The sequence below is a fragment of the Miniopterus natalensis genome, chromosome 12, assembly GCF_054644295.1.
Source record: "Miniopterus natalensis isolate mMinNat1 chromosome 12, mMinNat1.hap1, whole genome shotgun sequence".
In the NCBI taxonomy this organism is placed as follows: domain Eukaryota; kingdom Metazoa; phylum Chordata; class Mammalia; order Chiroptera; family Miniopteridae; genus Miniopterus; species Miniopterus natalensis.
Window position 1 is genome coordinate 3,991,586 of NC_142092.1, and position 286,729 is coordinate 4,278,314.

A 286,729-nucleotide genomic window follows, 5' to 3' on the forward strand; every position below is an offset into this window, starting at 1 on the left:
GCCCAAAGCCAGACTGGTAAGAAGAGTGGAGTAAAGGAATGGAGCCTTTTTGTTTGACAAGTTGGCTTATTTATCTTATTTTGTGCTTGGGTTTTTACACAGCTTGCTGCTAGTAGAGTAGAAGGGTTGTTCAGTTGAGGATTTTCCAAACAAACAAACAAACAAACAAACAAATGGAAATCACACCACACTGGTTTGTGAGTATTCCGCCATGAAAGACCAGAGGACAGAAGGCTGTGAACTGAGTCATCTACTTTCTAGAGTTTGGCATGCTCAAATGTGCCATTCTTACTGATATTTTTGGCCTGATCTAGCATTTACTAAGACTCAAAAAGCACTACCCATAAAAAATTAATAAATGGGACATCATCAAAATGAAAAACTGCTGCTTATGAAAAACATTGTTTAAAAAAATTAAAACACAAGCCAGACACTGGGAGAAAATATTATGTATATCTGTATCTATATCTCCATCTACCTGAAATTAGCTTAAACCTAGAACATAGAATGGACTCTTAAAACTCAAAAATAAGAAGATATGCAACCCAGTTAAAGGTTAGCAAAAGACTGGAATAGACATTTCAGAAAAGAAGCCGTAGGAATAGAGGATAGGCTGTTCCTCAGGTGCCCTGGAGCCCCTTGGTCTCAGAGCCTTCACACTGGCCATCACTGCACCTGGAATGCCTTCCCCAGGTACCTGCATGGCTCCCTCCTCACAGCCTTCATGGGCTGCCCGGCTTCTTCCTCTTGTGGGCACACACCACGCTCATTTCTCTCCCTCTTGCCAGCTGCCTGTCCTGAGGGCAGCATGCCGTGTTCCATGGAGGTGGTAGGTAGTCAGCCTCCTGGTACAGAGGCCCCTGTGGAGTTCCCTCCACAAGGAGGAGGGTGGGCCTGTGAAAGCAGCAGTGCACCGTGGAAACGACTGCCCGACTCCCACGGCCAGGTTAGAAGGCACTGCAGCTTCTGCCTGCTCTCGCTCCGGGGGAAGCAGCTGCCCTGTGAGGATGTTCTGGGAGCCCTGCGGAGAGGTCCACGTGGCTCTGCGCACACCCAACACTAACTTGCCAGGGTGGGAACAAACTGCCTTGTGAAGATACACCCGCCCTGAGCCAGAGGTGACCAGCTAAGCCTCTCCTGAATTCTTGATCCACAAAAACCACCTGTGTGAAGTAATTAATGTTTACGGTTTTAGCCCTTAGGTTTGAGGTGACTTGTTACGCAGCAATAGCTGACTGATACAGTGGGAAGGCGTAAGGAGCTGCCTCTGGCTGAGACCTAAGCCACGTTCTGCTGAGTACTTAGAAAAAGCATAGTTGACACCTCTCATTGTAAGGATGGATGTTTTGTGTTTATCAATCAGTTCTGAACCTGCAGGCAGGGGGAGAGGGAGGGAGGCAGGGAGGGGAGATAGGGGAGAACAGGCCTGAGTTATGTATGGATGGGGAGACTCTGGGGAAAGAGAAATGCTGAAAGACTCATTCCTAAGAAGCTTTAAGGAATCGTGTGTGATACAACCCACATTTCTAACCCCACCCAAGAATCTGTCAGCAAAAATATATATTGCTGTTTAAACTTTCGGCCGGGTTTGTGGGGCACCCAGTCCCATGGAAACTGCACACAGATGAGGCTGAAGCACCACTGCCTCACTTCCCCTGGTCCACACCCAGGGGTGCGGGGACGGGGTCCGCAGGGGCGCGCGTTGCGGGCCAGGCCCCGGCCCCTGCTCTGCGCCCCTGCTTCCACCAGGCCCGACCTGGAGGAGCCTGGAGCCAAGGGCTGCAAGACCAACGTTCACTGCCTCGTTCGCCCCTAGAGCACCCTCGAGGCCCCGGAGGGAAGCCCCCGGAGGAGGTCCCCTGCCGCCCGCAGACGACACGACACCGGCGGCTGGCTCGGGCCGGCGGTGCCCGAGGAGCCCGTGCGGGGCTGGGGGGCGGCTGCGGCGGCTGTTCCCGGCCCCCGAGCCCCCGCTGCCCCGGAGTGCGGGTCACGTCCCTCCGACCCGCAGGAGGAACGCGAGGTGTGCGGGACGCCCCGCACTCCGCAGGGGCCGCGGGAGGCCCGTCCCGGGGGGCAGCGGCGGGTCCGCAGCCTGGGCCACGGGCGGGCGGGCGGCTCGGGCCTGGGCCCCGGCGCAGCGCAGTGCGCGGGGAACGGGGCTTGAGCAAAAGCGCCGAACGGCTTCACAGTCGGGTAAAGGTGAATCTCACAAAACAAACGACTGGTCGCTGGAGACCCCAAGTCCCTCTCCAAGGGCGAAACACAAAGGAGGTCCCCGCGCCAGCAGGGCGGCCCGGTGCCGGGCGCTGCGTGTGCTAAGCAGGCGCAAGGGGCGAGGGAACGGCCGCTGGAGTGCGTTCAGGGCGCCCCGGGCCCGCTCCGGGCTCCGCGGAGAGCAGCGCCCGCCTTCAATGGCCGCAATGACACGATCTGCTTTGAACAGTAAACCAAAAGCGGCGGTGGCGTCAGACAGCATCGCGCTCCGAGGGCGCCCGGGCGCAGCAGGCTCGGGGCCCCTCGGAGGGCGCGGGGCGCGGGCCGTCCCCGTCCCCAGCCCTCGCTGCCGTGGCCCAGGCGCCGGGGTGCTGGGACCGGGTGGCTGGCCGGCCGGCTCCGGGGAGGCCGGCGGGCGCTGTGCCGTCCTGACTTACTGACTCGTCACCAGGCCCCGCGCTCCCGCACCCCGAAGGCTGGTGCGGCCGGACGCCCCCACGGTGCCACCTTTGCGGCCCAGCGTCCCGCGCGGCGCAGGCCCCAGGCCCCTGGGCGGGAGCGGGGCGCGTCCCAGGACCCGGCGGCCGCCCCGGCCTCGGGCCCCAGCTTCCCGCGCGCCACGCCCGCCGGGGCGCGTCCCTCCGGCAGGGGGCGCCCGCCGCGGCCGCGCTCTGCCCATCGGGGCGGGCGAGCGGGGGACCCTGCCTCCTGCGCGCCCGCGGTCCGCCCCTCGCGCTCGTCCCGGCGGCCGGACGCCCGAGCCCGCGTCCCGACTCCCGCCGTCCGCCGGAGCCCGCGCCCGCGCCGCGGCCGGGGAGGAGGCGGACCACGAGCTCCTCGAAAGGGACCATCTTGCGTGGCGCCCGGGAGAGGGGGCAGCGGACGCGCGGCCGGCAGGGGTGGAGGCGCCCCGGCGGCCCCACGGCCCGCGGCATGGCCCGGGGCCCGGCGCTGCCGCTGCTGTGCGCCCCGGCCGTCTGGGCGGCCGCGCTCCTGCTGCTGGCGCCCCGGACCGCAGGTAGGACCCGTGCGCCCGCGGGGCTCCCCCGAGTCCGTCCCTTTCTCGGCTCCTGGCCGCGCCCCGCCGCCGGCCGCTTTCACGAGGCGCGTTCCGGGCCAGCTAAGTGCTTCCAGAGGCCGGGCGGCGGCCCCGGGGCCCTCGCCGGGGTACCGAGGGTCGTGCGTGTGGACGCGCCCGGCCTCGGGCCCTCGGACGTGGCCCGTGCTGCTCAGGACCCTGCCCGGCCCCCCGAGGTACCCGGCGCCCCGGGGAGCGGCCCCCGACCCCCGCCGCTTGGTTGGGCTGGGCTTCGGCTTCCTTTTGTTGCCCGTCCCCTCCCCCACCGGCGGGAGGTGGCCGGAGCGGCGAATCCTGTGCCTGTGGTCGGCGGTCCCTGGGTGGTCTTTGGGCTGCTGGGGGCCCGGCCACCTTCGGGGCCTCACCCCAGGATCCCGGGCGAGGCGCGCAGCTGGAGGGACGGGCCTGGCTCTCGTGTGGCACTTTCCTCGAGGGGCACCCACTGTCCCGGGAGGTCCTGAGCGGACTCCCCGGCGCGTGGGACCTGCGTGAGGTCCCCTGGGGCCTGGAGGGACAGGCCCGGGCGCCGAGGGGGAGGCGGCGCGCCCGCCGTGCCGACCTGCGGGCACCCGGCCTGTGCGCCGCGCGGCCGGGTCGGGGCGTCCTGCGGGGGGGGCCGTGCCTCCAGGCAGAGGTTCGGCTTGGGTCCTAAAAGGTGAGCCGCCTCCTTACGCGTAAGTGGGCTCAGTGTCGCCCACCCCACGCCTTGCGCCCGCACCCCACTCCTGCCCGCAGGTGAGAATTGGGGCTCAGCCCTCCCCGCGTCCTGCTGCCCCTGCGCTTTTTGCGCGCTCCGGAGACCGGCCCCCCGACTCGTGTTGGGCAGCCTCGGGGCGTGTGGGCTGAAGCAGACGCGGACTGTCGGACACGGCGGAGCCTTCGGCTGGGCAGGGGTCCGCGGCCACGTCGCGGTCTGAGAGCGTCGGCCGCTCGGGGATGTGAGTGAAGCGGCGCGTTCGGAGTCAGCTGGGGCCCGGCCGCACCCCTGCGGAGTCCTGCACCCCTGCGCTGCGGGACCCCCTCCGCAGAGCCGCGGCGTGGGCAGCGCTGCCGGCCGGCGGGGCAAACCCGCGGGCTCCGCGTGCAGTGGCGGGGCGTGGGCGTCGCGGCCACTGGGGTAGGTGCAGAGGCCAGGGGGCTCTGGCGGGTGTTCGGGGAGGGGGGCGGCCCCCGGAGCTGGGCGTGGGAGGGGGGTGGTGGGCCTGTCGCTTGCACCCAGGTTCTAACAGGACCAGGAGAGCGGCTCGCATTTCGGGCGCCGTTAGTTTAAACCTTGCCGCCGTCGTTTCCAGTCGAATTTAAGGAATCTCTGAGGAACAAAGCAATCCTGTGTCATTTTCGTTAATTTTCGAATCCTGCGTGGAGGTAATTTTACTTTTCCAGTAAAATAATACTAATCTCTCTAGGGGAGGGAGAAGGAAAGCTGTTCATAATTCTCTCTCTTCTGGAATTAGCTGAAAATGCAAAGAGTATGATCGTACTCAAAATATGAGTCAGTTTTATGATTTCAGGAGATTTGGGTTTTTGGCATCTTTTCTGCTGTGTTGATGAATCCCTGTAATTTGAGTGTGTTTTATACACGAAGAGTAAATTACTGTGTAAGAACACCAAAAAGTTATTTTTAAAGGGTTTCTAAGTTCTTACCCCCCTATCTACAGAAGGCTCTGTTCCCTACGGAGACCAGTCTCTGGTTGGGGACCCTGCTCCCTGCTTAGGTAGGATAGGCTGGGAATGGGGGCTTGGGTCCACCCTCTCCCCATTTCACAGTGAAGGGTTTACTTCTGGCCCGGATCCCTGCAGTGATGGTCGTAATAAATAATGATAGTGATCCATTTGGAAGTAAACGAAAACATCTTGAAGAAGACTTTGTGGAAAAAGAAAAGTTTTTATGTATGCAGTAAGGCAACACGTTTTTCTTATTATGACTGTGTACCAAGCAAGGAAGCAGCGCACATTGGAAATGTTTCGGTATTTAATAGTGAGAGCGAGTTTAACCCTCGCGTCTACTTGATGGAGAATGCCAGCCTCAGACTGAACACCGCCGATCTGGTGTGACAGCGGGTGTGAGCTGCTGTACCCAGGCACTGGGTGACTGCTGAGGGGCTCCGGTCAGTGAGGCTGACCTTCTATAGCACGTGGTTAGAACACTCAAGAATTCTGCTCTGTATTTTGCACTCAAAAAAGCAACATCGGTTCAAAAGTGTGCATTTACCCAGGTAGGTTTTGGTGACCTGCAGATTTACGAGGCACTGTGAAGCAACACTTGTGTTTTTATTGGTAAACCTTCCTATTGTTTGGTCAAAGGACAGCTGTAATTGGTACTTGTATGTCTTTGTTAGGGTGTGACTTACCTTGGTTTACCCTCTGATTTAAGCCTGGCAGAGTCAGAATTTTACCCTGCCCTTTTTTGGGGAATCTTTTCCCTGAGATCAATGGAATGAAAATGCAGGCATAGGGGAATAGCCTGCCTGACAGGTAGGGAAGATTCATCCCCTAAAGGGGGATTTCTAAAACCAGGTTTCAGCTGGAGAAGTGGCACTCCTTTAAAATGCATTCCAAGGGAGGCCAGGATGTGGAAAATTATCATTATCATTGAAATGGAACTGGGTGTGAAAGGCTGGGCCTCCCTAATCTGCGGAACCCCGACCAGTCTGATTAGGTACAGGAAATTTGTGTGCTCTAATGCTTTGCCCTGGGAGAGCTCTAATTATACTAATTCCAAATTGTAGTGGGGGGGGGGGGGGAAGAAAGTGGGCTACTAAGTGTTACCCTCCCCCCAAGGTTTATAACCATCTTCTAATGCCAGAGGCCTTTTGGTGTTTATCTGGTCCATTTCCTGGGAACCTAGAGGGGGACCTGCGCCCCACCCCCAATCCTGTGGTTACCAGTGGAGAAGGGCTGGGCTGCAAAGCCTTGGGTTTACTCTGCTGTGGCCCACGAGGAGGGGGCTGCCCCTACAGGCTGTGACTCTGTTTCTGGTAAAGAAAGTTGTCATTAAGATATTTCCTTCCTCGGAGACTCTGCATTGACCACCAAGTGGATCCCATGAATATCATGCATGAAAGGTTCCAAAGTACTGGGGGTGTTGCTCTGTGGAGGAAGCATTCCATGCTGGTTAAGTCCTCATTTTGTGTGGCCAAAAGCAATTTCATGAAAGGGCCTTTGGGCTAAAAGGACTGGTTCTGAAAACATTGCTTCTCAGTGACCCTTTTTGGGCTCTTTGGTTTTGTGTTCGACTGCAGCACTGTGATAGGAATGTTAGTTAGGTGGACAGTGAGGGCTTCTTGAGCTTTGAAGTGAAAATCTGAGCTAAACAAGGAGCTTGGTCTGCTAATTACGGCAGCACTGACTGGGTTTGCACCAGCCGCCGCCTCCTAGTATGTATTTATTTGGTTTGGTTGAGGAGTTTGCCAAATTGGAAATAGGGTGGGATGGCCTTGGTTGAATGTGCAGTTGTCATAAAATGTGTCTGGGCTGTGATCTGCTTAAAATCATATTAACCGAGTGGCCAAGGAATTGTTGAACAGTGTTGGAGATTTTCAGAAAGCTTTTCAAAATTAGGGAATTGCCTTGGTGTGGTTAGCACCATTGTTGGGATTTTTGGCCTTTTTTTTTTATAAGTTCTATCTCTGAAGGAATCAAAAAATTCAAAGCTAAAGGGAAGGAAATAATTACAGAAAAATTTGGCCTAATTAGAATAAGTGGCTTGTCCTCTACAAAGTCTTAAGTTTCAGTGGGAGGTGGTATGTGTGTGTCTTTAATTGTCGTTGGAATGAGTTTCAGTAAGCACCCTGTCACTTTTGACATGTTATCTGGGGAGAATGCATCTGCTTCTTCAAGTCCCCTGGAGTGGGGGAGGGTTTCCCCAACTCTGAAATGCTCCTTGGTAATGGTTTCCACACCTCGCCCTCCTGGAGGGCCAGTTAACCAATGTGCAGCTAAATTATAGGAATCCTCACTGCAGGCTTGGGCCGAGGACCGTGGCAGCCACTAAGCACACATAGCTGTTCAAGTTAGAGTTAATTAAACTGAACTCACTAGTTGCATTTCATTAGTTGCATGTGGCAGTTGGTTGACGTCACTGCAGAAGCTCTGTTGGCCACCACTCTTTGTCCAGGATCTGTGTGCTTGTCACTGTTGCTTCAGGAATATCCCCTAAAGTTGGGAGCAAGGAGGGACTTCCCGTTGCTTGCTTAGAGTTTTGTTCATTGACTGTGGGAGACTTGAAGGCAAAAATGAACTGGATTGATGCTGATCTGTGGAAACAGAGGGCCCTGCCTCAGAGGCGCTTAGCAGGTGTGGTGACCAAGGCAAGGAAACCTGAGCTATAGGGACTGAGTAGGGTTTGGGGGACCGTGAGGAACTGGTGGGGACATGAGAATTGCATGTAGAACATGAGCAGCCCACAAATGGATGGCAAGAGGGGGTAGGAGGGGAGTGAGGAGCCCCAGGCTGAGGAAGCTTCGGGCACAATTTCTGGGTCCCATCCACCTTGAGTACAAGCCTAGCTTGCAGCCCTATCATAGAATGTTATTTTGTGCTTTCAGTGCTTATAGGACATCGGGAAATAACATTTAGAAATTGGGAATTTTCTCCCTGACACTGAAATAATCCCCAGGTCGCCGTATCATTGTCTTATAATATGGGGTTAGTTTCCAGAACAACTTAAAATAGTGAAAAATTGAGCACCACAGTAATTCTATAGGAAGAGATGGTGACCGGGTGTGTTCTTGTCTTAAAGTGGAGAGAGGTGGATGGAGGACGCGGGTGGAGGGACTGGCTGGTTGTGCGTCTGCTTATTTTAAAAAAAGCACAGAAAGGAGAAAACAGAAAGTGATGTCAGTTACTCAGATCTTTATTAATGCATATGCACAATGTGCATTATTATATATATGCATAAAATGGAGCCTTTTAACCATTTTTAAGTGTGCGATTCAGTGGCATTACGTGTATTCACATTGTTCTGCCACCGTCACCACCACCCATCTCCAGAACTTTTTCTTCTTCCCAAACTGAAACTGTCCCCATTAGACACTGATTCCCAATCCCTCTGCCCAGCCCTGGCGCCCACTCTTCTACTTTCTTTCAGCATGAGTGTGACTGGCCTGGGGGCCTCATATAAGTGGAATCGTGCTGCATTTGTTCTTTTGTGCCTGGCTGCTTTCACTTAGCGTAACGTCCTCAGGATTTGTCCATGTTGTAGCAGGTGTCAGCACTTAATTTTTTTTTAAGGCTGAAGAATAATATTTCATTGTGTACACACACACACACACACACACACACACACCCCATATTTGTAGCACATTTTGTTTTCCATTTATTGGCAGACATTTGGGTTGTTTCCACCTTTTGGGTATTGTGAATAATGCTTTTATGAAGGCGTCTGTTTGAGTCCTGCTTTTAATTCTTTTGGGTATATACACAGAAGTGGAATTGCTGGATTATATGGTAGTTCTAGTTTTAATTTTTTGAGGAACCCCTGTACTGCCAACACTTGTTATTTTCCATTTTATTGATGATAACCCTAAAGAGTGTGAGGTGCTATCATTGTGGTTGGTTCGTTGGTTTTGGTTAATCCTCACCTGAGGATATTTTTTTCCATTGCTCCTCAGAGAGAGTGGAAGGGAGGGAGGGAGTGGGGGGGAGAGAGAGAGAGAGAGAGAGACATCGATGTGAGAGAAACACATCCATTGGTTGCCTCCTATAAGCACCCTGACTGGGCTGGGATCCAACCTGTAACCCAGGTACATGCCCTTGACTGGCAATCGAACCCAAGACCCTTCAGTGCTCAGGCCGATGCTCTAACCACTGAGTAACACCAGCCAGGTTTCATTGTGTTTATTGTTTTTTTTTCATATTTTTTCTTTCTTTTTTTTTTTTTCCATTGTGGTTTTGATTTGCATTTCTCTAAAGACTAGTGATGTTGAGCATCTTTTTACGTCATCTGTAGGTACTTTGTGACCATATGTATATATTCTTGGAGAAGTGTCTCCAAATCCTTTGCCCATTTTTAAATCACATTTTTTTGGTTGAGTTATAGGACTTCTATATATTCTGGATATTAACTCCTTATCAGATATACGATTTGCACATATTTCCTCCCATTCTGTGTTGCCTTTCCACTCTGTTGTTAGTGTCCTTTGATGCGCAAAAGTGTTTAATTTTAGTGAATCTAATTTATCTATTACTTTGTTTTACTTGCGCTTTTGTTGTCCCATCCAAGAAATAATCACTAAGTCCAAGCTCATGAGGTTTCCCCCCATGTTTTCTTTTAAACGTTTTGTAGTTTTAGCCCTTGTTAAGTTTAGGCCCTTAATTTGTTTTGAGTTAAATTTTTGTATATGGTGTTAGGTAAGGGTCCAGCTTCACCTTTTGTGGATATCCAGTTTTCCCAGCACCCTTGGTTGAAGAGACTGTTCCTTCTCCATTGAATGGTTTCGGCACCCTTGTCTTTTGCCACACATGTAGGGTTTATTCCTGGGCTCTCTTGTTTCATTGATCTCTGTGCCTGTCCTTACGCCACTTTTGATTACTGTAGCTTACATGTTGTCTGTTAATAGGTAATTTTACCTCGTATGTTTTGAAATCAGAAATGTGAATCCTTCAACTTTTTCTTTTTCTAGGTTGTATTGACTCTTTGGGAGCCCTTGAAATTCCATATGAATTTTAGGAAGATTTTCTGTATCTACTAAAAATGTAACTGGGATTTTGATAAAGATTGCACTGAATCTGTAGATAGCTTTGGGTGGTATAGACATCTGCTCAAGTCTCCCAGTCCACAACATGAATGTCTGTGCGTTTAGATCTTTAATTTCTCTCAGCAGTGTTTTGTAGTTTTCAGTGTACGAGTTTCTCACCCACTTGATTACATTTGTTCCTAAGTACATTTTTCTTTGTGATGCTATTGTGAATGGAAATGTTTTCTCAATTCCCTTTTTGGATTGTTCTTTGTTAATGTATAGAAATGCAACTGATTTTTGCAAGTTGATTTTGTATATATAATGCTTGTTTTCTGAATTCATTTATTAGCTCAAATAGAATTTTTATGAACCTGTATGTAAGATCATGTCATCTGTTAACAGGTAATTTTTTTTTTTTTTTAAATATCTTTATTGATTTCAGAGAGAGGAAAGGAGAGGGAGAGAGAGAGATAGAAACATCAATGATGAGAGAGTCATTGATCGAGCCCGCAACCCGGGCATGTGCCCTGACCGGGAATCGAACCCCGATTGCCTGGATCCCAGGTCAACGCTCAACCGCTGAGCCACGCCCGGCCGGGCTGTTAACAGGTAATTTTACCTCTTTCTTTCCAATTTTGGATATCTTTTATTTCTTTTTTTATTTTTGCCTAATTGCTTTGTCTAGAACTTCCAATGTGTAGTAGAAGTTGTGAAAGCAGACATCCTTGTCTTCTTCCTGATCTTAGAGGAGAAGCCTTCAGTGTCTCTCTGTTGAGTGTCATGCTATCTGAGGCCTTTATTATGGTAAGGTAATTTCTTTCTATTCTTAGTACATTCTTACATATTTTTTGTATAGGTCTGACTTTTGGAACATGAAAATGTTCTACATGTTCAAAAATAAAATTAAATCACTAAAGATGGTGGGAAAATAAAATTGAGTGCAAACAAGTAAATAAACCCAATTATATTGCAAATAAGTAATGTAACTACACTGATGGGAAAAAGGAAACCTAGTTCACATGACTGTGGACACAGTACTTGGACTATATATCCTCAGTCTGGATTAAAAACAACAAACCTGGTAACAAATCTTGCACCCTTAGTAGGTTTGTTTCCCATAGTAGTATGTGTGTAACCATTCTGAAACCACTTTGTGAATTGTGGGGTAGGGCAAGTAAGAGATGTGTTGATAGCGTTGGAGCCAGGGTTCCCAAGGAAAGAAGGGAGATAAAAATATGGAATGAAGGGAGGCAGAGAAGACCCCAAATGACTTGGCTTGGAATTGGAAAGAATGGTATAATTCATGATTTCATGTATTCATATTCATATATATACATATATATAAAATAGTATGTTAAGATTATAATTCATAATTTGTAAAATACAGGATGTTCCAAAAATGTATACAAACTTTAACAGCTGATAGCTCAATTTTGAAAATGAAATGTATTTTAATAAACACTGCCTTTATAGTTATTCAAAGTGTGCATATACATTTTTTTGGGGCACCTTATATATTTTTCCTATACATCACAGTTATTTCCTAGGACCTCATTAGCCATGAACTCTCTTAGTGCCCAGATCTTGGTTTCTAAATACTGTTACACATTAAAGGAACTAGCATGTGTGGAGAAATGACTGATTATGGGTTCAGGACAGGGAAAAACAAAAAGATGAGCCAGGAGCATGCTCTTGTGATAGAAAGTAAGTGATCAAAAGTAATGGGAACATATCAGATACACAAGTGCCATCTCGGAGGAGCTCCAGTGGTCAAATTGGGGAGAATTTAAGCATCAAATAAATAAGGACAAGTAGGTATACATGGAACAAAATAGAAATTTATGAATCAGTATTGACAGCAAGTAAATAATTAAGTAAATAATTAAATACCTATATTAGTTTCCCAGGGTTGACATAACAAAGGGCTGCAAAATGGGTGGCTTAAAACAATAGAAATGGGTCCTCTCACAGTTCTGGAGGCTGGAGTCCAAAGGCAAGGTGTGAGCAGTGCGTGCTCAGCCCAGAGGCCACGAGGGAGAATCCTTTTTGCCTCTTCAGTTCCTGGTGGCTCCTGGTGGTCCTGGGCTTGTGGCAGCGTCACTCCAATCTCCACAACTTCACGTGGCTCTCCCCTTGTGTCTCTGTGTGTCCCTTCCAACTCATAAAAACAGCAGTCATTGGAGTTAGGCCCATTTTAAAGCCAGGATGATTTCATCTCCAGATCCTTACTACTTCTGCAAAGACTATTTCCGAATAGGCCGTATTTGAAGTTCTGGATGAGTATGAATTTTGGGGGGATGTTATTCAACCCACTGCTTTCCAAAAGTAAATGGAAGTGGGGGCAGGGTGAAGAGAAGCCACTTTCCACAGCAAAATGCCAGCTAATAAATGTGAAGTGAGTTGGAAAAACCACATTTGCAGCAATAATTGTGCAGATTGATTTGCGCAAGAATCATCAGTGAATGAGCATCAGCTGAACCTAATTATGTGGATTCATGTTGAGTGGGGAGCAGGAAATGTTCATGGCTCACAGTATGTCCCCACGGAGTCCTTATGCGCAAGGGCACAATTAAGGACTCTAGACTAGAAAAACCAGGTATCACCCTAACTGGGTGACCACAGCTCACAGCACCAGTGTGAACAGATGGACATTGTCCTTCCACGAAGGACATCACTTAGGTTCCATTCCAGTGGGGGGTGCAGAACCAGAATCTCATGGTGACACAAACCAGCCAGCCCATGTGGAGGGGCATTTTACTTTATTTTATTATTTATTTCTAATCCTCACCTGAGATTATATTTATTGATTTTGGGGGGGGGGGGCAGGGAGAGAGAAACATCGATGTGAGAGAGAACATTGATCAGCTGCCTCCCCCGTGTGCCTGACCAGGAATTGACCCTGCAACCTGGGTATGTGCACTTGCCGTGAATCGAACCTGAGACCCTTTGGTGTACAGGAGCAGCTGAGCCACCCAGCCAGGGTGGAGGGCATTTTGTGAAACAGCTGGCTGTAGTGAAGGACAAACATGGCCGAGGAATGGGCCACAGGGCGAGCCAGCCACGTGGAGAGTGATTTCAGGCGGACCTGTGCTGGACGGAGGCTACGCCCATGGGTGTGACTGGAGCCTCATGAAACTGCATGGGGACGTGCGTTATGCAAAAGTGAGTCTGAGCTTACCCTCCTGCGTGTGCAGGGAGCCCGGGCTTACCCTCCTGGGTGTGCAGGGAGCCCGGGCTTACCCTCCTGCGTGTGCAGGGAGCCCGGGCTTACCCTCCTGAGTGTGCAGGGAGCCCGGGCTTACCCTCCTGAGTGTGCAGGGAGCCCGGGCTTACCCTCCTGCGTGTACAGGGAGCCCGGGCTTACCCTCCTGGGTGTGCAGGGAGCCCGGGCTTACCCTCCTGGGTGTACAGGGAGCCCGGGCTTACCCTCCTGGGTGTACAGGGAGCCCGGGCTTACCCTCCTGCGTGTACAGGGAGCCCGGGCTTACCCTCCTGCGTGTGCAGGGAGCCCGGGCTTACCCTCCTGAGTGTGCAGGGAGCCCGGGCTTACCCTCCTGAGTGTGCAGGGAGCCCGGGCTTACCCTCCTGCGTGTGCAGGGAGCCCGGGCTTACCCTCCTGGGTGTACAGGGAGCCCGGGCTTACCCTCCTGCGTGTGCAGGGAGCCCGGGCTTACCCTCCTGGGTGTACAGGGAGCCCGGGCTTACCCTCCTGGGTGTGCAGGGAGCCCGGGCTTACCCTCCTGGGTGTGCAGGGAGCCCGGGCTTACCCTCCTGGGTGTGCAGGGAGCCCGGGCTTACCCTCCTGCGTGTGCAGGGAGCCCGGGCTTACCCTCCTGGGTGTGCAGGGAGCCCGGGCTTACCCTCCTGGGTGTGCAGGGAGCCCGGGCTTACCCTCCTGGGTGTGCAGGGAGCCCGGGCTTACCCTCCTGGGTGTACAGGGAGCCCGGGCTTACCCTCCTGGGTGTACAGGGAGCCCGGGCTTACCCTCCGGAGCGTCTGTCCTGAGGCTCTGTGGGAGCAGGCCCTTGCCCTGAGGAAGGGTACGCTGGGCGAACGTTAGGGTAAAGGGCATGCTGTCTCAGTCTCCTCTTAGAGTCCAGGATCAAGACCCAGCGTGAGCGTGGAGAGAGGATGCTAAGGCACATGGGGGTAAAGGAGAAAAGTCAGTGAATTTGGGTCAAGAGTATGGGGAGTTTTACTCATGAATCTTGCAATTTTTATGTAAATTTGAGAGTATTTTAAAATAACTTAAAATGTTGAGATACAAATGCGACTGTAGCCAGTGAAATCAATAATGGAGTTTAGCGAATTCTCTTAGAAGGAAGACTCAGATGGTTGTTATTCTATTGGAAATGCTGTCAGACCGCACACGGGTGGGGAGGGTGGGATCCACCTGCCTTCGGGGACAGAGCGTTTTATCAACAGGATTGAGAATCGCCAAGTCTCAGTCTCAGGCTGGGTTGCCAGAACTAACATGTTTTTCCTTAGCTTTTTATCATAGAAGCCTTCAAATATATGTAAAATTAGATGAGTGCAGTGAACCTAGCTTCAGCAGCCACCATGTCCTGCTAACTTTCATTCCCTCTGGCCTGCTTACTGAGACCTAGACAGCCTTAATGTTTTACCTGGAAACACTTAGGCATGGACCTAAGAACTGGTTTCCACATAATTGCCCTGCTGTTATCACAGGCATCACAGGCAAGCGTCATCCGATACCCAGGCCCTGCCCAGCTTTCCCAGCTCTCTGGAAAATGGCCTTTTACACTTGGTTTGTTTGCAGCATGGGAGCCAGGCGAGGTGCACCCATGAACCTTGGCTTTTACCATCACAACCACCTTCAGTCAGATCCTGGGGTTTCCGTTAGGCCTGGGCTCTGCATTCCAGCAGGTGCAGGTGCTGCTGGTGGGGCTGAGTCCTGGTGCAGAGGCCCAGGGACCCTCCCCACTTGGTGGAGGGTGGGGGTTGGGGTTGTGTACATAGGGAGGGCCCCTTCAAGCTTTATCTAATCCAGCTGTTCCCAGTCTCTCTATTCTGGACCCCTCTTTCTGGGTGTGCCCTGTTGCCTCTACCGCCCCCAGGAGAGGCGCCCTGCAGCGGGCCGAGTGGGGGCAGGTCATTGTCCACCATTCTCGGAGTCCTGGGCTTATCCTGAGGTGCAGAAAGGGCTTCGTCGCTTTCAGGTGTGCACTGCCCCTCCCCCCTTTGCAGCAACACATGACTGTTCTGTGCTTCCCAGTGGAGCGTTTGGCATCCCCCTTGAAAATTCAGACTGCCAGGTGCAGGGAATGTGTTCACAACATACATGACAGATGAGGGGCTTTGTAAAGAACTCATAAGATGAATAAAACAAGTGCCCCAATTAAAAGGGGGACACAGGAGAGCAGGCAGTTTGCAGAGCAACAAGTACAAAAGGGCAAAAATTTAGGAAAAGAGTCTGGCCTTGTTAGGATTTAAGAAGGTGCCGATAGTAAGACAGTAATTGCAGTGTTCTTAGTTCGGACCGCCGTTGGAGTGGATACGGAGGCATGTGTCAGCGGAGAGGTGGGAGCGTGGCACTGTGTGGGTCATTACCACTGAGCCACACTGGCAGGGCTGGCTTAATGACTTTTTATAAAGAGAATATTACAGTGTTATAGTTTGAATTGTGTTACCTCCAAAAAAGATATACTGGAGTCCTAACTTTCAGAACTTCAGAGTGTGGCTCATTTGGAGATGGGGTCTTTACAGAGGTAATCAAGTTAAGATGGGGTCATTAGGGTGGGCCCCAATCCAAAATGACTGGTGTCCCTATAAAAAGGGGAAGTTGGGACACAGAGTCAGACATACACAGAGGGAAGACAATGTGAAGCCACAGGGAGGGCTGTCTGCAAGCTCAGGTGGGAGTCCTCAGGAGAAACCAACCCTGTCTAAACCTTGATCTCTGACTTTAGGCCTTCGGAACAGAAGTGTCTGTTGTTTGAGCCGCTTTGGCTGAGGAGCTTTGCTAAGGCAGCCCTAGCTGATTCATATATACACATCTACACATACATGCATGCTAATCGGTATTGTTTTCTGTTGGTTTTATTTTTGGAACATCTGCAAAGGAATTTATTTGATGAAAAGGTTCCATTGCTAACCAACACCCTTTCTGTCAGAGCCCTATGGGCCTTGTGTTTAGCGAACTGGCTTGGCCCAGGGCTGGTTAGTGTTGGGGAGTTGGGCACAGACTCACCAGGCCCAGTATGAGCTCTCTAAGCGCCCATGGTCTGGCATGGGCAAGTCCATCCTGGAGAGCTTGGCATCAGAGAGCTTGTGGGCTGGGGGTGTTGCTCTGTGCCTCCTGCCCCCTTTTCAGGACTGCTCTCCAAGGGTCATTGGTTAACCACCCATCGGCCCTCTCTACCTTCCTCCAGCTGATTGCCTGGCTCTCCAGAGGGGACTTGAGCTTTGATGGGGAGCCTCCCAGAGGTCAGAGTAAGTGAGGTAGCCCCTCACAGGCTCCCCAACGAATGAGCCCCCAAGATGCCAAGCTCAGGGAAGCCTGGTTAACAATAAAAACAAAACCCAGAGGGAAGACGGCGGCACTGTGAGAAGCAGCAGAGGCCCCCGCTCCCAGCCACAGACTCTGTTACTCCTAAAATCCTACGGAGCCAGCCTGGAAAAACCAGAGAAACATACCTGAGTGGACGGAGCGTGAGTGGGGAGCACTGAAGAAACATCACGGAGTCCAGTATGAGAGGGGGGTGTAGGAAGGGGGAGCCCCCTGAAGCCTGTGCTGGGCTCCGAGCCCCGAGGCCTGGAGGCGGCAAAGCTCCCTCCCCTCCGGAGTGTAGATGGCATCCAAAAGCGGGGATCCCACACCTGAGCAACGAGAGGGGAAGGAGCGCCCCGCGGAGGGCAGAGGAACCCAGGGGAGCGGTGAGTCCCGGAGGGCTCGGCGCCTTCCTAGGAAACACAGCCTCTGATGGCGGAGGGCGCCTTCCTAGGAAACAAAGCTTCTAGTGGCGGCTGCAACCGGCGTCTAATACTCAGGGTGCCGACCACAGGGAAGGCTGTCCCAAAGTGTGTGGCACCCGAGTGGTAAGGGACCAGAGGACTACACTGAGCAGCCGCACAGGGGGACCCTCTGCCTCCCTGTGGGGCAGTGTGTTGAGCCCCAGAAAGCGCTGAATCTGCGGGGCGCGGGGGAGGGGAGGAGTCCTCCCGCCCTGAGCTCCTGGTGCCCAGAGGCGGGGATCGGTGACCAGCCCTGAGGGTGTCCTCCCGCCCTGGGCTCCTGGTGCTTAGAGGTGGGGATCTGTGACCAGCCCTGAGGGGTGCTGTGGTGGCTCCTGAAGCCGCCCCAGCTTTGCTGAGACCAGCAGTGCAGGGAGCTGCGTGGAGCTGACTGTGCGTCCCCTCCCGCTGGGGCCTTGGTGCTCAGGCAGCAGGACCTTGCAGGGCGGACTCTCTGCCTGTGTGTCGCTTGGTGCCTTTGCGAGTTTGATCGTGGAACTGGTTCCCCCCTTCCGACCAGCGGAGGCTGGGAGTGGGGTCTGCGCAGGGGACGGTCTGAGGGGCGGGCCTGGTGCGACCAGCCAACCAGAGCTGAGCAGGGAGGGGCGGAGCCAGCCGGCCTCTCCTGCAGCGGAGAGCACCACCCCCAACAGGAAAGGGGCGGGTCCCGCTCACTGAGGGCCAGGCACCCCGCAGGGCACAGTCCTGAGGGGGAAGGGAGAGCAGCTCACAGGAGGACGTCACAAGAACAAGACCCTCAGGGACTGTGGTTTGGGAACTGGAGGAAACGCTGAAAACCCTGCTGGGGGCTGGGCAGGCAAAGGGCCCACCAGAATGTGTTCTGAATCGATCCCACTGAGCCCTGGCTGTTGAAACGGACCCTACAGAAAAGGCAACAGGCTGAAATCAATCTGAAGCTGCAGCAGGACAGAGCCTGGGGGACTACAGTCAGGACAAGGTAGGGACTGAGGAGCTGGCGGTGGAGCAGAGACTAACCCCCGCAGAGTGAGCGCCTGACAGCGACACCTCTAAGGGGAGTGATACCCTGAGCTACACTAGCCACCCTGTACCCTAAAGACTCTACAGAAGACTCTGGAGCAAGACCAGGCAACTACAAGGTTGCAAAATAGCTGACAAGAGGAGGTGGCCCACGGAGAGCCTCAGATCAACCATCTACCTAAGGACACCAGAGCCAAACCCAGACGGCTCCTCACATTGGGTGATGCACAAGCACCTCCCAGGAGAACTGAAACCGGCACACAAAACAGTGACCCTCAGACAACATAAGCTGCCCAGAAGAAACCCACCTGATTGACTGTCCTTTTTCTTCTGTTTTTTTGGTTTGGTTTGGTTTGATTTTGGTTTTGTTGTTTGTTTGTTTTTTATTTGTGTTTGTTTTTTCTTTTTTCCTTAGGAAGAAGAGAAAGGGAAGAACATTTATTTTTCTTTTTTAAATATTATAATAAAATTTTTTTTGAAAAACATTTTTAACTAAATTTTTTTGTTTTTTACATAAGAATTTTGTCTTGGTTAGCTTGTTTTTAGTTCTGTTTTGGTTATTTGCTTTGTTTTGTTTTATCCTTGCTTCTACTATCAAGACTTTCTTGATATCCCTGCTTAACGACTGGGACTTTATCATTATAACCAAGTTTACTGCTTTCCTCTATAGTTTCCCTCAAATCTCTTACCAGACTCCCTCCCTGCTTGGGCTATATCTCTCTCTCTCCTCTCGATCCATTGGCATAACTTTTTTTCTTTTTTCTTTTTCTACTTTTCTTTCGTTCTTTTGTTATCCCCCTTCTGTCTTCCTGTCTTTTTGTTCGATTGTTAGTTTGTCTTATTCTCTTCATTGTATTTTTATTTTCTCATTTTCAACTATTATCTTATTCCTATTCTCTTCTTTAATTTTTTGCCGGCCCTTCTTTCAGAATCTTTTCACTGCTTCTGTTATCTCCCAGTAACTTCTCTATTTTTTACATTTTAGTTTATTACTATTTTCTAAATTTTCATCACTATTAACAACAATATACATCTCTCTCTAAGCGTTACTTTTCTTTCTCTCTTTTTTTAAAGCTTTTTTTTGGTGTGTGTGTGTTCTCCCTTCACTCTCCCAGTTCTATTTTCATGTGGGTTGTTTTCATTGTGACTGTCAAGATATTTTGTAAGATACCCCTTGTTTCCTGGAAGTTTAGTTGTCTATTGTCCTGCCTTGCCAGCACCCGTACAACAGCTTACATGACGAGGTTGGGGCTGAGACACAGTTAGCCAACCTGAGAGAAGGGTCCTCCCAAGGACTGATCAATGACAATTTCAAGCCAACCACAACAGGAGAACATAAAGAAACCACAAAAGGGACACCCACAAGAGGGACACGCCTAGAGCAAAGAGCTCAGAAGTATAAAGAAAACACACCTTTGGGCTCCACTGGACCCACAAGACAAAGTCCCATTTCACATGACTGGGAGACAGCAAATATATCTAATATATAGATACAAACACTAAGACCTACCAAAATGGGGAGACAAACAACCCCCAAATTAAAGAACAGGAAACATCATCAGAAAAACACTTTGATGAAATGGAGTTAAGCAAGTTATCAGAAACACAGTTCAGAGTATTGATGATGAAGATGTTAAAGGAACCTAAAGAGGAAAAAAAAGGCAATATAGGATAAGATCAGGGACTTTAGGGAAAACATGAAAAAAAGAGATATGTAACATAAACAAAAATCAGACAGAAATAAAGAATGCTGTATCTGATATCAAGAATACACTGGAAGGAATTAAGAACAGGCTCAATGAAGCAGAGGATAGATTAAGTGACTTCAAAGACAAGGTAGAAAAAAATCAGAGCAGCAGAAAGAAAAAACACTTAAAAAGCATGAGGGCAGTCTAAGGGAGCTTTGGGACAACATGAAGCGAAACAACATTCGCATTATAAGAGTGCCAGAGGGGGAGGAGAGAATGCAAGGGATAGAGAACTTGGTGGAGGAAATAATGACAGAAAACTTCCCTAGGCTGGCGATAGAGAAAGCCACACAAATTGAGGAAGCACAGAGCTTTCCAAACAAGAGGGACCCAAAGAGACCCACTCCAAGACACATCATAATTAAAATGGCAAATGTCAAGGACAAAGAGAGAATATTTTAAGGGCTGCAAGAGAGAGACAAGCAGTGACCTATAAGGGAACCCCCATAAGGCTGACAGCTGATTTCTCAACAGAAACTCTTCAGGCCAGAAGGGAGTGTCATGAAGTCCTCAAAGTAATGAAAAGCAAGAACATGCAACCAAGATTGCTTTATCCAGCAAGGCTGTCATTTAAAATTGAAGGTGAAATAAAGAGCTTCCCAGACAAAAAAAGGCTAAAGGAGTTCAGTACCACCAAACCAGCATTGCAAGAAATGCTAAAAGGATTGCTTTAAGAAACAGAAGGAATAGTGAGAGAAAGGTACATCAGTGTAAAGGGGAAAAATGGCATTAAATAAGTTGATATCAATAGTAACCTTAAATGTAAACGGAATAAGTGGTCCAATCAAAAGACATAAGGTAGCTGAATGGATAAGAAAACAGGACCCAAATATATGCTGTGTACAAGAGACCCACCTGAGAGCAAAAGACACACAGGCTAAAAGTGAAGGGATGGAATAAAGTACTCCATGCTAATGGAAAGGAAAAGAAAGCTGGAGTAGCGATTCTTATTTCTGACAAAATAGACTTCAAAATAAAGACCATAACAAGAGACAAAGATGGTGACTACATAATACTAAAGGGATCAATCCAACAGGAGGAAATAACCCTCATAAACATTTATGCACCCAATATAGGAGCACCTAAATATATGAAAAATTTCTTGGGGGACTAAAGAGGGAGATTGACAGCAACACAATCATAGTGGGGGACTTTAACACCCCACTGTCAGCATTGGACAGATCATCAAGACAAAAAATCAACAGGGAAACACAGGCCTTAAATGACTCACTTGACCTAATGGATTTAATTGACATTTACAGAACATTTCACCCCAAAGCAGCAGAATACACATTCTTCTCAAGTGCACATGGAACATTCTCAAAAATAGACCCCATGTTAGGGCACGAGGCAAGTCTCTACAAATATAAGAAGATTGAAATATTAAGCATCTTCTCGGATCACAATGCCATGAAACTAGAAATCAACCACTATAAAAAAACTCAAAAATATTCAAACACATGGAGGCTAAATATCATGTTATTAAACAATGAATGGGTTACCAATGAGATCAAGGAAGAAATCAAACACTTCATGGAAAGTAACAAAAATGAACAGACAACAAGCCAAAATCTATGTGACACAGCAAAAGCAGTCCTGAGAGGAAAATTCATAGCATTACAGGCCTATCTGAAGAAACAAGAAAAAGATCTAATGAGCCATCTAACACAACTACTAAAAGAACTAGAGCGAGAACAGCAAGAAGAGCCCCGAGGAAGTAGAAGGAAGGAAATAAAGATCAGAGCAGAAATTAATGACCTAGAGAGTAAAAATACAATACAAAAAAATCAGTGAAACCAAGAGCTGGTTCTTTGACAAGGTAAATAAGATTTATGCACCTTTAGCCAGACTCACTAAGAAACAAAGAGAGAGGACCCAAGTAAATAAAATCAGAAATGAAAGAGGCGATATAACAACTGACCCAGCAGAAATACAAAGGATTGTAAGAAAATACTATGAGCAACTATATGCCAACAAATTGGACAACATGGGGGAAATGGACAAATTCCTAGAAGCATACAACCTTCCAAAGCTGAATCAAGAAGAGGCAGAAAACCTGAATAGGCTGATAACAACTAATGAAATTGAAGCAGTAATCAAAAAACTCCCAGCAAACAAAAGTCCTGGGCCAGATGGAGTTACAGGCGAATTTTACCAAACTTTCAAAGAAGAATTAACACCTATTCTATTCAAACTATTCCAGAAAATTCAAGAGGAGGGAAAACTCCCAAACTCTTTTTATGAGGCCAGCATCATCCTAATCCCAGAACCAGATAAAGACACTACAAAGAAAGAAAATTATAGGCCAATATCCCTAATGAACATAGATGCTAAAATCCTCACTAAAATACTAGCAAACCGGATCCAGCAATACATTAAAAAGATCATGACCAAGTGCGATTTATTCCGGGGATGCAAGGCTGGTACAACATCCGCAAATCAATAAATGTGATACATCACATAAACAAAATGAAGGACAAAAATCACATGATCATATCAATAGATGCAAAAAAGCATTCGACAAAATCCAGCACCCATTTCTGATAAAAACTCTCAACAAAGTGGGAATAGAGGGATCACACCTCAACCTAATAAAGGCCATATATGACAAACCTACAGCCAACATCATACTCAATGGGCAAAAACTAAAACCATTTCCATTAAAAACAGGAACAAGACACTTTCACCACTCTTATTCAACATAGTACTGGAAGTCCTCACCACAGCCATCAGAGAGGAAGAAAACATAAAAGGTATCCAAATTGGAAAGGAGGAAGTATAACTCATTATTTGCAGATGATATGATATTGTACCTAGAAAACCCTAAAGATTCCATCAAAGTACTACTAGATTTAATAAACCAATTTGGCAAGGTAGCTGGATACAAAATAAACATCTGGAAATCAATGGAACTCTTATACACAAACAATACACTTTCAGAGAGAGAAACTAAAAAAAAAATACCATTGACCATTGCAACTAAAAAAATAAGATACCTAGGAATAAACTTAACCAAGAATGTAAAAGACCTGTACTCAGAAAACTACGTGACACTGAAAAAAGAAACAGAGGAAGATTTAAACAAGTGGAAGAATATACCATGCTCATGGATTGGAAGAATTAACATTATTAAAATGTCCATACTACCCAAAGCAATTTATAAATTCATTGCAATTGCTATTAAAATGCCAACAGCATATTTCACAGACCTAGAACAAACATTTCGAAAATTTATATGGAACCAAAAAAGACCCTAAATAGCTGCAGCCATCTTGAGAACAAAGAACAGAGTAGGAGGGATCCCTTTACTGGACATCAAACTATATTACAAAGCCACTGTAATCAAAACTGCCTGGTATTGGTACAACAACAGGCATAGAGATGAATGGAACAGAACAGAGACCCTAGAAATAGACCCACGCCATTATGGTCCGTTTATATTTGACAAAGGAGGCAAGAGCATCCAATGGAGTAAGGACAGTCTCTTCAATAAGTGGTGCTGGGAAAACTGGACAGATACATGCAAAAGAATGAAACTAGACCACCAACTTCCCCATACACAAAAATAAACTGAAAATGGACAAAAGACTTAAATGTAAGTCACGAAACCATAAAAATCCTGGAAGAAAACATAGGCAGTAAAGTCACAGACATCCCACGTAGTGGACTTTTCACTGATACATCTCCTAGGGCAAGAGAAACAAAGGAAAAAATAAACATATGGGACTATATCAAACTAAAAAAGCTCTGCACAGCAAAAGAAAACATCCTCAAAATGCAAAGGAACATATTTGCCAAGGATGAATCTGATAAGGGGCTAATTTCCAAAGTGTACAAAGAACTCATATTACTCAGCATGAGGAAGACAAACAACTCAATTAAGAAATGGGCAAAGGACCTGAATAGACACTTCTCCAAAAAGGACACACAGATGGCCAAGAGACACATGAGAAAATTCTCAGCGTCGCTAATCATCAGATATGCAAATTAAAACCACAATGAGGCGTCATCTCAAACCTGTCAGAATGGCTCCGTCAACAAATCAACAAATGACATGTGCTGGCGAGGGTGTGGGGAAAGGGGAGCCCTGGTGCACTGCTGGTGGGAATGCAGACTGGGGCAGCCACTGTGGAAAACAATATGGAAGTTCCTCAAAAAATTAAAAATGGAGCTGCCTTTTGACCCAGTGATTCCACTCCTAGGAATGTATCCTAAGAATCCTGAAACACTAATCAGAAAGAATATATGCACCCCTATGTTCATAGCAGCACAGTTTACAAGAGCTACGATCTGGAAGCAGCCGAAGTGCCCATCAGTAGATGAGTGGGTAAAAAGCTGTGGGACAGTCACACCAGGGAATACTACGCAGCTGTAAAGACGAAGCATCTTGTACCCGTTGGGACAGTATGGATGGACTTGGAGAAAATTATGCTAAGTGAAATAAGCCAGGCAGAGAAAGACAAACATCACATGGTCTTGCTTATATGTGCAATCTAAAGCACTTAATAAACTGATGAACAGAATGGATTCAGTGACATGGAATCATAGATGAGACTGACGAATGTTAGAAGGATGGAGGAGGGCTGGCGGGTGGAGAGGGAGAGAGTGACCAAAGAACTTATATGCATATATGCACAACCCAAGGACAGGGAGAATGGTGGGGAGAGGGACTGGGGATGGGGAGGGGACGGGGTGGAACGGGTCATTTGGGAGAAGAAGGGACATCTGTAATACTTTAAACAAAAATAAAAATTAAAAAAGCAAAACAAAAACAACAAAAAAGAAAACTCGAGGAAAATAGACATCTTTGAGAGCAGAGATTATGAGGCTGTCCATATGTTGATTTATCTGGGCCTGGGGCCCTTTGAAGTAGGAGGCCATTTGATTCCTTGAAGGCTCACCCAGTGGGGGGGGGGGGGGGCAGGAAGTGCCAAATGGAGAGGAAGCAGGGTCCCTAATCCCCTGATCCCCTGAGGGCTGGTTAGGGAAGGAGCTCTGGAAGTCCATTTTTCTGTCCTTTGGATCAGTGGCAGTTTCTTCATTTCTGCCTTGTTGCAGAGCCCAGGGATAGCTCTCCAGCAGTGGAAAGTTACCATGGACGGAAAAAAACGGACTTGGGCTGGCCTCGGGGCGCTTTTGTGGAGACCATGGGCAGGGGTGCAGGGGTGCAGGGGTGCATGGCAGCTGCGCATGGAAGGGCCTGCTGGTGTAGGCACCTTTGGACGCGGGAGGGGTGCGCATGGGTCACGCAGAGGGTAGAATTAGGAATGGGTGTGTGTACACACAGTGTCGGCGCGCACCCCGGGGCTGCCTGGGCTTCCGACTGGATGCTTTGGATCCCAGTGAGATGCGGGATTCTGATATGTCAACAGATGGTGGTTGGTGCCAGTTCCGTGCCAACAGGAACCCCCAATTTGGGGTGCAGTGTAGAAGGAAACTATTCAGTGCACACAGCTCATTATGAAGCAGCCTGGCAGGGACAGCCGGGCAGGCCCTCCTTGGCTGGGCAGCGCTGCTCCGCCCCGGCCTCGGCCAGGGGCAGTCGGCTCTGGGCACCGGGCATCTTGGCGGTTCAGCCCCAGCAGGGAAGCCCCCCCCCAGTCTCGGGCGGACAGGGACGGGCCCTCAGCCCGGAGGGAGCCCACCTGCAGCGACAGGTCCCCAGCCCCGGTCCCTGGGTGGCCCATCCTTATGCGGGTGCGCGCGCCTCGTCCTCGTGGTTGGGGTGGCCCAAGAGCGCTGTTCTGATTGGCTAGAGTGGGCGGCTGTGATTGGCCAGGGCGGGGTGCGCAGCGCGGACTGGACGGGAAAGCCCTCGTCCTATTGGCTGACATTCAGCGTCGGCCCCCCCCCCCCGCGGGCTGGCTCGGGACGGGCAGGGCCGGGGGGCAGCGGGCGTGGGGCGGGCAGGGCCCGGGGGGGCAGCGGGCGTGGGGCGGGCAGGGCCCGGGGGGGCAGCGGGCGTGGGGCGGGCAGGGCCCGGGGGGGCAGCGGGCGTGGGGCGGGCAGGGCCCGGGGGGGCAGCGGGCGTGGGGCGGGCAGGGCCCGGGGGGGCAGCGGGCGTGGGGCGGGCAGGGCCCGGGGGGGCAGCGGGCGTGGGGCGGGCAGGGCCCGGGGGGGCAGCGGGCGTGGGGCGGGCAGGGCCCGGGGGGGCAGCGGGCGTGGGGCGGGCAGGGCCCGGGGGGGCAGCGGGCGTGGGGCGGGCAGGGCCGGGGGCGGCGGGCGTGGGGCGGGCAGGGCCGGGGGCGGCGGGCGTGGGGCGGGCAGGGCCCGGGGGGGCAGCGGGCGTGGGGCGGGCAGGGCCCGGGGGGGCAGCGGGCGTGGGGCGGGCAGGGCCCGGGGGGCAGCGGGCGTGGGGCGGCCCCGGGGGGCCTGGCCTCGGGCGCCCGGGGCCTGGAGAAAGGCCCGAGGCGCTGCCTTAGCCGGTGGGGCCCAGTTAGCACCCCGGGGCCCCTCTTAGCAGACACCTATTCCTAGGGCCCAGATACAGCCTCTGACTATCAGTAAGGGTCCGGCGGAGCTGGCTCATAGGTGAGATTCAGCAGCTTTCTCAAGCTACACCGTCCGCCTCCCTACCTTGCAAAATTCAGTATGTCATCATCGTTTTATTTTGGAAGAAGGAAAATCCATTGTTTCGCAAGGCAGACCCAAGCACAGTTACCTCTAATTAGTGAAGTGCTTTCAGAGGTGGAATAAGGTTCACTTACTTTTTTTTTCTATGCTAAACTCGGAGCCCACTTTCTCTCTCTCTCTCTCTGTTAAAAAACCCATCATAGTCCCGTTTTTTTTCTAGTTCACTAGCCATAAATTTCTGTGGTTTATAAATGCCAGGCGAATTCACAACAAAACGAAAGGAAAAGAGAGAATGAAAGCTGAATGTGGGTATAAGTTCATCTCTCCAGGATTAAGTTTTTATTTTTAAAATGTATCTTTATTGATTTCAGAGAGAGGAAAGGAGAGGGGGAGAGAGAGCTAGAAACATCAATGATGAGAGAGTCATTGATGGGCTGCAGCCCGCAACCCGGGGCATGTGCCCTGACCGGGAATTGAATCCTGATCGCCTGGATCCTAGGTCGATGCTTAACCGCTGAGCCACGCCCGGCCGGGCCAGGATTAAGTTTTTAAAAATGTTCTTTATAATTGCTTTTTCCCCAGCCATGGACTGGGGCCTGCCATGAGTTTTAGGGGTGTGTGTGGGATGGTGGGTGGTGGGTCCTCACTATGTTGAGGGAGCTTTGTCTTGGGCCCAGTTACCAATTTATAATTGCAAGTATTTATTTAAAAATTATTATGTGGCTCTGGCTGGTTTGGCTCAGTGATTAGAATCTCCAGCCGTGGATGGAAGGGTCTCGGGTTTGATCCCTGGCCCCAGTTGGGGGTGTGTGCAGGAGGCAACTGATCAGTGTGTCTCTCTCACATTGATGTTTCCCTCTCTTTGTCTCTCCTCTCCCTTCCACTCTTTCTAAAAAAAATCAATGGAAGAAATATCCTCAGGTGAGGATTTAAAAAAAAATTATTACGTGAAAACCCCCACAAAACAGTATGACATATTTTCTGTCTTTTATGTAGGCAAATACTTCCAAGAGGCCCCTCCTGGCACTGGGTGTGATCAAAGAGACTTCATTTAGTTTTCTTTGTAATATTTTAATTTTTTTATCAGGCTAATATATTTATTACTTGATTAAGTAAAAACCAAGAAAAATGAAACAAATCCAAAAAACCTAGTAACATGCAATGGTTTGAAGAAAACAAAACTAAGAAGGGTGTAATATGAAGAGCACCTCTTCTCACCTCCCTCCCGCCCACGCCTCCTCCGGAGGTCCCCAGATAAACCTGCTGGCAGTCCTGGGCTTCATTCCAGACATTTTCTAGGCACACATCCTTGTCTGTGCATTGCCTTTGTTTATTTTTTTAAATTGTGGTAAAAATCACATGACATAAAATTAACCATTTTAAAGCGCACAGTTCATTGGCATTTTGTATATTCAGTGTTGTGTGACCACTATGTCTAGATTCAGAACATTCTGTTACCCCCAAAGTAAACCCCCTACATTAGCAATCGCTCCCTACTCCCTGCCTCCAGCCTCTACAACCACTAATCTTTCTGTCGCTCTAGATTTGCCTATTCTGGAAATTTCATATAAATAGAACCATGCACACAATCAGTGGCCTTTGTATCTGGCTTCTTTCACTGAGCATACTGTTTTCAAGGCTCAGCCGTGTTGTAGCACCCTTGATTTGTTTTCAAACACAGTGAGATTATATCATGTACTAAACTGAGGCTCGCTGTTCCACATACAATAGTTCTTATAAATCTTTCATACCAGGTGCCTCACTTTTTAAGCCTTCGCTAATATCTGTCATTTGGATGTATGTAAGTTATTTCACTGGTCTCCTATGGGTGGATACTTCTATTTTTAGCTACTGACATAAAACAGTGCTGCAGTGAACATCTGTGGATACATACTTGGGTTTTTTGTGCTTGTGTAAGTATCTGTGGAGTCACTTTCCAGAAGTGAATTTTTTGTCCAAGGTATTTATTTTTAAATTTTTTATGGATTCTACAAAATTGCTCTTCCAGAAGGTGGCAGTAATTTATGCTCCCAGCAAGGGTGTTTGAGCTTTTGTGGATTTTTCAAGCCCTGACCAACACTGGAAATTGTCAGGCATTTTAATCTCAGTAAGTCTGAAAACAGAAGTGTCATGTTAATTCTGTGCATTGACATTATTTAAATTGTCCATGAGGTTGAATGTCTTCATAAGTCATTTGTGTTTCCTTTTTTCTGGAAATAACTGTTTTCTCTTCTTAGTTAGTTGTTTCTAATTGTTTCACAAATTTCTAAGAATATTTAACTCAGTTCCAGACCACGTGAAAATATTTTTTTCCTCAGGTTGTCCTTTGAGTTTTCTTATGATATTTGTTTCCATGCAGACAGGTTCATGGAGTTTAAACTAAACTGCTTTTATTTTATGTATTTTGAGATTCCAAGATTATTTTAAAAAATATCCTTTTGGGGGGGTTCTTATGACTTATCTTTTATGGTTAAATCTTTCATTCATATGGAGTTTATATCCAACTTAATTCACCTCAGAAATTGAAATCCTTTATTGAATAAGCCGTTCCTTTTCAATGATTGGAAAAGCAGCCTTTTATTGGTATTAAATTTTATGTTAGTTGGTGTTATTTCTGGAGGAGTGTCTGTTTGACTATAATTACCATAGCTTTGTAAATTTTAATATTTGGTAGGATTAATCTGTCCCTTTACCCATTTACCCCAGAATTTTCCTGGCTGGTCTCACTTAGTTTTCTAGATCAGTGATTTTCAACCTTTCTCATCTTATGGCACATAAACTAATTACTAAAATTTTGTGGCACACCAAAACTATGTTTTTTGCCCATCTGACAAAAAATAGGAATAATTTTGACTCATTCACACCAGATGGCTGTTGTTGTGCTGGCTGTTTTCAGTTTTTTATTTGACTATCTAAGGGAAAAGAGGTCAGTGCTCTGACTAAATAGTCAGGCACTGCGTGTTTTAAACATTCTCGTAACACACCGGTGTGCCCCATGCACGCTGGTTGAAAATTGCTATTCTAGATGAATCATAGGACAATTTTATTATAAGTAAGGCAAGTTCTTAAAGTGTAAATTTTCCTATGAGTGTAGCTTTGGCTGCAGTTTTTAGATTGTGTTACATAATGTTTTTCATTGTTATTTTCTAGGTAGTTTATAATCTCAATTTTTATTTTTTCCATGATTCAAGAGTTGTTTTAGGAGAAATTTTAATACTTCTAGGGAATTATTTTCTTGTTGTATTGTATTTTGCTTATAGAGAGTGTAGTCTTCTGTATGCTGGTGTTGGGGAATTTGATGTTTTTTAATGGCTTAAAATATGGTTATTGTTTGTTATGTCCAGTTGGAACTTAGAAAAACAAACTCAGTTTAGAGCAACCTCACTGGTTATGTAATTTTATTTTCCTGTATCTTTCTTACACTTTTTAAAAAATCTGCCTAGGGCAGAGGTGAATTCAAGTATCTGTGCCATTATTTCTTTTTAAAAAATAAATCTTTATTGATTTTAGAGAGAGGAAGGGAGAGGGAGAGAGAGAGAGAGAAACATCAATGATGAGAGAGTCATTGATCGGCTGCCTCCTGCATGCCCCCGACTGGGGATCGAGCCCGCAACCCGGGCCTGTGCCCTGACCTGGAATCACACCCCGATCGCCTGGATCCCAGGTCGATGCTCAACCGCTGAGCCACGCCCGGCCGGACTATGCCACTGTTTCTTTTTCTCTAATTTTACTTCAGTTTTTACTTTGTGTTTTGAACATATACGGGGGGGGGGGGGGGGCGCGGGGGTTGGGGAGTGGGTTTATAGTTGTGGGTATGCAAAACAGTTTATTCTTGTATTATTATTTATTAATTATTGTATTATTTTCCATGTGAACAACTGTAAACCTACCTTTTCTTTTTATTCTTACTCGTGGATATGTTTATTGATTTGAGGGGGGGGGAACATCGATGTGAGAGAAACATGGACTGGTTGCCTCCCATGTGCACCCCGACGGGGGATGGAACCCACACCTCAGGTATGTGCACTGATTGGGAATTGAACCCACAACCTTTTTGGTTAATGGGATTGCCAGTGTCACACTTTTGCCTTTTGCTTCTAATTAAATTATGTATATTAATATTATGTGATTCTTCTTATTTGTGACATTTGCCCAGTCAAGTCTTTGCCTTTAAACATTTTTCTGCCTCCTAGTTGTTTGATTTAGATGTTTTAGATATAGCAAATAGCTTTATTTGGGTTTTGATTCTTACTGATTGTGTTTTTCTTTCTAGATAATAAGTTTTTCCTCAATTATGTTCCCTGAGATAATATACCTGACCTTAAACCTGTTACCTTTTTTGCTTATGTTTTCTATTTTTAATGTTTGCTTTTCTCTCCCCTTTATTTGGTTTGTTTTCTCTGACTTTTATGTTATATGATCAGTTTAAATTCAGCGACTAGAAGGTAAAATGTAAAAAGAAGGGCAAAGATTTACCAGGCAAATAATATAAATTCTTGAAATTCAGGAACTTCACTGGTTGTGTCCTGATAATGACTGATCATGTCCAATTTTCTGACGACCCATTGTGCAAATTGCCTTCTTTTATTTCAGTTCACTTTGTCTGTTACACCTTTGAATATATGTTTTTCTGTTTGCCGTAGTCTCAGTGCACCACTTTTAAATCTGTGTGTCTTAGCTTCTGTAGTCAGCAGGGCCGCCACTGTTGACTCTCCTGAGAGACGGACTCACCTAGAGGGGACCCAGGTCATGTGCAAATGCTTCCAGTGACTCTACTGTGAATTTCTGCTTTTCTGGGGAGCTTTAAAATCTGTGGTGCCTGCTTGCTTTCCTGATTAAACTGGCTGGGGTGTGGCTTGGGTATCCAGATTTTTTTTAAAGCTTCCAGCTAAACCTTTTGAACAGTCAGGGCTGAGCAGCTGCCCCTGTAGGACCTGAGTCTGGGGACTTGAAACAGAGCAGATTTGCTCAGTTTTTCAGTCACCTTTCTGAGGTGAGGGCCGAGCAGGAGAGCTCCAGCCGCGTGGGGACCCCGTCCTGGGACCTTGCCCCAGTGGGGCGCTTGCTGGTGGGCTGGGTGAGAAGGCCACTGGGGGGTGTTAGAGCCATCCCGGGCGTGGAGGTGAGGTTGGCTGCACTGATTTGTTTCTAGTTTCTGGTGGTATGGAGTTGAGGCTGCTGTTAGGTTTTCTTGAAGATGGAGGGGTCGGCAGGGTGGGGGGGTGCGTGGGTAGAGTAAACATCTCGGTTCTGCCGTCTTTATTTGGAGTTGAAAGGAATTCCCGAGGGGACCAGCAGTAAATTCTGGTGCTGGTTCTGCTGTATTTCTGAATGTCACTCATTCTGGAGGGGCGGCTTCATGCTTCAGGCCCCTGGTGGCGCCTGCAGTCAGTGGCTCGGATGGACCCCGCTCCCCCGGTCACACCGTTGCTGAGTTGTCTTGGTCTCCTTTGCTTAACTGGAAAGTATTGGTACTTCGGGGACAATCATGCTGACCACTGGCCTGGCCTCTTAAGTGGTCACAGCCTAGTTCTTTCAAATTCTCTTCTGTGTTGAGACAGCATTTCCCAAAGTAGGTTCCCCTGAACTCCCCTGAGTTCCTTCACGGAATAATGGCTCTGGGTGGGAACGTTGGGGGTCCGACAGTGCAGTTTTACAGGAGCCTGCCTGTGGTTTCTAGCACAGGATTTCCCAAACGTGTTTGATTACGGAGTGCTTTTATGTTGGGGGTTTCCTGTTTGTGAATCTGTGGAGACCCCGGAAAGCGAGCTGCTCTGCCCTTGCAGAGCCCAGTGGGTGCTGGCCGCATGAACCGGGCCTTCGCAGAGGAGCAGGGCGCCTTGCTTTTCATTGCTGCTTGTCTTACCAGCTTCTCTACGCAGAGCCTTGCAACAAAGTAAGTAGGACTCATGCTGAGAGTGCTTTCACGCGTACTGAGTGAGAGCAGGACTCCACGGATCCCTGGAGCCCGGCCCTCCCTGCGCTTGACACCGGGACCTGGGCGCCTGCGCTCGCCATGCAGACCATCTAGGCGGTTCCTCTCGGCGCTTGCTTTGGGTCAGGGTCAGTGTAATGCTCTTTAGATGGATTGTTTCATGTCATCTTTGAACAACACCTGAGGAGAGGTGCTGTTCCTGCTCCCTTTTACAGATGAGGAAACTGAGGCAACGAGAGGTGGCAGGACTTGCCCAGAGCCACAGCCCTGGGGTGGCGGGGCCTGGGCCTGGGTTTCCAGGGCTTGCTCTCCTCCCTCTCTGCCTGGGGCCGTCAGTGGCTCCACAGCGCAGCCCAGCCAGCATCCCAGCCACGGGGAGCGGCATGTGCGTCAGCGATTGTACTGTGGGATTTTACATTGAAAGAAGAATCTGTTACTTAATTCCCAAGAGAAGGGGCCATGCCACACAGGGAAGCACCAGGTAGGTCAGAAGTGAGGGAAGGGCAAGGCTGGGCACAGCACACAGCTTAGGACTGGCTGGTTTCAGGAATCCTGGCAGAGGTTAGGGCGGGGGCTGTCCCTGCTGTCTGCACTGTCCCTGGTGACAGGGCTGGGAAGCTTGGGTTTGCTGTGTGCCGCTGGGTGGGGAAGGTGGTGGGTGTGGCTGCTGGCGTGCATATGGGAACCTTGGACCACCGCCCCCAACCCCAGCCCTTTGCTCTCTGAGAATTGCCTGGCCCTGGGCTGGGTAGCCTCTCCCCAAGTCATTGATGCCACAGATGCCAGAGCACCCAGAATACTGGAAAGGAGTGGACAGTGATACAGTTGGCCCTGTGATGACTACATGCCAAGTAGACGTTACAGAACCCAGGGCGACACATAATTGGTGGGGTGGGGGGGGTGGGGGAAGTGGCACTTTGCCCCCTGGCAGCAGGCTTGCCATGGTGGGGTGAGTCTGCGAGGAATTCTCCTGTGGGCAGGCGCACAGTCACACTTGAGTGTCGGGTAGTTTGGGATTTGGTGACTGAGGGCAGAGACCACTGAGGGACTTGAAGAGCTGGGTCTTGGGTTTCCTGGGGTCACTTCCCTGCAGGCAGAGCTCAGGAGGGCAGCTCTGGGGAGGTGTAGTGTGACCCCTGACCCTGCTCTGAGAGGAAGTGCTGTCTAGGAAGCAGGGTGGGTGTTGACAAAATAGTTATGGTCCAAAAATGATTACTTTTGCTCTCTTGGGCTGTCTGGCCTGTGAAGGGGGGGGGAAAAGCCATTTTTACCAACTTCAGTGACATACCATTCTTTAAAAAAACATATCTTCTTATTATAAAATTGTGGTAAAATAAGCACAACATAAAATTTACTGTCTTAACCTATTGAGTGTCTGGTTGAGTGGCATGAAGAGCGTTGGCATTGCTGGGCACCATCCCTCCATCTGTCTTGCTGTGGATCTGTTCTGCGTGTCCCTCAGCACTGGTGATGCTGAGCACTTCTCGTGTGCTCACAGGCCAGCGTATGTCTGCTTTGGAGATATGTCTGCTCACATCCTTTGTCCAGTGTTTCCTGGGGTTAATTTTGGGTGGCCTTCACCATGTCGAGGTTGGCAGGGGAAGGACATGGTGACACAAACAGGCGGAGATGCCTTCCAGTAAGCACAGCGTCCTGAACTGTGTCCTTTCCCGGCCACCGTGTGCAGTTCCCAGCCCTGCGGGCCACTGCATGCTGCTTCTGCCTCCCTTTGGATGAAGATACACTTTAAAGAAGACTGGCATCAAGGACAGTTACCCAAGTGAAAGGTTTACCACACTTGATTGTTCTTAAAGCTTTTATTTGAAGTCCACGTTTAACGTCCCTGTATTAAAGACGGATGTACTATGTGTGGAGGTTGAGTTCTTGACTCACATTGTCCTGTAGTCAGAGGGAGCCCTAGGATATGTCCAGAGCCTGCCCAAGGGACCTTTTGTGTGAAAGGGACAGGAACTCTGTTCCCTACTTCTTGAAGCTGACCACATGTCATCTGGCACTTGAACAGGACGGGAGCCCAGTGTCCACCCCTTCAGCTCTGGGCCAGGGCATTGGCAGAGACCCTGGTATGAAGTCAGCTGGCTGATGCTGGCTGCGTCTGCACTGTCTGGCTGATTTCAGTATCAGCTGGTTCCACCTCCCTTGGCCCATACTTGATGGTCTACAGCCACAGTGCCTGAATTACGGTCACTTCACAGCACACCCGGGGCCCTTATTGGTCTTGCTTCCTGCTTTGTGCACAGCTCTGGGCCCTTTGAACAGACCATGTGCTTGACCTGTTTGTGATGTGTTCATTTTTGCCTGCCTCCCCACCCCAGGGCAGAGATCTTCCCTTCCTCTGTTGATATATTTTCGAGAGCCTGGGAGATCTCCCGAATCCCCTCTGAAACAGCCGCTGTTCAGGAAGAGTCTGCTGAGTGAGTGAGATACCAGTCTTCTCCCTGGGTCCCTGCCCTTTCTCTTCTCTCCACACGTCTTGTACAAGAGGGGAAAGCACAAGGCTTATTCTTAAATATAAACAGGCATAAAGTTAGAGAAAATATCATAGTTCTAGAATTTTCTAATCAGGCAGTATGCTATGTGTCAATATTGTGGTCCCAATAATAGCACTGAACAGTCTTTCTCAATTTTTTACCAGCCCTCAAAAGAGAGGGAGAAATAAATTGCTCTCAAATCTTCTTAATATTGGGGGTTGAATTGGATTTATGGGGGCTGCAGTTGTCCCTTGCAGACATTTGGGGCTCAGGTGGCCTCGGCTGGGCAGATAAAGGGTGGGAGCCAGAGCTGCTCAGAGCAGCCCCCTCCAGCCTGTGCAGAAGTGTTTCAGAAAATGCAGGCTCAGTCAATATTGGAGCTGTTGGTTCTGCTCCCCCTCAGTTTTGCCCTGGTAGTGCACGTAGATGCCTGCTCCGAGGGGTGCAGAAGGACCTCCCTAGGGGGTCGTAGGAAGCAGAATTGGAGATGGGCAGGCCTGGGCCTCTCCCCAGTGTCCCACCATCCACCTGGCAGGCGTAGAGACCTCAGTGCACTGGTAAAAGCAACTGGAATTAGAATTTTTATTGCCAGCTGTCAAAAAGAACAAGTTCCTCCAGAGACTTACAACTCAACTGGTCTTGTAGGAACCCAGGTACACGTTAGGTAAGAAGAAGAAAAAATTGAGGTTGTTAAACATGTGAAATGATCCTCTGAGGTTTTTGAATAATGCCGTTGCAGGAAGCAAGGTGGGGGTGGAGGAATCATATTGGGAAGGTCATAAATTCAGGGTTTGGATTCAGACGGTCCTGCACTCACAGGCAGAGAGAGATCTCTGGCTTCTACTGAACTGTTACTTTTACAAGCTGGCCTTAGCTTTAATATTAATTTAAACAGAATGAACTTGGTATTTAAAGAAAGAACAGAGTGAAAAGAATAGACTCCTGTTCAAATCCAAGCACGTCAGGCTGTTCAGAGGCTGTGGGATTCCGGGGCCTGAGAAACCATTTGTTAAAGCAGAGGGTCTGGTGTGAACACGCTCAGTGGGATCTGGTGTGAACATGCTCAGTGAGTGCTCATTTAGAAGCCAAGTGTTGTCTTGGAGACGGAAGAAGATTTTCCAGTGTATTCAGGAAGATGGACTAGGTGAGTTAGCCAGTCCTGGGCAGCCGGGACAACCAGGCCTTAGGGGACGGGCTGAGGAGGAGGTGGCTGTGGGCGGGTCGAGGGAAGAGCAGGAGGTCGGGGTGGTGACTGCTGAGTTCTGTCTGATGTTTTTTTCACTTCAGTCATCTGCAGTGAAGAATTTTGCTATGGAGAAGCAAGCCTCTTAGACACAGTATGCGTACAGGACATTTCCTCTCCCTTTTATGTCGACGTCAGAACTGTTGAGGTAGAGTGCATAAGCCATAAAATTCCCGTTTAGTGTGTACAGTTCCTTGCTTTCAGGGCATTCACAGAGCCCTGCAGCCATCACCACTATTGAGTTTCAAGACATTCCATCACTTGTGCCTATTTTGACAAGATACGAGGTTGTACCACATGAAATTACCTGTCTTTGACCATTTTCAGCCCACAAAAATGGCAATCTCATATGTCCAACTTTCAAACATTTGTCTTAAAGACCTTCTGAACACTGTTGTAAGGTTTCTCCTCCATCTTACTTTAAACCATTGTAAAAGTGTTTGGGGCCAGGAACCCCATGTGTGGAGAAGATTTAAAGGGCATTTGTGGCAGTTTGGTGTCTGCTGTCCTCAGATCCTTGAATTTGGTCACAGTGGCCCCTGTGCACTTGGTTTCTGAGGGGACCATTAGGAAGGTGACAGTGGGATCACTGGGAGGATACTGGGACACAGATTTCATTTTGATACAACAGTGACCTTTCTCGCTATAAAGCTCCCTAAACAGTGAGCCCTGTAGGCGTCCACTTAATCAGGTGAGCATGAGCAGAGGCGGGGTGGGGGCAGCTGGGGGCATGAGCAGGGGGGCTCCCTCTGCCCTCTCTGGGTGCCCCTCACCTGTCCTGGCGCCTCCTGAGCACCACATGTGAGGAGCGAGTGCCCTCAGCATCCTCAGCCTGCAGAGACAGTCTCTTCTGCTCCAGGAGCCCCCGTGTTTTCCTGGCTCACCCTGGTTCTGGAAGGTTGTCTTTGTCTTTGTCTGGGTTCCCACAGGCCAAGGGTGGTGTGACCCCTCTCAGGGCCTGTGTTCCATATGGCCTCAGGGCCCAGCTTCCCTGCTGCACCCCCAGGCCACTCTGTGAGGGACACAGGCCCCAGAGGTTGTCAATCAGCATTGGAAGGAATGACCAGACTTCCCTCGTAAGTAGGTGTGTGTGTCTTTGAACGTGTGTGTGCACTGATATATGCATACACATATGCACGCGCTCTATTTGTGTATAGCTGAAGGAAAGTAATTCTATTAGGTTGAATGAGCAGTATGAAATCACTGCCTTCGTAGGTCAAAACATGGGACTAGTAAGTGAAAGAAACTAGTCTGAGAAGCCAGCAGACTGATACCAACCATATGACATTCTGGAAAAGGCAAAACTATGGAGGCAGTAAAAACACCAGTGGTTGTCAGGTTTTGGGAGGAGGGAGAGGTGAGTTACGGATGGGTGGAGCACGGGATTTTCAGGGCAGTGAAAGCACTCTGTGTGATACTGTAGTGGCAGGTACATGACTTACGCATTTGTTATAGCCCATAGGACTTTGTAACAAAGACAACCCTCAGGTAACCAAGGACTTCAGTTAATAACAACATATTGGTACAGGTTCATCAGTGTAACAGATGTGCTACACCAATGCAAGGTGTACTATAGGAGAAGCAGTTGAGGGGTGTGGTGGGAGGGGGCCGTGGGAATTCTGTACTTTCTGCTCAATTTTTCTGTAAACCTAAACCGCTCAGAAAATAGTCTGTTAATTTAAAAAAGGTTGAATAGCAGCAACTTTGTATGACTCAACCTACCTTCTGTTAAAATAGGATTCACATACCCTAAATTCACCATTTTAAAATGTACAGTTGGCCCTGGCTGGTTAGAGTGTCGGCTCACGGACCAAAGGGTCCCGGCGTGTACTTCCATTGCAGGCTCGGGGCGCGTGCTTGAGGCAACCAATTGATTTGTCTCTCTCACATCAATGTTTCTCTCCCCCCTATTCCACTCTTTCTGAAAACAATGGAAAAAATATCCTTGGGCAAGAATTAAAAAAAAAAAGTGTACAGTTCAGTGGTTTTTTAGTACATTCACAGAGTTGTGCATTCATCTCCACATTGAATTTTAGAACATTTTTGTTATCTCAAAAAGAACCTCTGAACCTTGGGCTGTGGCAAACAACCACCTTTTTCTGTCTGTGGATTTAGCTGCCCTGACATGGGATGAGCCTTTGAGTGGACACACATTTTCCTTCCTTTTGGGTATCTCCCTTGCAGTGGAATTGCGGGGCCCCGTGGTTGTCTGTGTTTAACGAGTTTGGAACCTCCAGACAGGTTTCTAGTGCCTGCACCGTGTGAAGTCCCCACGGCAGCCGGGCATGAGGGCTCCCTTTCCTCGACATCTTCACCAGCACTTATCTTAGCTGCCTGCCTTTTTGATAGACTGTGTTTTTTTTTAAGAGATCCATTGTGACCTTTGAAATTACTCTGGACATTCTCTGAGTGTCACCCGCATTGCAGAGTTTAGCTGGCCTGCCTGCCCTGCGACTCAGGACTCGCAGGGAGCGGGCTGTGTGCGTGCTGCGGGAGGAAGGCCGGGCGGGTGCGGGGTGCGGGGAGCTGGGTGCGGGGTGCCGGGTGCCGGGTGCCCAGTGCCAGGCCCTCCCAGGCTGCCTCTCAGTATCTGCAGCTCCTTCTCTTCGCGAGGCCTCCGAAGGCCCAGGAGGTGTGGTCTGCTGCTGAGGCGCAGGCTCCTTTCACCTGTTGCATAATGAGCAGTGTCCCCAGACTCAGCCTTGACTCCGTTCTCATGAACTCTCTTTCCTGGTGGTTTCTCACCGGGTATCTTACCTTCTTCCCGGAGTACCTGGGTTTTGGATTCCTTTTCCTGGGTTGATTTTTAGAACCGAGAGGCCTCCTGCCAGTGGAGGAGGAGAGGGCAGCGTGAAGAACAGCGGGGCGCCCGATGGGAGAGGGAACTGGTCGCCCACGGCGGAGCCCAGTAGCGCAGCCAGTGCTGCTCTGAGACCACCCTGGGGGTGGGAGGGGTGCAGTGAGGCCAGGAGGAAGTCCACGGCCCTGGCGGGGTGGCTGGGATGAGACAGGCAGGCAGCGCTGAGTAAACACGGGCACTGGCTCGGAGCCACTGGAAGGAGTGAGGCTGCGGAACGATGGGAGAGCACAGAGCCTCTGGGTTCATCTGTCCCCGAGACTCGGAGCAGTGGACACGCTCTGTCCAGGTGGGGACCGTCAGTGCGGTGAAGCCTGTTCTTTGTGCAGAGCTCAGAGGGTCTTGCCACCACGTTGGCCAATAGCAGTTTTCTCTCTCCTTTGCCTGTTTCTTGAGAGAAATTGGTAGTTTAGTATCATTTATGTAATAAGGTTTCATGTTCTAAAAGAGTGTTGCAAGGTTTCTATTCTTAACTATCCCCTTACCCCCAGTTTTGAAATACCTGGCATTAGGACCCAGAAAAGGGTCCCAAACACAGCAATTGCCATCAGTTTGGATGCTTTGCTTGAGGTCTGAATTACCACAAGGAAACAGTGACCATAATGGAAATAGACCGGGTAGGTTGGCTAAAGGCTAGACTGCCTGCTTTCCCTGGAGAATTTTCTGATTTTAAGGGATTGGTTTTGGATTTAAAGTCCAGTGGACATTGGCAGTTGGGTAGAAGGGGGTGCCGAGGATAGAGGTGAGGGGTAGGACTAGGTGGAGGCCAGGGTCCCTTGGATTCACTGTACCCGAGGGAGGTGCCCAGTTGGGGCTCTGGGGAGGGGTGGTGGGGCTGGCTGTTGACAACATTCACAGGCAGGCATGGTGCTTGGCGGGACTGAAGAGTTCACCAACAGGAAAAGCATGGAAGCTTCCATGGAACAGTAAGCTAACAGGACTCGAAATCCATGTGAGATTATTCATGGCTTTGAGTTTCTAATTTTATTCCAGAGTTATGGACCAAGACCATGGAAGAATTCCAGGTGCCAAAATGATTAGTGGGTGAGGAAACAAATTTCCATGTTTTGATCAGTCAGTACTGGCTCCTAGGGTAAGAGTCACCCTGTATTCCTTTTTGGTTCTCTCCTGAGTGGAGCCATGACGTGAGGCTGCTGGGCTTCCTGCAGTCCTTCATAAGACTGAGTTCTCAGAGCCTCTGATAATGGATGCTGTGCTATGACTGGCATAGAGATGTGAAGAGTGATTGACACTTTGTTCCAGAATCTAAACTAGCAGCCGCCCTTTGCACCACCCTCCTAACTTCCCAGAAAGGGAATCAGAAGCGTACTGAACTCCTTGTACTGGGTACTGAGAAGGAGACAGATTCCAGTGAAAAGGGGGCCACTTATGTGGGCCATGTGTGCAGGTCACTTGTGGGAAGCCACCTCGGGCAGTCTCAGTCCTCAGTTCCCTTCATGACCCTATGAGCTGGAGACTGCTGTACCTTGGGGCTGTCGCTGTTGAGACTTGAGCTCCGGAAACACCAGGTGCAGAGCGCTGTAGGCCACTGCCACTGTTTTCAGCGTGGCCATCCCTTTGCTGGAACAGTCAGTGGCTGACCCTAGAAGCTGTTCTGATGTCACATGCTACACTAGGGGAATGCAGATGCTCTGACATGGGTGGTGGGACCACCTGTAAGTAGAAAAGGTGGCAAGTTGGCTCTTAAGTGGCCATGTGGAATATGCTTGTGATGCTTTAATCCAGAAACCAGTGGAAAGAAACAGAAGGGTGAAGCCCTGTGTGTTTTCTCCTGCCTTCTGTGTGGCCCGTCCTGTCCCATCCTGCGGCCAGTGTTCAGGTGTCCTGGAGCAGGGCGAAGCTTGGAACTCAGGCAGGGCCCATGACCACTCATCAAGTAGAGGCAATCACATTTGTTTTTGCCAGCGATTGGTCTGGGGCCAGTCCATATCTTGGTTCTGGCCAGTGAGAAGTGAAGGAAGGAGGAGCTTCTTTTTAAGAATAAGAAGTGTGATCCCTGGAGCTGCCATCTGTGTTCCTGAGGTGACCGGCAGGACAGAAAGCTCATTGCTAAGCATGCTGGGATGGACAGATAGAACCTTGGGCCTTGGTGATGCCTCTGGACCCCTCCCTACAGACCTCTTCTTGTGAACCTCATGGTTGGGATTTTTCTGTCATACCCAGAACCCCAAACATCCTAACTGCTAGACATGAGTAGAATTGTATTGTATGGGTGTCTCTTGGGAAGTTAGTTTCATTCCAGTGACTGATTTGCTAAACATAATTGAACTGAACTTTAATGCAGGCTTAAACTCTGAAAAACAATTGCAATATTGTCATCTTATGTTTGGCAGAAAAAATAAAATTTATCGAGTTAGGAGCTGACCTAATGAACTAAAATGAGGCTAGTTTGTGCCTGAGTTCTTAGCTTGTGAACTTGAAGTTGACCTAGTTTTGCAGAGCTCTGAGCCTGCAGCACCCCTTTCCAGCCTGGCTGTGCTGGACGCCTGCCCTGACAGTGGAGCATGGCCAAGCCAGCAGACGGGTGGCACCTGGGCGGGCGCAGCGGTCAGGCTGCCGGTCGATTTTGGTGAGCAGCAGGCTTGAGTATTTCACTTTGGTACGAGCAGTTCCTGGCTAGGCGCGCTCCAGAGGGACGGTGTAATCTTACTCTGTGAAAGGTTTTTTAACATTTAAAAAAATTGTAGTTAGGTATATACACAAAATTTACCGTTTGAGCCATTTTTACGTGCACAGTTCAATGGCAGCAAGCACATTCACAGTGTTGGGCCACTATCCCCACGTCCTCCTACAGGGCCGCCTTTTCCTCCCAAACTGAAGCTGACCCATTAACTCCTCTCGGACAGTGCCACAGACCCTGCCACCACCATCTGCCTTTGTTGCTGTGACTGGCTTGGGTGCCTCATCGGCGAAGCTTTATGAAAGGCAGATTTTCAAACTCTCAGGACTGCTGACAGCATAGACTGGCTGGAGCAGAGGGGCATTTGGGGATAACTTGGAAAAGAATGCCCCTGGGTTTTAAGCGGTCACTGGACGCAGAGCTGTGCCCTGCCCCCGCATCGTGAATGCACAGAGGAGGTGACTTTTGCTGCCCCGCAGGCGAAGCAGCCGGGCTGGAGATTCCAAGACAGAGTGCTGGCGAGGAAAAGCAATTAGCAAGGCATTTTAATTTTCTCATCCCGAAGAAATTCTATAGGTTGTTTTTGGCAAAGTGGTGTGTTGCATGAGGGCCTGTGGACTCCGGTGCTCTGTAAATTAAAGAGGTTTGGGGTCATTGTGGTTTCTTTTTAAATTCCTCTTGTTGGCTTGGTGCCTTCAACAGCCGGATTCTCCATGATGTACTAATTTGGGGTGATGGAAGGAAAACGTTTCCCTCCTGGTCAGCGGACTCCCAACTGTCCAAGGTGTCAGCTTTATGGGTTTCCATAATGAAATTATAAGGGGGTTGCATTTCTTTCTAGGAATTCGAGTCACTTTTGTTAATTGGCACCATCCATTTAAAATCTCAATGCAGCCTCGTTTGGTTCTATTGAGTGTTTTAAAATCTCAGTCACTCCTTTTTGAATAATCCTTAAATATGACATTAACTGTATTTGTTATTCATATCAATTAATTATCAGTCAATTTGAAGGGATAGTGGAGGGATGTTGAATATTTCAGACATCTTTCTTCGGACTGGTATGGCTTGTTTCCCAGTGGTAGTGGTGTGCTCTGGATTCCTATGTAAATACCCTCCCAGTAGGACATGTTCCAGTTCTCACCCACCTCATGGGTCATCCGTCCTCTTGGGGATTAAATGAGCTAATGGTTATGAAGCCCTTAGGACCAGTGCTTGGCTTGCAGAAAGTGTTTGATTGGTGTTTGCTAAGATAACTTCTATAAATCCTGTGTGATCCTGGTAAAAAGTCATTAAAACTTATATTTTTCCCAGCTAAATGTTCTATTTAAATACTGCCTGCATTCCCGTAGTTGGGAGATGTTGGATGGATGTTCTCCATAGATCAGTTACTGCTACACATCTGGTGCTAGATGTGTCTCGGGGGCCTTGGGGCTGCATCTCCAAAAGCAGACCTCCAGCCTCCTTCGGGGTCTGTCAGCCTGTCCTTCAGTGCATGGAGTGTCCCCTGCATTCCCCTCATGGCCAAGACAGCAGCTAGAGTGTTGTTCCTGGCTTCTCCCTCTCTCCACCCCCTTCCACAATTGCTAATACAACAATGCCAATTTCAGCTCCACACTGACTTTGGATCCCCCCTGTCACCGACTGTTTCCTCAGCGGGTCCCCTTAAATCTGCTTCAGACCCTCGGGTTTATCTCATCATGTGTGACGTGCATGGTCCAGGGGTGCCTTTCATAGCCTTGAGGACACTGAAGCTGTCCCAGTGTTCAGAAGTGGCTTCTAGAAGCGGTGAGCGTGACCCAGGCCCCTTCCTCATACCCCTCTTCCGGGCTGCTCCTCGGGCAGCGTCTCATCTGCCTCCTTCTATGACATCTCAGATTAAAAGCAGTGCCCAGCAGCTTTTAGGATGATGGCTAGCTTGTTTCAGGACGGATCTTGCTTTGAGCTCGCGTGTGCTTTTCCCGGCCCTGTGGCCTCTTCCTTGGTACCCCCGCCTCACCTGGTCATCAGATGGAGAGGCCTTTTCAGCTGTGACTGGCCAGGAGAGTCCGGTTTCTGGGAATCTGGCGAAGCCTGGGTGAAACACAGACTTCCCCGAGCAGAAGAAAGCAGAGGCCCCTGGCCTCCTGGGGCCCCGGCCGTGGACCTGGGGTGGCTTTGGAAGCTTCTTCAGCTGGTTGAGCACTGCGCCTGCCTTCGGGCACGTGACCTACTTAGATCCTAGTTTACTATCCTGGAGGGAGGATGGGAGCTCCCTGCTCCTGGGCTCTTGTACCGGGTTCCCCTCTGTGTCCAGATGCTCAGAAAACCCTTAATAACCCCTCTTAGGTTTAATAATATTTAAAAAAATTTTCAGTTGTGGTAAATTATATGTAACATAAAATTGGCCTTTTTAACCATTCACTTCAAGAAATTAATCAGTTAAACATTTCAGTGGTATCAGGTACTCATGTTACGCAACCATTACCATCACCCAGCCACAGAACTGTTCCTCTTTCCCTGCCGAAGCTGTGCCCCGATGGGGCGCCACCGCCTCCTGTAGCCCCTGGCACTTGCCTGTTGCTCTCTGTCTTTCTTGGCCTGACTCCACCAGGGACCTCATGTAAATGGGATCATGCAGTGTTTGCCTGTTAGTAACTGGCTCATTTCACCTCATGGTGTCCTCAGGGTTCATCCATGGTGTACCACATGTCAGGATCCCCTTCCTTCTTGAGCCTGAACAGTATTCCATTGTCTGTAGAGACCTTATTTGTTTACTCATCCGTTAGTCCGAGGACGTTTGGGTGGCTTCCATCTCTTGGCTTCTGTGCAGTGTTGCTATGAACATGGGTGTGCAGACATCTCTTTGAGACCCTTCTTCCACTTCTTTCACGTTCCGTTCTTTTCAGTACCCAGAAGTAAACTGCTGCATCGGAGGGTGAGCCCGGTTCTGAGTCTTCATGGTGGGGTTTTGCATTGAGGCATTTGCAGACTCCAAGGAAGTCATTTTCCGTCACAAACCCCAGATGTTTGCCTGAGGACCAGATCTCATTCCCCTTACTCTGAACCTTTGCCCTGCCCCCACTGGAGGCAGCATGCATGGGGGTGCCCTGAGCCCCGGGGGTGGGGCTGGAACCCAGATCACTGTGACTGGATGACTTTGAAGAGCCTGTGTTGGCAGGAGGCTCACGATTCGTTTCACTCCATTCTTGGTTCCATTTAGAAGAGTCCCCTAGGCGCATCCTGAGAAGATGACTTAGACCTAAGGAATGGAGGCTCCCTCCCTTTAGGCATTAAAGTGAGTGGAGCTTCATGGTGTGCTGGCAAGGAGGCCCTTGGTATAGCAGCTTAGAGTGTGGTTCTCAGAAAGGTACCTTCATGGATTCAGTCTTGATTCCTTCTATTTTTTCCCCGTGTTTTTAAATAAAATATTTAAAAATATGTTTTTATTGACATCAGAAAGAGGAAGGGAGAGAGAGAGAAACATCAGTGATGAGAGAGAAACATCGGTGATGAGAGAATCATCAGTTGGCTGCCTCCTGCACCCCCTACTGGGGATGATGTCCTGGTTCATGGGTCAACACTCAACCGCTGAGCCATGCTGGATGGGCTGTTTCCTTCTATCTTCAGATCACTGTTCCTAGTCCCTTATTTTTTGGTTTTCATTCTGCAGAATCGCACTTCCCTTCGGGATTAACATGGTGATGTCCTAAAAGAACTTGGGTCAGACAGCTACCCAAATCCCTGTACCTAAGAGTGCAGGACATACCCTCCTTCTCTGCCTTTTTAAGTGAGTTTTGAACAAATTTGCATCCACTTGTGTATGGAAAAGACTGTCCCATGTGTGTCAGTGTGACATTGGCACTGCCTCACCCTGTGTCTGCACGCTGGCCCCTGAGGCTGTGAGGCCTCTGCATTCTGAGGGAGTTTGTGAATAAATGGCTTCCTGTCAGGACTTAAAGGCTTTCTCACTTACATGGATTTCATGTGCTGCTGGGACTCAGCCTGTGAGTTTATCTCCCTTAATTTAAAACACTTGGTGAGCTCCAGTGGGGAGTTGTTGTGAATGGGGACAGTTTCAGTTTTTATTTTTATTATTTTTTAATCCTCACCTAAGGATATTTTTTCCATTGCTTTTAGAGAATGGAAGGGGGAGACAGAGGGAGAGAAATCAATGTGAGAGAGACACATCGATTGGTTGCCTTCCACAGGCTCCCTGACTGGGGCTGGGGATAAAGCCTGCAACTGAGGTTAGGTGCCCTTGACCAGAGTCGAACCCAAGACCCTTCAGTGCATGGGCTGACTCTCTAACCACTGAGTAACGCCGGCCAGGATCACAGTTTTAGTTTTGCAAGATGAAAGGATTCTGTGGAGGGATGGTGGTGATGGTTGCACAACAGTATGAATGTACTTAATGCCACTGAACTTACTCAGAAATGGTTAACATGGTAAATTTCATGTCATGTGTTTATGACAATTTAAAAAGCCTGAAAAAGCCAGCCTGCAGACTTGAGTGCGCTGGGCTGGATGGAAGCCTGCACATCTGGAGCCCGGACATGCCGTCAGCAACACTGCATACTTCAGACTGTCCGGGATTGTTCACTCGGTTCTGTTCTGAAATACGATAAAAAACTTAATAGAAAAAATAAGATAAAACAATTGCCTAAATCCATTTAGTAATGCAAAGATCATATGACGAAGACTTAAAGGGAAAAAAAGAAATAAACAAAACCGAAGGGATTTTCTGACACTCCACCAAGGCAGGGCCTGTGCGTGGTGGGAGAGACACGTGGGAGCGCCCACCTCACTGGCTCCTGGACTGTCAGGGGTGGTGGCCATCCAGGGCCGAGGGCAGGTGGCCCTCTGGCTGGAGCTGGGACTGTACACGTGTGATGGAGTCTCGGCGATTTGGTGGCACCTTGCCACCATGTGGAGCTGGGAAGGCCGCTCAGAGTTTGATGGGAACACAGACTGCTGACCCATCTCCCAGGGATTCTTCCCTCCAAATTTGCAGACTCTCAAAAGTTGCTATGCACAGACCTTGTTCTGTTGGTAAAGGAAGAATTTCCCTTATAAGTTGCAAGTTTTTCATTCCGAACATGCCAGGTCTGCACCCAGGATGAGCTACTGAATTGTCAGTCTGCACTCCTTAGGGAGAGCTGCCTGCAACTGGGGGACACAGGCTCCCCTGAACCCAAGAGGGTGTCAAGAAGATGGCCCTCCCAGCACACCCATCCCCCAGCCCCACCAGAGAGGAGGTCACTGTGGGGGATAGCAAGAGCTCAGGGATAACCGCTACCTCTCCGGGTTTTGGTGTGGTTTAGAAACCCTCCCCCAGATTTTATTATGTCTGCTCAGCAGTTATTACTGTTTTTTTTTAAAAAGAATTCTCTTCAAATGAGCAGTGTTTTTGCCTCTTCGTTAATAATAGTTTCTTAAAACCAGCAATTCAGAGTTGCATATAAATCTAGTCTGTAATTTTCTACATTTTCTTTAATGTGCAATCTTCTGCTGGCATCTAGAACTTCCCAGGAAAGGCTCTACTCTTAGTTCTTTAAAAAAAAAAAAGCAAAAAAAAAAAGGCATGCTTGTTGGATCCCTTTCCTCATTCTTGGACTTTCTTTCTGATTTTTTACGGTTGCTTTTTTTTCCATTTTCTCTATTGAAAGGTGTGGTTTTGCCACCTCTCCTCCTCCTCCATTTGATCTACCATGTGGAGCAAGGACTTAGGGCCTTTTTTTTTTTAAGAGTGACCCGAGGACATGCATTAATTTTAGAGAGAGAGGAAGGGGGGAGAGAGAGAGACATCAATATGAGAGAGAAATGTTGATTGGTTGTCTCTCATACTCCCTGACTGGGATCAAACCTGCAACCTTTCTGTGCACAGGACGATACTTAACTGAACCATATGGGCCAGAGCAGGGTTGTGGTCTTTTAAAAAAAAATTTGTGTGTGTGTGTCTGTGCAAGTGTGTGTGCATTTATATGTGTACATGCATGCATGTGCATGTGTATGTGCATGAGTACGTGAGCGCATGCATGTCAGTGTGTATGTGCAGCATGTGGGTGCATTCGCATGAGTTGGGTGTGTATGTGCATATGTGTGTGTGCATATGCGCATTTGTGTATAAGTGCACATGTTTAGCAGCTGTGAGCTCCACACAGTTTTGGTAGCAGGCAGTATTGAAGGTGATAAGCAATGAGCAGTTTGATTTTTCCTTTTTGGAGGCTCTGCCTTGTTAAGTAGGAATGAGGGGCCCCTAAAGCCATAGGTAATATCAGAAATTTGGAGCAGTCAAGGCCCATTGGGGGAGCATGATGAGCCAGAGGTATCTGATTTTGGAGACTGACATTGTCAGCCTGGGAAGGCCCTAAAGAGTGCCTTGTTGTCTACCCTTGTGCCTTCCTGCAGGGTTGGCGGCCACTCTCCTGGTGTAGAGAGGAGGTCCTGGTCCTGATGTCTCTAGGGCAGCCTCAGGTGGCTGGCAGGGTGCCTGGACTCCAGTGTCCTCTGCTTCAGTCTCACCATTGGGAAATGGAAGGGGTTGAGACTTTTCTACAGAGTGAGGGCATGTCTCTCTTTGGCCCAGGTCCTGCCACTCACTTCCAGAAGGTGACCTGGAGGGAGACAGTGCCATGCCCCAGGCTGAAGCTGCCTGGTAGAGCATTCTTGGGCTCTAGTGACTTGGGCATCTTTGGGCCAAGTGATGGCAGATTGAAGTTGTGGGATCTCTCAGGTTCTGGTCTGGAGAATCTCCCCACTCCAGTATCCTGTTGTTATCCTGGTGCTCAGTGTGGTTTAGGGTTTATGGGAGGCTGCCACTCTGACATGCTAGGGTAGTAATGAAGTGGCGTTTGTCTCAGCAGAATTTAGTGCCTCTTGGGAGCTTCGTTTGGATCCTGCTCATCTGATGACTGCAACTGACTGTGCAGCCTGTCAATTGCGGGCTTCCCAGGAGGTACTTAGGTGCTAATCACTGTCAGAAACTGTTCTCCTTTGGCTTTCAGCAACCTGTTTGAAGCTCCAGGTGATCCACAATTTGTGTCCATCTCTACAGGACTTGGCTGTGTGTGGGAGGGGCCAAGCTGCATTATAGGGCCAGCATGTTAACAGCAGGGGCCCCAGGGATGCACAGCAAAAGAAATCCTCATCAAAATGAAAAGGGAACCCACTGTATGGGAGAACATATTTGCCATTGATACATCTGATAAGGGGTTAATTTCCAAAATATATAAAGTATTCATACAACTCAACAAAAGGAGAACAACCCAATTAAAAAATGGGCAAGATTCCAGGATGGTGGCAGATTAAGTGGAAGTTACACTGACACAATCCCAGGATCAAACTGGAATTACAACTAAAAGATAGAAAAACAATTCTGAATAATCAACTGCAACTGAAGATGAGCTGGAGAGAACCCTTATAACCAAGGACAAAAAGTGGAGACCACATAGAGACTCGTAGGAAGTGTGGAGGTGTGAGAGGGCTGCCTGGGCTCCAACAGGCAGCAGCTGAAGGTCCGGAGGGATATCTAACTGAGGAGGGTTCCCACTGAGAACCCTGGGGTGTAAACCCCAAGCTGGGCTTCCCAGCCCAGAGCACCAGAACTGAGAAAGGTGCCCATATAACATATGGCTGTGTAAACCAGCAGGGTTTCTGTCTGCCAGGGAGAGGTGGCTGGAAATGCAAGCACCAGCTGTGTAAAAGGGCCAGCACATAAAAATTTTGTGTGCAGCTACTCACCTTGGGCTCCTGCAGAGGGAGGGCAGAGTGGACTGGAGCTGTGTGAGGAGAATCCAGGGTTGGGGGATTTGGGGATAGAGCTTGGATTCCTGTGTTGAGTCATTACCCCATTAAGCAGAGGACATCTTTCTCAGGCAGATGTTTATCATCCAGGTAGCTTTTGCCTGGGGGGAAAGCAATTGCCCCACCCTGTTGCAAAACCTCTCACCCCACCCTGTGGAGTTTTTGCCTTGCTGTGGTTTACAGCCTGAGGCTCATTAAGTGACTGAGAATAACAATCAGCCTGAAGGAAAAGGAGGATCTCTAGATGCTTTGAATCTTTGACTGATCTGCTTCTGGACCTGGGGTTTGGAAAAGCAGACCTTGGTGTGCAGCTGGGTCTTTTCCAAACATACCCAGCCTCAGCAGGGGGATACACAAACTGTGGATCACTGAAAACTCCAAACAGGGTACTCAAAGCCAGTCACAAACAGTGTCTGACATTGGCCTGCACCAGAGACCATCCAAAAAGACAGAGTCCTAGCAGATCCACCTAATACATAGAAGCAAACCCAAACAGGCAGCCAAAATGAGGAGACAAAAAACAACCCCCAAATGAAAGAACAAAAGAATTCTCCAGAAGAAGAGCTAAATGAAATGGAGATAAGCAATCTATCAGATACAGAGTTCAGAGTACTGATCCTAAGGATGCTCAATAGCATGAGAAAAGAAGTGGAAACTATGAAGGAAATTAAGAATGACATAGGAGAAATAAAACACACACACAAAACATTGGAAGGAATAAACAGCAGATTAGTGGAAGTTGAGGATTGGAGCAGAGAATTAGAAGACGGTAGAAAATATCACTCAGAGAACCAAAAAGAAAAAACAATTAAAAAACAGGAAGACTGTCTAAGGGAGCTGTGGGACAGCATGAATGTAACAATATTCGCATCATAGGAGTTCCAGAGAGGTTGAAAGTAAGCAAGGGTTAGAGAACCTATTTGAAGAAATAATGGCAGAAAACTTTCCTAACCTGGTCAAGGAAAATCTCACACAAGTTCAGGAGGCACAGAGAGTCTCAAGCAAGAAGAATCCAAAGAGGCCCAGGCCTAGACACATCATAATTGAAGTGCCAAAAATTCAAGACACAGAGAGAATCTTAAAGGCAGCAAGAGAAAAGCAATCTGTTATCTACAAGGGAGCGCCCATAAGACTGTCAGCTGAATTCTCATCAGAAACTCTACAGGCCAGAAGGAAATGGCATGAAGTGTTCAAGGTAATGCAAAACAAGGATCTGAAACCAAGGCTACTCTATCCAGCAAGGCTATCATTCAAAATAGATGATGAAAGAAAGAGCTTACCAAAGAATGGCTAAAGGAGTTTATCACCACCAAACCAACATTGCAAGAAATGTTAAAGGGACTGCAGTAATAAGGAGTAGAAATAGAGAGAGAAACATAGGTATAAAGAATTAAAATGGCACCTGTCCAGGGGTGGCTCAGTGGTTGAGCATCAACCTAAGATTCAGGAGATCATGGTTCAATTCTCGGTCAGGGCACATGCCTGGGTTGCAGGCTCGATCCCCAGTCGGGGGCTTGCAGGAGGCAGCCAATCAATGACGACTCTCTCATCACTGATGTTTCTCTCTCTCCCTCTCCCTTCCTCTCTCAGAAATCAATATAGATGTGTGTAAAAAAAAAAAAAAAAAAAAAAAAATTAAAATGGCAATAGATAAGTACCTGTCAATAGTAACCTGAAATGTAAGTGGATTAAATGTTCCAATCAAAAGACATAGGGTAGCTGAATGGATAGAAAACATGACCCTAATATTTGCTGTCCAGAAGAGACCCACCTCAGAACAAAAGACTCACACAAGATGAGGGTGAAAGAATGGAAATGAATAAAAAGCTGGGGTAACAATACTCAGACCTCACAAAATAGACTTCAAAACGAAGGCCATAACAAGAGACAAGAAAGGTCACTACATAATACTAAAGGGATCGATTCAACAAGAGGATATAACCCTGGTAAACATATGCACCCGATTTAGGAGCACCTACATTTATAAAAAACTTCTGGAGGACTTTGAAAGATCAACAGCAATACAATCATAGTAGGGGACTTTAATACCCCACTGACTTCACTAGATAGATCTTCCAAACAAAAAACCAACAAGGAAACAGTGACTCTAAATGACACACTAGGTCAGATGGACTTAATTGACATTTATAGAACATTCCACCCCAAAGCTGCAGAATATGCATTCTTCTCAAGTGCACACGGGACATTCTTAGAGACCACGTGTTATGACACAAAACAGTCTCCACAAGTTATGTGGAGAAATGGGAACCCTAGTGCTCTGCTGGTGGGAATGCAGACTGAGTGCAGCCACTATGGAAACCAGTATGGAGGATCCTCAAAAAATTAATTCTGGCGCTGCCATTTGACCCAGTGATCCTATTTCTAGGAATATATCCTAAGAAACCTGAAACACCAATCAGAAAGAATATATGCACCCCTATGTTCATATGAGCACAATTTACAATAGCTAAGATCTGGATACAGCCCAAGTGCCCATCAGTAGATGAGTGGATAAAAAAGCTGTGGGACATTTACACCATTGAATACTATGCACCTGTGAAAAAGAAGGATCTCTTGCTCTTTGAGACAGCATGTAGGGACCTGGAGAGTATTATGCTAAGTGAAATAAGCCTGTCAGAGAAAGACAAATATCACATGATCTCACTCATATGTGGAATCTAAAGAACAAAATAAACTGATAAACAAAACAGATCCAGAGACATAGAAGCATGGAACAGACTGGCAAATCTTAGGTGGAAGGTGGGCGTGGGTAGGTGGGAAGAGATTACCAGAGAACTTATATGCATATATGCATAACCCATGGCATACACAGACAATAGTGTGTGAAGGCCTGGGGGATGGGGGGGTTGCAGGGTAGAAGGGGTCAATGGAGAAAAAAGGGGACATCTGTAATATTTTCAATAATAAAGATAAATTAAAAAACAAGTCAAACTGAAAAAAAAAAATTTCAGCCATCAATTGTGCTTTTGGAAATCAGTGGGTTTTGTCTGCAGAATGTAGCAGTATCTCTTTATATACATAAAACAAGCGTGGGTGTTTTATTGCCATAGACTTCTTAGCTGACCTCAGTCTCGTCTCAGGTATTTTTATGAGCTCCCAGGAAGCTTGCTCTGGAAACTGACTGAATGTGTTGTTGGCCCTTTGTCTGCAGAGCAGCTTGAATTCTCGCTGTGGTCATGATGACCAGGCTGACCGGGGTGGGCAACGTCCTGCCTTCTGGAACACTGAGAATGTGGGGAAAACCCATTTCTGGGGAAGGAGATTTGCTGATTCAGGAAGAAAATTTTCATTTTTACAGAGAATACGTAAATTGAGGTGGTTGGTTTGTCAGTTGTCTGTCCTTGAAATACTCCATGGGACAGTTAGACACATAACTGGGCTCATTTCTGAACGGAGAAGAACAACAATGGGTTGCCCTCTCGGCACAGCCGCCCCAGCAGCCCAACGCACGTTTATTCAGGGCTTGTGTTGCAGAAGTGAGAGCGTGTGCTGTGGTGGGAGTGCCTGAGCCTGACCCTCCCTCAGCTTTCCAGGCACTGGGGAGGCCTGCAGCCAGCGTGTCGGAGAGCCCACCCAGGGTCCACGTGGCTCCTGCCCAGCAGGCTGGAGCAGGCCTGGCCGCGGTCCTCCCGGGCTGGAGCACAGAAAAGTCCCATTGCTGTGTCGAAGGGGCAGTTTTCCTGTTCCTTGAATTCTCTCTTTAGGGGGGAAGATTGTTTTGTATTTTATAATTTTGAATATATGTTTATCTTTATTTAAAAAGAGATATGGTAAAGCCCTGGCTGGTGTGGCTCAGTTGGTTGAGGGTCGTCCCATGCACCAGGAGGGCTCCGGTTTGATTCCTGGCCAGGACGTGTCTGGGTTGTGGGCTCGATCCGCAGTAGGAGGTGTGCAGGAGGCAGCCTATGGATGTTTCTTTCTCTCTCTCTCCTCCTCCCTCCCCCTTCCTCTTTCTCTAAAATCAACGAAAACATTTTAAAAAATTAAATTATGGTAAGATATACATATCATAAAGTTGACCATTTTAACCACTTCTAAGTATAGTTTGGTGGCATTACGCACATTCATGTTGTGCAGCCACCACCACCCTCCATCTCCAGAGCGATTTCAACCTGCAGAACTGAAACTTTCCCAGTAAACACTAACTCGCCCGCCCCCTGGCAACCACCAGTCTGCCCTGTCTCTGTGAATATGAGGACCCTGTTGCCTCATATTAGGAGCCACAGTGTTTGTCCTTGTGTGACTGCCTTACCGCTCAGCATAATGTCCTCAGGGTTCTTCATGGTGTAGCAGGTGCCAGATTTCCTTCCCAATTATATGGTTTTTAAATGATCATTTGTTTTGCATGTTCATATGTTAACTCCAATGAGTTAGACTGTGTTCTTTTATTGTTACCATGGGCTGGTGTGAGGGCCCCCTACCCATGGGGTCTAATGGGGGTGGACCCTCCAGCCTGACCCACAGCAGCTAGGAGGCCCTCCCCATCAGGAAGCGCTTTTGGAGACCTACTTCTGGCAGGGGAGGCATGGATGGCGCGGCTGGGTCAAGTAAGGCGGACCCCTTGCTGAGGGAAGGGCTCTGAGAGGGAGGGGTAGGTTTACTTCATGTGCTTTTGCTAAGTAAGGATGAAAAATTGAGTATTCTGCTTTAGAGTAAAAGTGAGATATTCCCCCCATGGAGGAAAGAATTAGCTAAAGAACCATTAGGAAAACTTTTAAAATAATGGCTCTTACCCCCTTCTCTCTGTTTTTATGGGAGTCCCAATCTCTTAGTTATTTCAGAGTGTGTAGGAAGCCAGTCAGCCACATTGAAATTGTGCTGGGACCTTGAGCTGGGTGGAGCCCCTGTAAGTTATTTCATCTCCTAGGGCCTCAGTTTTTGCATCTGCAAAATGGGCATGACAGCTCCAGTGTGTGGATCAGAGATGGGACCTTTTGAGTGGATTGAGGAAGAAACTGTGTACATGGTCTCTTTGGAATGCCTTGGGCATTCTTGGCCTGATGTTCTAGTCCTGACCAGTGCACCTGGCACAGGTATGGAGGGCCTCGGTTGCACAGGAGCTGTGAAAGAATAAACAACGTTCCTCCTGTGCCTTAGGTTGGGAGCCATCAGAGCACCTTCATATTTTTTAATGATTAAAGAATATATTTTTATTGATTTTTAGAGAGAGGAGGAGAGAAACATGGATGTGAGAGCGAAACATCAATTGGCTGCCTCCTGCACGCTCTCTACTGGGGATCGAGTCCAAAACCCGGGTATGTGCCCTGACCGGGAATCGAACCCTCAACCACGGTGCACAAGACAGTGTTCAACCCACTGAGCCACACCGGCCAGGCAGAGCACCTTCATATTTAATGCTCTGCAAAAGATAGGATATCTCCTTTGAATGTACTCGGCCAGCGTTTGAAATCACAAGAGTTTGTCTCCTGTTGGAGAGCGTAGAGCTTAGTTCTAAATTGTGGAGGGTGGGAATGAGCCAGTGAGGCCGTCGTAGGCCTGGGCACGTTGAAAGCAGTTTGCAGACTCTCTCTGTCTCTGAGCTGTACGCGTGTATGATTCCCCACAGGTGCATGAAACACGAGTCTGCAAACTCCTAAATGCAGGTTTGCATTTCCCACGGGTGTAGTTGTATATAGTGTAGTTTATGCTAGAAATACTCTATAACTTACCTATTTACATATGCCATGTCGTTTTTACTGTTCCTATGATAGAATAGTTTGCATTTTCGACGGGTACTGGTTGGACTGTCAAGTAAAACAGTTTGCTGAGACAGTCTTTGTTTCTTTACTTTGAATGACAGAGTGGGGTTAGGAAGAGGGCTCAGGGGTGACGGCTTGAGCCCCCTGCCATGTCTGGTCAGGGGTGACGGCTGGAGCCCCCTGCCATGTCTGGTCAGGGGTGACAGCTGGAGCCCTGGGCCCTGTCTGGTCAGGGGTGACGGCTGTAGCCCCCTGTCCTGTCTGCTCAGGGGTGACGGCTGTAGCCCCCTGTCCTGTCTGCTCAGGGGTGACGGCTGGAGCCCTCTGCCCTTTCTGGTCAGGGGTGATGGCTGGAGCCCTGGGCCCTGTCTAGTCAGTAAGCAGAGCACTCATTGCCCAGCATCCTAGCTGGTCTGTATGAAAATCCTGTTGCTTTTAAAAAAATCTGTCCAGAAGAGCAGGTAACAATTGAGTACCTGATTATACACCGTGCTTTTTAATTCCATGAGTTTTGCTTTTTAGCTACTCTTTAATTAATAACGGATTCCCACCTTAAAAACAGATTTACATTCTTGACTTAAAAGTTTTTTGCCGCCAGGAGGGGACTTAGTGCCTCTGTTTCCAGAGAATCGAAGTGCAAAGTGGATATAATCATAGTGACGGTTTGGGGACCATGGTTTTATGACGGATGGAAGCTGGTGAGAGGTGCCGCCGTCCCCGCCCGAGGCCCTCCCAAGTGGCCATCAGGAGCCCACTGCCTTCCCTTTTCTGCCTGTTTTTTTAGTTCAGGCTTCCTCGGGCCACTCTTGAGAGGTTTTCTCCAGGAAGCTGGCATCTCGACTCAAAGCTTTTCACCACGTCTCCCTCCAGCGCTTTTCACCACTCAAAGCTTTTCACCACGTCTCCCTCCAGTTACGCTGCACATTCGCTGCTCCCCTCGAGGCTAGTCACTGACTGTCCAACCCCTCCTCACCCTCCCCGACTCACCCCAGGCCTCACCCGTGGGCCCTGCGGGCACAATGGGCCTCATGTAGCAAAGCTTAAGGTGCCTTCCTGTCCGGGGTGACCCCAGCCTGCGCAGAGTGGGAGCCTCCCCTGCAGCGGGACTGCAGGGGGCGGGGGGCGGGGCCCTGCAGCGCACTGCGCCTTATCTCCCCCTGCCCCCAGCCTGGGTGTGACCTGTGGCTCAGCTTCTCTCCCCTCGCCAGCTGTCCTGTGAAACCAGTCTCCTCAGGAGAGCCCTTGGGTTCCAGCTGCTGGTCTCTAGGTCCTTCAGATTAATGTTTCACTAAATTATATCAAGGTTGTAGTCACAGGCTGCAGGTAGATTTCATACTTTTGTAAGCTTAATTCTCTTACTCTTGGCTCCTGGAGTATGTGTGGCATGATTACGTGCGTGTATTTTGTTGGGAGGGTGTGCGTGCATGTGTGTTTCTATGCATGATGTGTTTGTATGTGTAGTTACCTGTGTGTGAGTATGTCAGGGTCGAGGTGTTGTTGGTGGGTAAAGGCAGAGTTTGGGGAACCCTTTGGGGAACCTGGTCTCAGGTTGCTGCCTCGGTCTGCCTCCCTGTTCCCTGTTCCCTTCACAGTTCAGTTTTCCCAGTCTCTGCTCCTAAGCAGACCTTTTTCCCAGGTGGCTTCCGTTTACCAGGTGACACTCCTGTGCACCTGACCCAGGGCAGGGAGGCTGAGTTGGCCTCCAGGCACATGGATGGAGGAGGAAGGAGGCCCAGCCCCATGTCCCACTGGCAGTAAATGCCAGGCCCTGCGCTCCCCGCTCTGAGATGTTCCCGGCCCTCCAGCAGGGGCTTCCCTGTGGCCGCAGCCTGCAGTCCATCTCAGAGGCAGTCAGCACATGTGGCCACTCCTCTGCCTCATTAATCCCATGCAGCTTTCCTTCCCACCATGGCCCCCACTGGCACACTGCCCTGGTGGGGTTTACCACCTGGCCTTGCCCGTAGGCTAGATTGTGGGGTGCGAGTGCCTGGCCCATGAGCGAGGCCTCTTGGTGCAGCTCAGGAAGCTCTGGGTGCTGTGTATCCTGGAGATGCTGAGGATGACAAGGCTGCTGCTCCTGTTGCTCAGAGAGCCGCCCTGCGGGTGCTTCTGGGACAGAGCAGAGTGACCAGGGCCAAGGCCAGGGAGAGGGGTCCAAGGCCTTCCCTGGCCTCCTGGAGGCTCTGGGCTTGGTGCAGAGTGCCAGGAACACCAGCGGGTGCCTTTCCAGTGGCTCTGGGCAGTTTCTTTCCCAGTCCCAGGTCTCTATGGTTGATGGAGGCAGGAGCTGCATCCAACAGGGTGTTCATTTAGCTTGTAGACGGACTGGCCTGTCACATCCTGTAAGAGTCTGTGAGTGAGGGGCACCTGGGTGAGGGTCCTCTTTGCCGGTAGGTGCCCTACCCAGACCCCTCGGTGAAGGGAGCCCTGCATTGTGTGTGGCTCTTCCACGGGTGAGTGCATTTGTCACTCCCTAAAAACGGGCTGTGTGTAAATCACACCTCAGTGAGGTGGGTGTGAACCTGAGCATGGGCTCCATGGCACCTCTTGGGGTTAGGATCCTGGCTTTTCCGTGTGTTTTGGGGCAGGTCATTATTTACTACCCCAGTGTTCGTCTGCAAGAGGGACACCACTTCTTCCTTGGCGGGCTATGATGTGGGTGGCACCGGCACGGTGCTGCCACCTGCACTGCCAGAGGACTGCTGCTGGCACCAGGCCTTTCAGAGGGCCGCGCGTGCTTTCCTCCCTCTGTGGGAAGTCAGGAAGGGACCGTTTGCAGAGAAGTACTGGACCCAGCACTTCACTCAGTGCGTGTAGCCGGTTGGGCTTTCCTTTCCAGAGGTGGTGACCATGATGGGGAGGCCCAGGGGCAGAGTCCAGCGGCCTGGGGCCCAGCCGTGGTGAGGTGTGGACCAAACCTGCAGGGAATCTGTGTGGCCTGGGTGTCCAGCTCCCTCTGTCTTCAGGCATCTTCAGTCTGGCTCTTGGCGGCTCCCTCCATGACCAGGATACCCAGGTAGACACGGTGACACTCTTGCCCCAGCCGTGGATCCTTTGTACCATTTGTTCCCCCCCCCCCCGAGAGGCCCCGGAAGGAGGGTGAGCCTGGAGGCCCCGTTTCCCCTGCTTCTGTGCAGGTGGGTGGGAATGTCTACCCTGGTTCCCCATGTCATCATTTTGACCTCAAACAAGAGATTGTATTTGGATGTGCTTTGAAAATTAAGTAGCATGGTTTTAAGTGCTAATAATTAGCTCAGCTTTCAAGTCTAATGCGATTGCAGGCTCCCACCGGCACTTACTTTTGGGGTGGTGTTTGTGATCAACGTGCCTCCCTGGGCTGGGTGGCCCCAGCACCCTTGTGACGTCCAGTGTGTACCCAGCTCCCAGTGCTAACCCTAACTGACAAGAGTAGCTCCCTGGGGTGGGAGCACCCTCCCCTCAGATGAGCTGTGTTACCCCCAGAGAGGGTCTGAGGAGGGTGTGCAGGGGGTGCTGCCCTTCGGGATTTGCTGGGCCGGCCGGGCGGAAAGTGGGCCTGTCAAGCTTGATTAAAGAGCCCAGTGTTGGAAAACAACAGCCTTTATGCTGGTGGTAAGATGATTAGGAAGTAATAAGAAAAAAGCAGGTTTGGACAGAACATTGTTTTGTTTAATCAGTTCTAAGCCCCCAAGAAAAATAAAGGGCCCTTAGAAGTCATTTAAAAAGGGATTACAATGCACGTGAACATTTTTCCACCTAGTTAGGGCTATGGGGCCAGTAGATCGCTATTTCTGGTTTTAGTCCCCACTCCAGTGAGGCAAGTTTCTAAAATGGAAACTAGAAGCGGAGGGTGAGTGCGAAGCAGACTGGTCCGAGCAGGCCTGGGATTCGAAGTTCTGTCGCTGCGCAAACTCGGACTGCCACGGTGCCGCCTGGAGCTGAAGGGAGACCGGGACTTGATCGCCCTGCAAGGAGGATGGAGATCTGAGGAGAGTGAACTTTGTGGGTTTCTAAGTGGTGTTTCTGAAGATAAACTTGGCGGGGACAGAATTGTGGGGAAGCAGGGGGTCCAGGACTGCATCTAGAATATTCCACCAGAGACTGCATCAGTGGCTAGGACGACATGGGCAGGTCTCCTGCTGTGCCTTTTTCTTCTAACCTACAGGATACAGACTGCTTGGATTTCCCTTCCGAGGCAGGTAGAGAGACAGATTTGGGGAAACTTTTCCAGTAATGGGCCCTAATTTCTCTTGGACCCTGTGGACTTTATTGTTGCTTGCAGCATTAAACTTTGCATTTGTCAAAAATGAGTCTGTCACATTGACTTACCAGTTTGCATTTAATGGCTTTTCATGGCTTGATAGCTTGTGTCTTTTTAGCATCGAGTAATGTTCCACTTCCTGGTGAATTACATTTATCCATTCACCTACTGAGGACATTTTGGTGGCATGTTTGGCAGTTATGAATAAAACTGCTATAAATATCCCTGTGCAGGTTTTTATGTGAGCATAAATTTTCAGTTGATTTGGTTAAATACAAATTTTGATTGCTGGGTTGTAGGGTAAGAGTACGTTTAGTTTTGGAAGAAACTGCCAACTTGCTTTCCAAAGTGCTGCACCATTTTGTGTCCCCACCAGCACCGAGCGAGAGCTCCGGTGGCCCCACATCCTCGCCAGCATTTGGTGCTGTCAGTGCTTTGGATAGGAAGAGTTTTCAGTGAAGAAATAACTTGAGTATCCTCAGGGACCAGAAAGGACAGGATTCTCCATGATACCCAAGAATAACAACGGGAACACCCAGGAACGTCTAATGTTTAAAACTTGGGTTCTGGGCATATTTGGAGCGTGCAGTTCTCTGAGAATTTTCAAGTTTTATGTTTTTCTGTTCAATGGTAATCTAATCTAAAATTGGTGGTAATTAGTGAGCAATTGCACATGTTAGGATCTCAGGGGAGATCAGATGAGCCTGAGGCACATCAAACAGTGAAAGGCAGGAAATGAGGGACAGAAGCCTTGTGCTGTTTGAGGGAAGAACTTCCTGGCTCGTGCAAAGGCCCCGAGGCTGGAACAGCTTGCAGTGTTTACAGAGCAGGGCCAGTGTGGAAGGGACGTAGTTATTATTCTGTATACTCTGGGAAGCTTTTGAGCAGAGGAATGCTGTATTCTGGTTTTATGTTATAAAACACCCTGCACATGGTCAAAGGAAGAAGTGGCAGAAGATGGAACTCAGCTCCAGGCGTCTGCCTCAAGGCCGTGTGGCTCTGCACCTTTCTGCAGGTGGTGGGCAGAATGCTAAGGTGGTCCCGGGCTTACCCACTACCACCAGGCCTGTGACGAGGATGGATTTCCCTTTTGTCATTAGGTTATATTATGTGGCACAGTTGACTTTCAGAAAGGGAGATTATCCAGCCGGCCAGGCCTCGTTACCGGAGACACACCTGGGTCTAGAGGTCAGCGGCAGGAAGTCAGGAGTCAGATTGTGAGGATTTGAATGTGTGGCTGGCTTTGAAGATGGAGGGGCCATGTGGTAAGGAATGGTGCAGCTTCTGGAAACTGAGAGCGACTTCTGGCTGGCAGCCAGCAGGGCAGCAAGGGCCTTAGTCCTCCAAACACAAAGAACCAACTTCAGACAAGAACCCAAGTGAATCCAGAGCCGCTAGAACGGAACACAGCCGTGCTGACAGTTTCATTTGAGCTCTTTGAGACCCTGACCTGAGAACTCGCTGTGCTGTGCCTGGACCTCTTGTCTATAGAACTGTAAGCTAATCATGAGTTTTGTTGTTTTAAACCTCTAAATCTGTGGAAATTTGTTATGTGGCAGTGGAAATATACTGAGCACGGACACCTTCTAAACACTTGAAAACACAGATGCAAAATGTCCTACGTAGAATTTACCAAATAAGACCTGGCAATATGTTAGAAGAACAATGATAAATTTGTTTATTCTGCCCAGCCGGTGTGGCTCAGTTGGTCGAGTGTCACCCCGTGTACCAAGAGGGTCGCCTGCTTGATTCCCAGCCAGGGTACATGCCTGGGTTGCAGGCTTGATCCCCAGTAGGGGGCGTACAGGAGGCAGCCATCCATATTTTTCTCTCTCATCGATGTTCCTATCTCTTTCTCTGTCTGCCTTCCTCTCTCTGAAATCAGTAAAAACATATTTTTAAAAATATTTATCTTAGGAATTCCAGGGTGATTGAACATAAAAAATACCCACATTGACAGATTAGAGGGAAAAATAGTATCAGGGATGCTATAAATGCTTGTGCTAAATTTCAGGTTTCTTTGCTGATGAAAAAGTTAATAAAACAGCCTTAGGTAACTCAATAAAAGGGCTCTTGGAAACCTGCTGTGAATATTACACTTCAAGTAAAACATCTGAAAGTCATGGAAAAGATATGGGTGTCTGCTGTGATTGTCACTCTGCAGTACTGTTCTGCAAATCCCACCGACACGGTAACTCGAAAAGATGAGAGAAAGCTGTCAATATTTGTAGGTTATATAAATGTTGCTCTGGAAAATTCAAGAGAATCAACTGACAGTATTAAGACTAAGGAGAGCGATTAGCAAAGTGACTGGATATGAGTTAATACAGGCAGACCCAGAGACACTGCGAGTTAGCTCGAGACCACAGCAGAGAGAGTCGCGGGAGCTGGTTGCTTTCCCAGGCGTATAAAGCTGTGTCTACACTGTGCCGTAGCTCAGTAATGTGCAGTAGCATTAAGTCTAAGAGAACATGTGCCTACCTTAATTAAATACTTCATTGCTGAAATACTCTAACAGTCACCTGAGCCTTCAGGGAGTCCTGTCATTGCAGGTGTAGGGCCCTGCTTCAGTGTTGGTGGATCAGGGTGCTGGCTGATGAAGGTTGGGGGGGGCTTGGCAATTTCTGAAACTAAGACAGCAGTGAAGTTTGCTGCACCATGGGCTCTCCTTTCACGAGTGATTTCTCTGTCGCACTCGATGCCGTGTGGTAGCCTTTTGCCCACAGAGCTTTCAGAATTGGAGTCGTTTCTCTCAAACACTATGGCTGTTTCACCGCGTTGACTTAATATTCTAAAGCCTCTGTGGTCATGTCAATGGTCTTTGCAGCACCTTCGCCAGGAGCCGATTCTGTCCCAGGTGCCCACTCTCTCTGCTCATCCCTCAAAGTCCTGTCACGAGATTGCAGCGACTTATCCCATGGCAGGCTCCACTGCTAATTCTAGTTCCGCTGTTTCTACCACATCTGCAGGTACTTCTTTTACTAAAGCCTGGGACCCCTTGAAGTCACCGATCAACTTCTTCCAGACTCCTGCTGATGTTGGTATTTCACCTCTTCCTGTGTTCACAAACATTCTCAATAATATTGGAGTTTTTCAATTGACTTTGCCGAGGTCCATCAGGGGAATCATTATTTATGGCAGCTATAGCCTTACTAAATGTGTTTCTTAATTAATAAGAATTGAAAGCCAAAATTACTGTCTGGTCCAGGGGCTGTAGAAAGGATGCTGTGTTAGGGGGCATGAAAACAACATTAATCTCATTGCACATCTCCATCAGAGCTCTTGGGTGACCAGGTGCATTGTCAGTGACCAGTAATATTTTGAAAGGAACCTTTTTTTTTTCTTTTCTGGAGCAGTAGGTCTCAACAGTGGCTTTAAAATATTTAGCATACCATTCTGTAAACAGATGGGCTGTTATCCAGGCTCTTTTCCATTTCTGGAGCACAGGCAGAGTAGATTTAGCATAATTTTTAAGGGTCCTAGGATTTGGGGAATGGTCAATGAGCACTGACTTCAACTTAAAGTCACCAGCTGCATTAGCCCCTAACAAGAGAGTCAGCCTGTCCTTTGAAGCTCTGAAGCCAGGCGTTGCCTTCTCCTCTCTGGTTATAGAAGTTGCAGATGGCATCTTTTCTCAAAATATGGCCTCTGACTACATTGGAATATGTTGTTGAATGCAGCCACCTTCATTAATCATCTTAGCTAATCTTCTGGATAACTTGCCGCATCTTCTACATGAGCACCTGCTGCTTCATCTGTACTTCTGTGTTTTGGAGACAGCTTCTTTCCTTAAACCTCATGAACCCACCTCTGCTAGCTTCAGACCTCTCTTCCGCAGCTTCCTCACCTCTCTCAGCCTTTGTAGAATTGAAGTTAGGTCCTTGCTCTGGATTAGGCTGTGGCCTAATAAGGTTGTGGCTGGTTTAGTCTTACGCAGACCACTAACACTTTCTCCATGTCAGCAATCAGGTTGTTTCACCCTCTTATCATTCCTGTGTTCACTGGGTAGCACTTTCGTGTACTTCAAGAACTTTTCCTTTGCATTCGCAACCTGGCTAATTGCTTGGGGCAGGAGGCCTGGCCTTCAAGCCTGTCTCTGCTTTCGACATGCCTCCAGCTTTTGATTTAAAGTGAGAGATGTACTCTTCCTTCCCCTTGAGCACTTAGAGGCATTGTAGGGTTACTGATCTGCCTGATTTCGATATTGGTGTGTCTCAGGAGCAGGGAGGCTGCAGAAAGGGAGAGAAATGGGGGCAGCAGTTGGTGGAGCAGTCAGAACACACATTTACTAAGTTTGCCAACTTACATGGGCTTGGTTTGTGGTGCCCCCAACATAATTGCAATAGTAATACCAAAGATCACTGATCAGAGATTACCAAAACAAATATAATGATGAAAAAGTTTAAAATATTGAGAAAATTATCAAAATGTGGCACAGAGACACAAAGTGAGCAGCTGCTGTTGGAAAAATGGCAACAATAGACTTGTTGATGCAGGCTGGCCACAGACACTTAATTGGTAAAACTTAGTCTTTGTGAAGTGTGATGAAACGAGTTGTGCCTGTATAGAAAACCTGTCAGCTTCCGATGCATCAGGAGCAACCTGTTAGAACAAAAGCAAAAGCTGTAAAACACAGATTGAACCTGCAACCCTTCGGTGCGAGGGCCAAGGCTCTAACCACTGGGCCCTGAGTCAGCCTTTCTGGAACCAAGTCTTTGGCTCAGTTTTCGGGAGTCAGTGTGTCCCAGGCTGAGTTTTTGAGTGTGAGTGGTATTTCTGCTAAGTCTCGTCTGTCCTGTGCACTGTGCACAGCTAGGAGACCTCTCGGAGAGGTGGGGACCTGCTCACCTTCCCAGAGGAAGGGCCAGCAGGCCCAGAGCTTAGGCCTCCAGGCCCAGAGACCCGCTCTCCAACCCCCCCCCCCCCCAAGCTTAGCAGGGGCCTTTCAGGATTTTTATTCTTAGTCTCTGTGAGGTGACGTTCATGACCTAGATTTGAGACAGGGCCTCCACAGTGTGTCCACCTGCGCAGTGGCCCAGCAGTTGTGTGTCTGGGGCCCGCCAGGGCCTGGGTTTTGGTGGACACTGGGCAGCCTCAGCTCTGCAGTCAGGGGTTCTGACTTAGCAGCAGGGTGCTGAGTCAGTCTAGCAGGAGAAGCATGGGGGAACCAAATCCCCATCTCTCTTTAATTACACAGCTTTTCTTCCAGATGGAGTTAACCTGTGATTGTTTGTTTTTCCCAGGAGTTGTTCAGACCCAGTTAGAGAGCAAAGAATAACAGAGAGAGTCATAAATGTTAAAAAGAAGCCCACCAAGCCACTTGGTGGGCAGCCTGTGGGTGAGGAATGGACTTGGTGGGAGCCCTACAGCTCTCTCTTTATGCAGGAACCAGAATGGCCTTGGCAGCCCCAAGGCCCTTTCCTATGCAGAGTGCAACCCAGGCCATGGCTGTTCCTCTCTGCGCTGCACTGGTTTCTCCTGATTAATTTGGTCTGGGTACCCCTTGTCACTAGTTAACACCCAGACACATGTTTGGTTCTGTCATTTCTGAGCCATGGCCTCTGAGAGCAGAGTGGTCCAGGAAGCCTGGGCAGGACAGGAGAAGAGTTTACTTCTGTTTTACTCCATCCCAGCCCCACCACACTTGTGATTGTGTTGACGGAGAGGTGAAGCCAAGAGAGAGCTTAGGAGAGTTTATTATTAGCTGGCGAGAGCCAGAAGAACCAGTACTGCGGAGTCTCTCGGCGGAAGCATCAACCTCTAGGGAGGAGGTGATGGTGACTGCGGCATCCTCCTGTGCAGTGCCCTTTGGCGTCACACTGCTTCCTTCCATGGGTCAGTGTGGTTTGTGCTCCATCGTTTACGCCTTTAAGTCCGTCTGAATACCTGTGCTCCCCTCCACATACACACGTGGAACTTGGCAATGTGAACAGGCACCTTCACCTGGAGGACCCCCTCCAGAGACTCATGAACTGGGAATCACAAGTAAAAACCTTGAGGAGATTTTGCTCTCATCAGGCGCACAAGAATGTATTAGCCTGACAATTCCAAGCGAAGGTAGACATGGTCTGTAGACAGAGGAAATACCCGGAAGGGTGCCGATTGGTCCGGCCATGTTCTCAGGCAACGGAGTCCTGCCTGGGAAAGCTGAACCCTGCCTCTGCCTCACATTCCTGTTTCCAGGCATGTGCCAGAGAAACCCGCACATGGGGCAAAGGAGACCACAGGGGATGTTCATAGAGAAACTGGGACACGTGGACTGAGTGGAGTCTCAGGTCCCAATGGGGATGACTCTCACCACAGAGCTTGAGCAGGAAAAGCCGGCCAGGAGGGTACACACGGCCTGGTACTATTATGGGAAGGTTATATCTATGCAAGGCGATCTTATATGTTGCTTTGGGGTCAACACAGCTGTGTAAGAGTATAAAGCCATGTATGGGAACACTAAGTACAAAGTCAGGGACGTGTGGGCCTTGGAGAGAGACTGAGAAAGGAGTACGTAGGGCTTTCACTTGGGCTGCTGTATTATTCATTCACTTCTTTGGGGTCTGTCTGAAATAGTACATACTAAATTAAAATATTTCCAAATCTGAAAAACAAATGGGCCCTAAACCTTTGAATAATTGGATATTAGAGGTGGAAGTCTAAAGGATTTCCCCTGGCTAATGTGCCTGTGCCCAGGGCTGAAGATTGTCACCCGAAGCAAAACCCCACCTGGCCGCTCCTCCCAGCCTGGCCTTTGAGGTCTGTCTTTTCTGGGAGCCAGGAAGTTGAAAGCTATCTGGCTCAGGATTCTGGAAAAGGTTGATTTCCCCACTCTTCTGGGTGAGAGGAAAGCAGGCTGTCTCTGGGATGGTGGGGGTGGGGAAGAGCCCTTTCTGGGTCTGTATTTATATATTCATAGGATCCTCTCCTTTGGGGCTTTTAAATGGTAAGTAATGGGTTCCTGACCCTTGTCGAGAAGAAAGATAACCCCAGCAGGTAATATCATCTTTCCCTTTCATCTGCTGATCTCGCTGTTGCTGGACAGACACCCTGGGGCTCTGGGTCTGGTGCTCCCCAGAAGCCTGCAATTACACCCTTTGCCACCCCTGAAGCTGGAAAACCCGATTTTCTTAAGGAGAAAAGAAAAGAAACTTCATCCTGGGAAGGAATTTGATTTGTATTTCCAGAGAAGCTCAGGGGGTCAGGGATCACTTCCTATGCTCCCCGAAGCTCCAAGAGGGGGCAGTCCTGCCTGGAGGTGGAGGATGGCCTTTGTCTCCACGCACAGGGGAGCTGGCTGCTCCGGATCCTGGCTCCACAGCCCAGGCAGCGCAGTGTAGACAGTCTGTGGTGTAGACAGAGACCTACGTCCATGCTGTCAGTCCAGCCAGGGTTAGCCCGGACTTGCTGTGTACCCTCCAAATAGCCCTGTGGACCCCTACTGGCTCCAACAGTAATTGTCCACTTGTGCCTGCTTCCCCCCCCAAATTCATCATTTCATTTGTAAACATCTTCCTGTATGTCTCAAAAAGAAAACATTCCTGCCCTGATCACTCTTGAAATAGTAACAATAATTTCATAATATAAAATGTGCAGTCAGCGCTCACATTTCACTGTTGATCTCGTGACTACTTTTATTTTTTTAATGTTCAACCAGGGCTGAAGTAAGGCCTAGACATTGCAATTGATGATTGATCTAACCTATTAAAGTAAATTAAACCTCGCTATCAGAGAACGCAGTAGCCTGGGGGGAGGAGCTTTGGAGCGTTCCTAATGTTTTTCTTTGCCATGACATTTCAGTGAGTCCCCCAAATTCTGTGAGACCCCAGCTGCACCCCGGCATTTGTGCCCGTCCTTCTGGTCTGCTCTCCCCGGTGCAGTACTGCAGGTGGGGGGGAGGATGTGGGACTGGGGGGCTGTCACGCTCTAGCCTGCAGCCCCCCCCCCCCCCGTCTCCCCCAGAGCGATGAAGGGGTCATGAAGCCAGTTGCAGGAGGACCTGGCTGTCCTGACCGAATAATAAGACTGTGCTGGGGACTCAGCTTTTGGAAGGGCCGTGTAGTGGAGGCTGGTTCGTTCGGTTGAAGAGGCCCAGGAATGGGGTGTCTGCAGCCTTAGACCCTGCCCCTCCCAAACCTCAGCCCTGGCTGTTTGTTTTGTAACTTCTCTTTGGCCCTTTGCCCTTTGCCCTGTGTTCACCCCTTCCTTTGTTCACGCTGCCTTTTGGAAAGCGGCACCTCCTGGGGCCCGCCTAACCGCTGGGAGAGCGCGGGGACGAGCTGCAGCTATCCCCTGGAGATGGTGGGCAGTGGGGAGAGCGGCTGACCTTCCTGCCTTTGCTCTGGGACCTGCCAGGTCCGGCCCTGAGCTCACACGAGTCGGCTTTTTGGGTGGAAACCTTAGTGAGCTTTGCCTCTGACTCTGGAAATGCTGAGTTAAGGCAGTAAAATGTTTCCTCCCCCACTGATTAATCACCTTCTCAACACAGGAAGTCAGTGACTTAATTTAGAAAATATGGCAAAAAAAAGTTGGTCCAGAGGCTGTTTGGACTTAATTCAGTGCATGTTAATATCTATCCAAATTATATCCTGACATTTATTTTTTTTAAAAAAGGTTCTAAAGTTTTGCCAAACTGGAAATGTTAGCATGCTCAGTGGACAGGACAGTCTTGGTCGTGCCTGGCAGCCCTGGGGACTCTCTAGCCCCCGTTCAGGCCCCAAATTCAGGACAGGAACAAGTTTGTCAGATGTGGTCAGGTCAGGGAGAAGATTGAGAAAAAGCCCTTCAGCATTAATGTTCTTACAATATTAAAAACTGTCTGAAAAACGGGTGTGGTGAATGGAGACTGTGGAATATAGGGTTTCTGTACCTGGAAGGTCCGACTGAAAACAAAGAAATCAGGGGTGAGAGGGGAGTGAGCAGTCCTGTGTCAGCCACGCAGGTGGGGCCTGGGGCCTCCCCGGATGACCGGGGGTCAGGGTTCCTACCAACGCTTGCCTGGAGGTGGAATCCCAAATGCTCCTGTAAAGGGCCTGCTCTGGTGTGTGTCACCGCCTGTGTCTGTTTGGATTCATCTTGGCAGACTCGGTCATGTGGACCGGTGAGGTGGGCTCTGTTGGGTGGGATTGAATGGAACCTGACAGGACTGAAGGATGGACAGGTGGTGAAAGGAAGGAGAAAGAGAGGGATTAGGACTTGAGTCCTGCGCTCTCCCATCACAATCTGGTGGCAAGTGTTTTCTCTCTGGTTTTCTCTCACGTGACTTTCGCTCTTCCCGAGACCGAGTGTGTCCTGCCAGGAGCCACCTGGGTGTGGAATCCCCTGGAAGTCCAGGCGAGGAAGGGCCCTGGGGTAGGGCTAGGGTGCTGTGAGGCTGGTGGGATGTCCTTAGGAGAAGGGATTTTGGTGGCATTTCAGCTCTGGCAGAGACTTTTTAGAAACAATGGCAACTTCCAGCAGCAAGGGCACCATGGAAGGGCTGTGGCTGTGGAGGTCAGGTGTCCTGTGGCAGTGAGAGGGTTCTGGCCCTTGGCTGTCTCAGCCTGAGGTCTCTTGTCTGCGGAATCGTGTGGAGCAGGTATAACATGTGAATGTACACTGTGCAGAATGATGAAACGAGTAGTTGGGTACCTACCACTGAGTTTAAGAAATTGAGATTTATTCTCAGTGTCTCTGGGTCCCCTTTGCTTCTGAAGTAACAACTGTCCTGCATTTTGTGTTAATAACTCCCTTGCGTACATTTGTGCTTTTACCACATAGTAACGTGTACCTGTGCATTGGTTTCCTAGGGTTGCCATAAGAAGTACCACAGACTGGGTGGCTTAAGCAACAGAATTTATTGTCTCACCTCCTGGAGGCTGGAAGTCAGATATTGTGGTGTTGGCTGGGCTGGTTTCTCCCAAGGCTTCTCTCTGGCTGGTGGACGGCTGTCTTTTCCCGGTGTCTTCTCATGGTCATCCCTCTGTGCATCTGTTTCCTAAACTCTCCTTTTAAAAAATTTAAGTGTAGTTGGTATGTAATATTAGTTTCAGGTGTACAATATAGTGATTCCACGCTTTTACGCCTTACAATGTGGTGACCCTACCACTGTCTTCTGACGCCAGTCAGATTAGGGCCACCCTAACAAGCTCATTTAAGCCTAATTGCTTCTTGGAGGACCCTGTCTCCAAATGCAGTCACATTCTGCAGTACTGGAGAGTAGGACTTCAGCGTGAACACCGGAGGGAGACAGCTGAGCCCTACTGATCCCTGAAGGGTCCACGGCTGGGCTTTGCCTGCTTTGCCCGTGGTTGATGTGGAGGCGTGTTAGGTGTGCTTTTTGGCAGCTTGCTCTTTCGCACTCAGTGTTTTCATCACTTCTGCATGGCCAGTGAGATTCACCGGTCAGCTGTCTTGGGGGTGCGGTTGCCATGTGAATGGGCAAGTTCTGTGGGCCAAGGGGTCAGTTCTCGGTTCATCTTTGGGGTGGAACAGGCCAGAACCAAACCCTACTTGCTGTTGCATTAGTAGGTCTTTGCTCGGATACGGCAGGAGAAGCCCTTGTGCAGCCCCGCACTCCCTCGGCCGCAGCCCGGTGCCCACACACAGTAACGCCCAGAGTGAGTGGCCACTGCCACCTGGCCTGTGACAGAACTTTCTTCCCAGCCTCCACTTCAGAATTTTGGTCTCTCAACACCTCTACTCCCAGGCATTTTCCCCTCTCTCTTCACCCAAAAGGCCCCTGGCCCTCATCGGGCCTTTTGCTATAAGCCCTTTCCCTTTGTAACACTCCTCACGATCCCACATGGCCCTGTTTTAACTCTTGCTAATGCCTTTCACTGTGGAGGCTTAATAGCTCGGTGATGCTAACTAACCCCCACCCCTTGTTCACCTCATGGTAAAATTGAATCATGCGTGTCAATATTTGGAAGGAAAACAGTATCAAAAAGAAAGCAAGTTATTTGTAATTATGCCACTGGAGATAACTCATTCTAAAAAAATTTGAGTATTGCCCTGGCCAGTGTGGCTCAGTGGTTAAAGCATCGACTGGTGCACTGAAGGGTCACAGGTTTGATTCCCTGTCAGGGGCACGTACCTGGGCTGCAGGTTTGCCCCCCCAGTCCAGGATGGGGTATGTGGGGGACGCAACCAATTGCTGTGTCTCTCTCACGTCCATGTCCCTTCCTCTCTCCCTCCCTCCCTCCCTCCCTCCCTCTCTCCCTCCCTCTCTCCTTCCCTCCCTCCCATTCTCTCCAAAAATCAACGGAAAAAAGTATCCTCGGGTGAGGGTTAAAAAAAAATTTTTAAAAATTAGAGTATTTACTCCCATTTTCATTTGTGAACATGTGATTGTGCTTTTATTATGTAGAAATGTTTCTTGTTCCATAGACAGTCTTTTCACAACCATTGTTTATAATGTTTGCCTGTTAACTGGTCTATAACAGATTAAACACTCTGCTGTTTTAGTCATGTAAACTTACTTATTTTTTCAAATTATATTTATGAAGTTTAGAATTTACTGGAAAGCTGCAAGTACAGTACACAGAAATTTTCCCCCTGAACCATTTGAAAATAAGTAGCTGACAAATGCCTCATTGTCCCAAATGCTTTAGTGTGTATCCACCACAAACAAGGACATTCTGTACACACCCCTGCAGCCACCATCAAAGTCAGAACATTCGGGTTGATACGGGACTCCGGTCAGCCCCATCGGAGACGGTTAGAACCTCCTTCTGTGTGAAGGATCCAGTCCGGGTCACATACCCATTCAGCCCCAAGCATCTTTGGTCTCCTCCAATCTGGAGCATCCCTCCACCTGTTCTTGATCTTCACACCTTAACCCTTGTGAAGGGAACAGCCCAGTTGTGTAGACCATTCCACTATTTGGGTTTATTAGGTTTGGCGTATTTGGCAAGGCCAGGATGGGATGTTGCGTGTAACTTAGTCTTTGCACCCTGCCACACGGTGTGCGGGCTCAGCCTGTCCCTGAGTGATGAGCTTCTCCTGCCAGGCTCTCCCACTGAAATGAACCAGCGTTTGGTGTTCGGTCAGAGATCCTTCGAAACCATTCTGCGCGTCCTGTTTGTTTACTTCTGTCAGTGTGGAATCAGGACTCCTGTTTTATTCAGGGGCAGTCCTGCCACTGCCACCGGGGCTTGTGACTGTTATTGTCTATTGATAGTGTGTCTATAAACACAAACACTTTATTTTTTAAAATACGTTTCTATTGATTTTTAGAGAGAGCAAGGGAAAGGAAGAGAGAGACAGAAACTCGATGAGAGAGAAACATCGATCAGCTGTCTCCTGCACGCCTCCTACTGGGGATCGAGCCTGCAGCCTGGGCGTGTGCCCTGTCTGAGAACTGAACCAGTGACTTCTTGGTGCACGGGTCGACGCTCAACCACTGAGCAACACCGGCCAGACAGCACTTTACCTATGTCACTGGATTAGTGTGCTAGGGTTGCTGTAACAAAGCACCGAAGGCTTGGGGCCATACACAGCATGAGTTTATTCTCTCGCAGTTCTGGACGCTGAAGTCTGAGGTCAGGGGCCTGGTGGGCCTGGTTTCTCCTAAGGCCTCTCTGCCTGGCTTGTGGATGGCTATCTCCTCTCTATGTCCTCACTTGGTTGCCTCTCTCTGTCTGTTTTTGTGCCCAGGTTTCCTCTTTTGTAAGGGCATCAGTTATATTGGACCACAGTCTACCCTAATGACCTCATTTTAACTTAATCCCCTCTCTAAAGGCCCCATCTCCAAATCAGTCCTGTTCTGAGGTACTGGGCCTTAGGGCTTCAACGTGGATTTCTCTGGGACACCATTCAGCCTGTAACAATTACTAATGTGTTTTTTTTGTACTGACATCCTGCCTGGCTTTTACTATTATAAAAACTCAGTTTTGACCTTAATCTTGCTAAGAATCTTCAGACAGGGTGAGTGCAAATAGAGAGGCAGAGGGTCTGAGGGACAGGCAATTAGAGCTCAAGTCTCCACGGTTCTTGTCCAAGTTAATAGGACTCTCGTGCTACTTGGTGAGTCCGTGGGGCCCAGGCTTCCATCACACCCCACACTTTTTCTAGGTTTTGTTTCTTGGTGGGCATGCTTGCTGTTGCAGGACGCACAGTGAGTTCAGGGAGGGCTGGAGTGGCTGTGCCCAGGTCCCCCGCATCTCCGGCCTGTATAAATGCATGACTGTCCACCAGAAGAGATTAAGAATTTGTGGATTTTTTTTCAAGTTTTAAAACTTTATCTGCATACTAAAAATTGTGCATTTTAATAGTTACAATCGTTTGAACAAAAGATAATGGCAGTCTGATTACACTACATCTTGAAGCCTGCAGGCCATCGTGGACCAGCTTGGCTTCTACTCTAGACTCAGGGCCACCCACCAGCCTCCTCCTTCACCACCGGTGAGGCCCAGGTGCCGAGTGCGGTTCCTTCCCTGCCAACCAGCTGGGAGCTGGGAGCTGGGAGCTGGGAGCTGGGAGCTGGGAGCTGGGAGCTGGGAGAAGCTGGTGTGGCTTCGCTCTCAGTAGTTCTCTGGTGTGAAAAGGGGCAGGACAGTCACTTAAACTGACCCAATGGCTTGGCATCTCACGGAGTTGAACAGCTGGAAGAAGTAAATTACGAGGGCGGTGCGGCTCCTTACCGTCCGCCTGCCTGCTTCTCCTGCCCGGTCGTTTCAGCGGGCGCTGGGCCTTTCTCCTGCGTTTCTGTTTCTGTTTCTGTCTTCTTCAAAACCGACTTACGAGTTTCTCAGTCTCAGCCACCTCGGGTTTGTCAGACGTGGCTGCAGAGGGAGGGGAGCCTGCGAGTCAGGGTCCGTGGGGACTTGCAGACAGCTGAAGCGGCCAGCTCTGGGGTGCGAATGGGTGGCCGGGGGACCTGGCGGGGGTGGAAGGAGGCCCTGCCTTTCTTTTATAACTTTTGAATTGTGTTCATGTGCATATATATGTAACCTGTTCAGAAAATAGATATATACTTTTGAAAAAAGGAAGTAGAGAGGTGAAGAGGGTGTTCCTTCTCAGGATATCCTGTGTCCTCAGGTCTAGAAGGATGCTGTCCCTGTTCCCGCTGCCCTGCGTGGGGGGTGGCCCAGGAAGCTGCATTCTGTCTCCTGTCCTGGGAATAGAGCCTGTGTCCACTCCTGGGGATGGGGGTGGGTAGATGCCACCATGAAGAGTGCCTGATCCATGGCCTTTGGGGCTACCTTTTTGATTTGATGTTTTAAGAAAACGGGAGGTTTTTTTGTAATGAATTCTTTGCTGGAGGATTCAGGAAGTATGGTTAGCTTTTAATTTTGGTCTCTAGAGAGTGAGGGTCCTTCTCACATTGGGCGTCTTAGAAAATGATGGGCGGCCGCCATTTGGTTCAGGCCTTTGAGTGGCATCCAGAAGAGGCTAATTAACATCATTCATCAAATCATCAAAAAAGGGTCCAGGCCAGCAGACTGCTGACTATGAAGTGAAGAGCCTCTGGGACTGCTGACAGTGAATTAACACAGACCCTGTCCTGTCCTCAGGGGGCTTGTTTTTTTGTTTGTTTTTCAGTCCTCACCTGAGGATATTTTTCCATTGACTTTAGATGGTAGAGTGGAAGGGAGGGAGAGAGAGAGAAACATGGATGTGAGAGAGACACACTGGTTGGTTGCCTCCCCCACACGCCCCGGCCAGGCCAGGGATCGAACCTGCAACCCAGGTATGTGCCCTTGACCAGGAATGGAACCCTTGACCCTTCTGTGTGTGGGCTGATCCTCTAACCACTGAGCCACGCCGGCCAGGGCAGGTTACTCACATTTTATAGAACACGCCTATAAGTGAATAATTGTTGAGTCTGGCACATGCTGTGAGGTGGGTCTGTATGAAACACGGTGAGGACCTAGAAAATAAACACCTGCTTTTGCCAGGTGACGCCAGGAAGGCTTTGTGGAGAGGATTCGGCCTCTGGAGCTGACCGTGAGGGTAAGTCATCTGCACCGGAGGGGTGAAGGAACAGGGGACTTTAGACTCAGGGAGGGGAGGGGGCTCTCATGGTCCACTGAGGTAAGATTCGTTCAGTCTTACTGTCCCCCCCACCCACCAGTCTGTAGAATAAATAAATTTAATTAATAAGCACAATAAAAGTGGTACTCTGGTATTTTTCTAGCAACAAAGGGATTTTTCAGGTACTGTAACTATTTCATTTGCTAGAGGAAGCTGGAGTTGGTCCTGGGGCCCTGTGAAGTTCTAAACACTATGGAAATCTTGTTAAAGCTGGAGGCTTAAACAAATTAAGGGGTCCCCCTCATAGAGCCTTTCTTTGTTAGCCTCCTTTTGATGAGAAAATAATTGATTATCTTTGGAGATAATAATAGCTTGAGTCATTTATAGCCCTTCTCCCTGGGGAGCTCTGGAAGTTTGCAGCTGCATTCTAATTCTAATAATTCTAATTCTAATTCTAAAATTCTAATTCTAATTCATTCTAGTTCTAATTCTCAGGACTGCCCACCGAGGGGGAGGTGGTGTCATTGTCCTGGAGGCCTGTACCACTCTTGTCTTGAGGTAGACCTGAACCTGGGAGGTGAAGTGACTCACCTCCGTGAAATTTAACCTGTCAGTAGACACAACAGGAAAAACTGCTATTTAACCAACTCCAGCTGATTCTTGAGGATTATTAGAGACTGAAAGGAGTAGGCTCTTAGGGGTGACTGTAACAGTGGTACACTTCCTAGACATTTGTGCGCATGTAGGTGGTAATTTTTCTTTCCTAGGTCTCGCTCTTCTTTCCCTGAGTGCCAGAGTCTCTCTCTGACCTTCTTGATCACAGAAGCCCTCAGTCCCCTGGGAGCTCATCCTGCGTCTCTCTGTCTCCCGCCAGTCTAGGCTGGGCACACGGCTTAGGGATGGCACGTGCCCCATACCCGGCGTCCCTGGGCCTTTCTGGTCATCTCTCAGGAAGTGTGGCGAAGCCTTGAGTGTGCAGTGCGAGTGAGGTCGGATAGTGGAGACAGGAGACATGGGGACAGGAGAGAGGAACGTGCTAAGAAGTGGTGCGTAAACGGTACGTCTTCTGAGTTCCACACACACATGCCTGGGTACCCTTCTCAACTGATAGTTTGGCTGGGTGTCGTCCCCAGGGCGGCCTGATCCCTGGAAGGTCGCCCACAGTTGCCGAGCACTGCGCTGCCTTGCCAGAGGTCCACTGCCCCTTGGAGCCTCCTTTCTTTTCCGGTGACTTGCTCTACTTTGGAGAGAGATGGGGATCTTCTGTTTCTCCTTGGTGTGCAGAACTTTCATGGTGATATATTAGATGCACACGACTTGGTGCGTTGTTCGGAGGGCGGGTTTGGTTCTTTGGATGTGGATCCTTGAGTCTTTCCGTGTGAGAATGTCCTCTGTATCCTTCTTCAGTAATGCCGCCCTCCCATGTGTTCCGGTCTGTCTTTCTGAAAGCCCCCTTTCCCTTTTATTCTTTCTGCGACATCTCGATTTTATCTTCTAACCTTTCTATTGAATTTTGCTTTTAGTTTGGCATCATATTTTAACTTACAATAGTTCCTTCCCTAATCATTCCTTTTTTATTCATTCTGATAATTTTTAAAGACTCCAATACCATCTTAATGTCTTCAAAGATTGAATTTTCTTTTTTTCTTTTGCAATTATCTTGATTTCCTCTGCAGTCATTCGCTTTTCTGTCTTGGCACCTCTTTCTGGTATTGGATGCTTTCTCCAGATGTCTGGTGGTTCTTGGTTGATTCTTGATTGAAACGGTAGCACACGACTTGTGAGGCCCATTTGTCAGAGAGGATGGGTGGGTGGTTCATTGGGGGGGGGTGGGCACTTTACCAGATCTACAGATCTGTTCCAGGGGTGGTCCATTTCATCTTACTCTTAGATGAGAGCCGCACTCTGATTTTGCCCCCTGCAGGGGTTGGGGGTAAACACATGGGTCCCACAGTGCCAGGCCTGTTCCCTGCTCAGAAGGGACAGGGTTGTGGCCATGGCTGGGGTGGGAGTTGGCAGTTTGGATCCCCACTTACCCATCCCTGTATCTGCAGCCCCAGTGTTTTCATCCCCACCTTGCTCTTTGCTGAACCTGTCTCACCCGTGCCAGCCACCTGGACCCCTTCAGTCGTTTTCGCCCTTCAGCTGCATACCCAGAAGTCCCCTAGGCTGTGGGCTCTCCTGCCTCTTGCACCATGTACCTATTGACTTGCTTTCTTCTATAAATCTGTGGAACTTGTGTATTTCCTGTGACCTTTCTCTTACTCTCTGTGTGGTTATGGGTTTAAGCCTTATTTTAATTCTTTCCTATTATTTTGTGGGGCTTTCAGAAATGAAAAAAGAGGGAAGCGTGGTCAATCCATCATTTTTCCACTGCTGGATATAATCATTTGAGAAGCACTGGAATAGGCCTTTTCCTATTTTTTGCTGGCTCTTAAAATAAGAAAATTAACTAGTTAGCTTATGAAGGGCACTTGGAAATTCTTTTAAACACATTTACATCTCTACCCCTTTGTCAGGTGCATTGAGAGCTCTACTGTGATTTCTACATATACTCCTTATTGCCGGGTGTACTTCTGATTTAGGCAAATTCTTGTCCGTTTAAAACATTGGTGTTAATAAGAAGGTGAAAGTACTTGGAAAATATCTTCAGGCATCTCACGCACAGCCTTGCACACTGAACAGATTGAAGGCGGCTTACCCTTTGCTTTGGGACCAAGAATTGGGTGGGCTAACCAAAAAAATGTCTTCAAAAGGTAATGAAACATAATAAAACAATACATTCATATATTCAGTGTTGCATTCAACTTATATAAATGTTCATGAATCCACCCATCTTTTGATGTAGGCCAGGACTTTAGTGAGGTTACTAGTTGCCTTTTGTGCATAAACCACATCCAAGGTTTTCAGTTTGGGTTTTTGTTTGTTTGTTTGTTTTTTAATTGATGAGAAAGAGGGAGAGAGACACAGAGAGAGAGAGACAGAGAGACAGAGGGATTGATTTGTTGTATATTTATGTATATATTGGTTCACTCTTGTATGTGCCCTGACCAGATATCAAACCTGCAATCTTGGCTGGCGTATTGGGATGACACTCTCTCTAACCAACGGAGGTACCTGGCCAGGGCATCACTTTGGGTTTAAAAAAAAATTTGAATGGAAATTGAAAAGCTTGTGAAGGAGGCTGAGGGCAGATGCTTATAATATTTTCTTAGTCATTTATAATTTTATCTCCCACACAGTTTTTTCTTTCTCTTTTCTTTTTTTTAAAATATGCTTTCATTGATTTCAGAGAGAGGAAGGGAGAGGGAGAGAGAGAGAGATAGAAACATCATTGATGAGTCATTGATGGCTGCCTCCTGCACGTCTCCAACCAGGGGTCAAACCCGAAACCTGGGCATGTGCCCTGACCAGGAATTGAACCTTGATCTTCTGGATCATAAATTCATGCTCAACCGCTGAGCCACGCCGGTTGGGCCACACAGTTTTTTTCATTGTATTGAGTCTTTTCAAAGCCAACTTAGTTTTCCTAGAAAGAAATCTTTACACTCTCATATTTCCTTCCAAATGTTACATATTTAGATGATTAATTGTATAATCTATAATAAGTGCAAATGTCCTAGACAAGTTTGGGAATGGAGGTGGCTGAGTCCTGGTACTGTATGTCCCCCTCCCTCAGCAGAGTGGGGAGTGTGGACCTGCTCTGGTTGGTCGGGGCACTTACAGGGGCCAAGAGAGCCTCTCGGAACCAGAGGAGTTGGTTGAGTAGAAGTTGGCTAAGAGCCTTTTGCTGGAATAATCCTCCTGTGCATCAAACTGTTTCCCACCATGGGGGTGGAGATGAAGGGTCTTCTCTTTTCCCCAGGTGTGAACCCAGTTTCAGTGGCTCCTGTGGGCCCTTTCTGGGGTGAAGGTTTGTCAGCCCCCTTCCAGGTGGCTGCTATCATTTCCCCATGTCCTGACTTGATTTTCTGTGGAACAGACAGTGAATTACAGGCTCTAAAGTCTTCGCTGAAGCAAAACAAGCCGAGGTCACCCAGCCGACTCAGCAGACCACCAGGTGGAAAAGCCTTAATATGCTCCCTTAGACTGCTCTCCTTTTAAAATTTATCTCCTAGGAAAAGTGAAAGTTAATTTGCCAAAGGTAATTTACAGCCTAAAACTTCAGGGGAGAAGTTGCCCTGAAGGCACCTCTTTATGGAAGGATCTGGATGGAGAGTGAGGCATTGGACCCTGGGACTCAGCGGTTTGCTGCTGGGTAATTACAGTGTTGTCAACTCAGCGATCTTTGCCAGCTGGGAGGATGTCGCTCTGGGGTGGGGTGCGCCTCTGCCCGGATGGAATGCACTTCACATGTCCGTGGGGTGGCAACAGAGGGCCTGCTGCACCGTGGGCTCCCTCGGTGGCATTTCTGCTCTAGCTGGAGAGCACAGTGGCTGGCAAGGGGCATGTGGACCAGATGCACTCGAGCAGCAGTAAGTAAATTGATGTGCAGTTTACATAAATGGAAAATGGGAGGGAATGGTGTGAGGAGGGGTAAGCCCATAGCTGCAGGAATCAAAGGAAGGGTGAACGTAAGGATAGCATGAAAGAGCTGAGTCTCCAGGAGCTTTAAGAATTTAAGAGGAACTGAGGAGCCAGAAACGTGAGCCATGCACAGTCAGGGGCACACTGGGCCTGTGGACCTGCGTGGGTCTAGTTCTTTAGTTCTAGGTGGAGCCACACCTTTAACTTTTTTCAGTGTGAACAGGACCACAGTGTCCAGGCCCCTCCCTGCCCCTCAGAATGTGCTGTTACTTTGGCTGAGAGCCATGCCTTCCTAATTTATACTGAGAAGCTGCTAAAGGAATTCTTATTCTGCATTTTTTATATTTCCAGCCCAGCCTCCTGGGCACACAGTAAAATGCATGCCCTGTGTTTTGGCAGCTGGCAGTGCTTGTTGTGTGTGGAGTGTGAGGGGCACAGCACCCTTTAAGCACAAAAGACCCAAAGTACGAGTTGGGGAGCACTGAGGTGAAAGAAGAGTTAATTCACAACCTCACAGAAATCTTTCCTGACAAAGGTGGAGTTGATTCCAGCCCTGTGGTGTAAACGCCCCTGGTACCTCCTCAGGCCCTCAGGAGAGAGAGGCGGAGTGTCAGCATGCTGGGAACCTGGGGATCGCTCACATCTGCTGAGAAAGAATAGCAGCTTCCCTTGGGTGATGCATGTGCCCTGACTGGGAATCGAACCCGCAACCTTTTGGTGCCCTGCATGACGCTTCAGCCAATGGGGCCACACCAGCCAGAGCTAAAGAGTCATTTGATTGCACTGTAGAACAATACTTTTTTAATATTGGTATTAACAATTTTTTGCAATTGTATTTTTACTTAACATGATCTCTTGCTAATAGCGTTCTGGGAACTAAAGGGTAATCACTCCCAGAGTTATCTTTTCCCTGTGAGTGTTGTTAGAATAAGTATTTCCCAGGTGTATAAAAATGTCGTCCACTCTTGCTCAGGCTCTCCTTAAGATCAGCTCCAGATCTGTAACGCAGGCCATTGGCAGGCTGCAGGCAATAATGCATTCCGATTTGTAGAAATATTAGGACTTTTTTTTCTTTTGTCACTGCACACTTGGACTTAATATTTTAGTTAATATTAAAAACATACTTTTGATCCTGAGTTGCTTTCAGCATCACAACTATAGATAGATTTGTGTAACCACCACTGAAATCAGGTTGCAGAACAGTCCCTGCAGCCCCCAGGGCTTCCCATGGAGCCCCATATACTTCCCTTCCCCCACCCATAAATCTTGGCAACCACTGATCTGTTCTCTGGCCTATATTTTGTCTTTTCAAGAATGTCATGTCATTTTGGATTTCTAAGAATATATCCCTAGAAGTGGAATCTCTGGGTCATAAGGCAGCTCCATTTTTAATTTTTTGAGGACCCTCCACACTGTTTTCCACAGTGGCTGCACCTGTTTCCATTCCCAGCAGCAGTGCACCAGGGTCCCCTTTCCCCACACCCTCGCCAGCACTTGTTTGTTGATTTGTTGATGGAGCCATTCTGACAGGTGTGAGGTGACACCTCATTGTGGTTTTAATTTGCATCTCTCTGACGATTAGTGATGTTGAGCATCTTTTCATATGTCTGTTGACCATCAGTACGTCCTCTTTGGAGAAGTGTCTATTCAGGCACTCTGCCCATTTTTAAAAAAATTAATTTTTAAAAAATATATCTTTATTGATTTCAGAGAGAGGAAGGGAGAGAGAAATAGAAGCATCAATGGTGAGAGAGTCATTGATCGGCTGCCTCCTGCACGCCCCCGACTGGGAATTGAACCCACGGCCCGGGAATGTGCCCTGACTGGGAATTAAACTGCGATCTCCTGGATCGTAGGTCGATGCTCAACCGCTGAGCCACACCCTGCTGGGCTTCTGCCCATTTTTTAATTGGATTGTTTGTGTTTTTGGTGTTGTATAAGTTCTTTATAAATTTTGGATATCAACCCCTACTTGGATGCATCATTGGCAAATATGTTTTCCCATTCAGTCAGTTATCTTTTCATTTTATATGCACCCCTGTGTTCACTGCAGCATTATTTACAATAGCCAAGATGTGGAAGCAGCCCAAGTGCCCATTAATAAATGAGTGGATTAAAAATGCTACGGTACATATACACAGTGGAATATTACTCAGCCATAGAAAAGAATGAAAACTTACCATTTGCGACAACATGGCTAAACCTAAAGGTATTATGCTAAGTGATTTAAGTCAGTCAGAGAAAGACAAATATCATACGATTTCACTCATACGTGGAATCTATAGAACAGTATAAACAAACAAAATTGAAACAGACTTATGGATACAGAGAAGAGACTGATGGTTGCTAGAGGGGGTTTGGGGGGCTGAGTGAAAAAGATGAAGGGATTAAGAACTACAAGTTGATAGTTATGGAATAGTCACAGGAGTGTAAAGTACAGCACAGGAAATATAGTTAGTAGTATTGTAATAACTATGTATGGTGCCTGGTGGGTACTGGAAATATCAGGGGGATCACTTCGTAAAGTATATGATTTTCTAAGCACTGTGCTGTACACCTAAAGTAATACAAAAAACCCAAATACACACACACACACATACATACATACATATGTACATATATATATATATTTAATAAAGCAAAAAAAAAAAAAAAAGAATGCCATGTCATGGAATCATAAAGTGTTTAACTTCTGAATCCCAGTAATACCTTTGTGATTCACCCACCTTGTTCCAGGTATCAGTAGTTCATTCCTTTTTATTACTGGGTGGTAGTCCAGTGTATGGATGAACCACAATTTACTTGTCCATTTACCTGTTGAAGGGCATTGGGTTACTTCTAGTTTTTGGCAATTATAAATAGGGCTGCTTTAATATTAGTGTCCCAGCTTTTATGAGAACGTAAGTTTCCACTTTTCTCTTGTAAATACCTGGGAATGGGATTGCTTTGTCATATGACAAGTGTGGGTTCAGTTTTATGAGAAACTGCCGAACAGTTTGCCAGAGCGGCCGCACCGCTTTGCGCCCCTCCCAGCGCCTTAGCCTTTTGCGCTCTCCCTTCCCCCGCGGCCTGGGTGGGCCTGGGCCCTCTGCGCCAGGCGCCCCTGCCAGTCCTTCGAGGGCAGGCCTGCTGGCAGTGAATGCCAGTAGCTCCCTTCATTTCGCCAGGACGCTTTTGCTGGGTGGGCATAGGCGTCTGGGTGGAAAGCTTGTTTCTCTGAGTGCTTTAATATTCTGTTCCATATCCTCTGGCCTGAGAAATCTCTAGCCATCGTAATAGTTTCTCCTCTGTATATAATTTGTCTTTCTGGGATTGCTGTTAAGATTTTCTCTTTGTCATTGTCTTTAGTTTGTTAGCAATTTGATTGTTACGTGTTCGGGTGTAGATTTCTTTAGGTTTATCTTCTTAGGGTTTCCCTGAGTTTTTTTATTTTGTGGGTTTATATTTTTGCCACATTTAGGAAGTTCATTTCTTCACTTTTTATTCCCTCTCCTTCTGGGACTGATGATACAAATGTCAGACCATTTAATTTTGTCCCGAAGGTCTGTAAGTGTCCATTTTTCTCAATCTTTGTTCAGATTCAATAATTTTTATTGACATCTCCATACTATTCTCTATCCTATCCTCTGAAGTTTTTCTTCCATTTATTGTTTTCATTGTAAAGTTTTTCTTTTCTCTTTTTTATACCGCCAATTTTTTGGTATAAATAATGCACCTTTCTGTTGGTTTCCAACGTGCTTATCCTTACTTGCTGGAGCATTTCTTTTGTTAACCCTCACCCGAGGATATCTTTTCCATTGATTTTTTTTTAGAGAGCGTGGAAGGGGAGGGGGAGAGAGAGAGAAACATCAGTGTGAGAGAGACACATCGATTGGTTGCCCCCTGCACAAGCCCCAGCCGGGGCCAGGGATGAAGCCTGCAACTGAGGTATGTTCCCTTGACCAGAATCGGACCCAAGACCCTTTATTCCGAGGGCTGACACTCTAACCACTGAGCAACCTGGCCAGGCTTGGAGCATTTTTTATAGTAGTTGCATTAAAGTCTTTGTCAGATAATTTCAACGTCTGTGCCGTTTGGTTTTTGATGTCTGCCGATTGAGATTCTCGTGGCTCTCTGCATGTTGAGTAATTTAGTATTGTATCATGGAGATTTAAAATATTGAGTTTTGGCTTTGAGATTCTTAGTATTGTTTAACCCCTGTGGGGAATGTAGATACTGTTTTAGCAGTTGGTTGATCCATTTGGGTTCAGGCTGCAAATTCCCAACAGCCTTCCAGATTTGTGGTTCCAGTGTGCTATTTGGACCTGTCCCACGTGGACCTGAGCGGTGCTCTATTTTTCAGTTCTGTTCTCAACATCTGTTTAGGGTCAGATCCACACATGCACAGCTCATGGGTGGTCTCAAGAGTTTATAAACAACTTAAAGGGATCACTTTCCTGAATTTCTCCTTCCCCATGACCTCCCCTGTACTTTTTGGTTTCCCGAGGCTCTGTTTTCAATCTTTTGGCACAAATCTTGGGCTTAGGTTACCTGTTGTGCAACATACTGGACTACTCTAAACAGTGCCTATGTCTAGGGCTAAGCAGTGGGAGGCCAGAAAGAGAAAAAGGCAACATGTTTCACTGCCACTTTGGGCCCCAGTCCCTCTGATTGCAGAGGTAGGCTCTTCTCTCTCAGAATTTTATGCTCCCCGGTCACCTGTTGCCACCTCCAGCTCCACATCCATGGCAGTGTGTGGGGACTGGGCTGTAATAGAATGAAGAAAATGATAAATAAAAGAACTAGGTGCTTCTGGAAGGGAAAGATATATTTATTTTTCTCTCTTCAAGAGGAGCTAGAGGCTCCTCTGTGGCTCTCTCTTCTGTGTGTGTGAGTTCCGGGCTGTATTAGTCCACGCCTGGGCTCACCGCTGGAGCCCGGCCCCGCTCCCACTTTCATTCAGTGGGAGAGGCGGGCAGGGTGTCCATACCCCATTTTCTTGTCCAGAACCACAATGCTTAAGGTGTTTTGATTGTGAAAGATAATTTGTAATTTGGGCCTATTTTGTATTTTGTTTTAAAACAAAATAACACCAACCCCATTTTAGGGAGGATTTGCAGATTTCAGATTGTTTCAAGATTCTGTCCATTTTTTCAGGGAAAAACATTTACTGAAGTTACTTCTCAGTTCTCTCCCAAGGAACTTTTGGGGGTATGATGGAAATTCCCACATCTGTGTATGGCAGCCAGTAGCCTCATGCAGCTCTTAAGCATTTGAAATGCGGCTAGTTGGACTAAGTAACCAAATTTTAAATCTTCTTTAATTGTACTTAATTTAAATATCAATAGCTTCATATGTCTAGTCCTTCCCTTATTGTACAAATGAAGCTTTAAAACATGCTGCTGGTGAGCTCAGACTTGGGTCTAGGGGAGGGCTGTTCCTTCCTTTGATAGTTTACAGGAGAGCACTGTGCTGTGTGAGTCCACTATTGAAACACAACACCTGGCTGGTGTGTTTGGTTTAGGTGATTCAGGAAGTGGCTGTTTTTTTCATGTGTTGCTAAAAATAAATGTGGTTAGCGTCCCATGTTAGAGGCATATTTTCTGGAGCAGGTTAAAGGAAACATCTTCTTCATTATACTTCGGGGCTGGGACCCGAGTGAACATCACTGGCAATGCTGATTAAACTGTTTCCTGTCTTTTAGAGTCACCTTAGGCAGGTTGGTGTGGGCCCCGAAGGTGATGTTTTTTTCACTGTACTCCAACCATGCTCTCAACTGAAAACCAAAGTCAAACCTAGTCCACACTTTCATAATTGCTCATTTGAAGGAAACTCACATCTTGCGTCCATATTTTGAAATATTATCACGCCCTTGCCTAATGTTTTAGGAAAGACGAAGGACTGATGTGCACAAAGCTGCCTGTTCTTAGCGCTTAGGAACGACACTTACCCAGCTGCTTCTGGCTGCTTTGTGTCTTTGGAAAATGAAATGACGCCCTCCCCTCCTGTGTCATTCCTGCAGAGTCAGCATTTTGACTTCTTAATTTGTAAGGAGGAAAGTTAATATGATTAAAGTCACTTTTTTTTTCTTCAGTGAAAAAAGAAACTGTTCACAATTGAGTCATTTGATTCCTCAAGTCTCTAATCTGGGCCTATTTTCCTAAGCCGAGGTGTCACTTAGAGAGAGGTGTCACTGTCACTTGCAGAAGAGCCTGCCGGTTGCAGGTGTGCGAACTGCTCATTCACTTGAGTGGTGGGCTCAGGAACAGGAGCGACTTCGTGTGGGCTCCCTTGTTGTCCTGTGAAAGAACTGGTGGAGCGATTTTAAGCTTTTTATTGCCATATAAAATTACTGTACTTGAAAACTAGACTGAAAAAATTTTAGCCTTAGCTCTTACTTTGGGGATTTTTGTAAGTCACAAAGAACTGAGTCGAAGACTTCACTGTTGGGGGAGAGTATTTTGCAAAGCACAAAATGAGCAAGTGTCGGTTAAGGCCTTGTACAAGAACTTGGTTTTCAAAAGCCATTGTCCTCACTCTGAGCAGACAGAAGGCAAGTAAAATGGGCCATGTAACATCTGTGGAAATAAAACAGGGCACATTAGATTCACCAAGGTCTGATTTACCTGTTGCTTTTTCTGTGCTCAGTTACGGTGAACCTTTCCTCTTAAATTAGTTGTCTGAAATGAGCGCGTCGAGAGGATCCTGGCCCGTCGCCGCCTTCGGCATGTCCTGGGTGTGGCGGACAGTGGACTCGCGGGGCTTCTGCTCAGGAGGAGCTGGTGACTGCCCCTGAAAGGACACGCAGACCCTCTTGATTCCTGCGACTTTCCACATGCTTTGATCCATGGCGGTGTTTCCCTGTGGAGTTTGGCACAAGCATCGTAATACGTCTAAGTTGTAACTAAGATCCTGGGACAAGATGGGAGCGTTCCTCCCCTGCACAGCGTGTGCTCTGGCACTGCTTCCAGATCCCCCTGCCCCTCTCCCTCCGTGTCCGTGGCCCTGGTCCTGGGCCCCCAGGAGACCCGGCGGGCAGTGTCCCCAGAGCGAGGGTATTATGGCGCAGTGGAGCGTGGGTTTTTCCCCATTGCAGGAACCAGGCCTTGTCTGGGCCCAGACCACTGGCCAGTGTGCCAGAGACCGGAGGACCCCTTTCCCGGGGCACTGACTGATAAGCCAGTGCAAGTCCTGGGGCCTTTAAGGTCGAGTTTAAATTCTCGGGAACACAGAAAAGGGGATTAGCCTGCACACAGGTGCGGTGGACACCTTGCACAGTGACACGGGTCCAGGCCTCCACCTCCTGCACCGAGCCCGCCTCCGCTTCTCATTGTCCACTTGGCTTCTGCTGCTTTGCTTTTATGGTGCCTGAGCCTGTCCCCTTTCCTTCTAATTTCCAGTGTCTACAAATTAGTCCCACTTATTGATACACTCTTGTTGAGATATAATTCATATACAGGTGTAACTCACCAGTTACAACATACAGTTCACTAATTTTTAATATATGCACAGAGTTGTGCAACCATGTCCATAATTAATTTTAAAACATTTTCATCACCTCAGAAAGAAAATCTATTCCTTTCACCATCACCCCCGTCTCCCATCCTCCCCAGCCCAGCTGTCTACTTCTCTACTTCTCTACTTCTGTCTCTGTGGATTTGCCTGCTCTGGACATTTCATATAAATGGAATCTTACAATATATGGTCTTTGTGTCTGGCTTTTGTTTTTTCACTTCCCATGATATTTTCAAGGTTCATCCAGGTTTGTAGCAAGTATCAGAACTTCATTCCTTTTGGTATTCAGTGAATGGGTAGAGCACATTTTGTGTATTTGTCAGTATACAGACATTTGGTGGTTTCTACATTTTGGCTATTATGAACACTGATGCACGAGTTTCTGTGTGAATGTGTGCTTTAATTTCCCTTGAGTAGGTGCTTGGGTTGCACGGTAACTGTGTTTGGCTTTTGGAGCTTCTGCCAGGTGGTTTTCCACGGCGGTTGCACCATCACATTCCTGCCAGCGGAGCACCAGGGTTCCAGTTCTCCATATCCTCACCAGCACTTGCTATGCATCTGTTTAAGTATATCTGTCTTAGTAGGTGTGAAATACTGTCTCATGATTTTGACCAACACTTCATGGATGGCTAATGACATTGAACATCTTTCATGTGCTTATTTGCCATTTGTATATCATCATTGGAGAAATGACTATTCTTGGACGATATTATGATTATTTGTCTTTTCATTGTTCAGTTTTGTTTTTATTAACTTGGGTTGCCATAACAAAGTACTGTAGACTGGAGGCTTACACAACAGACATTTACTTCTCACAGTCTGACACTGTGAAGTCCCAGATCAGGGCACCGGCATGGCCAGGTTCTAGGGAGGGCTCTCTTCCTGGTGTGTAGACAGCTACCTTCTGACTGCCTTGCATGGCAGAGAGAGAGCTCTGGTCTCTTCCTTTTCCTATAAGGACAGTAATTGCGTCACGGCAGCCCCACTGTCACGACCTCATCTAAACCTAATTACCTCCCAAAGGCCCCACCTCCAGACTCCATCACTTTGAGTGTTAGGGCTTCAACATGTGGATTTTAGGGGGACACAAACATTCACTCTATAACAGTGTTCTTTATATATTCTAGATACAAGTCCCTAGTCAAATATATGATTTGCAATTTTTCTCTCGTTTTGTGGTTCTCTTTTCATTTTCTTGATCATGTCCATTGAAGCACAGAAGTGTTTAATATTGATGATGTCCAGTTTGTGTAGTTTCATTTTAGCTTTTTTCTTTTGGTGTCCTGCCTTAGAAACCATTGTCTGCCTCCAGCTCATCTGCACCCCTGTGCTTTATACCCATGTCTATTTCTGAGCTTCTTATAGTTTTAGCTCTCACATTTAGGTCTGCAGTGGGTTGAGTCAATTTTGTGTATTTTGTGAGGAAGCGGTTCAACTTAATTCTTTCGCACGTGGATATCCAGTTGTCCCAGCACCAGTTGAGTTGTCTCGGCAGCCTTGGCACAGATCACTTCACCATAACTGTGCAGTTTATGTCTGGACTTTGGATTCTGTTCCGTTGATCTCTGTGTTTGTTCTCAGCCAATACGACACCATCTCAGTTGCTGGGAAGTGTGAGGCCTCCAACTTTGTTGCTTTTTTTCAAGATTGTCTTGGCTATTTTGGGTCCCTTGCATTTTCATAAGAAATTTTAGGAGAAGCTGATCAATTTCTGGAAAAAAGCAAAACAGTTGAAGTTTTGGTAGGGATTGTGTTCAAGCTGTAGGAAAATATGGGGAGTATTGCCTTCTAAACAATAGTAAGTCTTCCAATTGAGGAGCGTGGGATGCGTTTCCATTTATTCAGATCGCCTGCACTTTCTTTTAACAATGTTTTGTAGTGTTCAGCCTTTAAGTTTTGTACTTTTGTTGGGTGAAACTTATTTCTAAGTAGTTCATTCTTTTTATTTTAATGTAGATATAATTTTCTCAATTTTATTTTCAGATTGCTCATTGCTAATGTATAGGAAAATAATGGCTTTTTGTATATTAGTTTTTGTTTTATATTTTATGTGTTGATCACCAGTACACTCACAGGGGGATTAAACGTCTCCCTTCTCAAACCAGCTTTTCTTCCTGACTCCTCTCGCCCTGGGCAGCTCCGCCACTGCACGGACAGCGGGAGACAGCCTTGGGGAGCTGGGCTTTGCACAGCCAGGGACTCACTGAGCACTGCCCCGCCCCTGGCGCCTGCTTGCTTCGTGGGAACCCACAGCGCCCCTCTCACAGGGGAGGAAGGTGTGCTGGGTTAGTTGTCTGTTCCCTCCTCCTGGGGCTTGAAGGTCTCTGTAAGTGGGCCAGGGGCTCACTGTCCCAGGGGTCCCTAATGGGAAGGGCCCGCAACCCTGAGCCCTTCCCGGGGGGGCTCCTGTGCCCTCCCAGTCGGAACCCCTGCTCACCTCCCAGAGACAGCCTGCTCACTGCTGTTACCCCTGTGGACAGCATCCAGGGCCTGCCAGGCCACACGACCAGCGCCTCTCAGTGTGGGCTGGGGCTGGGGTGGCCGGTCTGCACTGTGCGGTTTCCTGTGTGATGCTCCCGCTAGCGGAGCTGCTCACACCCAGCCGGCGTTGCTCAGACAGGGTCCATTCTTACCCAGAGTTCTCAGTCACTTCAGTCTAGAGCACCCTAGAAAATGCCCTTGCCTTCAGCACAGCCTTTGCTGGGTGTGTGGGAGAAAGACTTTCGGATGTTCTGTGTGGTCAGGACTGAATTACTGTTGCCTTCATGGGCAGTGCCGGCGTCTCTTCCTGAGTCACCACAGTTCTCACTGGATGTCCTGCTGCAGCGGCCACCCACTTGTCCCCACCCCGCCCCCAGGCTCTGAGACCCCTGCCCCTTTGGCCTTCCCAGCATCTGTCTTTCCTCTGCCCAGTGGTGACTCTGGAAGGCAGGACCTGTCCTGTGTCCCTGTGCCGTGGTTTGTGGTTAGGAGGCAGACACTGGGACCTTACCCACTGGCCCCGAAGACGCACTAGCTGCACGAACTTTGCCAACTTAGTCAACCTTTCTGTGCTCACTTTCTTCACCTGTGCGACAGAGACGCTGGCATGAGCCTCATAGGGTCATGATGAAGATTAATAAGTTGGTACATGTCAGTGCTTGGGACACACATGATACATGCAGGCACTGAGGAAACCCTTGTGAGCACGAACATTATTAAAATAACTCAAAATCACTATTATTTTAAAATGTAAATTGACTCATTTTTAGAGCAGTTTTAGGTTCACAGATAATGTGGGTGGAAGGCACAGATTCCTCACACACCCTCTGCCCCCACAAGCACAGCCCCCCTCATCAACATCCTCACCATCAGGTGCATTTGTCACAGCCAGTGACCTGCCACTGACACATCGTTGTCACCCGCAGTCCACAGTTTACAGAAGGGTCACTCTCAATGTTGGATATTCGGTGAGTTTGGACAAATGTGTGATGACATGTATCCACCATCAACAGCATCACACAGAGTAGTTTCATTGCCCTAAAATTCCTCTCTGCTTCCCCTGTTCACTTCCGCCACCCTCCCCACCCCAGTGACCACTGATCTCTGTACCGTCCCCATAGCTTTGTCTTTTTCAGAATGTCAGAGTTGGAATCGTGCTGTATGTGGCCTTTTCAGGTGGGCTTCTCTCACTTAGTCATGTGCCTTAAGGTTCCTCCATGTCTTCATGGCTGGACAGACCGTTTATTTTTATCCCTGAGTAATATTCCATTGTCTGGATGAATCTCTTATTTTTTAAACTGGCATTTCGCCTGTGTCTGAGTAAGACCTGCTCTGAGTAGCAGTGCTTCTCAACCTTGAGCCTGGAGGGCTCATTACATACGGTTTGTCCAGCCCTCCCCAGACTGCTGGGTTCTATGGGTCTGGGGTGGGGCTGCAAGTCTGCACTTCTGAGGACTTGGGGCTGGAGCAGGCCACTAGGCATTTTGGGAACCATGGCTCTGCAAAGTGTGCACGAACGTGTACATGTGTGTTGTCTACATGCACGTGTACATGTATGTGCACATGTGTGCACATGTGTGCATCTTTCCATTGCCTGGGTGGGTTGCTGATGGTTACCACCCTCTCCAGGTCAGCCTTGGGGTGGGACAGGAGCCCAGGTTGGGGACTGCAGGAGCATGGGTCCCCTCCTGGGGGCCAGCCTAGGTGGCACTGCTTTTGTTCCCCAGGAGCCATCCGCTGTTTCATCTTCCTGTGGCAGGATTAGGGCCGGACTCCTCATGGGACCAGCCTTCCTTTGTGTTGACTGGGCTGGTGGCCCTATGCTGGCTGCTTCTTAAATCCAAGGACCTGTGGGTGGCGTTTCCAGCCCTCCTCCACATTCACCCCTTTATTTTCTCATGTGCATCCAACAGGATTTATGCTTGATTAAGTTACCCTCTTTTATCGTAATTAAAGGAACATGTGGTTGGAGAGCACTCCAGATGCCACACAGTGGAAACCAGATTGCTGAGCCAGCTGGGGGGGTGGAGGCTGAGGCCCAGGTCCCCCACCCGCCAGCCAGGTTGCCCAAGGCAGTGTGCCCACAGTGCCCACGCAAGTGCCCTGAGGGTACCTGGGCACCGCCGCTTCCCAAGGCTGCTTCCCAAAGCCCTACGGTGGGCCCTGCGAGCCCCTCTGCCTGACCTGGGTGCACTCCGTGGAGAGCCTGCTTCACAGCTTTTGTGGTGGCAACGCTGTATGAGTGTCCCCGTGCCACCCTGCCAGTCACAAGTCCTGGCTCCTCCTTGGAGTCGCCATGGACTCAACCCCGCGAGGTCAAGGCTAGCAGGGGGAAGATCCTGACAAGGGAACCACATCGCTGCTGCTGGTGGATGATCTCTGTCCTGGGCGTGGGCGCTCTGAGCGTTGGGTGAGGAAGCTCTGACATCGCAGCCCCTGTGAGCCCACCGGACCCGAGAAGGAGATGACTGAGGAGGGTGCCAGTCACTAACGGTCAGTGTTGTCCAGTCCGCCTTCTGCCTCAGCACGCAAGATGCCAGGGCCTTTCCTGGGTGGGCGGGACTGTTCGGAAGGCGCTCAGCCGGGGCCTGGGCCCAGCCCTGCACTTCCCAGCATGGTGAGCATTGCTCTGTCCACTGCGGATAATCGGATCATCGGCGCGACACCCACTGCGGGGCCATTGGGACTGAGCGAGATTGCACAGTAGAGCAGCGAGCACCTGCCAAACAGTGGGAATCGCTGCTGCTCCGGCCACTTGCTTTGGGAAGAGGAGCCTCGGGCTTGGCGCTGTCCCCCGGCTCTGCTGCCTTCCAGAGGTGCACACAGGCGGCCTGAACAGCTGTTCATTCTCCCAGGCTCAGGCGCAAGGGTGAGGTCATGGCGGGGGCGGGCCGCTTCCTTGTCTTCCCACTCTGTCCTCACATGGCTGACCCTGTGTGCCTCCTGGGCTCCGACGAGACCTGCACCAGTGTCCAGCGGGGGGACACGGGGAGAGGGGAGGGTGTCGCGTTTGTCTCCTGGGTCAGCTGATGCTCGCTGAGCCCCACGAGCGCTGTCACAGGGCCCGCAGGCCTCTGCCCTGGCACAGCTCACAGGTCGGGGTTTGTCCTGAGCCCCTTCTACCTGTTAGGTCTTCACCTGCCACCTGGTTACAGGAGACTCATGGGGGTGCAGTCACTGCTTCTGTGGGAAGAAGCCCATTCAGCACTGTGGGAGTTGAATACCCCCCCCACCCCCTTGCTCCAGCCTCGGGCTTCGGGAGCTGGGTGGGTGCTGACTGTGGCCTGGGGTCAGGCAGAGCTGTGGGGGGCTGAATGCTGTGCCCTGGGGCGGGGCATGCTCAGGGCCTGGTCCAGGGGCACCGTGGGAGAAAAGGCCCGAGGGTTTCTTTTGAGCCTGCTGCTCTCTTGTAACACGTAAGAACAGGGCAGCTTTAAGGTCCCTTCTAGCGACCTAGTGGGAGCTTCCTGGACACGCAGAAACCTGACCGCGCTTCCAGGCCCAGGGCCCGTGAGGGAGGGCGCGCTGTGGCGCTTTCGGGAGGAACTGCTATCGCTTTGTGTTCTCAGGTATGGAACCACACTTGACACGAGAGTAATGGCATTCTTCTGAAAACACTCTTTTAAGAATTTTAGGAATATCAGCTGTGATGGTGATGATTATTTTTAATCCTCACCAGAGGATATTTTTTCCATTGCTTTTTCTGGGGTGAGAGGAGAGAGACATTGATAAGACAGAGGCATGTGGGTCGGTTGCTTCTCTCACACACCGGCCAGGCCCGAGGATCGAGCATGCAACAAAGGCACGTGCCCTCGGCCGGAATCGAACCCAGAACCCTTCAGTCCATGGGCCGGCTCTCTAACCACTGAGCCAAACCAGCCAGGGCAGCTGTGATTATTACCTGTTGATCTATGTTTTCATTTGCTTCTTCTAAATGAGGCATCTCTACTAATTAACAATTTTTAAAATGAAAATAGTTCCCCATTGGCTGATCTAAGCCGCATGATTGGTGGCAGTGCTACACTAATGATCCTCTAGTTCAGACCTCACTTCTAAAGGTGATGGTGCATGATAACATCTCGGTTTGGGACCCGTGGCTCCCCAAGTGTCTGCCACTGTGCCACACTCTCGGAGGTCATGCAGGATCCGGCGCTCTGAGACTGCGAAGCTCTCAGTCCTGGCATGGCACTTTGGCTCCTTAAAGAAAACATTTGATCTTGATTTCTTAATTTAAATTTTTGGGAAGTGACATGGGGCCAAATCACCTTTATGGACAGATGGGGGTAAAATAAAATTAGTGCAGTGAAGACTCTGCAAATGAGCCCTGTCTACATACAGAGTGGGCAGCGACAGTTCACCTGTGACAAGGAGCGTGCAGGCAGTAACTGTGCAGTGTGGCCATCGGCACCCACCCTGACCCCTGCCACGTCACACAGCCTACTGACCCCCAAGCCCTGGAGGCCCTGCCCCAGGCCTTTTCAGGTCATTGTTGGCCACAGGCAAGGCAGACCGCAGGTGCAGAGAGCTCGGGCACATACCCCTGCCTCCAGCACCCCTCACCAGCGACGACCAGGACGGGATAAAGCCATACTCCAGCTGCCTGGCCATTGGGTGGGTCAGCGCCACAATGTGTGGCTTCCCAGGGTGTCCAGTGGGATTCAGTACCAGTAACCCGCTCCTCTGCTCACTCTGTGGGCCAGGCAGCTGGCGTATTTCTTTACCCAGTTTTGGTCATCGCTGGTGAGGGCCATCTGGTAAGGCCCAGGCCTGGAGGAGCCCAGCTGGTGGTGGTCTCTGAGCCCCAGCCTGGGCCGCTGAGCACAGCTGGAGGGCATGCCACAGGGTACAGTGGTCAAACCCTGTTCAGACGTGATCAGTACCCCTGCAGAGACTCTCACAGGAGGGCCCGTCCTCCCAAACTCAGCAATGACTGTTTTGTCGGCCAGTTTTTCTCAAGGGCTCTCATGGAGCTCATGTTCAAGAGAGCGGGAAGGGCGGGAAGCATGCGGGCAAGTGCTGGGCCGTGTAAACGATGCGGGTAAAGTAGGACTTGGAGGCGTGTGACTGACCTGCTTCACCTGCCTGGTGGGAAGCCGCCTTTTCCCGTCGCCTCTTCAGATGCTCTTGCCTCTTCAATCACAGAGAAGAAGGGAGACTTCAGACGGGAAAGGCCCAAGTTCTTGGTCTGCCCCCGGTCAGCATCCTGCGCCCCTCCTTCCTGTCAGGACAGGAGACATTAGATTTCTTTCCTTTTTTCTCCTTGAAGGACAGGGACAGTTCCTCGACTTGCTTTGTGGGCCCCATTCCTTTCCAGCTTCTTCCTGTACATCTTCTTGCATTGATTTCACTTATTTATAACGCTGCTCTTTGAACGGAATTCTTTGTCTCTCCTTTGAGATGCTCAGATTTCCGCATTTGGGGATAAAATTGTGCCCATCACCCTCCCGAGTGAATCCAGCGCTCCGCCACGGCCCTGGAGGGACGAGTCGCCTGCCTTCCTGTCGTGCAGGGAAGTCCTGTTGGAGTCATGTCCACCACCTTCTTTTAATATTTAACTTTTTAATTTTTCAGTTACAGTTTCCATTCAATATTATCTTATGTTAGCTTCTGGTGTACAGCGTAGTGGTTAGACATTTATGTAATTTGGGAAGTGATCTGACGTTTCCAGTACCACCTGGCTCCATACGTGGTTATTACAATATTATTGACTATATTCCCTGTGCTGTGCTTTACATCCTGGTGACTGTTCTGTAACCTCCAATTTGTTCTTCTTAATCCCTTCACCTTTTTCATCTAGTCTCCTAGCCCTCCTCCCATCTGGCAACTCTCAGTTTGGGTTTGTTTTCTGTATCTATGAGTCTGTTTGTTTTGTTTTTTAGATTCCACATATAAGTGAGATCCTATGATACACGTCTTTCTCTTTCTGACTTATTTCACTTAGCAAAATGCCCTCCATGTCCATTCATGTTGTCACACATGGTAAGATTTTGTTCTTTTTTATGGCTAAATAATATTCCATTATATAAGGTATCACATCTTCTTTACCCAGCTGTCTAGTGATAGGCACCTAAATTGCTTCCATATCTTGGCTACTGTAAACTGCAGTGAATATAGGGGTGCATATATCTTTTTGAATTAGTGTTTTGGATTTCTTTGGACAAATACCCAGAGGTGGGATCACTGGGTCATATGGTAGTTCTATTTTTAATTTTTTGAGGAAACTCCACACTGTTTTCCACAGTGGCTGCACCAGTCTGCATTCCCACCAGCAGTGTACGAGGGTCCCCCTTTCCCCACACCCTCGCCAGCACTTGTTGATATATTGATGGAGCCATTCTGACAGGCGTGAGGTGGTACCTTATTGTGGTTTCAGTTTGCATCTCTGATAGTCAGTGGTGTTGAGCACCTTTTCATATGTCTCTTGGCCATCTGCATGTTCTCTTTGGAGAAGTGTCTATTCAGATTCTCTACCCATTTTTAAAATTGGATTGTTCGTCTTTTTGGTGTTATGTTGTGTGAGTTTCTTACATATTTTGGATAATAACCCCTACTTGGATGTATCTTCGGTGAATATGTTCTCCCATTCAGTAGGTTGTCTTTTTTTTGTGATGGTTTCCTTTGCTTTGCAGAAACTTTTTAGTTTAATGTAGTTTCATTTGTTTATTTTTTGTTTCCCTTGCCAGAGGAGACACATCCAAAAGCACATTACTAAGAGCAGTGTCCCTGAGTTTGCGGCCTATGTTTTCTTCTAGGAGTTTTCTGGTTTTGGGTCTTGTATTTAAGTCTTTAATCCGTTTGAGCTTATTCTTGTATATGATGTAAGAAGGTAGCCTGTCATCCACTATCATGAGGTCTCAAGAACACTGGGAGGTTATAAAGAGTCAAATGAGCTTATTTGATACAATAAAATTTCTTAAAGATGAAGTTAAATGAGGTAAACAATAGCTATACTTTTCTTAAAGTGATAAAACCATTTTTCATTGCAGTTGGTTCATTTTCCTATGTATAGAAAATGCAAGGAACTCAGGTGAAACATTTGAGAGCCAATAAGGGGATATCATAAGTTGGCTGGATTCAGGATCAACTTAGAAATATCAGTGTCATTTTTATATACCTGCAAAAAAATACACTAAGCACAAGTAATGGAAAATAATCCTGTTCACAAAAGCAACAAATGCAGTCAGAGACCCAGGAATAACCCTGGTAAGAACGTGCAGGAGCTCTGTGCCTTCACTGAAGGCTGTGACAGAAGTTTGGGATAACTGGACCTGCTGGATGGGGAAGCAACAGTACAGAGATACCAGTGTTCCCCAGTTAACACACAAGTTTAATATAGGGCCATTGCTGCCTCAGTAAGTTACTTCATAGAGTCTGGCTTGCTGTTTCCAAAATCCATGTAGAATTGAAAATTAGCAAGAAGAGCCAAGATAATTTTGAAAAAGAAAAACGAATGGTATTTTGCTCTATCTAATATCAAAATTTGCTTTAGTAATTAAATAGGCAAATAGAACAAAGGAGTAGAATATATAATCCATTGACAAACTCATAGGATGTATAGGAATTTATTAAATGAATAAATTCGTTCATTTAATAAGTTCCTGTATATCCTGTGTCTTTTCAAATGAGTGGGAAAATAATGATATTTTTAATAAACAGTGTTTGAATAATTGAGCATGCCTTTGGGAGAATATTACATTGGACACCTACTTTATACCAGTTACCAGAAAAAATATAAATGTGAGAATTTCTTTATGACCTTGGGATAAGGAATTCAATCTTAAGAAGTTAACAAAAACCAGAAAAGAAATGATTGATACATCCTAATAGGAGCTCTATTGGGCAAAGGATATTAAAAAAGGAATTTATAAAAGGAATATACAAATAGGCAGTAAAACTAGAAAAAAATACGTATCCTTAGTGGTGTAGTAGTTTCCTATTGCTGCTATAACAAATACCATCAATGTGATTGCTTAAAACCACAAATTTATTCTCTTACAGTTCTGGGGGTCAGAACTCTAAAATGGGTTGGTGAGGCCATGCTCCTTCCAGAAACTCAGGGGAGATGCCATTTCTGTGCCTTTTCCAGCTTCTAGAGGCACCCACATTCCTTAGCTCATGGCCCTTCCTCACTGTCAAAGCTAAGGGCATCTTCCAGTCTCTCCCCTTGGCTTCATGGTCATGTTGTCTTCTCTTACCCTCCTGTCACCCTAAGAACCCTAGTGATGATGGGACCCACTTGATAATCCGGGAACATCGCCTGTCTCAAGGTCCTCAATTTAATCACACCTGCAGAGTCCTCCTTGCCATGGAAAGTAGCACGTTCACAGGTCCTGGGGATTAGGGCATGGGCATCCTTGGTGGACATTCTACCACACTAGTATTAAGGAACAAAATAGGTTATGATTTTCAGCCACCTTTTTGGGAAGGTTTAAGGAGTTTGTCAGGGCTGGTGAGGGGTAAGGAAATAGGCATTTTCATAAACTACACTGTGGGCAGTTAGCCATATCACTAAAGTCAGCAGTGTGCACCCCCGTGGACCCGGTGCCTTCGTGTCTTGGGCATGTGTTCTAGACTCACTGAGCAAGGGGCACAGGGCACGAGGGTGCTCATGGCAGTGCTGTTTGTGAGGGAGAAGAGAAACATTAACTGTTCACTGTGTAGGAAGTAGTAAAAAACAAAAACCGCAGACATGGCACCTTCCTGCTAGGGAATGCCATGCATCCCCTATGAGTGAAATTTAAAATGAGGTGGCTCAGACTTCAGAGGTGACGGTGCAGTGAACAAAAGTCACTTGCAAAATTGCATGTGTGTTGGCCACTTAGGGAAAAAGACACACTCAGAACAACCTGTTTCCATAAGGAGAAAGGTCTGGGAGCATTAATGACCAAGTACGAACTGGCTGTGTTGGGGGGATGGAGGTAAGTCCAAGGGGAAGTCAGCTTTACCTAAGACAGTAGTTGCCTACCACCTTTGAAAAGCAAGGTCATTCTGCGGTCATCCCCAGGAATATGGGCCTTGAAGAAAGTGAACTTGGTTTTTTGAACTCGGCATGTGGCCAGGGTGGGGACCCCAGTCACGGTTGTTTGCAGTGGCTTCCTGGAAAGCAAGCATTGTCCTCACTGGGAGTTGAAGACTTGAGCCTGGGAGCGCTGTGTTTTCTGGGGTCACACCCGCCTGGTTCCTCCGTTGAGATGTTTTGGTATCACAGTTCATCTCTACCCTTGGGCTCCTTGGGCTGCTCTTGTTCCCTTCCCCCTGGGTCCTCAGGGTGAGGTCCTGACGAGCCTGGGATCCTGTGGCTGTGGTTAGGGTGTGGAGCAGTTTGTGGGCACAGTTCCTGTGATGCTCCCGAAATCACAAAACCACGAGAAAAAAAGGGTTTGGTCCTGCTGATGAGGTTGACCAAAGTGACCGCTGTCCTGCTGCCACCTTCAGAATGACACAGTTTGAATGTGGACTCTACTGGGCTTGTGGACAGTGGTGGCTGTGGACTCGGACTCGGAGTTCTCGCTGGCTGTGTGTTAAGAACCCTGATTTTCCTAGAGAATACTCTTAGAATTGTGTTTCAGAAGCCTTTGACAGAAAGATGTTGCGTAATGTGTTTTTCCTTCATGTATTATTTGGAGATTATTATAAAAATTTGCCTGTCTGGCTGGTGTGGCTCAGCGGTTGAGCGTCGTCTGTCTGGTCACCAGGAGGTCGCCAGTTCGATTCCCAGTCAGGGCACATGCCCGGATTTTGGGCTCAATCCCCAGTGGAGGGCCTGCAGGAGGCAGCGGATCAGTGACTCTCTCACTGATGTTTCTGTCTCTCTCTTTCCCCCCTCCCTTACTCTCTCTGAGATCAATAAAGGCATACTTTTAAAAAAAATGTCTCCAACTGCAGGCGAACGTGTAAGCCTTATGTCCCGCTGTTATTGAAATAGTAACGCATCAGGCAGCCTGGTGGAGAAAGTGGATGCCCCGAGCAGAGCCCCTGCATCCAGGCCTGTGCTTCTCCCCTCTCAACAACCCTCGGAGTATAGGTCCAACCTGCCTCCTTGGTCGTGTTGGACCCCTCCCCCCGGGCCCCTCCCCCTGGGTCTTGGCCTTGGAGGGATTCGCAGGAAAGAGGCCTTCGCCCTCGACTGAGAGCACCTCGCGCATCCCTATGGAAAAAGAAACCAAGATGTAGAATCAAACCAATACATTTCCTTGTCGTCTTATTTTCCATAAACACATCCATCCCTTCAGTGTGAGAAGACTCGAGTGTCATTCCTTTTGTGCTGCCGGTGATAAACCTCTTCAAGTTCCTGCTTGCTCTGAACACTCTCACAATACAAATAACTTTTTCTTAGAAGGCTCATCTGTTTTACATTTGGAGTCAGTTTCGCCCACTGGGTGGGGGCTGGCCTGGGAGTCTGTTGAAGCTGGAGCCTGTGTGCTTCCCAGGCCGGAGAAGGAGGCTGCCTGCTTCTTCCAAGATCAGAGTCACTCACGTCCAGTTGAGCAGAGCTCAAGGTCCCAGAGCACAGCTTTTGGTGGCAGCAGAGACTTGGAGGATACCCTCCTGCTCAAACAGCACCCTTCGGATGGAAGGAGCCCCGGACCGCTTCCCCTGCCCCCCAGAAACCTGGCTTGGAAATGAGAAAAGCAGCTCTGGGGAGACATGTGATTTAGCAGAGTTGGGTCTTGTCTGTTCAGACTTATTTTTAAAGACTGGAATTGCAATGATTGCTGACATCCTTGGAGCCTGCCTGCATGGAGGTGTGTCCCTCAAATCCACAGGCTGAAGCCCTAACACTTGTGGGATGGTATTTGGGGGTGGGGCTTGTGGAGGCAAGTAGGGTTAGATGAAGTTAAGAGGGTAGGCCCCTGTGATGAGAACAGTGCCCTGTAAGAAGAGGAGGAGACACCATGTGAGGACAGTGAGAAGGCAGCCATTCTCCCAGGAAGAGGGGCCCCACCAGTGCTCAGTTGCCAGCAGCTGGATGTGGCCTCCTGCCTCCAGACTGTGAGAGGCAGTGTCTGCTGTGCAGGCCGCCCAGTCTGTGGGGTGTTGCTGTGTAGCCTGAGATGGCTGAGATGGGGGATTAGGTTTGGGAGCCCTTTCTAGGGACACACCCAGGCCTCTGTGTGGCCTGTGAATGCAGCCTTTCATTTTGGGGTGTACTGGATGGAGGGGCAGGTGGAGATAAGTACTTAGTAATAGATGGGCTCTTCGCACCCCCTGGAGCTCAGAGAGACAGTAGCCCTGCCTGTGTAGTGAACACAGGCCTCAGGCCGAATGCAGGGCTGTGGGGGGGGGAGAGTAGCCTCCCCCAGGGTCAGGTACTGTGCCTCCCACTGGAGCCCTTGGCTTGGAGTCTCTCTAGGTGGGGAGGCAATGCTTCCAGTGCCCAGCCTGCCCCTGCTGTGTGCAGCGCCAGCACCTGTTGACACCTGGAGTCCCCTCTCATTCCTCTGTTGTAGGGGCAGGGTTCTGTCCTGGGCTCATGGGTGTCCTTCCAGGGTGGGTCCTGCCTGCGCCCTGAGCTGCCAAGAGGCTCTGGCCCCCCGACCCTGACTGGAATAAGGTTGGAAGTGATCTTACTGGGGTTTTACTCATTTATCTTAAATGTACGTGTGGCTAACATTCATTTTGGTGTTTAGTATTGGGAGTGTTTTGGGTCTTTATTTTGAACTCTGGTGATGTTTTTGTTACCAGGAGTAATGCCCGAGGGACTCACCTCTTGTTTGTATCAATGAGCCTGTGCTCACATTGGTTTCATCGTGCGTCATTTTGCTTTGGGTTGAGGTTTCCAAGAACTATCCATGATGTCAAGTGAGGGCTGACTGTGTGGTGATGAAAGGTCCTTCTGTGTTGTGACCAGTCGGGGTGGGTGCACGTCCATTGGAATCAACCCCATGAGAGTGCTGGGTTAGCTGTGTAAGTGCACTTGTCATGAATTCCCATGGGTTTATCAAATGGGTGAGTTGTGTTTTTTTTAAAGAATAGCCTTTTGATTTTATAGAGTCTGGAAGGGAGAGGGAGAGAGAGAAACATGGATGTGAGAGTGTAGCATCAGTCGGCTGCCTCCTGCATGCCCCCTACTGAGGATCGAACCTGCAACCCAGGCATGTGCCCTGACTGGGAATCCAACCGGCAACGTTTTGGTGTTGGGGGTGATGCCCAACCACTGAGCCACACTGGCTGGGCAAGTGGGTGAATTCTGAGTGAGATTTGAGTGGTGGTGAGAAGAAAGATGTTTTTCCAGGACATGGTTCCATGAGCTTCCACAGGAGTCAACACCCGTCTGAGCAGAGCTGGCCTCAAATCCTAGGATTTGGGGGAGGCCTGACCTTGACGCAGCTGGGGAGACATGTGAGTCAGGGCCTGGCTCCCCCAGGGTCAGCTCTGACTTGGGGCTGCCCAGGTTGGACACCAGGCTGAGGGCCACTGGGAGGACAGGGTCAGAGCTGTCACCACATTCTTGTGTTGCTGGAGGGAGGGCTGTTTCTCTTTGTCCTGGTCGCACACCTTGGGGGCTGGGAGGGCAGCTACCTGGCCTCGAGAGGGCAGAAAAGCAGGCCCCACAAGGCAGATGCTGTGCTCTCCCGGTTTCTTAGATTCATGATTCATAAATGCATGTGCTTTGTGTAGCGATATTTTGCAAACCTTGAAGTGGCTGTTTTAAGTCAGAACCCCCGTGAGGAATACAGACGTTACCACCCCCTCCCCTCCAGCCCTGACCCACGGGCGGCGGCTGAGAAGGATTGCTAACTGTGGCTTTGCCCCGGTGCGTTCATCCCGTTTCCCGCTGTCCTCTCGGCCTTCCCGCCCATGTGGGTTCCCGTGGCAAGTAGGTGTTCCTGAGACTCAGAGAGAATCTGCGGTGTTGCCAGCAGCCGCCAACGTCTCGAGGAAAACTGCAGCGTGTGACGGCGATGGCAGAGGAGCGAGGGCAGCGTCCCCGCAGGACCAGCGCCTGGCCTGTCTGTGGAAGGAGCAGCGCCCGGACCCTGCCAACAGTGCTCCTTTGTGCTCCTGTCTCGCAGGCCTGGCAGCCTGAAGCTGGTAGCTGGAAGTCTCGCCACCAGGCAGCAGCTTATATCAAAATAACCACTTTAAGGCCCGGCAGGGAGCTTAGCTGCAGAGCCGCTTCCTCCGCCCTGAAACGTGCTGATTTATGCTGCGGGTGCTGGGCGGGCCGCTTGCTGAGCTGGGCTCAGAGTTGTGATGACCCCCCTCCTCCTCCCGACTCCAGGGGTGAAAAAACATTCCAGAGAGTTTTCGGAAGGTCTTTAGTGCTGGCGAGTGGCTGTTGAAAGAAGCCCGGTCGGCAGGCAAGTGAGAGGGGGCCGGCGTGCGGGCAGCGAGGCTGGGCCGCTGCGCTGGGCCTCTCCTCGGGGTCTGAGCTGAGACTTTTGGGAGCCTGTGCTCTGCCCGGTAACTAGACACGGTCACTCCAACTCACTGTTGGAGACTAACCGTGCGGCACATATGCTCGTGGAGGCCGGGGGCGGGCGGCTCTACCAGCGTGTCCCACCTTCGTGTCAGGACCTGGGCGATGTCACGACGCACGCGGCTCCTCTCCGTAGGTGACCAGGCCGGCTCCGTTTCTTTCATTGCGCAGGTGTGGGTTTGGGGCGGGATGTGGATGTCTCCCTGTGGAGGCAGGTGGGTCAGGTGAAGAGCGTGCTTCTCCGATGGGGTGTTCAGGATGCCCACACCTGTGCCCTGGGTCTCCCGGGTCTCCTGCCTCATCCTTGGTTAACTCAGCGCCTGCCCTCCAGTCCCTCTCCGGGCAGTTCTGTGGGTGGATAGGGGCACCTCCCCTGACAGGTGGCCTCTGCCAGTGTCTGGGGAGGCCGGAGGATCTGGAAACAGAGCAGGGAGAGAGAAGGCTGGTGGCGGTGTTCTAGCCCCGGTCAGCCTTGTGCCCTTCTTTCCTGCAGACGATGATGTCCTTGGAGAAAGACCCGCCAGGTGGGGCCTGGGGATACACGGTCCTCCTGTGTGGGTGCAGGCTTCTGGGACGGGCTGAGTCCTAAGGGGAAGAGAGTAGGGCGTTGAAGTACTGACGCCTCCTCTGCCCTGCCAGGGTTCCTCCAGGGACTGTGACCTTCAGAATGTGTTCTCGGGGGATAAAGAGTTTTCCAGAACGGTCAGTAAGTTTTGGATGAACGGGCTGCTCTGATGGGGCCGGCTCCCCAGGGAGATGCTGGGTCCCCGAGCCCAGGGTGGGGTCTTCCTTGCCCAGGCCCCAGCCAGCCCCTGTTCTGAAATCCCTGGACAGAGGAGGTGTTTCCTGCAGCTCTGACACGCTCCCGCCAGCAGACGCTCACCCAGGATGGGCTGCTCCTCTCCCGCTCCTTCCCGGTGGTTCTCGGTTCAATTCCTCTTCTCCCAGCAAATACTTGAGAGTGTGGGAGCGAGTCCAGAAAGCCCGCTCTGAGGGGTGGGGGCCAGCGGGCTGTATGGGCACCTCAGTCTTGGGGCCAGCAAGGAGCGGCCCATGAGAGGATACGCCTGCTGCACCTGGGTACCAGGAGCCTGGGGTAACTTGGGGACATCGGCACCTCCTCTGTGTCCCCCCCCCCCCCCCCCCCCCCCCCCCCCCCCCCCGAGCGCAGTAGCGCAGGAGACCTGCAGCCCAAGCAGGCGGGGCCTTGGGGGTGGGGCCTGGGTCCCTGCCCTGCCCTGGAATGAAAATGTTGAAATGTCCAGGCTGACGGCTGAGCAAAGCGGGCTGTTTTTGTTTCTCTTTGCTGTCTGATTCAGGGACACTTCAGATGGTGAGAAATGGGCTGGCTCTGTCTCCCTTAGGTGACTGGGAAGGGGCGGGAGAGGTGGCAGCCCCAGGTGGGTTCCACTGGCAGGAGAAGCTCGGGCATAGGTGGGGAGCAGGCACCTGAGGGCAGCCTGTGGGGGTGCTCCTCAGTGCCCTCAGCTCTTACTTGGATGGCAGTGGAGACGCAAAGATTAAGGAGGATACACAGGCAGGGCCTGGCACACAGGACTGCATGTGGTCCATCCCTCATACGTGTAGCAGGAATAATGGTAACCATGTAGATGTCCACAGCCTTGGGATCAGGAGTGTGCCTGAGAAATTTGGGGATGGGGGAAGCGTGAGAAATCCTTCCCAGGGCCGGCTGTCCATTTCGTGAAGCTACTTCCGATGTCTCTCCTCTTCCTGCTTTTCCTTGCCTTTCTTTCCTTCCTCCCCCTTTCGTCCAGCCTAGCTGAGCAGGTGCCCTGGCTGGGACCTGGGTGCCCAGCCCTGGAGGACACGGGCAGAGATGCCTTCAGATGGCTGCTGCCAGACCATGGACGGGTGGAGGGACATACTCAAGGTTCTGGTGGTCCAGGTCCGGTTAATATAAGAAGAGGAAGTTCAAGGAGAGGCAGCCAGGTGGGGATGGTGTAAGGACCTTTCCTGGGCCGGGAGGTGGGTCACAGGCAGAGGAGGGGCTGGCCAGAAGCTGGGACACCAAGGGTCTCAAACACTGGCCTGCAACTGAGAATCAACTCTGAGAGCAGTGGGGCAGCTTGGAGGCTGGAGGCTGGAGAAGCTGGGTCTCAGCTTAGACCTTGCTGCAGATCATGCCAGCACCCATGCCCAGATCACTGGGTAGCTAGATCGAAAACATTGTCCTGTTACGCAAACCAGTGGAAACAGTCCTTTGAAATCGGGTCTGGGAGAGCTCCCAGCCTCTGCGGTTAGGCGCTCCCAGGTTGGGGCCCACGCTGCGGTCTAAGGCCTGCAGCGTTGTGAACATCCACCCAGAGGAAGAGCTCCTGAAAGTGTCAGTGTCATAGAAAGGAGCGCAGCTTGAAGACAGGATAGCTTTCAGTTTCAAAAGTCCTGAGTCAGGTTCCAGAAAACACTGACTTGTCCATGGATCCAGGGTGGAGGGCTTGGATTAGTTCCCGAGCCACTACCTAGGGAGCGAAGCCCATGGGTCCTGGTTGCCTGCGTCCTGTGTAGGCCAGTGAGGGGAAGGGGACCTGCTGTGCTCAAGGACTGTCACCCGGCAGGCACTGGGCCCCGAGTGGTAGGGTGGCTCCCCCTCAGCAGTCTTCCGTCTTGGGTTTGTGATTTGTATTTTATTTAAAGAGCTGTTTCAACCTGTCTTTAGTGTTTGGAGACAAGGTCTTCCAAATAACAGTGACAACATGTCACACATCTATGATGTTTTCATACATGTAAAACGACATGCGTACAGCTAAGAGGTTTGAAAATAAGCTCTTGGGGGACTGGGGCTCCTCGGGTCTGTGACTTAGGGCCCATGATCTCAGCTGGGCTGGAACCCCGCACGTGGGCGCTCCGGCAAGCATTGAAGCTGGAGAAAACACGTTAGATGTGGTTCTGCCTCCGGGATGAGGGCCTTCTTTCGTGAGCAGGGGCCTCTGTGAGGCAGCTTGCTGTGGAAGAGTCTAGAACATGCAGCGAGAGGCGTTGGTCTTTGTCATGGGTCTGCCATTTGAAAGCCTAATTCTGGGCCCTCAACTTAGAGAGAAGGTTGGGAAATGACAGATAGCAGCGGTGTCACTGTGGTTGAGGCGTGTGAATGAGGTGAATGTGGGGATGACCCATGTAGCTGGTAGTTTCCAAGAGAAGTGGTCACATTCTCTCGATTCCCACGAGCCACACATGCAAGTATCATTTTACTACAACCCTGTCCCCCCAGTCGCCCAGGACACCTGGACCCCCCCGGGACTGTGGAGCCAGGCAGACCTGCTGGGCCTGTGGGGAGGGAGGGGCGGGCTCGGACGCAGAGGGTGGCTCCCGCCGGCGCATGTGGAGCTGCAGGGGGGAAGGCGGCCGGTGCAGGTGGGCTCTGCAGCGCTGGGGGCGTGAGCCCATCACCCGGGCGCCTTTTGCTGAGCAGCTGAAAAACATGTGCTTGTGAAAAACAGGAATATGGCTCAGTGTCACACCCAAAATAACAGGTTGTGGAGAGCGGGAATCTGATTAAGCACACCTTGTCTTCAGGCCGCTGCAGCACCAGCTGAGAAGAGTGGCTTCCGGCCCTGCTGCTGCCCCAGTACAGCACCCTCCACACAGACACAGACACAGAGACACAGGGACACACAGACACAGACAGACACACGGGGACACCCAGACACACAGAGGCAGACTTGGAAACAGAGGGACACAGGGACACACAGACACAGAGACAGACACACAGGGACACCCAGACACACACAGGCAGACTCAGAGACACAGGGACACAGGGACACAGACACAGAGACAGACACACAGGGACACCCAGACACACACAGGCAGACTCGGAGACACAGGGACACAGGGACACAGACACAGAGACAGACACACAGGGACACCCAGACACACACAGGCAGACTCAGAGACACAGGGACACAGGGACACAGACACAGAGACAGACACACAGGGACACCCAGACACACACAGGCAGACTCGGAGACACAGGGACACACAGACACACAGACACACAGGGACACACAGACACAGAGACAGACACACAGGGACACCCAGACACACAGAGGCAGACTCGGAGACACAGGGACACACAGACACACAGACACACAGGGACACAGAGACACAGAGACAGACACACAGGGACACCCAGACACACAGAGGCAAACTCGGAGACACACAGACACACAGGGACACACAAACACACAGACACACAGGGACACACAGACACACAGACACAGAGACAGACACACAGGGACACCCAGACACACAGAGGCAAACTTGGAGACACAGGGACACACAGACACACGGAGACACAGGGACACACAGACACAGAGACAGACAGACACAGAGACAGACAGACACACACACGGACACACAGACACAGGCAGATACACAGAGACACGGACACGGACACACAGGGACACAGAAACAGAGACACATAGGGACACACAGAGACAGACAGACACAGAGACACAGACGAATACATAGACACACAGACACAGACACACAGACACACAGAGACAGACACACAGGGACACACACACAGGGACACACAGGGACAGACCCAGGAGCGTGCTCTGCTCTGGCCGCGCTGGGTCTCCTCTCGTCTCGTCTCGTCTCGTGGGGACGTGGGCGGAGGTGGCCGGTGGAGACGGCCGCCCAGCCCCTCGCAGCCCCCGGGCTCCTCTTGCCGAAGCACTCAGCTGGTTCCTGACCCGTCAGCCATCGCCAGCGCAGGGGGCCGGGGCGGGTGGCGCGTGAGCTCTCAGGGCCTTTATTTTGCTGTCCTTTTGACTCTTTGCCCAGGATCGGTTATTAGGTTTCCTGCTGCCGAAGTGAAATTTACCCACTTTCCCTCCGAGTTCACAAAGAAGCCTCTCTAGTCCCTGCCGAGGCCGACGCCGCTGGGCGCTGAGAACGGTTTTCCTGTTCTCTGTGCTCTTATTGAAACCGCGGAGTGGAGCCTGCGCGTTATGAATGCTGGGCTTCACGCATTCATAACATCTGCAGTGTCGAAGGGCCTAAGCTCACAATGCCTGCTTTGCTGGTTTAAAGGGCCTGGTGAGACGATTTTCTGGCCGCAGGGTCTCTGTCCCCGGAGCCTGGGCCCACCCCTCCCGAGAGGACAGAGCCGTGCTCTGGGCGTCCCCCTGCTCTCCCAGGGAGGGGACAGAGCCGTGCTGTGGGCATCCCATTGCCCTCCGGGGGGGGGGCGCGCATGGAACAGAGCCGTGCTGTGGGCATCCCCCTGCTCTCCAGGGGCGGGGGCGGGGGCGGGGGCAGAGACAGAGCTGTGCTGTGGGCATCCCCCTGCTCTCCAGGGGCGGGGGCGGGGGCGGGGGCAGAGACAGAGCTGTGCTGTGGGTGTCCCCCTGCTCTCTGGGGGTGAGAGTGCTGTGCTGTGGGGGCAGGCCCTGTATGCAGCTGATCTGCTCATAGTGGAGAAGTTTTGAATGTGAGGTTCTAAGTCAGAGTGGAAACCCCTGGGTTTTATCTTTGAGTGTTTTGGGTTCTTGTTTTATAAAAAGGTGATTTATGATGGTGGGGACAAGGTAGAGGGCTGCCCTGCAGGCAGGACCTAGGCAGAGGTTCTGGAATGTTCCGGTGAGCGAAGGGGGAGGATGTCACAGTCTTGTCCCTGTCCTGGAGGCACGGCCGGCCAAGGTGCCTTTCCTGTGGGCGGGAGGAGAGGCCTTGCAGCTGGTTCTGCACAGCGGGCCTCCTGGCCTGTGGAGCAGCACGCAGGGCAGGCTTGTCCCTGACACCTTCTCTCTTGGGTGACACCTTTGGGGTTTGGGTGGCTTACGAGCTGTCAGGCGAAGCTGAGCTTTTCAAAGGGATGCTGTCTCCTCCTCTGTGAGTTGTGGTGGACACACCTTTCAGGGTCCAAAGTAAAAACTGTACCCTCAGGCTTGCCCAGGTTCAGAAATACGCTGGGCATGTTAACTGCCTGGTGGATGATAGATCCCAAAAAAGCCCGGACCAGGCAGGGAAACAAGGCAGCTTGCAGGCAGGAAGCCGGCCTTGTGAGTGCAGGGGGAATACGGTGATTTCTTTTTTCCTGAAATATGTATTTAATGTGGCACTTTGACAGTGAGAACAATCTTTTGAGATTTTTGGGGGTTTGTTTTATGTGTTCCAGTTAGAATGTCTGAGAAAGTGGCGCTTTAATCTACATCTTTTATTCGTCCACTCTACTCTGTAGTTTACAGTCAAGGTATGGGGAAAATTAATTGAACCTACAACAGTGCAAAGAATACTTTTTTCTACTTGCCAAATGTGTGTAGATCGATCTAAGAGCCTTGGGCCCTAAGAAATTTTCTTGTGCACAATTGGGTTTTTTCTTCTTTTAAAACACTTTAAGCATCTTGAAAATGAGACCGCTGGGAAATGAAAACTTTATGGGGAGCCTTTGAGAATAGCTGCCTGCCTTTACTTGATCAGCCCCTCCCCAACCCCCGAGACCCCTCACCTTTGGAGTGTGTGCATGAACATGCAGGGCGGGGACTTGTAATAGAGCCAGGCTTTCCCCTCCCCTCTCAGTTAAATCTCAGCTATAATATTTGGTAATATTTTATATCGTTACAATTTTTAGTTTCATTATACTGGATGTGACCTCATTACATGGTTCTCTTGTTTTAAGACCAGAAAACACTGCAGAACAGACATTTAATATATATATATATATATATATATATATATATATATATATATATATATGTATTTTATTGATTTCAGAGAGAGGAGGAGAGAGGAGAGAGAGATGGAAACATCAATGATGAGAATCATTGATCCGCTGCCTCCTGCACGCCCCCTGCTGGGGATGCAGCCTGCAGCCTTGGCATGTGCCCTGACTGGGAATTGAACCAGGATCTCCTGGATCCTAGGTCAATGCTCAACTGCTGAGCCACACCAGCTGGGCAGAACAGACATTCTTAAGGAAAGATTTAATAATGTGTATATATACACTCTTGGAAAACCTGAAGTGAGCTATTTAAATAGTTTATCTTGAATATACATTTCTCAAAAATTATTTCATTAATTTTCTTTGATAGTTCTCAAATCCAAAATTTAAACTGTTTTAACTTCTTTCCTCTGGAAACAAACATACTTTATATCATTGACTGGAGTTGCAAACAGAAATTACCCACATTGTAAATCCAGTGGTTGGTTCGGTGTGTTAGAGCACACCCTGAACGCTGGCGGAGAGGACACAGGTGACAGGGCGCCCTCCCCTGGCCCTGGGGCTGCAAGGCTAGCACCCCAGCCTGCAGAATTAGACCTCTGTCCAGGTGCTTGGGACTCTGCAAGGGGCACGGGGGAGGCAGGTGATGTCTCATGTGGTGGTTCAGGCTCCCAAGTGCAGTGTTCTGGGAGACAGGAGGTGGAGACTGCCAGGCTCCTGAGACCCAGGAGTGGCCCAGCATCTCTTCTGCCTTGTTCTCTAGACCTGTGCAGTCACGGAGCCCACCAGACTCAGAGGAGGTGGAAGAGTACCCAGGCACTGTCCCCTCATCACCCCTCCTGCTGCCCCGCCCCGGATGCCTGCGTTTGTCCCTTCAGGCTATCTCACTAAGTGCTGAAGCCTAGGCCCCGTGCCCAGAGACTTCAGTTCATGGTTCAGGGTGTCGCCTGGGGATGTGTATTTTGAAGGTGCAGTTCTCCCAGTCATTGGTCTCAGTCATTGCCCAGGTCAAGAGCCACTGTCATAATTGAATAGAAGTTGATGTTTAGTATATAATTTGCACATAGTAGGGCCTCAGTAAATACTTACTTAGTGGGTGGGTTTTCCTAAGGTGGCTGCCTGGATAGGGCACGGATTGTTAGGGAGCTGACCTTAAGGTCCTGGATGCCACCAGGGCAGCAGAGGGACTGGCCCAGAGACCCTTGCTCCAGGTCCCCATGGAAGTGTCACAGCCCTGCACACACACCAAGCATGTCATTCACGTGCTTTAGCCCATGTCATGATTGGGTAGGCTGGAAAGACCACAGCTCCCAGAAGTTCGAAACTAGCCATGAGGTGGGCAGCCCGTGAGTAGCAGCCGCACAGCCCTGCTGCCCCGCCCCGGATGCCTGGGACGGCAGTGGACATGTGAGACCTGGTCCAGAACGTTCTCAGCTGCGCTGCAGGGGGAGGAGCAGTGAGTTGGAGAATCGAGACCTCTTTGTACACTGGAGTCTCACAGACACCAAAGGGCCACGCTGGCCACACCTGGCCTCACTGGTCCACCTGTAAGTCAGACCAGAGAAGGGAGCCATGGGTGGCAGGCGGGCCCCCTGTGCAGGGCTGATGCTTTTTGGTGGGCACCAGGATAGGTGGTAGGCACCTATGGAAGCGGGAAAGTGGCAGCCCGGGAGTGTTGCTGTGGCGTGAACTGGAGAAGGGGTTTCCTTGGGGAGGGGAAGGACTGCAGGGAGGGGACCTCCCTGGAGGGTATTTCTGTTATGTCTTCTCCAAAAATAGGTCTCAAGTCTCCCAGTCTTGCTTCCCAGCTGGAGGGCAGCTGTGCCTCCCCAGTCAGCCCACCCTTGCAGTGTGCCCACCTCCTCCAGCACTCCCAGGGCCTGGCTGGTGATGGACACTTGGAGGTGAAGGGGACACCGAGTACAGCCAGGTTGGCCCCCTGCCCTTCCTTTCGTTTCTGATGCTTCCAGCAGGAGGGCAGCAGGAAGCCCGGAGGGGCCCTTGTTTTCCGCGGAGCAGCCTCTGGCTGCTGCCCCACCCCATGTCCGTGTGCCACTGTGCTCAGACAGAAGCTGGCACGTTCCTGGGCCACCTGATGCTACAGAGGGGAGCGCATCATTCACAGGCAGAGGGCATGGTCGGGTGGTCATGGGCCTCGCTGCCACAGACCGAGCTTTATCGGGGCTGTGTTCACCTTGAGCCTCGCAGGAGTTGGGGTTGCCCAAGTGGGACTTGGGTGACCCTGTGGGCTGAGTCTGGTGGGCCCATGCCCCTTCGTTCAGTACCCACTGTCTCACAGCTGCAAGGCCTCCCACTCAGGACCAGGCCTCTTGAGAGGGCTTTGAAAACACGACGTCTGCATGTCTCAGTGTTTGGAGAGATGGGTCCATTGCCCAGTGTGGTGGTTTTGTTCAGGCTGGAACATAAATCTCGCTGACACATCCCTACTGCGGCTTTGAGAGAGCAGCCCGCCGACTGTGCTGGGGACGCTCTGTCCCCCTTACTGCACCCATGAGGCTTGGAGGGTGGGTGTGAGGAAAATTCAGATGGAGCACATGCCAGGTTCAGTTCAGGATTCACGTTTGCTTGGTGGCTGGATTGAAAAAGAAACTGCCAGGCACAGTTGTCCTTCAAGCAGGCTGAAAATGACCTGTGGGCAAGATGTTTGAATGTGGGGAGCTGGTCCTAGTGAAGTGAGAGGGCAAAGGGCCACCTCAAGGATGCCCAGGGTATGCCCTTGAGCCCCAGTCTTGTCCCTTGAGCCAGGGGTGTGCCTTTCTCTCTGGTCAGCAAGATGTACTGTCTTGGAGATTCACAACCTGATACCCATTTTCACTCTCCAGCCATCAGCTGGAATGGTACTTGGATGAGCCTTACAGCCCTGAGGCCCAGAAGGCCAGCCAGACCCCCTCTGCACCCCTCTCACCCTTCCTGACCTCAGCCAGCGTCTGAGGCCGGGGACAAGATCGTTGGGAGAAATCGCTCTGCTCACACGTGCCTTTTCCCAAAAGCTGGGCTGGAAAGGAGGTGGTGTTGGGTGCAGTCAATCTGGGCCCACGGAGCTTGCTGTCAGCTGCCAGCTGCGTGGGAGGAGGGGACCCAAGCCCACTCCCCGTTCATAGGGCCCAGAAGAGTGGATGGGGGTGGGGAAAAAGGTGGGGGGGAAAGGCTGGCAGGACAGGAATCACTGAGGTGGCTGGATCACATGGGGTCACAGGATGGTGTGAATGGCTGTTCTCCTAGGGAGGGGAAGACACTGAGCAGAGTATGTGCATGCTGGTTGTGGAGACCAGGGATCGGAGAACTTGGGCAGTGTGGCCACCTGTGCTGGGAGCAGTGGGCTGGGCAGGGCTGGGGAGCTTCTGCCGTGGGGGCTCAGGGCACGTGCCCACCGCCCCTGTCTCCTCTGGGTTGCTGCAGGGTGTGGGCAGAATCCACCTGTACCCGTTCCCCTGCCTGTGTTTTTCAAGTCCAGAGGTGCTGGGGGTCCTGCAGGGGAGAGCCGTGTGCGGCCAGGCCTGAGGCCAGGCACTGCAGCCTCTCTCTGGGACCCTCCTCACCACACCTGGAGTCTTTCCTCCACTGGGGCTCAGGGCTGCAGGAGGCTCCCAGTCTCCTCCAACGTGGGGACTGCATTTCAGTTTCTCTGTTGTGTGGGGATGACTTGGGGATGGTATCAGTCAGGGTTCAACAGGAGAAACAGAGCCACTAGGAGGTATGCATTATGAAGTGATTTATCCTTTGGAATTGGCTCGGGTGCGGCTAGGAAAGTGGAGACCATCGAGCGGGTGTGAGGAAGGCCTGGAGCTCCTTCGTCTGCAGGGCAGCCTGCCCCTGCTCTGAGGCTGTCCAGTCATCATCAGGCCCATCGGAGCTTCTGCGTGGTGGACGTTAATCACATGGATGGCTGGACCCAGCCATCAAAGGGGGAGCCTGTGTCTTTTTTCTGCCATCTCAGTGCTTAATTTAACATCTCATCGATGTTTTAAACAAATAATTAGTGCTTTCCTCTGTAGCTAATAACTGTGTTTAAATTTTAAAGTAAGAAAATGTGCCAATGTCAGTATAAGGAAGGCTGCCCCCTGCCCTTCTGAATGGCATGGACGGACAGCCCACTGTGTCCTGGGCACTGCATGTGTCTCTCTGATCCTCTCCCTGGTTCTACAAGGTCAGCCTCATGGTGACGGGTCAAGATGGCCAGATAGTCTGCTCACAAGTCCAAATAGGGCATGGCGCCCGTGCTGAGCCTGATGTATGGCATCTTTGGTCTAGGGACCCCTGGTTTGGATTCTTGACTCAGGGAAATTACCGGTTAGCGCTTGCCTCACAGAGCGTCTTTTTCTTCTTTTTTTTTTAATCCTTACTCGAGGATATTTTTTTCATTGCTTTTCAGAGAGAGTGGAAGGGAGAGAGAGAGAGAGGGAGGGAGAGGGAGAAACATCGATGTGAGAGAGACACATGGATTGGTTGCCTCCTGCACGAGGGCCCTGGTGGGCCCGAGCCCTTGGCCAGAATGGACCAACCCGGGACCCTTCAGCCCTCCAGCCAGTGCTCTGACCGCTGAGCAAACCGGCGAGGCCCACAGAGCCTTCCAAGGGGCCGGGAGGTGGGTGGTCGTTCTGCTCTGCCCGGTGCCCTGGTGTCTCTGAGTCCAGCAGCATGAAACCCTATGTTGTCGAACTGAACCCTCCCCCCCCAGCCTTCACTTCTGACTCCCGGCCTTTTTCTTAAAAACAACACGCTTACGTTGCAAAAGGAGGAATAGGAATTTTGTAAAACCTTGAGTCATAAACAGTGAGTAATCTCAATTCCTGCCTTCCCGTATCTCAAAGGCGAAAACTGGTTCCTGGTGACTGTGGGCGTCCGTCTTTCTAGTTTTTTCCGTACACGTATAAAAACACTCTTTGCTCTAGAAAGTGTCCATATTAACATTTTTTGACACTTGTTCTCTTAATGTGGCAACATAAACATCGATCCTTCTCGATCTGGACGGATGCGTGCTTATTCTTTTCAACGGCGCCAGTGAGCTCGGGGCTCCGTTCCCAAGGCTGCCCCGCCCGCGCTCTGCCTGCACCGGGGGTGCGTGCGGTGGGCCGTGCGCCTCCCAGGCCCGCGTGGGGCCCCGCACACGCCTCCACCGCGCAGGCCGCGGCCCAGCGGGGCAGGGTGTGGGAAGCGCGGAAAAACGCAAGTTGAATGCTTTGAAAACAGAGCTGAGGAAAACTTGTTAGAACAGTTGCTGTTGAATTAGATCTGTCCTAACGGAATCAATTAGAGTCTTGCATTCGGGTTCATAGGTATATGTAAACATGCCACTTTAAGAAAACCAAGCCAGGAAATAGATGATAGATTATAATACATGTGACTGATGAAGAAATTAACATAAACAGAAAGCAGTGGACTGATTAATGATGGTTTATTTGTGTTTTAGGTTAAAATAAAATATTTATGGTAGGCATGCATTACTTTTTATTATTTCCCTCTTGATGTGAGGAGCTTCCACGAATCATGCTGGTAAGAAGGTGTCAGCTGACCTGCATTCGAGAACCTGGCTCTGCCTTCATTTCATCACTCCCAGCTCTAATTATTTAAAATCTGATTATTTAAAATCTTAGTTCCCACAGCCCCAGCTTTGTGGAAATACTCATAGGTTATGCTTGAGCCTGCTGCCTACTGCACATGTGCCTGTACGCGTGGCCCTGCACCGGTAGGAATGGCATAGTGTTAATTCATTTGTCTCACTGTGAATGCAGTTACAGGAGAGGCCGGCTCATGCACTTTAATTTATTTAGAGGTGGGGCCGTGGGGTGATGGCTGGTCAGTGTACATTTAAGCTGTACCTGGAGGTCATTTGAAAAGGGAGCACTCCTTCATTCCCAGCTGTGTTTACTTTCTGATGTCTGTGATCATTTAGTCATTATAAATAGTGAGCTTATGAGATACCCAGAAGGCTTTTAAGAAAATTAATCACATATTTCTCATTTAAAAAAACCACATAGGAAACTAGAAATAGAAGGATAACTTTTTATAATGTTAATATCTATGCCAACTAGAAACAAGCGTTAGTGGTGTAACCTAGATAGTCCCGTCAGCATCAAGGCCAGTTGCAAACACCTCACTGGTGGTTCTGCGGACTCGCCTGTGTGTTAGACAAGAAGCAGAAGCAAGGAGAGCTCACAAGGTGCAGTGACTATTTTACGAGACTTTGTACCTTCAAATCCCAAGTAACAGACTGACAGCTTTTAGAATTAATTTTTAATTCATTACTGTATTTGTATAAAATGTATTGGAAATGTTTTCTGATGCATCACTGATCATCAGAGCTGCGGAGAAGGAAAATCCCATGAAAAGAAAGGCCATGCCCACCCACCACCGTGCCAGTAAAGACATGCAGCTCCTACTGCAGTGACCTAAAAACTCCACCGAAGGGTGTAAAAGCGTGTTAGAATGATGGAATTTTAAAGAAGGACAGTAATTTATCCATGTTCTGGAAGACTAAATGTTCTAAAGATGTCAGTTCTTCCCAGCGTAGCAAACTTTAAAATACCCTCGGCGCACGCCCCCTGTGGGGCTTTTGGGCAGGGCTCGACATGACCTCGTGCCTGTCTGGAAGAAGAAAGAAATGGTTAAGGGGCTGAGAAAATTTTTAGTATGAAAAGTGGTAAAAGGAGATCTTTATTATGTTTTAAAATATAAAACTGCAAAGGCTGAAACAATATGGTACTGCCCGAAATGATGACTCTGAACAGAACAGCAAAGACACCAGTGAATTCACAAGGAGGGATACAAATGGGCAGTACAGAAATGTAAGAAGTCCTTAGAATCCTTCAAAACCCAGAAATAGAAATTAATTTTAAGGAGGGTAGATCTTTCACTATGCTTTTCAGTACTTTCCAAATTTTCTGTAAAAGCTGACTTATATTTTAGTAATCAGAACAAAGTTGAGAAGGAAACCCCATAGTCCCCCCTTCACAAAACATACTGTAAACACAGTAATTGTTAATTTTTTGCATTTACAAAATATTATTTAAGTAACCCATGGACTACCGGTTTCTGTCCAGCAAGCCATCCTGTGCAGTTGCAGGGTCTTGTGGTTTAACCACAGTATGTAAGATTTTATTTTTGGGGAACACTTTGGTTATAATGCAGATAAAAGTGTAGGTATGTCAACATTAAAAATACCATAAAACAAGAAACGGGGCCTGGAGTGTTACAGCACCCAGGCAGGGGCAGAACTAAAATAACAGTGTCCGTGCAGATGGAGAGCACTATTGTCCACGCCATGCCCTTCACCCCCATTTCGTGATGGCCAGGGAGGGTGGGCTCAACCAGCTGCTGCCTGGGGTTCGAACCCAGGGAGCAAAACCATAGGACGTAGACAGCAATGACATCAGCATTTCCTCCCGGAAAAGCAGCCTTTATTCCCCAGCAGCCTGTGGCCAGAGCCCCCCGGGTGTGCTCCTGTTTTCCCACCCAGTTAGCGGCTTTCGAGGGAGAGGCCCTGGAAGGCCCTGTCCCTCTGCGGGTAGCACCCTGTGCCTGTCCTCAGGGTACTTGTAGGAAGGCCTGCTCTTTCTTTTCCCTGCTAACAATGTCAGAGCCTTTGTCCTAGGCCATGCAGAACCTCTGAGATTCCCTCTGGCTTCCCTGGGCTGGTGCTTCTCTCCGAGTCCAGTTTAGATCTGACTCAGTCCTGTGATTTATAAAAAAGGACATGATGTTGGTGCCCCCATTTTGGGGGGCCTTCCCAAAAGATGGGAGTTGGGATGTTTCCTCAGTGCCTTCTCCCCCAGTGCCGGGTCTCAGGCTGGACACTCCCGTGGAAGTCTTTCTGAGTAGTTTGGGCAGTGGCCGTTCTCTAGGCCTTCCCAGCGCAGGGTCTCAGGCTGCGCTCAGACAGCTCTGTGCCACGTCCTCCCCCAGAGTGACCAGAGGCCGGGAAAGTGAGCAGGACCTGCCGGCCGCCCAGGCGGGGTGGCTGGGCCGGGGCCGCCGCCCTGTCTCTGAGCACCGCACTCGTGCGGGGGCAAGTGGCCCAAGTGTGGGTTTGGCTTCATTGCGAGTCAGCAGTGTCCGGGACTCCAAAGGCCTCCTTCCGCATCCGGGGACAGACTTCTTGCCAGAGCTTCTGTATTTTGCAGACTTGTTGCAGGGCTGGAACAGATGTGTGCTGCTTATTGTACCCTGTGTCTGAAAGGCACATGCTATTTGTCCCTGGCTTGCAGCAGAAAGACACATGCAGGATCCGGGCTCAGCCATGTGGTCTGCCTGACTGAAGCCCAGAGTTCCCATTTCTCTTCATTTCCTGGAGGCAGAGGACTGGGGGAGCACCGTGGGCAGTGTGGGCAGCTGGTCCCTGGGTTAAGGGGCCCTGCGTTGGAGGGAAGAGAGTCTGACTGGCAAGAGGCCCCGCCACGCCCCTTCCCTCCTGCTAAGCGGCTTCTTCCTAATTGCAAACACATGGCTTGGTCCATGTCCCGCCTGGTGACAGGCGTGTGTGTGTGTGTGTGTGTGTGTGTGTGGCCCAGCACCCTGTTTCTTGTCAAGGAAACTGGGGAGCCACATACAAGGGACAGGGGACAGCTGCCTCAACACAGGTGGGCCCCCGGCGTGCCTGCCCAGAACACTTCCACTGTAGGATGGTGAACGCTGGGACCTTGTTGCGCTTCAGTCACCCTGTTTCCTGCTGCAGTTTGAGCGAATGACTGTTATAAGTAGATGTCTTGAATGCACTGTGTCCCAGAGAGGGACTCACTGCACACGGCTCACACCTCCCTGTGCAGGTGAACCCCTGGCCATAGCCTTGCTTAGAGGGCGCGCTTCTTGCCCCACAGTGAGTGGTGTGCCCAAGCAGCTGACGTGCTGAGCCCCGTCCTGGTCTGCAGAGGCTGGGCACCCTCTTTCCTGCTGGGGTCCAGGAGGGGGAACGTGTGAGGGAGAGTCCCGAGCGCCCAGGAGACCATTCTCACTCCTCACAGGTGGCTGGGAGCCCGGGGCGGGGCGTGGGTGTGGCAGGGAGGCTGGGGCCTGCTGAGTCCGCAGGTTTCCAGGACTTGGGAGCGCTGGGGTGTGGCAGGCCCCCCACTCCCCCGAGCACCCAACCCCACTGCTCCATCACCCTAGCCCAGCGCGGGCCTTTTTATTTCCCTTGTTCTGGGACAAAACATGTAAAAATGTTGAAAGATAGTACAGCGACACCCCTAAACTCTCCACCCAGCTTCAGTCCTTAATGTTAAGCCACGTCTCTTGTTTTCCTTCTCCCCCATTTTATAAAGTTGTTTGCTGAATGGTTTGAACATAAGCTGTTGACATCAGGCTATCTCTCCCCACCTAATACTTGAGCCCTCACGTGGAGGAGAGACTGTCCCATGAGGCAGCCGCTGCACCCTTGTGCTAGGTCCTCCAACTCTGGGCCAGAACACAGGATGCGTCCCAAACCCCCCCGAGTTCGTCTGACCGCTCTCTGGGGGGCAGCCCCGGCACCCCGCCCACCTTGCCCTGTCCTGCGTAGCCCCTCAGCCCTGGTGCTCTACAGGGAACACATCCTTGCCTTCAGCTGCCGCCAGGACGTGCCTCGTGCAGACTCCCTTAATAAACTCATGGCGATGGAGTCAACAGCCTCTTGCTGCAGCGTCTCGGCCCCGGGAAATTTTGCGAGACAACCCACCTCCTAGAGGAATAGCAGCCGGCCATCCCTGACGGAAGATAGCGGCCGTCCTGCGGTGCCATCAGATCTTTCCTGGTTCCTGCACTTGTCTAGGTCGCCCCCAGGCGTGTTTTGGTCCTTTCTCCTGACTGTGTGGAGGCTGCCCGTCACCTCTGTCTCTGTCGGCGGCCTTGCTCTCCAGGCGCCACAGCCAGCCCTGTGCGGTCACCTGGCACGCCTGAAGCACTCCAGTGACTGATCAGGAAGAATAAAAATGACTTTAAGTAACTTTAAGCCAGCCCTGTGCGGTCACCTGGCACGCAGCGCGGACCCCGTCCCCAAAGCAGCCTCCTGCCAGGGCTGTGCGGGTTGTGTACTTACTGCACTTATTATTACCCTTATTTCACTTCTTACAAGCAGGTTGTGTACTGATGATGTGCTAATTTAGTAATTTCTACTGCATAGTGTCTCCTTACCCCAATTTTTGAGAATCATTAAGGACTGATGATTTTCAAAACAACCCTCAATGTATCATAGTTACTTAAAGTCATTTTTATTCTTCCTGATCGGTCACTGGAGTGCTTCAGGCTGGCACCTGTGTCCTGACGGGACCCTATTAGTGTGTGGTATTTCTTGCTGTCTGGCACAGTGAGGCATCCCTGTCTCAGGCCAGCAGTCAGCTGTCTCCCAAGGACCCTGGTGTGCAGGACCCTGATGTGTAGGACCTGGGTGTATAGGACCAGCTGTGCACATGTCCCTGGTGTGCAGGACCAGCTGTGTGCAGCATCCTGGTGTGCAGGACCCCAATGTGTGCAGGACAAGCGGTGTGCAGGACCCGTATGTGCAGGATCAGCTGTATGCAGGACCCTGGTGGGCGCCTGTAGGCTCAGGGCCCACTGGGCCCACACTGCTTCAGCCTCTCCATAGCCAGCCCCAGAAAAACTGTTTTAAAAAATCATGACTTTGTCTAGATAGTTCCAGTTCAAATTCACTATTGTAATGAGGCCTCTCTACCTTTTAAAGCTGCCTTCTTCTCATCTCTTCTTGGCTCATGTCCACTCTTTATTGCATGTAACTGAAGAACCGATTTTATTTTACATGCCCAGGAAAAAGCCTAGGTAGGGACCCTAGGTCCTGTGCTCTTGGACCACTTGACATTACATTTTTCAACTGATTTCAAATCATGTTTCCTGAGAGAAACAAATTTCTGAGAGAGGGAGAGCACCCCCCCCCATTAGGGGTTCACAGCTAGAAAGAATTTGTCCAGTTTTACTTTATCATTTCTAATGAGTTCAGTGTGTGTTAAATATACTTGGAACTACTCCCCACACCCCAGTGAATCACAACCTGGAAGATCATTGCCTGTTTCCTTTAGGATATCACAGAAACTCGTCACAGTGGTGCACTGACCCCTCTGGGACCTCCTTAAACCCCATTTCTGTGTTCGTTTTTTAAAAAAATTTACCTTACTTGTTGAAAGTATTATAGATGTCCCTCTTTTTTTCCTCCTTTGATCCCCTCCACCCTGCATCTGCTCCCTGCCCCCCAGGCCTTCCCCACACTTGTCCGTGTCCATGGGTTATGCATATATGCATATAAATTCTTTGGTTAATCTCTCCCCACCCACTCCCCCACCCCCACATTCCCTCTGAGATTCATCAGTTTGTTCCATGCATCTATGTCTCTGGATCTGTTTTGTTCATCTGTTTCTTTTCATTAGATTCCACGTATGAGTGAGATCATGAAAAACTAAATCATGAAGAATCAGAAAACATGAATAGCCCAACAACAACTGATGAAATCGAAGCAGCAATAAAAAATTCCCCAAAAACAAAAGCCCTGGTCAGACGGCTTCACAGGGGAACTATGCCAAGTATTCGACTTCTTATTATTACAGCAGTCCCTTTAACATTTCTTGTAATGCTTTTATTTCAACTTCTTATTACAATAGTCCCTTTAACATTTCCTGCAATGCTGGTTTGGTGGTGATAAACTCCTTTAGCCTTTTTTTTGTCTGGGAAGCTCTTTATTTCACCATGTATTTTGAATGATAGCCTTGCTGGATAGAGTAGTCTTGAGTTCAGATCCTTGTTTTGCATTACCTTGAATACTTCATGCCATTCCCTCTGGCCTGTAGTTTCTGATGAGAAGTCAGCTGACAACCTTATGGGAGCTCCTCTGTAGGTAACAGATTGCTTTTCTCTTGCTGCCTTTAAGATTCTCTCTCTGTCTTGAATTCTTGGCATTTTAATTATGATGTGTCTGGGCATGGTCCTCTTTGAGTTCTTTTTGCTTGGGACTCTCTGTGCCTCCTGAACTTGTGTGACTTTTTCCTTTGCTAGGTTAGGGACGTTTTCCCATGTTCACTTTCTTCCCCTTCTGGCATTCCTGTGATGTGAATGTTCTGTTATATGTTGTCCCACAGCTTCCTTAAGCTGTCTTGTTTTTTATTTTTTTAAAAGATATGTTTTTATTGATTTCAGAGAGAGGAAGGGAGAAGGAGAGAGAGATAGAAACATCAATGATGAGTCATTGATCGGCCGCCTCCTGCATGCCCCCTGCTGGGGATTGAACCCATAACCTGGCATGTGCCGTGACCAGGAATCAGACAGCAATCTCCTGGATCATAGGTTGATGCTCAACCATTCAGTTATGCCAGCTGGGCTGTCCTGTTTCTTAATTGTTTCTTCTTCTTTTTTTTTGTTCTCTTATTGAGTGCTTTTTTCTACCCTGTCTTCTAATTCACTGATCTGATCTTCAGCTTCCTGTAATCTGCTGTTTATTCCTTAAATGTATTCTTTATTTCTATTATGTCATCTTAATTTCCTTCATAATTTCCATATCTTTTTGCATGCTGTTGAGCATCCTTACAATCAGTATTCTGAACTCTGTATCTGATAGATTGCTTATCTCCATTTCATTTAGCTCTTCTGCAGAATTCTTTTGTTCTTTCATTTGGGGCTTGTTTTTTTGTCTCCTTACTTTGGCTGCCTGTTTGGATTTGTTTCTATATATTAGGTAGATCTATCTACTAGGACTCCTAGTCTTTTTGGATGGAATCTGGTGTAGGCCAGTGTCAGACAGACACTGTGACTGGCCTTGAATATCCTGTTTGAATCTTTCCACACTCCACAGCTTGTTGTTACCTCTGCTGAGGCTGAGTGTGTTTGAACAGGACCAGGATGTGCACCAAGGTCTGCTTTTCCAAGCTCTGGGTCCAGAAGCAAATCAGGCAAAGATTCAAAGCACCCAGGGATTCACCTTTGCCTGCAGACTGATTATAATTCTGTCTTTTAATGAGCCTCAGGTTGTAGAAACTCCACAGGGTTGGGGAAGAGGTTTTCCAGCAGGGTGGGACAGTTGCTTCCCCCCCAGACAAAAGCTGCCTGGATGGTAAAAGTCTGCCTGAGAAAGATGTCCTCTGTCTATGGGGTGAATGACTCAGCACAGGAATCCAGAGGGAACCCTTCTCTGAGCTCTATCTTCAGAGTCCACAGCCCTAGGTTCTCTTCACACAGCTCTAGTCCACTCTGCCCTTCCTCTGCCGGAGCCCAAGGTGACTGGCTACATATGAAATTTTGTGCATTGGCCCTTGAAGAAGGGGCCTGCATTTCCAGCCATCTCTCCCTGGCAGATAAAAACCCAGCTGCTTTTCACAGCCAGATGTTATGTGGGCACCTATCTCAGTTCTGGTGCTCTGGGCTGAGAAGCCCAGCCTGGGGTTTATACCCCAGATTCCTCAGTGGGAACCTCCCCCAGCTGAGATCTCCCTTCAGACCTTCAGCTGCTGCCTGGGGGAGCCCAGCCAGCCCTCTTGCGCCTCAGCACTTCCTGCGTGTCTCTATGTGGTCTCCCCTTTTCCTCCTTGGTTATGAGGGTGCTCTCCAGCTCGTCCTCAGTTTCAGTTGATTATTCAGGATGGTTTTTGTATAGTTTAGTTGTCATTCTAGTTTGGCCCTGGGAGAGTGTCAGTGTAGCTTTCTCTTGACCTCTCCATCTTGGAATTCCCGTTTCTATTTTTAGGAGCTCAGTGTGCCTCCATCTCCCTTTGGAAGCTGGGCTGGCCCTGCGCCATCTTGAGCTCCACCTCCTGACCCTGCACCGTGTGGACTGAGCTCTGCTGGACCACCTGTCCCAGGACTACCTCAAGAGCAGGTGCTGTCGCCAGGGTCCTGACTGAGAACAGGCAGGTGGCCAGCTCTGGACAAGCCCAGGCAGTATGTGGGTCTCTTCCTGCCCTGGGTGCTTGGGCAGGTGGCCGCTGTCTCTTTGGAGAAGAGTGCTGTCCAGGCCTGCCATGTGGCCTTGGAGGGTTTGTCCAGGCTTTCCCTTAACCTGTCAAATTTCTTCTCTGCCTGTGTGTAGCCTAGAAGGCATCGGTGGCCCATGGAACAGAGGTTATCACTTTGTGGAACAGATTAAGTATTCACCTTTGCATAGTGATTTGTGTTAGCCAAGTGTTTAATGTGACCTGGATTACTTTTTGTCACTGTTTTGTTCATTTGTGAAGAAGTTATTACCAGATCTCTGGGTTTTCCCTGCCAGTGGCTGAAGTTTCTGACATGGAAGGGCTGAACTGAGGTCCCACTGCCCCAGCTGCTCAGGGGGCCAGTGCCCAGCCCTCTGCCTGTGGTGGTGTCTCTCATCTGCAGCCCACACCTGAGAGCTTCTGGGACCCACACTCCCTGGTGAAGCAAAACAGTGGAATGAGGGGGTGGCTGTGGTAGGGAGTATTTATTTTGATGGGGATATATGTGATCTCTGAGGACGGCAGACTTGCTCTGCCATGAGGGAGGGTAATAGGTTTTGCGAACATCACTGTGAGCACAGCCTCTTGCTTTGTGGTCTGGGGGATGGAGGAGGAAGACAAGCGCTGGCCTTGCTCACAGCAACATCCTGTCCAATCCATACTGGTTTTCTGTTGTTGTTTTTCTGTTTTATAAAGTATTTATTTTCTCCTCTGTTCCTTTTACCGTGTACCTGTTTTCGCAGCTGTTTCATAGATTAGATTTGAGTTAAGCCACAATATATTCTTTCCTTCATCAGAACTTTGTGAAAGTCATATCATGTACTTCCCTATAGGATCTCACAGGCAGCTAGAGGCAGCCCCTTGAGTCCTGCCTCGGGTGCTGGAGGGGCTGTTGCAGCCTCGCTTGCCTTCATCACTCCAGAGCCTGAGGGGGACTATGTTTTCTGAGTCCTTGGACCAGAATCCACCTGCCGTCTGTCCTGCAGACAAGGCTCTGAGAGCTTTATCACGTGCCTGGGGTGGGGTGGGATCTGGGCTCCTTGGGGGCCATGGGTTCCCAGTGGAGGCTGTTCCCTGAGGTCAGACATAAGGTCTTCTCCAGAGAAGGCGTTTGTGTCCTGGAGTGAACACCTGAGCTAAGCTGATGCTTGAGGGAGTTGGGGGTCTGGGCGTCACCCCCAGGCAGTTCAGCTGTGTCTCAGTGAGTATGTGGGGCAACTATCAGCCTCTGGTGTGGAGGGTGGGAGTGACAGGAGCCAAGCCCAGAGAAACTGCATGTCGGGGAGCAGATGGCTGTCCCTTCGTGGGTAGGCAGCAGTGGGTGTGGCAAGTATTGAGAGTAGAGAGGTGGCTCTGTCGGAGAGGGGAAGTGTTTCTCACTAAAGAGGAAACTGGGCAACACTAACGAGGCAGTGTGCGTACTGGCCCATGCTGCATGAGTCAGGTCGGGCTGCTGTGACAAAGTGCACACTGGTGGCTTGGACAGCAGACTGTCAGGGTCTTGGTCCTAGAGGCAGGTTTCCCTGGTCATACTGGGTCAGGGCCCTTAATGACCTCTGTAAAGGCCCCTTTTCAAGCAAGGCCACAGTCTGCGATTCGAGGGGTTAGGGCTTCAGCACGTGAGTTTTGGGGGACATGATCCAACCCGTACACAGACTCAGATTGTGCAGCACTGGGCCAGCACCACTCCCTTCCTCGGGGCACCATGCCCAGCCACTCGGCGTTGGGTACCTTGAGAAGCTGAGGGCTCTGAGGTACTCCGCTGTAGTCCAGACCTGGTCACACAAGGGCTTCCTTTCCCTTGCAGACACTCCTTCAGGTCATCTTGCTGTCTCCAGACACCTTCCCTAAAATTGCTTTTGCTGCCCAGGAAGGGAGATGTGGCATTCCTGGTGCCTTTTGAGGAGGGGACAGAGACCTGTGGCATTGCAGGTCCACCTGGAAGGGAGGGGCTGGGTTTAGAGGTGGGGTACTCAGGAGAGCCCGAGTCAGTTTGGATTCCTGGAGCATTTGTGCAAAAACATCCCAGACCCGGTGCCCTCAGATAGGCAGCTTCAGTAGCCACAGGTGGCCTGGGTGTGTGTCCCAAGATGGAGGCAGCCTTGCCAGGGCTGCTTGACCTTGGGGAAACAAAAACTCAGAGGACAGAATCCGAGCGAGAGGAGGGGACCACGGTAACGGTTTCTGTTGCCCAGAGTGGCCCCATCTGTATGGGGCCCTTTTTTCTCTTCAGTCTTCTCAGCCCTGGGTCCCAGTCCCAGAGGTTGTGCTCTCACTCGTCTCGGGGGGCTCTGGCATTGACCTTGCTCCCACTGCAGAGCTGACCGCAGTATGCAGGCAGCCCCCCCTGGTCCAGTCCACCCCTGCCTTTTACGTGAAGAAGCCGGGGCAGAGGCAGCACTAGAGGTATGCCCAGAGCTGTCCCGTACCTGGTGGCCACGCAGCGGGCTGGAACTGAGGTTCCTGATTTTGCGACATGGTAAGCTGTCACAGTGTAGCCCCGGTCAGGCTCTCTGGGGTCTCTTTTATAAGGGCGCTAGTCTCATTCATGGGGCCCACCCTCATGGCCTCCTAACACCATCACGTTGGGGTTAGGTTTCAAAACATGAATTTTGAGGGGACACAAACATCAGACCACAGCACAAAATCCACTGGTGCCATTGCTAAGTGCTGCTAAGTTCTGCCCGTTCTTTCTCTTTTCTATAAAAGGGTTAGACGTCCCTGCAAGCAGCTCGGGCAGTTGTTCCAGTTACTTCTACAGAGAGCCGTGGGGGCTCCACAGGGGGCTGCTGTGTAAGTCTTCCTCCCTGCACCCTGGAAGGCTCTGTTGGGAAGGACAGCACACCTGGGGCCAGCCACTGGGATCGCTCAGTGGGGGGGGCTGCGGCCGATGGGCGGAGGAAGTGGGGTTCCAGTTAAAGGTGTCACAAGAGGTACTGGTGCCTTGGGAGTGCTGCTGTAAGAAAGGTTGAGTTTTTCTGCCCGACTTGATGAAAGAAAGATACTTAACTGTGCTTATGAAAGAAGAGAAACCTGTCATCTTGGAGTTTAGAAATTTGCAGCTTGTGACACAGATTTGATCGCCAGGCACGGGAAACCATACAAATGCCGGTCGAGGCTCTGTGAGAGAAGCTGAGCTTGGGGGCTGTTTGAGGGAGTCCTGAGTCTCTAAAGGTTCCACAGCTGAATTGATTTAGCTTGGCAGAAACTACAAAAACAAACATGGCGTTTAGAAAAGCAAAGGCTCATGCGATCACAGCCCTGGCCCTGGAGAGGAGGAAATGCTTCATAAATTGCACCGTGGGCCCATGCCCAAGCCCCTCCCCCACCTGATAATTTAAGGTCGCCTGGAACAGCTCTAAACAAAAGCCGGGACCCTGAAGCAGCCTGGCCCCTCTCCCCCCTCTGCTTTCCCTCACGCCCGCCCTGAGCAACCCGGGCTGCGGCTTCTTTCAGCTTTGACTCCCTAAGTAAACCTTCGTCCTGGTAGTTAAACCTGGCTTGGACTTCTCTTCGTTCCCATGGATACCAGATGGCCACAGGATCCAGAGGGGCTGTGGATGGGAGGGAGGCCCCTTCTTAGGGCTGAGCTGGCGCTTGCCAAGTGTAAAAGGTGGGGTGATAGCCATCGGGGTGTGAGCCCCCTTTTCTGGCTCCTGGCGTTAGTCTTTTCTCAGGTAAGTCCACATACCCCGAGGCCACGGCTCGGCTGGGTCTGCAGTCCTAGGGCTATTGTGCCCTATAGGTCTGGGCGGCCACCCTGATCTGTGGACACCACAGAAGGCCTCTGGCACTACCCGTTCACTATCCTGGGACAAATCTGGGGAGGTGGGGACACACCCACCGAGGTCTGCCCCGCAGCTGGATGAGACCGAGCCGCAGGTTGGCCAGCACTGAGTTTCCAGGATGCACTGCCCGTGGTGTTTGAAGGGGGGGCATCAGCACTGCCCGCTGTCTGTGGAAAGGAGGGGAGCCCAAAAGACAGGCAGAGCGGGGCCAGAGCCTTCCGGCTCCCTCCCACACGCCTTCTCTCCCTCCGAGATGCAGGGCGCTTCCACCTAACCCACAGGCATTGGTGTTCGGTTAAAGTACTCTTGGTCCCATTTTAGAAGAGTTAAGATAAGATCAACTTAAAATGGTATAATTCGTTAGTGAATGGTTCTGAGTACTTTCAAATCCTACTTGTGTGTCTTTTCCCTTTGAAGTTGGCCTCAAGCCCAGGAAGGAGTGGTGAATGACCACTGCCCACCCCCGCCCTGCGCCCTCACCGCGCTTACACCTTGGGGAGGGCCGCCTCGTCTCTCCTCAAGCCCATGGACCCCACCGGCTCGCAGGAGAGGGAGCCAGCCAGCAGCTGAGGAAATCAGCGAAGTGGTTGTGAATAGAAGTAATGACAATGAAGACGACAGTGTGCGGCTGTGGTGGGGCGATGGGGCATGGGGTGCAGGGAAGACTTCAGGGGTGGCACAGACACGGGGCTGAGGAAACGAGTGTCCCCATCGTGCGGCAGGAAAGAGCTTGGGTGGACCAAGACCTGCGGGGAGGGGTGAGCAATGCCCGAGTGTGGGCCGGCCTTCGCAGGGCGCGGTGAGCATTTGGGGCTTTAGTAGAAGTGGGACGGGCCGCTCCTTAGGGGTGATGTGATGGGTTTGTCTTTTGGAGACCCCTCTAGCTGCGTGCAGACAGAGTGGTTATGGTGGCTGAGTGTGGACACAGGGACTCGAGTGGCGGCCACATGGATGGGGCAGGTGAGAAGGAGAGAGGAACTGGCTCCCGGACTTGTCTGGGGGGTGGAAGTGACTCCTCGCAGGTGGCCATGAGGAGCCAGGGGAGGACAGGGCACGATGGCGACTGGTGCTTGTCCTGAGCAGCGGGACCAGCGGCGGCTTTCACCGCACGCTGCCAGATCTCAGCGGGCCGTGACTCTGAGCCTGCTCGGAATGGCCGTGGGCAGCCCCTTCCCGTGGCGATGGTGGTTACTGCCGAGTTGTTGGGGAAACATACCCGTCTTCCTGGGTGTGGCCTAAGGATTTGATGACTTCCTCTAATCAATAAAAAAGGCCCCCAGAGCGGCTCTGCATTGCCAAGTGGTTCTTTTTGATTTCTTTGGCACCCCATCAAATACCTTTGGTTTGCAGGGAACTTACAGGGAGACCATCAGTTTCTTGGAGGCTGACAGCCGAGGCGCTGTCACATTCTTAGTCAAGAATACACCCCAAGAGCCAGCAGGAGTTTCTGAGCTGAGGAGAGTATTTACACAGTTTATTTGAGGATTAGTGAAAATCCTGTAATTCTCTATGAGCCTGTCAGAAGCCACAGGAGCTTGACTTAATGCTTCAGTCCCGAGCAAAATGCACCCGTTTTACCTGTAAATATTTAATGTTCTCTTTTAAGCACCTTTTCTGACCCATGTGTTCTAATTGACTTCTAGTTTATTTTTCAAACCATGTGATAACTTTTATTATGAATGAAAATGTCTGTGGTTTCTTTGCTATTGAGAGGGAGCGGCACTGCTCTCTAATAAGTAACTGCTCGCCAGAGATAAAGCACGTATGTCTGCCACAGGTTTGTAGCACGGCATGCTGGGAGGCGTGGATTGTTTTAAAATGTAACGCATATTATTTACTATGGAAAAGGGTACTTGACATGATTGGATTTCCTTCTAGAAACAAAGTCTATATAACCATGAACTTTTTCTTAAACCCATTGCACAAGGAGACCTAGATGTAAATTGCTTGCACTCAGTGATCCTGACCTAGAACGGTTGCCACTTTCCTGCACCCCAGTTTTAGCAGGTGATGAGAGGGAACGTTGCTGGGTGCAGACACACCAGGCACCTGAGTGACTGAGGGGAATGGAGGGCTGACTGTTACCAATGTGTCAGCCGGGTGGACTGATGAGGAAAGGAGTGCCCAGTGAGCTTAGATAGTTCATACCAGTGGGGCCTGGGTCTGAACTCTGCTTTTTTTGTTTTGTATTTTAAATCCCAAAGCCCACATGCTGATCTTACAGCCACACCATAGGTGTGTATTACTCAATAAACGCCCCATTTCCTTCGCTGGGGAGTTCAGTCGTCTTTTCACTGTCATTAAGATCCCCAGAAGGCCCAGCCGGTGTGGCTCAGTAGTTGAACATTGACCTAGGATCCAGGAGATCGAGGTCTGATTCCCCGTCAGGCCACATGCCCGGGTTTCAGGCTCGATCCCCAGCAGAGGGCGTGCAGGAGGCAGCCAGTCAATGAGTCTCTCTCATCATTGATGTTTCTCTCTCTCCCTCTCTCTTCCTCTCCCTGAAATAAAAATATATATATTAAAAAAAAATATATCCCTGGAAGGAGGATCTCTGCCACTTCTAGCTTACAGAGGAGTTGGGAGCACTGATAAACTCGCAGGTAACTTTTTCTTAATGTGGCCCAGAGTGTGGCCCCTAGTGGCTGCCTGCTGTAGTACTGCTTAGAGCAGCGGTTTTCCACCCGTGTGCCTCAACATGCAGTACCTGACTCGAGTCAGGGGCACTGACCTTTTCCTGTAGATTGTCAAATAAAAAAATGACAAGTCAACATAATAGTAGACATCTGGTGTGAATGAATAAAAATTATACTTAATTTTTTGGTAAGATTGGCAAAAAGTATATTTTTTGGTGTGCCGCAGAATTTTAGGAATTATTTTATGTGTGCTGTGAGATGAGAAAGGTTGAAAATCGCTGGCTTATATTTTTCTGTTTTCAGAAATCGTGTCTCGGTGGCTCCACGGTCACTGAGGGAGGCCCTGAGAAGGTGACTGGCTTTGAAGGAGGACTGTCCTGCCATCTCCCTCGGAAGCCTGTCCTTCTGCAGGGCTGGAGCCCCTCTCAGCAGAGCACGCACAGGGCTGTGTGGGGGCCAGAGCCTGAGAGCCTGGCGGGTGCTGACAAGGCTGGCTCTTGCACACCAGGGGTGGAGGGCGCGTCCAGGGTGGAAGGATGCCAGGATCTCTTCCACTTTAATTTTCCCCCTTGAATATTTTTTTTCTTGACAGAACACCGTATTTTGCAGTTTCCTCTCTGTTGAGAGAGAAAATACCATTTAGTATGGTCATCAAGCACCGCAGTGCCCCGCAGGCCCTCAGCTCTCAGTTTTGCCGTTGCTGTGTGTCCCAGTGGGCGCGGCTATTCCCAGTGTCCCAGGGCCTTCTCCGAGTTGTGGCTTTGGGGAGCCTCACATTCCTGGTCGCAAACGCTCTTTTGTGAGAACAGCATGGCTGTGACAGGATGTCTGTGTGAAGGGGAGTTGGGAAGGCCTACTCAGAGAACTTTCTGGAGCAGGCCCTGACTTTGTACTGAACGGTGCAGCCAGGGAATGGGGTGTGGTGGAATCTTCTAGAGGGCTTCTCTGGGCTCCTGGGCAGGGAGGCATTGGTTTCTGTGGTTGGATGTTTTGACATCCCATTGCCCTGTGGTTGCTCCAGGATCCAGAAAGCAAGCCCACAGTGCAGGCCTGTTTACAGCTCACAAAGACCCTCTCTCACATCATAATTTCCCCTCTGTCCATTGTTTGGCTTCTTTAAGCGTGTGGGTTCTGAGTGTGTTCCACAGACGGCAAAGCCACCAGGCCCAGACATGCCAACCCTAAACAAGCTGGTTACTGTTCAAACAGCCCTGTAAATAACGAGCCCTCCGTTACCGAGAGTATAAACACATTTAGACAAGGACGAGTTCTGTAGAGCGAAAGTTTAGGTTATGGGAAAACATCCACAGCTGTAATTTGTAGGTCCTTGTAGAGAGAGGGGTGTGAGTGATGTCAACTGGAGAGAGCTGACGTTTCGTTTATGTACGTTTTGTCACTGTGCCAGGAAGCCAGCTTTGTTAAACTTCCTTCTCTGTGAAGTGGTCTTGAGGGGGCAGCACCTGCCAGAAGAAAATGTTTTTTGCCCAAAGTCAACTTGGTGTAGGTGGTGGGGTACTGAGCTCCCAGGCGAGGTGGGCTTGGGTATGACCGTCAGCTTGGTGTGGGAGAGGCAGTGGGTTAGCTGCTCTTTTCCTAGGACTGAAAAAATAATTAAAGGCAAACCACAAAGGCATGTGATTAAGGTGAATCCAGCAGCAAGTAGACAGAAGGACTTGTGGAAGAACCACAGCGCTGGCTCTGGTAGGGGCCCCACTGAGCTGAGCACAGGAGACGGGCCTGCTGCGCGGCACACAGCCTTGGGCCCTTGGGGTGGAAAGGCAGAGTCATGGCTCCTGCTTTTTATTTTTGGCCAAGCTGGGAGCTATCTGAAGACCTATAAAATTAAGTTGTTTTCTTTACAAGGAGAAGTGGGTGAGGCGGAGTTGCTGGGGTATGCGGGGTTGCTGGATTTTCTCTCACTGACGGCACAGGTCATGCATACCCGGCTCCCATCCAAGGCCTGTTGGAGACCGGCCCGCTGTGGGAGATGGCCACACACATGAGCCTGCTGCACCGTCAGAGGTGCTAATCCTGCCTTATGTTTGGAAGTAACATTTGTGTTGATTTTCAGTCACTGCAAACTGAACTCACAGATTAGCTCTGAGGCCTCCCCTGATGTCCCCTTCCCCCAAGATGCTCAGCCCAGAGTGGAGCTGAGGGTGTGTGTGCTTAAGGTGACCTCCTTGGGAAAACAAGCAGGTCAGGTGATCTCAACTAGCTGTGTGCAAAACCTCCTTTTCTTCTAGGTTTCCCTTCCAGGGGTCACTGATTACTGATTTCACACACACACAGCGAAAGGGACTGTAGATTTGAGCAGAAATGAAGATAAAGTGAACAGAGCAGCAGGGTAGCCAGAGCATGGTGCACGGGGAGAGGGCATAGGCACTTGAATGTGGGACGTCCCCGGCAGCGGGCCCCGTGTTAAAATGTGCCTGGCACCTGTTTTCATCAGGTGCTCTAAAAACGGGCGTGGAAATGACTGTTGTGGACAGAGAAGTCTTATTTTCACAGATCCCTGCAAGCTGGAGGCAGGTCACGCAGGCCACACGTGGAAGCACCAGGTCGGCGGCAGGCAGAGGCCAGCGCGGGCAGCAGCCTTCCTTGGGGTTTCCTTGGGGAGGAAGGGGCAAAGCAGGGTGAGCAGGTGGGGGCTGGCTACCTGTGAGGGGGTGACTGTGTGACAGCCTGGTTGGTTTACGTATTGGTGGTGGGGGGAGCAGTCTCTCCGGGGTCAGCAAGGCCCACATGTGAAGACGTCAAAGACGCAGAAATGAAAAGGAGCGATTAATACAGCCCCTTCCTCAGGGAGGCCTCAGCTGGGAAAGGACTAGAGGGAGGCCCTGGGGGAAGTGCCCAGCTGTCTTCAGGCTGAACAGACCTCCCAGTCACATCCAGGATGTACCCCCTTGGTCCATGTGTGGAGGGGCACCCAGGGCCAGCACTCCTGCCAGGCCCCATGGGGAGGGTGGCCAGCTGGGGGTCTGGTTGGGGAGCTGAACACTTGGTGGTGTGTGGGGCAGTGCAGATAAGGTGCATGGTGCGGGTGCACGTCCGCACTGAATTCCACACCAACGCCACAGCTCTCTAGCGTCCCCAGTCCCTCCACCCACCCTGCCTTGGCCCCTCAGGCAAAAGGGAGTGGGCATCTTTCTCTCGTGCTTGTCACTGTGAGGTTGAATGTCACCAGCCCCTCAGCCCTGGGTGTGGCACTGAGCATGTCCTTCTGCAGGACAAGAGCCGAGTGAGTGGCACGCTGCACGGGAGCCCACACCACCCGCCCCCACCACCTTGGCAGTCTCAGCGAGCGTTTTGCATGTTCTAGAAATACTACTTTTTGAGAACATAGTCCCTTCATTCAGAGTCTGCTATTAATTGCCACATCTCAAGGACATTTGTACTACATTACAGTTGTGCTTGTAGCAACAGAACAACATGGGAGGAAGAGACGCAGAGCTCCGGGGAGCAGCCCGCAGCCTGACGTGCGCCCGCCCGGACCCCTGGGCTGCCACTGCCACGCGTGTTGTGGAGCTTTTTCAATGTCTGGAACACTTTTGGGGAAAGTGTGGCAGGATGCTGACCAGGCTGAAGTCGTCACCAGATTATTTGGAATGAAAATGGGGTCCAAGGATAAGGCAAGGTGCATATGGGCACAAGGAGATATTCTAAGAATATCTTAAAATCTATTTGTGTGTATATATTATCATAGAGGTTGATTCTATATGCATGTTTAGGATTTATTTATTTATTGGGTTTATGTGGTTATTTTTACTTTTTTATTTTTTGTGAATTGAGTTTCAACTTTTTTTTTCTGGTACTATATCTTAATTGATTTCAGAGAGAGGAAGGGGGGGGGGAGAGAGAGAGAAAAACATCAGTGATGAGAGAGAGTCGTTGATCGGCTGCCTCCTGCACACCCCCGACTGGGGATCCAGCCCGCAACCTGGGCCTGGGCCCCAACGGGGAATCAAACCTCGATCTTCTGGATCCTAGGTCAGTGCTCAACCACTGAGCCACGCCCGGCCAGGCTATATAGTTATTTAATTGGATCACAGAAATGTGTTGTCATATTGGATATCAGAATTTATTTACCTTACAAGTATGTGATACTTATGTGAAGAAAAAATGAGCTAGATTATTGTGAGAAAAAATGATGAGACTTTCAGAGCACAGAGTGCCAGCAGATTCACGCGTGCCCAGCCTGACCCAAGCAGGCGGAGGGACGTCCGGGGGGCTGCATGGCCCCTCTGCACGTATCTGTGTCACAGACTAATATGATTACCTTTCACCCTAATAAGGTCTGGAAAACAAGTCCCCCGGGCCTGTTGTACCTTTTGTTTTCTCTTCTGGAACTTGAGGTGTCAGTGTCCTGTTCCGTGCGCTAGAACCGGCGCCGTTCGGAGGTGGGCTGGAGGCTCCCTGTGGGGCACGGGGTCCAGCGCCACTGGCTGTAGAGCGGAGTCCGCCTCCTGCCTGGAGCCCTGCCGTGTAACCCACTTCCCACTCTGCGCAGAGTTCGTGCTGCTGGCTGTCTTTAAGGCTATTGACTTCCTCCAGCTCTGAACTGTTCCTTCCAAGGGCACATGGGGATTCTAGCTGGACCTCAGGAATGTATGACCTGACGGGCCTCTGAGGTCATTCTCTGTCCCAGGGAGGAGCTGGGGGGCTTGGTGTTTAGAGTTGGGGCTCTTTGTTCTGCTTCTAGCAGGACCGTAAACTCACAGGGAGGCCTTTTGACTTAAGGGCAACAGAGCAGTGAGCAGCTTGCGGGAGCAGTGGTTGCCAGGAAGCTTAGGATCAGCCCAGCACCCCTCCCCCTTCCTCCCCCTTGTCCAGCCCGGTCCTCTCTCTGTCCTCTCTGCCTCTCTGGCATCCTCGCCTTCAGCCCTGCCCTCCTGGCTCCCCACACGTCTGTTGCTGCCCTCGCCCTAGAGGGGGGGTCCCCTGTGCCCCATCCGACTGTCTCCCCAGGTTCTCATTACCCCCGCAGAGGACCAGCCACCTTCCTGGCTGTTTTGTGGCCCCTGGGTGCTTGGTGGTGGACTGTGGGAGAGTGGGGCAAGTTGGTGGCCACTCTGATGTGCATCCGGGGAAAGAGGACCCCTGGTTAGGTTACCTTCCTCCTCTATTCTAAGTACGCTCTTTATACCCAGAGTAACAACTGACAGAAGACTATAAATTGTTCCAGGAGTAACAGCCAGGAGAAAATGACAGCAGCCCTAAGCAGGGCTGTGAGGCACCAGCTAGGGCCACTGCAGTGGCCTGTGTCCCCACCTTCACACTGTTGGCACTGAGCCACTGCTCTTCCTTTTGAAAGATACTATATTCATTTGCTGTAGCAAAGTGTCACAGGCTGGGCAGCTTAAACAACAGACATTTATCATCTCACAGTCCCAGAGCTGGAAGTCCAAGATTAAGGTGAAGGCAGGGCCCCCCCGAGGCCTCTCTCCTTGGCTGTTTTCTCCCAGTGTCCTCACGTGGTCGTCCCTCTGTGTGTGTCCTAACCTCTTCTGATAAGGACACCAGTCATATGGGAGAAGGGCCACCCTAGGGACTTCATTTTACCTAATTACCTTTTGAAAAATCCTGTCTTCAGCTTGTTGCTGGGGAGAGGTGGCTGGCAGAGGTCTCAAGGGTCCCACAAGCATTTTTGAAACCAGGCCAGTGAAACACGATGACCAGAAGGGGACAGTTGAGGGCCGTTCCAGAAATCTCAACTCTCATGCACCCAGCCCAGGCTGCAGTCTCCACGCCAATCAACCCTGCAGGAAAGTCTCCTTTTCCATCCACCCAGGCTATGCATTGAAGAGTTTTCCACTGTATACATTTTTATCCAGATGAAGGTATTTTTATATGTTGACAATAGGAAACAGTGACCGATTTTCAGAGTTATCAAATCTGGAACAAACAAAACATCTCCTTTTAGTCACCACCGTCCTGTCTCAATTAAGACACCATGGGGGACACACCACTTTTCACTGTTGAAACCCACACACCGGTGACACCCGGGCCTACAGCGGACCACGATCCTCAGAAAACAAAACCTGGCTTCTGTGTGATGGGATTTGATTAAGCACTTAGTATGGTCTTTTGAACATGGAAATCCTGTCATACTTAATGGAAGTGGACCCGTGAACAGCTTTGTCAGGGTCACGTCCTCTAATGGTAAAAGCAAAACAAAACCCCACAAAACCGTTTCTATGAGAGATTGATGAACTTTGTTTAAAATTTAAAAAAAAGAACACGTTCTGTAAATGCGTCACTCAATACAGAATTGTATAATTAAAAAAAAAAAAAAGGTATGGGGGTTAGGATTTCAACACATGGATTTGGGGGGACACAATTCAGCCCCTAACAGACACCAACCTGAGAAAGCAGGGACGTGTGGCCCATTCTGTCTGCCTGGCAGACAGAGTGCTGGTCTGTGCTGGGAGGTCTCTGCTGGGCTCTTTGCCCCGTAACGTTGCCTCGTCACTAGCACCTTTGAGAGGGCTCAGGCAGCTGTGGGCCACCCTCCGCCCTCTGTAAGGTGGCCGGGCATGTGGGCCTCGGGCCGCTCTGCCCAGCCCCTGTGCAGCTCCAGCCCACAGTTTTCCCTCCGGGCCCCTCATACTCGCAGGAGAAAAGGGGGTCACCACCAGGGCCTGTCCTTGTTAGGGCTTAGCTCCCAGCATGTGACCCGCATGGCAGACAGTACTGGTAGGGCAGCACCTGGCTTTCTTTCCTGGGCATCCCCGCCCTGCTGTGCCCTGTGTCCCCTCCCAAGCAGAGCTGCCAGCAGAGATCCTGCGGTCCCTGCTTTCCAGGCTGCCTCTGTGACACAGGTGGCACAGTGCTGTGCCCAGCGGGCCACGTGGCAGTCTTTGTTCTTGGGCACACAGGCTTCTGTGGAGGGTGCTGGGCAGCCCCGTGTTAGCACCCTTAGTGTCAGCCATCCGTGGGCTGCAGGCTGTCACGTGATTGGCTCCCACGCCCTGTGTGGCCCCACACTGCAGCCCTGGCAGTCTCCCCAGCTGCGGGTGGTGAGACACAGGGCCTGGAACTGGGCGTGCCTCTGCTTGCAGCCAGCCGGAGCTCAAGGCAGGAGGGGTTGCTGGGTTTGGCTGGTATGTTCTGGTTCCTCCGGTGGATCCCTGTGACCGTGCATCCAGGTGAGTAATACCTGTGAAAACATCTGCTTAAGCACAGTGTAAAAACCACACCTGTCAATCCAGCGGGCCTTCAGGTCTTGACAGAAGGCGGCATTAGCTGGCTGTGTCTTGTGTGTGTGATACCCTTGTGCATGAATGCTTTAAGGTGAGCGGTTTCCACCGTGAGCTGGGAGAGCTGGGAGAGCTTTCCCAGAGGGGCAGGCCCTGCGCAAAAACTCCTGAACTTGAGGAACTATGGTGCCTGTTCCAGATTCTTCAGGCAGCCTCAGGCAGGGCTCGGCGGTGGCGGCACCGTGCTGTGGCTGTGGGGTCACCTCCTGCCCCTAGCTTTCGCTTCCTCACTTCAGAGTTCGAACTAGCTGTCTTTTTTTTTTAAATGTTTTTATTGATTTTAGAGAGAGGAAGGGAGAGGGAGAGAGAGAGAAACATCAGTGGGAGAGAGTCAACATAGATTGGCTGCCTCTTGCAGGCCCCCTGCTGCAGATTGAGCCAGTGGCTTCCTGGCCCATGGACCAGTGCTCAACCACTGAGCCACACCAGCTCGAACCAGCTGTCTTGGTGGCCAAGTGTTGCTAGTAGTGGCTGGCATTTAGCTCTTGGTGCATATTATCAGTTTCAGTAAATGGCCACAGATTGTGTGCCTGAGAGAGGCCCTCGTCATCTCTCACAGCTGTCTTACGCTAGACACTGCTGTTGGGCCGGGAATGCCGTAAACCAGTCCTAGTGATGTCATTGCGTTCGATAGAGGTTAACACTGGGCAGGAGAACGCCAAGCAGGGCCTGTGGGCTCCAGTTCTTTTGGACACACGTAGTAGTGAGGCCGCCCACTACCATTGCCTGCCCTGGCTGCCTATTGGTCCCAAGAAACCCAGCAAGAGGTGTTGCCACGTGTCAGTGAGTTGCTGAAAGTGAGTCACCCTGGTGAGTGCTGGCCTGCTGGGGCTCGGTTTGGGCCCAGGATCCACCCTCTTAGTTCAGCTGCAAACAGCCCTGAGGCAGGCCTGGCCCCTCCCTTTCATAGCACTCTCCACTCCTCCTTCCCTCTCCTTATCCTGGTCCTACCCCCCACCCCTTGGTATGCTCCTTGGCTGCCGCAGGAATCGGCTGGGGAACTTGGCAGGTCTGAGTACAGCCCAGCATGGGATTCTAAGTCCCCGGTGACTCTGGAGTGTCCCAGTCGTGGGAGCCTCTAACCGTGGGGGAGACTGCTCCATATGTGTGGTGCTAATGAGGAAGTTTAGATCAAAATGTGAACCAGTTCCACACCTGGGCAGGTGGCCTTCTGGCTGAATCAGCTCCGCACCTGGGCAGGTGGCCTTCTGGCTGCTTCTTGAGCTCTGCTTTTTCCTGTGACATGGCGAAGGGGAGACACCTGATGTGTTCGCTGGACTAACTCACCAGTTAGACATTTAGATGTTCTGAAAAGCTGTTTACACACAGAAGCACTTTCTGTGTCTTCGGAGGGGACACGTAAGCTGTCTCATTTGTCAGCATGTCTTCTGCAAACTCGACAAGTGTCCTTCACATCCGGTCCACGCGCCAGCCTGGGTGTTTCCTTCTGGTTAGTGGTGGTGCGGCCGTCCTTCACGGTGGCCTGAGGAGCTCTCTGCCTGTGACGTGTTGCGTGTCTGTGTTAGGAAGGCTGGGCAGCACGTCCAGCCCTGTGGCCACAGTGCTCCTGGTTAGAGCAGGTCGGGCTCACGTCTGTGCACTGCCCCCAAACGCCGTGGAGCGAGTGCAGCCAGTTCTCACACCTCTTCTGTTCTCATGGTTTTCCTCTCACATAGGAAACGGTGTTTGCTTTTTGGGGTTTTAAGCTGTTGCCAGTCAGCCCTTGAGCCGGGTGCAGAGGGTGATGCCCTGAACAAGTGATGGTGGTCTGATTTCGTGTGTCAGGCATGAGCAAAAACCTCTGGTTTTTTAAAGAAAATTACTTTTAAATGTTTCTCTGGCTTAACGTGTGTTTCCCTTATGCTATCTCAGTTGCAGGTTTTGTTCCCGTCTGAAGAGTCCCAGTGTGGGTCTTCTGTGCAGATAGAGGGCTCCTGGGTCCGAGGCCCGAGCGCTCAGCGTAGCCGGGTCTGTAACCTGGTGAAACCCCTGCCTGACCTCGGTTGGACTGGCTGAAATGGCCTGTCCCCTTGGCTTCAGTGTACTGACGGGGAGCAGGGATATGATAAAGACCATGTCATAGGGTCATTGAAGGGAAAAAGAAGCCACTGTTGTAAAATTTGTAGCCTGTTTCCCTGGAGAAACCAGCCAGTGAGCAGCTTGGTGGTGGTGGGAGTGAGAGGGGAGTCCTGGCATGGGATGGGTGGGAGCCCGTCGGTGGGAAAAGTAGGCGGGGTCAGGCGGCGTAGTCCCCCGCATCCCGCGCTCCCACGTTTTATCTCAGCCTGCAGTGCTCTTGGGTCCCTGCTGCCTTGCTGAGGAGGCTGCTGACGGTGGGCCAGCCACACTTAGTGCACCGGTGCACCGCCCTAGCTCCAGGTTTCCTCTTTCAGAAATGGAGCCAGAGCTCCTGGACGCTTGAACTCGAGGAGTCCTTGCAGATTTTTACCCCCCTGTGTTTCTTAGCACTGACGTGTGATGTAGCTAATTATTTTTAAGCAACACACTTTTTGTCCTTTCCTAAAGCGAATGTTCAGCTTAGTTTTTAAATATGTTTTTATTGATTTTAGAGAGGAAAGGGGAAGGGGAGAGAGAGAGAAACATCAATGATGAGAGAGAAACATCAATTGGCTGCCTCCTGCCCGCCCCCTACCGGGGATGTGCCCAGGCATGTGCCCTGCCCAGGAATCAAACCAGCGACCTTTTGGTGCACAAGACGACTCTCAACCACTGAGCCACACCGGCCAGGGCTCAGCTAAGTCTTTCTAGCAATACCTTTCTTCTTGTTTGCACCCCTGTCATCACATGTTGCAATACCTAACTAAAAAGTGTAGTATAGTGACATTACAGGTTTGGGACAATGGACCCTTGGTGGCATAGGGCTCGGCTGGTGTGAGCAGGGCATGGAGAGGATGAGGGCACCCACCAGGCATCCAGCTGTCCTCTGCGGGTCAGCCACTTGTTAGCAAAAGACCTGTCACATTCTCATAATATTTAGGTATCTCATCAACCTGCCCCGTCCCAGGTCCAAAGTGGGATCTGTCCTCATTTCTCTCCAAACTTGTTTTTGCTCATAAACCTTTCTCTAGGTTCCCACACCCAACAGCCACAGAGCAGCCGGCTCTCCCACTGGAATTCTTGTTGTTTGCAGTTTCACTTTTCACTCCACACTGAAGCTGAACTTCATGTAGAATTCTCTTGGACTCTCCACTTCCTTGGGTCCGTCTGCATTGTGGGGTGATGGGTGCCCCTCTGCCGTGCTTGCATCTCTGCTCTCCCATTGGCTCTGTTCCAGGAAGAATGCCAGCTGAGGGCAATGGGGACCTTTGCCCTTCAGGGTCATGATGCTGATGGGATGCAATTTAGTTTTAACTTCGAATGGACTTCTTTCTTCACTCAACCCTAGGTGTCTGTGGGAGCTTCCTGTGGAGGTGCTGTGAAAGGCGTGTGTGCATGCATGTATATGTTTGCGTGTGTGTGCACATTCATGTGCTCATGGGTGCTTTTTCCCTGAAGAAACCCAGAGCACATTGGCATCTCTCCCTCTGCCACCCCCTTTGCTTGCAAGTGTCTGCATTTTGGATTTTCAATTCTTGTGTCAGGGGTGGTGACTGTTGAGCCAGGAGGTGCAGCTTCTCTCGGCTTCCTGCTCTGGCTGACAGTGGAGTGTCATTCAGGCACAGGGACAGAGGGAGGGCACTAAAGTAGATGGAAGGCGAGGGGTGGAATGCAGAAAGCTGGCCCTTAGGGGCAGCTCCAGCTCTGAGCCAACCACCAGGGAACTGTCTTCAGACCCTCACTTGTGTAGCTGGGCTCCAGGTAGGGGATTCATGCTGGATGTGGGGAGGCTCTCAGGGTTGCTCAGCCTCCCCAAACTCAATGCCTGGGGAGTGGGTGGATAAAAACCAAGTGGTCCCTTGACTCCTGCCAGCCAGGCGTGGTGTCTAGAGGACTGTGTGGGACAGTGGGACAGGGACACTGAAGCGCAGAGGGAACCCAGCTGTCCTCTGGCTTCTGAGGACCAGAGCTGCCCAATATGGCTGTGGTCATTAAATACATCCTATCCGAGGGTGAGCAGAAGGTGCGCTGGCCCCTGAGCGCTCTCCGTGGGCAGGCAGATCAGGGTGCCTCCCTTATTCCTGCCCAGCACCTTGGCTGTAAGCTTTCAAATCTTAAAGGAAAGAAAGAGGAGCTTTCCTGGGGCAAAAATAACAATGGAGAGGGCTGGGTAATGCAAAGGACACTTCCCAGTGACTTGGCTAATTAAAACAGAGGAAAACTGAAAAGTCAGCTACGAGAGAAATTTTGTTTTGTTTAAAATTTTCTTAATCCTCACCTGAGAATATCTTTTTTTTGTGATTTGAGAGAGAGACATAGATGTGAGAGAGACATCTAACGGTTGCTTCCTGCACGCGCCCCAGCCAGGGATAGAACCACGACCTCGGTATGTGCCCTGACTGGGAATCGAACCAGAAACCTGGTGTTCGGGACGACACTCCAACCAACTGGCCGCCTGGCCGGGGCACCTACTAAAGAAATTTAATGGACTGTGACACACTCTTAATCCACAACTGTAGTTTCAACCCTAAAGATCTGCTCCTGCTGATGGATCCCAGGGCCTTATACCAGCCCTGGGCCAGAGCCGGCCAGGTGCAGAGCGGCCTGCTGATGAACACTGGCTTGGGAACAAGCGCACCGGGCATCGGACTCTAGCCAAACTGCCAAATCCGGGTCCGGGAAGTAGGGACCTTTTCTCCTGCTCTGTGCCCTGCCGGGGAGAGAGCCCGCGGGCCGGGCAGCCAGGGTGCAAGCCCCGGGAGGCCCCTGGTGGGCAGTGTCGAGGGTAAGAAGAGGCTGCCGAGCACAGGCCTCTTCACGGGCAGCTGGGTGGCTTTGCAGGTGTGGGGACAGGCATGGGTGCTGCTGAAACATTCCTGGGTGATAGTGATGGACGAACTGGTGCCATGTTTCAAATCAGAGGAATGGCAGGAGTGGCAGAGACAGGATGATGTCAGCCGTTCCCCCGGGAGCACTGAGGCAGGTGATGCGTTCAGTGGGCCCACCACTGATTGCTCAGCTCAGCACGCAGTACCTGGCCCCAGGGACACAACTTTCCGGCTGAGCAGACACCACAGGAGCTCTCCTGCTGTTCGAAGTCAGAAATGGGTGTGTTGCTGGTGGGGATAGCCTCCCTGGGGTCACTGCGGTAAAATCTAAACTGTTTCCTCCCGGAGAAGAGATGACTCCCGAAAGCACGTGGCATGAGTCTTGAATTCCACACCCCGACTCAGCTTCTAAAGCCAAGTGTGACACTAACTTGCATAGCCAGAGTCATCCTGAAACGATGCAGGCCGGTGGGAGGCACAGACCATGCAGCAGTGTGTGCAGGGCTCCAGGCAGGCGGAGAGGGTGCGTTCCTCCAGCCCGACAGGGACACGGTGCTGCAGGGAATCCTGAGCCTTGTTCTGCAGTGTCCCAACTCCAGCCTGCTGTGGCCTTCTCCGTCTCAGCTAGCTTGCGTGAATTTGTTTATAAATTGTGGTTGAAGAAACACATAAGATTTAGCACCTTGATCACTTCTAAATGTATAGTTCAGTAGTGTTAAGTAGATTCACATTGTTCTCCAGATTTTTTCATTTTGGAAAACTAAAGCTGCATGCCCATTCAACAACGGCCCCCCCCCCCCCCCCAGCCCTGGCACCCACCGCTGTACATTCTGTTGCTATGGGTTTGACTATTCTAGATGTTTCCTGTAAATCATAGAATCATATCTGTCTTTCTGTGACTGGTTTATGTCAGTTTGCACAATGGCCTCAAGTTCATCCCTGGTGCAGCATGTGTCAGGATTTTGTTAAAGGCTGAATAATAATTGTTTATATTTACATGTTTTATTCATTCATTCATCCATTGATGGGCACTCTGGTTTCCTCCACCTTTGGGCGGTTGTTAATGCTGCTGTGAACATGGGTGTACACTTACCTCTTCAAGACCTTGCTTTTAATTCTTTGGGGTATACCCAAAACAAGGTCATTCTGTTTTTAATTTCTCGAGGAACCTTCGCCTTGTCTTCTAGCAGCTGCTCCCCTTCACATCCCACCAGCAGTCCACAGGCTCCGTTCTCCGCGTCCTTCCCAGCGCTCGTTACTTTCTGTTAGTGGACCTGAGGTGCTATGTCTTTACGCTTTGGTTTTGCATGTCTCTAATGATCAGTGCTGTTCATGTGCTTGTGGACCGTGTGTGTGCCCTCTTTGAGGAACTGTCCAGGTCTGCTTTGTGCCCATTTGGGGGCTGGTCCCTTGAACTCTGCGTGAGGCAACATCCCCACGTGGCCCCTCCAGCTCCTGCAGTTTTTCCTGGAGCACAGGTGTGATGGGTCCTTTACCTCTGATGCGGGGAACCAGGAAAACCTCCTGTTCATTCACGCTCCTAGCACATGCCGCTCGCCTGGCTGTATTTAGTTAATTTCCTGTGGGCAGAAGGGGTGGCAGGTGCTACCTAATGCCTGTTCTGTGAGCCTTCCCTTCCCACAGCTCCTCTCCTCTTTGCTGAGTGAGCCCTGTAGGTGTCATCGCCCATGTTTAACTGGCCTTTGAAGAGGCTCCACTGGGCCAAGGACACACTCCCCTTACATCCTTGGGCCTTGGGAAATCGTTTCTTCTGCCCACAGTTGAGACTCAGTAGGGGGTCTCAAGCCCAAATGCCTGCAGGGTTCAGGTGGGCATCTTCCACTTGAAGGGTTTCCTAGTGATGCACTTCATTGACCAGCAAAGGCCCTGATAATGGCTGACAGTCTTAACCCTGCTCACCCCAACCTGAAGGGGTAGACTGGGGCGTGTCATCTATCTGCCCACAGACCAGCAGCACCGTGCTGCCTGGGAGACGTTAGGAATGCAGAATCCCAGGCCTCACCCCACAGAGTCAGAATCTGTACTTAACGAGCACTTTGGGTGGTTTGTGTGCTCGTTAAAGTGTGAGTGGCCTGGTCCAAAGAGAGTGCCTCAGAGTAGACATTAACCCCTCTGGCTGCTAGCCAGAGAGTGAAAACTTCTGTTCGCACAAAAACCTGTCCACAGAGTTCTTAGCAGCTTTACTTGGAACAGCCCAAAACTGAGAACAGCTCAGGTGTCCTTCCGTGAATGAAGTGATGAACAGACTGGTCCGCCATACCATTCAGTACTGTCTTGCAAAAAAAGGGAATGAAGTATTTCTGCAGGCACCAAATTGAACGACTTTCAAAGGCATGTTGAGTGAAAGGAGCCAGTGTCAAGTTATGTGGGGAGGAGAAGGACTTGCCCCCTCTGAGTGTCTGTGCTGGGCCCGGGAATTCGGCCGGCAGGAGACAGCTTCACGGGAGAAGAGGCCCGCAGATTTTACCCACGCTGTCTGTGTGCACAAAGCCTTCACGGAGAAAATGGGAGAACCCGAAGAAGCGGCTAGGCTTGGCCTCATCTGCGGTACAGACAAAGGGATGTGAGCTGTGGAGAAGGGGTCAGGCACAGGGCGTGGGTGGGCTTCCAGGGCCGCAGAGTGAGTGACGCGGAGATGCATACGGGCAAGTAGGGCAGGGAAGTCGTTCAGTATGATTTTTTCAGACAGACTCACCGTGGTGCCCCCTGTCTGCGGTGATACGGGTGGTTCTTCCCTTCCTGGTACAGACAAGGGGCACCAGCGCAAAGGGAAACTCCAGTTTAGGCAGCCGGAGCGGGCAGAGGGCTCCCCTCACTCTGCTGTTCTGACCCCTTTCAGGTACACACTGTGTGATTCTGTTTTTCTCAAGCAGACTAAACTATAGTGATAGGGAGGGCAGGGCGGGGCAGGGGGAGGGAATAGGGTGGGGGTGCTCAGAACGTAGATGAAATTTTTGGGTAATGAAGCCATTGACTGTGGCTTGGTGACATAAATCTATCCATGTGTTGAAACTCACAGTAAAAGACAAAAGTCAGTGAAAATGCAAACAGAAAGAGAAACCCAGTGCTTGAATGAGTAACTGTGCATGTATCATTTCCCACGTGTGTGAGTTTATTTTGTAGGATAAATTCCCTAGAGGTGGAATTGTGGGGCCACGTTGTGTGCTTTTGAGGATACGGGTGGTTGTCCTGCGTGGCATTTGGCCCAGCTGCACACCCACCACCCTGTGTGCACAGCCTGTCTCCACTCCCTCGGCCTGGCCTGGCCTGGTTGTCGTGCGATGGGTGGTGTCTTCTGGGGAAAACCATCTCAGCTTCAAAATGCCAGGTAACCTTCCTGCGCTGCCCTCAGGCCGGAGACACATGGTGGACCATCGTGCTGGAGTGGCAACCACGGCGAGGTTCAGCCGCCTCGCCTCAGGGACAGTTCCTTCCAGACCATGCACTTGTCACTCCGGACGTGGTGGAGGAACAGCCCCAAGGCCCCCTTCTTAGCTCCTGAACACAAGTCTATGTCTGGACAGGTATTTGGGACAAATCCAGGGATTTGGGACAAATCTCAGTAGCCCTGGCGTTCGAGTTCCATTTTAAAACTGCCATAAAGACATTCTTGGGCCCTTCCTCTTTCATGCTCCCTTTAGCACAGGCCGTGGGTCTCTGAGTGCAGGGGGAGCTTGGGAAGAAGACAAGCTGTGTCCAGCAACCTTCCCATGCCTCTGCCCTCTTGCTGGTTCCTGTGTCCAGAGCATCCGCAGGAAGCTTGCCCAGCGAGCACAGCAACGCTGACCCCTGGCTGCCGAGACCTCCGTGTGTAGGAGACTCATCATGGGTGACAGTGTCCACTGCATCTAAACTCCCTTACGCCTTAAATTCTTTACACGTGATAATAATGGTGGGAGAAGTGAGGCGGTGGGGTACCACCCAGCTTCCTCTGGCGGTGGAGTTGTGCACGCTGCTCGAGTGTGGGATCCTAGAGCAGCTCTGGGTGCTGGGGCCTGGCATCCTCCGTTATGCCAAGCTTTACCCCACAGGATGGGGATTTTCCAGGCCTTTCCTCCCCTCGACTTGGACTTGGCATCTGTTTGGGGGGATATTTTAAACAGGGCTGTGGCCATTATGAGCTCCTTGCTGTCTGCAAGCCAGTGCATGTGGAAGGACCGCCTATTTGCATAAATAATGAGTCTCTTTGGCAACATGAGCTTGACTGTGGCGTAGGAACTAAATGTGAAACCAGCTGGGGAGGGGTTTGCAGCTGGAGCTGTGGTTTGGTGTGTCTGGACTGTAAGCCCTGGCCCCTTCCCCTCTTTGGCCCCTTCCCCACCCAGCCTGGGTTTCTCTCACTGGCCTTGTTTTGTGTTTTCATTTTTATTATGACAAGAACCCACAGGAAGGTGAGACCACGAAGTTCTTGCCACTGTGTTTAAGGGCACACGGTTCCCTAAGTAATTCAAGTGTGTGGGCAGCCTGGGTCTGTCCCCAGCCAAAGGTAGGACAGTGGCCCTACCTTTTTCTGTGAAGGGAAGATGCCCTCTGGGAGGGTGGAAAGAGAACTGAACAGGAAACAAGAGGGTCCCTTACAGCTCCCTCTACCCCCACGTGCAGATGCCCAAAATGAAAAGGATGGCTTTGCAGGGACCTCTGAGCGGGGAGCATGTGTGTGGGTGTTTTCTGGGCTCCCTTATGCGTATACATTTTGTGTGCTTTTGTTATAATGACTGAGAGAGGTTCCCAGGCACCGTTGTGTTATTAAGGCAAATGCTTTAAAAACCGAGCTGAGAGCACTCCTGCCGCCTCCCGACGGAAAGGAGTCCCCCTGCGGGGACCACCATGACACTGTTCCATCGCCAATTAGTTTAGAACTTCTGGCTGTGAAATAAGAACGCCTCAAAGAAAAGCCTCAAACAGTCATGATTTATGAGTTTAAGAGTCTCAATTAGGTAAAACAATGTATTGAGAAGGTCTTCTTTTATAGGGACACAGGAAATAAGTAGTGTCTGGTGATGTGATTACTAACTTAATTATTCTAACAACTTTCTTTGAAAAGAGAGAGTATAGAGTTTCCTCAAAAAATTAAAAATGGAGCTGTCTTATGACCCAGTGATCCCACTTCTGGGAATATATCCTAAGAATCCTGAAACACTAATTCGAAAGCATTTATGCACCCCTATGCTCATAGCAGCTATTTACAATAGCTAAGATCTGAAAACAGCCCTGGTGCCCATCAGTAGATGAGTGGATAAAAACAGTGTGGGACATGTACACCATGGAATACTACTCTGCTGTAAAAAAGGAAATCTTACCATTTGAGACAGCATGGAGGGACCTGGAGAGTATTATGCTAAGTGCAATAAGTCAGCGAAAGACAAGCATCACATGATCTCACTCTTATGTGGAATCTAATGAACACAATGAATTGATGAACAAAGTGGAGACAGACTCATGGATGCAGAGAACAGATGTTACAGTTGTCAGAGGGGAGGGGGGTTGGGAGCTGGGTGAAAGTGTGAAGGGATTAAGCAACCCCCCCAAAAAACCTCATAGACACAGACAGCAGTAAGGTGATTACCAGAGGGAAGGGGGTGGGGGAAGGCAGAAGAGGGTCGAGGTAAGTAAGTGGTGATGGAGGAGACCTGACTGGGTGGTGAGCACACGATACAATACACAGGTGATGTTTTGTTGAGATGTACGCTTGAAACCTACATAATCTCATTAACCAATGTCACCCCAATGAGGAGCACAACTTTCTGGTCATAGCACTCGTCACGGGGATGTACTGTGCAGCGTGGGGAACAGAGTCAGAAATATAGTAACTAGGTACAGGGACAGATGGGTACTGGACTGAGTTGCCGGGATCACTGTGAAATTTTAGGAAGTATTTTCTCGGTGGTTGCCATGAGGGTTACTATTATCATTTTATTATTTTTTAAAATGTAGTTCAGATGAATACTAATTTGATTTTAATAGTAAACACTTTACCCCGATACATCCCTCTTCCTCTCCTCTTTTAATTATTAGTGTTACACGAATTACATCTTACTCGTTTTGAGTCCATCAGCAGTTTTATGACTGTAGCTTGTGCAGTAGCCTTTTAAAGCAAAGAGGAGAAAACACAGAGTTACAAACAAAAACGGGTTTCTATTTTCTTTGTGGCACCTATGTGGTCACCTTCCCGGCTCCTCCGGTTCGTGTGAATTCAGAGTCGGGTTCACTGTGCTTTTATTTCCTCTCGAATGACTCTTGACTGTTTGGCACAGAGCAGCCTGCCGATGACAGATTGTCTGTTCTGTTTATCTGGAAGTGACTCACTTCTTCATTTCTGACGAGGAGGTTCCTGGATGTGGAATCCTCGGTCGCCTGTCTTTCCCGACACTCGCCCTGTATCTCCCTGGGCCCTGGTGGGAGCCGCCCTCAGTCTGCCCGGGCCCGTCTGCAGCTGTTCCCCGGCTGCTGTCACGATTATGTCTTTGTTTTCAGCAGTTTGCTTCTGATGTGTCCGGTGTGGACACCTTAGAGGCCATCCTACCTGCATTCCTGGTCTCAGGTGTGTAAGTTAATGCTTTTTATCAGATTTCGTAGGTTGTTAGTCATATCTCTGCCGGTGTTCCTCTGTGGACCCCTCCCGTGTCCGCTGTGCCCTTGGTAGTGCCCGCAGGCCCTTGGGCTCCTCTGCTCGCCTTTTCATTTTCTTCTCTTCGGACGGGATAATCTGTTCCGGTGAAGGTGTTAAATTGTCTTCCAGTCCCTGACTCTCCGTCCTGCCACCTCATATCTGTTGCTGAGCCCACCAAATGGGTTTTAATTATTGTGTTTCCCATGGTAGAATTTTTATTTGTTTCTTTTAATTTCTGTCACTTTATTGATAGTCTCTATTAGGTGAGGTAAAGTTGTTGTAATTTCCTTTAATTTTTAGAGATCGGGTTTTTTTTTTTGTTCTTTGAATATATTTATAATAGTCTTGGCCTCTTCAGGGACATTTTCTGTTGGGTGGTATTTTCCCCTGTCCATGCATGTGGCACACTTCCCTGGTTCCTTGCATGTCTTTGTAACTCTTTGTGAAAAACTGGACATTTTTGATAACATTTAACACCTCTGGCAGCAGGTCCCTCTACGCTTAGTTTGTCGTTGCTGCTGTGGTTTTTTGTTTTTGTCTCCTTTGGTTCGGGTGGTGTTTGATCATTACTGTTCATTTGTTCCGCAAATTGTCTTCACTATTTGTACGGGTTCTGTTCCTGGTTCTGTTCCCTGTAACATGTGGCCACCGAGTTATCTACAACCTTTAAAATTTTTTTTTTTTTTTAAATATATCTTTGTTGATTTCAGAGAGAGGAAAGGAGAGGGAGAGAGAGATAGAAACATCAATGATGAGAGAGTCATCGATCGAGCCCACAACCCGGGCATGTGCCCTGACCGGGAATCAAACCCTGATCGCCTGGATCCTAGGTCGGCGCTCAACCGCTGAGCCACGCCCGACCGGGCACCTTTTAAATTTTTAACCACTTTAGGTATGATTGGCATTTAGGAAGCTTTACATGTTTAATGCATACAACCTGATAAGTCGGACAACATCTGCGAAGCCACCACCACAGCCTGTGCCACAAACACGCATCACCCCCCCAGCGTTCCTCCTTGCCTTTTATTCCGTGTTGTGTCATTTTGTGAGTGTGATAAGGAACGTAACGTTAAGGTCCTGTATGCTTTTAAGACTGGATTCCTGGGGTCCTGTCTGAGTCAGCGTGAGCGTGTGGTCAGCCAGCCGCTCAGGAGATTCCCGCACAGACCCCCTCCCTGTCGCTCACCTGTCCCGGGAGGATGCTGCGAGGAGGCATGCCGCCAGACTCCCCCCTCCTGTCACCTCCGGACGGACTGGTGGCTTCTTTCCCAGGCCCTTCTTGGGTGTGTGCGTAGCCTTCTGCATGAGCACAGCCTTTTTGATCCTGGAAACACACTGGAGCTTTTGAAGTCCCTGTGGTCCCCTGGTTCTCCCGGTTTCCTCTTACCTGTCGGGCTGGGCTCATGGGGCTGCAGTCGCAGTCACAGCGTGAGGCAGCGAGGTGTTGCCCGTGGTTGCTGCTGTTTTGGTGATGGCCCGGATCAGCCTCCGCCTGCCACCCTCTCCACGACCCACCCCCAGCCCAGCTCTGGGTTACTCTAGAGATGCCTCAGGCTGCTGCAAGTCTAGAGGAAATACTGACTGTGCGGCAGCAATTTTCCCTTTTCCTTTTTGAAACCCTCACCAAGGATACGTTTTTATGCTTTTAGAGAGAGGAAAGGAGAGAGGGCATGAGAAACATCAGTGTGAGGGGAAACATCGATCTCGGCTGCCTCCCGTACGCCCCTACAGGGGATCAAACCCCCAGCCCCGGTATGTGCCGTCACCAGGAATCGAACCCGCACCCTTTCCATGTAGGGCTCTAGCCCTAACCAAGTGAGCCACACTGGCCAGGGCGTGAGGGCACTTTTAGCAGAGCTTTACAGTGGCCAACCTGCTGGCTGTCACGGGAGAGCCCGGCTGGGCCACAGTTGCTGCCCAGTTAAAACGGCACCAACTCGCTGGCTTACTGAGGTTCAGTCCTTTCTCTTGGATGGATGATTTTTCCGTTTGTTCTGTGGCTCCGGTTCATTCTCTGAAGTCCCAAATGGTGGATTATGGTTGTCTTGCCTGTACCTCTGTTGATTTAGAGCAGGGGTGGGAACGTCTGGCCCATGAAATCATTGGGCCTGACCCAGCCAAAGCAACTGCAGATGGGACTTGAAGCTCAGTAAATCTAGGAGCTTTTTTCATAGCTAAGTTTTAGGTTGATAATTTCATATGGCCCGTGAATGATGTTATAAATATCCAAATGGCCCTTGGCAGAAAAAAGTCCCCCCCCCGTTTTCGAGGGCGCTAGCATCTGGATCCTCATGCCAGCAACCTGCAGGTGCAGTGCGCGGCGTGCTGCCGGTGCGTCCTGCTTCTTCACCCAGCAGGATGCAGACGGGATGGCACCCCGAGAGGTGTGCCACGGTGGAGGCCACTCAGCAGGACGCAGAAAGAGATGCACCTGCTGAGAAATGTGCATCACGGGTGGAGCATTTTAGGATTGAGTGGCACGTGGTACAGTTTTAAAGCTGCAGGCATTTCTTGTTCCTCTGGAGCGGTAGACACACATCTGCACGCTGAGAAGGGTGTGTCTTCAGAGACCGGACACGGGGCCAGGCGGAGCTGCTGGGGCACGTGGAGGAGCCTGAGGCAGTGGAGCAGGGTCCAGCCACCTGTGCGTCGAGGAGCAGGAGCTGGGCCTGCAGCAGGCCCGAGGGAGCGGAGTTGTGACTTTGGGCCTGCCTTGTGACACCCTTGCTTGCCTTTCAGAAGAGGAGCTGGAGGAGGCTGTGGCATAGTGGGTCCTGTCCACACCTGGAGCAGGCAGGAGCCTTACAGACTGTGAGCTGGACTTCAGGACTTAAGACAGGACACTGCCAAGGTTGGCGTGTTCCTCACACCGCTGTGGGTGCCTTGTGCGTGCTGGTCCAGGTGCCACACACAGGGCCACCACCGGAGCCACCATCGTGGACCCCGCTTGTCTGATGTGATGGAGACGGAGCTCAGGAGAGGAAGCAGCAAGGGACAGGACCACTGCGTGTAGGCCCCAGATGTTTTCAGGAGGGTGTCCGTCGCTTATGAATTACCCTGGGTCAGGGACATGGGGACTGAGGGGCAAGCTCCAGGGCATCTGAGGAAGAGTCATCTAGGCAGAGGGGAGAAATACAAACCCTGAGGGGGAAGGTGTGGCAGTTGTTGCCCAGGGTGTGATGGGGAGAGGAGGCCGTCAGGCCGGGTCAGGAGGGTGCTTGGACCTGTGTGTGGAGGGGCTGGACAGGGGGAGCTGGCTGCTCCTTTGAGAGGCGGAAGGTGCTGGAAGGTGTTGAGCACAGGAGCATACCTGACAGGGGCCTGGCCCTTGGTGGGTCTGCCCAGCAGCCGGTAGTGTGCGGGTTCTTGACTTTGTGAGGAAAAATTTCACAGCATGCGTCCAGGTGACTGAGGGAATGTTTATTCAAGCTGAGGGCGTAAACAGCAAGGGCTCAGCGTAGGAGAAGCGACAGGAGACCCTGGGCTGGCTGCCCCAGCTCTCTGGGAAGTCGGAGGGAAGGGGGCCCTGGGAACAGGGTCGGGGGACCAGCCTGCCCATTGCTTGGGGTCCCTTAGAGCTTAGGAGACGCGTGGCCATGGGGAAGAAGAGGGGGGCAGGGAGGGAAAGGGAAGGGGGGCTGCTCCCCAGAGGGAGATCTGGAGCTGGGCCGTTTGTCTTGAGGCTTTATCTCTCTCTTGCAGGCAGGAATCCTAGGGGAGGTCTCAGGAAGGCTTCAACAGAGTATTCATCAGTTCCCTAGGTGTGCTCCTCCAGGGTCGCGGTCTCCACTCCCTGGTCGGTGTCAGGACAGGGGCATCAGTCATTGTAGTTGGTCCTGGTGTCGCCCACCTGGCTCTGCTGCTTTTCTGGCCTGGAGCTGAAATACAACTGAGGCCTCCATGTTATTTCTAGGGAGGTGACCTGTATCTGCTGTCAATTGCTGCAGTTTGTTCAGCTCTCTGCCTCAGTTTCCCTGTTCCACCTGGCCTGGCTCACTGGCCTGGCTCAGGAGAATTCATTCATTTATTCACCAAACTAGCAACTACTAGACGATGCTCCAGGTGCTGGGGATAGAACAGTGAAAGGGACAGACCTGCTCCCAGGAGGAGGAGACAGAACAATGAAGGAGCAAGTGGCTGGCTGGACAGTGCGTTATGTGAGGGCGCGTGTTTGCATGGGGCCAGGTCAGGGCAGGCGTGCTTAGGCGGGGCATCGTTGGAGAGACTAAAGTAGAAGATGTGTGCTCGGCTCTGTGCAGGTGCCTCACCAGGCCAGGCCAGCAGCCTTTCTCCTGCTCCTTCCCGCTGTCTCCCCAGAGGTGACCGGCCTCTGGGCTGCCCCCTCAGGGGGCTCCGCCTGCGTCAGAACTTGGTGTCCGTGGGGGTTTGTGTCTGGCTTCTCCACTCAGCCCTCTGCTTCTGAGGCTTACCCCTGCCGCCTGTCCCCGCAACGGTGTCGGACGCCCCTTTCAGTGTGGCTGCTGCGCTGAGGCCTGCAGGGTGGGGCCAGTGGGCTTGGTGTGAGCAGGGACAGGTGGGGGTGGACTCTTCACGCATTGTGAGATAGAGCAGAGGGGTGGGTTGGATGTGGGGTGTGAAGGTGAGAGGAAAAGCGGTTGGAGATACCCAGGAAGAAAGTGGCAGCACAGAGCCTGCTGCGGGGAGCTGGATGCCCCTCGGACAGTCATGTGTGCTGTGTCTGTGGACGCACAAGTGGAGCATGAGCAGGCCCTCGGACTTCTGAGTCGAGAGGTCTAACTGGACAGGTACGTGTGTGAGTTGTGGCCATTTTGCTGTGTTATTTAAGGCCGGGCCATCAAGGGGTTAAGTACAGAAAGCAAGGGGATGCTTTTGCAGGCCCAGCTCTGTGCATATCAGCAGTTGGAGGATCAGTGGTGAGGAGGCACTTCAGGGAGACCCACAAATGTTGACACCAAGTGACGTGCTGACAGTGTCATTACCAAAAATGGTCCATAGACTGCTCCGGACCGACACAGCCGTCCCCAGGCCTGTGTGCTGCTCACCAGGGTCATGCGGAGGACGGGAGGGGTGGCAGTGCTGTAAATACTATGAGAAAGGAATGCCAACCCAAGAGGAAGGGCCTGGCCAGGTGCCATTGCTGCTGCTGGAAACCATGTGAGGTGGGGCTGGAGGATAGCAGTGCCCCGTGATGCCTGAGGGCAGCCATGCGGGACATCACAGAAGGGAGGAGTCAGGTTGCTGGAGTCATTAACAAGTGGCTGGCAGACCCCTGCAGCGCCTTGGCAGCTTGCCCACAGCACCTCTGTACCTACTGTACCTAGTCCAAATCCTGCCTGTTCTTCCTCACCCAGGCTTTCTCATCTGTGTCAGTCTGAACCACACTGTTGCAAAAGTCACTTTCAAAGCAGCATTAATTATAAAGAGGCTTTGAAGATAAATAACACTACCTGTTGTGGGGTGAATTTTGTCTCCACAAAATAGATATATGGAGTCTTACCCCCAGTACCTCCTAGTGTGACCTTATTTCAAGATAGTATCTTTACAGAGGTAATTAAGTTAAAATTGAGTCACTGGGGCAGCCCTACTCCATTGTGACTGGTGTCCTCCAGCAGCAGAGAACGGCCTTGGAAACCAGCCCGCTGACACTGTGATCTTGGACTGCAGCCTCTGAACTATAGTTTAAGCCACCCAGGCTGCACCACTTGGTTGTAGCAGCAAACTCACACAGAAGCTGCCTTTGAAAAATTACTGTCATACCTTTGCTTATAATAGACATTTACCCCCAATTGTTTCCATGACATCAGAGTGATCACTGCTGACAAATCTGTTTTCAAACATGCACAGGGTGCCCCCCCACTGAAACTGAGGGCAACCTCAGGAGGCCCCTCAAGGTCATCACTCCACTGAGACCCTCCAGCCACCTGGTTCCAGGGCCACAGCTCATACAGAGGCCTTTAAAACTCTTCCCTTATGTAAATCAAGGTAACGTCGTCATTACCACGGGGCAGTACACCGTTTACTTCTTTTTCTAAAAGGCCAGATTATTTTTTAACGATGTCTTTTTCCTTCTTACCTTTAATTAAAAACCTTCCAGAACCTGCCTCTTCTGGAAGATTTTTAATTCCAAGATTGCGGTGGGTTAAGTGGAAGTTACACTGACATTCTCCTAGGGCCAAACTGGAATTACAACTAAAGTCTAGAAAAACCATCCTGAATAATCAACTGAAGATGAGCTGGAAAGCAACCTCATAACCAGGGACCTAAAGTGGAGACCACATAGAGACTGGTAGGAAGTGTGGAGGCCCTAGAGGGCTGGCTGGGGTCCCACAGGCAGCAGCTGAAATTTCAAAGGGATATCTGAGCTGGTGTGGTTCCCACTGAGAACTCTGGGGCCTAAACCCCAAGCTGGGCTTCCCAGCCCAGAGCACCAGAACTGAGAAAGGTGCCCACATAACAGGATTTCTGTCTGCCAGGGCAAGAGGGTTGGAAATGCAGGCACCTTCTTAAAGGGCCAAAGCACAAAATATTGTGTGCAGGCACTCACCTTGGGCTCCAGCAGAGGGAAGGCAGAGTGCATTAAAGCAGTGTGAGGAGAATTTAGGGGTGCTGGCTTGGGGAATAGAGCTCAGAGGGCAGCCATCTAGATTCCTGTGCTGAGTGATTCCCCCATAGGGCAGAAGACATCTTTCTGAGGTAGACATTTACCATCCAAACAGCTTTTGCCTGGGGGAGAAACAATTGCCCCACCCTGTTGAAAACCTCTCCTGCTACTCTGTATAGTTTCTGCAGCCTGAGGCTCATTAAGAGACTGACTAACATTCAGCCTCTGGGTGCTTTGAGTCTTTGCCTGATTTGCTTCTAGACCCAGGACTTGGAAAAGCAGACCTTGTTGTGCATCTTAGTCTTGTCCAAATGCACCCAGCCCCAGCAGAGGGAACCACAAGCTGTAGAGTGTGGAAGACTTTAAACAGGGTACTGAAGGCCAGTCAGAAACAGTATCTGACATTGGCGTGCACCAGAGAGCATCCAAAAGACTGGGAGTCCTAGCAGATCTACCTAATACATAGAAACAAATCCAAACAGGCAGCCAAAATGGGGAGACAAAAACAAGCCCCAAATGAAAGAACAAAAGAATTCTCCAGAAGAGCTAAATGAAATAGAGATAAGCAGTCTATCAGATACAAAGTTCAGAATACTGATCATAAGGATGCTCAATAGCATGAGAAGAGAAATGGAAACTATGAAGGAAATGAAGAATGACGTAGTAGAAATAAAAAAACACACAACAACATTGGAAGGAATAAACAGAAGATTATGGGAAGCTGAGGATTGGATCAGCAAATTAGAAAACGGTAGAAAAAAATCACTCAGAGAACCAAAAAGAACACAGAAACAAAAACAGGAGGACAGTCTAAGGGAGCTCTGGGACAACATCAAATGTAACAATATTCGCATCATAGGAGTGCCAGAAGAGGTTGAAAGTAAGCAAGGGTTAGAGAACCTGTTTAAAGAAATAATGGCAGAAAACTTTCCTAACCTGGTGAAGGAAAAAGTAACACAGGTTCAGGAGGCACAGAAAGTCCCAAGCAAGAAGAATCCAAAGAGGCCCACGCCCAGACACATCATAATTAAAATGCCAAAAATCCAAGACAGAGAGAATCTTAAAGGGAGCAAGAGAAAAGCAATCTTTTACCTACAAAGGAGCTCCCATAAGGCTGTCAGCTGACTTCTCATCAGAAACTCTACAGGCCAGAAGGGAATGGCATGAGGTATTCAAGGTAATGCAAAACAAGGATCTGAAACCAAGACTACTCTATCCAGCAAGGCTATCGTTCAAAATAGATGGTGAAATGAAAAGCATTCCAGTTAAAAAAAGGCTAAGAGAGTGTATCACCACCAAACCAGTATTGCAAGAAATGTTAAAGGGACTGCTGTAATTAGAAATAGAAATAGAGAGAGAAACATAGGCATACAGAAATAAAATGGCAATAGATAAGTACCCATCAATAATGACCTTAAATATAAATGGATTTAATGTCCCAATGAAAAGACATGGGGTAGCTGAATGGATAGGAAAACATGACCCAAATATATGCTGTCTACAAGAAACCCACCTCAGAACAAAAGACTCACACAGGCTGGAAAATCCCCCACAACTTCTGGAGGCCTTTAAAGGAGAGATCAACAGCAATGCAGTCACAGTAGGGGACTTTAACACCCCACTGGCTTTACTGGATAGATCTTCAAGAAAAAAAATCTACAATGAAACAGTGAGTCTAAATGACACCCTAGATCAGATGGATTTAATTGACATTTACAGAACATTCCACCCCAAAGCTGCAGAATATGCATTCTCCTCAAGCGCACATGGGACATTCTCAAAGATAGACCACATGTTAGGACACAAAACAAGTCTCTACAAATTCAAGATTGAAATCATATCAAGTATCTTCTCGGACATTTACACTGTGGACTACTATACAGCTGTAAAGAAGGATCCCTTACCCTTTGAGACAGCATGGTGGGAACTGGAGAGTATTATGCTCAGCAAAATAAGCTAGAGAAAGACAAGTATCACATGATCTTACTGAATGTGGAATCTAATGAGCAGAATAAACTGATGAACAAAATAGATCCAGAGACATAGAAGCGTGGCACAGACAGAAATATCAGAGGGAAGGCCGGGGTGGATGGGGAGAGATTAACCTAACAACTTATAAGCATATATGCATCACCCATGGACACAGACAATAGTGTGGTGAAGGCCTGGGGGGAGGAAATCAATTAGGGAAAAAGGGGGACATTTGTAATACTTTCAAGAATAAAGATAAATAAATGAATGAACAAAAGCCTTCCAGAGATTCCAGGTGAATGGGGTAATGGACATTTAGGGGTCTTTAGGGAAGCCAGATGGAACAGGGTAAGCTTGAAGTACTTGCTCAGCATTTTGTTGGCTCTTTTTCTGCGGTTTTGCCGCAGGGACAAGTGGGCACAGAGAAAGCAGATCCAGAGCTGGAGTCGCCAATGAGGGGTGCTGGCTCTCGCCTTTCCACCTCTGTTGCGGGTGGGGCACCCTGACCTCCTGGCTCTGCAGGATCTCTCTCGGCTGCAGGGGGTGTAGGTGTGGGGAAAGGGAGGTGGGTAGGACAACTCTCCCTTCTACCAAATATCCCCTTGGCTCCGCCCCCGGGGCCGTAGTAGGGGTTTTGGAGGCTGTGAGAGGCAGAGCGGGTGACAGGCCTTAGGGAGGCCGTGCTGAGGGAGGAGTGAGGTCTGAGCACAGACTCACATGTGGCTTTGATATTCTTGCTGCAGGAGTGGAATCCAGGAAAGGTTAACTCGCAAGCGACTCGGGCCCCTCCATTCCAAGGTTGTTGGACTTCACTGCATTTCTCCAGAGCAGTCCGGCCCCTTAAGGAATGTGGAACTAGAGGCTAACATTTCCTCTACTCAGAGTTAGAAATAATGAAATAGAAAATTACAGACTGTTAAGACTACCACCGATTAGGTCCTGGCAGCTTACCTTGGATGCTGTGTGGTTTCCTAGCTGGCAATTAAGACACGCGGTGTAACGTTTTAATTAGCACATTCCCAGAAGCATTATCGAGTCTCCTTACAGTTGACATACTTTCTCTGGCCCAGTTCCCAGGCTGATGGACTCACTTTTGAGGACTTTTACTGTGCTCTTTCCAACTGTTAATTTCTTCTCTTCGGCATTGCATTTCTAGCCTCTGGATGTTTTTGATTTGAGATGCCGCTCAGGTCAGTGATCGCTCTGGAGCATGTGACTGGCTTTTCCAGTGGCGAGTGGATGTGCTGAGTCCTCATGCAGCTCAGCACCCGGGAAGCCCACTCCTGCCCTCCCAGGCTGCTGACCGGTGGGCTGCACACTCCCCCTCCCAGGCTGTGGTCTTTTCCGTGCCCTGACTGCTGCTGTTCCCTCTTGTGTCCTGGAAATTGCACCTTTCAGGACAAGCAAATGCAAGAATGCCAAGCACTGGTGAATAGATACCCTCACTAATTAAAAGGAGACTGCTTTGAAGTTTTTCAAATGTGCCAGAGACTGAATCTCATTAAATCCCAACAAGTGTACTGATTCAGATCAACAGGTAGAGATTAATGGATGAATGGTCTGAATGACAAAACATTTTAAAAAGAAACACAAGTCAAAACACCATGGACTCAAATCCAAGAGTGTGGGTTGAACTTCATTAGTAAATTCTTGCTTAACAGTGTCTGCTTTTAGTGAGAGAGCTGGCATTTTCATCTAGAGAGAGAGCCTGGTAATCAGACCAGGCCTGCATGCTGCTTCGCAACAATAGACTCCTCTTATTGTTGCCACAGGCCAGTGTGTTACGTTAGAGGCCTGTGTTGGGAGGAAGGTGTGCAGAAGAGCTTGCACTGTTTCTACTCAGAACTTGCACCTACTTGGGCGGGGCGTGCAGGCCCTGACTGCAAGCCATCCACATCAACCTGAAACCCTCCATCAGGTGCTCTGTGGCCACTGTGGGTTCATCCCTGAGTAGACAGGACAGTGACAGGTGTTGCCACGGAGACGCCCCAAGTTCACGGTTAAGAGCTGATACCCCACGCCAGACGCCTCAGGTTCACGGTTAAGAGCTGATATCCCCACGCCATGACAGTTAATGTGCGATTCAGCTCAAAAGCCAGCTTTCTCCAGAGTGACCCAATTCCCATGTGTTCGCTGGCGCGCAGGTGAGTCCCCCGCGTGCAGCCCCGGCAGGCGTGCGGTGTTCTGTCCCCTGCGCTGTCTTCCGTGCCTGCGCCGTGAGAAGGGAGGGCGTCTGGGGACAGACTTCACTGTGGCTCTTCCCTGCTCTGAGCCTTGGTTAGGGCTTGAGCGATGTGATCGAGTGTGTAATTGTTTTTCAGTAAACTTCTGACTTCAGAATAGTGTTAGATTTATAGAAAAGTTGCAAAGATGCCCAGAGAAGTCCCGTGCCCCTCATGCTCCATCTCCCCTGGCGTTGGACCCTGCGTGCAGGTGCGGGTGACCCAGCGCATGTGCCAGTGCCAGTGCCAGGCCATCCTCACCGGAGTCCACGCCGCTTGCCCAGACCTGGCCTCCTGTTCCGGACGCCATTCGCACTGCCGTAGCAAGCGCTCGCGTGTACTTCCACGTGGACCAAGCTGTACTTTCAGCGTGTCCTTGCTTTGCAACCGGCCACACTAAATGTTTGTTCCTGATGAAATGTCCTCCGTTCTCTAAGCCGCAGCTTTACTGGTCTCCCTGTGTGTCCTACGCCCCGGGGAGGAAAGGCAGGCTTGAGGGCCACATTTCACAGGGTGTTCAGGGCACACCTGCTAGGGTTTTACCAAAGGGAAGGATGTGTCCAAGTAGAATGCTCATCTTCAGAAGAAAGCAGTTCTGTCCTGAGAGTTTGGGCAAATGGTCTCCTCTCAGAATCTCCTTTAGGTTCCCCCTATATCCAGTCAGCTGCTGGGGCTCGGGGATGGCGCCAGCTGCACCCAGAGCACTCTGGTTGGCTGAATGGGAGATGCTACAGCCCCTTGGACCTGTCCCTGGCTTGGCCAGGTTGGCAGAGGTGCCCAGGAGGCCGTGGGGTTAGGAAGGTGAAGAGAGGTCGCTTGCCAGCCCCAGTGATGTGCAGGAGAACATGCTAGTCGGGGAGAGAGCGGATGACACCGGCCCCCGAGGCTGTGTCTGTTTCGGTGGCCCCTGACCTGATGAGACCCTTCCCTAATCCTCCGCACCGCAAGTCCAGCCTGCCCTGCGGTCCTCTCTCTAACGTCCTTCAGCCATCTCCAGCCCGCATCTTCCTCCACCCGCAGCCTGTGCTACCCGGGGAGCCAGAACCGCCGGCGGGCGCTGCCGGGACTACTGAGGAGCGCTGAGCGGGCCTCCTGCGCTCACCTGGGGCAGCCTGTGTCCAGCTAGACTTCATTTGATTGTATTTTTTGTCACTGCCAACATAAAATTTAAAAAATCTAATCATAAAATTGATGTTAATGATTTCATCTATATAAAGTGTCCGCAACAGATACATCTGTAGAGATAGAAAGCAGACTGGCGGTGGCAGGGCCCGCGGGAGGCGGGAGTGGGGGGCTGGGAGTGGAACAAGGTTCCTTCTGAGGGAGAGAAATTCTCCAGGATCGCACGGTGGACGCGGTGCACAGCCTCGTGGATGGACACGAACAGCCACCGGCTGCAGACGGAAACGGTGACTTTTATGGCATGTGAATCACGTCATTTAAAAATTTGATGTTTGTTCACTGTAGAGATGCTTAAAAATAAACTGAAATAAGAGGTTTAAGTTACCTGTGTAATTCCAGATAACTAATGGTGACGTTTTGACGCGTGTGTGGCAGTGTTCGTTGTTTGTGTTTATTTTTCCTTTGGGCTTTGTTCCTAACCTTCCTGCTGGGGCCAGGAGGCGGCCCTGTGGAGTCTGCAGAAACCTGGGCTGGGCTTTGACTCACCTGTTCCCGTCCCCAGGTTCCTGGATACCCGCCCATTGTGCGCACGACCCTTGGGAGACACAGTGTCTTGAGTGAGGGCAACCATTTTGTGCCCAAACTGTATGTGGTGCAGGAGAATGACACTTAAATTTCAGAATATAAATGGTACCCTTATTTCTGACGAAGCGACAACAGGGTCTAGTTTTGTTGAAACTTAAAGGGCCAGTTCTAAGCACCGTGGGGATGGGACACCCAGAATTTATTCACTTGCGGGGGAGATGCCCTGGGCCTCGCCCTGTCCTGTTCTTCAGACACTTTCATACCTAAGTCCCAAAGCTTGGGGAGGTGGTGGGGCTCGCTCTGGTATCAGCCTAGTGGGCTGCTTGAACCCCTGTCTGCTTTTCCAAGTATGTAGAGAACACTTCTTTTACTCAAATACCCAACCAGATGTTACCTAGGATAATGCTCGAGGCTCCGAGAAATGAGAACTCCAGCTCCAGCGTGTGTACCGACCAGCACAACATATTCAAACAGCATCTTAAATTTCTGACGCCATCAGTGACTGCACAGCTGGGTGAGGGCGACACCAGGCTCCTCGCACTGGCGTGTGGCTGTCCCCCCCTGACTCCGCGCATGTGAAAATACCTTTGCTTCCACGGAAAGCCGCCCTGGAAGAGCGAGGAGTCGTCCACAGTGGAATTGGGCTAATGGCGCTTATTTTTCTTCAGGGTGTATATTTATTTGACTGTTTCACGCCATTTGTCAATTTCTAAGCAGTTAATAATTTTTATGCCTCTTTCAGATGTGTGTATATAGTACAAGTGTGTTTGACTTCCTGTGGTCTCCACGTTTAAACAGTGCTGAGTGATGGCATGTGTGACATGCCAATTTAAAACTTCAAACCCAGACCAGAGTCCCGAATTCTTAGCACAGGCCCGCCGGCCGCCTTGCACAGCGCCTGCTTGTCCCTGCCCGTGGCAGCCGGGCTTCTGTCTGGGTTTCCGTGCCCGGCCCACTCGCCTCCCTGGGACGCAGCCCTGTGGTTTGCAGCGCGTCGAGGAGGGTTAAATACAAGCCCCGTGAACTCGGGAGCGCATTCTTGTTGCCGTGGGAGAGCTCCACCATTTGGGGAGCGTTTTTAGAGAATAAAGATGTCACTTCTGAATGGTGAATCGGGGTTCTTGCCTGAAAGATGGCGTGGGAGGGTGGCTTCCGACATGTGGGCAAGCTTGGACTGGAAGTAGTAGTAACAAGGACCCTCCCAAAGCAGAATGTGAAAAGCGTGGGGCCATTCGGAACAGCCCCCGCGGGCCGCTGGGAGTGGGGCTGAGCTGTCAAGGTGCTGCAGGCCCGGGTGGCCTCACGCGGCCGTGACAGGAGCCAGCAGTGTGGAGAGGGTTGGGTTCCACCCGGTGCCCCAAGCGTAAGCAGCCGCTGTTGATTGAGCCAAACTACAGGAAGAATCTTGCCTGCCTGATGCCATGTGAAAATCACCTGTGCTTCCTTTTTAGACCTCAGCTTTTTCGAGCAAGGTCTCGTCGTAAGAGGGGCCTCGAGTGGGCAGGAAATCTGTTAGTTGTCTCTCTTTTAGGAGAGACAAGCGGGGTGACCTAATATTGAATTATAAACTGTCTTTGGTACACTTTTTAAAAAATTGTGAGAAACATAACATAAAATTTACTGTTTTAACCATTTAAAAAAAAATTGATTTGAGAGAGAGAGACAGACATCAATGGACCACCTCCTGCCTCCCTATGCACCCCGACCAGGGATTGAGCTCTGACCCTTTGGCTTACAGGGTGACACTCCAACCACACGAGCCACGCTGGCCGGGGCCCATGTTAACCTTTCTTCTCCCCCCTCCCCCTCCCCTCCCCTCCGCTCCCCCTCCCCTCCCCTCCCCTCCCCTCCCCCTTCCTCTTCCCTTCCCTCCCCTCCCCCTTCCCTTCCCCTTCCCTTCCCCTCCCCTCCCCCTTCCCTTCCCCTCCCCCTTCCCTTCCCTTCCCCTCCCCCTTCCCCTTCCCTTCCCTTCCCTTCCCCTTCCCTTCCCCTTCCCTTTCCCTTCCCTTCCCCTTCCCTTCCCTTCCCTTCCCCTTCCCTTCCCCTCCCCCTTCCCTCCCCTTCCCTTCCCTCCCCCTTCCCTCCCCCTCCCTTTCCCTTCCCCTTTCCTTCCCCTCCCCCTTCCCTTCCCCTCCCCTTCCCCTCCCCCTTCCCCTTCCCCTCCCCTTCCCCTCCCCTTCCCCTCCCTCCCCTTCCCCTCCCCCTGCCCTTCCCCTCCCCCTGCCCTTCCCTCCCCCTCCCCTTCCCTTCCCCTTCCCTTCCCCTCCCCCTTCCCTCCCCCTCCCCCTCCCCCTCCCCCTCCCCTTCCCCTTCCCTTCCCCTCCCCTTCCCTCCCCCTGCCCTTCCCCTCCCCCTCCCCTTCCCCTCCCCCTTCCCTTCCCCTCCCCTTCCCCTCCCCCTGCCCTTCCCCTCCCCCTCCCCTTCCCCTCCCCCTGCCCTTCCCCTTCCCCTCCCCTCCCCCTTCCCCCTCCCCTCCCCTTCCCCTCCCCCTGCCCTTCCCCTCCCCCTCCCCTTCCCCTCCCCCTGCCCCTCCCCTGCCCTTCCCCTCCCCCTGCCCTTCCCCTCCCCCTCCCCTTCCCCCTCCCCTTTCCTCTCTCCTTAGAAAGGCACGACCCATGGCCTCAGGCAGTCTGCTGTGGCCTCGGGCAGCTCTCTGTGCGCCCACTTCCAGTCTCTAAGGAGCCTGCTTTCCTAGCGGAAGAGAGCTCTGGGGTCCAGTCTGTGTCTTACCTAATGTCCTGCCTATTCTGCCTTTATCATGTTGAGCCAGAACACACTAGTACAGACAATAATCTTTTCACCAGATTCATAACTTTTCAACAAATCCATAACTTTGCCAGCCTAGAACTGAAATGAAAACCAGAATGGGTACTGGAATCTTCCCCTTCAGCTTTTAGCTTATATTACCTTTTCCAGTTCCAGAAACTAGCACGTGTCAAGTGACCAGACACAGTCCTGCTGTGTGTGACCATCTAGTGATGTTTCACTCTCACCTTCATCTCAAGCTGATTTCTTTTAGCTGGGGGTCACATTTTCTATTCATAAAAAACTGAATTTTTTTACGATTCCACAAAGTAATCTGACAGGCAAACCACAGTCTTCAAGGAATTCTGAATTTTGATGAAAAAATATAGCCTTCAAATATTTTTCCTAGTTTCTGGTAGAATAAAATCATTTAGATTTCATAGGCTGATTTCAGTGAAATTGATAAAGAGGCAGAAGTCTTAGAGATAGATTGAGTTTTCTTGTTGGCAGCCACCCGTGAAGTTAAAATCCAGGGGAAATTAAATTTCTTTAGTTCAGTCATTTGCCTGCAGCAGTGACTTGCTTCTGCATCAGCCATAACATTTCTCTGCTGTTTCGGCAATTTAGACCATTTTTGTATATCACATTATTTTCACTTGGGCACAGTTTTCCCGGATTCACTGATGAACCAGCCAGTGCTCCAGTGCTGTCAGTTCACATGAAGGGACAATCTGCAGGCTTAACCATTTTAAAAAAATATCTTTTTATTGATTTCAGAGAGAGGAAGGGAGAAGGAGAGAGAGATGAACGTCAGTGATGACAGAGAGTCATCGATGGGCTGCCTCCCGTATGCCCGACTGGGGACTGAGCCCACGGCCCGGGCAGGTGCCCTGACTGGGAATCAAACAGTGGTCGATGCTCACCCCCTGAGCCACACTGGCCGGGCGTTAACCATTTTTAACTGTACAGTTCAGCAGCTTAAGGACCTTTACACGCTTGTGCAACCATCACCCTCATCCATCTGCAGAACTTTTTCATCTTGCAAAACTGAAACTGTGCCCATTACACACTAATTCCCTCTCCCCAGCCCTTGGCACCCACCGATCTCCTTTCTTTCTGAGCTTCCCTCTCTAGATCCTCGCGTAATGAAACTGCTTGACTTTTGAGCCCGGCTTACCCCATGCAGCACTGTGTCCTCTGGGCGCACCGTGTAGCAGGTGTCAGGACTTCCTTCCTTCCTAAGCTGCGTGATATTCCACTGTGTGTGTGTCTGATTCTTCAGTGGGCTTTGGTGGCATAAACTTAGATCCATCCAGGAGACGTGTTGTCAGAATGGCCCTGACCTCACCATCCCCCCACCCCCAGAGTGGGGACCAACTCAAAACCAAGGTCCTGGGCGAAAGTCTGAAAGTAAAGGCAAAAGAGAAAGGGGCTGTGTTGGAATAAAGAGAAGGGTCTCTGTGAGGCCCAAATGGTTTCTAAGGTGTCATTCACACCTGCCCATCCTTCCCCCAGATTTGGGGCTGGGGGCCCATGTCTTCATGCTGTATTCCCAGATGAACAGACCAGATTTGTTTTTGCCCTTGGTGTTTATGAGTTTGGGGATAGGTGCTGCCACTGACACGTGGTCTCTGAGGGGCTGGGTAAAGTTTGCTGTAAAGATGAAAACTTCTGTCCTCATAGTTGTGGGTAGATCTGTCCTTGCCTGCTGGCTGCAAATGGCTCGGGGGGCCAGAGGGGTGTGAACTGGCTAAGAAATTCTTCAGTTCTGAATGTGTTCGGAATTGCCAGGCCTGTATCTGGGGGGTGGCCTGTATCTGGGGGGCGGGGGGCGGCCTGCTGACTCTGGCCATAGAAGTGCTTTCATGAGAAGCAAACACAAGCCCCCTGAAGTGAAAATTCATTAATGTGTGTGCTGTGCTCTCTTGTCCAGGAGATTCGGAGGTTCCTGATCCGAATGACCCTCTGGTACAGCTGGATGGACACAACAGCCCTGTTCCAACTCCGAAAGGTAAGCAGGGAAATGCTCTTGTAATGCAGGTCTTCAGCAGTGTTTTCAGAGGGCCCCATACAGAGGCCCACAGTGGTTTGCCTGTGGCACTGATGGGGGGGTGCCCTGGGGCCTGGCACTGCCCGTCGATGGGTGTGGTGGCTTGCCTGCTCCCATAGCTGTCTCCATACCCTGTGAGGGTGCCGAGGGCTGGTGAGAGGTGACAGGCAGGGGCATATGGGTAGCCACGGGAGGGGAGGGAGAGGCTGTAGGGGCAGGTGGGCTGTAGCCTGAGTGGACCTTTAGGAGGTAGGCTCCTGGCTTGGCCACTAGGTCTCCCGCTCACAGGTGGCCATCTATCTCCTGGGGTTATCCTCGATGTGGCTGTCCAGAGTGGTGTCCCGCTGGGCAGCTGCTCTTCTCCACAGGCTTTCAGGAGCCGGTTCCTCGTCTTGTGGATGCGGCCTCCATGCAGCCTTTCCCGAGGCTTCAGCCTCACTGCTCACCTGGCACCCTCTGCAGGCGTCTTAGACGTACAGCCTCGGTAGAACGAATTTCTTGCGACTTTTCTTTCTTCATCCACTGTCACCACATCACCTAGACCACGGTCTCCGTCAGCTTGGCTGCCGTAACAAAACCCTGCATGCAGGCGGCTCAGTCAACAGGAACGTACTTCTCACGGCTCTGGAGTTCCGAAAGCCCAAGCCCAAGGCGCGGCCCTGCCGGTCCTGGGAGAGCTCCCCTGGCCTGCGGGTGGCGCTGGGTCCTCACGAGGCGGGCGCGCTGGTCCTTCCTCCTCCCGTGAGCACCCTACTCCCACCACTGAGCCCCACCCCCGTGACCCCGTCTAATCCTAATCACCTCCCCAACGCCCCACCTTCAACATTCAGATTTTGGGGGGACACAATGTCATTTATAACAGTTACCTATCAGAAGAGCCACTTTATCTCTGTTTAAGTTCTTTTTTGCTTTAGCACAATTTGAAGCCCAGAAGTCCAGTCGTTTTATAGCCCCCTTCTCGTGAGGGTGTGTGTGCCCCTAGGACCAGTGTCTAAGGCTGGGTCTCCTGGGGATTGAGCAGAGCTGGCTCCAGTCCTCCAGTCTCTGCCAAGGATCCAGAGTCACCCTGTGTGATACTAAAGCTAAAAGGGCTTCTGGGTATCACACAAGGTGCTGAGCTCCCTTCTCAGCCCAGAGTGACTTGCTGGTGAGTGTGCTGTTTGCTTAGGTCAGTTGTTTAAGTCGAGGGTGGCTGGAGGCTCTTTGATGAGGATTCCCTGTTAATGCATCAAGTGTAGCAAGCACACGAGGTGGCCCCCTCATGTTGACCCCTCCTGGTCATTACAAGGTCATTGTGACCCCGCAGGTGGCCAGGCTGCTTGTAGAGGAGGGCGTCTGTGAGGACAGGGATGTGTCCCCACAGGAGCAAAGGCCTGTGCTCTGGAAGCTTGCATAGGATGCTGGGCCTCTGGAAATACTTCTTAGGAAGAAAGATTGTTTTTGATGCCTAGATTCTGGAGCTATTTCCAGAAGTGTGACTACAGTTCAAGTTCAGGCAGCCCACACACACTTCGGGACTGCCCCTCTGCTAGGCACTGTGGGAGGCCTGAGCATTCTGGTGATCAAAACCCGTGTGGTCTGCCTTGCGGAGTTTAAGGGACTGGGGAGCTGGTGTGAGGGGAAAACTGTCAAGTTCTACAATTAGGAGTTGTGGTGAGGAGCCCAAGGAAGAGATGGGGTTGCTGTGAGCTGGAAGGACAGGGAGGGCATCTTGGTTTGGGGACAGGATGCTGTACTGAGATCGTAAGAGGTGACATTTGCAATGAGTTGATGGGAGGGGTGTGTCCAAGGCCAAAGCAGGGCCCTGCAGAAGCCCTGAGGCCAAGATGACTCATGCTTTGGGGCAGCGGAGAGAGGTGGGAGCTCATGGGCTGGGGCGGCTGAGGTCCCAGAGGTCCGCAGGGGCCAAGGCTGTGTGGTCGGTACTGCAACCATCAGCCACACATGCATCATTAAGTTTAAATCAATTAAAATTAAATAAGGTTAAAATCCAGTTCCTCAGTCCTACTAGCTACATCTCAAGTGCTCAGTGGCCACCTGTGGCTGAGGCCATTGGGATGGCAGCCCAGACCTAGAACGTTCCATCGTCACAGAAAGGTCCACTGGGCATCCCTGGGGAGAGTGTGCACAGCCCACTGGGGCCTTTCCCTGTGGAAGGCTCTGGCCCAAGGTGTGGTGGGACCTGATTTACACTCTGAAGGTCCTCTGGCAGCTCTGGAGCACAGTGGTGGGGAAATGGAGGGGCAGTTAGGAGGGAAGGGGGGCTGGGTGAAGACCAGTGGACAGGCCACAGTGATGGTCTAGAATCCAATCTGCATTCATTCCGTAGACTCCTCCACTTCCTTGGGAAAGCAGAGTGTGCAGTCTGCTTGTACGCCTGGGCCAGGGGTTATGGGGCCAGGAAGGCACCGCCCCGGCCATCGCTGCTTCTTACCCAGAGTGCTCACGGCCGGGTGGAAGAGCACCTGCTGGTAGGGGCAGAAACGGTGGACTGAACGTTCATGGATATGTGCGCTCCCATCTGCCCACAGGCTTCAGGCGTTGACCACCTGTTGGATAGTTGAGTAGTGCCGTCTAGTTTCCTCTGTGTGGTTAGGTCGTGGTTGCCTGCTGTTTTGCTCACCCACAGTGACTGTGCAAGGCTGTCCTGTGCAGATCCGCGGGACTTTCAGGTAGAGGTTGGATCCTGGAGTTCTCCGAGGTGCAGAAATGTCAGTTGTAGAGGGAAACAGGCCTCTGTGTGTGTGTGTGCACGCGCACCCCGCACACTAGGTCCTGGAATAATGTTGTTTCATTATAACTGATGAGATGCCAGAGGAACATACTCTTGTATCAGCTAGCTGATGATACAATTGTTTTCATTATACATCGTTTTACTTAAAGCCGCAGAACTTGTCGAGGAAGTTGAGTGAGGACTTACTGTGCCATGGAAGCAGAGAGCCTTAGGCGTCTGTGTCCCCGTGTTGGCAGCAAGGGGCACGCAGCATGGTGAGTGCAGGGCCTGAGCATGGGTTGGCCAGGAAACAGAGCTGGATCGGATGGTGGCTCCACCCTCCTGTTGCGGCAAGGGCCCTGTGTCACCCTCGGCCATCAGAGGGATGAGAGGGCCTAGGGGACAGTGCTCACCCAGGGAGCAGTGGCTGGATGTTGATGCCACTTGTTGTCATTCGCAATTATGATCACTGTCTGTATGTCCATCGCTTTCCAGGCATGGAAACCAGCAGCCCTCTGGGCAGGATTCTAGTGAGCAGCTCCAGGGAGACCCAGGCCCCCCCCACTTTCCTGGGCAGCCCAGTTCTCTGGTACTTTTGGGGCATGAGCTGTTGCTTTAATCCCGTTACCATTTGTGGTGCCCACACCTCTATAATACTGCAGGCGGTGAACATGCCACTGCCCACCAGAGCGGGACGGGCGCTGGGAACTGTTACAAGAGGCACTTGTGTTCAGATGCGCTGTGCCAGCATTGAGCCCTCAGCGTATGGACTCGGTGGGTATTGAGAGAGACCGCACCTACTCAGGGAGAGGGTGGGCGTGGAAGACATGGCAGTGCAGAGCTGCCAGGGTGCTTGAAGCTTCCAGCACCACAGTCCTCGGTCACCACTGGACTCCGGTTCTAGTGCTGTTAGTGGGGCTGGGCGTTAGCAGCAATTTTGTTTGCCTTGTTACATTGGATCCATTATTTTATTATTGTTGTTGTTGTTGTTATTATTATTACAAAAGTATACATTTGGCTTAGAAACCATTTACTCATCTGTTACTCACATGTCACACATGTATAGTCAGTACTGTGAGTGTCTGTGGAGGTGGGTTGTTTTTGAGGGCCTGGGTCACGGTGCGATGTGCTCTGCAGCCACAGCAGGCCCGCTGGCTGCCTTGTGCCTGGGCGGAGGGCTGCCCCTCATTGTCCCCCCTGGAGGAGGGTGCCCTGCAGTTCCAGGTGACTGCGGAGCATCCGAGTGTCGGGCGGGGACAGTGCTTGCACCTCGGAGCATCCGAATGTCGGGCGGGGGACAGTGCTTGCACCTCGGAGCATCCGAATGTCGGGCGGGGACAGTGCTTGCACCTCAGAGCATTCCGAATGTCGGGCGGGGACAGTGCTTGCACCTCGGAGCATCTGAGTGTCGGAGCGGGCACAGTGCTTGCACCTCGGAGCATCCGAGTGTCGGGTGGGGACAGTGCTTGCACCTCGGAGCATCTGAAGTTGTCGGGCGGGGACAGTGCTTGCACCTCGGAGCATCCGAGTGTCGGGCGGGCACAGTGCTTGCACCTCGGAGCATCCGAGAGTGTCGGGCGGGCACAGTGCTTGCACCTCGGAGCATCCGAGTGTCGGGCGGGGACAGTGCTTGCTCACTGCGGTGCCTGCTGCTCTCCACGTGCTGTGCTGTGGAGCTAACCTGAGATTTCCTTGGACAGAGAAAAGAGCAATGCAGAGAGGTCCCCACGTTGGCATGGAAACAAAGCCTGTTGTTCTGTGTTTACTTGGTGTGGGGTCCCAGTTCATGTATGGGTCAATTAGCACATATGTCGGGTTCATCTCTGGTTTATTACGGAATTTTCTGTGAGCGGTGGGGTGGGGAGGGTGGTTGTTTCCTGGAGTTTGGTGTAGCTGAGGGTCTCGTTGGCTGGGGGTAATCTGGAAGCAGCACCTTAAATTGGAGTCACAGCATCAAGTCTGTGACTGGGAACGTGGGCTCTGAGCCTCTTTTGCTGAGGATCTCCTGCCCGTTATTGAAACCTGGGGAGTGAGCAGAGGCCGAAAATGTTTCCCTGCTTCTGTCGACAGCTCGCGTGGGTATCCGCCCTCAGCCTGCGCCGCTCTGGTGGTGAAGACCGTTGTTCGAGCCCCCTGACCTGCTGGCTGAACATGTGCAGGGCCCCCTGAGCTCTCCCAGAGGTGGGCACACACTGCATGGTGCCCGGGGAAAGCCACCACCCAGAGACAGAGCTGTCAAAGTGAGCCCAGCAGCGTGTGCAGGGCTGAGGCCGTGGGTAGGCCTTGGGCACGTGCCTGTGAGCCTGCCTGGGAGAGTGGGGTGCACTGCTGGTTTCACCTCAGGCCTCCCCCTTTATCCATCTTCTTCCCAAGTCCCTTCTCTCTCCCAGGCAGTTCTGCTACAGTTGCCTCAGCTGGGACAGAGTCTCAGCCAGTCATCGGGCTGGTGTCTCGCTCGCTGTCCTTCCCACTGAAGTGACAGGAAGCAGGAGTCGTCCTTATCAGCTCGTGGGGCTGAATTAAACATGGTGCTCCCCGGCTTGTTCATGTGTGCTTGTCCCACGGCGGTTGCCCCGGGTGTGTGTGCGTGTCCCTGCCTGTCGGTGAGGCTGTGAGTGCCGCCCTGTGTGTAGGGAGCAGTTTCGGTCCCTGCGTTAGTCTCTGAGGGCTGTCGTAACAAAGCCCCCAGGCTAGGTGCCTCAACCATAGAAGGTCCTCCCAGTTCTGGAGGCTGGAAGCCCCAAAGCAAGGTGTCGGCAGGGCTGGCTCCCCTGAGGTTCTGCGGGAGGCACTGTCCCATGCCTTCTCCTGCTGCTGTGGCTTGCACAGCGTCGCCCACTCAGTCTCTGTGTCACATGCCTCTTCTCTGTGTGTCTGTGTCCAGATGTCCTTCTTACAAGGACACCAGCCATTGCAGCAGGGCCCCCACATGACTTCATCTTAATGTGATGGCATCTGCAGTGACCCTGTTTCCAAATAAGGTCCTGTTCACAGGTTCCAGGGACCAGAACTCCTGCAAAACTGACGGGTCGCAGTTCGCCGCCCAGCGCCCGCCCCGTGCGCAGACACGCCTAGGCACTTCCCTCCCTCTCCCAGGCCTTCCATTTAATTTTCCCGTTTCTCACTCCTCTGGTTCCCATTCTTTCAGCCACACAGCCTCTCCTGCCCCTGCTGCTCTCGTGCTAAGAGCCCCCCTCTCATTTTATGTGGCTGGTCCCAGGCAGACCACCAGACAGCTCAGCGGGCAGCCTGCCACCACCCGGCTGCCCCCTGGGAAGAGCCACTCTGTGTCCTCTGGTGGCTCTCGGGGTCTCCAGTCACCCTCCCTGCCAGGCAGGTCTGTGTTTTCTTTCCCACCAGTTCAGACCCTGCCCCCCTCTGCCCCGTGTAGATAAGGCTTTCCCTACCTCCTTCCCAGGCCTCACCCCTACCTGACCGCGTTGGCCAGCGTGTGGGCGGCCAGTGGGATGACATCGCCAAGCGTCCGGCGGGATCTGACGGGCGGGGCGGGGTGGTGCCTGGCAGCTGGGCCTCCTGCCCTCTGCCTCTGGTGCGCTCCGCCCGACCCTCCACTGCCCCAGTCGAGTGGCCGGTGAGGGAGTTGTCCTGGCAGCGGGAGACAGACCCAGCAGCGCAGCTCTTACCCTTCCCCGCTGGGAGGAAGGGGAGCCCTGGGGTGATTGAAAGGGGGACTTCTGTTCCCTCTGACCCTGTGGAGCAGAGCCGGAGGTTCGATGGCCAGCTGTGCGTTAGGTGCCGGGAGCGAGCCGTGCGCTGCTCCAGCTCAGAGAGCTTTCTTTCTAGCTCTCATTCCGGCCTCCAGTGAGTTAATGATGGTCAGACCTGATGGACCGCAGTGAGCTGGCCACCCTCCCGCTTAAATTACGGGCAAGTGCTCAATCAGATACTAGTTAGAGATACGAGTGCTTAGATGAGCTTTCCAGAGAGCCAGGAGTGGAAGGAAACAGTGTGACAGGCCAGGGGCCAGGGCGCGGCCCACAGAGGGCTCCTGCTTTGCTGGCAGCCTTGGAGAACCACCAGGTACGCGGGGGAAACCTTTACCTGGGGCAAAGGGTTGGGCTCTGCAGGTGTCCTGTGGCTTTGATGTGCCGCTCAGCAGTGACAGGTGTGTCACCCTGTGGAGCAGGCATGGACACCCCAGCAAAGCTGGTGCTACAGAGGCTGCCCACTCGCCAAGCCCCCTGTGCTTGGGTGCGGAGCAGCCCCCAGAACATAGTGCCCCCCCAAGAGAGAACACCCAGGAACAGGACTGTCCTGAGTGAGATGACCCACGTCACTGATCTCACTGGGAACCAGATGCATTACGTGTCCTTCTAGCAGGGGAGAGAGGGACAGAAATCAAGTTTGGTTTTAGGAAGATGAGTATATTTGCATTTCTCGTACTCAAATACAAGGCCGTGAAACACCAGCCCTGCCACGGGAACCGCACTGCCAGGCTCAGCTGCATCGGGGCCTTGGTTTCACATCAAGCCGGAAGGGACCCATGGGGTCTGGAGGACGAGGTGTCGTGGACGAGCCTCCGCAGGAAGCCAGGAGACCTGGGGGCTACTGTCCATTTCGTCCACCTGCCCAGGGAGGTGCCTCAGCCCCGGCTGCGGGTGGGAAACAGTTTTCCCCATGAGAACTCAAACTTGGACCTGCACCTCAGGAATCCAAATGTACGTGACCCGTGGTGGGGAACCCAGGGCCCTGGGCTCACCGGGGAACTTGGCAGTGCCTGTCACAGGACCCCACCCTCAGGGGGTGCCCACAGGAAAGCCAGCCCACTCGGAGAGTCACAGAAGTGAAGCCAGAGGATTAAAAGTAAAGGCAGAACAAGCAGAGGTGGGTCTGAGAAGAAACCGGAGACCTTGTGACAGAGTCACAGTTGACGAAATGAGAAACGAGATGGGTGGGTTGAGGAGTGGGCAGTGCCCAGCTAACCATAGACAGGAAGGGGACACACCGCAGGGGAAGGGTGGGAGGAACCCACGGGGCAGTTCAGCGTGTAGTTAGAGATCTCAGGGGGAAATAACGGGGAGAGGGAAACTGTGGTGAGATCCTGGTGGAGAATTTTATGCCGTTGACAGAAGGCACGAGTCACCAGATGCTGGGGATGGCACTGAGGCCCAAGGGGGCCTAAAGGAAAATAAATCCACAGTGCACTTCAAAATGGCAGAGGGAGGGGGGTATGACAAGTAGCCCTTCTAAAAGGTAAAGGTCGATGGCCCGCAGAGCAGGGGACGGGGCGGGCGGGGTTTACGCGTGAGCTGACGCCAGGGCAGCGGGGGGGCCGGCGGGCGGGGCGGCTGTGCCCGGGTGGAGCACTGGACCCCGAGCCAGGGCTGCAGCCCCCGCTCCGCCCGCAAGGCCCGCGAGCCAGGAGAGCTCGGCCGTGCGGGGCGAGGAGGGACGCGGGCGCCGTCCGACGAGCTGGTAAACAGGTCAGTGAGCCCAAGTGGCTCTGTGAGCGAAAACCAACGGTGATGACCGTGGGGCTTCAGAATGGAGCGTAAACACCGGGAGGCAGTAACGCAGACTAGCAATAGGAACTAGGACAGGAGAACCAAGAGGCAAAATAAGAACATTAGACTGAAGCCATCACTTAAACTTGCAGATTCACACATAGACTCATAAATTACGTTAAGTTATGTCTTGTTTGTAAGATTCATGTATTATATATGATCATAACAGGACTTAAAAATGAAGAGTAGTACTGGGTTAACCAAATGTACTACATTAATGTCAGAAAAATAGTCCTTTAGGCCAAAGCCTTTCACGGTGATTTAAGGAGCAGGTGATGTCGTAAACCTGAAGCGTATTGCACCCAGCGGCTCAGCTCGACAGAATTCCTCGCAGCTGTTCGATGAATAGTCGGCTGACGCAGATCCCATTGGCACTAATAGATAAGCATGTTAAAAACTGGGACAGCACAGTTGACAAGCGTATTCTTATGGGCATGTGTACACAATACCTGCACTGAGCAATTAGCGGAAACGTTCCTACCGGTCAGATGTGACCATTTACAGGAACCGATGCTGCACTGGGCTCAAAGCAACTCTGAGTGGGATCGAAGAATCGCCGTCACACAGGCTGTGTTGTCACGACTGCGGTTACAGCACATTGTCAGACGCAGACCAAAGCTTATCGTAAACTGGCCTGTTAAGGTTCACAGAATTCATAGGAAACAAGTTCTGGAGCCAGGTGCCTGCCTCTGCTTCTCCAGACGGGCCACAGCCCAGGAGAGGATGTGATTCAGGGGGATGCTCCTGGGAGAGCAGGAAGGTCGGCTGCGGAGGCCGCTCAGTCACATGTAAGCCCAGTGAACCACTGCCGGGGAGGTCAGTCTCTGGCGATGCACACAGGAGCCGGGGGTTGAAGGACAACAAGCTCTCCTGCGTTTCTCGTCTGTGTTCATTTCACTGCTGGGAGGCGACCTCTTTTCCCTGATCTTCCAATCCAGAGAGTTCGAATCCCCTCCAGCATTACCCTAATCCACCCCGTCTCCCTGGGGCGCCAGCCCGGTGGCATCATCCCTTCCTGTTGCCCTCCGCGGTCAGTGAGGGGCCTTGGGAGGCCCGAGAGGTGAGTCCAGGCAGTGACTGTAGCTACAAGAAAAAGATTATAATGTAAACTGCAAGGTACTTGGGTCTGACCAACCATATGGAAATTAAATAAACTAACTTATTGGTTGGCTAAAGAAGAAGTTGACAGGAAGCTTCACATTTAATGCATACGTTAGAAAAGGAAAAGATAGGAAATTCGTTACCTGCGGAAATCAGAGAAAGCAACAGTACAAAGATTTGAGCGGACACTACAGGAGGGGCGCCCAGCGGCCGGACTTCCCCAGGGTTGCAAGCTCATGAGGCGTTCTTGAGGCGGAAACTAAATAACAGTGTCCTTGTCAGACTGGCAGACACTTTAAAGCCCCCAAACACCAAACATGGCGGAGCTGTGGGACAGCACCTTACTGTGACATCATTAGTGGGGTGCAGATGGTTTGAGCACTCCTGAGACCTAGAGAAACGAACGACTTCAAGGCCTTCCCTTTCGAGGGACTGTTTTTGTACGTGTGCAGGCTGACCTCCAATACAGCAGGTCGTTAAACGCCTGTTTGTACTAGCAAAGTCTTCACACAGCTCACTGCAGCTTAGTTGGAAAATGGGTAAAGAAATTGTGGTTTGTGTACAGTGAAATGTTATACAGTAATTAAAATAAGTGAACTGCATCAACAGAGATAAACCCGAAGGTGACTGTGAGTGAAAAAGCATAAAACAACTAGCAAAGATGTTCTTTCAGGGAGAGGTTTTAAAACTACGAAGTAATTTAAATATGCATTGGAATAGTGAGTACCCTTTCTCTGGAGAGGGAGGGAGAAGTAAGGGAAGGGTGGGCTTTAGCTGCATTGTAGAATGTTTTATTTTTTAAAAAGTGTTGTAAGTCAAATATGGCAAAATGTGAGCATAAAATCTTGATGATGTTGTGCACATGGGTACTATTATATTCATATCTAGTTTTTGTATGTTTGCAACATTTCAGTATTGTTAAAGAATTGCTCTTGAACAAAACAGGCAGAAGGACATATGAGCAGTATGCATTTTTAAAGTAAAAGGCTATATTATTTGAAGAAGATACCTACACAGAAAGTCCAAGACAATTAACTCAAACTATTATAGCTGAAAAGATAGTCAGGTGACAAGGTAAAAGGGCAGAACACCAGGCCCCCAAAGATGCTCCCGTCCCTGTCCCCGGAGCCTGTGACTACGTCACCTTTCTCAACACGGACTTTTCAGGTGGGACGAGGCAAAGGATTTTGAGATGGGAGGTGATCCTGCGTGATCCAGGTGGGCCCAGTGTGATCACAGAGGTCCTTACAAGGGGATGCCAAGAGGGTCAGAGGAGACCCTGGCTGCAGGTGTCATAGGAAGCAGAGGTTGGAGTGATGTAACCAAGCCAGGAAAGGAGGGGAGAGACCCCCCAGTGCCTCCGGAACATCCTGCCGTGACTGACCTGAGGACTTCTGACCTCCAGAACTGCAAGATAAATTTGTGTTGCTTTATGCTACTAAATTTGTGCTAATTTGTTACAGCAGCAACAAGAAATTAGTACACTATCTAGACATCTGATAGTATTCATGTAAGCCTCAAACCACTTACATGGAAATAATAGAAATAAAACCAATTCACTCAATAGTAAGGAAAATTACAGCATACCTAGAAAACTGTCTAAAAACAATGCAAAGATGTGTCTGAAGAAAATGACAAAGCTTCTCTGAACAGATGTGAAGGTCTGAACCGGAGACATAGGCCTTGGCTTCCCAGCTCCACCGAGGAGGTGGTTTTGTACAAACATCTGTGAAGCAGTTCTCCTTCCACACCCAGTGTCTGCAGGAGCTCATCAGGATGCTCCCAAATGAATGTTAGAAACTAGCCTGAAAAAGAAACATTTGTTATTCCTTTTTAAAAAATCATCACCAGAGGATATGTTTATTTATTTTAGAGAGAAAGGAAGGGGGGCAATGGGGGGGGAGAGACAGAAACATTGATCGGTTGCCTCCTGAACATACCCCGACGGGGGATCAAACCTGGGGATGTGCCCTGACCAGGAATCGAACCTGCAACCCCCTCGGTGCACGGGACGATTCTCCGACCGAGCCACCTGGCCGCGGCCATTTCTTACCCTTGATGTCTAAATGTATTTTAGTCGTAGTTGAACATCTGTGATGTTGCCATGGCCTGCCAGGCTCAGTGGGGTGGGCGGGTTAGGAGTACATGGGCAGCCAGCGTAACGGTCCCCTGCGAAGGTGACCCTCTGCCAGAGACTTGGGCCCTTGGGAAAGCGAAGGTCCGAGCTGGAGGCGGGAGGAGAGCGCCAAGACCCCACGCGTGCACCGGATCAGTTCTCGGGATTCGCCTCTGCTGCTGTGGACCAAGGGAGGCCCGGCTTCGGGGCGCGTGTCCACCGAGCTGAGGGGCGGGGGATCTGCGTAAATGCGCGCCTTGGGCTCCAGCTGCGCCGCGTGCCCCCGGCCGGCCGCCCTGGGAAGGAGGCTCAGCAGGGCGGCCCCTCTCCTTTGCCCGACTTCACCCCTGGTGCCCATCCTCCGGCGTTTCCCGACTCCGGGGCTCCTCGGGGACTGGGACCATCGCCACTCCCTAGTTCCAGACGGTTTCACCAAAGAGAGACCCCGTTCCCATTAAGAGTCACTCCCTAACTCCCCCCAGCCCGGCAGCCGCTCTGTTTTCTGTCTGCGTTGGCCTGTTTCGGGCGCTTCATAGAAACACACGAACGAGGGTGCCTTGATGACCGAGTCACTGCTGTGAGGGGCTTGGTCCCAGCGCAGGTGGAGTTTTCCGTCCTGCCAGCTGCTCCGCAGCGTCCGCACTGTAGATGCCGGCACCGTCCCCGAGGTCAGCTTGGCTCTCACCCCAGCACGCGGCTTCCCAGTGTTGAATAGGGGTTGACACCAAGCTGCCTGCGCCCCAGCAGGGGGTCGAGCAGGAGCCCACCTCCCTGTTCCACACTCTCCGAGCCGACGTCTAAACGGTTGTCAACGTGTCAGTCAGGGGTGCAGAAGATGCTGCTGGGGGAAATGAGGGGAACACTGAAGAAGAATTCCACGTTTCCATACCCATTTGATGTAAAAAAGGTATTCTTGCAAAGAAGTAGATGCTGAGGGTCGGTTCACAGTAATTGGACAGCCCAGTGTCTCCCCAGGTTCCCTTCTGAGTTGTACCCAAGGAACCTTAACTTTCTTCTGACCATGCCCCTGCCTCCCTCCCTGCCTCCCTCCCTGCCTCCCTCCCTCCCTCCCTGCCTCCCTCCCTCCCTCCCTGTCTCCCTGCCTCCCTCCCTCCCTCCCTGTCTCCCTCCCTCCCTGCCTCCCTCCCTCCCTCCCTGTCTCCCTCCCTGCCTCCCTCCCTGCCTCCCTCCCTCCCTCCCTGTCTCCCTCCCTCCCTCCCTCCCTGTCTCCCTCCCTCCCTCCCTCCCTCCCTGTCTCCCTCCCTCCCTCCCTCCCTCCCTCCCTCCCTGTCTCCCTCCCTCCCTGTCTCCCTCCCTCCCTCCCTCCCTCCCTCCCTCCCTGTCTCCCTCCCTCCCTCCCTGTCTCCCTCCCTCCCTCCCTCCCTCCCTCCCTCCCTGCCTCCCTCCCTCCCTCCCTGTCTCCCTCCCTGTCTCCCTCCCTGCCTCCCTGTCTCCCTCCCTGTCTCCCTCCCTCCCTGTCTCCCTCCCTAGACAAATGTCTCCTGTGTTGGGGAAGAACGCTTCTATGTTTTACAAGGTACTTAACTGGTCAGTGGAGATGTCCCAAGTCGATGTGTGCAAATGCCCTAACAGTGGAGGGAGGTGGTGGCAGAGGGACTGGAGCCAACCCCTGTGGGTGAGAGGACAGTTGGCGGAGACCTCTGTGTGCCGGGCCTCAGAGCCCAGGCCTGCTCGGGCACGGGAGTGAATGAAGACCGTTTGTCCTCAGTGTGACCCTTCGGGGGCTGTCACTGCCATTTCAGCTACCTTCCTGCTTTGTGTCATCCATAAGGATTCTCTTCGACAATTTAATTGAGAAAAGAGCTGGCTAGGAAAGAATCAAGGTAGAACCTAATGATATTTATTAACAATGATAATCATACATAATAATCAGTGTGGCTTAGTGACGCCTCTCCAGACAGCTATCTGTCCGATCTCCCTTGTGAAGGAAAACCATCCCTTCGTCTTGAAACCCACGGCCTCCCACGCCCTCGGCTACCTCCAACCGCCCACATGGAGAGGGGCCGTCACCCATCTGCGAAACTCACCCAGAGGGTCCCCTGGAATACCTGTAATTTTCTGTCAGGTAAATCAGTAATAACAGAGACATGACATCTTTCCACTTTATTTTTTTTTAAAGTATAGGGACCAACCAGAAGTCAGGCCAAAGGATTCAGAACATGAATATGTTTTGTCGTCATTTTCAGACGGAGCTGTTATCCCAGTTTTGTCTGAAGTGAGTCTGTCTCCTGATGATTGATTGTCTTGTCTGTCTGGCTGTTTTTTTGTTTTTTGTTTTTTAATGTACTAGGGGATTTTAGCTTTTTTTTTTTAATTCTCACCCAAGGATATATTTTTATTGATTTTAGAGAGGAAAGGAGAGAGAGAAACATGGATGTGAGAGAGAAACATCAGTCAGTTGCCTCCCATATGTGCCCCCACTGGGGATCAAGCCCACAGCTAGGTACGTGCCCTGACGGGAACTGAACCCACGACTCGTCGATGTGCGGGACAATGCTCCGACGCACGGAGCCACCGGAAGGGCTGCCCGTGTGTTTATCTTCAGAGAGAATAACCTCCAGCCCCTGACCTACACCCCCCCCCACATTACACCCCCACACTCCACACCCAACGCCCCGCTGCTCCCACACCCTCTCCCCCCCATCTGTTTTACCTCCCTTTGTTCCCACTGCCTGTGTTGCCAGCTGCGCCCAGGGCAGGGCTTCCAGCCCCGTCCATCTGCGGTCTGGGTGTTCCCTGTAGAGCCGGGTGGGGAACGTCTGGCCCGCGGGCAGTATACAGCCGGCTAATTCTTTTTTTTCCTTTTTTTAAACTTTATTTATTTGCTGAAGGGATAATTCCAAATGGATGAATCTAATTTGTGTGCTTTTTTTTTTAACTTTTAAATTTTATTTTTGTTTAAAATATTACAGATGTCCCTTTTTCTCCCCAATGACCGGCTCCACCCCATCCCATCCCCCTCCCCAGTCCCCCTCCCATGCATTGTCCGTGTCCTTGGGTTGTGTATATCTGCATATAAATTCTTTGGTTACTCTCTCCCCCTCCACCCATCCGCTCTCCTCCATCCCTCTGACATTTGTCAGTCTGATCTGTGCTTCCATGTCATTGAATCTATTCTGTTCATCAGTTTATTAAGTTCTTTAGATTCCATGTATAAGCGAGATCATGTGATGTTTATCTTTCTCTGCCTGGCTTATTTCACTCAGCATAATACTCTCCAGGTCTGTCCATACTGTCCCAAAGGATACGAGATCCTTCTTCTTTACAGCTGCGTAGTATTCCATGGTGTGAATGTCCCACAGCTTTTTGTCCACTCAGCTACTGATGGGCACTTGGGCTGCTTCCAGATCTTAGCTATTGTAAACTGTGCTGCTATGAACATAGGGGTGCATATATTCTTTTTTTTTTTTTTTAATATATCTTTATTGATTTCAGAGAGAGGAAGGGAGAGGGAGAGAGAGAGATAGAAGCATCAATGATGAGAGAGTCATTGATCGAGCCCACAACCCGGGCATGTGCCCTGACTGGGAATCGAACCCCGATCGCCTGGATCCTAGGTCGACGCTCAACTGCTGAGCCACGCCTGGCTGGGCAGGGGTGCATATATTCTTTCTGATGAGTGTTTCAGGATTCTTAGGATATATTCCGAAGAGTGGAATCACTCAATCAAAGGGCAGCTCCATCTTTAATATTTTGAGGAATCTCCACACTGTTTTCCACAGTGGCTGTCCCAGTCTGCATTCCCACCAGCAGTGCACCAGGTTCCCCTGTCCCCACACCCTCGCCAGCACATGTTGTTTGTTGATTTGTTGATGGAGCCATCCTGACAGGTGTGAGGTGACACCTCATTGTGGTTTCAATTTGCATTCTCTGATGATTAGTGACATCGAGCATTTTCTCATGTGTCTCTTGGCATCTGTGTGTCCTCTTTGGAGAAGTGTCTATTCAGGTCCTTTGCCCATTTCTTAATTGGGTTGTTTGTCTTCCTCATGCTGAGTAATATGAGTTCTTTGTACACTTTGGAAATTAGCCCCTTATCAGATGCATCCTTGGCACATATGTTTTCCCAGACTGTGGGGTTCCTTTGTATTTTGAGGCTGTTTTCTTTTGCTGTGCAGAAGCTTTTAGTTTGATGTAGTCCCATATGTTTATTTTTTCCTTTGTTTCTCTTGCCCCAGGAGATGGATCAGTGAAAAGTCCACTATGTGGGATGTCTGTGACTTTACTGCCTATGTTTTCTTCCAGGATTTTTATGGTTTCGTGACTTACATTTAAGTCTTTTATCCATTTTGAGTTTATTTCTGTGTATGGGGAAGTTGGTGGTCTAGTTTCATTCTTTTGCATGTATCTGTCCAGTTTTCCCAGCACCACTTATTGTAGAGACTGTCCTTACTCCATTGGATACTCTTTGCTCCTTTGCTAAATATTAACTGACCATAATGGCGTGGGTCTATTTCTGGGGTTTGTGTTCTGTTCCATTGATCTCTATGCCTGTTGTACCGATACCGGGCCGTTTTGACTACAGTGGCTTTGTAATACAGTTTGAAGTCGGGTAATGTGATCCCTCCCACTCTGTTCTTTTTTCTCAAGATGGCTGCAGCTATTTGGGGTCTTTTTTGGTTCCATATAAATTTTTGAAATGTTTGTTCTAGGTCTGTGAAATATGCTGTTGGTATTTTCATAGGAATTGCATTAAATTTATAAATTGCTTTGGGTAGTATGGACATTTTAATGATATTAATTTTCCAATCCATGAGCATGGTATATTCTTCCACTTGTTTAAATCTTCCTCTGTTTCTTTTTTTCAGTGTCATGTAGTTTTCCAAGTACAGGTCTTTTACATCCTTGTTTATGTTTATTCCTAGGTATCGTATTTTTTTGAGTTGCAAAGGTAAATGGTATTTTTTTTTTAGTTTCTCTCTCTGAAAGTTCCTTGTTGGTGTATAAGAATGCCATTGATTTCTGGATGTTGATTTTGTATCCAGCTACCTTGCCAAATTCATTTATCAAATCTAGTAGTACTTTGATGGGGTCTTTAGGGTTTTCTATGTACAGTATCATGTCATCAGCAAATAATGGCAGTTTTACTTCCTCCTTTCCAATTTGAATACCTTTTATGTTTTCCTCCTGTCTGATGGCTGTGGCGAGGACTTCCAGTACTATGTTGAATAAGAAGGTAAAAGTGGACATCCCTGTCTTGTTCCTGTTTTTAATGGAAATAGTTTTAATTTTTGCCCATTGAGTATGATGCTGGCTGTAGGTTTGTCATATATGGCCTTTATTATATTGAGGTATGATCCCTCTATTCCCACTTGCTGAGAGTTTTTATCAGAAATGGGTGCTGGATTTTGTCGAATGCTTTTTCTATTGATATGATCATGTGATTTCTGTACTTCATTTTATTTATGTGATGTATCACCTTTATTGATTTGCGGATGTTGTACCAGCCTTGCATCCCCAGAATAAATCCCACTTGGTCGTGGTGTATGATCTTTTTAATGTATTGCTGGGTACAGTTTCCTAGTATTTTAGTGAGGATTTTAGCATCTATGTTCATCAGGGATATTGGCCTGTAATTTTCTTTCTTTGTAGTGTCTTTATCTGGTTCTGGGATTAGGATGATGCTGGCCTCATAAAAAGAGTTTGGGAGTCTTCCCTCCTCTTGAATTTTCTGGAATAGTTTGAATAGAATAGGTGTTAATTCTTCTTTGAATGTTTGGTAAAACTCACCTGTAAATCCATCTGATCCATGACTTTTGTTTGCTGGAAGTTTTTTGATTACTGCTTCAATTTCATTAGTTGTTATTGGCCTATTCAGGTTTTGTGCCTCTTCTTGATTCAGCTTTGGAAGGTTGTATGTTTCTAGGAACTTGTCCCTTTCCCCCATGTTGTCCAATTTGTTGGCATATAGTTGCTCATAGTATTTTCTTAAAAACCTTTGTATTTCAGTTGAGTCCATTGTTATATCACCTCTTTCATTTGTGATTTTATTTATTTGTGTCCTCTCTCTTTCTTAGTGAGTCTGGCTAAAGGTGCATCAGTCTTATTTACCTTTTCAAAGAATCAGGTCTTGGTTTCATTGATTTTTTGTATTGTTTTTTTAGTCTCTATGTCATTAATTTCTGCTTTGATTTTTATTATTTCCTTCCTTCTACTTCCTCGGGGCTTTTCTTGCTGTTCTCGTTCTAGTTCTTTTAGTTGTTGTGTTAGATGGTTCATTAGATCTTTTTCTTGTTCCTTGAGATAGGCCTGTAATGCTATGAATTTTCCTCTCAGGACTGCTTTTGCGGTGTCCTATAGATTTTGGCGCTTGTTGTCTGTTCATTTTCGTTACTTTCCATGAAGTGTTTGATTTCTTCCTTGATGTCATTGGAAACCCATTCATTGTTTAATAACATGCTATTTAGCCTCCATGTGTGTGAATATTTTTGAGTTTTTTTTTATAGTGGTTGATTTCTAGTTTCATGGCATTGTGATCCAAGAAGATGCTTGATATGATTTCAATCTTCTTGTATTTGTAGAGACTTGCCCTGTGCCGTAACATGGGTTCTATTTTTGAGAATGTTCCATGTGCACTTGAGAAGAATGTGTATTCTGCTGCTTTGGGGTGAAATGTTCTGTAAATGTCAATTAAATCCACTAGGCCTAGTGAGTCATTTAAGGTCTGTGTTTCCCTGTTGATTTTTTGTCTTGATGATCTGTCCAGTGCTGACAGTGGGGTGTTTAAGTCCCCCACTATGATTGTGTTGCTGTCAATCTCCCTCTTAAAGTCCCCCAAGAAATTTTTTATGTGTTTAGGTGCACCTATATAGGGTGCATAAATGTTTATGAGGGTTATTTCCTCCTGTTGGATTGATCCCTTTAGTATTATGTAGTCACCATCTTTGTCTCTTGTTATGGTCTTTACTTTGAAGTCTATTTTGTCAGAAATAAGAATTGCCACTCCAGCTTTCTTTTCCTTTCCATTTGCATGGAATATTTTACTCCGCCCCTTCACTTTTAGCCTGTGTGAATCTTTTGCTCTCAGGTGGGTCTCTTGTAGACAGCATATATTTGGGTCCTGTTTTCTTATCCATTCAGCTACCCTGTGTCTTTTGATTAGACCATTTATTCCGTTTACATTTAAGGTTACTATTGATATCAACTTATTTAATGCCATTTTTCCCCCTTTCTGCTGATGTACCTTTCTCTCACTATTCCTTCTTTTTCTTAAAGTAGTCCTTTTAGCATTTCTTGCAATGCTGGTTTAGTGGTACTGAACTCCTTTAGCCTTTTTTTTTTTGTCTGGGAAGCTCTTTATTTCACCTTCAATTCCAAATGATAGCCTTGCTGGATAAAGCCGACTTGGTTGCATGTTCTTGCTCTTCATTACTTGCAGAACTTCATGCCACTCCCTTCTGGCCTGAAGAGTTTCTGTTGAGAAATCAGCTGTTAGCCTTATGGGGGTTCCCTTATAGGTCACTGCTTGTCTCTCTCTTACAGCCCTTAATATTTTCTCTTTGTCTTTGACATTTGCAATTTTAATTATGATGTATCTTGGAGTGGGTCTCTTTGGGTCCCTCTTGTTTGGAACCCTCTGTGCTTCCTGAACTTGTGTGGCTTTCTCCTTCGCCAGCCTAGGGAAGTTTTCTGTCATTATTTCCTTCACCAAGTTCTCTATCCCTTGCTCTCTTTCCTCTCCCTCTAGTACTCCTGTAATGCAAATGTTGTTTCACTTCATGTTATCCCACAGCTCTCTTAGACTACCCTCTTGCTTTTTAAGTGTTTTTACTTTTTGCTGCTCTGATTGATTTTTTTCTACATTGTCTTCTAAGTCACTTACTCTATCCTCTGCTTCATTGAGCCTGCTTTTAATTCCTTCCAGTGCATTCTTGATATCAGATACAGGATTCTTTATTTCTGTCTGAGTTTTGTTTATGGTATGTATCTCTTTTTTCATGTTTTCACTAAGGTCCTCGATCTGCTCATCTAGTGTCTTCTTAATCAATACTTCATAATCAATACTCTCATCTCCGTTTCTGATAACTTGCTTAACTCCATCTCATCGAAGCCTTTTTCTGGCAATGTCTCCTTTTCTTTAATTTGGGGGTTGTTTCTTTGTCTCCCCGTTTTGGTAGGATTTAGTGTTTGTATCTATATATTAGATATATTTGCTGTTTTCCAGTCTTGTGGGATGGGATTTTATCTTGTGGGTCCAGTGGAGCCCAGAGATGTGTTTTCCTTATACTTCTGAGCTCTGTGCTTTAAGCGTGTCCCTCTTGTGGGTGTCCCTTTTGTGGTTTCTTTATGTTCTCCTGTTGTGGTTGGGTCTAGATTGTCATTGATCAGTCGTTGGGAGGACCCTCCTCTCAGGTTGTCTAAGTGTGTCTCTGCCCCAACCTTGTTGTGTAAGCTGTTGTACGGGTGCTGCAAGGCAGGACAATACACAACTAAACTTCCAGGAAACAAGAGGTACTTACAAAATATCTTGACAGTCACAATGAAAACAACCCACGTGAAAATAGAACTGGGGAGTAAAGGGAGAACACACAGACACAAAAATTAAGCTTAAAAAGAGAAAAGTAATGCTTAGAGAGATGTTTATTGTTGTTAATAGTGGTGAAAATTTAGAAAATATACTAAAATGTGAAGCTACTGGGAGATAACCGAGGCAGAGAAAAGATTCTGTAAGAAGGGCCAGCAAAAAATTGAGGGAGAGAATAGGAATAGGATAATAGTTGAAAATGAGAAAACAAAAATACAATAAAGAGAATAAGAGAAACTAACAATCGAACAAAAATACAGGAAGACAGAAGGGGGGATAATGAAAGAACGAAAGAAAGTAGATAAAGAAAAAAGAAAAAGAAAGTTATGCCAATGGATGGAGAGGAGAGAGCGATGAAGCCCAGGCAGGGAGGTAGTCCAGTAAGAGGTTTGGGGAAACTATAGAGGAAAGTAGTAAACTTGGTTATAATGATAAAGTACGAGTCGTTAAGCAGGGATATCAAGAAAGTCTTGATAGTAGAAGCAAGGATACAACAAAACAAAGCAGATAACCAAAACAAAGCTAAAAACAAGCTAAGCAAGACAAAATTATTTTATAAAAGAGAGAAAAAAATTTAGTTAAAAAATGTTTAAAAAAAAAAAAATTAAAAAAGAAGAAAAAACAATTTTTCCCCCTTTCTCGTCTTCCTAAGGAAAAAAGAGAAAAAACAAACAAACACACAAACAAAAAACAAAAAAAACAACAAAACCAAAATAAAACAAAACAAAAAAACAGAAGAGAAAAAGACAGTCAATCAGGTGAGTCTTTTCTGGAGAGCTTATGTTGTCTGAGGGTCACTGTTTTGTGGGCTGATTTCAGTTCTCCTGGGAGGTGCTTGTGTATCACCCAATGTGAGGAGCATCCAGGTTTGGCTCTGGTGTCCTTAGGTAGATGGTTGATCTGAGGCTCTCCGTGGGCCACCGCCTCTTGTCAACTATTTTGCAGCCTTGTAGTTGCCTGGTCTTTCTCCAGAGTCTTCTGTAGAGTCTTTAGGGTGCAGGGTGGCTAGTGTAGCCCAGGGTGTCACTCCCGTTAGAGGTGTCGCTGTCAGGCGCTCACTCTGCGGGGGTTAGTCTCTGCTCCACTGCCAGCTCCTCAGTCCCTACCTTGTCCTGATTGTAGTCCCCCAGGCTCTGTCCTGCTGCAGCTTCAGATTGATTTCAGCCTGTTGCCTTTTCTATCTGGGCCGTTCCAGCAGCCAGGGCCCAGTGGGATTGATTCAGAACACATTCTGGTGGGCCCTTTGCCTGCCCTGCCCCCAGCAGGGTTTTCAGCATTTCCTCCAGTTCCCGAACCACAGTCCCTGAGGGTCTTGTTCTTGTGACGTCCTCCTGTGAGCTGCTCTCCCTTCCCCCTCAGGACTGTGCCCTGCGGGGTGCCTGGCCCTCAGTGAGCGGGACCCGCCCCTTTCCTGTTGGGGGTGGTGCTCTCCGCTGCAGGAGAGGCCGGCTGGCTCCGCCCCTCCCTGCTCAGCTCTGGTTGGCTGGTCGCAGCAGGCCCGCCCCTCAGACCGTCCCCTGCGCAGACCCCAATCCCAGCCTCTGCTGGTCTGTCCCCCAGTGCCCGCGGGGAAGGTGGGAGGCACTTCTGAGATCAAACTCGCAAATGTACAAAGCAACACACAGGCAGAGAGTCCGCCCTGCAAGGTCCCGCCACCCACTCGCCAAGGCCCCCAGCGGGAGGGGACCCAAAGTTAGCTCCACGCAGCTCCCTGCACCGCTGGTCTCAGCAAAGCTGGGGTGGCTCCACGCACCACCACGGGCCCCTCAGGGCCGATCACAGATCCCCACCTCTCAGCACCCGGAGCCCAGGGTGGGAGGACACCCTCAGGGCCGATCACAGATCCCCACCTCAGCACCTGGAGCCCAGGGTGGGAGGACACCGTCAGGGCTGGTCACAGATCCCAGCCTCTGGCACTGGGAGCCCAGGGTGGGAGGGCTCTTCCCCTCCCCCACGCCAGGGGGATTCAGTGCTTTCTGGGGCTCAACACACTGCCCCACAGGGAGGCAGAGGGTCCCCGTGTGTGGGTGCTCAGCACAGTCCTCTGGTCCCTTACCACTCGGGTGCCACAGGCCTTGGGACAGCCTTCCCTGTGGTCGGCACCCCGAGCACTAGACGCCAGTCGCAGCCACCACTAGATACTTTGTTTCCTGGGAAAGTGCCGATCCCTCGGGGACTCACCGCTCCCCTGGGCCCCTCTGCCCTCGAAGGGGCTCTCCTTCCCCTCTCAGGGTGTGGGATCCCCGCTTTTGGATGCGGGTCTGCACTCCCAAGGGGAGGGAGCTTTGCAGCCTCCAAGCCTCTGGGCTCGGAGCCCAGCACAGGCTTCAGGGGGGGCTTTCTATGCCCCCCCTTTACTGGACTCCTTGATGTTTCTTCAGTGCTCCCCACTCAGGTATGTTTCTCTGTTTTTTTCCAGCTGGCTCCGTGGGATTTTAGGAGTAAATCGAGTCTGTGGCCGGGAGGGGGTGCTCTGCTGCTTCTCACAGGGCCGCCAGCTTCCCCTCGCCGCCGTTTCAGCCTGCTAATTCCAGCCTGCTAATTCTTTGGGTCTGGCCCTGTCAAGGCAGCTGCAGGCAGGACTTGAAATTCAATAAATCTAGGAGCTTTTTTCATAGCTAATTTTTAAGTTGATAATTTTGTATGGTCCTCAAATGATGTTATAAATATCCAGTGGCTCTTGGCAGAAAAGGCTCCCCACCCCCGCTGTAGAGTGTGCGCCCCGCGGCTTCCTGCCTCCGAGCCGGGTGCAGTGGACGGAGCCGGGGCTCCACTCAGCCTTGTCTGTCCTGTTCCGTTTCGGCCAGTGATCGGCTTCGTTTTGAGGGTGTCTCTCTGGTTGGCAAGAGGGAGGGTGGACTTTGTGAGCATGAATTTACAGCGTAGATTAGTGAGGTTAGATTAGACTTAGAGCTTGAGAAGAGCGTAGTCCGTCTGTATTGCTGGTGGGCTTCGTATTAGCAAGTCCGCCTGCTGCCTAAAGTGCCTGTGACCCGCATCCATGCTCGCGCTGCTGGGCGGCCACGGACGTGCCCCGAGCGGGCCGAGCGAGGCCCGGCCGCGGTTCCCAGCAGGGGCGGGAGGGCGCGCTCGGCCTCCCGTGGGCTCCTGGCCTGTGGTCCCGGGACCCCGTGTGTCGGTGCCTCACTGTTGAAAGTGCACTGGCTGATGGTGCTGAGAGCGCCGTCCCGAGAGGAGGCTGGGGCTGCTCACGGGGCCGCGCGTGTGTTAGACGGGCTCCCTTCCGGGGGTCACGGCTGCTGCCTGAGCTCAGCGCTGGCGAGCCACCGGCATCAGTTAAACGCGGCGTCTTTAGGCGGAAACCCAGGTTGAAGCGAGGGGACGTGCTGTGGGCTGGTGAGCATGGTGCGACCACGGGTGTCCCCACGGCGCCTCTGTGCCCTGCCTCAGTGTCTGGGCCACACTGTGGAGCAGTTACCGCCGGTCCTGAAACTCGCTGCGGAGAAGCCACAGCTCCCGGGCTCTCCTGGACAGCGCCCGTGCCCGCCGCCCGCTCCTCCCGCCCTCCTGAAGTGTGCTCTTCGCGCCTCTGCTTTGCAGGTTACTTCCTGAGCTTTCTGGAGCCTGTGAACAATATCACCATAGTCCAGGGCCAGACTGCGATCCTGCACTGCAAGGTGGCCGGCCACCCGCCCCCCAGCGTGCGCTGGCTGAAGAACGACGCCCCGGTGGTACAGGAGCCCCGGCGCGTCATCGTCCGGAAGACCGAGTATGGCTCTCGGCTCCGCATCCAGGACCTGGACACAACAGACACCGGCTACTACCAGTGCGTGGCCACCAACGGGATGAAGACCATCACCGCCACCGGTGTCCTGTTCGTGCGGCTTGGTGAGTGGGGACGGGAGGGGCCGTCAGTCTGCGGCGAGGGAGCGTCAGCCCTGGGTGGCAGAGTCGTTTGCGTTTGAAACGGAGCACGCTCGCCAGCAGAGAGGAAATCCATAAGGCCTTAGTTCCCGCCGCCTCCGTGGTGCCCGAGGCCTTGGCTCACCCTGCTCTCTTTTCACTAGTAAGAAAAGAAAAGGGACACGGTGGACACGCCGGACACGGAACGTAACCCCAGGCACAAAGAGGAGCTGGGAGATTACCCAGCAGGCCGCAGGTCACAAAGTCAGCCTGCGGGAGGCTGCCACACAGCCTGAGGCCCCAGACACCTGGCCTGCCGAGAGGAGGGGCGAGAGCCAGCGTGATGACAGCTCTGTACTCTGTGCTGATGGCCGGCAGGAGTGTGCCCCCTTTCATGCCCGTTTTGAGAAGGTCCCTGGCATGCCCCAGCCTGTCACACTAACCTCAAGCCACTCTGCCAACCAATTAGGAAAATAGGTCTGTGAATCAGGGCTAGATGAGGAGAGAAAAAGAGAAAGACAGTAAAAACTCCAAAAGTATGTCCAAAAACCCTGCCTGGTGTGGCTCAGTGGTTAGTCAGCCTGCACACTGAGGTGTCGCGGGTTTAATTTCCGGTCAAGGGCCCGTACCTCGGTTTCAGGTTCAATCCCTGGCCCCAGTTAGGGCGCGTGCAGGAGGCAGCCAATCGAAGTGTCTCTCTCACATCGATGTTTCTCTCCCCCCCTTCCACTCTCTCTCAAAATCAGTGGAAAAAAATCCTCGGGTTAGGATTAACAACAACAACAAAAGCCCCCAAAACATGCCCACATGTTTCTGCACAGACAGGGAGTGCCGCTCCATGTGTGCGGCTTCCGTTCCTGGCTCAGCATCCTGGGCGGGGCAGAGCCTGGCCGAGGGCCGCGCACCACCACGGAGCGCCCTGGGCCGGGGCCACCTGCGCCACTGCTGGGCTGGAGAGAAGCTTGATTCCTAATCATGACGTTTTAATAACATGCCGTTTTTTTTATTTTCAGGTCCAACACATAGCCCAAATCATAATTTTCAGTAAGTACCTGATTTCCTCAAACCATGTTCTCCTCCTCTGAGGGTTTCTGTTATGTAAGGATCCAGGTTTTAAGTCCAGCGGCCACATGTGTTTGCTGAATTTGCTGGGCTTTGGCAGGACTTCACACAAGGGTGGCAGTGCGTTCGCTGTGGCATGGAAAACAGTGATGTTGTCCAGTCAGTGTCAGGAGCGATGTCATAAAAACAGGTATTCATTTCATCTCTCGTGACCTTCCAAGCACCTGGCAGAAGTGTCAGCACACGACCAGGTTGCCGGGGACCCAGCCTGGTGTTCAAACACATTTGGAACCCGGGAGGCAGTTCTCCCTGAAATCCCAGTACCACCCACAGCCGTAGGCGGGGTCCAGGCCCAGTTCAGCCTTGAGGAGACTGAGGTTCGGAGCCTGGCTCAGGGTTTTTGCTGAGCCGTGAACTCAGGCCTCTGTTTCCCGGTAGAGTCTTTCCCCCACACCCACCCACCGTGGGAAGATCCCCCTCTGGACCGGGCGGTCTTCTCGTGAGCTGAGAAGAGACTTCAGTGCTGGTGTCTGAGGGAGCAGTGGCGTTGGATTCCTCATTTCCCACCCAGACATATCAGAACCACAGCTTCAGCTCTGTTCTGTGGCTGGCTGGGCCCTGTGTGCCCCTCCGTGCCCCGGGTGCTGCATAAAGCGCTGGCTCTGGGGTGGGCGCACAGCAGGCGCCTCCTGCCCAGGCAGGCTGGGGAGCCATGGTGAGTGTTCCTCCTTAGTCACTCATGCCCATGAGGAGAAAGGGAGTTGCATTAAGGGAACATTGTGGGGCTTTAGAAAAGGTGTATCATTTCAAATGAGTTATTCGTCTCTTTTCTTTAATATTCATATCATTAATTTATATAAGTATATAACAAGTGCTGTATATTAGAGTATACAAAAATAACATTATAATGCAATTTATTAAATAGCGAATATATTTAGATACTTAAATTTTACATAAAAACTCAATATTTTTACACTTATTTTCTTCTCATTTTAAATCAACACATTTGTGCAGACAGTTCAGGCAGTTCTGGTAAAGCGACACTTGACACTGTCCCATCCCTCTGGCCTGTGCCCTGGGCCCTCCACGGTCACCTGGGTGTGCAGAGTGGGGCCTTTCTCAGCTTTGAGTGCAAATAAGTACCTAGAGAGGGAAAGCATCTCACTTTTACTCACTTTTTCACATAAATGATATTCTACTTGACATGTTTAATTAACAGTCAGTACATTTACGTTTCCCTGGTATCCTTCTGTCTCTGCGGCCACGGAGTGCATGGCTGCTCCCACCGTGCCCAGAGTTTCTGCTGTCCACACGCTCCTTGGCCTCCCTGCCTGTGTCCCAGGACTGGCGGACAGTCTCTCTGAGGGGATCTGAAGAGCGGAGCATGGAGGGGCACACGTGGGCATGCACATGCTGCTTCCCTGCCACACCTGAGAGGACCCGTCCCTCCTTGACCCCAGCCTGGTCCCCAGGTCCAAACTTTGGCCCTTCTGAGGAGGAGAGCTGTACTGATTGCCTCATTCCCTTTCCTGTCCCCACTGCCACCCGAGGCTGCCCGGTTTGGACGTCTCCTGCCACTCGTGGTTCCCCTTTGTCACCTGTCTGTCCGTCCTCCTTGCCCGTTGCCCTTACATCATTTCTTAGTGATTTTTTTTCTCTCTCAACCTTTTCATACAAAAAATTCACTGATGTACAAAAATGCAAAAATGTGACAATGATAACATATGAAATCCTGTGACTGAGTCCCTGAGGAGCATGCAGTGGTGCCCATCCACCCGCCCATGCAGACTCTGGTGGACACATAAACTAATGCAAACCAGAGCTACCAAGAAAGGCCGGCGTGCGCTCCACCCCCCCAGTCACAGACCAACATCTACCGCAAACATCAGTAACAGAGGTGGCACCTCCCAGGAGCAGCAAGGCAGCTTCTTACTCACAATGCACCAGCACAGATAAACCCAGCAGGAGGAGCACTGGGTACTGAGATTTAGGATAGTCACTCACGAGGATCGTCACAATCCCAATGTAAGGAACAAATCGTCCTATCAGATCCTTTCGACAGCCTGTGATAGGGAAGTTAGGGCCCCCATTCTATAGATGAGGAAACAGATGCTCCTGGCCGCGGCACGTGGCTTCTGTGGCAGAACCAGTACCGGATCTGAGTCTTAGGCATCTATTTGGTGGCTCTAATTCAACCTGCTGGCTCAGAGCTGGGGTCGGGCTGTCGCCATGATCTTCACGCTGGGAACTGTCAATGCCCTTGCTCGCCCCACGACGTCTTTTTCTCTAGCCAGTGCTGGCCTTGTCTGTAGAGGCCTCGATCATCAACGGCATGATTGTCTCCTTTGGTCAAAAACTTGATGTGTCCACTTTGCTTTTCATGGATATTCAAGACTCGGTGAGCTCTAGGAATCTCTCTTCCTTCTTTTCTAAAAACAACAATTTCTCCCATTCGTATGGGATCCTTCAACTCGATTCGTTAGGAAGAGATCTCTTCTAGGAAATGCAGGCTCCCTGCTGCCCCTGAGCACCACTGCACTTGGACTTTCACTTCCAGTTAAGACCGCTCACCCCTTCCAGATCATTAGTGCTGAGGAGGCAGCCGTTCCAAAATTTAGGACTTGGTAATACAGCTCACCCGCCGCACATCGTCCAAGGAATCTAGGGACAGCATGGTGGGGCCGGCGAGGATGACAGCAGCCACAGAGAGGGCGCGATGTGACCAGCGGGTGGAATGGCTGACACCGGGCTGAGCTCGCACTGGACGCTCTTAGTGATTTTTAGTAATTATTTATCTACTTCTTGATAACATAGGAATTTAAATTTTGTGTCATTTGTCAACAATTATATAGGTTTCCATGTGTCTTATTAGAGAACACCCTAATTTCCTTGAAGTATTCTGATGGTATTTTTATTGGAATAGTAGTGAATTTTTAGATAAATTTGGGAAAAATTAATATTTAATTGAATTGTCAAGGACCACTTTATTCATGTTTTAAAATATCCTTTTTTCCTAACATTTATTACGAGAAATTTCAAACATAAGGAAAAGTAGAAAGAATTTCATCCAGTCCGTATACCTACCAACTAGACCCTACTGTTTACATGAATTACACCCTGCCAGCTAATCGCCTCTCCCCACCCATTTCCACCCATCAATGTGTCCTACTTTTTTATTCATTTCACAAGTTGCAGGTCGTTGTACACTCATCCTGACATTTTTCAGCATGGAAATCATTAGCGAGTTCAATATCTGTGCATTCCTGTTTCATTTTTGAGTTAACCTACGTACAGTAAAACGCACAGATCTTAAGTATTCTATCAACAAGGCCAACAGATGCAAAAACCTCTGCGATCCAAATCCCTACCAGGCACAGAGCACTCCCGACACTCCAGGAAGTGACGTCGGGCGACCTCCCAGTCCACTCCCCTACGCCCCGCCAGCTGCTCTTCTGTCTTTTCTGCGTGGACCAGCTTTGTGTGTCCTAGAACTCGATAGGAATGAAGCCCCGCAGCGCATAGCCACGGAAGCCGGCCCCCTTTGCTGGCCTGCCTCCCAGACGGTTCAGGGTTGCTGCTGCTTGCCCCCGAGCAGCCTTCTAGCTGGTGCGCCCGTCCTGCCGCGGGCTCCCAGGGGACGGCACCTTTCCGCTGTCATGGATAACCTGTGGTGGGTTTCTCATACAGGTGTTTTGTGGACATATATTTTCATTTCTGCTGGGGAAATACCAGACCTCCCCCTGCAGTGGCTGTGGCCTCCATGCTCCCAAGGCAGGTAGCAGAGTTCTGGGCAGTGCCCCCTCCCCACGCATTTGGTCTGGCCAGTCTGTGTAACCTGGGCCATTCTGGTGTGAGTGATTTCTGGAATACTTAAGGTTTGTGCATTGCATTGTAAGTTTTAATTCTTTATATCATACTAACGTCCCCCCAAATAATTTTTATTTGTTGTTTTTAATTTTCAAACAAATTCATTTAAAATTATAAAGTTTCCTCTGAATGCCATTTTGGCAAAAATTTCCCCCACCTCAGTCCCGCCTGAGAGACATAGGCTTTTATTTTCCTGTTTTTGTTGCATTATGATCAGTGAATTTGGGGTGTATTTTACTTTTCGTAATTTGTTAAGATTTTCTTTGTGACCAATTAGATATGTTCAATTTTTGTGAATATGTCCTGTCGTTTCAAATAGTGTTTTCTGGTGGTGGCCACACATATCGCAATTTATATATTAGGTCACATTTGTTAAGTGTGTTATTAAAAATGTCTATACTTTTTGGTCCACACCAGTTACAGATAGCTGAAAATACGTGAAAGTCAACCATGCTCATTCTGGATTTGCCTATTTCTATCAGCTGTCTATTTTTTAAATGTGCGTGCATGTTCTTAATGCCTGTGGGTTTGAGGCTGCACAGCTTTGTTACGTTTTGTTTCGAAGTCCCTAATAATGCTTTTTCCTTGAGTTTAGTTCACCACGTAAGGCTATTGCGCAGCAGCTTTCTCTTCATTTGCATTTGCTGCGCCACTTTTCCAGCTCTTGTCCCACTTTCCCCAGCCTCCTCGCGTTCTGCTTTATGTGGGCCTCTTGTAACTAGCACGTAAGTGCATTTTCTGGAGGTCGGTCAGGAGGTTTTTCATCTGGATTTGATGCTAACACGTGCAGGCCGTGTTCATTTGACACACACGGTGCGGAGCATTCCCTGCGGGCCCCCCGGTCATCCTGCGCCGCCGAGGGAAGGCAGCTGCTCCCGCTGCCACATGGCCTCCGCTGGGAAGGCCTGTCTGCATCTCGGTGTCGCTGTGGGCGGCAGTCCTCGGGGATGGAGACCTGCGACTGGAATTGCAGGCGTGACCTCCCACGGGAAGCAGAGCCCCCCGCAGAACTCTAGTCCTTACTCCCCCATGTTTTTCAGCATGTGGTATTATCAGAACTTCAAATTTCGCCAATGTCTTGGGTGTCCAGGAGCAGTTTATAGTAATTTTACATTAGATTTGACCAGTAGTGAAGTTGAACATGTTTTTGTTGGTTTAAGAGCCATTGACTTGCCTGTTCGTGTACAGTTTACCCTCCTTGTTTGAGGATTTCACACCTGCCAATTCTGTTAACTCTCTATGGTTTCTTTGTAGCCCCCAAATCGATACTCGGGGTGTTTTCACGGCACCTTATGGATGTGTGCAGGGCAGTCACCCAAGGCACACGGTCCCAGTGGAGCGGAGGTGTGCCTTCTTGTTGGAGCCCTTCCACTGCAAACAAGTGCCCTTTCTGTGGTCCGTTTACAGTTCATGCTTTTATTGATGATTTTACTGTTGAATGACCCAGCATGGTGGGAAGTGCAGCCTGGTGTTCCTTAGTGAGAGGGCCGTGACTGCCCCCACAGGACATGTGTGACATGAGCTTCCCGGCAGGCATCTCAGCACAGTTGGCATGAGCTGTGTCAGTGACACAAAACAGAACCGCACGTTACGCAAGGTGATGCACCGATCAGTTGATGAGAATGTCAGGACTACTTGCAGAGAACTGTCTGTTTTTCCAGTAGGAGCAGTGGCTCACTGCTTGCTAATTCAGTGTTCAAAGCGACTTTATAGAAAATAACTACCACAAGCAACCAGAATGGCCTGTATTTTGTTCGTATTTCATTAGGACATTTGTCTTTTCCTTACTGATTTGCAGGAGTTTTAAACTATATTCTGGGTATAACTTTTACACAGTCTCACTTCATCTGGAATTGATTTCATGGTGTAAGCTAGGGCTCTGTACCATGTTTCCACGCCCATGGCCTAGTGCCTGGGCACCATCTAGGAGTAGCCTCATGTATGATCAGGACATTTACTGTGGCCTCTGTCACCTGTGAACGTCCTGTGCATGAGAGCTGCCTCCAGGCTCGGTTTCCACCAGCAGCTGTCCCTCGAGCAGTACTATGTATTCTAACAGCATAGCTTTAGAGTGTATTTTGCTATATAACGTGTACAGAAATAGTCTCACCTACTACTATGGATTGAATTTTCTCCACCAGATTCATACTTTGAAGCCTTAATCTCCCACCCCCTCCCCCACCATGGGACTGTCTTAGAAATAGAGCCTTCAAGGAGGTAGATTAAATGAGGTCGGTCTTAAGGGCCGGGCCTGATCTCCCTCTGTCCCTGCTCTCTCTGTCTTTCTCTGCCTTTGGGAGCTGGGAACTGAATAGACCAGCACTTCGATATTGAACTTCTCAGCTCCCAGAACTGTGAAAAATTGTCGAAGTCGCCTATTCCTCGTATTGGGTAGGGCTGTCCAGGCCCCTGGTACATCTCCCTGTTACTGTATCATTTTTCTGAGTTCTCTTGACTGTTGTCTTTTACTCTTCCACTGAGTTTTATCAGCTCTACTTTCACTTCTGTTGCACGGAAGCTTGGCTTTTGCGTTTACTTTTTCAGGTGCAGGGTGATAGGGTAGTTTTCTCCCTTTTTAATCCTTACCCAAGGATATTTTTTCCATTGCTTTTGGGGGGGGGACGAGAGAGAGAAACATCGACTGGTTGCCTCCTGCACGGGCCCGACCAACCCAGGTACATGCCCGTGACTGGAATCGAACCCGAGACCCTTCAGTCTGAGGCTGGCGCTCTAACCACTGAGCCAGACCGGCCAGGGCTAGTTCTCTCCTTCTGCCGTATCACTGTTAGGTTACTCGACAGTTCCTGTTATTAAGTAACTGGACAGTTCCGGACAGCTTCACGTGGTCAGGGTAAGCTGTCCCTCAGGGACCTCGCTGTGTGGCGGTGGCTCTCGCTCGATCCGCGTAGCCTGAGGCACCGGCCCGTCCGCAGCCTTCCTGCTGCCACGATTTTTCTCCCCGTGGACTGTGTTTCAGTGGACTTAGCGCCACCTCTTTTATGATGTCTCTGGAAGTTACCCAAAAGGGAGACAGAATGGGAGACTCAGTCGGCTTAAGCCAGAACCACTCCCAGGTTCTGTGTTTTTGTCACTGGAATCTCGGGAGCTGGCCCTGTGCTGGCTCCTCTTGGCCATTTTCTGGGAAAGCGTGCAGCAGTCGAGGTCGGCCGCGGCTGCCCAGTGGGGGTTGTGCCAGCGGCGCGTGTCCTGGGTGCGGTGCCTCGGCGCTGGGACGCCCTGCTGTCGGCCCCGGCCCCGGGACAGGAGCGGCTGCAGCGCTCAGCCCCGCCACGCCCAGCGGGGCCCTTTCGCGCCCGCACGTGTGCGCCCGGCGGCGTGGCGGCCATTGGTGTGTGCTGCGGGAGGGAGGCGATGGGAGCCCTCGAAGGTTAAGGCAGTTTCTGCCATCTAAAATGGGCTTCCCTTGCGCCCCCTGTGGGGGCGGAGTGAGGAGCGTGTGGAACAAAGCTTGAAGACGGGCCGATTCCCGCAAGTGCGGGTTCGGGGGCAGGGGCACTGGGGCTTACCCAGGCCGGCGTGGGCAGCGTGCGGGCAGTAACGCAAGGCTGGGTGTCTCCTGTTCCAGGCATGGGCTTCATTTGATCTGCTCTTCCAACGAGTGGTTCACCGTCCCAGTCGGAGACCCTGCGTGCACCGGTGGGTGGCCTGGTGGCGCGGAGGTGGGCGGCGGGGTGCAGGGCAGCCTGCGCTCCCCGAGGCCTGGGCACTGGACTTCCTGCGCCTGTGCTGTCGTCCTGGGCAGCCTCGAGGCCCACAGGTGTGGCTGGCACAGTGTGCTCCAGCAGGCGGCCACCTGGAGGAAGTGCGCTGTGCTGTGGACAAGTCAAAGTCATGTTAATTCTCAGCTTCTGGAAAACCGCCTGCCTCGGGCCGAGTCCTGAGCCCTCTTCTGCTTTACTTCCCAAGCTGTGTGGCTCCAAGGCTCCAGCCGTTCTCCACCCATATGTTCGTGGTCCGGCGCTGGGCCCAGGTCTGAGGTGTCTCCCTGTCTCCAGGCCCCCAGGTGCAGCTGCTTGGTGGGTGTCCCCAGGCGGTGACGCAGGCACTCTGCACGTCTGAGCAGAGCCTGCCGTCTTCCACCTCATACTCCTTCCATGGCTGTTTCGGGGGAATTTGTCATAAATCTAGTTCAGACTTTATCCTAATTACAGGAAAATAGAACTATTAAAACAACAACAACAACTGCCAACTGACAAGCCGGTAATTAAAAATGACTCAGGAGGAGCCTTGCTGCTGGGGAGGCAGACAGATGGCCCACGCTCAGCGTTTGATGCTAACGACCCTGAACCACCAGCCTGATCACGTTGAGTTGGAAGGAGGAGAGAAGCGAACTTCATCTTTTTCTCTGTGACTTCTTGTTACCATGTTTTATTTTTTGGGAAATGTAACTTTCTTTCAATACCATAAACTTAGTCATTTTCAGGGATGTGATGCAGGCAGCCTTGGGTAAAGTAATTAGAGGACGCACTCTCCTTGCGGCCCCGCGGGGACACAGGTGGAGATGCTTGCACTGCAGCAGTAATGACATTAGCACTTGGCCTGCAGTGACACATTTGATGCCCCCACTGGGCCTTCTGGGTTCACCTGAGCCCACGTGCCAGCTGTTATGCCCCATTATGCATGGGTGAGAGCTCTTTACACGATGACCTCCGAAGTCACCCAAAGCAATACCCGCCCCCCAAGGTTTACCTGAGAGGGGCCAGCCCCCTAAGCTCCGTGGCAGAGCATAGCATTTACTTCCCCGTGGACTGGTCACGTCAGAGCAACTGTTGTTCTGCCTCCGGTGCGTCGTGTGAACCTGGCCTTAGCGATGGCTGAGGTGGACTGGATTTTTATCACATGGATGTTGGTGCTGGGTGTGTTCAGTTGGACCAGGTGGACGCTTTTGCCACATTTAATCTGACGTTGGTATAATTGGATGCTAGGAGTATGTCATCTTGGAAGTAGAGAGAAATCAATATAAAGTATGATAATTTGATTTTCAAGGAAATCATTCATTCAGCAAATTTACATTGAGGGCCAACTATGTGCCGGTTCCTGTCCAAGGTGTTGTGGATACAGCAGTGACTGAAACAGACAAAAACTAGCAACGCCTGGTGCTGCTTACATGCTGTTAGGAGGCCTCTTTCAAAAAATGTGATAGCTGATTCTTTGTATGGTTTATTCCTTTTTATTGGTGACATACATTCTATTGTATGAATGTATGTTCATCTGTTTATATGTTTATCTGTTCACCCGTTGATGGACATTTGGGTTCCTAATGGGGCAGTTATAAGTAAAATGCTATGAACACTTACGTTTAAGTATTTTTGTGAACATGCTTTCATTTCTCTAGAATAAATTCTAGCTGTGGGGTTGCTGGGTGAGATGATAAATGTACATATAGAATATAAGAACTTGCCTAACTCTTCCCCAAACTTACATGGCACCCACAGTGGATGAGGGTTCCGGCTGCTCTGCTTCCCCACCCACACTTGCTGTTGTTGGCCATTTAACATTAGCCACTCTGGTGTCTATTGTGAAGACTCATGGTGGTTAATGTACTTCCCCATCACTAAAATGGGACCATCTTCTCAGGCTACACTTCTGTGAAGCGTTTGTTAGGCCTTTTGTCCCGTTTTACTGTGTTGTTTTCTCACTGAGTTTTGGGAGGTCTTTACGTATTCTGTATACAATTCCTTTGTCGGATACATAAAATGTTCTCTCCCAGCCTGTGGTTTGCCTTTGTATTTTCTCAAGGCTGTCTTTTGCTGAACAGGAAAACTTAACTTTGATAAGTCTAATTTGTCATTTTTTTCTTGTATGCATCATGTCTAAAATCTTTGCCTTTGTCTGCCTCAGTACTGTAAAGATGCCCTGTGCTTCCACCGTGTTATAATTTTAGTGTTTATGTGTCGGTCTGTGATCCGTCTCAGAAGCAGTGTTTGTGTACAGTGTGAGCTGTGGATTTAAGTTCATTTTGTTCCACACAAATGTCCAGTTGTTCAAGCACCAGTTTTGAGTGGATGGCCCTGCCCTCCCCGAGTGCCCGAGTGCCTGTGCTGAAAACCAGCTGACGCGTGAGGGTCTGCCCTGGGGTGCTCCCCACGCCTGCTTCTCTGTTCCTACAGAGTCCGGGCAACTGCACCGTCGCCGTGGCGCTGCAGCCGGGGGCAGATCCCACCGTCCGTGGGCGCTTGCGTGGTGGTTTTAGCTCTTTGGCTACCTTTGCACTTGCAGATAAATTCAGAATCATTTCGTCAGTTTCTACAAAACTGGGATGTTTTTTAACTTTTGACTTTGAAATGACTTCAGGCCTATAGAAAAGTTACAAAAATAGTAATAAGTGGCCCCATATGCTCTTTACCCCGGTTTACCAGTTCTTATCATTTTCCCGTCTTTGACTTACCATTTCCTCAGGGCCTGTTTGTACTAATTTTTTCTGAACCATTTGAGAGTACGTTGCATTCATTACACTCCTCCGCCCCTTAGTGCTCTGGTGTGTGTTCCTAAGATTGGTGCCGTCTCCTGACAGAACTGCGGCCTCAAATTCAGGGTGCATGTCTTGGGACTGCCATTGGTGCTCTGGTTTCTTTAATCGACCTGGTCGTGGTGCCTCGATCCCTCTCCCGTGGCACCGGGCCCTCACCGGGCTGCTCTAGACTCAGCTCGGCCGTCTGTTTGCAGAGATTGGTTTTTCCTGTTGAAGCCACTGTGTTCCTGGTCCATCGCCCAGCTTATAATGTCTCTTTATTTTGCTGAGTTCAGTCTGCTGCTGTTCGGTGGAGCACATTGCCTGTTGGGTCGGGGCATGCTGGTCTGTAATGCTCTTAGGGCGTGCTTGTCAGGTATTTCTATCGAGGTTGTGAATGGGAAGGCATCCCTTACGCCTTCGTTTTCAGAAGGAGTTTGTGTAAAACTGCTGATGCTTCCTCCTTAAATGTTTCACAGAATTCATCAGTTTCTGTTTGGAGCTAGAGTTTTAATTGTGGGTATTTTATTACAACTTCAAGTAAGAGATACAGGGCTTTTCGGAGGTTTTATTTCTATTAGCACTAATTTTGACGTGTGTGTTTTTCAAGGATTTGCCATTTTTTTTCTAAGTTGTTGGATATATGTTCATATATTTGTTCATAATATTTATTATCTTTTACTATTTGTTACAGTCTTTGGTGGTGCCCCTTGCGCATTCCCGGCGTTGGTAATATGTGTTTTCTCTTTTCCTTAATCGGTTTTTCCAGGTGTTAGCAATTTTGTTAACTTTTTAAAGAACCAACTTTTGGCTTTATTGATCTTTCTATTCTCTATTTTATTGATTTCTGCTCTCATCATTAATATTTTCTTATAACTCTTATAATTACTTCAGGTTTAATTTGACATTCTTTGTCTAATTTCTTAAGGTGTAAAACCTTATCTAACTTAAGTACTTACAGCTATTAGGTATTTACAGTATAAACTTATCTCTAATTTCTGTTTTAGCTGCATGCTATCCTGTTTTTATTTTTTATAATTTATATTTTCACATTCCATTTAAAATTCTATTGAATTTTCTTTGTATTTTCTCTTTTGAGCCCAAAGGTTATCTAGAAGTATGCTATTTAATTTCCAAATATTTGAAGTTTCTAAATATATTTTGTTATTGATTTCTGATTTACTTCCGTGTGATCAGAGATTATGGTTTCAGTTCTTTTAGACTTACTGTGGGCTGTTGTGTGGTGAGCACTGCGACGGATGCTGCTTGTGGCCAGCACCGTTTTACGGAGGTCCAGTAGCTCAGGGGCGTCACTGTTTCCACTGTTGTTTCTTCACAATTTTTTTTTTTTTTTTGCCTAATGCCATTCACTGCCGAGAGACAGGTATTAAGATTTCCAACTATAATCGTGGATTTTCCCGGGCGGCCCTGCGCTCCGTCAGCCCTGGCTCGTGTGCTGCTGATTCTGGCTGCGTTCGCGCCGTCTTTGTGCCGATGGGCCCTCCGCCTGGAAGGCGCTTCGGCTGAGTCTGGAGTCCCAGGCCCGCGGCCCTTCTCTCCGCCGGTGCGCTGAGGCTGTCACTCGGTCCGTGTCGCACTGTTTCTGACACGGGCCGCTCCTGTTCCTGCGAGGCTTCCAGGGACTTGGCTGCGGCCCCATGCGGTGCGACCTCCTTTGTATTCACCTTCCTTGCTTTTCGCTGACGTTCCTTGGTCAGTGTGTAACTGGTTTTTAATCAGGTTTGGAGAAACATCTGACCATTGTTTCTCCACACTGTTTTCCCTGCTTCCTTGCGTCTCTCCTCTCCTCCTGGGGCTCGATTGCGTGTAAGTTAGACTCCTGTGCTCTCCCACAGCTCACTGAAGCTCTTTATTTTCTGTAAATCTTTTTGTCTCTCTTAGTTTCGTTTTGGAAATTTTCTATTGACCCGCCAGCTTACTTAGATTATTTTTGGCTCCAGAGAGTTTTCTTTGAAAGAGATTTTCTTCAGGGACGGAGAAGATGGAGGGGAGGCAGGCGCAGGCTGCAGTGAGGTCTCCGCAGCTCCGTCTCCACGGCTCACGCGTGCAGATTCCACGCTCGGGAGAGAGCCGGGAGGGTCTGCAAGTCCATCAGGTGAAGTTGGACACAACACGATTCCATTGGGGGCGGTTGAAATGCCTGTGGGTGCAATGACACCTGTTGTTACGCTTATGGGCAGGTTGCAGATTTGCTTGAAAACAAGTGACTTAATTACGGGCCTGAGCACTTGTCCAAAGTGTGTCCTCGAGCCCAGGCCCCTTTTCCTTTCCTCCCAGCAGACGGCAGCCTGATATCCCTGGCCCCTTTCACTGGCTCCTTGGAGCACCTTGAGGACACTTGAACAAGCACTGTGTACTTAGAACGATCCCCGTCAGCTGAAGGCAGGGCCTGTAGGTTCTACAGAGAACAATTTAAGGCTAAGGGGCTTGTGCAAGGGCCAAGAGGGAGGGAGTGCTTTGGGGAGCCTCCCGTCCTGTCCCCCTATTTACACATGAGGTCTGTGCTGTCTACGTAGCATGACAATTTATGTCTGTGGTGTAAGCACACCTCCTGGTGAAAACTCTGTGAGAGCCACACTTTTTGGAGTCCCCTCCATTTCAAAGATTTCTCTCCTGCAGTTTAAAGGTAAAAGAGTTTCTGGGTTATCATCATTTTCATAAGAGCCTCGCTTGCAGACAGCGGAATATATGGGGGGCATGCAAAAATGTCTCTGATGGAGTTTAAGACTTTGATGAAACATGTGAGCATTGAGCTTTCTGTGTGTATTAGGACATGGACATGGACATGGACCCCCTCGTCATCCATCCTTCACACCCAGGCCTCCCCTGCCCCCCCTTAAAGATGCTGGATTTTAAACAAGTTAATAGACTTTATATTTTAGAGAGATTTTAGGTTTGCAGAAAAGTTGAACATAAAGTACAAAGTGCTCTCATGTTGCCCCACCTTGTCTGCACATTCCGTTTCCTGTGAGTAACTTCTTGGGTTAGTGTGGTCAGCTCACAATGGATGGACACTGTTATGAACTAAAGTCTGTAGTATACACTCACTAACGCACCCTGAGGATGCAGCCGTTGGTCTTTCACTGGCTCCATAGTTTTGCCTTTTTCAGAATGTTATGTAGTTGGAATGCCTTCTTTCACTTGGCAGTACGCATTTCAGCATCTGCCATGTCATTTTTCTTTGTTGAGTAATATTCCACTCTGGACGGACCACAGGTTAGCAGCCATCACCTACTAAAGGGCATCTCGGATGCTTCCAAGTTTTAGCGATTATGGATTAAGCTGCTATAAAAGTCCCCATGCAGGTTTCTGTGTGGACATGAGCTCTCCATTAATTTGATAAATACCAAGGAGGAAGACGGCTAGATCATAAGATGCTGGATTTAAAAAGAAAATCTCACTGGGGTACTCACACCTCCTGGTGCACTCACGGACTGTGTGTTTTCCCAGAGACGATGACCACGAGGACGGGTTCTGCCAGCCTTACCGGGGCATCGCTTGTGCTCGCTTCATCGGGAACCGCACCATCTACGTGGACTCCTTGCAGATGCAGGGGGAGATCGAGAACCGCATCACAGGTAGGAGCGCAGGCTTTCCACGCGAGACCGTGGGCAGTGTGGCGCTGTCCCTGCGGCACGGGCGCTTGTGTTCTGTCCACTCTTAGCTTGGACGGCGCCCGCTCCCTGCCCATCGCAGTAGAAGCAGGTGCAGCGCCGCCGTGGTTTCCCCTGACACGTTCCTCCCATTTGTATGTTTAAATTAGCTAGTGCGGGTTGTTGAGAATATTCTTCTTCTAACACGCTCAGTTGGGTCTGCCGTGTGGTCGGAGCCCTGTGGTCCTGTCCCCACTGCCTCGCGGGTCTCCCATCCCAGGGCTGCCCCGCCAGGCAGCCAGCCCCGCACGCTCGCTGCACTGGACTTTGCTCCGTCTGGCATGACTCTGCGCCCTTTTGGAGTCGGGGTGGGTTGAAAGGTACCCGGGCCTGGTTTCGGGTGTTTGGGAGAGAGGTTGCAGGCCGGCGGCCATGCGTGGGGACTCGGCAGTGAGCCCAGCCCTGCGGCAGCCCTCGGCTCCCAGGGGACGCCCCAGAGCTGAGAGACAGGGAGCAGGTCATTGAGGAACGAAGCTGCTCCTCCATCTCGTTAGGAGTTAGTCCCTGGGTGATTGTTGGCCTTCAACCTTTATGCATTGACAGAAGGTCGTCTTGGGAGAAATCCCTTGAGAAGCGAGAAAATGAATTAAAGGAAAGCTCTGCAAAGCCTCCCGGTCTCTCCTGCAAAGGCACTCGTGTTTCTCCAGACTCTGTGAGAACGCAGGAAAGCCTTGTGACGGAGGCAGCTCTCCCAGCTTAGGTGGGTTCTCTCCACGGCAGTTTTGACCTCAGCTGCCCAGGAGAATCCCCGCCCACCCCTGATGCTGGGTCCCAGGAGAGCCTGGTGCAGTTTGCCCTGTGAAGGGTAGGCATGAGGCTCGCGGGCAGAAGCCCAGGCAGGTGTCACTGAAATGTCCTTCTACAGTTAGGTCACCCCTGGCCTTGCCTTTTACCCTCAGTCTGTGGCGTCTAGGGTTATGGTCAGGCAGGGCCTGCCTGGCCCACGTTCCGGAGCCCCCCGAGGGCAGTAGTGGGATGTGGAGAACCTGGGAGGCACCATCTTGGTCCAGTTGTGAGAATGGTTTGCAAGCCCTGCTGTCTGTCACTGGAAAAGCTTTTTATACCATTTAAAGCAGAACTTCTCACACCTTTGACCCAACAGGCAGTAAGTAAAAGGTGTACTTTGCATCTTGACTTAGTGCACACACACGTATTTCACAGAATCGGAATGTGTTACAGGAGACACTCACCCATAATAAAAACAGTGCACTTAGAATTTTCTCTTCAGTTTTATTTTATTAAAGAAAATGTTGGGCCCAGCCGGCGTGGCTCAGTGGTTGAGTATAGTCCCCTGCACCAAGAGGTCACCCGTTCGATTCCTGGTCAGGGGTATGCCCTGGTTTCGGGCTCCATCCCCAGTAGGGAGCATGCAGAAGGCAGCCAGTTGATGTTTCTCTGTCATCGATGTTTCTGGCTCTCTCTCCCTCTCCCTTCCTCTCCATCTAAAAATCAATAAAAACATAAAAAAAAGAAAAAGTTGGTTGCACCCTTAATACGAACCAAGCAACCCAACACCCCCTGTTCTGTTTTACTTATCTTTTAAAATGCTAGCCACAGACTGCAGAATTAATTCTACACTAATTGGCAAACACTGATTCAAGACCCAAGATTGTCCCTCATGTATTTCTTCAGGAATTATTTAAAGAATTAAGCAACTTGGATCTCTAGTCAGACTAATTTTATAACAGCTTTTAGATAAAAGTTTAGAATGAAGATTCTGTACATTCGTGGATCTCTGAGAAAATAAATGTGAAGGTGCTGGAGACCGCGGCGTAGAGACCGCGTCGGTGTGCCGTTGCCTGGAGCGTGCCCGTCAGCACTGGCTCCCAGGACTCCGGGCTCCCACGAATGGGCCGCAGGAAGCCCTGGGGGTGCGTGCAGGGCTGGACAACGGGAGGACAGGAGGTGCGCTGCACCCGCGGCACCCAGAACCCGCTCTCAGAAGTAAGCCCCACTTGACGTGCCTGAGGGGAGGGGAGGAGGAAATCGACTGGGGGTCGGCCGTGACCCCAGAAGTGCCAGGCGTGGCTCTCAGTCTCCTGCCCGAGAGCCAGGGCCGGCACCCGCAGCAGCCCTGCAGGCGGTCGCCAGCGCCACAGCACGGGATGGAACTGATTCACGCCCCGGTGTTTGGCCAGCCTCTGGTCCTCAACTTCACTAGGAGCCAGGAGTGACCGTGGGGGCGAAGGATGGTGTGACCCACTGGCCACAGGGGGCCTGGCCGAGGCGCCGGGGACAGCACCGGGACACAGCTGGCACCACGGCCTGTGGGCCGCTCTTCTCGCCTGTGTACCGCTTCCATGTGGGCTTTCCCTCCTGTGGGGTCTCAACAAGTCACTCTCAGATAGAGACACAGGCCCAGGAAGGGCCGAGGGACCACCTCCCGCAGTCAGCACCGGGCCCTGGCTGGACTGGCTCCTGGGATGTCGGACCAGCAGCCCCGCCTGCTGGCAGAAGGGGCACTACAAGTGGGTGGAGCTGGGGCGCCCCAGGGACTAAATTCCAACCGCGCTGCAGGGTGCGTAGGGGAAGCGCCTCTTTCTTTAGCTGTCCAAGATCAAATCCTCCTAAGCAGGTCCTTCCCAGGTCAGAGTGGCTGGGCCTTCTGGCCGAGCCCCACTGCGACAGCCTTCCCCCCGCCCCTTCGTTTCTCCATACCCGGTGTCAGGTTCTTCCTCTGGGCGGTTCATTCCCAACACACTCCATCTGGGGGCAGCTTGCCCCTAAAAAGCAAGACTGCACACCTGGCTCAGCCCTCCTGCTAGGGCTGCTTCTCCGCTTCTCCTTTACCACAGCCCCCCATGCAAGCCCCCCTTTCCCCACCTCCCAGTTCCTCAGCTCTCTACCCGGCACCCACCGCCCTCGGCACCCCTTTCCTCTGCCACTCCCTGTCCTCTGAGTCCTGCCAGTGCATGGCCCGGGCTGGCTCTCCGTGTGTTTGGCACACTCGCCTCCCTCCTCTGTCCTGGCTGCGGCCTCCGCAGGCTGCTGTGACCTGCCCGCAGGCCCCGGGGCGTCGAGAGCGAGGCCTCATCCTTGTGCCTCTTCACCAGTCTCCCGGTGGGAGCCGCCCAGCCCACGGCTTCTCCGGCTGCCCTGTGCTCGCAGAGCCCCAGGTTCCTGTCGGGCCGGAGGAAGTGCCTTTGGGTCTGAAAGGGGGCCCTCCCGCCATGCGAGGAGCATCTAGCAGGTGGTGCCACGGGCCCAGTTTTCCTTCGCCTTGTTCCGCCTTGATGTTTGTAAGCGAAGCCTAGGGCCTTCTACGTCTGGGTCCAGTCAGGGCCGATGACGGCGGCCTGGGGCCCAGCTCCTGTGAGCGCCTGGGCCGGGAAGATAAGGGGGGCAGGGGCGGGCGGGCCCTAACCACAGTCTCGCTCCTCCGCAGCGGCCTTCACCATGATCGGCACGTCCACGCACCTGTCGGACCAGTGCTCCCAGTTTGCCATCCCGTCCTTCTGCCACTTCGTGTTCCCGCTGTGCGACGCACGGTCACGGGTGCCCAAGCCGCGCGAGCTGTGCCGCGACGAGTGCGAGGTGCTGGAGAGCGACCTGTGCCGCCAGGAGTACAGCATCGCCCGCTCCAACCCCCTCATCCTCATGCGGCTGCAGCTGCCCAAGTGCGAGGCACTGCCCATGCCCGACAGCCCCGACGCCGCCAACTGCATGCGCATCGGCATCCCCGCGGAGCGGCTGGGCCGCTGTGAGTGCCCGGGGTCCCCGCCCCGCACACGGGCCCTCAGTCACTGCAGGTCAGGTGCAGGGCCCCTATTCCAGCAGAGCTGCAGGAGGGCTCAGGGCAGAGGGCGGGGCTGCCGGTCACAGCTCCCGCCACACCCGCTGGCCCCCGCTGGGGGGCACAGGTGAGTCGCCCCGCCGCCCTGCGCCTCAGACTTCATTCCCTGAGGTGGAGCCACCTGCCGGCCACAGAGCTGTGGGGCATCGGGGAGCAGGCAAGCCTCCAGACCCGCCTTGTGACCACAGGCACCTGTCCTCGCTGACCAGGCGGGCCCTCCTCCAGGGCACCCCGGGAAGCTCCACACTGTTCCTTAGCCAAGGGGTCCCCAAGGTGCTGGGAGCCTGGTCGCCTGCCCACCGTGCTCTCCGAATCCTGCCACAGGGCTTTCTCCACATGACCTCGGACAAGCAGCTTAAATGCCGTTTCCTCGACTGCCGGCCTCGGAGGTGGAATGAAGAGTAAATGAGTTAATGTTTAGAAGCCTCAGAACAGTGTCCAGATGTGGGTAGCACTGTAACCGCTCAACACCCGGGCCTGGCTCAGGGAGCACGGCCCCCTCGAGGCGGAGTGGCGGGCGGCTGAGGTGCGGCAGGCTGGTGCTGGCTCCCCCCGGCTCAGTTTGGTTTTGCTTCCAGAGCCGGTGAACGTGAGGCTGGGGCTGAGCGCCTTGTTCTGGAATGGGGGTGCCTGCTGGGTCCCTAAGGTGGTTTCAGGATCATGGAATCACTTCCCCTTTGATGCCCCTGATGCACCCCAATTTCATTAGTGACTTTGGGACTTTATCAAATAATTATTTTTAATGCTGCTTTTCTTAGAGGGATGTAGAGTCCTCTGGTCTTTTGGAGACTCCAGTCTGAGTACATGCAGGCAAAGCGGTTCGCTCTCCTTTCTAGAGGAGCTGGGAAGGGTGTGCTGCCCGCAGAGGCCGCCCTCGCTTGCATCGGGCCTCCTAACATGTCTCGTCTCTTAGACCATCAGTGCTACAACGGCTCGGGCACGGATTACAGGGGGACAGCGAGCACCACTAAGTCGGGGCACCAGTGCCAGCCGTGGGCCCTGCAGCACCCCCACAGCCACCACCTGACCAGCGCAGACTTCCCTGAGCTCGGAGGGGGGCACGCCTACTGCCGGAACCCCGGGGGGCAGATGGAAGGCCCCTGGTGCTTCACAAAGAATAAACACGTGCCCATGGAGCTGTGCGACGTGCCCTCCTGTAGTGAGTGCCCCCCCCCGCTCTCTCTCTCTCTCTCTCTCTAAGTGGTGGCTGCTGAAGGCAGTTGGTGGTGACATGGACCGGGAGGCTGTTGGCTTGGGTGCCACCCATCCCACCATCATGACATTTATTTTAAATAAAACTATTGTTGGTTATAAAAGTAATATCTTGTCATTATATGACATTTTAAATTATAGAAAAGTGCAAATCACCCCTAATTGCCTCATTCTGTTTGCATTCTGCCAGCCCTTTTCCTGTGCCTGGTCCTGGGATATTCAGTTTGCATCTTGCTTCTCCGTTAACATTGTCACCTGACATTCCCCGTGTTAATCCACGTGCCCCATCACGGCGACGGCAGCTCCGCCTGTGCCTCCGCCCGCCTCCCACTCGGCTCAGCTTCCCCACGTGCACTCGGCAGAGGGAGGGAAAATAGAGCTTAAGTCTCTCACCACTGTCCCTGCAATTTCTCTATTAAATTATGACTGGAAGGGCTTGTCGGGAGTGGTTGCGGACTTTACAAACATTATTATCCTTCTTCCAGTATGTACGTCCCACCAGCTGCCGTGGCCGCCGGCCTGAGACTGGGCTGCCTTGCGAGCCTCCATCTCGGCGCCTGGGGTAGGGGTTGGTGGGAAGCCCCTGGGAGAGACTGAGGGGCTGGGTGAAGCGCGGCGGGCTCAGCGCCGCCTGGGCGCCCGGCAGCGGCCTGGCCCGCGGCCTCACGGCCAGCACCGGCAGGCCTGCGCCCTGTCCCCACCTCGGCGCTCCCGCTCACCCAGCCGTCCACGCACACGCTTCAAGAGCGTGTTCATTGCAGGAATCAATTTTAAAAGTGGAAATGGCAGGAGTTAGATGATAGTATAGCTACTCTATGGAATACTACAGTGGTTTGAAAAATTTCCTACAAGGATGGTCATGAGGTCCTGTGAAGGGAAAGAAGCAAGTTGTAGGCATTAGCTGTATTATATCTCCCCTCCCTCCCTCCTTTCTTTTTACAAAAAAAAAACAAAAAAACGAAAGCGGTGTGTGTGTGTGCACTCTCTCTCTCTCACACACACACACACACACACAAGCCCTATATTTCTGGGTAAAGTTTGGGGACAATACGCACCAAACTTTTAGCAGTGATTTCCCATGACCTACAGAAATATTGAAATATAAGATGTTTTTATAATGAGCAGTTATTAGCTTTGTAGTTAAAACTAAATCAAAACATGAAGAAAAAATGTAACTTTTTTGACCTGGCGATTGCAGGAATCTTATATTGCAGAAATATTTGTACTTAGCAGAAATGCAAGGATGTTTATTTCAGAATCACTTTTAATAGCTAATAAGAAACAGACCAGCTGTTTCCCGGTAGGGGTTTGGACGATACCGTGGGTGGTGCACGGCCACCGAGGAGCCCCTAGAGCTGTCTGTCCTGTGCTACGTCTGAGGGCGATTATTCTGCCCCAGACCAGAAGCAGGGGTGCGGACGATAGCATCCTATTCAAAATGAATTCTATTCAAACTTCTATTTTAAAAAGTATGAAACTGCCGGTCTGTGCGTCACAAGAGTTGACTGTTGTAACCCCATGTTCCACGTAGAGCACGCATAGAACACCAGGTGGGCAGCAGCCCGTCGGCAGCGGCACAGCCCCTGGTGAGGTGGGCTGTTAGGAACAGTCACTGTCCTAACGCTACAGTTGTTAATAAGCATGTGCTCTGGTTGTGATGTTAAAAGATAACGATAAGTAAATGGCCGTACAAGTGTTTGGAGGGCTCGGCTCACACCTCTGACTTGGCCTTGGCGTGGGTTCTCCCCCACCCCTCATAATGAAAACTGAGGCTGCACTGCCCCGAGGCTTCTAGAACATCTGCCCCCGGGCAGGGCCGGGAGAGTCTGTGGTGTTGCTTTATTTTATTTTGGTGCCAGGAGGCCAGGCTGGGTTTGGGACAGTGTTGTTTTTTACCGAGGTGGCAATAGTGTTCATTTTCAGAAGTGAATTCGGTCTTTCAGAGACCGTGTTACCAGAAATCACTTGTCACCTTTCAGATGGAGAGCTCGTTACCCCCTAGTCCCGTGTGCTTTTCACAGGGTGAGGGAGAAAGCTGCTGGGGGTGGGGAAGCGCCCTTTCTGCCCCCGGAGCCCCCAGCTCTGCTCGGGGCCAGCACTGCTGCCCGGGGCCACGGCGCCTGCCGGTCCTGTGGGGAGACGGCGCGCCCGGCCGCAGGCTTCCCTCTGTGCGCCCCTCTCGCCCACCGCCTTCCAGGTGCTGGTCCCCTGCTGCTGCTCTGCAGGCCCTCACCGCGCTTCAAATCAAATGCTCCTGTGATCATTATCCTAAAAGAATATGTTAACATACAAAACTGTGGACGGCCCTAAAATATGGCATGAAGAACAGGGTCGTTTCTGACCCCAGCACCTAGTTTCCCTCTCCGAGGACAAGGGCCAGACGGGCTTCATCAGGGGCCGCAGAGGTGAAACCCGGCGGTGCGGGCGAGCGCCGGCCCTCGGAGCCCACTGCTCTGCACTGTGGTCGGCCCCGGGCAGCTCTGGGGGCTCACGGGCCCACCGCGGGCAGGGTGCGTCTGTGCGGGCCCCTCTTCCCAGGTGGGGTGCGCCGCTGGCCGAGTGCCCAGGTGTGCTTGAGTACCGTGGGCGGGGCGGGAGGCGGTGTTTCTGGAGCTCACAGGGGCCTTGCTGTCCACAGGCCCCCGAGATGGCAGTAGGATGGGGATCCTGTACATCCTGGTGCCGAGCATCGCCATCCCCCTGGTCATCGCCTGCCTCTTCTTCCTCGTGTGCGTGTGCCGCAACAGGCAGAAGGCCTCGGCCTCCGCGCCCCCGCGCCGGCAGCTGGTGGCGTCGCCCAGCCAGGACGTGGAGATGCCCCTCATCGGCCAGCACAAGCAGGTCTCCCCGCTCCCCCTCCGCCTGCCACAGGCACAGCACACAACTCTCTTAAACTGTCTTTCGTTCATTGTTTCTCCTCTGAGACGTGTCAGCACGTTTGTGTCCTCGGAAAATACATGGTAGGATGTTAGAGTTCAGCATCCCAGGGGTGGGACCCCCGCTGAGCCCCCCTCGCTTTGTGATGCTTCAGCCCTGGGGGCCGGGGGGCGGCAGGCCAGTAAAGGGCTCGCTGGTCCCCACCACCTGAGGTTCAGTATGGCATTTTTAAGGGGCTGGGCCTGTTTTCAGCTCAGTTTGAGGTGTGGTTGGTTTTGCTTTGTTGTGATTTTCAGGGACGGATAGAGCAAACAGTCTTGTAGAGGAAGTGGGGGGCAGCCCCCCACCCTAGGGCTTGTCAGGATGGTGAGAACACAGAGAACGTCTGTCACAGCCGCTCAGCATGTGAAGGGGCGTTCACCTCACAAGCTGTTGGCCAAGAGTCACTCGCTTGTGGGCCGTGAAGGGGAAGAGTGGACACCTTCAGCTCCGTCTATGGGAGTCACTCAGTGTTCGGGGGTAGGCGTGGGGTGGCTGGACCGCAAGGGGACACAGAGCCCCCTGGGGTCAGGGAAGCTCCCGGAAGCATGGGGGCTGGACACACAGACGGGGGTGAGAACCAGGGAAGCTGAGCTCTGCAGTTCGCACCGATTTCACCCATGTGGTTCTTCCATCAAGGACCATGTAATCGAGAATCTAATTAAGAGGAGGCAGCGAGAAGGCCAGTGAGGGGCAACAGGAGAACAGCTGGCCTGGGCTCGGAAAGTGAGAGCAGTCATGGGGTGCACAGCCTGGGTTCTAGAGAGGTAGCCGTGGGCCTCCCTGTGCTGAGCGCTGGTGGCTGGACCTCCTTGGGAACACACTGGGGCGAGGACAGGCCCTGGGCTGGGGGCGCAGCTGGCGCTCGGCTGGGTGGTGTGTGAGTAGGTGTGCGCGCACTCTGCCGTGGGGCCCAGCTGTACTTGGACATAATTTGCCACCTGGTTAGGACCCGTTGAAGGTTTCAGGAAGCTCATGATGAGAGGGTGCGGTTGAAAGCAGAGCGCAGTGTGGGGGCAGGCCTTGCGGGACAGGCAGGCCAGCAGGTCCTCTGCCAGGCCAGGGCAGCAGAGCCGTCCCTCCCCCGAGCCCGCAGCGCTCCCCGGTCTTTCTTCCCGAGCGGTAGCGGCAGGAGTGTTTCACCGGGCCTTTCTTCTTGGCAGGCCAAGCTCAAGGAGATCAGCCTGTCCACGGTGAGGTTCATGGAGGAGCTCGGGGAGGACCGCTTCGGGAAGGTCTACAAAGGCCACCTGTTCGGCCCTGCCCCGGGGGAGCCGACCCAGGCCGTGGCCATCAAAACGCTGAAGGACAAAGCCGAGGGTCCCCTCCGGGAGGAGTTCCGGCACGAGGCCCTGCTGCGGGCGCGTCTGCAGCACCCCAACATCGTCTGCCTGCTGGGCGTGGTGACCAAGGACCAGCCCCTCAGCATGGTCTTCGGCTACTGCTCACACGGAGACCTGCACGAGTTCCTGGTGACCCGCTCGCCGCACTCTGACGTGGGCAGCACGGACGATGGCCGGACCGTGAGGTCGGCCCTGGAGCCCCCCGACTTCGTGCACGTGGCGGCGCAGATTGCCTCGGGCATGGAGTATCTGTCCAGCCACCATGTGGTCCACAAGGACCTGGCCACCCGCAACGTGCTCGTGTACGACAAGCTGAGCGTGAAGATCTCTGACCTGGGGCTGTTCCGCGAAGTGTACTCGGCCGACTACTACAAGCTGACGGGGAGCTCGCTGCTGCCCATCCGCTGGATGTCGCCCGAGGCCATCGCCTACGGCAAGTTCTCCGTGGACTCGGACATCTGGTCCTACGGCGTGGTCCTCTGGGAGGTGTTCAGCTACGGCCTGCAGCCCTACTGCGGGCACTCCAACCAGGACGTGGTGGAGCTGGTGCGCAGCCGGCAGGTGCTGCCCTGCCCCGAGGACTGCCCGGCCTGGGTGTACGCCCTGATGCTCGAGTGCTGGCATGAGGCCCCCGGCCGCCGGCCCCGCTTCAAGGAGATCCATGGCCGGCTCCGGGCCTGGGGCGCCCCATCTGCCTACACCAGCTCTGCCCAGACCTCGGGGGCCAGCAACGCCACGCAGACCAGCTCCCTGAGCACCAGCCCTGTCAGCAACGTCAGCAATGCCCGCTACGGGGGCCCCAAGCCCAAGGCCCAGCCTTTCCCGCAGCCACAGTTCATCCCTATGAAGGGCCAGATCCGACCCCTGGTGCCCCCCCCGCAGCTCTACATCCCTGTCAACGGCTACCAGCCCGTGCCTGCCTACGGGGCCTACCTGCCCAACTTTTACCCTGTCCAGATTCCCATGCAGATGGCCCCGCAGCAGGTGCCTGCCCAGATGGCGCCCAAGCCCGGCTCCCACCACAGCGGCAGTGGCTCCACCAGCACGGGGTATGTCACCACTGCACCCTCCAGCACGTCCGTGGCAGACAGGGCAGCCCTGCTGTCGGAGGGCACCGAGGATGCGCCGAACGCCCCTGAGGATGCGGCCCAGAGTCCCGTGCAGGAAGCCGAGGAGGAGGAGGAGGGCTCCGTCCCAGAGACCGAGCTGCTGGGGGACAATGACACCCTGCAGATGGAAGAAGCCGATGCACAGCTGGAAGCCTGAGGGGTTCGGGGCTGAGGGTGCTCGGGGGAGACTTAGAGATGAGCCCCAGGCACTCGGGGGCTGGCCGGCTACCTGACCACATGAAGCCTTGCTCCTCAGCCGTCCTTGCCGTTGGTCTTTAAGCCAGTGGTGCCTGATGAACGGTGACCCCAACGTCGCCTGCATTTTCCTGGAGGAGGCTGGGTAGTGAGCATTGCCTGTGCTTTGAAGGAAAGTGGGCGGTGTCTTCCCACCGTGTTGCATGTGGATCCAATATTGCAAAACATTGGGACGGCAGGCCTGCGCCAGGCAGCAGGGTGGACGTGGCTGCTCGATTCCAGCGCCTGGCTGCTGGTTGCAGATCAAGGGGCTGCCAGCAAAGATTAGCGAGAGCAGGACGCTGCCACCTGCCAGGGCCTGGTGAGAAGGGGGCTTCTGAAATGGGAGTCCCATTTTAAAACAAAATGTGCCTTAAAAGAACCAACACGATTTTGTATTTTGTGAAATGATTTTAATCATCCTGCATGTGTGTTTTGCCCACTTTCTTGGCATCCGAGGGAAAGTGCTCCTGGGCTTGGAATGTTACAAAGGAAGCGATATTGTACAGAGCACAGTATTGTTTGTTTTCTTGGAATCATGTACAGACCTTAAATGTAATTTATGTGGTTTTTATATGCGATTTTCATTGAAGTATTTTGAGCTTAAAGTAATGACTTAGTAATTTAACTGTTTACCTTACCCACCTGGGATGCCGCCTGATTGTACGTTGGTTGCTGTGTTTGTACTGAGGTAAGAGAGGTCCGTTCATTTCAGAGCTCCCGTGAGGAGGTCAGGGGCACACCATGCGGACACGGGACAGCTACACGTGGGACTCCCACACTGTGTATCCAGTGAAGCCCAGCCATGCGGGCTCAGCTCTCCACTGGCTGTGAGGATGTCAGGCGTCGGTGGTGCGGGCGAGGGAGATGCCCCCCAGTGCCTGTCTGCTGAGCCCTTTGCAGCCTTGGGGGCTGGCCCAGGACCGTGACTTCATGTGAATGTGGATGTTCGTTGTAAATAAATGATGGAAACAAGCTCCATTGCTTTCTCTGTTAAGGTCTCTGGTGAATTAATTGCTGATGACGTGAAGTAGGTCTTTGGTTTTAAACCTCTCCCCTCCTGAGGCCCCAGGACCCCTTTTTAGACCTGGAGCCTGGTCCTAACCAGGGCCCTGAAGCAGTGCTGGGGGGAGGCCATGAGGGGAACGGGTCTCCTTCACCCCCTGCCTGCACCCCCTGCGGTGGGGCCAGCTGAGCCACAGTACACCTGGGCCAGGGTCCCCTGGGGGGGTAGAGGAGGGGCGCTGTGGCAGCCACACCTGGGTGAGGCCTGGGGAAGCTTCTGCCCAGGGCCCGGCCCTGCCCCAATGTGGCCTGGGGCCTTTCCGTGGTCACTGAAGTGGGTCCACAACCCGGGGTCTAGGTGGACTCTGGAGGGATTTGCTTTCCACAGTTGGGCAGTTCCTGCCCTGCTCCCAGGCCGACTGGGTGGGGCCAAAGAAGTGCATTTCTAACAGGTGCCCAGAGGGTGCTGATGCTGTGGTCAGGGGGCCCGCTGACACCCACTGAGCACAGCATCCCTTGGTCCAGCAGTCCAGCATCGGACCATGCTGATGCAGGTGTATCCTGCACGCCTGCCCACTGCTTTAGTTAGCACCATGCTGCTCGGGACGGAGCCCCCCCACGGGATGAAATGAAGTGTCCGAGTGCCCTCAGACCGGGCGGACTCTCCCCTACCAGGAGGGAAATGAGGCGATGGGGCGAGGACTGGGAGCCCCAGCCCTGCCTGGTAGGTGAGCCCAACTGTGTGTGTGGGGGCGCAAGGTTCAATGCAGCTACTACTCACTTCCATTCACCTGAACGAGGAACTTCTCTGTAAAGTCCACCTGGTGGATTAACTGTTCAGTTGAGACCTGAGATTAAGAAATGGGAAGCAGCCCTTGGGCACTCGCTGCGAGCAGCCTGGGAGGCCACCCCGCCCCAGGCAGACAGCAGAGCAGGCGGAGACGACTGCAGGACGGTGTTGGGAGGGTGGCTGGTGAGCAGGGGAAGATTAATGTGGGGATTTTTGGTTTTTTGGCTCAATATAGCATTTGTTTGCTACCACTCACTCTAATTGCAAAATCTCGATGCAGCTTGAGGGAAGTGGAGCTTTTAAATTGGTGCAATTGAACAAAAGTAACTAACGAGTTGGGAAGTTGCAGAGCAGATGTGCTGAGTGGTGACCCGGGGCCCCCGCCCTGTGGCCCGCCCAGTAGCAGGCCCGTCCCTGTCCCTCCGCGAGACGGCGGTTTCCAGGCTGCTGAGCAGCTCACTCCAGTTGTGGTTTAATGAAGCCGGGTGAGGCCACAGCCCCGCGCCTGCCTCACGTTCCCCGGCGGACAGCACCGGGAGCAATGGCTGACCCCGGGCTAATTTTAGGGTTTTGACTAAACACTACAGTGTATACAGCTTCCCACTGAATCAGGAAAAACCTCTTGGCCCTCTCAGCAGGGAACCACCCTGGACTCACGTCCACGTGTCAGCTGTTCGCGTTAGCTGCTCCCGGACAGTGTGCTTCTCCAGCCACGTTGGAAACGGTGCACAGACCGTTGTGTGAGTTTCTTGTGGGAACATTTGAAATCTTAATTTGAGATGAACTTTTAAGAAGGTTGTGTCAATGCCCAGCTGGTGTGGCTCAACGGTTGAGATCCAGGCGATCGTGGTTTGATTCCCGGGCGGTCAGGGCACAGGCCCGGGTTGTGGGCTCGATCCCCAGTTGGGGGCGTGCAGGAGGCAGCCAATCAGTGACTCTCATCATTGATGTTTCTCTCTCTCCCTTCCTCTCTCTGAAATCAATATAAGATATATATATTTTAAAAGGCTGTGTAGAGGCAAATGTCCTTCCCTGTGGCCTCCCAGGTCAGTCCTCCGTCCCCCACCCACTTTGCTGCCCTGTCCTGCAGTCCCGTGTGGGGGAGACTGTTTCTCGCTGGTACTGAGCGCTCAGTATCGGCTCTTGGAAGAGCAGTGCTGTGTTCAGGAGAAAGGCTGGGTTTAGGCTGCTGACACGGCCCAGAGGACGCGAGCCCTGGCAGGCGAGCGCGTTGATGGTGCCGGGTCCCACCACTGTGCCGCTCCGTGTGCCAGGTTACTGAACAGCCAGCACGTCCACCCTGCAGTTCAAAGCCGCGGCGGGAGGTCCCTCTGCCGCCTCTGCTCACATCCCGCTCCCTCCGAGCGCGACTGTTTGGGAGTTGATGGGCCTTCCTGGTGTATTCCTGCACGTAAGTAAACACGCCCACCCACACTCATGTCACCTCATTCCGCCTGCGTGGAAGCTACAGACGGTTCCTGCCCAGCTTGTTCACGGCGTCCTGCATCTTGGGGATCTTTTTCAGTGGGTGGAGCTGGCCTTCAGGAGGAATCCCTGGGTGGCTCTGTGGTGAGTGAGGGCAGGTAAGGTGGCAGGTAGTGCCCCCAGCCCCACCGCCACGGGCTCTGCTGTGTGCCCTGCAGTGATGCGTCGAAGGGCCACTGTCCCTGAGACCCGGGCCAGGCAGTGCCGGGCAGGCGCAGGAGGGAGGAAGCTGTGCGTGGAGGGGACTGGGAACCCTCGGCTCAGCTCCAATGCATGTTTTTTAAAAGAGGGCAAGTCAACATGTTAACTCGTTAGTATTGTTTTTTCACAATTTGTCCTGTTCACTCACTTTCCCAGTCTGAAGTGTTAATCGTGGATTTAGTAGCACTGGTGGGTTTAATCGTGGGATTTAGTAGCACTGGCGGGTTTAATCGTGGATTTAGTAGCACTGGCGGGTTTAATCGTGGATTTAGTAGCACTGGCGGGTTTAATCGTGGATTTAGTAGCACTGGCGGGTTTAATCGTGGGATTTAGTAGCACTGGCGGGTTTAATCATGGATTTAGTAGCACTGGCGGGTTTAATGGTGGGGGAAATGCTCTGTCCCAGATGCAGACAGTACTGCTCATCGGGCCACAGCATCACAGTGAGCTTCTCTCCAGACTGAAGTTGTTCTCCCAGGAGAAGTTGTTGGAAACCTGGCGATGGAGGCTGGTGCAGCCTGCTGGGTGTCCGCAGGGGTCCGGCAGGAGCAGCAGACCCTCCACCAGGCCCAGGCGCAGCAGGGAGCCCTGGGCAGCAGTGGGCCAGTTAAGTCACCAAATGTGCCTCTGAAAATTCCCACGACCGAGAATCATCCTAAAAAGTTTGTCTGCAAACTTTCCTGGTTGCCAGGGGTGGCCTTTCAGCCTCTAACTGGAAACTCAAACCTGCCAGCAAAGCCTTCACTGGACAGTTCGCTTATGAAAGAGAAGGGCACAGACCTGGGAGATCCCTCTCGCTGCTGAAAGCGATGCATCCCTCAGCGGTGTGAATTCCAGGCCTCGGGGTTGACGGTTGCAGGATCACGGAGAAAGAAGAAAGAAACCGGTGGTGAGCATCGATTTCTATGCGGACAAGAAGCCCGTCTTACCCCATGTGGTCAGCTGTGCAGGCAGGAACCTGGCGTCCTCCAGGCAGAGCGGGAGCCGCTGGCACGGGTGCTGGGTGCTGGGTACTGGGTGCTGGGCGCTGGGTACTGGGCGCTGGTCCCAGCCTCCTCAGTCCCTGGGTCTCCAACCACACGTGATGCAACTCTGCGAAAAGCCACTAGAAGCCACGAGAAGATGAATTCTAATTAATTCACTAAGACCCTTATGTACTTCTCTCCTGAAAAATAATTTTAGTTCACAGCCAGAAAAAGGGCAGGACAGCTGCTTCAAGCACCAATTTAACAAGGCGGGCGGGGGGGGGGGGGCATAAATAATATAAATAATATAAATAATGTAAATAATATAAATAATGTAAATATAAATAATGTAAATATAAATCAACAGAAAAGCATGTGTCCCAAGTGCCCCTTGAGTGAGCACCACAGGTGGTAGGTTGGACCCCACTGCAAAGGTGGTTCACAGGGTTGGGGCAATAAAGCCTTCAGGGCAGGGCTGTCCCTCTTTTATTCACTGTTGTGTCCCCAGCATAGAGTATGTGGGGGCTGGGGTGACCTCTAGGCTGGGGCTCTTCTGGGCAGGGTTTAAGTGAGGACCCAGGACAGAATCACTGGAGACAGCAGGGTGAAGATGAGGCCCCTCCCCTGTGACGCCCAGTGTGGTCATCCGGAAGGTGCTGAAACACTTCTCTGCTCAGACAAGTGTCTGGACCAGCGGTATGAGGGCCCAGACGCTTACCTCACACTTTGTAAGAAGTCACTTCAGGATGTGTTCCAGAAAACTGGGGGAGAGTCAAGAGAAAGGATGAGGCGGGATCCAGGAGAAGCAGCAAGAAGATTTCCTAAAATTCCTTTCCCAAATTTCCTAGCTCAAGGTCTCCCTCCCCACCCCCCTCTTCCTTCCTCCCCCCTCCCATCTGCCTTGAGCCTCTAAGAGCCACACACACACACACGTTCACACCATCATGGCGAATCTCTGGTAAGTGAGACTCTCCCCCTCTGGAGTTTCTGAGTTCTGACCTATTTCTAAACGTTGGCTCTAGAATGTTGCAGTGAACATTCCTGGGCCCCCTCAGACCTGCCGCCATGCCTGGCATGTGGACACACGGCCGCTGTCACTTTCTTATTAAGCCAGTGTGCTCTGTGCAGCCCCCTTTTTCTCCATGTCCACTCTTATTTGCCCCTACAGTCATGTCTTTTCTGATACCCATTTGCTTTCCTCTAACTGACACAGTTGCCTTCTCACAATATCTGTGCCTACAGATGGAAACTGGGAGAGCAAGGCCTCACGTTCACCAGAAACCCCAGCCAGGTAAAAACCTGTCACAGGCGGGCTTCCTGGCCCTGCAGGAATTCAAATGCACAATTGCATTGTTGAAAACACACTTAGGATACCTGCCACGAAATGAAAGCATTGAGATTCTCAAGGTGACCTCTCCACGCGAGGGGAAACCTCTGTATTAGCCTTCAGTCTGATTTAAAAGTAGAATGTCAGTACATATGGGACAAAATGGGATCATGTGGACTGTGGGCATTCTGGCAGAGATGAGCCCACACACAGCCATGGCTCCCCGTGCTCCTGCAGAGGCCCTCCCCAGCCTTCCCCCAGCCTTCCCCCAGGCCCTCCCAGCCCTCCCCCAGCCTTCTCCCAGGCCCCCCCAGCCCTCCCCCAGCCTTCTCCCAGGCCCCCCCAGCCCTCCCCCAGGCCCTCTAGCCCTCCCCCAGACCCCCCAGCCCTCCCCCAGCCCTCCCCCAGTCCTCCCCAGCCTTCCCCCAGCCTTCTCCCAGGCCCCCCCAGGTCCCCCCAGCCCTCCCCCAGGCCCCCCAGCCCTCCCCAGTCCTCCCCCAGGCCCCCCAGCCCTCCCCAGTCCTCCCCCAGGCCCCCCAGCCCTCCCCCAGGCCCCCCCAGCCCTCCCCGGCCCTCCGCGCTCAGGGAGCAGAGTGAAGTGAAGATTGACCTCAAAGCACAAGCAAAGGGAGAGGGTCGCTGCGACTGTCAGCACAGTAGGGCTGCAGGCCGCAGTGCTCAGAGATGTTTACACACCAAGCATGAGAGGTAAATGGATAAAGCACAGCTCCCAGGCGTGAGCAGCAGAGGGACCAGGAAGCATCCCCTGGAAACTGAAGGAACGAGTCAGGAGCGAGCGTGACGAGCTGGGGGCGGACCAGCGCTTTTCCTGGGCCGGCTGTGTGGCTGTGGCTGTGTGGCTGTGTGGCTGTGTGGCTGTGGCTGTGTGGCTGTGTGGCTGTGTGGCTGTGGCTGTGTGGCTGTGTGGCTGTGTGGCTGTGTGGCTGTGTGGCTGTGGCTGTGGCTGTGTGGCTGTGGCTGTGTGGCTGTGTGGCTGTGGCTGTGGCTGTGTGGCTGTGGCTGTGTGGCTGTGTGGCTGTGTGGCTGTGGCTGTGTGGCTGTGGCTGTGTGGCTGTGGCTGTGTGGCTGTGTGGCTGTGGCTGTGGCTGTGGCTGTGTGGCTGTGTGGCTGTGGCTGTGTGGCTGTGTGGCTGTGTGGCTGTGTGGCTGTGTGGCTGTGGCTGTGTGGCTGTGGCTGTGTGGCTGTGGCTGTGTGGCTGTGTGGCTGTGTGGCTGTGGCTGTGGCTGTGTGGCTGTGGCTGTGTGGCTGTGTGGCTGTGGCTGTGGCTGTGTGGCTGTGTGGCTGTGTGGCTGTGTGGGTCTCCGCTGTCCCAGCGATCAGTCTCCTAGTTGACAGCAAAGCAGCCTTGATAACCCCCAGGAGGCCTGTCACGGGCTCTCCTCCACCATCCCTGGCAGTAAAGGGGAGTAAGGAGTGTCTTCCTTGATTCCTCACCTAGTGAGGACATCAGACTCACCGGGGCCTGGGCTGCCACTGTCCCCGGTGACTGTCCCACACTGCGTGTGACCTGCCACGCCCCCGCTGCACCGGTTCACTGCCCACATCAGAGAAGGAGGGAAGTTTTGCAGCAACTATGCCCAGGAAAGTTTCTCTCTCTCTTTCACACGTTGGCGACTGTAAGAGCTTGTGACTGTCAGCTACAGCGGGTGGGACGCGGCTGCCCTCGTCTTGGTTTTCTGTTCAACCCAACTGGGACCCTTGAGAAAGCTTTTCACAGTCAACAGGTCACTGGTAGAGGGCGACTTGGAGCCTGAAGTGCAGGTCCAAGCCCAGGGAAGCCTGGCGCCCCCACGCGCCGAAGGAAGGATGGCTCTCAGGAGCCCAGAAAGCATCGCCTACTGGCATCTACATCCCCCTGCCGCCTGTAGGTGCCACTCACCTCTTTGGGAACAAAAATGAATAGATGTGTTTCGTGTGTTGGTTGTTTTTTACACCAGTGGCTCAGAGCCACCTGGATAAAATGCTCACAGAACACACATCAGGTCCTTTAATTTCCTCTCTCTTGTGGAGAAATTAAACTACATTGAGGTTAAATAAGACGTTTCTTTAAAATTTTTTCTTTCTTTCTTTCCTTTCCTGCTAGGTATAGTCTGACCCTGGATCCAAGATTCATATCTATACCATTTTCACCAGGAAGCTGATGAAATCGGTGAGACGGATGCGTTTCTAAGACAGAAACCTCTGGGGCTGCATCATCTGCCCCGCTCTCACCGCACCGCAGGGAGGCGGTTCTGCTCCCACTCACGCGGGGAACAGAGACCAGAGGAGTCTTGCGGCTCACGCTAGTTAGGCAGGAAGAGGGCGTCTGACCTGGGCCGTGACGCGCCTTGGGTGTGGGAGCAGGCGTGCAGCGCCGGCCCAGGAGCACTTGGGGTGACATCTGAGTGCTGGAGGCCCCTGGCCCTTCGCATCACCACGAGGTGCCTTGGGAGCAGGAGGGAGAGGGCCTGTCTGAGGCTGAGCCACGCTGGGGGCACCAGGACTCACCTTGGAGCCTGAGGGTGGGGCGTGGGGTGTTGGTGCAGCACCAGGTCTGAGGTGAGGCACGGGGACTTCTCCTGAGGTGACCGCGCGCCCTCCTCTCCCTGACGTCTCAGTGGCCAGAGCAGCCCAGCCTGGGCTCCCCTGTTGCTGCTTCTATGCCCTTCCTCGTCTCACTGTCCCAAGTGTACTTTTGCTGCCATCATGGACCCAAAACCCTTGGCCTCAGTGCTGTGTAGCCCTTCCCTTTGGATACCCATCCCCTTTTAATAAATTCAGTTTTTCTTTATTCACCATCCGAGATGGCTATTTAGCTGCTCGCACCACCGACCTTAACCTTTCAGAAGGTTGTTGAAAATCTTAGGAAAAATTCTCCCAAGTATCAAAAACACTAGGTATTTAAAATTAATACCTATTCTCTCCTCATTAAAAAGAAAAATCTTATTTTTAAAATGCTCGGATTTAAATCTAGTTTTAAAAGTTTAACTGCTCCAATTTTTAGAGCTGTCCCTGAGAGAATGGTCTTGAACAGCGAGCTGCCTGAGCGGGAAGCAATCGCAGGGCACCACTTGCTGGAGAATCAGTTAACGTTTGTACTTTCTGTTTCCCTGCAGGAGTGGAGGCAAACCCGGGAGGCAGCAGGCCCTGCCCTGCACCGTGGGTCCCAGGACGGGCTTCCTGCTGGGTTCAGGAACATGCCCTGAGGGTCCTCCTGATGCTGGGTGGCCAGTGGACAGGCCACCGGGCTGCAGGACACATTCCTGCCGGGGGCTCATGTGGTTGGGACATTGCCACCTGCCGGAGGGCAGAATTTAGACAAGGCTGTGTGCTGTCAGGCCTGGTGGCCGGTCAGAGAGGGACTTTCAGATCCTGCTGGTGTCACAGTCACTTCAGAAGATGATTTTGCAGTTTCTTATTGAGTTTAACGTATACCTACCATGTCGACCAGAAATTCTGCCCCTAGGTACTCGCCCAGGAGAAATGAAAATATACGTCTTTCCAGAGTTGTGCAGAAGTGTTCATTGTGGCTTTATTTCTAGTGTCCAGATGTGGAAAAGCACCTGTTTTCCACATTGGTAGCTGTCCCCTCAGCATCCATTCCTCACTCTCCTTCCCAATATCCTTGAGTTTCAGTTTGGGAATCCACGTGGGTCTGGAGATGCTCGAGTAGAGCAGCTGACCTGGGCTAAGTTCACGGATGGGCATGTGTCCTAAGCCAGACCAACCAGCATAAGGGCTGGCCAGAGCTGCTGGGACAGCCTCCCTCTGACCCTTTCTGGGTGTGGTCAGCAGCATGTGGAGCCTCAGCAGCCACTGGCAAGAATTTTGGGTCTGCCATGGAAGTCACCTGAGGCTGAATAAACAGTGAAGACAGAGCTGAAGGGCCCAGAGAAGAGGTTCTTGGTGACATTGTTAAGCCCAGGTCCATCTTTTAATGTTCAGGCTCATATATCCCTCTGGATACATCCACCTGAACGGCCCACTGGCCCATCGAACTCTCACATCTTCCAAGGAAAGCGTGAGCATTTCGCCTGTGACTGGTTCTCCTCCTGGCTTCCTGTTTCAGGGAAATACCCCTGGGTGCTCAGTGCTCCAGGGTTCCTGCTTCTTGGCCCCTCTGCCGGTCTTGTTAAGTCACTCAGGTGTGTGTCTTCTGCTATGAAAGTGCCATTCTACAGTCCTGCTCCCTCCGGGCAGCCACTGTCACTCTCACCAGGATGACACCAGCAGCCTCCAAACTTGTGACCGATCTTCCTGGGTCCTCTAGTCCATTCCCCCACAGTGGTCAGATTGGGCTTCTTCAGCTGTGAATCGAGCATGTCCCCTTTCTGTTTATGGCCCTTCGCGGATTACTAGCTGTGAGTGGGTGAGCTAGGTGGGATCAGAGGTTCCCCATTTCCTAGCAGGAGAGGCTGCACCTCACTGGACCCCAGATTCCGGCGTTGGACAGCTGGCTTTCTCAGACAACTCCCAGGAGCAGGTTCCCCCAGGAAGAAAGTCCCCCCCATGCGTCCCACAGAGCGCCCGGCACCCTGAGCCTCCCTGAGCCAGTGGGAAGCTGAGGACCAGGCTCGTCTCACCTCTTCCAGGTCCCTAACTTGGATATTTCCATCTTCCATCTGTGCTTTACAAGAACACACGGCACCATTTAGCATCGAGAGAAAGAAACCCCACCACAGCGTCGTTTTGCTCGGGTGATGTGAACCTGACTTGCACCAACCCTGACGTGCGTGAGCAGAACTGCAGTAAAATTTTAATTTGGCTTCTCTGTGCGGCCTCTGATTACTAGCGACGGCAGCCACCTCTTCGTATTTCTTGACCATCACAGGTTTTTCTCCATGAATTGAGTCACCTTACTTTTGGCCAGTTTCTGTTGACTGGTTTTACATTTTCTAAGTGTCCTATAGGGATTTTTACATATTCTTAATAATAATCCTCCGTTGGCCAAATGAATTAAAAATATCTTTTCCAGGAGGGAAGACGGCGGCCTTGTGAGAAGCAGCAGAACTCCCGCTCCCAGCCACGGACTTGATTTGCTCCTAAAATCCTACGGAGCCAGCTGGGAAAAACCAGAGACACATACCTGAGTGGACAGAGCGCGAGTGGGGAGCGCTGAAGACACATCACGGAGTCCGGTGTGAGAGGGGGCGAAGGAAGGGGGAGCCCCCCGAAGCCTGTGCTGGGCTCCGAGCCCCGAGGCCTGGAGGCGGCAAAGCTCCCTCCCCTCGGGGTGCAGACTGGCCTCCAAAAGCGGGGATCCCACACCCGGAGCGACGAGAGGGGAAGGAGCGCCCCGCGGAGGGCAGAGGGACCCAGGGGAGCGGAGAGTCCTGGAGAGCTCGGCGCCTTCCTAGGAAACACAGCCTCTGATGGCGGAGGGCGCCTTCCTAGGAAACACAGCCTCTGATGGCGGAGGGCGCCTTCCTAGGAAACAAAGCCTCTAGTGGCGGCTGCAACCAGCATCTAATACTCAGGGTGCCGACCACAGGGAAGGCTGTCCCAAAGTGTGTGGCACCCGAGTGGTAAGGGACCAGAGGACTACACTGAGCAGCCGCACACGGGGACCCTCTGCCTCCCTGTGGGGCAGTGTGTGGAGCCCCAGAAAGCGCTGAATCTGCGGGGCGCGGGGGAGGGGAGGAGCCCTCCCACCCTGGGCTCCCGGTGGGAGAGGCTGGGATCTGTGACCGGCCCTGACGGTGTCCTCCCACCCTGGGCTCCAGGTGCTGAGAGGTGGGGATCTGTGACCGGCCCTGAGGGGCGCTGTGGTGGTGCCTGGAGCCGCCCCAGCTTTGCTGAGACCAGGGGTGTGGGGAGCTGTGTGGAGCTGACTTTGGGTCCCCACCGCTGGGGGTCTTGGTGCACAGGACGTGGGACCTTGCAGGGCGGACTCTGGGGGTCTGCAGAGTGGACGGTCTGAGGGGCGGGCCTGGTGCGACCAGCCAACCAGAGCTGAGCAGGGAGGGGCGGAGCCAGCCGGCCTCTCCTGCAGCCGAGAGCACCACCCCCAACAGGAAAGGGGCGGGTCCCGCTCACTGAGGGCCAGGCACCCCGCAGGGCACAGTCCTGAGGGCGAAGGGAGAGCAGCTCACAGGAGGACGTCACAAGAACAAGACCCTCAGGGACTGTGGTTCGGGAACTGGAGGAAACGCTGAAACCCCTGCTGGGGGCTGGGCAGGCAAAGGGCTCACCAGAATGTTCTTTAATTGAACGCACTGAGCCCAGGCTGCTGGAACGGCCCAGACAGAAGAGGCAACAGGCGGAAATCAATCTGAAGCTGCAGCAGGACAGAGCCTGGGGGACTACAATCAGGACAAGGTAGGGACTGAGGAGCTGGCAGTGGAGCAGAGACTAACCCCCGCAGAGTGAGCGCCTGACAGCGACACCTCTAAGGGGTGTGATACTCTGGGCTACACTAGCCACCCTGCACCCTAAAGACTCTACAGAAGACTCTGGAGCAAGACCAGGCAACTACAAGGTTACAAAATAGCTGACAAGAGGCGGTGGCCCACGGAGAGACTCAGATCAACCATCTACCTAAGGACACCAGAGCCAAACCTGGACGCTCCTCACATTGGGTGACACACAAGCACCTCCCAGGAGAACTGAAATCACCCAAAAAACAGTGAGCCTCAGACAACACAAACTGCCCAGAAAAGACTCACCTGATTGACTGTCTTTTTTTCTTCTGTTTTTTGTTTTATTTTTGTTTGTGTGTTTGTTTATTTTTTCTCTTTTTCCCTTAGGAGGAAGAGAAAGGGGGGGAAATTTAGTTGTTGTTTTTTTTTTAATTTTACAATAACTTAAAAAAATTTTTTTTAAAACATTTTTTAACTAAAATTTTCTTTTTTTATATAAAAGAATTTTGTTTAGCTAGTTTTTAGTTTTGTTTAGTTCATTTGCTTTGTTTTGTTTTATCCTTGCTTCTACTATCAATACTTTCTTGATATTCCTGCTTAATGACTGGGACTTTATCACTATAACCAAGTTCACTGCTTTCCTCTATAGTTTCCCCAGGCCCCTTACCGGATTCCCTCCCTGCCTGGGTTTCATCTCTCTCTCTCCTCCAGACCCATTGGCATAACTGTTTTTTTCTTTTCACTTTTCTTCTTCTTTTCTGTCATTCTTTTGTTTTCCTCCCTTCTGTCTTCTTGTCTTTTTGTTTGATTGTTAGTTTCTCTTATTTTCTTATTGTATTTTTGTTTTCTTATTTTCAACTATTATCCTGTTCTTATTCCCTCCCTTAATTTTGTGCTGGCCCTTCTTTTGGAATCTTTTCTCTGCCTCGGTTATCTCCCAATAGCTGCTCTATTTTTTACATTTTAGTTCATTATTACTTTCTAAATTTTCATCACTATTAACAACAATATACATCTCTCTCTAAGCATTACTTTTCTTTCTCTCTTTATTTTTTTAAGCTTTGTGTGTGTGTGTGTGTGTGTTTGTGTTTCCCCTTCACTCCCCAGTTCTATTTTCACGTGGGTTGTTTTCATTGTGACTGTCAAGATATTCTGTAAGATACCCCGTATTTCCTGGAAGTTTAGTTGTGTATCGTCCTGCCTTGCCAGCACCCGTACAACAGCTTACACGACGAGGTTGGGGCTGAGACACAGTTAGCCAACCTGAGAGGAGGGTCCTCCCAAGGACTGATCAACGACAATCTAGACCCAACCACAACAGGAGAACATAAAAAAACCACAAAAGGGGGACACCCACAAGAGGGACATACACACAGCAAAGAGCTCAGAAGTATAAGGAAAACACACCTCTGGGCTCCACTAGACCCACAAGACAAAGTCCCATCCCACAAGACTGGGATACAGCAAATATATCTAATATATAGATACAAACACTAAGTCCTACCAAAATGGGGAGACAAACAACCCCCAAATTAAAGAAAAAGAATCATCACCAGAAGAAGTCTTTGATGAGATGGAGTTAATCAAGTTATCAGAAACACAGTTCAGAGTATTGATGATGAAGATGTTCAGGGAACTTAAAGAGAAAAACAAGGCAATAGAGGATAAGATCGAGGACTTTAGGGAAAACATGAAAAAAGAGATACATAACATAAACAAATCAGACAGAGATAAAGAATGCTGTATCTGATATCAAGAATACACTGGAAAGTATCAAAAGCATGCTCAATGAAGCAGAGGATAGAATAAGTGGCTTAGAAGACAATGTAGAAAAAATTAATCAGAGCAGCAAAAAGTAAAAACACTTAAAAAGCATAAGGACAGTCTAAGGGAGCTGTGAAACAACATGAAGTGAAACAACATTTGCATTATAGGAGTGCTGGAGGGGGAGGAAAGAATGCAAGCCATAGAGAACTTGGCGGAGGAAATAATGATAGAAAAATTCCCTAGGCTGGCGAAGGAGAAAGCCACACAAGTTCAAAAAGCACAGAGGATTCCAAACAAGAGGGACCCAAAGAGACGCACTCCAAGACACATCACAATTAAAATGGCAAATGTCAAGGACAAGGAGAGAATATTAAGGGCTGTAAGAGAGAGACAAGCAGTGACCTACAAGGGAACCCCCATGAGGCTGACATCAGATCTCTCAACAGAAACTCTTCAGGCCAGAAGGGAGTGGCATGAAGTTCTGCAAGTAATGAAAAGCAAGAACATGCAACCAAGATTGCTTTATCCAGCAAGGCTGTCATTTAAAATTGAAGGTGAAATAAAGAGCTTCCCAGACAAAAAAAAAGGCTAAAGGATTTCAGTACCACCAAACCAGCATTGCAAGAAATGCTAAAAGGACTGCTCTAAGAAAAAGAAGGAATAGTGAGAGAAAGGTACATCAGCATAAAGGGGGAAAATGGCATTAAATAAGTTGATATCAATAGTAACCCTAAATGTAAATGGAATAAATGGTCCATTAAAAAAACATAGGGTAGCTGAACGGATAGGAAAACAGGACCCAAATATATGCTGTATATAAGAGACCCACCTGAGAGCAAAAGACTCACACAGGCTAAAAGTGAAGGGGTGGAATAAAGTACTCCATGCAAATGGAAAGGAACAGAAAGCTGGAGTGGCAATTCTTATTTCTGACAAAATAGATTTCAAAATAAAGACCATAACAAGAGACAAAGATGGTCACTACATAATACTAAAGGGAGGAAATAACCTTATAAACATTTATGCACCCTATATAGGTGCACCTAAATATATGAAAAATCTCTTGGTGGACTTTAAGAGGGAGATTGACAGCAACACAGTCATAGTGGGGGATTTTAACACCCCACTGTCAGCATTGGACAGATCATCAAGACAAAAAATCAACACGGAAACACAGACCTTAAATGACTCACTAGACCTAATGGATTTAATTGACATTTACAGAACATTTCACCCCAAAGCAGCAGAATACACATTCTTCTCAAGTGCACATGGAACATTCTCAAAAATAGAACCCATGTTATGGCACAAGGCAAGTCTACAAATACAAGAAGACTGAAATCATATCAAGCATCTTCTCGGATCACAATGCCATGAAATTAGAAATCAACCACTATAAAAAAACTCAAAAATATTCAAACACATGGAGGCTAAATATCATGTTATTAAACAATGAATGGGTTACCAAGGAGATCAAGGAAGAAATCAAACACTTCACGGAAAGTAATGAAAATGAACAGACAACAACCCAAAACCTATGGGACATGGCGAAAGCAGTCTTGAGAGGAAAATTCATAGCACTGCAGGCCTATCTCAAGAAACAAAAAAAAGATCTAATGAACCGTCTAACACAACAACTAAAAGAACTAGAACGAGAACAGCAAGAAAAGCCCTGAGGAAGTAGAAGGGAGGAAATAATAAAAATCAAAGCAGAAATTAATGACATAGAGACTAAAAAAACAATACAAAAAAATCAATGAAACCAAGAGCTGGTTCTTTGAAAAGATAAATAAGATTGATGCACCTTTGCCAGAGTCACTAAGAAACAAAGAGAGAGGACCCAAATAAATAAAATCAGAAATGAAAGAGGTGATATAACAACTGACCCAGCAGAAATACAAAGGATTGTAAGAAAATACTATGAACAACTATATGCCAACAAATTGGACAACATGGGGGAAATGGACAAATTCCTAGAAGCATACAACCTTCCAAAGCTGAATCAAGAAGAGGCAGAAAACCTGAATAGGCCGATAACAACTAATGAAATTGAAGCAGTAATCAAAAAACTCCCAGCAAACAAAAGTCCTGGACCAGATGGATTTCAGGCGAGTTTTATCAAACATTCAAAGAAGAATTAACAACTATTCTATTCAAACTATTCCAGAAAATACAAGAGGAGGAAAAACTCCCAAACTCTTTTTTATGAGGCCAGCATCATCCTAATCCCAGAACCAGATAAAGACACTACAAAGAAAGAAAATTACAGGCCAATATCCCTGATGAACATAGATGCTAAAGTCCTCACTAAAATACTAGCAAACCGGATCCAGCAATACATTAAAAAGATCATACATCATGACCCAGTGGGGTTTATTCCAAGGATGCAAGGCTTGTACAACATCCACAAGTCAATAAATGTGATACATCACATAAACAAAATGAAGGACAGGAATCATATGGTCATATCAATAGACACAGAAAAAGCATTCGACAAAATCCAGCACCTATTTGTGATAAAAACTCTCAGCAAAATGGCAATAGAGGGATCATACCTCAATATAATAAAGGCCATATATGACAAACCTACAGCCAACATCATACTCAATGGGCAAAAATTAAAACCATTTCCCTTAAAAACAGAAACAAGACAGGGATGTCCACTTTCACTACTCTTATTCAACATAGTACTGGAAGTCCTCGCCATAGCTATCAGACAGGAGGAAAACATAAAAGGCATCCAAATTGGAAAGGAGGAAGTAAAACTGTCATTATTTGCAGATGACATGATATTATACATAGAAAACCCTAAAGACTCCATCAAAGTACTACTAGATTTGATAAATGAATTTGGCAAGGTAGCTGGATACAAAATCAACACCCGGAAATCAATGGCATTCTTATACACCAACAATGTACTTTCAGAGAGAGAGACTAAAAAAGAAAATACCATTTACCATTGCAACTAAAAAATAAGATACCTAGGAATAGACTTAACCAAGGATGTAAAAGACCTGTACTCAGAAAACTACGTGACACTGAAAAAAGAAACAGAGGAAGATTTAAACAAGTGGAAGAATATACCATGCTCATGGATTAGAAGAATTAATATCATTAAAATGTCCATACTACCCAAAGCAATTTATAAATTTAATGCAATTCCTATTAAAATACCAACAGCATATTTCACAGACCTAGAACAAACATTCTGAAAATTTATATGGAACCAAAAAAGACCCCGAATAGCTGCAGCCATCTTGAGAACAAAGAACAGAGTAGGAGGGATCACTTTACAGGACATCAAACTGTATTACAAAGCCACTGTAATCAAAAGGGCCTGGTATTGGTACAACAACAGGCATATAGATCAATGGAACAGAACAGAGACCCCAGAAATAGACCCACACCATTATGGTCAGTTAATATTTGACAAAGGATCAAGAGCATCCAATGGAGTAAAGAGCCTCTTCAATAAGTGGTGCTGGGAAAATTGGACAGATACATGCAAAAGAATGAAACTAGACCACCAACTTTCACCATACACAGAAATAAACTCAAAATGGATAAAAGACTTAAATGTAAGTCACGAAACCATAAAAATCCTGGAAGAAAACATAGGCAGGAAAGTCACAGGCATCCCACGTAGTGGACTTTTCACTGATACATCTCCTGGGGCAAGAGAAACAAAGGAAAAAATAAACATATGGGACTACAGCAAACTAAAAAGCTTCTGCACAGCAAAAGAAAACAGCCTCAAAATACAAAGGAACCCCACGGTCTGGGAAAACATATTTGCCAAGGATGCATCTGATAAGAGGCAAATTTCCAAAGTGTACAAAGAACTCATATTACTCAGCATGAGGAAGACAAACAACCCAATTAAGAAATGGGCAAAGGACCTGAATAGACACTTCTCCAAAGAGGACCTATGGATGGCCAAGAGACACATGAGAAAATGCTCAAGGTTGCTAATCATCAAAAATGCAAATTAAAACCACAATGAGGTATCACCTCACACCTGTCAGAATGGCTCCATCAACAAATCAACAAATGTCATGTGCTGGCGAGGGTGTGGGGAAAGGGGAGCCCTGGGAATTCCCTGCTGGTGGGAATGCAGACGGGGGCAGCCACTGTGGAAAACAGTATGGAGATTCCTCAAAATATTAATAATGGAGCTGCCTTTCGACCTTGTGATCCCACTCCTAGGAATGTATCCTAAGAATCCTGAAACATTCATCAGAAACAACATATGCACCCTGATGTTCATAGCAGCGCAGTTTACAATAGCTAAGATCTGGAAGCAGCCCCAGTGCCCATCAGTAGGTGAGTGTATGAAAAGCTGTGGGACATTCACACCATGGAATACTACGCAGCTGTAAAGAAGAAGGATCTCGTGCCCTTAGGGACAGTATGGAGGGACCTGGAGAGTATTATGCTGAGTGAAATAAGCCAGGCAGCGAAAGACAAACATCACATGATCTCGCTTATACGTGGAGTCTAAAGAACTTAATAAACTGATGAACAGAATAGATTCAATGACATGGAAGCATGGATCAGACTGATGAATGTCAGAGGGTGGAGGAGGGCGGGGGGTGGAGGGGGAGAGAGTAACCAAAGAACTTATATGCAGATATGCACAACCCAAGGACACAGACAATGGTGGGGAGAGGGACTGGGGAGGGGGAGGGGACAGGGTGGAACGGGTCATTGGGGAGAAAAAGGGACATCGGTAATATTTTAAACGAAAATAAAATAAATAAATAAATAAATTAATTAATTAAAAAATCTTTTCTATATTGCTTGACTTTTAGCTTTATTTATATCTGTCTTACAAAACCATTTATTTTTAACATAGTAGTGTTAATCAGAATTTATCTTTTTAAAAAATTTATCTTATTGTTGAAAGTATTACAGATGTCCCCTTTCCCCCCCATTGACCCTTTCGAACCAGCATCCACCCCTGCCCCCAGGCCTTCTCCACACTATTGTCTGTGTCCATGGGTTATGCATATATGCATATAAGTTCTCTGGTTAATCCCTTCCCACCCACCTTCACCTTCCCACTGAAATTCATCCAACTACTCCATGCTTCCATGTCTCTGGATCTATTTTGTTCATTGGTTTATTTTGTTCCTTAGATTGCACATATGAGTGAGATCATGTGATGCTTGTCTTTCTCTGCCTGGCTTATTTCACTTAGCATAATACTCTCCAGGTCCCTCCTGCTGTCTCATAGGGTAAGGGATCCTTCTTCTTTACAGCTGCGTAGTATTCCATGGTGTGAATGTCCCACAGCTTTTTATCCACTCAGCTACTGATGGGCACTTGGGCTGTCTCCAGATCTTAGCTATTGTAAACTGTGCTGCTATGAACATAGGGGTGCATATATTCTTTCTGATGAGTGTTTCAGGATTCTTAGGATACATTCCTAGGAGTGGGATCATGGGGTCAAACTGCAGCTCGGTATTTAACTTTTTGAGGACCCTCCACACTGTTTTCCACAGTGGCTGCCCCAGTCTGCATTCCCACCAGCAGTGACCAGGGTTCCCCTTTCCCCACACCCTCGCGAGACATGTCTTTTGATGATGTGTTGATGGAGCCATTCTGACAGGTGTGAGGTGACACCTCATTGTGGCCATTCGGTGGCCTCAGGGTGCTGGGTGGAGGACCCCGAGGATCCTCCAAAAAGGCACACTGTGCATTTGCATCAGAGAGAAGTGTGTGGCTGAGCAGCACAGCAACAGTGGCAGGTCCTCTGCCCCGAGCTCCCGAACCCCCAGAGAGCCCCCGCTCCCACACTGACTGACAGATGCCCCCCATTCCCACCCCCACAGCCACGCGGGCTCCAGCCTCCGCCAGGCCTGTCCACTGCCATCTTGGACTCCAGGTTTTATATCTTACTCAGCGATCCCTTCCCCATCCAGATGTCCCAGAAGTAGCTGCCTATATTTTCTTGCAGAAATTTTACAGTTTGCTTTTCACATTTAGGTCTTTAATGCATTTAGTGTGTGTGTGTGTGTGTGTGTGTGTGTGTGTGGTGAGGTAGGGGAAGAAATGTGCCGTGTTTTCTGTGGGATGGCCGATTGTCAGCACTGTTGATTAGGACTTGGTGGCTCCCTCCCAGTGAAACACACGCTGGATGCTTGGATAACACAGATATGAGGCATCACGTAGAGAAAAGTCTGTTTCCAGGAGGTTTTCTCCCGTGGTTGATTTGCTAGACACAGTTTAAAAACAAATGCTTATTTAAAGTCATAGAACTGTATATTTGAGATTCTACTTTTGCGGTTTCTGCCGCCCGTGTGCACACACAGTGGCAGGATGAGAAATTGCACTCTTGCATCGCAGTTGACCCTAATTCATCTATCTCCTGCCTGGGGCTGGAGCTAGGCAGGGGACTGCCATTGCTTTGTCCTGCCTCTCAGCTGCCAAGGCCCTGGGACTGTGCTGTCTTCTCTCCCTCTGCAGCGACCTCAGAGGGCTTGGGACGCTCAGGAGTCACCCTCCTAGGCAGCCAATCAGCAAATAGTTGATAGAGAAGCAGTTTACTTTCATCTGCGAAATGAGATTTTTTTCTTAATATGTGAGCTAATGTGTAAGTAACGTGACTCCCTCCCCCCCGGACTCCTTAGCATTTCCTAATGTCAAGAGGTTTAGCATCGCCAGTGTCTGGACGGTGGGGCAGGCACCTGGTCTCCAGAATGTCCATGGGGGTTATGGTGGTGAGATGATGGTGCATCTCTGGTTAGTCGTGTTTTCTAAAATAACATGTGCTTGAGAACTAAATGCTGCTCTTCCTCTTCCTACTTTATGCATTTCGGGAATTAGGTGGGAGGCAGCTGTGGCGCACGGCCCCCAAGGGCCCCACGACCCTCCTGTGCTCAGTGCGCAGGAGCCCTTCCCTCCGAGCGTGTGCGGCACGGGACGCCTGCCCGTAGCTGTGGGAGCTGTTGCCCGAGTCCTGCTCCAGTCTCTCTCCTTTGCTGGCTGAGCAGAAAGCCAGCTGCCGGGGATCCTACCGTTACAAGGGAATAAGCTCTGCCAACAGCCCGAGGGAGCCTCGCAGTCAAGCCCCTGAGAGAGCCCAGGCCCAGCCCTGACCAGCCCGCGAGGCTGCAGCCGGGGCCCAGCTCAGGGCCTGCCCGGAGAAGCTGGGCCGAGTGTGTGGCCTTCAGCTGCTGCAGTGATGTGGTGACTGCCATGTAGCAACAGGAGTGAATACACTCACTTAGGGGTGATTTCTGCAAGTCGCGTCTCTGGCTAACGCATATGTTGTTGGAATGTTCCAATCAGTTCCACTGGGTTTGTATTTCTCCAGATAGGACGTATGAGAATGTTTACACCAGCTCCTTCCCAGGGCCTACTACACGAATCTGGGTAGAACGCTCGGAAGCGGTGCTGTGACGTGCAACTTTCCACCTTCCCGCCTGTGTTTCACGTGCTCTCGGAGTCAGGTCACGACTGAGGGCTCGAGAAGGGGCCGGGCCGGGTCTCTCCAGTTCACTGTTGTACCCCAGCCCCCTGGAGTGCTGGGCACAAGTGGGCTCAGTAAGTGTTTGTTGAATAAATGGGTGAATGGAAAACGGTTGGTATCACATTTTTTGTGTTGTTGCCACCATTCTCTGCCTCGGGCTCTGGCAAGCGGTTTACATACATCATCTCCTGAATCACTAAAATAGCTTGTTAAGCAAGTGGTGTCAGTCTCTCTCCTTTCCCAGGAGGGGAGATGGGTTTCTGAAAGTTTAGTGATTGCCCAGCTCAGGCAAGACGGGGAGGGAGGCCTCCTCCACTGAAAGCATTAAACACACACAGATATACATGCATATGCACAGGCACTCCTGTCTATCTATCTGTCTACCATCCACCCTTCCTTCCTTCCTTCCTTCCTTCCTTCCTTCCTTCCTTCCTTCCTTCCTTCCTTCCTTCCTTCCATCCTTCCATCCATCCATCCTTCCATCCATCCATCCATCCATCCATCCATCCATCCATCCATCCATCCATCCATCCATCCTTCCATCCATCCATCCATCCATCCATCCATCCATCCATCCATCCATCCTTCCTTCCATCCATCCATCCTTCCTTCCATCCATCCATCCATCCTTCCTTCCATCCATCCATCCATCCTTCCATCCCTCCCTCCCTCCATCCATCCCTCCATCCATCCATCCACCTTTCCATCCATCCATCCATCCATCCATCCATCCATCCATCCATCCATCCATCCATCCATCCACCTTTCCATCCATCCATCCATCCATCCATCCATCCATCCATCCATCCATCCATCCACCTTTCCATCCATCCATCCATCCATCCATCCATCCATCCATCCATCCATCCATCCATCCATCCATCCATCTTTCCATCCATCCAACTTTCCATCCATCCATCCATCCTTCCGTCCGTCCGTCCGTCCGTCCGTCCATCCATCTAGATTTTTAGTAAAGAGGCTGAAGTTCCCTGTTACCTACACTGATCAGTCCTGGAAGGGATTTGGGTTCTGAAGCTTCTCCTGGGGCCTGGGACCCCTCATGGGCTGTAGATGGCGCCAGAGGACTTGTCACTGTGCTTTGCTCCTTTGAAAGGTCCGTCTACGCCCAGCGTCCTTGGCTCCTGGAGAGCCGGCTGTGGCTGATTCCTCCTCTGTAGGTGACTTAGTGTTGGAGGAGTGCGGGGTGCTTGCTCTGCGACTTTAAGCGACTCCCTTCACCTCGCTCACCCGGCACAGTGCGGGGCGGGGCTGTTGGTGGGCCCCTCACAAAGCACAGCAGGCAGATCCAGAAGGGAACGGTATTCTAAGGAAAGGCAGGCGGGGGTAGCTCTGGGTGTAGATTCCACACCAGAGGCTGCTCCCACCGGGTCCTGGACATCAGGCACAGAAAACACAGAAGGGATCAAAGACCTCCTCGGACGACTTTTGTGTCGTTACTCGTTTCCTTTGTAGCATCCACAAGAGCGAACCACAAAGCAATGGAGCCACAAAGCCAAGCCTCACTGTGGACAGGACAGTCTAAGGGGCCTCGAGACCCATGGCCCCGTGGCACAGAGGCCCACACACTACGTCAGATTCCTCCTGCGTGGGAGGGAGGTGGGCACGAGTGCCTTTGGGGGACCCCATGGTGAGCAGGATGGGTAGTGGAGAGACGAGACGGGGAGGGTGTCACAGAGGTCCCTGCTGTTGTAAATAATTTCTATGACATTTGAAAAAACCAATCCCAGAAAACAGTAGACAAAATGGGATTCAACTCCGTGGGACAGGGCAGCAGGATCTGAACGGCATAAATACATCTGAGCCCTGCTCCCGTAGCCCGGCTCCAAGGAAAGGGTCGGTCAGCAGAGGAAACAGCCAGAGACAGGCCGGCGACAAAGCTGAGTGGGGCCGCTGCGGGTCCTAATTCACCCAGTCGCGAGCTGGGCCGCGGGGAAGGCGCGTGCAACCACGCGCTCTCTTGGCATCACAGGACCGCCACAGCCAGTTCGAGGAAGCTGAGGAATTTCCCGGGATTTGGAGCCTCTTTTCCATTACACCCATACGCTGCCAGAGCTAGCGGAGGTCACGATAAAGCGATGAGACAAGCGCTACGAATTAAATTACACCAATTTTAGTTGTAATAAAACCACAAGTTTTCGTTTGCGTGATGAAGAAACATGTGTTGAGGCCGAAGAGCGTTAGGACTGACTTGCTGGGTGTGAGGCGCAGGCCCTCTGCCCAGGGCGCCTTCCTCATGGCTCGGCCGGGTTCCCAGTCGCCTCGTAGGCCAGGGGCCACTCGGCCCGCGGTTACTGGGAAGCCTGGGTGACTTGTAAACCCCGTTTAGCTGAATGACTTCTCCGGGACACTTTCTAACCTCTGGATTCTGCCATTTCTTCTTTGGTTTTTTAATCCTCATGCAAGGATATTTTTCCGTTGCTTTTCTGGGAGTGGGAGAAACATCAGTGTGAGAGACACATCGATTGGTTGCATCCCCCACGTGCCCCGACCGGGCCGGGATGGAGCCTGCAACCAAGGTATGTGCCCCTGGCTGGAATCGAACCTGGGACCCTCCAGTCCACGGGCCGACACTCTAACCACTGAGCCAAACCAGCCAGGACGATTCTGCCGTTTCTTTCCAGAATCGCTGACTTAGTTAATGCTCCTTCCTCGTGGAGCCTCTGCAGACACGGAGTAGAATCTTTAAAACCCTTTATTCCATTGCTTTCTGGAAGCACAGAGAGATTTTTAGACTATTTTTAAATTACTCAGGAACTCTTTCGTAGGTGTCCATTTAGTACTGACCCAGGCGATGGCTGGGTGAGGAGGTTGCAGCGACCACACACAGGGCCCACCTTTCGGAGCCTGGAGCCTCTCGGGCACAGTCCTTCAGCCAGCACGGGATGGGGAACTGAGTGACCAGGGACAAGAGTTCAGCAGTGCCTAGAGGTGAACTGAGCTGCGAAGGAGCAGGAGTTGTCCAGACGGAGCGGGAAGGCTGCTGCGGGCTTTGGGCGGCCCAGGCGGAGTCCAGGAAGGCGAAGGCACTGGGGGACCGGACAGCAGATGAGCAGGGCCCGGGAGCACCAGGACTGCGCGCCTGGGCAGGGGGCGGAGGCGCGCAGAGGCCCGGAGAGCCAGGGCCGGGATTCGGTGTCCCCCAGCATCAGGACGCCTCGCTGAGGCTTGTTAAGCACAGGAATGACCTGGCCACACTCGTGCCAGGAGGAGCCAAGAGGTTGCAGGGTTAGAGATCAACATTCGACAAGCAAATTTGAAGATCTCATTGGCTTTATTTGGCGATTCATGAGTCAGGTGGCATCCTGTCTAGCTACTAGAAGGGTGTCCCTAGGTAGGGGCTTTACAAAGTGGAAGGTTTTTATAGGCAGGCCAGTGAGGCAAGGGAATTATTAGCAAAAGGAAAGAGAGGATTATTTTTAGGCCAGGTCCTGTTTTGGGGGGTGGGGATGGGGAGGGAATGGCAGGTTTCATCATGTAGATCACCTCTAGTATTGATCAAGAAGTTCCAGAATGATTGGTTTAAGTTTCCTTTCCTGGGACAGGCTGAAACTGCAACTAGGTTAGTTGTTAAGTTTTGGTTTGGTGACGCAGCATAGCAAAGGGACTTCATTTTGGCCTGTTCTTTTTTAACAGTAGTGACGGTCGTCCCCATGGGAAAGCACCACGGCCACGTCCCAGGCTCAGAGTCACAAGTGACTTGCTTTACATGGGTTCTTTGTCTAGAACTTAAATTCACAGAAAAACGTTTTTGCATATTTTCCACGAAGGTGGGATAGCTCTGGGTGGCAGTTTGCTGGGGCCGCGGCAACCAAGAGCCACAGGCCACTGGCTGACACAGCGGGCGTTTCTCTCCCAGTCTGGAGGCAGGAAGGCTGAGATCAAGGTGTGGGCAGGACTGGTCCCCCCCACCCGAGGCCTCTCTGTGGGGCTCCCAGGCGGCCATCGTCTCTATTTATGTTCTAATTTCCTCTTCTTATAAGGACACCAGTCACATTGGATTAGTGCCACCCATATGGTCGCCTTTCATTTAATTACCTCGGTGAAGACCCTGTCCACTACCCAGTCACGCTCCGAGGTGCTGGCGGGGAGGGCTCCAGCGCAGGGACTCGGGGGAGGCGGGCCTGGAGCACCCCACTGAAGTAATTCTTTCCCGAGGTGCTGCTGCAAAAGAATTTTGAAGCAAAGGGGCCGACAAATTTTCTCTTAAGGCTTTGGGAGCTCGACAGTCCCATGTAATAAAATTTACTGATCGGGGAGGAAGCGCCTTGGTGCAATGCGCTCCTCTAGAGCAGCGATTTCCAACCTCATCTCACGGTGCATAAGCTAATTACGAAAACTGCAGCTCACCAAAAAATATATTTTTTGCCAATCTGACCAAAAAAATAGATATAATTTTGATTCATCCACACCGGACGGCTACTGGTGTGTTGGCTGTTGTCACCTTGTTATTTGACAATCTGAGGGGAAAGAGGTCACGTCCCTGACTAAATAGTCAGGTATCGCATGTTTTACACACTCCCCCGGTGCACGGCTGAAAGCCGCTGCTATAGAGGGAAGTCCGTCGTCACCAAATCTATGTAACTGAGTCACAAAGACGCCCCCCCCAGGCTCCTTTACCCCTCCCAGGGAGGAAAGAGGCAGCCTCCCGGGACGTACACTTGGCGTGGGAGCAGCCACCGCGAGGCCAGCCAGGCCCCTGGCGGTCAGGAGGTGTCCCCACCTGTGAGGCCCGCGCTCTGGGGGAGCCTGAATGGAGTGGCAAGAGAGGGCAAGGAGGGACCCGTCAACACCGCTACAGATCTGTGATGACAAGGAAGTTGTCACTTAAAAAGCCTTCAGTGCTTTTTATTGAATTTAAAAGTCTCACTTTGCCTTAAATACTTCTTTTTCCAGTTTTACTGTGATTTACATCATACTCCTTACATAAAAATTACTCTCCAGACCAGGAATTCTTCATTCTGACATCTGTCCAAAGTGTTCCTCCTGCAGCCTGCAGTCATAACCACTTGTTTTAGCACCACCGGCTCCTTCCCGCTGTCGCGTTCTTGCCGCAAGGGCAAGCGGAAAGAAAGCGCCCTACTGGGGCCCAGGAAACGCAGAATCCTCTGTCGAGTGATTTGCTATGTTATGTAACCAGTAAAACGACACAGACACGCACTACCATCAGGAAACTCCAGTTGGTTCCATTAAAAGGACTCACTCGGCCTGCTTTCTCCAGGAAGAGAGCCAGCTGAAGCCGGAGTTTATAGTTTATAAACAGGCACATCCGTGCAATGATGACTGAAGGCCTCTCATTTAAAAACAGGGAGCTGACAGAGTCTACACCAAAAGCCCCGTTAGCATAGCATAGCGTAGCCCTACCACTACGGTGGAAAGTTTGGTAAAACTCAATTTTCTATAATAAGGTAGTGTGGTGTGGTAGAAAAAATCACTGACGGCGAAAGACGTCCTGAGGCAGAACACTGTGATTAACCCGTTCAGGCGAGTGGACAGCTTCTGCTCTTGGGCTTCTCATGAAGTATCCAGGGTTGATATGTTCACCAGGACACAAACCAAATCACTTTGCTGTGAAGCCACGGATTATTTACAATTTGGTAACTGACTATTCTAAATGAGTGCGTCATAGGTCACCTTCTATTTAAGTGGGAATTGTAAGAGAGAACTCAACTAGTTTGTGCCAAACGCTATCTGAAAGAGCAAAGTGTAATAGCAAATATAATTTGGAAAAAAAAGAAAAAATGACCCTGGCTGGTGTGGCTCAGTTGGTTGGGAATCATCCCAGGCACCAAAAGGTCACCGATTCAATTTGGGGTCAGGGCACGTGCCTGGGTTGAGGCTTGATCCAAAGTAGAGGGTATGCTGGAGGCAGCTGGTCAATGTTTTGCTCTCACATCAATGACTGTTTCTCTTTCTCTTCCTCTCCCTTCCCCTCTTTCTAAAATAAAAATAAAAACCAACCAACAAACAAATAAATAACCTTTAAAAAATAATAAAGAAAAAATGGACATTGCTTATCTTTACCAGAAGCAAACACACTATAGAGGATATATACTTCTGGGGAAATAGAGTAGCTGTACATTTCCCTTTTCTTCCCAGTAAGGACAACTGAAAACCCTAGAAGTTATATAGAGAACATATACAGATACCCTGGTGGGCAGAGAAAAGAGGAAAGACTGTTTAGGGACCTTGAGACCCAAGTAACAGCGCAGCGGCGAGTTTCCTGGACGTTCCTTTTGTTCCACGTGTGTCAGACTGAACACTCCAATATGCACCCTGAAAACTCCAATATGCACTTGTCCTAAAAATTCCCCCAAATGTCTGCTTCCTCCAGTCTAAGGACCAGGAAAGGAGCAGCTTAGCAAGACAGAAAACTTCCAGACAATAACCGCTCTTTCAAACAAATCACCACAGGAAAAAAACCCGTATATTCACCTCCACACTCGCAGCTGGCCAAGTGGAGAACCTAGATTTCCAGCCTTGTTAGGCCAAGAAGGTGCCCCACTTCCCAGTGGGGTGGTGTCAGAGAAGGCAGAGTCAGACCTTGGGACTTCCACTCACTCTGGGTAGGAACAAGCCCTTCTCCTGAATCCTGTGGTATTGGGAGAGCACATGGGGAGGTGTTCCCCACTCAAGGTGCACCTTCCCCTTTGAGCAAGGGTGATGTCAGAGGAAGCCTTGTGGACAATCAGGACTTTCACCACCAATCGTCAGTCAAAAGGCCACCCTCCCAACAGTGGCAGAGGCCTTCTTCCAGCCAGGCTGGTATCAGTAGAGGCCTAACAGGGAGCCTGAAGTGCTCACCTTGCCCAATAGTCCAGCAGTAACAGGGAACCCGCCCCCTCCCAAAGTCAATGGACAACAATTGGAGAACCTTGACTTCCACCTCACCTGGATAAGAAAGTGATACCCCTGGAGCGGTATCAGAAGAGGCCTGCTAAAGCACAGGTTTAAATGAGATGCTTGTGATTTAGAACCCACAAGGTCCAAGTCTCCATCAAAAACACTTGGCATACAAGAACTAGGAAGACCTCAACTTGAATGGAAAAAGAACCAAAAGACACCAGTGCTGAGTGACATGAATGTACAATTACCTGACAAAAATTTTAAAACAGATATATAACAATACTCCAACAAGCAATTATAAACACTCTTGAATTAAATGGAGGAAATAGAAAGTCCCAGCAAAGAAATCGATGCCACGACGAACCAAATGGAAATTTCAGAACTACAGCATGCAATGACCAAAATAGAAAAGCTCAGTTGGTGGGCTGAATAACAGAATAAAAGGAAAGAGGAAAGAAACTGGAAGAAAAGATGATAGGAATTACCCACCCTTAACCACACAGAAAACAGACTAAAATAGCAGTGAAAAGAGCCTTATGGACATAGGGGATTTTAACAAAGATCTAATCTTCATGTCATTTGAATCCTAGAGGAAGAGAAAACCAGTAGGGCTGAAAAAAACGTTCAGAGAAGAAATGGCTAAAAACACCCATATTTGGCAAAAAATATAAACCTACAGACTAATGAAGCTAAGCGATCTCCAAACATAATAAACTCAAAGAAACCCGCTCAAGCACACATCACAGTCAGACATCCAAAAATTAAAGACAAAGAAAACATTTTGAAAGTAGCCAGAGAAAATGAAACCATTACCTAGAGGGAAAAACAATTTAAATGACAGTAGATTTTCCATCAGAAATCATAGAGGTGAAAGGATGTGGCATAACATCTTCTTAATGTGCTGAAAAATATTTTCAATGCAAGAATTTTATATCCAGCAAAAAAATATCCTTCAGGAATAAAGGTAAAATAAAAATAATCTTAGATGAACAAATGGAGAGAATTTGTTGCCAACAAACCTACCTGAAAAGGCTAAAGGGCAAAGAATAAAAGAAAGAGCCCAGAACGCCAGGAGGGAAGGGACACACGGCTGGATGAGGGTGGGCGAAGACGGTAGGCCTGCCAGTTCTTCTTCCGTTTTCTAAATTATGTTTGATGTCTGAAGCAAAAGTTATATAGTTATCAATGTATGCAGAGGAAATAGTTAAGGCATATTATAAACTATGGGCAGTAAAGGGATGTAATTTTCTTCACCTTGTTTGAACTGGTAATGTCAACACTAACAGACTTCAGGAAGTTATGAATACACAAAGAGTTACGAATACAGGTAAATTGCTGTAAATAGATAGAAATGGAATTCTTAAAAGGTCAAGAAATCCAAGAAAGGCAGGAAAAGAAATCAGAGAATGCAAAAAAGAAAAAAACACAGAAAAATAAAATGGCAGATTTAAGCCTTAACATATCAATGATTAGATTAAATGTAAGTGTTCTAAATATACCAAGTAAAAGACACAGATTGACAAAGTGGATTAAAAAACATGACCCAGCCCAGCCGGGTGTGGCTCAGCGGTTGAGCATCAACCTAGGATCCAGGCAATTGGGGTTCGATTCCCAGTCAGGGCACATGCCCGGGTTGCGGGCTCCATCCCCAGTCGGGGGCGTGCAGGAGGCAGCCGATCAATGACTCTCATCATTGATGTTTCTGTCTCTCTATCTCCCTCTCCCTTCCTCTCTCTGAAATCAATAAAGATATATTTGAACGAACAAACAAACAAAAAACCATGACCCAGCTATGTGCTATCTACAAAAAATTGTTTCAAATATAATGATATACATAGGATGAAAGTAAAAGGGTAAAAAAGTATACCGTAAATATTAATGAAAAGAAAGCAGGAGTGGCCATATTAATGCCAGGTAAAGGGGACTTCAGAGCAAAGAAAATTGTTGAGACAGAAAATAAATATTACATATAATAAGGGAGTCACTCCACAAAGTAATGTCACAATTCCAAATGTGAGCAAACCAAATGGAAAGGCTGCAAAATGTGTGAAGCAACAGCAGCTGAAACTAAAAGGAGAGGCCACATTTAGAGCTGGGGACTTCAACATTCATCTCCCAGTAGCTGAAAAAACTAGATAGAAAAATATAAAGATATAAAAGAACTCAACAGTATCAAAAAAAACAGGGTATAATAAATATTTATAGAGCACCCCAGTGAACAACGGAAGAATATGCATTCTTTTCAAGAGCCTGTAGAATATATACCAAGAAAGATTGGATTCAGGGATAAAGTAAGCTCAACACATTTAAAATAATTAAAATCACGCGGAGTATGTCCTCGGACCATCACAGGATTAAAGTAGGAATAAACAACAAAAAATGGGAAATTGCCTGGCTGGGGATGGCTCAGAGGCTGAGCATCGACCTAGGGTCCAGGTGATTGGGGTTCGATTCCTGGTCAGGGCACATGCCTGGGTTGTGGGCTCGATCCCCAGTTGGAGGCGTGCAGGAGGCAGCCGATCAATGACTCTCATCATTGATGGTTCTATTTCTCTCTCTCCCTTCCTCTCTCTGAAATCACTAAAGATATATTAAAAAAAAAAAAAGTTACAGAAAAGCAAATTTCTTTATCAAGTGCATTATAATCAGATCTATAACCATGTCATTAAAAAAAAAAAGAGGGAAATTGTCTTGTGGGGATACTTTTCTTCAAGTGTGTGGAGGAACATCTGTGTTTTTTGTTGTTGTTTTTTTAGAGAGAGAATAAAGGGGAAGAAGAACATTGACGTGAGAGCACAACATTGGTCAGCTGCCTCTTGCACCCCCCCCACTGGGGATGAAGCCTGCAACCTGGGCACATGACCTGACCAGAGTCGAACCAGCAATCTCTTGGTGCACAGGACGATGCCCAACCACTGAGCCATACCGGCCAGGGTGAGAAACACTGGGAACATAAAGAGTGTACTTCCAAACAGTCCATGAGGAAGTTTCAGAGAAATACAATAATACACTCACCTGAATGAAAATGAAACCACATCAACATTTGTGGGGCTCGATGGCAGTTATCAGAGGGAAATTTATAGCACTTTATGTTTACAAAAGAAAGAGTAACATTCTCAAATAAATAATATAAGCTCCCATCATTAGAAACTAGAAGAAGAGCCAAGTGAACCCAAATCAAGGAGAAGGAAGGAAATAATAAAGATAAGAGCAGAAAATAATAAAATTGTGAACAGAAAAACAATAGAGAAAATCAATGAAACAAATGACTGGTTCTTTGAAAAGATCAATAACACATCTCTAGCAAGACTGAGAGTGATACAAATTATTGCTATCAGGAATAAAACAGGATATCATGACAGACCCCACAGATACGAGAAGGATAATAAAAAATGCAATGAACAACTGCACACTCATAAATTTGGCAATATAAATAAAATGAACCGACTCCTCAGAAAGTAAGCTGCCACAATTCACCTAATATGAACTAGATTGTCTGAACAACCATTTAACTATTCAGACAACTGAATATGTAATTAATATCTTCTGAAGAAGCAACCTCCACTCTCGGGTGGTTTCACTGGGGAGTTTCATCAGGTATTTAACAGAGAATAACCACCAATTCTGCACAATATCTCCCAGAAAATAAAAGAGAAGAAAACATGTCCATCTCATTCTATAAAGCAAGTAATACCCTAACAGCAAAACCGGGCAAATAGTACAAAAAAGAGAGAAAACTATGGACCAATATCTTCATAAAGGTACAAAAATTCTTAATGAAATATTAGCAAATAGAATTCACCAATAGGTAAAAAGAATTATACACCATGTTCAAGCTATGCAAGGCTGGCTCAATATTCAAAAACATCAATGAGTGTAATCCACTATATTTATAGGCTAAAGCAGCAAAATCACATGATCGTATTAATTGATGAAGAAAAAGCATTTGAAAAATTCAACATTCCTTCATGAACAAAAAACTCACAAAATTAAGAGTGAAGAACTTCCTCAACTTGACAAAGAACATGTACAAAACCCCCACAGCTAAAATCGTACTTTCACAATAGTGAAAGTCCAAATGTTTTTCCTTATGATCTGGAACAAGACAAGGATATTCCTCTCACTGCTGTTATTCAGAATTTTCTAGGCAATGTAATAAGGCAAGAAAAGGAAATAAAGTTATATAGAAAGGTATAAAACTGCTCCTGTTTGCAGATGATATGATGGTCTGTGTAGAAAGCAACAAGGGCAATACAAACAAGTAAGCAAATAAATAAATAGTCCCCAAACTTCTAGAACTAACAAATGAGATCAGCAGAGTTGAAGGGTATAAGATCAACATACAAAAATCAGTTTCATTTCCATATACTAGCAATGAACATGTGGAAACTGAAATTTAAATGCTATATGATTTCTAATCACTCAATAAAGAACACTTGGACGTAAATCTAAGAAAACGTGTTGGACTTGTATGTAGAAAATTACAAAGTGCCACTGAATATCTAAATAAATGGAGAGATAATCTGCATTCACAGACCCAAAGATTCGCCATTGTAAGAATGTTAATTCTCCCTAAATTGGTATATGGTTTGAACACAGTTCCTACAAGGCCCAAGAAATATTTTTACAGATATAGACAATTATTCTAAACTCTCTATGGAAAGGCAAAGGAACTAAAATAGCTAAAACAATTCTGAAAAAGAATAATTAAGCACTCACTAACCAATTTCAAGACTCACTATATATCTATAGTAATCAAGAGTATGGTATAGGAAGAAAGATAGACACACAGAGCTGCGGAACAAAATAGTGGACCCACCAATAGTTCCAGGATCATGACCAACTGATTTTTGATAGTTGCAAAAGTAATTCAATGGAGCAAGGATATTTTCTCAACAGAGAGTGTGGGGCAATTGGATATCTACAGGCAAAATTAAAAGAGAACTTCAGGAAAAATTCACTCAAAATTGATCAAGATTTAAAAATAAAACATAAAGCTTTTAGAAAAAAAATAAGAAAAAAAGGATTTGGTGAAAATCTTTATCATGACAAAGTTCTGTAAAAGAAAAACGTCAATAAACTGAGCTTTATAAAAAATTAAAACGTTGGTTCTCCAAATGGCCCTGCTAAGAGTGTGGAAAGACAATGGGGATAAAGTACTTATACATCACATACCTGATGAACACTCATGTCTAGAATAATAAAGACTTGTCAGAAATCAACATAAAAATCTGATTGGGTAATGGGCAAGAGGCATGAGGAGGATGTGTGGATGGCAGGTGAGCATTTAAGAAGATATTCAGTAGTGTTAGCTTAATTTGCATTAAGAAAGGTTACAAATTAAGGCCATGATGGGACAACACTATACATCTATGTGACTAGCTAAAATAAAAAATAGTAATATCCTCAAATTCAGGCAAGGAAGCAGAGAAACTGGATCTCTCCAGCATTGCTGGTAGGAATGTAAAATAGAGCAGCCATGCTGGAAAAAGTTCCTTAAAAAAACTGAACGTACCCTTGTCATACACTCCAGCAGTTCCACTCTGGAACATTTATCTCAGGTCAGTTAAAACCCATGTGTACACAGGAAAACAATAAGTAATTGTTCCTAGCAGCTTTATTTGTAATAGCCAAAAAGTGGAAACAACCACGCTGTCCCTCAATGGAAGAAGGCTAAGAAAACTGTGATACATGGAATGGACTAGCAATACACACAGCAACTTGGATGGGTCTCACAGGCATTGTATTAAGCAAAAAGCCAACATTAAAAGGTCATTTACTGTATGATTCCATTTATCTGGCATTCTTGAAATAACAAAATTGCAGCAATGGAAAACAGATTAGTGGTTGCCAGGGGTTAGGGATGAAGGGTTGGGAGTGGGGGTGGTGTGGCCATAGAGGTTGCACAAGGGAGATGTTTGTGATGATGGAATACTTTTGTATATTAATTGCAGTGGTGGTTACACAGATTTACAAGTGGAATAAAATGACATGGAACTATAGACACTCACTGACATTGTCAGTTCCCTGTTCTGGGATTGTGCTATAATTATGCAAGATGTAACCACTGGGAAAAATAGGAGAGTACATAGGGTCTCTCTGGACTATCCTTGCAAAAATAACAAAATATAAAGTTACATACATTAAAACAGTGTGATAGAGACCAAAGGATCAACAGAACGGAGTCCAAAAATTCAAACAAATAAATATGGAAACTTGGCACTTGTTAATACACAGTGACATTTCAAGTCAGTGTGGAAAACACAGACTATTTAATTGAGAAAATTGGCAATCCAAAACAAAAGGAGTTAGATCTCTATGCCAACTTATAAAAAAATTTCACAAGGATTAAAAAACAACTAAAATCCTACTTATAGTGGCAGAAAACATAGTTTTTATAATATTCATGTGGAAAGAGTCTTTCTAAGCATGATGTGGAATGCACAAGCCTAAAGAAAGATAACAGGCTCAATATTTAGAAATAATACATTTTATTCAGTAAGCTGTACCATAAATAAGACAACAAGACCTATGACAAATTTAGAGAATATACTTGGAACAAAACAGTGAATAATACAAAAATGCTTCTAATAATAAGAAAAAGAATATACAGTAGAAAGATCATGAAGACACTAACACTTTCCCAGGACCAAACTGGAATTACAACTAAAATCTAGAAAAACCATCCTGAATAATCAACTGAAGACTATAGCTGGAGAGCACCTTCATAACCAAGGACCTAAAGTGGAGACCCCATAGAGACTAGTAGGAATTGTGGAGGCATGAGAGGGCTGGCTGGGCTCCCACAGACAGCAGCTGAAATTCCAGAGGGATATCTCAGCTGTGGGGGGTTCCCACTGAGAACTCTAGGGCCTAAACCCAACCTGGGCTTCCCAGCCCAGAGCACCAGAACTGAGAAAGGTGCCCACATAACATCTGGCTGTGAAAAGCAGCAGGGTTTCTGTCTGCCAGGGAGAGATGGCTAGAAATGCAAAGACCCTCTTAAAGGGCCAAGGAACAAAGTTTTGTGTGGAGTCACTCACCTTGGGCTCTGGTGGATGAAAGCAGAGTGCACTAGAGCTGTATGAGGAGAATCTAGGGTTGCTGGCTCTGGGGATAGAGCTCAGAGGGTAGCCATCTGGATTCCTGTGCTGAGTCATTCCCTCATACTGCAGAGGACATCTTTCTCAGGCAGACTTTTACCATCCAAGCAGCTTTTACCTCGGGAAGAAACAATTGCCCTACCCTGCTGGAAAAACTCTCATGCCACCCTATGGAGTTTCTACAGCCTGAGGCTCGTTAAGAGATTGAATAACATCCAGCCTCTGGGTGCTTTGAGTCTTTGCCTGATTTGCTTCTAGACCCAGGGCTTGGAAAAGCAGACCTTGTTGTGCATCTTGGTCCTGTCCAAATGCACTCAGCCCCAGCAGAGGGAGCCCCATTTGTGTAGTGTGGAAACCTTCAAAAAGGGTATTCAAGGCCAGTCACAGAGTCTGACATTGGCCTGCACCAGAGAGCATCCAAAAGACTGGAAGTCCTAGCAGATCTACCTAATATATAGAATTAAATCCAAACAGGCAGCCAAAATGGGGAGACAAAAAAACAAGCCCCAAATGAAAGAACAAAAGAATTCTCCCGAAGAAGAGCTAAATGAAATGGAGGTAAGCAATCTATCAGATACAGAGTTCAGAATACTGATCCTAAGGATGCTCAACAGCATGAGAAAAGAAATGGAAAACTATGAAGGAAATTAAGAATGACATAGTAGAAATTTAAAAAAAAACATTGGAAATAATAAGCAGCAGATTAGTGGAAGCTGAGGATAGGATCAAGGAATTAGAAGATAGGATAGAAAAAATCAGTCAGAGAACCAAAAGAAAAATACCATTAAAAAACAGGAGGACAGTCTAAGGGAGCTGTGGGACAACATAAAATGTAACAATATTCGCATCATAGGAGTGCCAGAAGAGGTAGAAAGTAAGCAAGTGTTAGAGAACCTGTTTGAAGAAATAATGGCAGAAAACCTCCCCAAGCTGGTCAAGGAAAAAGTCACACAAGTTCAGGAGGCACAAAGAGTCTCAAGCAAGAAGAATCCAAAGAGGCCCATAACCCAGACACATCATAATTAAAATGCCAAAAATTCAAGACAAAGAGAGAATCTTAAAGGCAGCAAGAGAAAAGCAATCTTTTACCTACAAAGGAGCTCCCATAAGGTTGTCAGCTGACTTCTCATCAGAAACTCTACAGGCCAGAAGGGAATGGCATGAAGTATTCAAGATAATGCAAAACAAGGATCTGAAACCAAGACTACTCTATCCAGCAAGGCTATTGTTCAAAATAGATGGTGAAATGAAGAGCTTTCCAGTTCAAAACAGGCTAACGGATTTTATCACCACCAAACCAGCAATGCAAGAAATGTTAAAGGGGCTGCAGTAATAAGAAGTTGAAATAGAGAGGAGAAATATAGGCATAAAGAAATAAAATGGCAATAGATAAGTACCTATCAGTAATAACCTTAAGTATAAATGGATTAAATGCTCCAATCAAAGGACATAGGGTAGCTGAATGAATAAGTAAACAAGACCAAATATATGCTGTTTACAAGAGACCCACCTCAGAACAAAAGACTCACACAGGCTGAAAAAAACCACACTAAAACTTCTGGAGGACTTTAAGGGAGAGATGGACAGCAATACAGTCTAGTAGGGGACTTTAACACCCCACTGACTTTACTGGATAGATCTTCCAGACAAAAAGTCCACAAGAAAACAGTGACTCTAAATCACACACTAGATCAGATGGATTTAATTGACATTTAGAGTATATTTCACCCCAAAGCTGCAGAATATACATTCTCCCGAAGTGCACATGGGACATTCTCAAAGATAGACCACATGTTAGGACACAAAACAAGTCTACAAGTTCAAGAAGACTGAAATCATATCAAGCATCTTCTCGGACAATTACACCATGGAATACTAAGCAGCTGTAAAAATGAAGGATCCCTTACCCAATGAGACAGCATGAAGAGACCTGGAGAGTATTATGCTGAGTGAAATTAGCCAGGCAGAGAAAGAAAAGTATCACATGATCTGACTCATGTGGAATCTAATGAACAAAATAAACTGATGAACAAAATGGATCCAGAGACATAGAAGCATGGAACAGACTGAGGGGCGTCAGAGGGAAGGCCGGGGTGGGGGAGATTAACCTAAGAACTTATATGCATATAAGCATAACCCGTGGACACAGACAATAGTGTGGTGAAGGCCTGGGGCTCAGGGTGGAGGGGATCAATGGAAAAAAGGGGACATTTGTAATACTTTCAACAATAAAGATAAATTTTAAAAAAAGAAAGAAAAATAGACCAAGGATATAAACAAAGAAAAAGATCAAAATGCCAAACAACCTCTGAAAACAAGCTCAGCCTACTAATAGTCAATAATATGCAAATAAATATATTAACAAGATGTCACAGAATATTTGTCACTTTGGCAATAATATAAAACCATTCATTATATATGTCCTGAGTATTGAGAAAATGGGCACTCATAGAGATTTCATAGGCTACAATTTGACAGCTATAAAAATGTAAATATGATGACCCTTGGATCCAGCAGCTTAAATTGTACAAATTTATCTCATAGAATTACTTGGGCAAGACTGTCATTGTCTATGAAGAGAAAGTTATTTAGAACATTGTTTGTAATTATTCAAAACTAGAATGACATGTCTTTCACTTAATAGGTAATTGGTTAATAAAATGTGGTGTAGCCATATACTGGAATATTGAGCAGATTAAAAGATTGTGAAGCAGAGCTATATTTTCAGTTTACTCTTGAACAGCACAGATCCACTGTGCAGGTCCACTTGTTCGTGGTTTTGTTTTGTTTTGTTTTTTTAAAATATATCTTTATTGATTTCAGAGAGAGGAAGGGAGATGGAGAGAGAAAGAAATATCAATGATGAGAGAGTCATTGATCGAGCCCACACCCCAGGCATGTGCCCTGACCGGGAATCAAACCCTGATCGCCTGCATCCTAGGTCGATGCTCAACCCCTGAGCCACGCCCAGCAGGGTTGTTTGTGGGTTTTTAAAACAAATACAGTAAATGTTTTTTCCCTTCCTTATGATTCTCTTAATAACTTTTTTTTTTTTGCTTAGCTTACTTTATTGTGAGAATACAATATATAATACATATAGCATACAAAATATTCATTAATTGACTGCTAATGCCATGTTTGAGGTTTCCAGTCAACAGAAGCTATTAGTACAACTGGCCCTCCATAACCATGGTTCCCAACTAAGAATCGAAAATACTGTTTTCAGCCTGGCCAGCATGGTTCAGCAGTTGAGCATTGACCTATGATCCAGGAGATCCCTGTTTGATTCCCAGTCAGGGCACATGCCAGGGCTATGGGCTCAATTGCCAACAGTGGGAGTGCAGGAGGCAGTCAATCAATGACTCTCATCATTGATGTTTCTGTCTCTCTCTCTCTCCCTCTCCCTTCCTCTCTCTGAAATCAATAAAGACATATTTAAAAAAAAAAAAAAAAGAAAGAGAAAATACTGTTTTCAACCTGAAGTTGGTTGAATCTGTGGATATGAAGCCTGCTGATACAAGGGCCAACTATAGTTACATTTTGGGGGAGTCAGCTGCTCGAGAGGTCAGTGCCCCTAACCCCTGCATTGCTCAAGAATCAAGTGCAGTATAAATACTTAAAAATGTAGGAGAGTAGCAATTCAAGTGAAACTTAAAGTTTTGAGGAATAACTTAAGCCTCTACGTATGTAAACACGTATGTATTTATATATTCATAAGGCACTTATAAAATGATACACAAGGAATTGATAAACTTTCTAGAGAGAACTGTGGAATGGGGGATTTGGGAAGGATTCTTTCTTTTCTTTAAGGTACGTTTAATTTTTGTTAAAGTGATACGGACTATTGCTTAAAATATCAGACATCATTACAGGGTTTCTAATGAAATCCACTTTAGGGGCGGGTTAAAGGTCTCCAGTTAAAGATAATTTGGAAAGAAAAAAACCTAGCATTGAAGAAAGCAAATAGTTGATATTGAAAAGAAACAAGAAGAAAACATGCATTTGGCGAATTCGGGAATCCACACACAGGCAAAGATGCATTTATCGTTTCGCTTCCTGATTCTCATGAGCACAGCGCTGTAGGCCTTCACCGGCATTTCCAAAGCAATAGAACATCTGTGCCGACCGAAGAGGCAAGGACCAGCAAGGACCAGCAATGACGGGGCGCGTGTCGTCTGTCGGGATGGGAAGGCCATCGGTGGGTCATCCAATGGGACCAGCAGCAGAGAGCCTTCTCTCAGCACTTCGGGTAAATGGCAGACCCAACACCCAGCGCAGCATCATGACGTCACCAGAATTTCCCCAAGACACCAGGGCTGGCTAGGCCCTCCTCTTTGTTTCTTGGTATCACAAACATGCCATACAGAGTGGTGGCGTGTGGAATGTCTGGTCCCCAAAGCAAACGAGGGCTTTAAAGGCCTTCAGGGGTCTGTGCTGTGCCTGACTCAGACTTTCCACGGCCCATTGTGAGAGGAGTGTCCCCAAATTCCAGAATTCATGCTGAATTCAAATTATTATTATTATTTTCAGTTATTTCTTTTTTGAAATTTATCTTTGTTGTTGAAAATGTACAGACGTCCCCTTTTCCCCCCACTGATCCCCTCCCCGCATCCGCCCCCCAGGACTTCCCCACAGTACTGTCTGTGTCCCTGGGTTATGCCCACATGGCTGTAAGTTCCCTGATTAGTCCCTCCCCACCCACTCCTCACCCCCGCCTTCCCTCTGAGGCCCCTCAGTCTGTTCCATGCTTCTATGTCTCTGGATCTATTTTGTTTCTCAGTTTATTGTGTTCATTAGATTCCACATATGAGTGAGATCATGTGATACTTAGTTCAAATTATTAATTTGTTTTTCAAATGCTTGTGTGGACTGCCAAGCATGCAGCATTTCTCTTAGCTTTTTATGCATTTCTTTTACATTAACAAGCAGCAATGTTTTCCTTGTGGAATTAAACTACACAAAAATATCTTTGCAAGCAGATCTGTGTCTTGATAACAATCTTTGAATTAATTTGGCTGCCGAACGGAGTGCGTGAATCTCTGGGAAGACTTCCAGCATCTCCACTTCCCTGTAATTACGTTCTCCCGGCATTTTACAACTGTCAGGGCGATGCCCTACCCTCTGACGCCCAGTCTGCTTCTGCCCGAAGGGGTGAGTGTGCCTTCGGAAGCAGTTCACCTGCTGCTCCTGCTGCCCCGGCCAGCTTTCTGGGTGGTTCCTCAGGACGCAGGGCTTTACTTTGGAGGGACGCAGGGCTTGCTCCGGGTGTCCTCCTTTCCCCAGAGACCCGGCTCTGCTTTGTCAAAGGTGATCGTCAGGGGCCGGCGGAGCAGTGTCAGTAGCGGGGAGAGGGGAGCCTTTGGAGTTAAACAGCCACATCTGATCCTGGCACTGCCGTCTGCAAGTTCCCTGACGGAACCTGTTTCCCGCTGTGTCAGATGAAGTAACAAGATGCTAATCGGAGACTTCGGTCAGGGTTCCCAGAGAATCAGAACTAGTAGAAGGTGTACGTGGACACAGAGCAAAGAGATTTACTGTACGGAACTGGCTCACCTAATTAGGGAAGCTGAGAAGTCCCAAGATCTGCAGGGGGAGTCAGCAAGCTGGGGACCCGGGAGGGCCCATGGTTTAGTTCTAGTTTGAAGGCTGGCAGGCTCAAGACCCAGAAAGGGCCGAGGTTTCCGTTCGAGTTTGAAAGCAGGAGAAAGACTATGTCCCAGTTTGAAGGCCATCAGGCAGAGGAGTTCCCTCTTACTTGGGCAAGGGTCAGATTTTTGATCTATTGAGCCTTCAACTGGTTAGGTGAGGCCCCCGCACACGGGGAAGGCTTCCGCTTACTCAGTGTACTGGGTTCAAATGCTACTCTCATACAAACAGCCTCGAAGGAACACCCAGGATCATATTTGATCAGATACCTGGGCACCCTGTGGTCCAATCAAGTTAACACATGAAATTAACCATCAAAGAGACTTTTGAGAATTAGAAGCTAATGTTTGGGAAGTACTTTGGTGCAGGGACGTGGGCATATGTAACTCAGTGGTTCTAATAAGTGGTTGCTAAAATTAAAAAAAGGTTTTCGCTATTGACTCATTCGAGCCCCATGACGACCCGAGGCGCGGAGGGCGGAGGTGCTGGCGTCTGCGAGGGGAGGTGGAGGCGGCGGGCGGCGGTCCTGCGCCTTCGGGTGGCCGCGCCTTCGGGTGGCCGCGCCCGGGTGGCCGCGCGGGGCCCGCCAGGCAGGTGTGGAGGTCCCGGCGCTGGGGCCCGCAGAGGCTTTGAGGGGTGGGGCGGGGCCGGGGCCGCCGAGAGCTCGGCTGCCTTCCCGTGGGCGAGCCGCGAGTGGCCGCCGAGTGACCAGCCCCGGTCCCGCCGGGAGCCGCGCGGGACTCCCGTCCGCGGGAAGCACAAGGCCCCCGGGCTGCTCGGCCGTGTCCGCGGGCCTGCGGTGTAACTTTATGTCCCCGCGGCCTCAGGGGACTGGAGGAGACAGGCTGCCTCCTGGGCGGCCGCCGGCGCCGCGGGTGGGGTCTGCGGCCCTGGGGGGCCCCGGACCTGGGCTCGTGTTGTGACGGGAGCGAGCCGCGTGGAACCCGCCGCGCCCCGAGCAGCACGCGCCCCGACGGCGCCAACGCGCGGGCGCCTCAGGCTTGCGGGCCGGTGTGCGGTGGTTCCCGCAATTCAGCCGCCAGAGCACGCCTCTGATTTGGGGCGTTTCTCTGCTGGGAAACCCCGAGCCCGCGCTGCGGCGGGTTAGCGCGGACACCGCGCCGCGAACAGGCCCGGCCCCGGCCGAGGCCGCACCGCCCGCCGCACCCGGACCGCGCTCCGCCGCGGCGAGGGACGCGCCCGGAGCCTTCGCGGGGAACCCACACGGGCCGGAGCCAGCAGCGAGCTTTGTGGCGCAGACGGGGAACAGCCTGGGGTCTGCAGCCTTCGACGGCGGGCGTGTGCCGAGCGGGCGCGTCCCACCGCGCGGCCCTCAGGCCGTCAGCCCCGCGCCTGCCTTCGGCGGCCGCTCGGTCCGGCGCTCACAGCGTGGGCTTCACCCCGCGGGGCGCGCGGTTCCCGCCGTGTCGCCCGCGCGGGGCCTCGGTGTGTCCTGAGCCTTTCCTGCCTGAGTAACAACAGTTCCGTGCCCTGAGCCGGGAGCAGCAAGCCCGGCAGAGCGCACTGTTTGTGACAAAGGCATGTCGTCGTCTCCGGGGGCCGAGGGTGCCCACGGGCCTGTGAACAGTCACCGAATGCGCGTGTCGCGCTGTGGGGCTGACAACGGCCCCACGGGCGCTTCTGAGGCGGGGCACCTACGAAGGACCTTCCCTCTGAACGGGACAAGCTTCCCTCTGGGGACTGAGAGGCCGTCAGGGTCCACGGGCGGGCAGCAGGGCGGCGCCTCCGGGCGGCTGGTGGCGCCGCAGCGCCTACTCCCCCGCTCCCCCGCCTCCCCCGCCTTCCCCCCTCGGGACCCTGCTTCTTCCCGGGGCTTGACTCACCCCGCAGGGGCTGGTGGCCCATCGCGGCTGCGGCGCTGGGAGATGTGCTCGTTGGCAGGGGGCAGTTGGGCGGCTCCGCCCCGGGAAGGCCTCTCGGGCGCCTCCGCTGTCCTGGAGGGGGAGCCTGGAGGGGGAGCCTGGAGGGGGAGCCTGGAGGGGGAGCCTGGAGGGGGAACGTGGAGAGGGAGCCTGGAGAGGGAGCCTGGAGGGGGAGCCTGGAGGGGGAACGTGGAGAGGGAGCCTGGAGAGGGAGCCTGGAGGGGGAGCCTGGAGGGGGAACGTGGAGAGGGAGCCTGGAGGGGGAGCCTGGAGGGGGAGCCTGGAGGGGGAGCCTGGAGGGGGAACGTGGAGAGGGAGCCTGGAGGGGGAGCCTGGAGGGGGAGCCTGGAGGGGGAGCCTGGAGGGGGAGCCTGGAGGGGGAACGTGGAGAGGGAGCCTGGAGAGGGAACGTGGAGAGGGAGCCTGGAGGGGGAACGTGGAGAGGGAGCCTGGAGAGGGAACGTGGAGAGGGAGCCTGGAGGGGGAGCCTGGAGAGGGAGCCTGGAGAGGGAGCCTGGCGGGGGAGCCTGGAGAGGGAGCCTGGCGGGGGAGCCTGGAGAGGGAGCCTGGAGGGGGAGCCTGGCGGGGGAGCCTGGAGGGGGAGCCTGGAGGGGGAGCCTGGAGGGGGAGCCTGGAGGGGGAGCCTGGAGGGGGAACGTGGAGGGGGAGCCTGGAGGGGGAGCCTGGAGGGGGAGCCTGGAGGGGGAACGTGGAGGGGGAACGTGGAGGGGGAGCCTGGAGGGGGAACGTGGAGGGGGAGCCTGGAGAGGGAGCCTGGAGGGGGAGCCTGGAGAGGGAACGTGGAGGGGGAGCCTGGAGGGGGAGCCTGGAGGGGGAGCCTGGAGGGGGAACGTGGAGGGGGAGCCTGGAGGGGGAGCCTGGAGGGGGAGCCTGGAGGGGGAGCCTGGAGGGGGAACGTGGAGGGGGAGCCTGGAGGGGGAGCCTGGAGGGGGAGCCTGGAGGGGGAGCCTGGAGGGGGAACGTGGAGAGGGAGCCTGGAGAGGGAGCCTGGAGAGGGAGCCTGGCGGGGGAGCCTGGAGAGGGAACGTGGAGAGGGAGCCTGGAGAGGGAGCCTGGAGAGGGAACGTGGAGAGGGAGCCTGGAGAGGGAGCCTGGAGAGGGAACGTGGAGGGGGAGCCTGGAGGGGGAGCCTGGAGGGGGAGCCTGGAGGGGGAGCCTGGAGAGGGAACGTGGAGAGGGAGCCTGGAGAGGGAGCCTGGAGAGGGAACGTGGAGAGGGAGCCTGGCGGGGGAGCCTGGCGGGGGAGCCTGGCGGGGGAGCCTGGCGGGGGAGCCTGGCGGGGGAGCCTGGAGAGGGAGCCTGGAGAGGGAGCCTGGAGAGGGAGCCTGGCGGGGGAGCCTGGAGAGGGAACGGCCCCTGGAAGAGCAGCGCGCCCCGCGCCCCGCGCCCCGCGCCCGGCTGGCGGCTGGCCCGCAGCCCTCCTCCGCCCCGCGGGCTGCCCACGGGTCCCACCCTGGGCGGCGCGCTGCGAGTCCGCAGGGGGAGCCCTGGGGCCCGGACTTCGGGTGCATCCTCACTGCCTGCCCCTGGCGGCGGTTTGCCCAGCGCCGCTGCTCCGCACCCTCTGCGAGCGGCGCCTGGGCCCTCGGGCGTCTGTCTGGGCGGGACGGGCTGTGAAAGGAGGGGCTGTGGGCGCCGCGGCACGGCCTTGCGTGTGCGGAGCCATGACAAACGCGGCGGGCTCGCTAACTACCCGCGGGCTTTTTGCTTTATTACTAATTAACTCTCCCCCCGACCGGGCAGCCCCCGCTCCGGCTGAGAGGAGAGATCACTATCTGCTCGCACAAAGCCCTGTGCCCGCGCACGGTTGGCACCGGCTTCGCGGAGCTGGCACCGCCTGGGCAGCAGCCCTGCCGACGGGCCTGGCACAGCTGTGGGCCTTGCGCGGCGTGTAAAGCTGCTGAGGTTGCGAACTTCTCCCGAGCGTTGCCGGCCGCTGCCGGCCCACCCCCGGGGCGGTTCGTCCTCCGCGGGCTGTCCCCAGCTCTGTGCCGCGCCCTGCGATGGGGGGCTCCCCGCCCGAGGGGCCGGGTGGCGGCGGGCCCCCGCCTCGCCCCCATGCGCGGTGCTGCTCCCCGCGGCGGGCCCCCCGCCTCGCCCCCATGCGCGGTGCTGCTCCCCGCGGCGGGCCCCCCGCCTCGCCCCCATGCGCGGTGCTGCTCCCCGCGGCGGGCCCCCCGCCTCGCCCCCATGCGCGGTGCTGCTCCCCGCGGCGGGCCGGCCCGCTCCCCCCCCCCCAGGCGCGGCAGCCCGGCGCCCCTGCGATGGGGGGCCTCGCGGAGGACGCGGCTCTGGCCCCGCCGCTGGGCCGCCCGGCTTCGCCAGGGCGAGAGGGGTGCCGGGGCGCACAGACACGTCGCTAAGGTGGCTCCCAAGAGCCGGCCGACCCTGTGTCTGGGTCCCCGCGGTCCCCGCAGGGCCTCCTTCGGCCGTGGGGAGCGCCCCAGGCAGCCCGGCCTGGGGTCCAGGCGCCGGTTCGGTCGGGCCAGGGCCAGGCCGGGCCGCGGGCTGCAGCGATCGCTGACTCTCGTCACTGAGGCTTCTAGCTCTCCCCCTCCTTCCCTCTCTCTGAAATCAGTAAAGATATGTTTAAAACAAACAGACAGAAAACCTAAAGAAGAAGGTCCCAGCCAGAGCAGCAGGTTCCGCGGTTGCCGTCCTGGCAGGCGGTCTCCGTGCGGCTGGGAGCGGGCGCGGTCCGCGGGGCCAAACTCAGGGCCACACCCGAGGGGCGCCAGCGACTCCACGGCGCCCGCGGGCCGGCGCCCCGTCCCCCGAGAGGGAGGCGCCGCTCTTCACGGCCCGTGTTCAAGGCGCTGGGGGAGGGAGGGGGCTGGTGCACCGCTGACGCCCAGCCTCTTCGCAGGGCGCGAATTCACTCAGTCCTCAAAGAACACTGGGAGCATCGTCGCCCCCGAATCACCACTGAGAGAAGAGGCGACAGGCTGCCTTAAGGGTGAAGCGAGCGGTGGGGCGGGGTTGGGACTCGGCACGTCCGCCCCGAGGCACAGGCCTGTCCCCGGGCCACACCCTCCCCGGGAAGAAACGCAGCACACCCCAGGCAGCGCCGGCTAAAGCTGAAAGGGTCGCGGGGAAGGAAAACCAGGCAAACACGCACCCACACACCACGCGCTTTCCGGAGTCTGAGCGCTGTGGACCGAGGGGCGACGGCGGGCAGAGGGGATACGGGCCAGCAGCTCGGGGGAGAGTCCGGTGAGAAGGGTTAAGAAGTCAGCCAGAAGCTGCCTGCTTAGGCTGTTTTCAGGCTGGGGGGAGGTATGGATGTCACTTTGGTTTTTGACCAGGGGCCTTGACAGAGGGGTCACTGAGACAGAAGTAAAGTGACCCCAGGTACACACAGTGGAGCATGCTTACTGGCTCCAGGACCAAATGGCTTGGGTTGAGGACAGGATCATGTTCTCTGCAGAGCACAAGTGTGGGAAAGAAAAACACGCCTGTACAGAATCGAGTCTCTGTAGGGAAGGAAGAAGGGAAAATTGATGTTGGAAAAAAGGATACTGATGATGGGAAGGGGACATTGATGATGGGAAGGGGACATTGATGATGGGAAGGGGACACTGATGATGGGAAGGGGATACTGATGATGGGAAGGGGACATTGATGATGGGAAGGGAACACTGATGGGAAGGGGACATTGATGATGGGAAGGGGACACTGATGATGGGAAGGGGATACTGATGATGGGAAGGGGACACTGATGATGGGAAGGGAACACTGATGGGAAGGGGACATTGGTGATGGGAAGGGAACACTGATGGGAAGGGGACATTGGTGATGGGAAGGGGACACTGATGATGGGAAGGGGACACTGATGGGAAGGGGACACTGATGGGAAGGGGACACTGATGATGGGAAGGGGACACTGATGGGAAGGGGACACTGATGGGAAGGGGACACTGATGATGGGAAGGGAACACTGATGGGAAGGGGACATTGGTGATGGGAAGGGGACATTGATGATGGGAAGGGGACACTGATGGGAAGGGGACACTGATGATGGGAAGGGAACACTGATGGGAAGGAGACATTGGTGATGGGAATGCCAATAGCAGTTGCCTCATCTTTCAAAACACTAGTTCAGTCACCCTGAGAAGTCTTGGTTTCTGGATTTGGGCTTCACTGTTTGCCCCTCCATCCAAATGAGCCATGCCAGCTTGGGGTCCTGAATAGCTTAGACTTGACTGAGCCCATGGTTAGACAGCGAGGTAAACAGAAGGCAACATTTCAACATACTTTAGCATTGTACTGAGTAGATATTAAAGTGTCTGTAACCCTCCGTGATTAAACTTTGCTTTGTAGTGTCATGAAATTTCTATTTCCTGAAATTATAAGAAAGCTAGGTGTAGTGCAAAAGGAAGAATTAGCCTGGATTATGGTCGGTCTACAGGGGCCTATAAACTCTTGCTCCATATCTGCACTCACTGTTGGCCAGCAGTATTTCCTCTAATAAGTTTGCTTTCTTAGACTCTGAGAGTCTTTTATTTTATATTTTCTTCTAATCTAAAATTTCCCTCTATTCACATACCCTTTGAGTCTAATGACTTTTCCACTCACTGACAAGTGGAAGCATTTGGGGGAAACTTCTTTATTTCCCCACAGTCAAAAGGTCACATTGCCTACATCTCTGTTGGGTACCTTCTCCACTCCTGTCAGTGGTTGATTCCTCCATCTGTTCCCTGGTCCCCACTTTTTCCCCCATGCAACCCTCCCTTTCCTGGTCCATCCCCATCTACTCTTTCCTTATTCCCATCAGTACACCACCATGCTCCATATCGCTATCTTAAACACAAACTCTTGGCTATGGACTCTCCAGTAACCTCAGCCTCTCTCTCCCTCATAATATTTATCACTGAGTCCTCAGGCTTTGTCTCCAAAATATCATTTGCATCTATTTACTTCTCTTCATAGGACTCAGGAAAAGAGTAGATGAACTCAATGAGAATTTTAGCAACGAGATAAAAATATAAAAAATAATAAGAACTGAAGAATACAATAAATGAAATGAAAAAATACACTAAAGAGAATCAACAATAGATCAGGTCATGCAGAAGAATGGAGCAGTGATCTGAAAGACAGTAGTGGAAATCTAATTGGAACAGCAAAAAGAAAAAATAATTTTAAAAAGGTAAGTTTTAAGGAACCTCTGGGACAACATCAAGTGTACTAACATTTGCATAATGGGCTTTAGAGGAGAGGAAAGAGAAAAAGGGACAGAAAACCTATTTGAAAAAAATAATGGCTGAAAACTTTCCTAACCTGGCAAAGGAAACAGTCATCCAAGTCTAGGAAGCATAAGGAACCCCCCAAAAGATGACCCCAATGAGACTTACACCAAGACACATCATAATTAAAATGTCAAAAATTAAAGATAAAGAGAGAATCTTAAAAGCAGCAAGAGAAAAACAACTAGGTACATACAAAGAAACCCCCATGAGGCCACAAGTGTATTTTTCATCAGAAACTATGCAAACCAGAAGGGAGATGTACAATATATTCAAAGTAATGTGAGGGACACTTACAATCAAGAATATTCTACCTGGCAAGGTTATCACTCAGAACTGGAGGAGACATAGCTAGTTTCCCAGAGAAGCAAAAACTAAAGGAATTCATCACTGCTAAACCAGCATTACAAGAAATGTTAAAGGGAATTCTTTAAGTGGAAAAGAGGAACAAAACTAGAAATAAGAAAATACACAAAAGAAAAAAATTTCACTGGTAAAGGCAAATATATAGGGAAGGTAGTAGGTTAACCACTTATAAAGCTAACATGAAGGTTAAAAAACAAAAGTAATAAAATCATCTATATCTACACTAATTACTTACGGGATACATACACACACAAATATGACATCAAAAACATAAAATGTTTGGAGGTAGATAAAAATGTATAATGCATTTGAACTTAAAAGAGACTCTATATGCATACATTTTTATATATTAATGTCATGGTGACCACAAATCAAAATCCTGTAACAGAGGGACAAAAAATAAAGAGAAAGGAATCAAAACATAACATTAAAGAAAGTTATTAAATCACAAGGGAAGAGAGCAAGAGAAGAAGAAAGAAACAGGGAACTACCAAACATCCAGAACACCATGAAAAAAAAAGGCAATAATTACATACCTATCAGTAATTACTTTAAATGTAAATGGCCTAAATGCTCCAGCCAAAAGATATAAGGAGGTTAAATGGCTATAAAACAAGACCCATATATATACTGCCTACAAGAGACACTTCAGATTTAGAGACACACACAGACTGAAAATGAAGGAATGAAAATGGTATTTCATACAAGTGGAAAGAAAAATAAAGCTGGGGTAGCTATACTTATATCACACAAAATAGACTTTAAAACAAATTCTGTAACGAGACAAAGAAGGGCATTACATAATGATAAAAGGATAGATCCAAAATTGGATATAACACTTGTAAATATCTATGCACTCAACATAGGAGCACCTAAATATATATTAAGCAAATATTAATCAACATTAAGGAAGAGATTAAGAGTAATATAATAATAGTAGCGGGCTTTAACACCCTACTTATGTCAATGGATAGATTATCCAGACAAAACCAACAAGCAAACGTTGGCCTTAAACAACACACTAGACCAGATACACTTAATAGACATTTCCAGAACATCCCATTCAAAAACAGAAGAAGACACATTCTTTTCAAGTGCATATGGAACATTCTTCAGGATAGATCATGTTAGGACACAAGATAAGTCTCAATAAATTTTAAAAGATTGAAATCATATCAAGCATCTTTTCTGACCACTGTGGTATGAAATTAGAATTCAATTATAAGTAGAAAACTGAAAAACACACAAACATGTGGAGGCTGAAAAAATCAAAGAGGTAATCAATAAATACCTTGAGACAAATAAAAATGGAAATATAATGTTCCAAAATCTATAGGACACAACATAAGCAGTTCTAAGGGGGAAGTTCATAACAGTACAAGCCTACCTCCCCCCGCCCCACACACACAAATTCTTAAAACATTTAAAAATTTAACCTTACATCTAGGAACTAGAAAAAAAAAAGAGAGAGAGAAGAAATCCCAAAGTTAATAGAAGGAAAGAAATGATACAACCTGAGCAGAAATAAATAAAACAGAAACTAAGAAAATAGAAAAAAATCAATGGAACTAAGAGCTCATTCTTCAAAACGATAAACAAAATTGACAAAGTTTTAATCAGATTCATTGCGGGAGGAAGGAGGAGAGAGAGAGAGAAAACCAAATAAATAAAATCAGGAATAAAAGGGAATGACAACTGACACCATAGAAATACAAGGGATCATAAGATAATAGTATAAAAATTATACTCCAACAAACTGGACAATCTAGAAGAAATGGATAAATTCCCAGAAACATACAATCTTTCAAGACTGAATTAGGAGAAACAGAAAACCTATACAAACTGAATACTAGTAATGAAATTGAAACAGTAAAAATTTTTTAAAACTTTCAAAAAAATAAAGTTCCGGACCACATGACTTCACATGATAATTCAACCAGATATTTAAATAATAAATGATACCTATCCTCTTAAACTATTCCAAAAAATTGGAGAAGAAGAAATACTTCCAAAATCATTCTACAAGGCCAGCATTACCCTGATACTAAAACTAGACAAAAACATTTTAAAAAAAGGAAAATTACAGGCCAATACTCTTGATGAACATAAGTTCTCAACCAAAGATTAGCAAGCCAAATTCTACAATATATTAAAAGAATCATATACCATGATCAAGTGCGACTTGTTCCTGAGATACAAGGATGGCTCAATATCCACAAATCAATTAGCATAATAGACCACATAAACAAAACAAAGGATTAAAATCATACGATTATCTCGATAGTTGCAGAAAAAGCATTTGACAAAATGTAACATCCATTTATGATAATACCACTCAGTAAATGGGAATAGAGGGAGCATACCTCAAATAATACCTAAAGGCCATATATGACAAACCTACAGTCAACATCATATTCAACAATGAAACATTGAAAGCTTTTCCTCTAAGATCAAGAACAAGACAAGGATGCCCACTCTCACCACTTCTATTCAACATAGTATTGGAAGTCCTAGCCACAGCAATCACACCAAAAAAAAAAAATTAAAAAGTTGGAAAGAAGTAAAACTGTCATTAGTTGCAGATGACATGATACTATATATACAAAACCCTAAAGATCTATGAAGAAAACTATTAGTACTAATTAATGAATTCAGTAAAATTGTAGAATATAAAATAAACATACATAAGTCTGTTGCATTTCTATACACTAACAATAAAGTGTCAGAAAGAGAAATCAAGAAAATCCCAATTATAATTGCATCAAAAAGAATAAAATACCTAGGGATAAATTTAACTCATGTGGTGAAAAGCCTGTACTCTGAAAATGATAAGATACTGATGATGACATAAATCAGTGGAAGCATATACTATGCTCATGGATAAGAAGAATGAATATTGTTAAGATGACCATACTACCCAAAGCAATCTACAGATTCAGTCCAGTCCAGTTCAAAATACCACAGAAGTAAAACAAATAATCTTAAAATTTATATGGAACTAAAAAGTCCCCATTATCCAAAACATTCTTGAGAAACAACAAAGTTAAAGGTATCCCGCTTCCTGATTCAAACTGTACTACAAAGCCATAGTCATCAAAACAGTACGGTACAGTCACAAAAAGAGACACATAGATCAACGGAACAGAATAGAGACCTCAGGAATAGACTCACACTAATAGGGTTAATTAATCTATGATAAAGGAGGTGAAGACATACAATGGAGAAAAGACAGTCTCTTTAATAAATGGTGTTGGGAAAACTGAGAAGTGCAACAACAAACCAAACCATGAAACTAGACCACTTTCTGACACCATTAAAAACCCCCAAAACTCAATGGATTAAAGGTTTAAGTGTAAAATCTGAAACCATAAAACTCCTAGAAGAAAACACAGGCAATAACTCTTTGACATTAGTCTTAGCATATATATATGAATATGTCTCTTTGGGCAAAAGCAACAAAACCAAAAGTAATCAAATATGACTTCATCAAACTGAAAAGGTTTTGCACAGCAAAGGAAGCCACTAACAAAATGAAAATACAGCCCTGGCTGGTGTGGCTCGGTTGGTTGGAGCATCCTCCTGTGCACCAAAAGGTTGTGGGTTCAATTCCCGGCCAGGGCACATACCCAGGTCGTGGGTTTGATCCCCCGGTGGAGGTGTATGCAGGAGGCAACCAACCAATGTTTCACTCTCACATCGATGTCTCTCTCTCTCGCCTTCTCCCTTCCTCTCTCTAAAATTGATAGAAGCAAGTCCCATGTAAGGATTTTTTTTAAAAAAAGAAAAGGCAACCTACTGAATGGGAGGAGATAGTTGCAAATGATACATTGGGTAAGAGGTTAATATCCAAAATATATAAAGAACTCATACAACTCATCATAAAAAAAACCCAACAATCTGATTAAAGACGGACAGAGGACCTGAATAGACATTTGACTAAAGACATGCAGATGGCCAAGAGGTACATGAAAAGGGGCTCAACATTAACATCATTAGCCATCAGGGAAATGCAAATAAAAACCACTATGAGATATCAGTCCACATCTGTTAGAATGACTATTATAAAAAAATGAAATAACTAGTGTTGGTGAGGATGTGGAGAAAAGGGAACCCTCGTGCATTATTGGTGGGACCGCCAATTGGTGCAGCCACTGTGGTAAACAGTATGGAGGTTCCTCAAAAAAATTAAAAATAAAACTACCATAGGATCAAAGAATTTCACTTCCGGGCATTTATCTGAAGAAAACAAAACCAATAATTTGAGAAGATACATGCACCTCCGTGTTCATTGCAGCTTTATTTACAAAAGCCAAGACATGGAAGCAACCTAGGTGTCCATCAATGGATGACTGGAAAAAGAAGTGCATACGTGCAATAAAATACTCTTCAGCCAAAAAAAAAAGACTGAAATTTTGCCCTAGGAAGGACCTAGGGCAGTGATTTTCAACCTTTATCTCATGGCACACATAAACTAATTACTAAAATTCTGAGGCACACCAAAAAATATATTTTTTGCCAATCTGATAGAAAAAACAGGTATAAGTTTGACTCATTTATACTGGATGGCTATTGGTGCGTTGGCTGTTTTCATTTTTTTATTTGACAAACTGAGGGAAAAGAGGCCAGTGCCCCTGACTAAACAGTGAGGTTTTGCATGTTTTAAACATTCTGTGGCACACTAGTTGAAAATCACTGACCTAGAGGATAGTAAGCTGAGTGAAATAAGTCAGACAAAGACAAATACTGCATGATTTCACTCATATGTGGAATCTGAAAAACAAAACAAAACGACAAAACCAGAAACAGACTCGGAGAAACAGAACAAGCTGACAGTTGCCAGAAGGGAGGCGAGTGGGAGGAAGGGTGAAAAGGTGAAGGGGACTGAGAGGTACAAACTTAGCTATAAAATACGTCACAGGGGTACAGGGTAACACACAGGGAATACAGTTAATAATGCGATAACTTTGTAAGGTGACAGATTGTTACTAGCCTTAGTGTGGTGACTGTAGCAGGACAGACAGTAAGAAGCTAGGAAAATTCTTGGGCAAGTGCAGTGGGGAAACTGAGACAAGAAAATTGAAAAAGGCCAAACATTTTGGGCAGCTTGTAGCCAGCTTCTGAATTGTAAGACTTTTTTTTTTTTTTTAAACCAAGGACACTTTAGAGTAAATGGTTTATATTTCCTTCCCTAACCAGAAAAAAAAATACACAGTTTAAATCACCCTGGCCTGGGAAATAGGGAACAGAGACCCAATTAATGCCATTCGTGCCAGCTAAACCCAAGGACAGATAAAGTTGGGGTACAAATAACAAAACCCTATTAAAGCCAGACAGACCCAAGATAAAAGTGAAACAGTAAAACAGACCAAAGAATAGTCCCAAACTCCCCTATACACTCATTTGGATGCATCAGCACATTAAAAATGCACCTGGAAAGCTGATGAATATTCTGCTGAAACCCTCCCCTAAGATTCTCGCCTACAGAGAAAAAAATGGATAAAAAGCCCTCAGGACAAAGACTCAGTGAGGGCTCACTATAGAGCAAGCCCATGCCCCTTCCCGGGCATGAACTGTTTATTTCTTCCTAATTTCTAAGGGTGCCCACGGGACTTGCAGCCAGGGGAGCAGTGGACAGCGGCAGCTCGACCCAGGCTCAGCCCCTGATCCTGTCTCCAAGGCCCCTTTTCCTCTGACTTCCCAGGGAGCTAAAGCAGCCCCGCCTGGCTCACTTCTTTCCTGTAACATTTCTAGGGAGCCAAAGCAGAGCACTGCCTAGGCTCTCCCGTTGTTTCCTCTGCCCAATTCCTTCCTTTGTTTCACTGTCCCCAGGGTTAATAAACATGCTCTCCAAGCCTTCTGGACTCGTGCTCTGAAATCTTTCCTACAGGAACTCAAGGCCCCACACAGCACAGGCCGGCCGAGGCAGACCTGCTCCGGGTGGGCCCCTGCGCAGTAACAGTGACCACTTGGTAAGGTGTATAAATTCACATCACTATGTTGTGCACCTGGAATTAATATAATATTGTATGCAAACTATAATTTAATTGAAAAGTCAAAATATAATTAAGTGCTTGCTACAAAGGGACATAGATGTTCATTTTTTCCTTCCTCCTCCTGTTTCGTGATTACCTGTCCCTCCCTCCACGAAAAGGGAGGAAGAGCTGAGAGTCAAAAATGGGCGCAGGGAGGCTCCCGCGATGCCTTCCCCTGCTTTCTTGGCGCGGACTTGGTCTAAAACAGCACACCCGGGGGCTCGGCCAGGGCATCAGCTGCTCCGCCTCGCCCCTCACTGAGCCCCCACTGTGCGGGCACCGGACCCAGCTTCCCTGGGCGGCCAACTCAGACGGAGCGGAGCCCTGCAGACACCCTCTTTTTAACGCTCTGGCCTTTCAACAGGGGCCCCAGGGGTGGGCCGAGCCAGTTCCGTAAGCATCAGAGGCAATTTAAAAAGCAGCTGAACTCTGCAGAAGAGGCAGAGAGTGAAAAAAAGCCTGAACTCTGAGCCGTGGAATTAACATATTGTATGCAAACTATACAGAGGCTGGCACTGGCCCTCTGGAGCCGGGGGCCCTGGCGCTTCTGTGCGGCCAGCACTAGGCCAGTGCCACCTGCCAGCCTGGTCCCAAGGCCTGTGCGCTGGTGGAACAGGGTGGTGAGAGGGAAGGGCAGGCTTGAGGGGCTCTCACTTCCGTCACTGACAGAACGGTTGGGGCAGATGAAAATTTGTGAAGGCGAGAAAAGTAACTCAGCAATCACGGAAGTTGAAGTTAATCTGGAACGATTTTGAGGGGCCTGTGCGGATTTGGGGGTGGACAGGATGGAGACTCTCGTTTAGGGAAAGTGGCCTCAAGCTGTAGAGGAGAAGCTCTGAGGGTGGAGTTGCAGGGCAGGGGACAGACAGGGGGTGTGCAGTCACCCACAGGTCCCACTGCAGGTGGCCATGGGCGGGGAGCGGGCGGGGAGGCGGCTCCGGGCGTGGCAGGACCAGCCTGGACACGTGGCAGCTTCCCCCTGCAGGTCTGCAGGCACCTGGCCCCTGCACCCCCTCCTGTCATTGTTCTTTCACACCGGGGGTGTGTTGAGGTCCAGCCCCGGAGTTTGTGGGAGGCGAGGCAAAAACAAATTTGGCCCCCCTTTAACCAGGGGTTCCCCATGGCTTTGGAGAGGCTGAGCTGGTCCTGAAAGTTAGTGTTCAGACCGAACAACGGTTCATGCCAATTTTTCTATTCAGTATTATTTCTTTTCCTGGGGAAAGACAATGCCTTCACTAGGACCCCGCTCCCGCCCCACGCACACACGCACACACATATACACACGCACACACGTATACACACACACACACACGCACACACACACGCACACACACACAGTGCGTGGCATGGCTGTTAGGACTGTCACGCTTCATACTCAGCCCACCCGTGTTACGTTTGGTGAAAGGGAAGCCCCGCGTGCCCACGGCCTGGACGGGGAGGGGCGTGATTCCTGACTTGCTGTTGGTAGCGTGCGATTCTAGCAGCAACACTGAGGGGTGCGGTTTTCTCTGGGTGCTTTGCCTGCCGAGCCTGCAGTCACTGCTTTACCAGTGGAAGAGCCCTCCCTTCCGCAGGCAGCCATCCCCTCGGCGCGTCCTGCTGCAGAGCCCGACCTGGGAGCTCGGAGCCGCCCTGTGTGCCCCCCAGGCCCCTCTCCCTGTGAGCAGGGACGTCACTTCTGGCTGTGGGCCTCTGGTGGCATACACAGCACGTGACGTATTTCTGTGCTTTCTTCATTGTTTTGGCTAATCTCCAATTTTTACGTAAAGCTGTGTGCTACTTAAACTGTACGCTACAGTGTTTAAAACAAGACAGTAGGGTCACTAGGCACCAGGCAGGCACCCTGGCCACTGACCACCCTCCAATCATTGTTCTTCCACACCAGGGGTCTCCAAGTGGGGTCCACGCCCAACAGCCTCAGCCTCATGTGGGGGTTTGAAGTGCAGACTCGAGTCCACCTAGACCTGCTGCGCTGGAATCCCAGCGACCTGTGCTTGTCAAGAGGCCAGTCTTACCTTCGCCGGGCGTGCTCTGGCTTGAACCTGGGTGGTGACGCCCAGGCTCCCCACGCTACCCGCCAAGCCGCTCCGCTCCGAGCCCGCTCCCTCCTCTGGGGCAGGGTCTGCAGGAGTCTGAAGATGCTCAAGTCCGAGGGTTGCCGGCTTTGCTAACTGATGTCACCTCTTTTCTAGTTGTCTTTCCAGAAAGAGTCTGTCTTCTTATCCCAGCAGGGCGCTGAGCTGTGCGAAACCCTCCACTCCCTCAGGCTGCTGGCCACACGACCCCAGTGGCAGTCCTGCGTCTGTCGCTGACCAACAACATGCAGCAGGACTTGTGCTTCTCCCTACCCCTCCGATACCACAGCTGGTGGTGCAGGGGAGGGCTGAGGACCTTGGAGATGACCTGGTAAGACCCATCTGGTTTGCATGCTCCATCCCTGGCAGGAGCTTAAAGTGCTGCCTCTAACTGCTGTGACCTTGAGTGGCTACTTAACTGGACAGCTCTTTTTCTTGCGGGACCCTGCGGACATCATGGGTCCTCAGAGGCCTGGCATCTCTCCTTGAGGTGAGCCGTCCTTGGTGGCCACAGCCCATCCAGCCTGGTTCTCCTGCCGTTCACCTAACTTGGCCTGATCGTGGGGGTGCATGGCCCCTCTGGCAGGTTATTTTATGCACAGCTGACAATGCCACAGTTAGTATTCTAACTCTGGGTTCCCTCTAAGCTGGGAGACTTATTCCCCCAGGACCCTACCACCCATCTCTCGGACACAGTGGGATCTTGTGTCTCCTCCAACCCACAGCTGCTAACAACCGTCAGTCCCATCGTCTAGGTTTCCCTGGGTAAGAGTCTCACTCCACTCCAGCACATGTCCCACAGTCTCACGCGTGTCCCACCTCGCCAAAGCCCTTCAGCAGCCCCTAGCAAAGGAGGTAAGGCCTTCAGGCACTCCCAGGCTCTCTCAAATTCTGCTCATTAATTTTTGTCTCCCCAAGTCTCTCCCCCCTTGAAGAAGTGCTCAGGAGTTTTACAATGGGCTCTGTACCACCTCTTCTGAAAATCTGGGTCTGTGCCTGCCCTTGATTTTGTGTTTGCGTGTCTGTCGTGTCTCGGTGCTTCTATTTCAACATCTCATCACTGCAGTTTGAGGCTCCGCAGTGTCTCCCAGAACAACTCAGGGAACATCTCTTAGGCAGGCTTCATGTTCCACATTGGCTCCAGCAACCTCTCCCATCGCAAGGCTCTCCTGCAAGGCGACCTCCCTTAGATGGAGGTGTCTATGCCCCTGCCCTGAGGTTGGCTGTAAAGGTTTCTACCCAGTTATCTTGGAGCTTGGAGCTACCTCTTAAGACGGCCAAGGCTGCCGTTCTGTGAGGAAGGCTGAGCCATGAGAGAGGCCACGTGTGTTATGCTGATGGACAGCCCAGGGGACAGGCTGGCCGAGTGCAGTCCACTACTAGACCTGGTTGTGATTTTGTCTCCAGATGGTCCTGCGTCCACACCAACCCCTGATTTCTGATCCTCCCAGCTGAGGCCCCAGAATTTAGTAATTTAATAATTCTGATCTTTTCCTAATATTCTCCAGGCCCAGGACTGGATGCTGTTTCTTCATGATACCTTAGATTTCTCTTTTTACCATTTGAGTTGTCTAATTAATAACTTTTAACTTAGGAATTTTCATATTGAACTCTCCGTTCCAGCAGCGGCTCTGTGTCTGTTTCTTGGCATGGCTGTGACAGACATTAAAGTAGGTGGATGCCATTTATGATACTGGGTAAAGGAAATGTAATAATTTCATTAAAACTTTTAAACAATCTCAAACACATAGAGTTGTAAGTACAACACAAACAAATTGTTTTCATTTTCCTGAGCCATTTGGGAATCCATTGCTGATCTGAGGCCTGTCACCGCCAATGCTTTAGCCCTTGCTTCCCATAAACAATGATATTCCCCTGCAGAATCACACATGGCTGCCAAAGCAAGAAGCTAATGGTGATATATTACACACTTCCAGTCTACAGGCCAATTCAGGTGCCTCCAGTTGTCCAAATAATGTCTTTAATAGTGAAGTGTATGTATCACATTGAGCTGTCCTGGCTCTTTAGTCTTCAGCCTGAGCAATTCCTCTTTCCTTGATTTTCATGACATTGATTTTCATGAACTTCTGAAGATTGCATGCAAACTATTTCTAGAATGTCCCTCTGTTTGGATTTGTCTGGCAGTTTTTCACAATCTCTCTCAGGTCTTGCATTTTTTGCAACAATACCACAGCACTAATGCTATATATTAGCAGATGGCACATCACTTTGATTTTACCCATTACTTATAACTCACTTGGATCGCTTCATTTAGTTGGTGACTGCCACATTTTGTCACTATAAATAACCTTTTCTCCCTTGCAGTTAATAAATATCTTGGGGGGAGGTACTTTGGAACTACAGGAATATCCTGTTTCTCAATATCCAATTTATTTATTTACTTTGAACTCAAGATTTCCTCTTTTATTCAATGGGTTATATAACATGCTATTAAAGTTATATATTTTGATGACCAAACTGTCCTGAATGTGGTCGTTGAGAGGCCCTGTAAGGCTTCTGTGGCCTTTGTGTTGTTGTTTTTTTAAATATATCTTTATTGATTTCAGAGAGAGGAAAGGAAAGGGAGAGACAGAGATAGAAACATCAATGATGAGAGTCACTGATCAGCTAGCCCGCAACCCGGGCATGTGCCCTGACGGGGAATCGAACCTTGATCGCCTGGATCCTAGGTTGACGCTCAACCGCTGAGCCACGCCCGGCCGGGCTGTGGCCTTTGTTAAACTTCCATCATTCCCTGATCATCTCATTCTTTTCTGACATAAGATGTTCCAGGATCATCTTGTTCTCTCCCTGCCCTGGCCCGGGATAAGTCATTTTTCTAAGGACCCAGGCCTCTTGTAGTGGAGACTGGTGGTTAGATGCCACAATCTAGTTCCAGATGTGCTATGACTCTAACGTGTTACTGTTCTCACAGGCACATCAGTTGTGAGAGCTAAGGGATACGTGTACACACCCATTCACCTGTCCGTATAGTTCTTTATCTGCCTACTGATCATCTATCTACCTACCTAATCTACCTACCTACCACCCATCTATCAGAAAGCATGGATTTGCTCTTACATCTCCCATTCCAATAGAAAACTATAGAATTGGTTCAATTATCCTGCCACTATCCTTAATACCTTTATTTGGTCAATGCCACTGTAAATCACCATTCTCTCATTGCCACTTCCTCTTCCTGCTCCATGTGAATAGTTTCTTCACCCCACAAAGTCTCCCACTATGTCAGACAGCTCAGGATGCCCTAACAAAGCCACACACCCTGGGGGGCTTAACCAACAGAAATTCATTGACTCACAGATCTGGAGGCTGGAAGTATGACATCAAGGTGTGGGCAGAGATGGTCATGGTCAGGCCTCTCTCTTTGGCATGCAGATGGACCTCCACTCCTGGCATTCTCAGATGGTCTTCCATGGGGATGTGGGTGGTGCACCATCAGGTCTACAACACTTTGGTTTTTATAAATGGTTTCTATAAATTTTCTGCAGTTTCTTTGTGGAGATTTTAAAATACAGCACTTCTTTCAGCAGGTAAAATCCATCCCAAAGAGTTCCATTTTCAGTAATGGTAGTTAACCATCCTGAAAATTGCAATTATAAACCATAGACACAACAGAAAAGAAACTGTTTGAAGGCAAGAAAAGAAAACTGGAGTAATCTCAACCTTGAAACAAGCCACTTGCAGTGGGTAGGATCAGTGCTTATATGGCTTTTTCCCTGAGGGCATTCCCTTGTCTGCCTGGCCCAGGGTTGCCAGAGCTCCAGCAGAGACCTGTGGCCTTATTGTTTTGGAGTGTTGGAGGACTAATCTAGGGGATGTCAGAACAGCTGAAAATGGGCAGTCACAGGAATTGAACAACCTCCCAAATCTGAATGTAAACACCCATTGAATCCTTGACTTAGCCCAGAATTGCACATGCATGAGGGAAACTCCACTGGGAGCAGCAGAAAGCACTATCTGGAAGGCAGAGGGGCCTTTCTTTGCTGCCGCTGAAGCAGAGCTTGGGGTTTGAGTCCTACCTAGTTTGTGGGTTTAGTGAACACTTTAGACTTTTCATTGAAACCCAGAAAAGCCCATGATTAAAGACACTTGCCCAGCTGGAACAACAAGATGGGCATAGGTAACAGCTGCACCCGCCGCCTCCCGCAACCACATCAAAATTACAACTAAAATACAGAACCACCATCACTCTGAGCCTCCTGAGATCTGGCTGAACAGAAGCCCCACAGCCAGGGAACTGAAGAAGCACCGAGACCGGTAGGAGGGGCGCAGACGCTGGCGGATCGGGGCTGAATCACAAAGACGTGCTGCGAACCCACACCTGGTGCTGCGGTTGAAACCCGGGAGGGACTCTCGGCGGTGGAGGTTTCCCGGAGGAGGGAGGCATCCCAGCCCCACAGCAGGCCCCCAGCCCAGGGCTCCAGGGCCGGGAAGAGACGTCCCCACAACTCCGGGCTGTGACACCAGCAGGGACTGTCCCTGAGGGTCGCAGAGGCCGCGGGAGCCCCAGCAGCTCCTCTAAAGGGCCCGGCACGGACTCACTCGGACGATCCCTCTGAGCCCAGCGCCGGGAGCAGCCAGAAAGGACCCGGGACACTCGGGGGGAACTAACCTGCCTGAGATCCGGGCGAGAGGTGGGGGGGCGGCTTCCTCCCAGGCAGAAGGGCTGGCGGAGGCCGTGGCTCCTGTGGCGAGTCCTCCCCACACAGCGGGCAGGCGCCATGTTTGAGTCGCCAGCACCTGACTCTCACCCTTGGCCCCGCCCTGGGATTCCCGGAGGCCCCGCCCCTCCCCACCTGCAGCTCATCCAGGCCATTTCCAGGGGCTTTTCTGTGCAAGTGGCCTCTCGAACCCCATGCTTAGGACTTTCCTAAAATCTCCCAAACAAGCAGCAGCTGCCCCATACGGCTTCATAAGCGGCCCCAGGCCTGGCACTAGCAGCAGCTGCATTGGCTCATAGCTGGGCCTCTCCTGGGCGCCTCCAAGCCCAGCACAAGGAGCAGCCAACTACGCTTTGCTGTGTAGCTCACGCTGGGTGGCCCTGGGCAAGGCACTGGCACAGGCTGACTGTGCACCTCCTGGGAAGCCCCAGAGACAGTGCACCTGGTGGTCAGACTCAACCACGCTGGATTACAGCCCTACCACATCCACGAGTGACACTCAAGGGGCACACTTGGTGAACACCAAAGCCCCACTGAAGTAAATCCTGCTCCATAGGGGTGTCTCCAGCACAGCAGCTCTCTGGCTGTTGTTGCAGCTGGTCCTCACAGCCGATTGGCCTGGGGGTCAGTTCCTCCCAGTGACACCAAATGCAACCAAGGCTCAACTACAACGGGACAGTGCACACAGCCCACACAGAGAGCACCTAGAAGGCCCAGCTCAGGTGACTGGGGAGGCTGAGCCACAGGACACCTACTACACAAAGCCACTCTACAAACTCTAGGAGACATAGCAGCTCTACCTAATACATAGAAACAAACACCTGGAAGCAGCCAAAATGTGGAGGCAAAGAAACATGTCACAAAGGAAAGAACACAAGAAATCTCTAGAAGAGGAACTAAATGAAATAGATCCAAGCAAGCTAACAGATAGAGAGTTCAGAATTTTGGTTATAAGGATGTTTAAGCAGACTATTAGGGAAATAACTGAGAAAATCGATAACATAATAAAGTACCAATTTAAAATGAAGGCTACAGTAACTGAAATGAAGAATAATTTACAGGGAATCAATAACAGAGTAGAGGATGCTGAGAATCAAATCAGCAATTTGGAACATGAGGAAACAAAAAACACCCAACCAGAAGAGCAAAAGGAAAAAAGAATCCAGAAATATGAAAATAGTTCAAGGAGCCTCTGGGACAACTTCAAGAGGCCCAACATTCGTATTATTGGGGTGTCAGAAGGGGAAGAAAGAGACCAAGGAATTGAAAACCTATTTGAAATAATGACAGAAAACTTCCCCTACCTGGGGAAAGAAATCGACTTACAAGTCCAGGAAGCACAGAGGGTCCCAAAGAAGAGGAACCTAAAGAGGCCCACAGCAAGACACATTATAATTAAAATGCCAAAGGTTAAAGACAAAGAGAGAATCTTAAAAGCAGCAAGAGAAACGCAGTTAATTCCCTACAAGGGAGCACCCATACGACTGTCAGCTGATTTCTCAACAGAAACTTTGCAGGCCAGAAGAGAGTGGCAAGAAATATTCAAAGTGATGAAAAACATGGAACTACAACCAAGATTGCTCTACCCAGCAAAGCTATCATTTAGAATTGAAGGTCAGATAAAGAGCTTCTCAGACAAGGAAAAGCGAAAGGAGCTCATCACAACCAAACCAGCACTACAGGAAAAGTTGAAGGGTCTTCTTTAACAAGAAGCTAATGAACAAAATAATCTGATGAACTAAATAGATCCAGAGACATTGACACATGTAACAGACGATCATATTTCAGGGGAAAGAGGGAAGGGGGGTGGAGGGTGGGAAGAGATTAACCAAAGAAGTTATATGTATAACCCATGGACACAGTTAATAACTAGGTGAAGGCCTGGGAAAGGGGTGGGAGGGAAGTGGAGGGGATCAATTGGGGGGGAAAATGATATACCTGTAATACTCTCAACAATAAAGATAAATTAAAAAAAAAAAAAGACAAAGCATAAATCCAAATTACATAGAGCAATTGGCATAGTCATGCAATGGAATACTACTTAAGCAATTAAAAAAGAACAAATTACTGGAACATGAAACAATATATATGAATCTTAAAAACACAAAAGAAAGCCAGACACGAAAGAGCAATCCTGAGGTCTGATCATAGACATCAGACGCTTGTCCATATGAGGTGGATATTGACCTGCAGGAATTGACCTTGACTTAACATTTCAATTAAGTGATAGGGGTATATATTCTGCCTTTTCTCAAGGCTGCTGCCAACCCTCTGTTTTTGTTTTTTTTCAGAGTGTGTAAATAAAGCCCTGTGTTTTCATTTCTTATCTAGACTTGTTTTCAGATTAGAGAAATCTGTTTTGAGGAAGAAAAGGCTGCTTGGCACCAGCCAGTGAGAATCCACAGTTGTCCACAATAAATCTACAAATTCCTGTTTGAAGAGAGATAATGCAGAAACAAGGGGAGGAACTTCAGAAGTGGAATATTTGTACTCTGTCAGTACTATACTTTCCGTTCTCAGGAGAAATGGTGCTTCACCTTCCCCTCCCCCTGATCTCTTTCTTCTGTTTTCCCTCTCGTTCTTATAAAAGTGCCTCCTGCATTGAATTGCTAAGATGGGATTTTGAGGATGGAAAAATTTCCCCATTTTCTTGAGGTGCCGGCACTAAAATAAACCTCTTTCCTTTTTTCACCAGCACCTGTCTCATGAGTTTGGCTTTTGTTGTAGCAGGCAACCAAACCTGGATTTGGTTATAGTTTTTTGTGACTCTCCTGGGACTACACGGACCCTGGTAAGGCCCAGAGGGTCCTGGCTGTGGTCCCAGCTTCTTGTGGCAGCTGACCCCATGGCAGGAATTCCAGGGATTTCCCAGCAGCTGCTGAGATTATTTTACTAGGGACCTCTCCATGCTGTCCTTCTCAAGGCAATAGCCTCCTGAAACACTTAGTTGGTAAAAGGAAACAGGCCTCTGGAGTTGACGGACTTCAAGACTGGGAAAGTTGAATTGGTGTGCAAACTGGGAGTCCTCTTTCACTGCTGCCTGGGCTTTTTAGCCATCTGGAACTTGGCAATGAGTCATCTGTGGTACTGTTTGGCAGGGGATAGACTCTATGACTTCAATCCCAGTTCCCCCAAGGGAAGAGTTAGTTTCTGTTTGAGAGCTCACTGAGAGATCTCCTCTGTCTGAAATGAAACTTTGGTTACAGTTGTTCTTTGCTTGCTTTCTTATCTTTGGGGGACTTGGTTTGACCTTTGCTGTTCTGTGCACACCAGGAATCTCTTGTCTCTGCCATTTGGGCTTTATACTGTCAGGGTCATTTGCGGTACCCATTAATGTGAGATCAGATTCTAAGGCTAATGTCCCAGCCCCTCCCATTAGGATTTAGTTTGAGACCGTGCATTTGTTTAAATTTTGCCTTTGCTTTAGATGTTGTTTTTGTTTTTATTTTGAAATGAGCAGCTCAGTCTCTGTTCCATCAGAGAGCCATTAGGTCCCATTTTAACGGAATAGTTAACTTACAGCTATAAGCTAATGACTAATTAGAATTTTTTTGCCAAAGGTCTGGTAAATGGGATAAGATCTCTATGTGAAAGCTTTCCTGTTGTTACATCATAAGGATTCTACTCAGAAAGGATCAGAGGGAAAGTGCTCTGAAACCTCTCCTTACAGACAGCAAAACTCAAAAAGAAAAAAGTGAGGAAATAAGTCTTCCAAACCCTCCACATCCTCCTTCTGGAGGGCCAGGAGCTGCCACAATCTGGGGAAAAATAGAGGAATTAATGCCACCCCCTAGCGCAGGCTGTGGAAACTGCAGGGGGCCACTCTCCCACCTCAATGTAAAGGAAAAATGTGGCACTTTTAAGTTCAAGGGGCTAAAAATCACCCAGGCCTAATACCTCCCAGCCACGCTTCTCCAGCTTCCTTAAAGGTTGCCAAGGAATTAGATAATTAAAGAGCTCACTTTTGAGCATACTAAAAGAATACAATAATCACCAAGAATCCAAATGGGGGATTTAAGTTTAATTGGTGTCTTTTAGAGTAAGTTTGTTTTGCCTGGGTTTGCAGGAATAAATTCACGCTACTTATCTCTGTTACAAAATCTGTTAAGAAATTGGTTTGGGTAATAATTGACTTTAAAATTTCATCAAGTTGTTAATAAATAGATGTAACTAAAATAATGTGTTTTAAACAAAACTTTTTAGTAATAATTATATATATACCTAAACATAGTTTTCCAAAGTCTTTGGTAACTTAAAACTTTGGAGTTCTACTGGGTTAAATCGCAAAAATATCAACTATCTTTATATTTTGAAATAATAGGGTACCACAATATTTATTGATCTGAGTTTGCCTATGTTTGGCTTCTTATTGCAGAGAAACCAGAAGATGGATTTGGATCTTTTAATATGTCTTACATTTTATTTGAGGTCTGTCTCTTAAAAATAAGAGTGTATTTTCCAATGGGAGAAATAAAGCCTTGTTTTTAGAAGTTGTAAATATGTTCATAAAAATATAAATCTAAAAAATGTTAGTTACTTACTTTTAGTTGTCACTAAGTAATCTAGGTTTCTAAGAGTCAAGAATTCTAACTAAATTGGAAAGAAGTTGTATGGTTGTTTATAAAATGTATAAAGTATGAAACTACTTGTTGAAGACAAAAAAAAATTGTTCTAAAGCTAGTTATTTCTGAATAAGTAAGAAGGTTTGTAAAGAAAGATCTTGAAAGAAAATTATATAGGTAAACTGAATAATAAGTTCAATTAAACAAATAAATCTAAATATAAAAAATAAACTGCCTGGCTGGGCGTGGCTCAGGGGTTGAGCATCGACCTAGGATACAGGCGATCAGGGTTCGATTCCTGGTCAGGGCACATGCCCAGCTTTTGGGCTTGATCCCCAGTCAGGGGCATGCAGGAGGCAGCCAATCAATGACTCTGTCATCATTGATGTTTCTATCTCTCTCTCTCTCCCTCTCCTTTCCTCTCTCTGAAATCAATAAAGATATATTTTTAAAAAATAAATAAACTAATACAAAATTTGTTTGATTCCTTTTCAGTCTGTTAGTAGGGAAAAAGCTTTTCCTGTATCTGCCTAGACAGCAAAGATTCTATGCATGATTTAAATAGTTATGTGTCATATTGTGTTAATCAGGTACTTGATTACCAAGAACTCATCTTTTTATCCTAAGGACTAAAGTTTTGTTAGCCCATATTTATGGTTGATACTTTTTATTGTCACTTTAGACAAGTAAATAATTTAATATTGTTTCATAAGAGTATGTAATGTTTTAGTCAAGTATGTTTGACAACTTTCCCAGGGTTTAAGGAGAAAATTTGAGTTGATTAGGCCTATTAGATATGCTTAAAGTACACAGGAAGCTTTGTCAAATAAAGGAATAATAACTACATTCTATTTGTATACAGAATTTTATTATTAAAATGGATGTTCTAGAAATTATATAGAAATCTCCAGAAGCCTACAGGTTTGTACTCCCTCAGCCCTCTCCTTTTCCCATACTTCCCTTCTCAGGAGCAGCAGTGCTGCACATTCCCTTCTCCCTGATCTGTTTGTTCTGCTCTCCCTCTCCATCCTCATGAAAGCCTCTGCCTCCATGGCGATTGCTGAGATGGGTTTTTGAGGATGGAGAAAAGTGCCCCATCTTCTTGAGATGCTGGCACTTGAATAAACCTCTTTCCTTTTTAACCAGCACCTGTCTCATGAGTTTGGTTTTTGTTTTAGCAGCAGTGAACCTGGGTTCAGTTACAGAATGATGGAAAAGTTTGTGTCTTCAATTGTGTGGTGGTTCATGGGTGTATGCATTTGTCAAAAACTCATCAAATTGTACACTAATATCTGTGTGTATCAATAAACGATAACCTCAAGCCCAATAAAACAACACAGAAAGCTTCATTTGCTTCCCCTTACATGGTTAGACAATAAATTAAGTCTCCAAACCCAGTTTCCGTGTGTGTGTGTGGGGAGGGGGCTTCTCACACAACATCAAACAATTCTCAGACACCAGTAAGGTATCCTGCAATTGAACTAAATTCTGACACTACCTATCTGTAGGCAGCATCAGATTCCTCAGGTCAAGGGTTCACTTCGACAAGGCTGGAACCTTCAGACACTAGTCACAAGTCCAGGTTGTTGCCTACACTGCTGACTGACTGACGCTAAGTCAGAGTTCCCAACACCTCCTCTTCAGGCAAGACTAATTTGCTAGAGAGACTCACAGAACTCAGAGAAACATTTTACTTACTGGATCACCTGTTTATTATAAAAGGATATTGATAACTCAGGAACAGCCAAACGAAGAGATGCATAGCGCAAGGTATGGGGAAGGGTTCTCTCTCAGACGGTGATACTGTCCCCAAATCTCCATGTGTTCACCAATGGGGAAGTTCTCCAAACCTTGTTCTTCTTGTTTTTTACGAAGGCTTTATTACATAGGCATGATTGATTAAATCAGCCTCTAGCCCCTTCTACTCACTGTAGGGTGGGGGAATGGAACTGAACATTCCAATCCTCTAATCATAAGATTGGCTCCATTGGCAAACAGCTCCCACTCTTATGTGCTTCCCGAAAGTTCATTAACATAACAAAAGATACCCCCATCACTCTCCACACTTAGGAAATTCCAAGGGCCTTGGGAGTGGTGAGCCAGGAACTATGGACAAAGTTCAAATATATAGGAGAAATATATTTTGGTCATGTGCATAAAAGTCAAAAGACAGCAGCACATTACTATCCAGTGCATCATCATATCTTATGAGAATGTCTCCCAGGTGAAGCCACTCAGGTTTGGTCAGGTTCCAAAAGCAGGAGTGGTCTCAGCAATACACGGCCCCACCTTTTCAGGCATCTGGTATAATGGAACCAAGAAACAACAGAATCTCTTGCTCTGAGTCTTTCTCCAGGGGTTAATGTAATATTGGATTTCTCTTATTACATAACTCACTCTATTAATTACTCTACCCTCAGCTACTATTTTTCCTTCTCTCCATTTATTCACAAACTCCTCCACCTTTGAAAGGCATGTTAGATCTGCCCACTGTGCTGGTCCAGACTGCAGGCAGCAACACTAGTCTAGCAAGTGCCTTCTCCTCCATCTACTTTCATTCCTACAGGGCACAGAGTTGCACAGGTGCAGAACTGTGGGCTATCTTCACCGCCAGGCGATACAGCTGCATCCATTGTTGCCCCAATTTTGCCAGATGACGTAAAGGATGTATCCTGCTCCATCAGGCCCTTTGACACTGTGACATAAAGCTTACAAACACAGTAACAGTTTCTGCTTAGGAATTATTCCCGCCTCCAGCCCTTGTAGTTATAGCCCTGGTTGTATGACCACTGCTCAAGTAGGGGGGGAAATTGAGGAAGTAGTGGGGAAGAAAGAACACCAGCACCTTCCTCACCACTTCCCCCCCCAGATCCATGAGAAAAACAAGAGGAAGCTATTGAGTGGGGATATTGTCAGAAGGGAGAGGTCCTCGTCCTCAGCTGTTGCTTGTGGGGGTGGATTTCTTGGAAAATCTCAAGAAAAAGAATTTTCTGAGACTTGCATGAGAAGATGAGATATTGTAGAAAGCTTTATTTCTGTGGAATCAAATCCCTGAGTTTCCAAGGTTTTATTTCCCTCAGTCCCACAAGGGAAGACATTCCATTTTGCCTTTAGCAGGGCTAAATCAGAGCCAGTGTCCAGAATTTCCATTTCATATCTGCACACTCCAGTCCAGCATCAGGCTAGCTTAGCTTATGTTCCCAATGGCAGTCCACTAGTCCATTGTGTGTGGGGTCCACATGGTTGTGGAGAATGCAAGGAAGCAGATATAAGAAAGCCCCATGAGTGAGGAGCCAAGAAAGCCAAATCCTTTGTTTAGAGGATTATGTTTTCCCAAATTTTCATGGGCTTGCATTGGCTCCACCCAATCCATGGCCAATCTATGGTTTCCCAGGCTTGACTGACAGGCAAGTGCCTTCTCTAGTCCCCTGTTTTGGACCTCTGCCCCAGTGATTCTTCAGGGAATGGGCTGGTGGTTCCCTGGGGAGTGTGAAATTGCAGCTTCCTGGTGAAGCTGCCCAAATGACATGCTTATAATGTCTGCCCTTCCCTTTGCTTCTTTCCATTATTAATAATTAGCTAATTACAACAGTATCAGTCATGCTTCTTTACCCCTCATGGTGAGTGTGAGTGCACACTCATAAAGGTGTGTAAGACAGCCCTTCATGCTTTCATCACCTTGCTTTAATTGCATGTCCAATTCTCTATCAAACTATCCCTCTGAAGAGGACATCTCTCTGCCCGTTGTTGGACATTATGGGCCAAAAAGTGAGTTCCTTGGTCTGAAGAAGTGATGGTCAGTCATCCAAATTAGTGCAATATCTTCTGTTCATGTCCTTTCCTGACACTGAGTATTTGTATCCACCATGGGATGAGCAAAGCTCAGCCCAGAGTCAATGTCTATTCCTCTCAGGACCCGTTTTCAGCCCACCCCCCACCCCCAGGGCTACCAGCATCAGTCTGACCTGCCAGCTATGCTCATGGCCTTCCCCCCAGGGATCTGTCATATAGCATCTGCAGCCTCTGTCTCGTGTTGGCAGACGGCATTTTGTGCCTCAACAGTCCACTCACTTTATGGACCCAAATGCTCACCTCAGTCAAACACATGGGAATATCTACTTGCCAAACCTGGAAGGGAGTTCTAGTGGTGGGCATGACATTCTAGTTTAATGCATTCTCGTATTCCCATTGGGCCATGCCCCATATGGGCACCTCTTTAATAGGCCAGGTTCCCATTGCTCTCCTCCCTGACCATATAGCCAAGCCATTGGCCACTTCCCATGACTTAGTAAAAACCCAAATGTAAGGGCTTTTCCTACTGCTCAACTCCTCCATCTCTGCTGGGAAACAGCATGCAGTTCAGTGCGCCAGCCGATTTGCTTTCACCTTCTTGGATTAGACGGTAGCCTTCTGCACAGGATGTTGTCTATTGACCTTGGAGCTACCATTCACAAGCCAAGCAGCTCTTTGTTGGTCAGTTGGGGGCTCTTTATAGGGCTCTGTCCACGTCACAACAGAATCAGACAGCTGAATATGCAGTTCCAAAGTCAGGCTTAGTGGGAAAGAGGCCTCTGTGTGTGAGCATCTCCTCCTGGCCTCCCCAGGCAGCAGGATTCTGGATAGGCTAGCCCATTTTATTATGGGGCTCTTCTGGCCACTGCCTTCCTTATCAGAGTCTTTCTTCGACAGCACCAAAGGCCTTATCGATATCTCAGGTTTCATTACTATTTTATGTCCTTCAACCATTGAGGCAGCCTCAATTAATGCCCAAGAGCAGGCTAATAGTTTTCTCTGAAATAGTGTGTATCAAGTGGGCGGCGTCTGGGAATTTTGTGGTCGAAAATCCCAATGGTCGCTGCTGGGGGTGCTCTTGGGCTTTTGCCATAAGCTCTAGTCTGCATGGGTACAGACGGCAGACACTTCCCAAGTCATATCTGAGGGGGGTCGTAAGGGCCCCAAAGCATTAGGAGAGCTCCTACCTTTCGTAATTCAGACCCTGCTTGCTTTTGTTCAGGTCCCCATTCAAGATGCTTTCTTCTGACGAGCCTTGTAGATGGGACTTGGGAATATTCCCAGATGTGAAATATGCATTCTCCCAAATCCAAACCAATGGGCAAATGCTGGGCTTCTCGGGCAGTCTTAGGGGTAGCGACAGCCGTTCATTCTCGGTCACTTATGAAGTATCCTGGTCGCTCCTGTTCAGTTTCTTCCCAAGAATTTCACTATTTGGGCAAGTCCTTGGACCTTTAACAGATTTTTCACAATGTCACCAGTTGAGTGTATTATCACACTTAAGACCTGCAACAAGTCCAATCCCCTTCTGACCAAATCATGACAATAAGCCGGCGAGTTCAGATAACCCCGTGTAAATAAGGCACAGTGCAGCGGGACCGAGGCAGAGAAGCGCACACTCGCACGGTCACCCACGGAGCGCCCGCTGCCTGCAGCCGCTGTCCTGTCTGTGGCCGAGCCTGCGGAGCTGCTGAGGGTTTGGGCGGAGCAGCGTTGCTCGAGCCTCGCTCGCCGCCTGCCAGCCTCGGGAGCCAGCCTGCCTCCTGAGACCGGGCCTTGGCATGGCCAGTCCCTCAGTGCCCACGCGCCAGCTCCGGCGTCTTCGCTGGGGTGCTGGCCTCTCTGCCGGCCGGGTATCCCGCGTTGCTTGGCGTTCAGCACCTGAGCCATCGGGCAGGGTCAGGGGACCTGGGTAGCTCGCCCGGTTGAAGGGCCGGGGCTGGACGCACTGCTTCCGTTTCACAGCCCCAGGTGGGCAGCCGCCCAGCCAGACAGGCAGCCATCCCAGCGATGCATTCAGGTGGAGACAGGGCCCCTCCCATAAAGCCTGCTCCAAACCCGACTTTCACCCTTAAATTGCTTAATCTTATTAGATGAATTCCACTCATTCATAGTTACTATAACTCATGTAGTCTAGTTCTATACAGCTTCATTTCAAAAATTTCTTTTCTTTCATATGCTGAATTCATTGCATTGCATTTTAAAATTTGTTTTCTTCAGTGATTTGTAAATTGGATAGTTTACTTTCATTATACTGTATTCCCTTTACATTAAAGTAGCGAAGACAATTATGTATTTTTCTTTTTCACTGGTAAGAGTAAAATTGGACAGAGTGCCAATCCCCAGCAAAGCACAGCAGGCTGTTTCAGAAAAGAACTTTGGTCTGGGCGTGCGCATCTCTTGCTTCTTATTTGACACTTGGGGAGCCTGCTGTGACTACC

General features: G+C 50.0%; 1 protein-coding gene and 1 pseudogene across 1 annotated transcript; one reads left to right on the forward strand and one right to left on the reverse strand.

Moving 5' to 3' along the window:
- Positions 1 to 3,147: 3,147 nt before the first annotated feature.
- ROR2 (ROR family WNT receptor 2) lies at positions 3,148 to 215,639 on the forward strand. The gene is made up of 9 exons (XM_087822522.1): positions 3,148 to 3,235; positions 164,984 to 165,061; positions 188,662 to 188,949; positions 189,978 to 190,008; positions 203,837 to 203,964; positions 207,425 to 207,739; positions 208,746 to 208,991; positions 211,683 to 211,885; positions 213,124 to 215,639. The coding sequence occupies exons 1-9, from the start codon at positions 3,151 to 3,153 to the stop codon at positions 214,567 to 214,569; spliced, it is 2,820 nt and encodes a 939-aa protein (XP_087678648.1). The 5' UTR covers positions 3,148 to 3,150; the 3' UTR covers positions 214,570 to 215,639.
- Positions 191,956 to 192,700, reverse strand: LOC107545473 (signal peptidase complex catalytic subunit SEC11A-like; annotated as a pseudogene).
- Positions 215,640 to 286,729: the final 71,090 nt, after the last annotated feature.

Bases quoted from the DNA above. Each gene is read 5' to 3' on its own strand.
- ROR2 (XM_087822522.1), top strand. From the start codon at position 3,151: ATGGCCCGGGGCCCGGCGCTGCCGCTGCTGTGCGCCCCGGCCGTCTGG. The intron at 165,062-188,661 runs GTAAGCAGGGAA...TCTGCTTTGCAG, and splicing joins CCCTGTTCCAACTCCGAAAG to GTTACTTCCTGAGCTTTCTG. The intron at 190,009-203,836 runs GTAAGTACCTGA...GTGTTTTCCCAG, and splicing joins AGCCCAAATCATAATTTTCA to AGACGATGACCACGAGGACG.